General features: G+C 50.2%; 1 protein-coding gene across 3 annotated transcripts; it reads left to right on the top strand.

Moving 5' to 3' along the window:
• The first annotated feature begins 132277 nt into the window (after positions 1-132277).
• Positions 132278-233666, top strand: LOC141164556 (uncharacterized). 3 transcript variants are annotated; one of them, XM_073649945.1, is made up of 7 exons: positions 132278-132382; positions 180483-180639; positions 180729-180893; positions 203742-203865; positions 203981-204075; positions 215152-215209; positions 226997-233666. In XM_073649945.1, exons 2-7 carry the CDS (start codon positions 180532-180534, stop codon positions 228127-228129), a joined length of 1683 nt encoding a protein of 560 aa, XP_073506046.1. In that variant the 5' UTR covers positions 132278-132382; positions 180483-180531; the 3' UTR covers positions 228130-233666. The 3 variants fall into 3 exon arrangements, with proteins under 3 accessions (XP_073506046.1, XP_073506054.1, XP_073506060.1); XM_073649953.1 differs by having other exon boundaries at positions 132290-132382; positions 180510-180639; XM_073649959.1 differs by lacking the exons at positions 180483-180639; positions 180729-180893 and having other exon boundaries at positions 132290-132382.
• The last annotated feature ends 54692 nt before the right edge of the window (positions 233667-288358 follow it).

Below are 288358 nucleotides of genomic sequence, written 5' to 3'. Positions count from 1 at the left end.
GGTGGTCAGGCCAGTGGTAGTCCGTTATGTGCTGATGATTATGTCCGACTACGCCACCCGTGGATTTGCGGTCATTAGGAACCGCCACTGCAAGGCAGACCGCTGGGGCTGATGATGTATGCAGCTGGGATGGTGTGACTCCCCACGAGAAGAGTGCAGCCCCAGGGCAGTGTAGTGGATGGTGGGAGTGATGGTAGTGAGAGTCCCAGTGCTGATAGTGCTGGAGGAGCGAGTAGCACATGGACAACAGGTTGCAGTCCAGGATTTTTACTAGAACAGGTAAATTGACCCACAAACAGTCCCGGCTAGGAGGGGACCTGGATGTCTGAGAGCAACGGGGAAATTGGTCCTGGTCAGGGTGAGGGTGTAGGCCTACCGTGCTTTCTGCGCTCCTTCTGGCTATCTCCTCCTTATAGGGTAACAGCCCACGTTTCCGAGCTCTCCGTGTATTCTCGCCTGTATGGTCTGCAACGTGGGTTCCTTTCTGCTCCCGGCCAGGTACGGCTGTGCTGGTCCCTTCTGTTGTGGCAGAGCCTCCAGGCTTCTTAGGCCAAGGAATATACAGTCCCCTGCGGACTGGTTATCTGCTGTAGGATGTGGAATCCTCCCAGCCTCAGACACCAAAGTCTGGTAAATTAAGTCCGTTATCTGCCAAGACAGGCTCACTTCGCCTCTTGTCTCTGGCTTGTGGATCTCCTCCTGCCACACTTCCTCTTAGGAGCAATACAACTGTCTGTCCCTGCTCTGCTCTGGGACAAGTCTCAGTCCTGAGACAGGTCGTCAAGTTCTCACTGACCCTGCCCCCAGCACCAGCTTTTATAGGGGCAGCCTGCTCCCCCTACTAGCCTGAGACAGGAGGTACTGCATGCTAATGTTCCCCTGACTAGAGAACCTCCCCCTTGCTCTCAGACACAGCTTTATTATATTTGTGGCATCCAGGCCAGGGTGACACATAATGACTCTATATAATAGATCCCTCTGTGTGTAATGACTCTATATAATAGATCCCTCTGTGTGTAATGACTCTATATAATAGATCCCTCTGTGTGTAATGACTCTATATAATAGATCCCTCTGTGTGTAATGACTCTATATAATAGATCCCTCTGGGTGTAATGACTCTATATAATAGATCCCTCGGTGTGTAATGACTCTATATAATAGATCCTTCTGTGTGTAATGACTCTATATAATAGATCCCTCTGTGTGTAATGACTCTATATAATAGATCACTCTGTGTGTAATGACTCTATATAATAGATCACTCTGTGTGTAATGACTCTATATAATAGATCCCTCTGTGTGTAATGACTCTATATAATAGATCCCTCTGGGTGTAATGACTCTATATAATAGATCCCTCTGTGTGTAATGACTCTATATAATAGATCCCTCTGGGTGTAATGACTCTATATAATAGATCCCTCTGTGTGTAATGACTCTATAGAATAGATCCCTCTGGGTGTAATGACTCTATATAATAGATCCCTCGGTGTGTAATGACTCTATATAATAGATCCTTCTGTGTGTAATGACTCTATATAATAGATCCCTCTGTGTGTAATGACTCTATATAATAGACCACTCTGTGTGTAATGACTCTATATAATAGATCCCTCTGTGTGTAATGACTCTATATAATAGATCCCTCTGGGTGTAATGACTCTATATAATAGATCCCTCTGTGTGTAATGACTCTCTATAATAGATCCCTCTGGGTGTAATGACTCTATATAATAGATCCCTCTGTTTGTAATGACTCTATATAATAGATCACTCTGTGTGTAATGACTCTATACAATAGATCCCTCTGTGTGTAATGACTCTATACAATAGATCACGCTGTGTGTAATGACTCTATATAATAGATCCCTCTGTGTGTAATGACTCTATATAATAGGTCCCTCTGTGTGTAATGACTCTAAATAATAGATCCCTCTGTGTGAAATGACTCTATATAATAGATCGCTCTGTGTGTAATGACTCTATATAATAGATCGCTCTGTGTGTAATGACTCTATATAATAGATCGCTCTGTGTGTAATGACTCTATATAATAGATCGCTCTGTGTGTAATGACTATATATAATAGATCCCCCTGTGTGTAATGACTCTATATAATAGATCCCTCTGTGTGTAATGACTCTATATAATAGATCCCTCGGTGTGTAATGACTCTATATAATAGATCCCTCGGTGTGTAATGACTCTATATAATAGATCCCTCTGTGTGTAATGACTCTATACAATAGATCCCTCTGGGTGTAATGACTCTATATAATAGATCCCTCTGGGTGTAATGACTCTATATAATAGATCCCTCTGGGTGTAATGACTCTATATAATAGATCCCTCTGGGTGTAATGACTTTATATAATAGATCCCTCTGGGTGTAATGACTCTATATAATAGATCCCTCTGTGTGTATTGACTCTATATAATAGATCCCTCTGTGTGCAATGACTCTATATAATAGATCCCTCTGTGTGTAATGACTCTATATAATAGATCACTCTGTGTGTAATGACTCTATATAATAGATCCCTCTGGGTGTAATGACTCTATATAATAGATCACTCTGTGTGTAATGACTATATAATAGATCCCTCTGGGTGTAATGACTCTATATAATAGATCCCTCTGTGTGTAATGACTCTATATAATAGATCACGCTGTGTGTAATGACTCTATATAATAGATCACTGTGTGTAAAGACTCTATACAATAGATCCCTCTGTGTGTAATGACTCTATATAATAGATCCCTCTGTGTGTAATGACTCTATATAATAGATCACTCTGTGTGTAATGACTCTATATAATAGATCCCTCGGTGTGCAATGACTCTATATAATAGATCCCTCGGTGTGTAATGACTCCATATAATAGATCGCTCTGTGTGTAATGACTCTATATAATAGATCCCTCTGTGTGTAATGACTCTATATAATAGATCCCTCGGTGTGCAATGACTCTATATAATAGATCGCTCTGTGTGTAATGACTCTATATAATAGATCCCTCTGTGTGTAATGACTCTATATAATAGATCCCTCTGTGTGTAATGACTCTATATAATAGATCGCTCTGTGTGTAATGACTCTATATAATAGATCGCTCTGTGTGTAATGACTCTATATAATAGATCCCCCTGTGTGTAATGACTCTATATAATAGATCCCTCTGTATGTAATGACTCTATATAATAGATCCCTCGGTGTGTAATGACTCTATATAATAGATCCCTCGGTGTGTAATGACTCTATATAATAGATCCCTCTGTGTGTAATGACTCTATACAATAGATCCCTCTGGGTGTAATGACTCTATATAATAGATCCCTCTGGGTGTAATGACTCTATATAATAGATCCCTCTGGGTGTAATGACTCTATATAATAGATCCCTCTGGGTGTAATGACTCTATATAATAGATCCCTCTGGGTGTAATGACTTTATATAATAGATCCCTCTGGGTGTAATGACTCTATATAATAGATCCTTCTGTGTTTAATGACTCTATATAATAGATCCCTCTGTGTGTAATGACTCTATATAATAGATCACTCTGTGTGTAATGACTCTATATAATAGATCACTCTGTGTGTAATGACTCTATATAATAGATCCCTCTGTGTGTAATGACTCTATATAATAGATCCCTCTGGGTGTAATGACTCTATATAATAGATCCCTCTGTGTGTAATGACTCTATATAATAGATCCCTCTGGGTGTAATGACTCTCTATAATAGATCCCTCTGTGTGTAATGACACTATATAATAGATCCCTCTGTGTGTAATGACTCTATATAATAGATCACTCTGTGTGTAATGACTCTATACAATAGATCACGCTGTGTGTAATGACTCTATATAATAGATCCCTCTGTGTGTAATGACTCTATATAATAGGTCCCTCTGTGTGTAATGACTCTAAATAATAGATCCCTCTGTGTGAAATGACTCTATATAATAGATCGCTCTGTGTGTAATGACTCTATATAATAGATCGCTCTGTGTGTAATGACTCTATATAATAGATCGCTCTGTGTGTAATGACTATATATAATAGATCCCCCTGTGTGTAATGACTCTATATAATAGATCCCTCTGTGTGTAATGACTCTATATAATAGATCCCTCTGGGTGTAATGACTCTATATAATAAATCCCTCTGGGTGTAATGACTCTATATAATAGATCCCTCTGGGTGTAATGACTTTATATAATAGATCCCTCTGGGTGTAATGACTCTATATAATAGATCCCTCTGTGTGTATTGACTCTATATAATAGATCCCTCTGTGTGCAATGACTCTATATAATAGATCCCTCTGTGTGTAATGACTCTATATAATAGATCACTCTATGTGTAATGACTCTATATAATAGATCACTCTGTGTGTAATGACTCTATATAATAGATCACTCTGTGTGTAATGACTATATAATAGATCCCTCGGTGTGTAATGACTCTATATAATAGATCCCTCTGTGTGTAATGACTCTATATAATAGATCACGCTGTGTGTAATGACTCTATATAATAGATCACTGTGTGTAATGACTCTATACAATAGATCCCTCTGTGTGTAATGACTCTATATAATAGATCCCTCTGTGTGTAATGACTCTATATAATAGATCACTCGGTGTGTAATGACTCTATATAATAGATCCCTCGGTGTGCAATGACTCTATATAATAGATCCCTCGGTGTGTAATGACTCCATATAATAGATCGCTCTGTGTGTAATGACTCTATATAATAGATCCCTCTGTGTGTAATGACTCTACATAATAGATCCCTCTGTGTGTAATGACTCTATATAATAGATCCCTCGGTGTGTAATGACTCTATATAATAGATCCCTCTGTGTGTAATGACTCTATACAATAGATCCCTCTGGGTGTAATGACTCTATACAATAGATCCCTCTGGGTGTAATGACTCTATATAATAGATCCCTCTGGGTGTAATGACTCTATATAATAGATCCCTCTGGGTGTAATGACTCTATATAATAGATCCCTCTGGGTGTAATGACTTTATATAATAGATCCCTCTGTGTGTAATGACTCTATATAATAGATCACTCTGTGTGTAATGACTCTATATAATAGATCACTCTGTGTGTAATGACTATATAATAGATCCCTCGGTGTGTAATGACTCTATATAATAGATCCCTCTGTGTGTAATGACTCTATATAATAGATCACGCTGTGTGTAATGACTCTATATAATAGATCACTGTGTGTAATGACTCTATACAATAGATCCCTCTGTGTGTAATGACTCTATATAATAGATCCCTCTGTGTGTAATGACTCTATATAATAGATCACTCTGTGTGTAATGACTCTATATAATAGATCCCTCGGTGTGCAATGACTCTATATAATAGATCCCTCGGTGTGTAATGACTCCATATAATAGATCGCTCTGTGTGTAATGACTCTATATAATAGATCCCTCTGTGTGTAATGACTCTATATAATAGATCCCTCTGTGTGTAATGACTCTATATAATAGATCCCTCGGTGTGTAATGACTCTATATAATAGATCCCTCGGTGTGTAATGACTCTATATAATAGATCCCTCTGTGTGTAATGACTCTATATAATAGATCCCTCTGTGTGTAATGACTCTATATAATAGATCCCTCTGTGTGTAATGACTCTATATAATAGATCCCTCGGTGTGTAATGACTGTATATAATAGATCCCTCGGTGTGTAATGACTCTATATAATAGATCCCTCTGTGTGTAATGACTCTATATAATAGATCTCTCTGTGTGTAATGACTCTATATAATAGATCCCTCTGTGTGTAATGACTCTATATAATAGATCCCTCTGTGTGTAATGACTCTATATAATAGATCCCTCTGGGTGTAATGACTCTATATAATAGATCCCTCTGTGTGCAATGACTCTATATAATAGATCCCTCTGTGTGTAATGACTCTATATTATAGATCCCTCTGTGTGCAATGACTGTATATAATAGATCCCTCTGGTTGTAATGACTCTATATAATAGATCACTCTGGGTGTAATGACTCTATATAATAGATCCCTCGGTGTGTAATGACTCTATATAATAGATCCCTCTGGGTGTAATGACTCTATATAATAGATCCCTCTGGGTGTAATGACTCTATATAATAGATCCCTCTGGGTGTAATGACTCTATATAATAGATCCCTCTGTGTGTAATGACTCTATATAATAGATCCCTCTGGGTGTAATGACTCTATATAATAGATCCTTCTGTGTGTAATGACTCTATATAATAGATCCCTCTGTGTGTAATGACTCTATATAATAGATCCCTCTGTGTGTAATGACTCTATATAATAGTTCCCTCGGTGTGTAATGACTCTATATAATAGATCCCTCTGGGTGTAATGACTCTATATAATAGATCCCTCTGGGTGTAATGACTCTATATAATAGATCCCTCTGGGTGTAATGACTCTATATAATAGATCCCTCTGGGTGTAATGACTCTATATAATAGATCCCTCTCGGTGTAATGACTGTATATAATAGATCCCTCGGTGTGTAATGACTCTATATAATAGATCCCTCTGTGTGTAATGACTCTATATAATAGATCTCTCTGTGTGTAATGACTCTATATAATAGATCCCTCTGTGTGTAATGACTCTATATAATAGATCCCTCTGTGTGTAATGACTCTATATAATAGATCCCTCTGTGTGTAATGACTCTATATAATAGATCCCTCTGGGTGTAATGACTCTATATAATAGATCCCTCTGGGTGTAATGACTCTATATAATAGATCCCTCGGTGTGTAATGACTCTATATAATAGATCCTTCTGTGTGTAATGACTCTATATAATAGATCCCTCTGTGTGTAATGACTCTATATAATAGATCACTCTGTGTGTAATGACTCTATATAATAGATCACTCTGTGTGTAATGACTCTATATAATAGATCCCTCTGTGTGTAATGACTCTATATAATAGATCCCTCTGGGTGTAATGACTCTATATAATAGATCCCTCTGTGTGTAATGACTCTATATAATAGATCCCTCTGTGTGTAATGACTCTATATAACAGATTGCTCTGTGTGTAATGACTCTATATAATAGATCCCTCTGTGTGTAATGACTCTATATAATAGATCCCTCGGTGTGTAATAACTCTATATAATAGATCCCTCTGGGTGTAATAACTCTATATAATAGATCCCTCTGTGTGTAATGACTCTATATAATAGATCCCTCTGGGTGTAATGACTCTATATAATAGATCCCTCTGGGTGTAATGACTCTATATAATAGATCCCTCTGGGTGTAATGACTCTATATATTAGATCACTGTGTGTAATGACTCTATGCAATAGATCACGCTGTGTGTAATGACTCTATATAATAGATCACTGTGTGTAATGACTCTATATAATAGATCCCTCTGTGTGCAATGACTCTATATAATAGATCCCTCTGTGTGTAATGACTCTATATTATAGATCCCTCTGTGTGCAATGACTGTATATAATAGATCCCTCTGGGTGTAATGACTCTATATAATAGATCACTCTGGGTGTAATGACTCTATATAATAGATCCCTTGGTGTGTAATGATTCTATATAATAGATCCCTCTGGGTGTAATGACTCTATATAATAGATCCCTCTGGGTGTAATGACTCTATATAATAGATCCCTCTGGGTGTAATGACTCTATATAATAGATCCCTCTGGGTGTAATGACTCTATATAATAGATCCCTCTGGGTATAATGACTCTATATAATAGATCCCTCTGTGTGTAATGACTCTATATAATAGATCCCTCTGTGTGTAATGACTCTATATAATAGATCCCTCTGGGTGTAATGACTCTATATAATAGATCCTTCTGTGTGTAATGACTCTATATAATAGATCCCTCTGTGTGTAATGACTCTATATAATAGATCGCTCTGTGTGTAATGACTCTATATAATAGATCCCTCTGTGTGTAATGACTATATAATAGATCCCTCTGTGTGTAATGACTCTATATAATAGATCCCTCTGTGTGTAATGACTCTATATAATAGATCCCAGTGTGTAACGACTCTATACAATAGATCCCTCTGGGTGTAATGACTCTATATAATAGATCCGTCTGTGTGTAATGACTCTATATAATAGATCCCTCTGTGTGTAATGACTCTATATAATAGATCCCTCTGTGTGTAATGACTCTATATAATAGATCCCTCGGTGTGTAATGACTCTATATAATAGATCCTTCTGTGTGTAATGACTCTATATAATAGATCCCTCTGGGTGTAATGACTCTATATAATAGATCCCTCTGGGTGTAATGACTTTATATAATAGATCCCTCTGGGTGTAATGACTCTATATAATAGATCCCTCTGGGTGTAATGACTCTATATAATAGATCCCTCTGGGTGTAATGAATCTATATAATAGATCCCTCTGTGTGTAATGACTCTATATAATAGATCCGTCGGTGTGTAATGACTCTATATAATAGATCGCTCTGTGTGTAATGACTCTATATAATAGATCCCTCTGTGTCTAATGACTCTATATAACAGATTGCTCTGTGTGTAATGACTCTATATAATAGATCCCTCTGTGTGTAATGACTCTATATAATAGATCCCTCGGTGTGTAATGACTCTATATAATAGATCCCTCTGGGTGTAATGACTCTATATAATAGATCCCTCTGTGTGTAATGACTCTATATAATAGATCCCTCTGGGTGCAATGACTCTATATAATAGATCCCTCTGGGTGTAATGACTCTATATAATAGATCACTCTGGGTGTAATGACTCTATATAATAGATCCCTTGGTGTGTAATGATTCTATATAATAGATCCCTCTGGGTGTAATGACTCTATATAATAGATCCCTCTGGGTGTAATGACTCTATATAATAGATCCCTCTGGGTGTAATGACTCTATATAATAGATCCCTCTGTGTGTAATGACTCTATATAATAGATCCCTCTGGGTGTAATGACTCTATATAATAGATCCTTCTGTGTGTAATGACTCTATATAATAGATCCCTCTGTGTGTAATGACTCTATATAATAGATCGCTCTGTGTGTAATAACTCTATATAATAGATCCCTCTGTGTGTAATGACTATATAATAGATGCCTCTGTAATGACTCTATATAATAGATCCCTCTGTGTGTAATGACTCTATATAATAGATCCCAGTGTGTAATGACTCTATACAATAGATCCCTCTGGGTGTAATGACTCTATATAATAGATCCGTCTGTGTGTAATGACTCTATATAATAGATCCCTCTGTGTGTAATGACTCTATATAATAGATCCCTCTGTGTGTAATGAATCTATATAATAGATCCCTCGGTGTGTAATGACTCTATATAATAGATCCTTCTGTGTGTAATGACTCTATATAATAGATCCCTCTGGGTGTAATGACTCTATATAATAGATCCCTCTGGGTGTAATGACTTTATATAATAGATCCCTCTGGGTGTAATGACTCTATATAATAGATCCCTCTGGGTGTAATGACTCTATATAATAGATCCCTCTGGGTGTAATGACTCTATATAATAGATCCGTCGGTGTGTAATGACTCTATATAATAGATCGCTCTGTGTGTAATGACTCTATATAATAGATCCCTCTGTGTGTAATGACTCTATATAACAGATTGCTCTGTGTGTAATGACTCTATATAATAGATCCCTCTGTGTGTAATGACTCTATATAATAGATCCCTCGGTGTGTAATGACTCTATATAATAGATCCCTCTGGGTGTAATGACTCTATATAATAGATCCCTCTGTGTGTAATGACTCTATATAATAGATCCCTCTGGCTGTAATGACTCTATATAATAGATCCCTCTGGGTGTAATGACTCTATATAATAGATCCCTCTGTGTGTAATGACTCTATATATTAGATCACTGTGTGTAATGACTCTATGCAATAGATCACGCTGTGTGTAATGACTCTATATAATAGATCACTGTGTGTAATGACTCTATATAATAGATCACTGTGTGTAATGACTCTATGCAATAGATCCCTCTGTGTGTAATGACTCTATATAATAGATTCCTCTGTGTGTAATGACTCTATATAATAGATCCCTCGGTGTGTAATGACTCTATATAATAGATCCCTCGGTGTGTAATGACTCTATATAATAGATCCCTCGGTGTGTAATGACTCTATATAATAGATCTCTCTGTGTAATGACTCTATATAATAGATCCCTCTGTGTGTAATGACTCTATATAATAGATCCCTCTGTGTGTAATGACTCTATATAATAGATCCCTCTGGGTGTAATGACTCTATATAATAGATCCCTCTGGGTGTAATGACTCTATATAATAGATCCCTGTGTGTAATGACTCTATATAATAGATCCCTCTGTGTGCAATGACTCTATATAATAGATCCCTCTGTGTGCAATGACTCTATATAATAGATCACTCTGTGTGCAATGACTCTATATAATAGATCCCTCGGTGTGTAATGACTCTATATAATAGATCCCTCGGTGTGTAATGACTCTATATAATAGATCCCTCTGTGTGTAATGACTCTATATAATAGATCCCTCTGTGTGTAATGACTCTATATAATAGATCCCTCTGTGTGTAATGACTCTATATAACAGATCCCTGTGTGTAATGACTCTATATAATAGATCCCTCTGTGTGTAATGACTCTATATAATAGATCCCTGTGTGTAATGACTCTATATAATAGATCCCTCTGTGTGTAATAGCTCTATATAATAGATCGCTCTGTGTGTAATGACTCTATATAATAGATCCCTCTGTGTGTAATGACTATATAATAGATCCCTCTGTGTGTAATGACTCTATATAATAGATCGCTCTGTGTGTAATGACTATATAATAGATCCCTCTGTGTGTAATGACTCTATATAATAGATCCCAGTGTGTAATGACTCTATATAATAGATCACTGTGTGTAATGACTCTATACAATAGATCCCTCTGTGTGTAATGACTCTATATAATAGATCCCTCTGTGTGTAATGACTCTATATAATAGATCGCTCTGTGTGTAATGACTATATAATAGATCCCTCTGTGTGTAATGACTCTATATAATAGATCCCAGTGTGTAATGACTCTATATAATAGATCACTGTGTGTAATGACTCTATACAATAGATCCCTCTGTGTGTAATGACTCTATATAATAGATCCCTCTGTGTAATTACTCTATGTAATAGATCGCTCTGTGTGTAATGACTCTATATAATAGATCGCTCTGTGTGTAATGACTCTATATAATAGATCCCTCTGTGTGTAATGACTCTATATAATAGATCCCCGTGTGTAATGACTCTATATAATAGATCACTCTGTGTGTAATGACTCTATACAAAAGATCCCTCTGTGTGTAATGACTCTATATAATAGATCACGCTGTGTGTAATGACTCTATATAATAGATCCCTCAGTGTGTAATGACTCTATATAATAGATCGCTCTGTGTGTAATGACTCTATATAATAGATCCCTCTGTGTGTAATGACTCTATATAATAGATCCCTCTGTGTGTAATGACTCTATATAATAGATCCCTCTGGGTGTAATGACTCTATATAATAGATCCCTCTGTGTGTAATGACTCTATATAATAGATCCCTCTGTGTGTAATGACTGTATATAATAGATCTCTCTGTGTGTAATGACTCTATATAATAGATCCCTCTGTGTGTAATGACTCTATATAATAGATCCCTCTGGGTGTAATGACTCTATATAATAGATCCCTCTGGGTGTAATGACTCTATATAATAGATCCCTCTGTGTGTAATGACTCTATATAATAGATCCCTGTGTGTAATGACTCTATATAATAGATCCCTCTGTGTGCAATGACTCTATATAATAGATCACTCTGTGTGCAATGACTCTATATAATAGATCCCTCGGTGTGTAATGACTCTATATAATAGATCCCTCAGTGTGTAATGACTCTATATAATAGATCCCTCTGGGTGTAATGACTCTATATAATAGATCCCTCGGTGTGTAATGACTCTATATAATAGATCCCTCGGTGTGTAATGACTCTATATAATAGATCCCTCTGGGTGTAATGACTCTATATAATAGATCCCTCTGTGTGTAATGACTCTATATAATAGATCCCTGTGTGTAATGACTCTATATAATAGATCCCTCTGTGTGTAATGACTCTATATAATAGATCCCTGTGTGTAATGACTCTATATAATAGATCCCTCTGTGTGTAATGACTCTATATAATAGATCGCTCTGTGTGTAATGACTCTATATAATAGATCCCTCTGTGTGTAATGACTATATAATAGATCCCTCTGTGTGTAATGACTCTATATAATAGATCGCTCTGTGTGTAATGACTATATAATAGATCCCTCTGTATGTAATGACTCTATATAATAGATCCCAGTGAGTAATGACTCTATATAATAGATCACTGTGTGTAATGACTCTCTACAATAGATCCCTCTGTGTAATGACTCTATATAATAGATCACTCTGTGTGTAATGCCTCTATATAATAGATCCCTCTTTGTGTAATGACTCTATATAATAGATCCCTCTGTGTGTAATGCCTCTATATAATACATCCCTCTGGGTGTAATGACTCTATATAATAGATCCCTCTGGGTGTAATGACTCTATATAATAAATCCCTCTGGGTGTAATGACTCTATATAATAAATCCCTCTGGGTGTAATGACTCTATATAATAGATCCCTCTGTGTGTAATGATTCTATATAATAGATCCCTCTGTGTGTAATGACTCTATATAATAGATCCCTCTGTGTGTAATGACTCTATATAATAGATCCCTCGGTGTGTAATGACTCTATATAATAGATCCCTCTGGGTGTAATGACTCTATATAATAGATCCCTCTGGGTGTAATGACTCTATATAATAGATCCCTCTGGGTGTAATGACTCTATATAATAGATCCCTCTGGGTGTAATGACTCTATATAATAGATCCCTCTGGGTGTAATGACTCTATATAATAGATCACTCTGGGTGTAATGACTCTATATAATAGATCCCTCTGTGTGTAATGACTCTATATAATAGATCGCTCTGTGTGTAATGACTCTATATAATAGATCCCTCTGTGTGTAATGACTATATAATATATCCCTCTGTGTGTAATGACTCTATATAATAGATCCCTCTGTGTGTAATGACTCTATATAATAGATCCCTCTGTGTGTAATGACTCTATATAATAGATCCCAGTGTGTAATGACTCTATATAATAGATCACTGTGTGTAATGACTCTATATAATAGATCCCTCGGTGTGTAATGACTCTATATAATAGATCCCTCGGTGTGTAATGACTCTATATAATAGATCCCTCTGGGTGTAATGACTCTATATAATAGATCCCTCTGGGTGTAATAACTCTATATAATAGATCCCTCTGTGTGTAATGACTCTATACAATAGATCCCTCTGTGTGTAATGACTCTATATAATAGATCCCTCTGTGTGTAATGACTCTATATAATAGATCCCTCTGTGTGTAATGACTCTATATAATAGATCACTCTGTGTGTAATGACTCTACATAATAGATCCCTCTGTGTAATGACTCTATATAATAGATCCCTCTGTGTGTAATGACTCTATATAATAGATCGCTCTGTGTGTAATAACTCTATATAATAGATCCCTCTGTGTGTAATGACTATATAATATATCCCTCTGTGTGTAATGACTCTATATAATAGATCCCTCTGTGTGTAATGACTCTATATAATAGATCCCTCTGTGTGTAATGACTCTATATAATAGATTCCTCTGTGTGTAATGACTGTATATAATAGATCCCTCTGGGTGTAATGACTGTATATAATAGATCCCTCTGGGTGTAATGACTATATATAATAGATCCCTCTGGGTGTAATGACTCTATATAATAGATCCCTCTGGGTGAAATGACTCTATATAATAGATCCCTCTGTGTGTAATGACTCTATATAATAGATCCCTCGGTGTAATGACTCTATATAATAGATCCCTCGGTGTGTAATGACTCTATATAATAGATCGCTCTGTGTGTAATGACTCTATATAATAGATCCCTCTGTGTGTAATGACTCAATATAATAGATCCCTCTGTGTGTAATGACTCTATATAATAGATCCCTCGGTGTGTAATGACTCTATATAATATATCCCTCGGTGTGTAATGACTATATAATAGATCCCTCTGGGTGTAATGACTCTATATAATAGATCCCTCTGGGTGTAATGACTCTATATAATAGATCCCTCTGGGTGTAATGACTCTATATAATAGATCCCTCTGTGTGTAATGACTCTATATAATAGATCACTCTGGGTGTAATGACTCTATATAATAGATCCCTCTGTGTGTAATGACTCTATATAATAGATCGCTGTGTGTAATGACTCTATATAATAGATCCCTCTGTGTGTAATGACTATATAATATATCCCTCTGTGTGTAATGACTCTATATAATAGATCCCTCTGTGTGTAATGACTCTATATAATAGATCCCTGTGTGTAAAGACTCTATATAATAGATCCCAGTGTGTAATGACTCTATATAATAGATCACTGTGTGTAATGACTCTATACAATAGATCCCTCTGTGTGTAATGACTCTATATAATAGATCACGCTGTGTGTAATGACTCTATATAATAGATCCCTCTGTGTGTAATGACTCTATATAATAGATCCCTCTGTGTGTAATGACTCTATATAATAGATCCCTCTGTGTGTAATGACTTTATATAATAGATCCCTCTGTGTGTAATGACTCTATATAATAGATCCCTCTGTGTGTAATGACTGTATATAATAGATCCCTCTGGGTGTAATGACTGTATATAATAGATCCCTCTGGGTGTAATGACTCTATATAATAGATCCCTCTGGGTGAAATGACTCTATATAATAGATCCCTCTGTGTGTAATGACTCTATATAATAGATCCCTCGGTGTAATGACTCTATATAATAGATCGCTCTGTGTGTAATGACTCTATATAATAGATCGCTCTGTGTGTAATGACTCTATATAATAGATCCCTCTGTGTGTAATGACTCTATATAATAGATCCCTCTGTGTGTAATGACTCTATATAATAGATCCCTCGGTGTGTAATGACTCTATATAATAGATCCCTCGGTGTGTAATGACTCTATATAATAGATCCCTCGGTGTGTAATGACTCTATATAATAGATCCCTCTGGGTGTAATGACTCTATATAATAGATCCCTCTGGGTGTAATGACTCTATATAATAGATCCCTCTGGGTGTAATGACTCTATATAATAGATCCCTCTGGGTGTAATGACTCTATATAATAGATCCCTCTGTGTGTAATGACTCTATATAATAGATCCCTCTGTGTAATGACTCTATATAATAGATTGCTCTGTGTGTAATGACTCTATATAATAGATCCCTCTGTGTGTAATGACTATATAATAAATCCCTCTGTGTAATGACTCTATGTAATAGATCGCTCTGTGTGTAATGACTCTATATAATAGATCGCTCTGTGTGTAATGACTCTATATAATAGATCCCCGTGTGTAATGACTCTATATAATAGATCACTCTGTGTGTAATGACTCTATACAATAGATCCCTCTGTGTGTAATGACTCTATATAATAGATCACGCTGTGTGTAATGACTCTATGTAATAGATCCCTCGGTGTGTAATGACTCTATATAATAGATCGCTCTGTGTGTAATGACTCTATATAATAGATCCCTCTGTGTGTAATGACTCTATATAATAGATCCCTCTGTGTGTAATGACTCTATATAATAGATCCCTCTGGGTGTAATGACTCTATATAATAGATCCCTCGGTGTGTAATGACTCTATATAATAGATCCCTCGGTGTGTAATGACTCTATATAATAGATCCCTCGGTGTGTAATGACTCTATATAATAGATCACTCTGTGTGTAATGACTCTATATAATAGATCACTCTGTGTGTAATGACTCTATATAATAGATCCCTCGGTGTGTAATTGACGCGCCCCTTGGCCTGAGTCGCGCAGCGCACGCGGGAGCCTACCCGGAGCTGGATCGGATAGGGGTAGTAGTCTCGTGGCGATGGCCCGGTCCGTGCCCAGGGAGTCAGACTAAGTGGCGGAGTATTAGCAGTAGATGTTGGACGACTACGCCACCCGTTGAATGCAGCTATGGAGCTGCCGCTGCAGGGCAGACCGCTGAGGCCGGTGGTACGATTGTGCAGCGTAGATGGTATAACCCCAACGGGAGGGGTATGGCCTCAGGGCAGCCGACGTGGATGATGGGGGTAGCAGGAACCACTCAGAGACGATGCGGTGTAGTTCAGGGTCTTTACTGGTGATAAAGATAGACCCTCCCGGAGTACTGGCTAGCGATCGGGGCCTGGTCAGTCTTTGAGCAGATGGGATCTCCCCTGGCCAGGCGGAGTTGTAGGCCTCCCCAACTAATTGTACTCTTCTGGCTTCCTTGCTAGAGGCGGGTGAAAGTAGCCCACGTCCCTGAGTGTACCGTGTGGTGCTCACCCGTATGGCCGGTGACTCGGGGCCTTCTAGTGGCTTCCGCTCCACGACGGCGGTGCTGGTCCCACGCGTGTGACCGTGCCTTCGGGTTTCTTGGCCAGAGGACCTGAAATCCCCTGCCGGGCGGTTTCTGCTGCTGGGTCTGGGTTAATCCCCACAGCCTCGGACTCCGGGTCCGGTGGTAACTCTTCAATCAGGGCGAGCTCTTCAGCTGCCAGCCCCTGATTCCTTTTAGCACTGCTCCCACTGAGCTCCTGATCTTTCTTTCCTATGCTGCTCCTCTTCTTCTCTCTACTCTACTCTCTAACCCTGCCTCAGCCCCAGCTTTATATAGGGGAAGTTCTTCCCTTCCCAGGACTGGGCAGGAGGTGTGGCATGCATAGGATTCCTGACCAAGAGACCTCCCACCTGCTCTCAGACATAATATCTCTATTACTGTGGCAACCAGACCCCTGGGGTGTCACATTCCCCCCTAGTAAAATTTAGTACTCTGGGACTAAACATACTTTTGTAAACATAACAAATTACAAACAGAAACAACGCAATAAAGAAAAACATTAGGATGGTCACGGCGTGTCCGCAACCGGGTGCAGTTTTTCAAGAAAACAAGGGTGTCCATTTCACCAAAAACAGGGAGACGTAACCAGGTAGGGGTCTGTCCTGCCCGAGTCCTTAACAGTCTTTCAGTCCGTCCTGGGTTACGCTCCAACTATATGCACAAAGGATTCCCGGTAAATCCACCAAAGACTCCTATAAATAACTAGAAACACATAATTATACATAAGCAACAATAAACAGGTAAACATTAATAAAATAGCTTGAATATTTAGATCCTCCACCGTATGGGCAACTGGCTATAATCAGGGTACGCCAGGATTTCATCCCCCGTGAGGGCCATCTTCAGCTGGCGGAAGGACTCTTCTTCCAGCTTCTCCCATCTGAAGGGTGGCTTCTGGTTCTTGGCCTTCCTGGACTGGCCTATCAGGAGGTCCTGCATAGGAGCTGCCTTTTTGGTGAAACCGGGAATGAACCTTCGGTAGTAGCCTACCAATCCGAGGAACTGCCTCACTTCCTTTACGCTGGAGGGGCTTGGCCATTCCTTAATTGCGGTGATCTTATCAGGGTCGGGAGCCACTCCGTCAGCACTCACCACGTGTCCCAGGTACTGCACCTTTGGCTTCAGGAGGTGACACTTGGAGGGTTTCACCTTTAGGCCGTAACTTGCCAGAGCTTCGAACACTTCCGCCAGGTGTTTCAGGTGGTCCTCGTAGGTCTTGGAATAGACGATGACATCGTCCAGGTATAACAGGACCGTCTCAAAGTTTCGGTGTCCCAGACAGCATTCCATCAATCGCTGGAAGGTTCTTGGTGCGTTGCAGAGTCCGAACGGCATGCAGGTAAACTCGCTAAGTCCCATCGGGGTGGTGAATGCGGTCTTCTCCCGGTCCGCCTCTGCTACAGGAACCTGCCAGTACCCGCTAGTGAGATCCAAGGTGGAGAAGAATTTAGCAGATTTTAAAGCAGCCAAAGACTCCTCTATTCTTGGTAAGGGGTACGCATCTTTGTGTGTGATACGGTTAATTTTCCGATAATCTACACACATTCTCATGGTGTTGTCTTTCTTTTTGACCAAGACTAGTGGAGCTGCCCAGGGGCTACAGCTATCCCTGATTACCCCAGCCTCCTTCATGTCTCTAAGCATCCCCTTGGCGTGTTGGTAGTGTGCAGGGGGTACGGGTCGATACCTCTCTTTTATGGGAGGATGGTCTCCCGTGGGGATGTGGTGTTCTACCCCCTTGACTCGCCCGAAGTCTAACGGGTGTTTACTAAACACTCTCTCGTACTCTTGAACCACCCGGTAGACTCCCTGTTTCTGGTGGGAGGGAGTGGAGTCAGTACCCAAATGTAGTTGCTGACACCAATCCTCCATTATTTTCTCAGTGCCGTTACCTTCCTCCGGATGAGATGGAGGCAAGGGTTCCACAGACTGTATAGAATTTTGGTTGATAGTATATAATTTGGCTAGCGTAGCATACCGGGGCAGGTATACTTCCCTTTTCCCAATATTTATTATGCGAACGGGTACCCTCCCATGGCGTACATCAACTACCCCCCGGGCTGTCAAAATGGTGGGCCTACTGTCTGAGTAGACTGGCTCTACCATGGCCTGGTAATCTCTACCTCTCAGACCAATAGCTGCCCGGCACCAAATCATCATTTCACTTTTCAGGGGTATGGCAATAGGGAAAGGGTCACACATTCTTACGCTACCAATCTCACCGCCGGAGAGTTCCACTTGTTGCCGTCGCATCAGTGCCCGGATCTCTTTCTGGAGCACTCGCTGCTGGCCGGAGCTGGCGTTCTTGGCAACCTGCTGTAAAATGAAAATCACCTCTGCAAGACAATTTTCAATCACATTAGTTCCTAGAGTTATCTTTGGGTGACTCTCACGCTTGTCAATGTCCACAATGATCAGTCCCTGTGCTGCCAGTTCGACTCTACCGATTTTAATGGTCATTTCTTTAAATCCGATCTGCGGCACGGGTTGACCATTGCTGGCAATAATACTCAAGTCGTCGTCAGGGTAGCGGGTTATATCCGAGTCATTCCAGTACTGCTTGAAGAGCACGTACGGGATGGTGGTGACCTGTGACCCGGTGTCCAGTAGGGCACTCATAGGAATGCCATCCAGTACCACAGGCAAGACTGGACGTCCTCCCACATATTTGTCACGCCAGCTCGATGGGCCTGGTGATCTTTTTCCTGGGGGTTGGCCCTCTACCCCAGGTTGTGCCAGTTTAAAGGACAGTACCTTGCCATATGTCCGGGTTGATTGCAGCGGCGGCAGATGGGTTGTCCGTCCTCGTTGTATCGGTCGCTGGGTCTTCCTCTGGCCGGTGGGGTCCTCCTTGGTCGACGCCACGGGATGTCCTCCGGTCCGGATGCCAGCTGGATCTTCCCTGGAGTGGAAACCTGTAAAGACTGCACAGTTCGGGTTAGCGCAGCAACGCTTTTAGCTAGCTCTTGGACCTGATGGTGCAGGTCTGGAGCCGGGTCATTGTTCAAAGCCTGCGCATCAGCCCCCACAGGCCCTGCCGACAAGGGCGCCGCCTCCTGGTGGTAAGTGATAGCTGGGCGCCTGTGGGTCACAACGCCACCCGGTGCCGGTTCTCGGAGCACCCGGATGGCTCTGTCCTTGAACTGTGCAAAGTCCAGATGAGGATCCTGTAAGGCTATGGACCGCAACTGGGTTCGGTGGACATTGCAATATAGTCCCTCTATAAATTGTTCGGTCAACAGCCTGTCCTCGTTTCCCACGCTGTCGGGGTCGGTCTGCTTAATGGCTCTCAGGGCCTCTTGTAGGTTTAGTGCATAGTCCCTTATACTCTCATGTGCTCGCTGCTTGCACCCATAGAATCTAAGCTTAATCTCGGCTGAGGTGCGGGTATCAAAGGTGTCCCTCAGCCGGGCTAGTATCCCTGCGACAGTCCTCCTCCCAGGTGGCCAGGACTTTACCTCCCTTTGGGCTGCCCCGGTTAGTTGGGCCACCAGGATGCTCACTTTTTGCTCCTCTGTGAGGGGGTACACCTGGAAGAGGCTATCCAGCTTTTCTTTAAAGTCATTCAGGGTATGTGACTCCCCTGAGTACTGGGGTAGCCAGGCTGCTCCCGGGATATAGGGCATGGTGAAAGGCATGACTGCAGCAGCGGTGGCGCTGGCGGTGGCTGCGGCAGTGAAGCTCTCCTCCGTATCTGACATCTTTCTCCCCCCCTAGTGGACCGTGGCCTACCTTGCGATGATCCTCTTCCGTAGGCCGCGGCTCCGCAGTGGATCGTCAGGGTTGAGGACCTTCCGTCGCGCTCCTGTGACGTCAGCGTCTGCTGGGCTCCTTCCAGGACCTTACGCGACGTCTGGACGTGAGGCGGGGCTTCAGTTCTCGCGCGCTTTTGGAGTCCACGCCCCTCTTCTTCCCGCGCGGCGTTTTCAAGATGGCGTCCAACGGCGGGAAAACTCCACGGAAGGCGGGAAGAAGGCTGAAAATGGCGCCGGATGGCGGGAAAACTTCACGGATGGCGGGAAGAAGGCTGAAGATGGCGCCGGATGGCGGGAATCTTCGCGGATGGCGGGAAGAAGGCTGAAGATGGTGCCGGATGGCGGGAATCTTCACCACAGGTTAGTTTAAAAGTCTCTTTTTCAGGCACGCAGTACCCGGCGGTTGCGGGCACGTAATCCTGCCGACTACGCCAAAAGCTGACGCGCCCCTTGGCCTGAGTCGCGCAGCGTTGCGCACGCGGGAGCCTACCCGGAGCCGGATCGGGGTAGTAGTCTCGTGGCGATGACCCGATCCGTGCCCAGGGAGTCAGACTAAGTGGCGGAGTATTAGCAGTAGATGTTGGACGACTACGCCACCCTTTGAATGCAGCTATGGAGCTGCCGCTGCAGGGCGGACCGCTGAGGCCGGTGGTACGATTGTGCAGCGTAGATGGTATAACCCCCAACGGGAGGGGTATGGCCTCAGGGCAGCCGACGTGGATGATGGGGGTAGCAGGAACCACTCAGAGACGATGCGGTGTAGTTCAGGGTCTTTACTGGTGATAAAGATAGACCCTCCCGGAGTACTGGCTGGCGATCGGGGCCTGGTCAGTCTTTGAGCAGATGGGATCTCCCCTGGCCAGGCGGAGTTGTAGGCCTCCCCAACTAATTGTACTCTTCTGGCTTCCTTGCTAGAGGCGGGTGAAAGTAGCCCACGTCCCTGAGTGTACCGTGTGGTGCTCACCCGTATGGCCGGTGACTCGGGGCCTTCTAGTGGCTTCCGCTCCACGACGGCGGTGCTGGTCCCACGCGTGTGACCGTGCCTTCGGGTTTCTTGGCCAGAGGACCTGAAATCCCCTGCCGGGCGGTTTCTGCTGCTGGGTCTGGGTTAATCCCCACAGCCTCGGACTCCGGTGGTAACTCTTCAATCAGGGCGAGCTCTTCAGCTGCCAGCCCCTGATTCCTTTTAGCACTGCTCCCACTGAGCTCCTGATCTTTCTTTCCTATGCTGCTCCTCTTCTTCTCTCTACTCTACTCTCTAACCCTGCCTCAGCCCCAGCTTTATATAGGGGAAGTTCTTCCCCTCCCAGGACTGGGCAGGAGGTGTGGCATGCATAGGATTCCTGACCAAGAGACCTCCCACCTGCTCTCAGACATAATATCTTATTACTGTGGCAACCAGACCCCTGGGGTGTCACATTATGACTCTATATAATAGATCCCTCGGTGTGTAATGACTCTATATAATAGATCCCTCTGGGTGTAATGACTCTATATAATAGATCCCTCTGGGTGTAATGACTCTATACAATAGATCCCTCTGTGTGTAATGACTCTATATAATAGATCCCTCTGTGTGTAATGACTGTATATAATAGATCCCTCTGTGTGTAATGACTCTATATAATAGATCACTCTGGGTGTAATGACTATATAATAGATCCCTCTGTGTAATGACTCTATACAATAGATCCCTCTGTGTGTAATGACTCTATATAATAGATCGCTCTGTGTGTAATGACTCTATATAATAGATCCCTCTGTGTGTAATGACTATATAATATATCCCTCTGTGTGTAATGACTCTATATAATAGATCCCTGTGTGTAATGACTCTATATAATAGATCCCAGTGTGTAATGACTCTATATAATAGATCACTGTGTGTAATGACTCTATATAATAGATCACTGTGTGTAATGACTCTATACAATAGATCCCTCTGTGTGTAATGACTCTATATAATAGATCACGCTGTGTGTAATGACTCTATATAATAGATCACGCTGTGTGTAATGACTCTATATAATAGATCCCTCTGTGTGTAATGACTCTATATAATAGATCCCTCTGTGTGTAATGACTCTATATAATAGATCCCTCTGTGTGTAATGACTCTATATAATAGATCCCTCTGGGTGTAATGACTGTATATAATAGATCCCTCTGGGTGTAATGACTCTATATAATAGATTGCTCTGTGTGTAATGACTCTATATAATAGATCCCTCTGTGTGTAATGACTATATAATAGATCCCTCTGTGTAATGACTCTATGTAATAGATCGCTCTGTGTGTAATGACTCTATATAATAGATCGCTCTGTGTGTAATGACTCTATATAATAGATCCCTCTGTGTGTAATGACTCTATATAATAGATCCCCGTGTGTAATGACTCTATATAATAGATCGCTCTGTGTGTAATGACTCTATACAATAGATCCCTCTGTGTGTAATGACTCTATATAATAGATCACGCTGTGTGTAATGACTCTATATAATAGATCACTCGGTGTGTAATGACTCTATACAATAGATCCCTCTGTGTGTAATGACTCTATATAATAGATCACGCTGTGTGTAATGACTCTATATAATAGATCCCTCTGTGTGTAATGACTCTATATAATAGATCCCTCTGTGTGTAATGACTCTATATAATAGATCCCTCTGTTTGTAATGACTCTATATAATAGATTGCTCTGTGTGTAATGACTCTATATAATGGATCCCTCTGTGTGTAATGACTCTATATAATAGATCCCTCTGTGTGTAATGTCTCTATATAATGGATCCCTGTGTGTAATGACTGTATATAATAGATCCCTCTGTGTATAATGACTCTATATAATAGATCCCTCTGTGTGTAATGACTCTATATAATAGATCCCTCTGTGTGTAATGACTCTATATATGAGTTTCACTTTTTGTATTCAAGAACTGAAATAAACTCACTTTTTGATGATATTCTAATTTAGTGAGATGCTCCTGTACATTGTATCTTTCCATCTACTTGTTTTTTCTTTATCTCAGCCCTCCCTTTATTTTGATTGACAGCTCTGGCTTTATAGAACCAGAGAAGGGCAGAGATAGATGGAAAACAATTAGATGGGAAGATGCACTGAAATGTTTGGTAGCACCAAGCGCCTGTGCTTGATTTGAATAGTCATTCTACACTGATAGAGTCCCTTTAAGTCATATTAGATAGCTGTCAGCCAAGTGGCTTTAGGGCAGACAGTTATCGCTCCTATCTGATACACAAAAGCACTTCACCACACGTTCTCGTGCTCTCTATTAGAGAGCTGATGTCTGGCTACTCTAGCGGTGGCGTATCTTTAGAGAGAACAAGAGGAACAACCATTGGAATTCCAACACCGGATCCTTCCCTTCCCTCACAAAGTATGGAAGGAAAGTCAAGAGGCCCCATACAGATCGGACTGTGGCTGAACCTGTCGACTTTAGCCTTATGTGCATGGAAGCCTTAGTGTAACCTGTAGAATAGACATTACTGTGTGCCCAGAAATCATGAGCCTCAGTGCAGTACCTCCGATCTCATCATCTCTGTAGTGAGACAGCTAGAATGGAGTTGCTGTACAGAGGACGTCCTTATAGATAGTAGTATGCACAGAAATTATGAACGTCAGTACAGCAAATCCGATCTCATCATCTCTGTAGTGAAAGAAAACCCAAGAAAAAAACAAAATTGAGCCTATACCCTATAGTAAGTCAGTAAATAATTAGTAATAGCACACTATTTAATTTACTTACATAGTTACATAGGATTAAAAGAGACCGAGGTTCATCAAGTCCAACCCCTCTCCACTAATTATACATTTTTGGCACTAAATAGGGTATATACTCAATTTTTTTATCTTGTATTCTCTCTCTGTAATGGCCAGTGTGAACGTGTTCTTATACTTTCCACATATATCAGCTTATGCTTCTGCTCATTTACTTGCCTTTCTGTAGTGTGGCAGATAGAATAGAGTTGTTGCATGGAGGATCTATAATATAAGGCGGGATGTGTGTCTCTGTCTGAAGCCTTGATAGACTGTGCATGCTTGACGCGCAGTCTAGCTCCAGAGAGAAGCAGGCATCCAGCCGTTACAGGTAAGGAGTGTATGGCGCCGGAGATCACGGTATGCGTAGACACTGAACACATACTGCAATCTTCGGCGCCATACTTACATACTTACCTGACCGGGAGGAGCGTTGCCGCGTTGCCTCTCTTCGCTGGAGACCAGGGGCGGAGTGAAGGCGTCAGATCGGCACGTGCACATTGCGCTATCCGGCGCCATTTTACTGAAGACACATTTACAGTGTGTCTTCAGCAAAATGGCGCCGGACAGCGCGGTGCTCCGGCGCCGCACTCCCCCCCGGCCTCCGGCAGAAGAGGACGCAGCAGAGCTGGAGTACAGAGAAGAAAGGTGAGTATAACTTTATTTTTTTTGTATGTGTGTACAGTGTGAAAGGGATGAGGGGGTCACACATAACAGGATTGTGAGGTGAGGGGACCATGCATATATCAGGATAGGGGGGTGAGGAGTACCAAACATACCAGGATTGGGGGTGAGGGGTACCGCGCATATCAGGATTGGGGGGTGAGGGGTACCACACATACCAGGATTGGGGGGTGAGGGGTACCACACATACCAGGATTGGGCGGTGAGGGGTACCACGCATACCAGGATTGGGGGGTGAGGGATGCCACACATACCAGGATTGGGGGGTGAAGGGTGCCACACATACCAGGATTGGAGGGTGAGGGGTACCACGCATACCAGGATTGGGGGGTGAGGGGTGCCAGGCATACCAGGATTGGGGGGTGAGGGGTGCCAGGCATACCAGGATTGGGGAGTGAGGGGTGCCACGCATACCAGGATTGGGGGGTGAGGGGTAACACACATACCAGGATTGGGGGGTGAGGGGACCATGCATACCAGGATTGACGGTGAGGGGTGCCACGCATACCGGGATTGGGGATGAGGGGTGCCACGCATACCGGGATTGGGGATGAGGGGTGCCACGCATACCGGGATTGGGGATGAGGGTGCCACACATCCTCTCAGGATCCTCCAAACAACCCTCATCTCATCTTCCCCTGCTCCATAGTGCGGCCCCTCAGGATCCTCCACACAACCCTCATCTCATCTCCCCCTGCTCCATAGTGCAGCCCGTCAGTCCTCTCAGTATCCTCCAAACAACCCTCATCTCATCTCCCCCTGCTCCATAGTGCAGCCCCTCAGGATCCTCCACACAACCCTCATCTCATCTCCACCTGCTCCATAGTGAGGCCACTCAGTCCTCTCAGGATCCTTCACACAACCCTCATCTCATCTCCCCCTGCTCCATAGTGCGGCCCCTCAGGATCCTCCACACAACCCTCATCTCATCTCCCCCTGCTCCATAGTGCCGCCCCTCAGTCGTCACGGGATCCTCCACACAACCCTCATCTCATCTCCCCCTGCTCCACAGAGTGGCCCATCAGTCCTCTCAGGATCCTCCACACAACCCTCATCTCATCTCCCCCTGCTCCATAGTGCGGCCCCTCAGGATCCTACACACAACCCTCATCTCATCTCCCCCTGCTAAATAGTGCGGCCCCTCAGGATCCTCCACACAACCCTCATCTCATCTCCCCCTGCTCCATAGTGCGGCCCCTCAACACAACCCTCATCTCATCTCCCCCTGCTCCATAGTGCGGCACCTCAGGATCCTCCACACAACCCTCATCTCATCTCCCCCTGCTCCATAGTGCGGCCCCTCAGTATCCCCCACACAACCCTCATCTCATCTCCCCCTGCTCCATAGTGCTGCGCCTCAGGATCCTCAACACAACCCTCATCTCATCTCCCCCTGCTCCAAAGTGCGGCCCCTCAGGATCCTCAACACAACCCTCATCTCATCTCCCCCCTGCTCCATAGTGCGGCCCCTCAGGATCCTCCACACAACCCTCATCTCATCTCCCCCTGCTCCATAGTGCGGCCCCTCAGGATCCTCCACACAACCCTCATCTCATCTCCACCTGCTCCATAGTGAGGCCACTCAGTCCTCTCAGGATCCTTCACACAACCCTCATCTCATCTCCCCCTGCTCCATAGTGCGGCCCCTCAGGATCCTCCACACAACCCTCATCTCATCTCCCCCTGCTCCATAGTGCGGCCCCTCAGTCCTTTCAGGATCATAAACACAACCCTCATCTCCCCCTGCTCCATAGTGCGGCCCCTCAGTCCTTTCAGGATCCTCCTAAAAACCCTCATCTCATCTCCCCCTGCTCCACAGCGCGGCCCCTCAGTTCTCTCAGGATCCTCCATACAACCCTCATCTCATCTCCCCCTGCTCCATAGTGCGGACCCTCAGGATCCTCCACACAACCCTCATCTCATCTCCCCCTGCTCCATAGTGCCGCCCCTCAGTCCTCACGGGATCCTCCACACAACCCTCATCTCATCTCCCCCTGCTCCACAGAGTGGCCCCTCAGTCCTCCCAGGATCCTCCACACAACCCTCATCTCATCTCCCCCTGCTCCATAGTGCGGCCCCTCAGGATCCTCCACACAGCCCTCATCTCATCTCCCCCTGCTCCATAGTGCGGCCCCTCAGGATCCTCCACACAACCCTCATCTCATCTCCCCCTGCTCCATAGTGCGGCCCCTCAACACAACCCTCATCTCATCTCCCCCTGCTCCATAGTGCGGCACCTCAGGATCCTCCACACAACCCTCATCTCATCTCCCCCTGCTCCATAGTGCGGCCCCTCAGGATCCCCCACACAACCCTCATCTCATCTCCCCCTGCTCCATAGTGCTGCCCCTCAGGATCCTCAACACAACCCTCATCTCATCTCATCTCCCCCTGCTCCAAAGTGCGGCCCCTCAGGATCCTCAACACAACCCTCATCTCATCTCCCCCTGCTCCATAGTGCGGCCCCTCAGGATCCTCCACACAACCCTCATCTCATCTCCCCCTGCTCCATAGTGCGGCCCCTCAGGATCCTCCACACAACCCTCATCTCATCTCCCCCTGCTCCATAGTGCGACCCCTCAACACAACCCTCATCTCATCTCCCCCTGCTCCATAGTGAGGCCCCTCAGTCCTCTCAGGATCCTCCACACAACCCTCATCTCATCTTCCCCTGCTCCATAGTGCAGCCCCTCAGGATCCTCCACACAACCCTCATCTCATCTCATCTCCCCCTGCTCCATAGTGCAGCCCCTCAGGATCCTCTCCACACAACCCTCATCTCATCTCCCACTGCTCCATAGTGCGGCCCCTCAGTCCTCTCAGGATCCTCCACACAACCCTCATCTCATCTTCCCCTGCTCCATAGTGCAGCCCCTCAGGATCCTCCACACAACCCTCATCTCATCTCCCCCTGCTCCATAGTGCGGCCCCTCCGGATCCTCCACACAACCCTCATCTCATCTCCCCCTGCTCCATAGTGCAGCCCCTCAGGATCCTCTCCACACAACCCTCATCTCATCTCCCCCTGTTCCATAGTGCGGCCCCTCAGTCCTCTCAGGATCCTCCACACAACCCTCATCTCATCTCCCCCTGCTCCATAGTTCGGCCCCTCAGGATCCTCCACAGAACCCTCATCTCCTCTCCCCCTGCTCCATAGTGCGGCCCCTGAGGATCCTCCACACAACCCTCATCTCATCTCCCCCTGCTCCATAGTGCGGCTCCTCAGGATCCCCCACAAAACCCTCATCTCGTCTCCCCCTGCTCCATAGTGCAGCCCCTCAGGATCCTCCACACAACAAGCAGCTCATCTCCCCCTGCTCCTTAGTGCGGCCACCTCAGGATCCTCCACACAACCCTCATCTCATCTCTCCCCGCTCCATAGTGCAGCCCCTCAGGATCCTCAACACAACCCTTATCTCATCTCCCCCTGCTCCATAGTGCGGCCCATCAGGATCCTCCACACAACCCTCATCTCATCTCCCCCTGCTCCATAGTGCAGCCCCTTAGGATCCTCCACACAACCCTCATCTCATCTCCCCCTGCTCCACAGTGCGGCCCCTCAGTCCTCTCAGGATTCTCCACACAACCCTCATCTCATCTCCCCCTGCTCCATAGTGCGGCCCCTCAGGATCCTCCACACAACCCTCATCTCATCTCCCCCTGCTCCATAGTGCGGCCCCTCAGTCCTCTCAGGATCCTCCACACAACCCTCATCTCATCTCCCCCTGCTCCATAGTGTGGCCCCTCAGGATCCTCCACACAACCCTCATCTCATCTCCCCCTGCTCCATAGTGCGGCCCCTCAGTCCTCTCAGGATCCTCCACACAACCTTCATCTCATCTCCCCCTGCTCCACAGTGCGGCCCCTCAGTCCTCTCAGGATTCTCCACACAACCCTCATCTCATCTCCCCCTGCTCCATAGTGCGGCCCCTCAGGATCCTCCATACAACCCTCATCTCATCTCCCCCTGCTCCATAGTGCGGCACCTCAGTCCTTTCAGGATCCTCCACACAACCCTCATCTCATCTCCCTCTGCTCCATAGTGCGGCCCCTCAGGATCCTCCACACAACCCTTATCTCCTCTTCCCCTGCTCCATAGTGCGGCCACCTCAGGATCCTCCACACAACCCTCATCTCCTCTCCCCTTGCTCCATAGTGCGGCCCCTCAGGATCCTCCACACAACCCTCATCTCATCTCCCCCTGCTCCATAGTGCGGCCCCTCAGGATCCTCCACACAACCCTCATCTCATCTCCCCCTGCTCCATAGTGCAGCCCCTCAGGATCCCCCACACAACCCTCATGTCATCTCCCCCTGCTCCACAGTGCGGCCCCTCAGGATCCTCCACACAACCCTCATCTCATATGCCCCTGCTCCATAGTTCGGCCCCTCAGGATCCTCAACACAACCCTCATCTCCTCTCCCCCTGCTCCATAGCGCGGCCCCTCAGGATCCTCCACACAACCCTCATCTCATCTCCCCCTGCTCCATAGTGCGGCCCCTCAGGATCCCCCACACAACCCTCATCTCATCTCTCCCTGCTCCATAGTGCGGCCCCTCAGGATCCTCCACACAACCCTCATCTCATCTCCCCCCTGCTCCAGAGTGCAGCCCCTCAGGATCCTCCACACAACCATCATCTCATCTCCCCCTGCTCCATAGTGCGGCCCCTCAGTCCTCTCAGGATCCTCCACACAACCCTCATCTCATCTCCCCCTCCTCCATAGTGCGGCCCCTTAAGATCCTCCACACAACCCTCATCTCATCTCCCCCTGCTCCACAGTGCGGCCCCTCGGTCCTCTCAGGATTCTCCACACAACCCTCATCTCATCTCCCCCTGCTCAATAGTGCTGCCCCTCAGTCTTCTCAGGATCCTCCACACAACCCTCATCTCATCTCCCCCTGCTCCATAGTGCGGCCTCTCAGTCCTCTCAGGATCCTCCACACAACCCTCATCTCATCTCCCCCTGCTCTATAGTGCTGCCCCTCAGGATACTCCACACAACGATCATCTCCTCTTCCCCTGCTCCATAGTGAGGCCCCTCAGGATCCTCCTCACAACCCTCATCTCATCTTTCCCTGTTTCATAGTGCGGCCACCTCAGGATCCTCCACACAACCCTCATCTCCTCTCCCCCTGCTCCACAGTGAGGCCCCTCAGTCCTCTCAGGATCCTTCAAACAACCCTCATCTCATCTTCCCCTGCTCCATAGTGCAGCTCCTCAGGATCCTCCACACAACCCTCATCTCCTCTCCCCCTGCTCCATAGTGCAGCCACCTCAGGATCCTCCACACAACCCTCATCTCCTCTCCCCTTGCTCCATAGTGCGGCCCCTCAGGATCCTCCACACAACCCTCATCTCATCTCCCCCTCCCCCACAGTGCGGCCCCTCAGGATCCTCCACACAACCCTCATCTCATCTGCCCCTGCTCCATAGTTCGGCCCCTCAGGATCCTCGACACAACCCTCATCTCCTCTCTCGCTGCTCCATAGTGCGGCCCCTCAGGATCCTCCACACAACCCTCATCTCATCTCCCCCTGCTTCATAGCGCGGCCCCTCAGGATCCCCCACACAACCCTCATCTCATCTCCCCCTGCTCCATAGTGCGGCCCCTCAGGATCCTCCACACAACCCTCATCTCATCTCCCCCTGCTCCATAGTGCGGCCACCTCAGGATCCTGTACAAAACCCTCATCTCATCTCCCCCTGCTCCATAGTGCGGCCCCTCAAGATCCTCCACACAACCCTCATCTCATCTTTCCCTGCTCCATAGTGCGGCCACCTCAGGATCCTCCACACAACCCTCATCTCATCTCTCCCTGCTCCATAGTGCAGCCCCTCAGGATCCTCCACACAACCCTCATCTCATCTCCCCCTGCTCCACAGTGCGGCCCCTCAGGATCTTCCACACAACCCTCATCTCCTCTCCACCTGCTCCACAGTGAGGCCCCTCAGTCCTCTCAGGATCCTCCACACAACCCTCATCTCATCTTCCCCTGCTCCATAGTGCAGCTCCTCAGGATCCTCCACACAACCCTCATTTCATCTCCCCCTGCTCCATAGTGCGGCCCCTCAGGATCCTCCACACAACCCTCACCTCATCTCCCCCCTGCTCCATAGTGCAGCCCCTCAGGATCCTCCACACAACACTCATCTCATCTCCCCCTGCTCCACAGTGCGGCCCCTCAGTCCTCTCAGGATCCTCCATACAACCCTCATCTCATCTCCCCCTCCTCCATAGTGCGGCCCCTTAGGATCCTCCAGACAACCCTCATCTCATCTCCCCCTGCTCCATAGTGCGGCCCCTTAGTCCTCTCAGGATCCTGCACACAACCCTCATCTCATCTCCCCCTGCTCCATAGTGCGGCCCCTCAGGATCCTCCACACAACCCTCATCTCCCCCTGCTCCATAGTGCTGCCACCTCAGGATTCTCCACACAACCCTCATCTCATCTCCCCCTGCTCCATAGTGCGGCCACCTCAGGATCCTCCACACAACCCTCATCTCCTCTCACCTTGCTCCATAGTGCGGCCCCTCAGGATCCTCCACACAACCCTCATCTCATCTCCCCCTGCTCCATAGTGCGGCCCCTCAGGATTCTCCACACAACCCTCATCTCATCTCCCCCTGCTCCATAGTGCAGCCCCTCAGGATCCCCCACACAACCCTCATCTCATCTCCTCCTCCTCCACAGTGCGGCCCCTCAGGATCCTCCAAACAACCCTCATCTCATCTGCCCCTGCTCCATAGTTCGGCGCCTCAGGATCCTCCACACAACCCTCATCTCCTCTCCCCCTGCTCCATAGTGCGGCCCCTCAGAATCCTTCACACAACCCTCATCTCATCTCCCCCTGCTCCATAGTGCGGCCCCTCAGGATCCCCCACACAAACCTCATCTCATCTCCCCCTGCTCCATAGTGCGGCCCCTCAGGATCCTCCACACAACCCTCATCTCATCTCCCCCTGCTCCATAGTGCGGCCATCTCAGGATCCTCCACACAACCCTCATCTCATCTCTCCCTGCTCCATAGTGCAGCCCCTCAGAATCCTCCACACAACCCTCATCTCATCTCCCCCTGCTCCATAGTGCGGCCCCTCAGGATCCTCCACACAACCCTCATCTCATCTCCCCCTGCTCCATAGTGCGGCCCCTCAGGATCCTCCACACAACCCTCATCTCCTCTCCCCCTGCCCCATAGTGAGGCCCCTCAGTCCTCTCAGGATCCTCCACACAACCCTCATCTCATCTTCCCCTGCTCCATAGTGCAGCTCCTCAGGATCCTCCACACAACCCTCATCTCATCTCCCCCTGCTCCATAGTGCGGCCCCTCAGGATCCTCCACACAACCCTCATCTCATCTCCCCCTGCTCCATAGTGCAGCCCCTCAGGATCCTCCACACAACCCTCATCTCATCTCCCCCTGCTCCATAGTGCGGCCCCTCAGGATCCTGTACAAAACCCTCATCTCATCTCCCCCTGCTCCATAGTGCTCCCCTCAGTATCCTCCACACAACCCTCGTCTCATCTTTCCCTGCTCCATAGTGCGGCCACCACAGGATCCTCCACACAACCCTCATCTCATCTCTCCCTGCTCCATAGTGCAGCCCCTCAGGATCCTCCACACAACCCTCATCTCATCTCCCCCTGCTCCACAGTGCGGCCCCTCAGGATCCTCCACACAACCCTCATCTCCTCTCCCCCTGCTCCACAGTGAGGCCCCTTAGTCCTCTCAGGATCCTCCACACAACCCTCATCTCATCTTCCCCTGCTCCATAGTGCAGCTCCTCAGGATCCTCCACACAACCCTCATTTCATCTCCCCCTGCTCCATAGTGCGGCCCCTCAGGATCCTCCACACAACCCTCATCTCATCTCCCCCCTGCTCCATAGTGCAGCCCCTCAGGATCCTCCACACAACCATCATCTCATCTCCTCCTGCTCCATAGTGCGGCCCCTCAGTCCTCTCAGGATCCTCCACACAACCCTCATCTCATCTCACCCTCCTCCATAGTGCGGCCCCTTAGGATCCTCCACACAACCCTCATCTCATCTCCCCCTGCTCCACAGTGCGGCCCCTCGGTCCTCTCAGGATTCTCCACACAACCCTCATCTCATCAACCCCTGCTCAATAGTGCTGCCCCTCAGTTTTCTCAGGATCCTCCACACAACCCTCATCTCATCTCCCCCTACTCAATAGTGCTGCCCCTCAGTTTTCTCAGGATCCTCCTCACAACCCTCATCTCATCTTTCCCTGCTTCATAGTGCGGCCACCTCAGGATCCTCCACACAACCCTCATCTCATCTCTCCCTGCTCCATAGTGCAGCCCCCCAGGATCCTCCACACAACCCTCATCTCATCTCCCCCTGCTCCACAGTGCGGCCCCTCAGGATCCTCCACACAACCCTCATCTCCTCTCCCCCTGCTCCACAGTGAGGCCCCTCAGTCCTCTCAGGATCCTCCACACAACCCTCATCTCATCTTCCCCTGCTCCATAGTGCAGCTCCTCAGGATCCTCCACACAACCCTCATCTCCTCTCCCCCTGCTCCATAGTGCAGCCACCTCAGGATCCTCCACACAACCCTCATCTCCTCTCCCCTTGCTCCATAGTGCGGCCCCTCAGGATCCTCCATACAACCCTCATCTCATCTCCCCCTGCTCCATAGTGCAGTCCCTCAGGATCCTCCACACAACCCTCATCTCATCTCCCCCTGTTCCATAGTGCAGCCCCTCAGGATCCCCCACACAACCCTCATCTCATCTCCCCCTCCTCCACAGTGCGGCCCCTCAGGATCCTCCACACAACCCTCATCTCATCTGCCCCTGCTCCATAGTTAGGCCCCTCAGGATCCTCGACACAACCCTCATCTCCTCTCTCCCTGCTCCATAGTGCGGCCCCTCAGGATCCCCCACACAACCCTCATCTCATCTCCCCCTGCTCCATAGTGCGGCCCCTCAGGATCCTCCACACAACCCTCATCTCATCTCCCCCTGCTCCATAGTGCGGCCACCTCAGGATCCTGTACAAAACCCTCATCTCATCTCTCCCTGCTCCATAGTGCGGCCCCTCAGGATCCTCCACACAACCCTCATCTCATCTCTCCCTGCTCCATAGTGCAGCCCCTCAGAATCCTCCACACAACCCTCATCTCATCTCCCCCTGCTCCATAGTGCGGCCCCTCAGGATCCTCCACACAACCCTCATCTCATCTCCCCCTGCTCCATAGTGCGGCCCCTCAGGATCCTCCACACAACCCTCATCTCCTCTCCCCCTGCCCCATAGTGAGGCCCCTCAGTCCTCTCAGGATCCTCCACACAACCCTCATCTCATCTTCCCCTGCTCCATAGTGCAGCTCCTCAGGATCCTCCACACAACCCTCATCTCATCTCCCCCTGCTCCATAGTGCGGCCCCTCAGGATCCTCCACACAACCCTCATCTCATCTCCCCCTGCTCCATAGTGCAGCCCCTCAGGATCCTCCACACAACCCTCATCTCATCTCCCCCTGCTCCATAGTGCGGCCCCTCAGGATCCTGTACAAAACCCTCATCTCATCTCCCCCTGCTCCATAGTGCTCCCCTCAGTATCCTCCACACAACCCTCGTCTCATCTTTCCCTGCTCCATAGTGCGGCCACCACAGGATCCTCCACACAACCCTCATCTCATCTCTCCCTGCTCCATAGTGCAGCCCCTCAGGATCCTCCACACAACCCTCATCTCATCTCCCCCTGCTCCACAGTGCGGCCCCTCAGGATCCTCCACACAACCCTCATCTCCTCTCCCCCTGCTCCACAGTGAGGCCCCTTAGTCCTCTCAGGATCCTCCACACAACCCTCATCTCATCTTCCCCTGCTCCATAGTGCAGCTCCTCAGGATCCTCCACACAACCCTCATTTCATCTCCCCCTGCTCCATAGTGCGGCCCCTCAGGATCCTCCACACAACCCTCATCTCATCTCCCCCCTGCTCCATAGTGCAGCCCCTCAGGATCCTCCACACAACCATCATCTCATCTCCTCCTGCTCCATAGTGCGGCCCCTCAGTCCTCTCAGGATCCTCCACACAACCCTCATCTCATCTCACCCTCCTCCATAGTGCGGCCCCTTAGGATCCTCCACACAACCCTCATCTCATCTCCCCCTGCTCCACAGTGCGGCCCCTCGGTCCTCTCAGGATTCTCCACACAACCCTCATCTCATCAACCCCTGCTCAATAGTGCTGCCCCTCAGTTTTCTCAGGATCCTCCACACAACCCTCATCTCATCTCCCCCTACTCAATAGTGCTGCCCCTCAGTTTTCTCAGGATCCTCCTCACAACCCTCATCTCATCTTTCCCTGCTTCATAGTGCGGCCACCTCAGGATCCTCCACACAACCCTCATCTCATCTCTCCCTGCTCCATAGTGCAGCCCCCCAGGATCCTCCACACAACCCTCATCTCATCTCCCCCTGCTCCACAGTGCGGCCCCTCAGGATCCTCCACACAACCCTCATCTCCTCTCCCCCTGCTCCACAGTGAGGCCCCTCAGTCCTCTCAGGATCCTCCACACAACCCTCATCTCATCTTCCCCTGCTCCATAGTGCAGCTCCTCAGGATCCTCCACACAACCCTCATCTCCTCTCCCCCTGCTCCATAGTGCAGCCACCTCAGGATCCTCCACACAACCCTCATCTCCTCTCCCCTTGCTCCATAGTGCGGCCCCTCAGGATCCTCCATACAACCCTCATCTCATCTCCCCCTGCTCCATAGTGCAGTCCCTCAGGATCCTCCACACAACCCTCATCTCATCTCCCCCTGTTCCATAGTGCAGCCCCTCAGGATCCCCCACACAACCCTCATCTCATCTCCCCCTCCTCCACAGTGCGGCCCCTCAGGATCCTCCACACAACCCTCATCTCATCTGCCCCTGCTCCATAGTTAGGCCCCTCAGGATCCTCGACACAACCCTCATCTCCTCTCTCCCTGCTCCATAGTGCGGCCCCTCAGGATCCCCCACACAACCCTCATCTCATCTCCCCCTGCTCCATAGTGCGGCCCCTCAGGATCCTCCACACAACCCTCATCTCATCTCCCCCTGCTCCATAGTGCGGCCACCTCAGGATCCTGTACAAAACCCTCATCTCATCTCTCCCTGCTCCATAGTGCGGCCCCTCAGGATCCTCCACACAACCCTCATCTCATCTTTCCCTGCTCCATAGTGCGGCCACCTCAGGATCCTTCACACAACCCTCATCTTATCTCTCCCTGCTCCATAGTACAGCCCCTCAGGATCCTCCACACAACCCTCATCTCATCTCCCCCTGCTCCACAGTGCGGCCCCTCAGGATCCTCCACACAACCCTCATCTCCTCTCCCCCTGCTCCACAGTGAGGCCCCTCAGTCCTCTCAGGATCCTCCACACAACCCTCATCTCATCTTCCCCTGATCCATAGTGCAGCTCCTCAGGATCCTCCACACAACCCTCATTTCATCTCCCCCTGCTCCACAGTGCGGCCCCTCAGGATCCTCCACACAACCCTCAACTCATCTCCCCCCTGCTCCATAGTGCAGCCCCTCAGGATCCTCCACACAACCCTCATCTCATCTCCCCCTGCTCCACAGTGGGGCCCCTCAGGATCCTCTAGACAACCCTCATCTCATCTCCCCCTGCTCCATAGTGCGGCCCCTCAGTCTTCTCAGGATCCTCCACACAACCCTCATCTCATCTCCCCCTCCTCCATAGTGCGGCCCCTCAGGATCCTCCAGACAACCCTCATCTCATCTCCCCCTGCTCCATAGTGCGGCCCCTCAGTCTTCTCAGGATCCTCCACACAACCCTCATCTCATCTCCCCCTGCTCCATAGTGCGGCCCCTCAGTCCTCTCAGGATCCTCCACACAACCCTCATCTCATCTCCCCCTGCTCCATAGTGCGGCCCCTCAGGATACTCCACACAACCCTCATCTCCCCCTGCTCCATAGTGCGGCCACCTCAGGATCCTCCACACAACCCTCATCTCCTCTCCCCTTGCTCCATAGTGCGGCCCCTCAGGATCCTCCACACAACCCTCATCTCATCTCCCCCTGCTCCATAGTGCAGCCCCTCAGGATCCCCCACACAACCCTCATCTCATCTCCCCCTCCTCCACAGTGCGGCCCCTCAGGATCCTCCACACAACCCTCATCTCATCTGCCCCTGCTCCATAGTTCGGCCCCTCAGGATCCTCCACACAACCCTCATCTCCTCTCCCCCTGCTCCATAGTGCGGCCCCTCAGGATCCTTCACACAACCCTCATCTCATCTCCCCCTGCTCCATAGTGCGGCCCCTCAGGAACCCCCACACAACCCTCATCTCATCTCCCCCTGCTCCATAGTGCAGCCCCTCAGGATCCTCCACACAACCCTCATCTCATCTCCCCCTGCTCCATAGTGAGGCCCCTCAGGATCCTCCACACAACCCTCATCTCATCTTCCCCTGCTCCATAGTGCAGCTCCTCAGGATCCTCCACACAACCCTCATCTCATTTCCCCCTGCTCCATAGTGCGGCCCCTCAGGATCCTCCACACAACCCTCATCTCATCTCCCCCTGCTCCATAGTGCAGCCCCTCAGGATCCTCCACACAACCCTCATCTCATCTCCCCCTGCTCCATAGTGCGGTCCCTCAGGATCCTGTACAAAACCCTCATCTCATCTCCCCCTGCTCCATAGTGCGGTCCCTCAGGATCCTCCACACAACCCTCATCTCCTCTTTCCCTGCTCCATAGTGCGGCCACCTCAGGATCCTCCACACAACCCCCATCTCATCTCTCCCTGCTCCATAGTGCAGCCCCTCAGGATCCTCCACACAACCCTCATCTCATCTCCCCCTCCTCCACAGTGCGGCCCCTCAGGATCCTCCACACAACCCTCATCTCATCTGCCCCTGCTCCATAGTTAGGCCCCTCAGGATCCTCGACACAACCCTCATCTCCTCTCTCCCTGCTCCATAGTGCGGCCCCTCAGGATCCTCCACACAACCCTCATCTCATCTGCCCCTGCTTCATAGTTCGACCCCTCAGGATCCTCGACACAACCCTCATCTCCTCTCTCCCTGCTCCATAGTGCGGCCCCTCAGGATCCCCCACACAACCCTCATCTCATCTCCCCCTGCTCCATAGTGCGGCCCCTCAGGATCCTCCACACAACCCTCATCTCATCTCCCCCTGCTCCATAGTGCGGCCACCTCAGGATCCTGTACAAAACCCTCATCTCATCTCCCCCTGCTCCATAGTGCGGCCCCTCAGGATCCTCCACACAACCCTCATCTCATCTTTCCCTGCTCCATAGTGCGGCCACCTCAGGATCCTTCACACAACCCTCATCTTATCTCTCCCTGCTCCATAGTGCAGCCCCTCAGGATCCTCCACACAACCCTCATCTCATCTCCCCCTGCTCCACAGTGCGGCCCCTCAGGATCCTCCACACAACCCTCATCTCCTCTCCCCCTGCTCCACAGTGAGGCCCCTCAGTCCTCTCAGGATCCTCCACACAACCCTCATCTCATCTTCCCCTGATCCATAGTGCAGCTCCTCAGGATCCTCCACACAACCCTCATTTCATCTCCCCCTGCTCCACAGTGCGGCCCCTCAGGATCCTCCACACAACCCTCAACTCATCTCCCCCCTGCTCCATAGTGCAGCCCCTCAGGATCCTCCACACAACCCTCATCTCTTCTCCCCCTGCTCCACAGTGGGGCCCCTCAGGATCCTCCAGACAACCCTCATCTCATCTCCCCCTGCTCCATAGTGCGGCCCCTCAGTCTTCTCAGGATCCTCCACACAACCCTCATCTCATCTCCCCCTCCTCCATAGTGCGGCCCCTCAGGATCCTCCAGACAACCCTCATCTCATCTCCCCCTGCTCCATAGTGCGGCCCCTCAGTCTTCTCAGGATCCTCCACACAACCCTCATCTCATCTCCCCCTGCTCCATAGTGCGGCCCCTCAGTCCTCTCAGGATCCTCCACATAACCCTCATCTCATCTCCCCCTGCTCCATAGTGCGGCCCCTCAGGATACTCCACACAACGATCATCTCATATCCCTCTGCTCAATAGTGCGGCCCCTCAGGATCCTCCACACAACCCTCATCTCCCCCTGCTCCATAGTGCGGCCACCTCAGGATCCTCCACACAACCCTCATCTCCTCTCCCCTTGCTCCATAGTGCGGCCCCTCAGGATCCTCCACACAACCCTCATCTCATCTCCCCCTGCTCCATAGTGCAGCCCCTCAGGATCCCCCACACAACCCTCATCTCATCTCCCCCTCCTCCACAGTGCGGCCCCTCAGGATCCTCCACACAACCCTCATCTCATCTGCCCCTGCTCCATAGTTCGGCCCCTCAGGATCCTCCACACAACCCTCATCTCCTCTCCCCCTGCTCCATAGTGCGGCCCCTCAGGATCCTTCACACAACCCTCATCTCATCTCCCCCTGCTCCATAGTGCGGCCCCTCAGGATCCCCCACACAACCCTCATCTCATCTCCCCCTGCTCCAGAGTGCGGCCCCTCAGGATCCTCCAAACAACCCTCATCTCATCTCCCTCTGCTCCACAGTGCGGCCACCTCAGGATCCTCCACACAACCCTCATCTCATCTCTCCCTGCTCCATAGTGCAGCCCCTCAGGATCCTCCACACAACCCTCATCTCATCTCCCCCTGCTCCATAGTGCGGCCCCTCAGGATCCTCCACACAACCCTCATCTCATCTCCCCCTGCTCCATAGTGCAGCCCCTCAGGATCCTCCACACAACCCTCATCTCATCTCCCCCTGCTCCATAGTGAGGCCTCTCAGGATCCTCCACACAACCCTCATCTCATCTTCCCCTGCTCCATAGTGCAGCTCCTCAGGATCCTCCACACAACCCTCATCTCATTTCCCCCTGCTCCATAGTGCGGCCCCTCAGGATCCTCCACACAACCCTCATCTCATCTCCCCCTGCTCCATAGTGCAGCCCCTCAGGATCCTCCACACAACCCTCATCTCATCTCCCCCTGCTCCATAGTGCGGTCCCTCAGGATCCTGTACAAAACCCTCATCTCATCTCCCCCTGCTCCATAGTGCGGTCCCTCAGGATCCTCCACACAACCCTCATCTCCTCTTTCCCTGCTCCATAGTGCGGCCACCTCAGGATCCTCCACACAACCCCCATCTCATCTCTCCCTGCTCCATAGTGCAGCCCCTCAGGATCCTCCACACAACCCTCATCTCATCTCCCCCTGCTCCACAGTGCGGCCCCTCAGGATCCTCCACACAACCCTCATCTCCTCTCCTCCTGCTCCACAGTGAGGCCCCTCAGTCCTCTCAGGATCCTCCACACAACCCTCATCTCATCTTCCCCTGCTCCATAGTGCAGCTCCTCAGGATCCTCCACACAACCCTCATTTCATCTCCCCCTGCTCCATAGTGCGGCCCCTCAGGATCCTCCACACAACCCTCATCTCATCTCCCCCCTGCTCCATAGTGCAGCCCCTCAGGATCCTCCACACAACCCTCATCTCATCTCCCCCTGCTCCATAGTGCGGCACCTCAGTCCTCTCAGGATCCTCCACACAACCCTCATCTCATCTCTCCCTCCTCCATAGTGCGGCCCCTCAGGATCCTCCACACAACCCTCATCTCATCTCCCCCTGCTCCACAGTGCGGCCCCTCGGTCCTCTCAGGATTCTCCACACAACCCTCATCTCATCTCCCCCTGCTCCATAGTGCTGCCCCTCAGTCTTCTCAGGATCCTCCACACAACCCTCATCTCATCTCCCCCTGCTCCATAGTGCGGCCCCTCAGTCCTCTCAGGATCCTCCACACAACCCTCATCTCATCTCCACCTGCTCTATAGTGCGGCCCCTCAGGATACTCCACACAACGATCATCTCATCTCCCTCTGCTCCATAGTGCGGCCCCTCAGGATCCTCCACACAACCCTCATCTCCTCTCCCCCTGCTCCATAGTGCGGCCACCTCAGGATCCTCCACACAACCCTCATCTCCTCTCCCCTTGCTCCATAGTGCGGCCCCTCAGGATCCTCCACACAACCCTCATCTCATCTCCCCCTGCTCCATAGTGTGGCCCCTCAGGATCCTCCACACAACCCTCATCTCATCTCCCCCTGCTCCATAGTGCAGCCCCTCAGGATCCCCCACACAACCCTCATCTCATCTCCCCCTCCTCCACAGTGCGGCCCCGCAGGATCCTCCACACAACCCTTATCTCATCTGCCCCTGCTCCATAGTTCGGCCCCTCAGGATCCTCCACACAACCCTCATCTCCTCTCCCCCTGCTCCATAGTGCGGCCCCTCAGGATCCTCCACACAACCCTCATCTCATCTCCCCCTGCTCCATAGTGCGGCCCCTCAGGATCACCCACACAACCCTCATCTCATCTCCCCCTGCTCCATAGTGCGGCCCCTCAGGATCCTCCACACAACCCTCATCTCATCTCCCCCTGTTCCATAGTGCGGCCACCTCAGGATCCTCCACACAACCCTCATCTCATCTCTCCCTGCTCCATAGTGCAGCCCCTCAGGATCCTCCACACAACCCTCATCTCATCTTCCCCTGCTCCACAGTGCGGCCCCTCAGGATCCTCCACACAACCCTCATCTCATCTCCCCCTGCTCCATAGTGCAGCCCCTCAGGATCCTCCACACAACCCTCATCTCACCTCCACCTGCTCCATAGTGCGGCCCCTCAGGATCCTCCACACAACCCTCATCTCCTCTCGCCCTGCTCCATAGTGAGGCCCCTCAGGATCCTCCACAAAACCCTCATCTCATCTTCCCCTGCTCCATAGTGCAGCTCCTCAGGATCCTCCACACAACCCTCATCTCATCTCCCCCTGCTCCATAGTGCGGGACCTCAGGATCCTCCACACAACCCTCATCTCATCTCTCACTGCTCCATAGTGCAGCCCCTCAGGATCCTCCACACAACCCTCATCTCATCTCCCCCTGCTCCATACTGCGGCCCCTCAGGATCCTGTACAAACCCTCATCTCATCTCCCCCTGCTCCATAGTGCGGCCCCTCAGGATCCTCAACACAACCCTCATCTCCTCTTTCCCTGCTCCATAGTGCGGCCACCTCAGGATCCTCCACACAACCCTCATCTCATCTCTTCCTGCTCCATAGTGCAGCCCCTCAGGATCCTCCACACAACCCTCATCTCATCTCCCCCTGCTCCATAGTGCGGCCCCTCAGGATCCTCCACACAACCCTCATCTCATCTCCCCCTGCTCCATAGTGCAGCCCCTCAGGATCCTCCACACAACCCTCATCTCATCTCCCCCTGCTCCATTGTGAGGCCCCTCAGGATCCTCCACACAACCCTCATCTCATCTTCCCCTGCTCCATAGTGCAGCTCCTCAGGATCCTCCACACAACCCTCATCTCATTTCCCCCTGCTCCATAGTGCGGCCCCTCAGGATCCTCCACACAACCCTCATCTCATCTCCCCCTGCTCCATAGTGCAGCCCCTCAGGATCCTCCACACAACCCTCATCTCATCTCCCCCTGCTCCATAGTGCGGTCCCTCAGGATCCTGTACAAAACCCTCATCTCATCTCCCCCTGCTCCATAGTGCGGTCCCTCAGGATCCTCCACACAACCCTCATCTCCTCTTTCCCTGCTCCATAGTGCGGCCACCTCAGGATCCTCCACACAACTCCCATCTCATCTCTCCCTGCTCCATAGTGCAGCCCCTCAGGATCCTCCACACAACCCTCATCTCATCTCCCCCTGCTCCACAGTGCGGCCCCTGAGGATCCTCCACACAACCCTCATCTCCTCTCCTCCTGCTCCACAGTGAGGCCCCTCAGTCCTCTCAGGATCCTCCACACAACCCTCATCTCATCTTCCCCTGCTCCATAGTGCAGCTCCTCAGGATCCTCCACACAACCCTCATTTCATCTCCCCCTGCTCCATAGTGCGGCCCCTCAGGATCCTCCACACAACCCTCATCTCATCTCCCCCTGCTCCATAGTGCGGCACCTCAGTCCTCTCAGGATCCTCCACACAACCCTCATCTCATCTCTCCCTCCTCCATAGTGCGGCCCCTCAGGATCCTCCACACAACCCTCATCTCATCTCCCCCTGCTCCACAGTGCGGCCCCTCGGTCCTCTCAGGATTCTCCACACAACCCTCATCTCATCTCCCCCTGCTCCATAGTGCTGCCCCTCAGTCTTCTCAGGATCCTCCACACAATCCTCATCTCATCTCCCCCTGCTCCATAGTGCGGCCCCTCAGTCCTCTCAGGATCCTCCACACAACCCTCATCTCATCTCCACCTGCTCTATAGTGCGGCCCCTCAGGATACTCCACACAACGATCATCTCATCTCCCTCTGCTCCATAGTGCGGCCCCTCAGGATCCTCCACACAACCCTCATCTCCTCTCCCCCTGCTCCATAGTGCGGCCACCTCAGGATCCTCCACACAACCCTCATCTCCTCTCCCCTTGCTCCATAGTGCGGCCCCTCAGGATCCTCCACACAACCCTCATCTCATCTCCCCCTGCTCCATAGTGTGGCCCCTCAGGATCCTCCACACAACCCTCATCTCATCTCCCCCTGCTCCATAGTGCAGCCCCTCAGGATCCCCCACACAACCCTCATCTCATCTCCCCCTCCTCCACAGTGCGGCCCCGCAGGATCCTCCACACAACCCTTATCTCATCTGCCCCTGCTCCATAGTTCGGCCCCTCAGGATCCTCCACACAACCCTCATCTCCTCTCCCCCTGCTCCATAGTGCGGCCCCTCAGGATCCTCCACACAACCCTCATCTCATCTCCCCCTGCTCCATAGTGCGGCCCCTCAGGATCACCCACACAACCCTCATCTCATCTCCCCCTGCTCCATAGTGCGGCCCCTCAGGATCCTCCACACAACCCTCATCTCATCTCCCCCTGTTCCATAGTGCGGCCACCTCAGGATCCTCCACACAACCCTCATCTCATCTCTCCCTGCTCCATAGTGCAGCCCCTCAGGATCCTCCACACAACCCTCATCTCATCTTCCCCTGCTCCACAGTGCGGCCCCTCAGGATCCTCCACACAACCCTCATCTCATCTCCCCCTGCTCCATAGTGCAGCCCCTCAGGATCCTCCACACAACCCTCATCTCACCTCCACCTGCTCCATAGTGCGGCCCCTCAGGATCCTCCACACAACCCTCATCTCCTCTCGCCCTGCTCCATAGTGAGGCCCCTCAGTCCTCTCAGGATCCTCCACAAAACCCTCATCTCATCTTCCCCTGCTCCATAGTGCAGCTCCTCAGGATCCTCCACACAACCCTCATCTCATCTCCCCCTGCTCCATAGTGCGGGACCTCAGGATCCTCCACACAACCCTCATCTCATCTCTCACTGCTCCATAGTGCAGCCCCTCAGGATCCTCCACACAACCCTCATCTCATCTCCCCCTGCTCCATACTGCGGCCCCTCAGGATCCTGTACAAACCCTCATCTCATCTCCCCCTGCTCCATAGTGCGGCCCCTCAGGATCCTCAACACAACCCTCATCTCCTCTTTCCCTGCTCCATAGTGCGGCCACCTCAGGATCCTCCACACAACCCTCATCTCATCTCTTCCTGCTCCATAGTGCAGCCCCTCAGGATCCTCCACACAACCCTCATCTCATCTCCCCCTGCTCTACAATGCGGCCCCTCAGGATCCTCCACACAACCCTCATCTCCTCTCCCCCTGCTCCACAGTGAGGCCACTCAGTCCTCTCAGGATCCTCCACACAACCCTCATCTCATCTTCCCCTGCTCCATAGTGCAGCTCCTCAGCATCCTCCACACAACCCTCATTTCATCTCCCCCTGCTCCATAGTGCGGCCCCTCAGGATCCTCCACACAACCCTCATCTCATCTCCCCCTGCTCCATAGTGCGGCCCCTCAGGATCACCCACACAACCCTCATCTCATCTCCCCCTGCTCCATAGTGCGGCCCCTCAGGATCCTCCACACAACCCTCATCTCATCTCCCCCTGCTCCATAGTGGGGCCACCTCAGGATTCTCCACACAACCCTCATCTCATCTCTCCCTGCTCCATAGTGTAGCCCCTCAGGATCCTCCACACAACCCTCATCTCATCTCCCCCTGCTCCATAGTGCAGCCCCTCAGGATCCTCCACACAACCCTCATTTCATCTCCCCCGGCTCCTTAGTGCGGCCCCTCAGGATCCTCCACACAACCCTCATCTCCTCTCCCCCTGCTCCATAGTGAGGCCCCTCAGTCCTCTCAGGATCCTACACACAACCCTCATCTCATCTTCCCCTGCTCCATAGTGCAGCTCCTCAGGATCCTCCACACAACCCTCATCTCATCTCCTCCTGCTCCATAGTGCGGCCCCTCAGGATCCTCCACACAACACTCATCTCCCCCTGCTCCATAGTGCAGCCCCTCAGGATCCTCCACATAACCCTCATCTGATCTCCCCCTGCTCCATAGTGCGGCCCCTCAAGATCCCCCACACAACCCTCATCTCATCTCCCCCTGCTCCATAGTGCGGCCCCTCAGGATCCTCCACACAACCCTCATCTCATCTCCCCCTGCTCCACAATGCAGCCCCTCAGGATCCTCCACACAACCCTCATCTCATCTCCCCCTGCTCCATAGTGCAGCCCCTCAGTCCTCTCAGGATCCTCCACACAACCCTCATCTCATCTCCCCCTCCTCCATAGTGCGGCCCCTCAGGATCCTCCACACAACTCTCATCTCATCTCCCCCTGCTCCATAGTGCGGCCCCTCAGGATCCTCCACACAACCCTCATCTCATCTCCCCCTGCTCCATAGTGCGGACCCTCCATACAACCCTCGTCTCATCTCCCCCTGCTCCATAGTGCAGCCCCTCAGGATCCTCCACACATCCCTCATCTCCTCTGCCCCTGCTCCATAGTGAGGCCCCTCAGTCCTCTCAGGATCCTCCACACAACCCTCATCTCATCTTCCCCTGCTCCATAGTGCAGCCCCTCAGGATCCTCCACACAACCCTCATCTCCTCTCCCCCTGCTCCATAGTGCGGCCCCGCAGGATCCTTCACACAACCCTCATCTCATCTCCCCCTGCTCCACAGTGCAGCCCCTCAGGATCCTCCACACAACCCTCATCTCATCTCCCCCTGCTCCATAGTGCGGCCCCTCAGTCCTCTCAGGATCCTCCACACAACCCTCATCTCATCTCCCCCTGCTCCATATTGAGGTCCCCTCAGGATCCTCCACACAACTCTCATCTCATCTCCCCCTGCTCCATAATGCGGCCCCTCAGGATCCTCCACACAAACCTCATCTCATCTCCCCCTGCTCAATAGTGAGGCCCCTCAGTACTCTCAGGATCCTCCACACAACCCTCATCTCATCTTCCCCTGCTCCATAGTGCAGCCCCTCAGGATCCTCCACACAACCCTCATCTCATCTCCCCCTGCTCCATAGTGCGGCCCCGCAGGATCCTCCACACAACCCTCATCTCATCTCCTCCTGCTCCATAGTGCGGCCCCACAGGATCCTCCACACAACCCTCATCTCATCTCCCCCTGCTCCATAGTGCGGCCCCTCAGGATCCTCCACACAACCCTCATCTCATCTCCCCCTGCTCCATAGTGCGGGACCTCAGGATCCTCCACACAACCCTCATCTCATCTCTCACTGCTCCATAGTGCAGCCCCTCAGGATCCTCCACACAACCCTCATCTCATCTCCCCCTGCTCCATAGTGCGGCCCCTCAGGATCCTGTACAAACCCTCATCTCATCTCCCCCTGCTCCATAGTGCGGCCCCTCAGGATCCTCAACACAACCCTCATCTCCTCTTTCCCTGCTCCATAGTGCGGCCACCTCAGGATCCTCCACACAACCCTCATCTCATCTCTTCCTGCTCCATAGTGCAGCCCCTCAGGATCCTCCACACAACACTCATCTCATCTCCCCCTGCTCTACAATGCGGCCCCTCAGGATCCTCCACACAACCCTCATCTCCTCTCCCCCTGCTCCACAGTGAGGCCACTCAGTCCTCTCAGGATCCTCCACACAACCCTCATCTCATCTTCCCCTGCTCCATAGTGCAGCTCCTCAGCATCCTCCACACAGCCCTCATTTCATCTCCCCCTGCTCCATAGTGCGGCCCCTCAGGATCCTCCACACAACCCTCATCTCATCTCCCCCTGCTCCATAGTGCGGCCCCTCAGGATCACCCACACAACCCTCATCTCATCTCCCCCTGCTCCATAGTGCGGCCCCTCAGGATCCTCCACACAACCCTCATCTCATCTCCCCCTGCTCCATAGTGGGGCCACCTCAGGATCCTCCACACAACCCTCATCTCATCTCTCCCTGCTCCATAGTGCAGCCCCTCAGGATCCTCCACACAACCCTCATCTCATCTCCCCCTGCTCCATAGTGCAGCCCCTCAGGATCCTCCACACAACCCTCATCTCCTCTCGCCCTGCTCCATAGTGAGGTCCCTCAGTCCTCTCAGGATCCTCCACACAACCCTCATCTCATCTTCCCCTGCTCCATAGTGCAGCTCCTCAGGATCCTCCACACAACCCTCATCTCATCTCCCTCTGCTCCATAGTGCGGCCACCTCAGGATCCTCCACACAACCCTCATCTCATCTCTCCCTGATCCATAGAGCGGCCCCTCAGCATCTTCCACACAACCCTCATCTCATCTCCCCCTGCTCCACAGTGCGGCCCCTCAGTCCTCTCAGGATCCTCCACACAACCCTCATCTCATCTCCCCCTGCTCCATAGTGCGGCCCCTCAGGATCCTCCACACAACCCTCATCTCATCTCCCCCTGCTCCACAGTGCGGTCCCTCAGTCCTCTCAGGATCCCCCACACAACCCTCATCTCATGTCCCCCTGCTCCATAGTGCGGCCCCTCAGGATCCTCCACACAACCCTTATCTCACCTCCCCCTGCTCCATAGTGCGGCCACCTCAGGATCCTCCACACAACCCTCATCTCATCTCTCCCTGCTCCATAGTGCAGCCCCTCAGGATCCTCCACACAACCCTCATCTCATCTCCCCCTGCTCCACAGTGCGGCCCCTCAGGATCCTCCACACAACCCTCATCTCATCTCCCCCTGCTCCATAGTGCAGCCCCTCAGGATCCTCCACACAACTCTCATCTCATCTCCCCCGGCTCCTTAGTGCGGCCCCTCAGGATCCTCCACACAACCCTCATCTCCTCTAACCCTGCTCCATAGTGAGGCCCCTCAGTCCTCTCAGGATCCTACACACAACCCTCATCTCATCTTCCCCTGCTCCATAGTGCAGCTCCTCAGGATCCTCCACACAACCCTCATCTCATCTCCTCCTGCTCCATAGTGCGGCCCCTCAGGATCCTCCACACAACACTCATCTCCCCCTGCTCCATAGTGCAGCCCCTCAGGATCCTCCACATAACCCTCATCTGATCTTCCCCTGCTCCATAGTGCGGCCCCTCAAGATCCCCCACACAACCCTCATCTCATCTCCCCCTGCTCCATAGTGCGGCCCCTCAGGATCCTCCACACAACCCTCATCTCATCTCCCCCTGCTCCACAGTGCAGCCCCTCAGGATCCTCCACGCAACCCTCATCTCATCTCCCCCTGCTCCATAGTGCAGCCCCTCAGTCCTCTCAGGATCCTCCACACAACCCTCATCTCATCTCCCCCTCCTCCATAGTGCGGCCCCTCAGGATCCTCCACACAACCCTCATCTCATCTCCCCCTGCTCCATAGTGCGGACCCTCCATACAACCCTCGTCTCATCTCCCCCTGCTCCATAGTGCAGCCCCTCAGGATCCTCCACACATCCCTCATCTCCTCTCCCCCTGCTCCATAGTGAGGCCCCTCAGTCCTCTCAGGATCCTCCACACAACCCTCATCTCATCTTCCCCTGCTCCATAGTGCAGCCCCTCAGGATCCTCCACACAACCCTCATCTCCTCTCCCCCTGCTCCATAGTGCGGCCCCGCAGGATCCTTCACACAACCCTCATCTCATCTCCCCCTGCTCCACAGTGCAGCCCCTCAGGATCCTCCACACAACCCTCATCTCATCTCCCCCTGCTCCATAGTGCGGCCCCTCAGTCCTCTCAGGATCCTCCACACAACCCTCATCTCATCTCCCCCTGCTCCATATTGAGGTCCCCTCAGGATCCTCCACACAACTCTCATCTCATCTCCCCCTGCTCCATAATGCGGCCCCTCAGGATCCTCCACACAACCCTCATCTCATCTCCCCCTGCTCAATAGTGAGGCCCCTCAGTACTCTCAGGATCCTCCACACAACCCTCATCTCATCTTCCCCTGCTCCATAGTGCAGCCCCTCAGGATCCTCCACACAACCCTCATCTCATCTCCCCCTGCTCCATAGTGCGGCCCCGCAGGATCCTCCACACAACCCTCATCTCATCTCCTCCTGCTCCATAGTGCGGCCCCACAGGATCCTCCACACAACCCTCATCTCATCTCCCCCTGCTCCATAGTGCGGCCCCTCAGGATCCTCCACACAACCCTCATCTCATCTCCCCCTGCTCCATAGTGCGGCCCCACAGGATCCTCCACACAACCTTCATCTCATCTCCCCCTGCTCCATAGTGCAGTCCCTCAGTGTTCTAAGGATCCTCCACACAACCCTCATCTCATCTCCCCCTGCTCCATAGTGAGGCCCCTCAGTCCTCTCAGGATCCTCCACACAACCCTTATCTCATCTCCCCCTGCTCCATAGTGCGGCCCCTCAGGATTCTCCACACAACCCTCATCTCATCTCCCCCTGCTCCATAGTGCGGCCCCTAAGGATCCTCCACACAACCCTCATCTCATCTCCCCCTGCTCCATAGTGCGGCTCCTCAGTCCTCTCAGGATCCTCCACACAATCCTCATCTCATCTCCCCCTGCTCCATAGTGCGGCCCCTCAGGATCATCCACACAACCCTCATCTCATCTCCCCCTGCTCCATAGTTCGGCTCCTCAGTCCTCTCAGGATCCTCCACACAACCCTCATCTCATCTCCACCTGCTCCATAGTGCGGCCCCTCAGGATCCGCCACACAACCCTCATCTCATCTCCCCCTGCTCCATAGTGCGGCCCCTCAGGATCCTCCACACAACCATCATCTCATCTCACCCTGCTCCATAGTGAGGCCCCTCAGTTCTCTCAGGATCCTCCACACAACGCTCATCTCATCTCCCCCTGCTCCATAGTGCGGCCCCTCAGTCCTCTCAGGATCCTGCACAGAACCCTCATCTTATCTCCCCCTGCTCCATAGTGAGGCCCGTCAGTCCTCTCAGGATCCTCCACACAACCCTCATCTCATCTCCCCCTGCTCCATAGTGAGGCCCCTCAGTCCTCTCAGGATCCTCCACACAACCCTCATCTCATCTCCCTCTGCTGCATAGTGAGGCCCCTCAGTCCTCTCAGGATCCTCCACACAACCCTCATCTCATCACCGCCTGCTCCATAGTGAGGCCCCTCAGTCCTCTCAGGATCCTCCACACAACCCTCATCTCATCTCCCCCTGCTCCATAATGCGGCCCCTAAGTATCCTCCACACAACCCTCATCTCATCTCTCCCTGCTCCATAGTGCGGCTCCTCAGTCCTCTCAGGATCCTCCAAACAATCCTCCTCTCATCTCCCCCAGCTCCATAGTGCGGCCCCTCAGGATCCTCCACACAACCCTCATCTCATCTCCCCCTGCTCCATAGTGCGGACCCTCAGGATCCTCCATACAACCCTCGTCTCATCTCCCCCTGCTCCATAGTGCAGCCCCTCAGGATCCTCCACACATCCCTCATCTCCTCTCCCCCTGCTCCATAGTGAGGCCCCTCAGTCCTCTCAGGATCCTCCACACAACCCTCATCTCATCTTCCCCTGCTCCATAGTGCGGCCCCGCAGGATCCTTCACACAACCCTCATCTCATCTCCCCCTGCTCCACAGTGCAGCCCCTCAGGATCCTCCACACAACCCTCATCTCATCTCCCCCTGCTCCATAGTTCGGCCCCTCAGTCCTCTCAGGATCCTCCACACAACCCTCATCTCATCTCCCCCTGCTCCATATTGAGGTCCCCTCAGGATCCTCCACACAACTCTCATCTCATCTCCCCCTGCTCCATAATTCGGCCCCTCAGGATCCTCCACACAACCCTCATCTCATCTCCCCCTGCTCAATAGTGAGGCCCCTCAGTACTCTCAGGATCCTCCACACAACCCTCATCTCATCTTCCCCTGCTCCATAGTGCGGCCCCTCAGGATCCTCCACACAACCCTCACCTCATCTCCCACTGCTCCATAGTGCAGCCCCTCAGGATCCCCCACACAACCCTCATCTCATCTCCCCCTCCTCCACAGTGCGGCCCCTCAGGATCCTCCAAACAACCCTCATCTCATCTGCCTATGCTCCATAGTTCGGCGCCTCAGGATCCTCCACACAACCCTCATCTCCTCTCCCCCTGCTCCATAGTGCGGCCCCTCAGGATCCTTCACACAACCCTCATCTCATCTCCCCCTGCTCCATAGTGCGGCCTCTCAGGATCCCCCACACAACCCTCATCTCCCCCTGCTCCATAGTGCGGCCCCTCAGGATCCTCCACACAACCCTCATCTCATCTCCCCCTGCTCCATAGTGCGGCCACCTCAGGATCCTCCACACAACCCTCATCTCATCTCTCCCTGCTCCATAGTGCAGCCCCTCAGAATCCTCCACACAACCCTCATCTCATCTCCCCCTGCTCCATAGTGCGGCCCCTCAGGATCCTCCACACAACCCTCATCTCATCTCCCCCTGCTCCATAGTGCGGCCCCTCAGGATCCCCCACACAACCCTCATCTCATCTCCCCCTGCTCCATAGTGCGGCCCCTCAGGATCCTCCACACAACCCTCATCTCCTCTCCCCCTGCCCCATAGTGAGGCCCCTCAGTCCTCTCAGGATCCTCCACACAACCCTCATCTCATCTTCCCCTGCTCCATAGTGCAGCTCCTCAGGATCCTCCACACAACCCTCATCTCATCTCCCCCTGCTCCATAGTGCGGCCCCTCAGGATCCTCCACACAACCCTCATCTCATCTCCCCCTGCTCCATAGTGCGGCCCCTCAGTATCCTCCACACAACCCTCGTCTCATCTTTCCCTGCTCCATAGTGCGGCCACCACAGGATCCTCCACACAACCCTCATCTCATCTCTCCCTGCTCCATAGTGCAGCCCCTCAGGATCCTACACACAACCCTCATCTCATCTCCCCCTGCTCCACAGTGCGGCCCCTCAGGATCCTCCACACAACCCTCATCTCCTCTCCCCCTGCTCCACAGTGAGGCCCCTTAGTCCTCTCAGGATCCTCCACACAACCCTCATCTCATCTTCCCCTGCTCCATAGTGCAGCTCCTCAGGATCCTCCACACAACCCTCATTTCATCTCCCCCTGCTCCATAGTGCGGCCCCTCAGGATCCTCCACACAACCCTCATCTCATCTCCCCCCTGCTCCATAGTGCAGCCCCTCAGGATCCTCCACACAACCATCATCTCATCTCCTCCTGCTCCATAGTGCGGCCCCTCAGTCCTCTCAGGATCCTCCACATAACCCTCATCTCATCTCCCCCTCCTCCATAGTGCGGCCCCTTAGGATCCTCCACACAACCCTCATCTCATCTCCCCCTGCTCCACAGTGCGGCCCCTCGGTCCTCTCAGGATTCTCCACACAACCCTCATCTCATCTCCCCCTGCTTAATAGTGCTGCCCCTCAGTTTTATCAGGATCCTCCACACAACCCTCATCTCATCTCCCCCTGCTCAATAGTGCTGCCCCTCAGTTTTCTCAGGATCCTCCTCACAACCCTCATCTCATCTTTCCCTGCTTCATAGTGCGGCCACCTCAGGATCCTCCACACAACCCTCATCTCATCTCTCCCTGCTCCATAGTGCAGCCCCCCAGGATCCTCCACACAATCCTCATCTCATCTCCCCCTGCTCCACAGTGCGGCCCCTCAGGATCCTCCACACAACCCTCATCTCCTCTCCCCCTGCTCCACAGTGAGGCCCCTCAGTCCTCTCAGGATCCTCCACACAACCCTCATCTCATCTTCCCCTGCTCCATAGTGCAGCTCCTCAGGATCCTCCACACAACCCTCATCTCCTCTCCCCCTGCTCCATAGTGCAGCCACCTCAGGATCCTCCACACAACCCTCATCTCCTCTCCCCTTGCTCCATAGTGCGGCCCCTCAGGATCCTCCACACAACCCTCATCTCCTCTCCCCTTGCTCCATAGTGCGGCCCCTCAGGATCCTCCATACAACCCTCATCTCATCTCCCCCTGCTCCATAGTGCGGCCCCTCAGGATCCTCCACACAACCCTCATCTCATCTCCCGCTGTTCCATAGTGCAGCCCCTCAGGATCCCCCACACAATCCTCATCTCATCTCCCCCTCCTCCACAGTGCGGCCCCTCAGGATCCTCCACACAACCCTCATCTCATCTGCCCCTGCTCCATAGTTAGGCCCCTCAGGATCCTCGACACAACCCTCATCTCCTCTCTCCCTGCTCCATAGTGCGGCCCCTCAGGATCCTCCACACAACCCTCATCTCATCTGCCCCTGCTTCATAGTTCGGCCCCTCAGGATCCTCGACACAACCCTCATCTCCTCTCTCCCTGCTCCATAGTGCGGCCCCTCAGGATCCCCCACACAACCCTCATCTCATCTCCCCCTGCTCCATAGTGCGGCCCCTCAGGATCCTCCACACAACCCTCATCTCATCTCCCCCTGCTCCATAGTGCGGCCACCTCAGGATCCTGTACAAAACCCTCATCTCATCTCCCCCTGCTCCATAGTGCGGCCCCTCAGGATCCTCCACACAACCCTCATCTCATCTTTCCCTGCTCCATAGTGCGGCCACCTCAGGATCCTTCACACAACCCTCATCTTATCTCTCCCTGCTCCATAGTGCAGCCCATCAGGATCCTCCACACAACCCTCATCTCATCTCCCCCTGCTCCACAGTGCGGCCCCTCAGGATCCTCCACACAACCCTCATCTCCTCTCCCCCTGCTCCACAGTGAGGCCCCTCAGTCCTCTCAGGATCCTCCACACAACCCTCATCTCATCTTCCCCTGATCCATAGTGCAGCTCCTTGGGATCCTCCACACAACCCTCATTTCATCTCCCCCTGCTCCACAGTGCGGCCCCTCAGGATCCTCCACACAACCCTCAACTCATCTCCCCCCTGCTCCATAGTGCAGCCCCTCAGGATCCTCCACACAACCCTCATCTCATCTCCCCCTGCTCCACAGTGGGGCCCCTCAGGATCCTCCAGACAACCCTCATCTCATCTCCCCCTGCTCCATAGTGCGGCCCCTCAGTCTTCTCAGGATCCTCCACACTACCCTCATCTCATCTCCCCCTCCTCCATAGTGCGGCCCCTCAGGATCCTCCAGACAACCCTCATCTCATCTCCCCCTGCTCCATAGTGCGGCCCCTCAGTCTTCTCAGGATCCTCCACACAACCCTCATCTCATCTCCCCCTGCTCCATAGTGCGGCCCCTCAGTCCTCTCAGGATCCTCCACACAACCCTCATCTCATCTCCCCCTGCTCCATAGTGCGGCCACTCAGGATACTCCACACAACGATCATCTCATCTCCCTCTGCTCAATAGTGCGGCCCCTCAGGATCCTCCACACAACCCTCATCTCCCCCTGCTCCATAGTGCGGCCACCTCAGGATCCTCCACACAACCCTCATCTCCTCTCCCCTTGTTCCATAGTGCGGCCCCTCAGGATCCTCCACACAACCCTTATCTCATCTCCCCCTGCTCCATAGTGCGGCCCCTCAGGATCCTCCACACAACCCTCATCTCATCTCCCCCTGCTCCATAGTGCAGCCCCTCAGAATCCCCCACACAACCCTCATCTCATCTCCCCCTCCTCCACAGTGCGGCCCCTCAGGATCCTCCACACAACCCTCATCTCATCTGCCCCTGCTCCATAGTTCGGCCCCTCAGGATCCTCCACACAACCCTCATCTCCTCTCCCCCTGCTCCATAGTGCGGCCCCTCAGGATCCTTCACACAACCCTCATCTCATCTCCCCCTGCTCCATAGTGCGGCCCCTAAGGATCCTCCACACAACCCTCATCTCATCTCCCCCTGCTCCATAGTGCGGCTCCTCAGTCCTCTCAGGATCCTCCACACAATCCTCATCTCATCTCCCCCTGCTCCATAGTGCGGCCCCTCAGGATCCTCCACACAACCCTCATCTCATCTCCCCCTGCTCCATAGTTCGGCTCCTCAGTCCTCTCAGGATCCTCCACACAACCCTCATCTCATCTCCACCTGCTCCATAGTGCGGCCCCTCAGGATCCGCCACACAACCCTCATCTCATCTCCCCCTGCTCCATAGTGCGGCCCCTCAGGATCCTCCACACAACCATCATCTCATCTCACCCTGCTCCATAGTGAGGCCCCTCAGTTCTCTCAGGATCCTCCACACAACGCTCATCTCATCTCCCCCTGCTCCATAGTGCGGCCCCTCAGTCCTCTCAGGATCCTGCACAGAACCCTCATCTTATCTCCCCCTGCTCCATAGTGAGGACCGTCAGTCCTCTCAGGATCCTCCACACAACCCTCATCTCATCTCCCCCTGCTCCATAGTGAGGCCCCTCAGTCCTCTCAGGATCCTCCACACAACCCTCATCTCATCTCCCTCTGCTGCATAGTGAGGCCCCTCAGTCCTCTCAGGATCCTCCACACAACCCTCATCTCATCACCGCCTGCTCCATAGTGAGGCCCCTCAGTCCTCTCAGGAGCCTGCACACAACCCTCATCTCATCTCCCCCTGCTCCATAGTGCGGCCCCTAAGTATCCTCCACACAACCCTCATCTCATCTCTCCCTGCTCCATAGTGCGGCTCCTCAGTCCTCTCAGGATCCTCCAAACAATCCTCTTCTCATCTCCCCCAGCTCCATAGTGCGGCCCCTCAGGATCCTCCACACAACCCTCATCTCATCTCCCCCTGCTCCATAGGGCGGACCCTCAGGATCCTCCATACAACCCTCGTTTCATCTCCCCCTGCTCCATAGTGCAGCCCCTCAGGATCCTCCACACATCCCTCATCTCCTCTCCCCCTGCTCCATAGTGAGGCCCCTCAGTCCTCTCAGGATCCTCCACACAACCCTCATCTCATCTTCCCCTGCTCCATAGTGCGGCCCCGCAGGATCCTTCACACAACCCTCATCTCATCTCCCCCTGCTCCACAGTGCAGCCCCTCAGGATCCTCCAAACAACCCTCATCTCATCTCCCACTGCTCCATAGTGCGGCCCCTCAGTCCTCTCAGGATCCTCCACACAACCCTCATCTCATCTCCCCCTGCTCCATATTGAGGTCCCCTCAGGATCCTCCACACAACTCTCATCTCATCTCCCCCTGCTCCATAATGCGGCCCCTCAGGATCCTCCACACAACCCTCATCTCATCTCCCCCTGCTCAATAGTGAGGCCCCTCAGTACTCTCAGGATCCTCCACACAACCCTCATCTCATCTTCCCCTGCTCCATAGTGCAGCCCCTCAGGATCCTCCACACAACCCTCATCTCATCTCCCCCTGCTCCATAGTGCAGCCCCTCAGGATCCCCCACACAACCCTCATCTCATCTCCCCCTCCTCCACAGTGCGGCCCCTCAGGATCCTCCAAACAACCCTCATCTCATCTGCCTATGCTCCATAGTTCGGCGCCTCAGGATCCTCCACACAACCCTCATCTCCTCTCCCCCTGCTCCATAGTGCGGCCCCTCAGGATCCTTCACACAACCCTCATCTCATCTCCTCCTGCTCCATAGTGCGGCCCCTCAGGATCCCCCACACAACCCTCATCTCATCTCCCCCTGCTCCATAGTGCGGCCCCTCAGGATCCTCCACACAACCCTCATCTCATCTCCCCCTGCTCCATAGTGCGGCCACCTCAGGATCCTCCACACAACCCTCATCTCATCTCTCCCTGCTCCGTAGTGCAGCCCCTCAGAATCCTCCACACAACCCTCATCTCATCTCCCCCTGCTCCATAGTGCGGCACCTCAGGATCCTCCACACAACCCTCATCTCATCTCCCCCTGCTCCATAGTGCGGCCCCTCAGGATCCACCACACAACCCTCATCTCCTCTCCCCCTGCCCCATAGTGAGGCCCCTCAGTCCTCTCAGGATCCTCCACACAACCCTCATCTCATCTTCCCCTGCTCCATAGTGCAGCTCCTCAGGATCCTCCACACAACCCTCATCTCATCTCCCCCTGCTCCATAGTGCGGCCCCTCAGGATCCTCCACACAACCCTCATCTCATCTCCCCCTGCTCCATAGTGCAGCCCCTCAGGATCCTCCACACAACCCTCATCTCATCTCCCCCTGCTCCATAGTGCGGCCCCTCAGGATCCTGTACAAAACCCTCATCTCATCTCCCCCTGCTCCATAGTGCGGCCCCTCAGTATCCTCCACACAACCCTCGTCTCATCTTTCCCTGCTCCATAGTGCGGCCACCACAGGATCCTCCACACAACCCTCATCTCATCTCTCCCTGCTCCATAGTGCAGCCCCTCAGGATCCTCCACACAACCCTCATCTCATCTCCCCCTGCTCCACAGTGCGGCCCCTCAGGATCCTCCACACAACCCTCATCTCCTCTCCCCCTGCTCCACAGTGAGGCCCCTTAGTCCTCTCAGGATCCTCCACACAACCCTCATCTCATCTTCCCCTGCTCCATAGTGCAGCTCCTCAGGATCCTCCACACAACCCTCATTTCATCTCCCCCTGCTCCATAGTGCGGCCCCTCAGGATCCTCCACACAACCCTCATCTCATCTCCCCCCTGCTCCATAGTGCAGCCCCTCAGGATCCTCCACACAACCATCATCTCATCTCCTCCTGCTCCATAGTGCGGCCCCTCAGTCCTCTCAGGATCCTCCACACAACCCTCATCTCATCTCCCCCTCCTCCATAGTGCGGCCCCTTAGGATCCTCCACACAACCCTCATCTCATCTCCCCCTGCTCCACAGTGCGGCCCCTCGGTCCTCTCAGGATTCTCCACACAACCCTCATCTCATCTCCCCCTGCTCAATAGTGCTGCCCCTCAGTTTTCTCAGGATCCTCCACACAACCCTCATCTCATCTCCCCCTGCTCAATAGTGCTGCCCCTCAGTTTTCTCAGGATCCTCCTCACAACCCTCATCTCATCTTTCCCTGCTTCATAGTGCGGCCACCTCAGGATCCTCCACACAACCCTCATCTCATCTCTCCCTGCTCCATAGTGCAGCCCCCCAGGATCCTCCACACAACCCTCATCTCATCTCCCCCTGCTCCACAGTGCGGCCCCTCAGGATCCTCCACACAACCCTCATCTCCTCTCCCCCTGCTCCACAGTGAGGCCCCTCAGTCCTCTCAGGATCCTCCACACAACCCTCATCTCATCTTCCCCTGCTCCATAGTGCAGCTCCTCAGGATCCTCCACACAACCCTCATCTCCTCTCCCCCTGCTCCATAGTGCAGCCACCTCAGGATCCTCCACACAACCCTCATCTCCTCTCCCCTTGCTCCATAGTGCGGCCCCTCAGGATCCTCCATACAACCCTCATCTCATCTCCCCCTGCTCCATAGTGCGGCCCCTCAGGATCCTCCACACAACCCTAATCTCATCTCCCCCTGTTCCATAGTGCAGCCCCTCAGGATCCCCCACACAATCCTCATCTCATCTCCCCCTCCTCCACACTGCGGCCCCTCAGGATCCTCCACACAACCCTCATCTCATCTGCCCCTGCTCCATAGTTAGGCCCCTCAGGATCCTCGACACAACCCTCATCTCCGCTCTCCCTGCTCCATAGTGCGGCCCCTCAGGATCCTCCACACAACCCTCATCTCATCTGCCCCTGCTTCATAGTTCGGCCCCTCAGGATCCTCGACACAACCCTCATCTCCTCTCTCCCTGCTCCATAGTGCGGCCCCTCAGGATCCCCCACACAACCCTCATCTCATCTCCCCCTGCTCCATAGTGCGGCCCCTCAGGATCCTCCACACAACCCTCATCTCATCTCCCCCTGCTCCATAGTGCGGCCACCTCAGGATCCTGTACAAAACCCTCATCTCATCTCCCCCTGCTCCATAGTGCGGCCCCTCAGGATCCTCCACACAACCCTCATCTCATCTTTCCCTGCTCCATAGTGCGGCCACCTCAGGATCCTTCACACAACCCTCATCTTATCTCTCCCTGCTCCATAGTGCAGCCCATCAGGATCCTCCACACAACCCTCATCTCATCTCCCCCTGCTCCACAGTGCGGCCCCTCAGGATCCTCCACACAACCCTCATCTCCTCTCCCCCTGCTCCACAGTGAGGCCCCTCAGTCCTCTCAGGATCCTCCACACAACCCTCATCTCATCTTCCCCTGATCCATAGTGCAGCTCCTCAGGATCCTCCAAACAACCCTCATCTCATCTCCCCCCTGCTCCATAGTGCAGCCCCTCAGGATCCTCCACACAACCATCATCTCATCTCCTCCTGCTCCATAGTGCGGCCCCTCAGTCCTCTCAGGATCCTCCACACAACCCTCATCTCATCTCCCCCTCCTCCATAGTGCGGTCCCTTAGGATCCTCCACACAACCCTCATCTCATCTCCCCCTGCTCCACAGTGCGGCCCCTCGGTCCTCTCAGGATTCTCCACACAACCCTCATCTCATCTCCCCCTGCTCAATAGTGCTGCCCCTCAGTTTTCTCAGGATCCTCCACACAACCCTCATCTCATCTCCCCCTGCTCAATAGTGCTGCCCCTCAGTTTTCTCAGGATCCTCCTCACAACCCTCATCTCATCTTTCCCTGCTTCATAGTGCGGCCACCTCAGGATCCTCCACACAACCCTCATCTCATCTCTCCCTGCTCCATAGTGCAGCCCCCCAGGATCCTCCACACAACCCTCATCTCATCTCCCCCTGCTCCACAGTGCGGCCCCTCAGGATCCTCCACACAACCCTCATCTCCTCTCCCCCTGCTCCACAGTGAGGCCCCTCAGTCCTCTCAGGATCCTCCACACAACCCTCATCTCATCTTCCCCTGCTCCATAGTGCAGCTCCTCAGGATCCTCCACACAACCCTCATCTCCTCTCCCCCTGCTCCATAGTGCAGCCACCTCAGGATCCTCCACACAACCCTCATCTCCTCTCCCCTTGCTCCATAGTGCGGCCCCTCAGGATCCTCCATACAACCCTCATCTCATCTCCCCCTGCTCCATAGTGCTGCCCCTCAGGATCCTCCACACAACCCTAATCACATCTCCCCCTGTTCCATAGTGCAGCCCCTCAGGATCCCCCACACAATCCTCATCTCATCTCCCCCTCCTCCACAGTGCGGCCCCTCAGGATCCTCCACACAACCCTCATCTCATCTGCCCCTGCTCCATAGTTAGGCCCCTCAGGATCCTCGACACAACCCTCATCTCCGCTCTCCCTGCTCCATAGTGCGGCCCCTCAGGATCCTCCACACAACCCTCATCTCATCTGCCCCTGCTTCATAGTTCGGCCCCTCAGGATCCTCGACACAACCCTCATCTCCTCTCTCCCTGCTCCATAGTGCGGCCCCTCAGGATCCCCCACACAACCCTCATCTCATCTCCCCCTGCTCCATAGTGCGGCCCGTCAGGATCCTCCACACAACCCTCATCTCATCTCCCCCTGCTCCATAGTGCGGCCCCTCAGGATCCTCCACACAACCCTCATCTCATCTCCCCCTGCTCCATAGTGCAGCCCCTCAGGATCCTCCACACAACCCTCATCTCATCTCCCCCTGCTCCATAGTGCGGCCCCTCAGGATCCTGTACAAAACCCTCATCTCATCTCCCCCTGCTCCATAGTGCGGCCCCTCAGTATCCTCCACACAACCCTCGTCTCATCTTTCCCTGCTCCATAGTGCGGCCACCACAGGATCCTCCACACAACCCTCATCTCATCTCTCCCTGCTCCATAGTGCAGCCCCTCAGGATCCTCCACACAACCCTCATCTCATCTCCCCCTGCTCCACAGTGCGGCCCCTCAGGATCCTCCACACAACCCTCATCTCCTCTCCCCCTGCTCCACAGTGAGGCCCCTTAGTCCTCTCAGGATCCTCCACACAACCCTCATCTCATCTTCCCCTGCTCCATAGTGCAGCTCCTCAGGATCCTCCACACAACCCTCATTTCATCTCCCCCTGCTCCATAGTGCGGCCCCTCAGGATCCTCCACACAACCCTCATCTCATCTCCCCCCTGCTCCATAGTGCAGCCCCTCAGGATCCTCCATACAACCCTCATCTCATCTCCCCCTGCTCCATAGTGCTGCCCCTCAGGATCCTCCACACAACCCTAATCACATCTCCCCCTGTTCCATAGTGCAGCCCCTCAGGATCCCCCACACAATCCTCATCTCATCTCCCCCTCCTCCACAGTGCGGCCCCTCAGGATCCTCCACACAACCCTCATCTCATCTGCCCCTGCTCCATAGTTAGGCCCCTCAGGATCCTCGACACAACCCTCATCTCCGCTCTCCCTGCTCCATAGTGCGGCCCCTCAGGATCCTCCACACAACCCTCATCTCATCTGCCCCTGCTTCATAGTTCGGCCCCTCAGGATCCTCGACACAACCCTCATCTCCTCTCTCCCTGCTCCATAGTGCGGCCCCTCAGGATCCCCCACACAACCCTCATCTCATCTCCCCCTGCTCCATAGTGCGGCCCGTCAGGATCCTCCACACAACCCTCATCTCATCTCCCCCTGCTCCATAGTGCGGCCCCTCAGGATCCTCCACACAACCCTCATCTCATCTCCCCCTGCTCCATAGTGCAGCCCCTCAGGATCCTCCACACAACCCTCATCTCATCTCCCCCTGCTCCATAGTGCGGCCCCTCAGGATCCTGTACAAAACCCTCATCTCATCTCCCCCTGCTCCATAGTGCGGCCCCTCAGTATCCTCCACACAACCCTCGTCTCATCTTTCCCTGCTCCATAGTGCGGCCACCACAGGATCCTCCACACAACCCTCATCTCATCTCTCCCTGCTCCATAGTGCAGCCCCTCAGGATCCTCCACACAACCCTCATCTCATCTCCCCCTGCTCCACAGTGCGGCCCCTCAGGATCCTCCACACAACCCTCATCTCCTCTCCCCCTGCTCCACAGTGAGGCCCCTTAGTCCTCTCAGGATCCTCCACACAACCCTCATCTCATCTTCCCCTGCTCCATAGTGCAGCTCCTCAGGATCCTCCACACAACCCTCATTTCATCTCCCCCTGCTCCATAGTGCGGCCCCTCAGGATCCTCCACACAACCCTCATCTCATCTCCCCCCTGCTCCATAGTGCAGCCCCTCAGGATCCTCCACACAACCATCATCTCATCTCCTCCTGCTCCATAGTGCGGCCCCTCAGTCCTCTCAGGATCCTCCACACAACCCTCATCTCATCTCCCCCTCCTCCATAGTGCGGCCCCTTAGGATCCTCCACACAACCCTCATCTCATCTCCCCCTGCTCCACAGTGCGGCCCCTCGGTCCTCTCAGGATTCTCCACACAACCCTCATCTCATCTCCCCCTGCTCAATAGTGCTGCCCCTCAGTTTTCTCAGGATCCTCCACACAACCCTCATCTCATCTCCCCCTGCTCAATAGTGCTGCCCCTCAGTTTTCTCAGGATCCTCCTCACAACCCTCATCTCATCTTTCCCTGCTTCATAGTGCGGCCACCTCAGGATCCTCCACACAACCCTCATCTCATCTCTCCCTGCTCCATAGTGCAGCCCCCCAGGATCCTCCACACAACCCTCATCTCATCTCCCCCTGCTCCACAGTGCGGCCCCTCAGGATCCTCCACACAACCCTCATCTCCTCTCCCCCTGCTCCACAGTGAGGCCCCTCAGTCCTCTCAGGATCCTCCACACAACCTTCATCTCATCTTCCCCTGCTCCATAGTGCAGCTCCTCAGGATCCTCCACACAACCCTCATCTCCTCTCCCCCTGCTCCATAGTGCAGCCACCTCAGGATCCTCCACACAACCCTCATCTCCTCTCCCCTTGCTCCATAGTGCGGCCCCTCAGGATCCTCCATACAACCCTCATCTCATCTCCCCCTGCTCCATAGTGCGGCCCCTCAGGATCCTCCACACAACCCTAATCTCATCTCCCCCTGTTCCATAGTGCAGCCCCTCAGGATCCCCCACACAATCCTCATCTCATCTCCCCCTCCTCCACAGTGCGGCCCCTCAGGATCCTCCACACAACCCTCATCTCATCTGCCCCTGCTCCATAGTTAGGCCCCTCAGGATCCTCGACACAACCCTCATCTCCGCTCTCCCTGCTCCATAGTGCGGCCCCTCAGGATCCTCCACACAACCCTCATCTCATCTGCCCCTGCTTCATAGTTCGGCCCCTCAGGATCCTCGACACAACCCTCATCTCCTCTCTCCCTGCTCCATAGTGCGGCCCCTCAGGATCCCCCACACAACCCTCATCTCATCTCCCCCTGCTCCATAGTGCGGCCCCTCAGGATCCTCCACACAACCCTCATCTCATCTCCCCCTGCTCCATAGTGCGGCCACCTCAGGATCCTGTACAAAACCCTCATCTCATCTCCCCCTGCTCCATAGTGCGGCCCCTCAGGATCCTCCACACAACCCTCATCTCATCTTTCCCTGCTCCATAGTGCGGCCACCTCAGGATCCTTCACACAACCCTCATCTTATCTCTCCCTGCTCCATAGTGCAGCCCATCAGGATCCTCCACACAACCCTCATCTCATCTCCCCCTGCTCCACAGTGCGGCCCCTTAGGATCCTCCACACAACCCTCATCTCCTCTCCCCCTGCTCCACAGTGAGGCCCCTCAGTCCTCTCAGGATCCTCCACACAACCCTCATCTCATCTTCCCCTGATCCATAGTGCAGCTCCTCAGGATCCTCCAAACAACCCTCATCTCATCTCCCCCCTGCTCCATAGTGCAGCCCCTCAGGATCCTCCACACAACCATCATCTCATCTCCTCCTGCTCCATAGTGCGGCCCCTCAGTCCTCTCAGGATCCTCCACACAACCCTCATCTCATCTCCCCCTCCTCCATAGTGCGGTCCCTTAGGATCCTCCACACAACCCTCATCTCATCTCCCCCTGCTCCACAGTGCGGCCCCTCGGTCCTCTCAGGATTCTCCACACAACCCTCATCTCATCTCCCCCTGCTCAATAGTGCTGCCCCTCAGTTTTCTCAGGATCCTCCACACAACCCTCATCTCATCTCCCCCTGCTCAATAGTGCTGCCCCTCAGTTTTCTCAGGATCCTCCTCACAACCCTCATCTCATCTTTCCCTGCTTCATAGTGCGGCCACCTCAGGATCCTCCACACAACCCTCATCTCATCTCTCCCTGCTCCATAGTGCAGCCCCCCAGGATCCTCCACACAACCCTCATCTCATCTCCCCCTGCTCCACAGTGCGGCCCCTCAGGATCCTCCACACAACCCTCATCTCCTCTCCCCCTGCTCCACAGTGAGGCCCCTCAGTCCTCTCAGGATCCTCCACACAACCCTCATCTCATCTTCCCCTGCTCCATAGTGCAGCTCCTCAGGATCCTCCACACAACCCTCATCTCCTCTCCCCCTGCTCCATAGTGCAGCCACCTCAGGATCCTCCACACAACCCTCATCTCCTCTCCCCTTGCTCCATAGTGCGGCCCCTCAGGATCCTCCATACAACCCTCATCTCATCTCCCCCTGCTCCATAGTGCTGCCCCTCAGGATCCTCCACACAACCCTAATCACATCTCCCCCTGTTCCATAGTGCAGCCCCTCAGGATCCCCCACACAATCCTCATCTCATCTCCCCCTCCTCCACAGTGCGGCCCCTCAGGATCCTCCACACAACCCTCATCTCATCTGCCCCTGCTCCATAGTTAGGCCCCTCAGGATCCTCGACACAACCCTCATCTCCGCTCTCCCTGCTCCATAGTGCGGCCCCTCAGGATCCTCCACACAACCCTCATCTCATCTGCCCCTGCTTCATAGTTCGGCCCCTCAGGATCCTCGACACAACCCTCATCTCCTCTCTCCCTGCTCCATAGTGCGGCCCCTCAGGATCCCCCACACAACCCTCATCTCATCTCCCCCTGCTCCATAGTGCGGCCCGTCAGGATCCTCCACACAACCCTCATCTCATCTCCCCCTGCTCCATAGTGCGGCCACCTCAGGATCCTGTACAAAACCCTCATCTCATCTCCCCCTGCTCCATAGTGCGGCCCCTCAGGATCCTCCACACAACCCTCATCTCATCTTTCCCTGCTCCATAGTGCGGCCACCTCAGGATCCTTCACACAACCCTCATCTTATCTCTCCCTGCTCCATAGTGCAGCCCATCAGGATCCTCCACACAACCCTCATCTCATCTCCCCCTGCTCCACAGTGCGGCCCCTCAGGATCCTCCACACAACCCTCATCTCATCTCCCCCTGCTCCATAGTGCGGCCCCTCAGTCCTCTCAGGATCCTCCACACAACCCTCATCTCATCTTCCCCTGATCCATAGTGCAGCTCCTCAGGATCCTCCAAACAACCCTCATCTCATCTCCCCCCTGCTCCATAGTGCAGCCCCTCAGGATCCTCCACACAACCATCATCTCATCTCCTCCTGCTCCATAGTGCGGCCCCTCAGTCCTCTCAGGATCCTCCACACAACCCTCATCTCATCTCCCCCTCCTCCATAGTGCGGCCCCTTAGGATCCTCCACACAACCCTCATCTCCTCTCCCCCTGCTCCACAGTGCGGCCCCTCGGTCCTCTCAGGATTCTCCACACAACCCTCATCTCATCTCCCCCTGCTCAATAGTGCTGCCCCTCAGTTTTCTCAGGATCCTCCACACAACCCTCATCTCATCTCCCCCTGCTCAATAGTGCTGCCCCTCAGTTTTCTCAGGATCCTCCTCACAACCCTCATCTCATCTTTCCCTGCTTCATAGTGCGGCCACCTCAGGATCCTCCACACAACCCTCATCTCATCTCTCCCTGCTCCATAGTGCAGCCCCCCAGGATCCTCCACACAACCCTCATCTCATCTCCCCCTGCTCCACAGTGCGGCCCCTCAGGATCCTCCACACAACCCTCATCTCCTCTCCCCCTGCTCCACAGTGAGGCCCCTCAGTCCTCTCAGGATCCTCCACACAACCCTCATCTCATCTTACCCTGCTCCATAGTGCAGCTCCTCAGGATCCTCCACACAACCCTCATCTCCTCTCCCCCTGCTCCATAGTGCAACCACCTCAGGATCCTCCACACAACCCTCATCTCCTCTCCCCTTGCTCCATAGTGCGGCCCCTCAGGATCCTCCATACAACCCTCATCTCATCTCCCCCTGCTCCATAGTGCGGCCCCTTAGGATCCTCCACACAACCCTCATCTCATCTCCCCCTGTTCCATAGTGCAGCCCCTCAGGATCCCCCACACAATCCTCATCTCATCTCCCCCTCCTCCACAGTGCGGCCCCTCAGGATCCTCCACACAACCCTCATCTCATCTGCCCCTGCTCCATAGTTAGGCCCCTCAGGATCCTCGACACAACCCTCATCTCCGCTCTCCCTGCTCCATAGTGCGGCCCCTCAGGATCCTCCACAAAACCCTCATCTCATCTGCCCCTGCTTCATAGTTCGGCCCCTCAGGATCCTCGACACAACCCTCATCTCCTCTCTCCCTGCTCCAGAGTACGGCCCCTCAGGATCCCCCACACAACCCTCATCTCATCTCCCCCTGCTCCATAGTGCGGCCCCTCAGGATCCTCCACACAACCCTCATCTCATCTCCCCCTGCTCCATAGTGCGGCCACCTCAGGATCCTGTACAAAACCCTCATCTCATCTCCCCCTGCTCCATAGTGCGGCCCCTCAGGATCCTCCACACAACCCTCATCTCATCTTTCCCTGCTCCATAGTGCGGCCACCTCAGGATCCTTCACACAACCCTCATCTTATCTCTCCCTGCTCCATAGTGCAGCCCATCAGGATCCTCCACACAACCCTCATCTCATCTCCCCCTGCTCCACAGTGCGGCCCCTCAGGATCCTCCACACAACCCTCATCTCCTCTCCCCCTGCTCCACAGTGAGGCCCCTCAGTCCTCTCAGGATCCTCCACACAACCCTCATCTCATCTTCCCCTGATCCATAGTGCAGCTCCTCAGGATCCTCCACACAACCCTCATTTCATCTCCCCCTGCTCCACAGTGCGGCCCCTCAGGATCCTCCACACAACCCTCAACTCATCTCCCCCCTGCTCCATAGTGCAGCCCCTCAGGATCCTCCACACAACCCTCATCTCGTCTCCCCCTGCTCCACAGTGGGGCCCCTCAGGATCCTCCAGACAACCCTCATCTCATCTCCCCCTGCTCCATAGTGCGGCCCCTCAGTCTTCTCAGGATCCTCCACACAACCCTCATCTCATCTCCCCCTCCTCCATAGTGCGGCCCCTCAGGATCCTCCAGACAACCCTCATCTCATCTCCCCCTGCTCCATAGTGCGGCCCCTCAGTCTTCTCAGGATCCTCCACACAACCCTCATCTCATCTCCCCCTGCTCCATAGTGCGGCCCCTCAGTCCTCTCAGGATCCTCCACACAACCCTCATCTCATCTCCCCCTGCTCCATAGTGCGGCCCCTCAGGATACTCCACACAACGATCATCTCATCTCCCTCTGCTCAATAGTGCGGCCCCTCAGGATCCTCCACACAACCCTCATCTCCCCCTGCTCCATAGTGCGGCCACCTCAGGATCCTCCACACAACCCTCATCTCCTCTCCCCTTGCTCCATAGTGCGGCCCCTCAGGATCCTCCACACAACCCTTATCTCATCTCCCCCTGCTCCATAGTGCGGCCCCTCAGGATCCTCCACACAACCCTCATCTCATCTCCCCCTGCTCCATAGTGCAGCCCCTCAGGATCCCCCACACAACCCTCATCTCATCTCCCCCTCCTCCACAGTGCGGCCCCTCAGGATCCTCCACACAACCCTCATCTCATCTGCCCCTGCTCCATAGTTCGGCCCCTCAGGATCCTCCACACAACCCTCATCTCCTCTCCCCCTGCTCCATAGTGCGGCCCCTCAGGATCCTTCACACAACCCTCATCTCATCTCCCCCTGCTCCATAGTGCGGCCCCTAAGGATCCTCCACACAACCCTCATCTCATCTCCCCCTGCTCCATAGTGCGGCTCCTCAGTCCTCTCAGGATCCTCCACACAATCCTCATCTCATCTCCCCCTGCTCCATAGTGCGGCCCCTCAGGATCCTCCACACAACCCTCATCTCATCTCCCCCTGCTCCATAGTTCGGCTCCTCAGTCCTCTCAGGATCCTCCACACAACCCTCATCTCATCTCCACCTGCTCCATAGTGCGGCCCCTCAGGATCCGCCACACAACCCTCATCTCATCTCCCCCTGCTCCATAGTGCGGCCCCTCAGGATCCTCCACACAACCATCATCTCATCTCACCCTGCTCCATAGTGAGGCCCCTCAGTTCTCTCAGGATCCTCCACACAACGCTCATCTCATCTCCCCCTGCTCCATAGTGCGGCCCCTCAGTCCTCTCAGGATCCTGCACAGAACCCTCATCTTATCTCCCCCTGCTCCATAGTGAGGACCGTCAGTCCTCTCAGGATCCTCCACACAACCCTCATCTCATCTCCCCCTGCTCCATAGTGAGGCCCCTCAGTCCTCTCAGGATCCTCCACACAACCCTCATCTCATCTCCCTCTGCTGCATAGTGAGGCCCTTCAGTCCTCTCAGGATCCTCCACACAACCCTCATCTCATCACCGCCTGCTCCATAGTGAGGCCCCTCAGTCCTCTCAGGATCCTCCACACAACCCTCATTTCATCTCTCCCTGCTCCATAGTGCGGCCCCTAAGTATCCTCCACACAACCCTCATCTCATCTCTCCCTGCTACATAGTGCGGCTCCTCAGTCCTCTCAGGATCCTCCAAACAATCCTCTTCTCATCTCCCCCAGCTCCATAGTGCGGCCCCTAAGGATCCTCCACACAACCCTCATCTCATCTCCCCCTGCTCCATAGTGCGGACCCTCAGGATCCTCCATACAACCCTCGTCTCATCTCCCCCTGCTCCATAGTGCAGCCCCTCAGGATCCTCCACACATCCCTCATCTCCTCTCCCCCTGCTCCATAGTGAGGCCCCTCAGTCCTCTCAGGATCCTCCACACAACCCTCATCTCATCTTCCCCTGCTTCATAGTGCGGCCCCGCAGGATCCTTCACACAACCCTCATCTCATCTCCCCCTGCTCCACAGTGCAGCCCCTCAGGATCCTCCACACAACCCTCATCTCATCTCCCCCTGCTCCATAGTGCGGCCCCTCAGTCCTCTCAGGATCCTCCACACAACCCTCATCTCATCTCCCCCTGCTCCATATTGAGGTCCCCTCAGGATCCTCCACACAACTCTCATCTCATCTCCCCCTGCTCCATAATGCGGCCCCTCAGGATCCTCCACGCAACCCTCATCTCATCTCCCCCTGCTCAATAGTGAGGCCCCTCAGTACTCTCAGGATCCTCCACACAACCCTCATCTCATCTTCCCCTGCTCCATAGTGCGGCCCCTCAGGATCCTCCACACAACCCTCATCTCATCTCCCCCTGCTCCATAGTGCAGCCCCTAAGTATCCTCCACACAACCCTCATCTCATCTCCCCCTGCTCCATAGTGCAGCCCCTCAGGATCCCCCACACAACCCTCATCTCATCTCCCCCTCCTCCACAGTGCGGCCCCTCAGGATCCTCCAAACAACCCTCATCTCATCTGCCTATGCTCCATAGTTCGGCGCCTCAGGATCCTCCACACAACCCTCATCTCCTCTCCCCCTGCTCCATAGTGCGGCCCCTCAGGATCCTTCACACAACCCTGATCTCATCTCCTCCTGCTCCATAGTGCGGCCCCTCAGGATCCCCCACACAACCCTCATCTCATCTCCCCCTGCTCCATAGTGCGGCCCCTCAGGATCCTCCACACAACCCTCATCTCATCTCCCCCTGCTCCATAGTGCGGCCACCTCAGGATCCTCCACACAACCCTCATCTCATCTCTCCCTGCTCCATAGTGCAGCCCCTCAGAATCCTCCACACAACCCTCATCTCATCTCCCCCTGCTCCATAGTGCGGCCCCTCAGGATCCTCCACACAACCCTCATCTCATCTCCCCCTGATCCATAGTGCGGCCCTTCAGGATCCTCCACACAACCCTCATCTCCTCTCACCCTGCCCCATAGTGAGGCCCCTCAGTCCTCTCAGGATCCTCCACACAACCCTCATCTCATCTTCCCCTGCTCCATAGTGCAGCTCCTCAGGATCCTCCACACAACCCTCATCTCATCTCCCCCTGCTCCATAGTGCGGCCCCTCAGGATCCTCCACACAACCCTCATCTCATCTCCCCCTGCTCCATAGTGCAGCCCCTCAGGATCCTCCACACAACCCTCATCTCATCTCCCCCTGCTCCATAGTGCGGCCCCTCAGGATCCTGAACAAAACCCTCATCTCATCTCCCCCTGCTCCATAGTGCGGCCCCTCAGTATCCTCCACACAACCCTCGTCTCATCTTTCCCTGCTCCATAGTGCGGCCACCACAGGATCCTCCACACAACCCTCATCTCATCTCTCCCTGCTCCATAGTGCAGCCCCTCAGGATCCTCCACACAACCCTCATCTCATCTCCCCCTGCTCCACAGTGCGGCCCCTCAGGATCCTCCACACAACCCTCATCTCCTCTCCCCCTGCTCCACAGTGAGGCCCCTTAGTCCTCTCAGGATCCTCCACACAACCCTCATCTCATCTTCCCCTGCTCCATAGTGCAGCTCCTCAGGATCCTCCACACAACCCTCATTTCATCTCCCCCTGCTCCATAGTGCGGCCCCTCAGGATCCTCCACACAACCCTCATCTCATCTCCCCCCTGCTCCATAGTGCAGCCCCTCAGGATCCTCCACACAACCATCATCTCATCTCCTCCTGCTCCATAGTGCGGCCCCTCAGTCCTCTCAGGATCCTCCACACAACCCTCATCTCATCTCCCCCTCCTCCATAGTGCGGCCCCTTAGGATCCTCCACACAACCCTCATCTCATCTCCCCCTGCTCCACAGTGCGGCCCCTCGGTCCTCTCAGGATTCTCCACACAACCCTCATCTCATCTCCCCCTGCTCAATAGTGCTGCCCCTCAGTTTTCTCAGGATCCTCCACACAACCCTCATCTCATCTCCCCCTGCTCAATAGTGCTGCCCCTCAGTTTTCTCAGGATCCTCCTCACAACCCTCATCTCATCTTTCCCTGCTTCATAGTGCGGCCACCTCAGGATCCTCCACACAACCCTCATCTCATCTCTCCCTGCTCCATAGTGCAGCCCCCCAGGATCCTCCACACAACCCTCATCTCATCTCCCCCTGCTCCACAGTGCGGCCCCTCAGGATCCTCCACACAACCCTCATCACCTCTCCCCCTGCTCCACAGTGAGGCCCCTCAGTCCTCTCAGGATCCTCCACACAACCCTCATCTCATCTTCCCCTGCTCCATAGTGCAGCTCCTCAGGATCCTCCACACAACCCTCATCTCCTCTCCCCCTGCTCCATAGTGCAGCCATCTCAGGATCCTCCACACAACCCTCATCTCCTCTCCCCTTGCTCCATAGTGCGGCCCCTCAGGATCCTCCATACAACCCTCATCTCATCTCCCCCTGCTCCATAGTGCGGCCCCTCAGGATCCTCCACACAACCCTCATCTCATCTCCCCCTGTTCCATAGTGCAGCCCCTCAGGATCCCCCACACAATCCTCATCTCATCTCCCCCTCCTCCACAGTGCGGCCCCTCAGGATCCTCCACACAACCCTCATCTCATCTGCCCCTGCTCCATAGTTAGGCCCCTCAGGATCCTCGACACAACCCTCATCTCCTCTCTCCCTGCTCCATAGTGCGGCCCCTCAGGATCCTCCACACAACCCTCATCTCATCTACCCCTGCTTCATAGTTCGGCCCCTCAGGATCCTCGACACAACCCTCATCTCCTCTCTCCCTGCTCCATAGTGCGGCCCCTCAGGATCCCCCACACAACCCTCATCTCATCTCCCCCTGCTCCATAGTGCGGCCCCTCAGGATCCTCCACACAACCCTCATCTCATCTCCCCCTGCTCCATAGTGCGGCCACCTCAGGATCCTGTACAAAACCCTCATCTCATCTCTCCCTGCTCCATAGTGCGGCCACCTCAGGATCCTTCACACAACCCTCATCTTATCTCTCCCTGCTCCATAGTGCAGCCCATCAGGATCCTCCACACAACCCTCATCTCATCTCCCCCTGCTCCACAGTGCGGCCCCTCAGGATCCTCCACACAACCCTCATCTCCTCTCCCCCTGCTCCACAGTGAGGCCTCTCAGTCCTCTCAGGATCCTCCACACAACCCTCATCTCATTTTCCCCTGATCCATAGTGCAGCTCCTCAGGATCCTCCACACAACCCTCATTTCATCTCCCCCTGCTCCACAGTGCGGCCCCTCAGGATCCTCCACACAACCCTCAACTCATCTCCCCCCTGCTCCATAGTGCAGCCCCTCAGGATCCTCCACACAACCCTCATCTCATCTCCCCCTGCTCCACAGTGGGGCCCCTCAGGATCCTCCAGACAACCCTCATCTCGTCTCCCCCTGCTCCATAGTGCGGCCCCTCAGTCTTCTCAGGATCCTCCACACAACCCTCATCTCATCTCCCCCTCCTCCATAGTGCGGCCCCTCAGGATCCTCCAGACAACCCTCATCTCATCTCCCCCTCCTCCATAGTGCGGCCCCTCAGTCTTCTCAGGATCCTCCACACAACCCTCATCTCATCTCCCCCTGCTCCATAGTGCGGCCCCTCAGTCCTCTCAGGATCCTCCACACAACCCTCATCTCATCTCCCCCTGCTCCATAGTGCGGCCCCTCAGGATACTCCACACAACGATCATCTCATCTCCCTCTGCTCAATAGTGCGGCCCCTCAGGATCCTCCACACAACCCTCATCTCCCCCTGCTCCATAGTGCGGCCACCTCAGGATCCTCCACACAACCCTCATCTCCTCTCCCCTTGCTCCATAGTGCGGCCCCTCAGGATCCTCCACACAACCCTTATCTCATCTCCCCCTGCTCCATAGTGCGGCCCCTCAGGATCCTCCACACAACCCTCATCTCATCTCCCCCTGCTCCATAGTGCAGCCCCTCAGGATCCCCCACACAACCCTCATCTCATCTCCCCCTCCTCCACAGTGCGGCCCCTCAGGATCCTCCACACAACCCTCATCTCATCTGCCCCTGCTGCATAGTTCGGCCCCTCAGGATCCTCCACACAACCCTCATCTCCTCTCCCCCTGCTCCATAGTGCGGCCCCTCAGGATCCTTCACACAACCCTCATCTCATCTCCCCCTGCTCCATAGTGCGGCCCCTCAGGATCGCCCACACAACCCTCATCTCATCTCCCCCTGCTCCAGAGTGCGGCCCCTCAGGATCCTCCAAACAACCCTCATCTCATCTCCCTCTGCTCCACAGTGCGGCCACCTCAGGATCCTCCACACAACCCTCATCTCATCTCTCCCTGCTCCATAGTGCAGCCCCTCAGGATCCTCCACACAACCCTCATCTCATCTCCCCCTGCTCCATAGTGTGGCCCCTCAGGATCCTCCACACAACCCTCATCTCATCTCCCCCTGCTCCATAGTGTAGCCCCTCAGGATCCTCCACACAACCCTCATCTCATCTCCCCCTGCTCCATAGTGAGGCCCCTCAGAATCCTCCACACAACCCTCATCTCATCTTCCCCTGCTCCATAGTGCAGCCCCTCAGGATCCTCCACACAACCCTCATCTCATCTCCCCCTGCTCCATAGTGCGGTCCCTCAGGATCCTGTACAAAACCCTCATCTCATCTCCCCCTGCTCCATAGTGCGGTCCCTCAGGATCCTCCACACAACCCTCATCTCATCTCCCCCTGCTCCACAGTGCGGCCCCTCAGGATCCTCCACACAACCCTCATCTCCTCTCCCCCTGCTCCACAGTGAGGCCCTTCAGTCCTCTCAGGATCCTCCACACAACCCTCATCTCATCTTCCCCTGCTCCATAGTGCAGCTCCTCAGGATCCTCCACACAACCCTCATTTCATCTCCCCCTGCTCCATAGTGCGGCCCCTCAGGATCCTCCACACAACCCTCATCTCATCTCCCCCCTGCTCCATAGTGCAGCCCCTCAGGATCCTCCACACAACCCTCATCTCATCTCCCCCTGCTCCACAGTGCGGCCCCTCAGTCCTCTCAGGATCCTCCACACAACCCTCATCTCATCTCTCCCTCCTCCATAGTGCGGCCCCTCAGGATCCTCCACACAACCCTCATCTCATCTCCCCCTGCTCCACAGTGCGGCCCCTCGGTCCTCTCAGGATTCTCCACACAACCCTCATCTCATCTCCCCCTGCTCCATAGTGCTGCCCCTCAGTCTTCTCAGGATCCTCCACACAACCCTCATCTCATCTCCCCCTGCTCCATAGTGCGGCCCCTCAGTCCTCTCAGGATCCTCCACACAACCCTCATCTCATCTCCCCCTGCTCTATAGTGCGGCCCCTCAGGATACTCCACACAACGATCATCTCATCTCCCTCTGCTCCATAGTGCGGCACATCAGGATCCTCCACACAACCCTCATCTCCTCTCCCCCTGCTCCATAGTGCGGCCACCTCAGGATCCTCCACACAACCCTCATCTCCTCTCCCCTTGCTCCATAGTGCGGCCCCTCAGGATCCTCCACACAACCCTCATCTCATCTCCCCCTGCTCCATAGTGTGGCCCCTCAGGATCCTCCACACAACCCTCATCTCATCTCCCCGTGCTCCATAGTGCAGCCCCTCAGGATCCCCCACACAACCCTCATCTCATCTCCCCCTCCTCCACAGTGCGGCCCCGCAGGATCCTCCACACAACCCTTATCTCATCTGCCCCTGCTCCATAGTTCGGCCCCTCAGGATCCTCCACACAACCCTCATCTCCTCTCCCCCTGCTCCATAGTGCGGCCCCTCAGGATCCTCCACACAACCCTCATCTCATCTCCCCCTGCTCCATAGTGCGGCCCCTCAGGATCACCCACACAACCCTCATCTCATCTCCCCCTGCTCCATAGTGCGGCCCCTCAGGATCCTCCACACAACCCTCATCTCATCTCCCCCTGTTCCATAGTGCGGCCACCTCAGGATCCTCCACACAACCCTCATCTCATCTCTCCCTGCTCCATAGTGCAGCCCCTCAGGATCCTCCACACAACCCTCATCTCATCTTCCCCTGCTCCACAGTGCGGCCCCTCAGGATCCTCCACACAACCCTCATCTCATCTCCCCCTGCTCCATAGTGCAGCCCCTCAGGATCCTCCACACAACCCTCATCTCACCTCCACCTGCTCCATAGTGCGGCCCCTCAGGATCCTCCACACAACCCTCATCTCCTCTCGCCCTGCTCCATAGTGAGGCACCTCAGTCCTCTCAGGATCCTCCACACAACCCTCATCTCATCTTCCCCTGCTCCATAGTGCAGCTCCTCAGGATCCTCCACACAACCCTCATCTCATCTCCCCCTGCTCCATAGTGCGGGACCTCAGGATCCTCCACACAACCCTCATCTCATCTCTCACTGCTCCATAGTGCAGCCCCTCAGGATCCTCCACACAACCCTCATCTCATCTCCCCCTGCTCCATAGTGCGGCCCCTCAGGATCCTGTACAAACCCTCATCTCATCTCCCCCTGCTCCATAGTGCGGCCCCTGAGGATCCTCAACACAACCCTCATCTCCTCTTTCCCTGCTCCATAGTGCGGCCACCTCAGGATCCTCCACACAACCCTCATCTCATCTCTTCCTGCTCCATAGTGCAGCCCCTCAGGATCCTCCACACAACCCTCATCTCATCTCCCCCTGCTCTACAATGCGGCCCCTCAGGATCCTCCACACAACCCTCATCTCCTCTCCCCCTGCTCCACAGTGAGGCCACTCAGTCCTCTCAGGATCCTCCACACAACCCTCATCTCATCTTCCCCTGCTCCATAGTGCAGCTCCTCAGCATCCTCCACACAACCCTCATTTCATCTCCCCCTGCTCCATATTGCGGCCCCTCAGGATCCTCCACACAACCCTCATCTCATCTCCCCCTGTTCCATAGTGCGGTCCCTCAGGATCACCCACACAACCCTCATCTCATCTCCCCCTGCTACATAGTGCGGCCCCTCAGGATCCTCCACTCAACCCTCATCTCATCTCCCCCTGCTCCATAGTGGGGCCACCTCAGGATCCACCACACAACCCTCATCTCATCTCTCCCTGCTCCATAGTGCAGCCACTCAGGATCCTCCACACAACCCTCATCTCATCTCCCCCTGCTCCACAGTGCGGCCCCTCAGGATCCTCCACACAACCCTCATCTCATCTCCCCCTGCTCCATAGTGCAGCCCCTCAGGATCCTCCACACAACCCTCATCTCCTCTCGCCCTGCTCCATAGTGAGGCCCCTCAGTCCTCTCAGGATCCTCCACACAACCCTCATCTCATCTTCCCCTGCTCCATAGTGCAGCTCCTCAGGATCCTCCACACAACCCTCATCTCATCTCTCCCTGCTCCATAGAGCGGCCACCTCAGGATCCTCCACACAACCCTCATCTCATCTCTCCCTGCTCCATAGAGCGGCCCCTCAGGATCTTCCACACAACCCTCATCTCATCTCCCCCTGCTCCACAGTGCGGCCCCTCAGTCCTCTCAGGATCCTCCACACAACCCTCATCTCATCTCCCCCTGCTCCATAGTGCGGCCCCTCAGGATCCTCCACACAACCCTCATCTCATCTCCCCCTGCTCCACAGTGCGGTCCCTCAGTCCTCTCAGGATTCCCACACAACCCTCATCTCATGTCCCCCTGCTCCATAGTGTGGCCCCTCAGGATCCTCCACACAACCCTTATCTCATCTCCCCCTGCTCCATAGTGCGGCCACCTCAGGATCCTCCACACAACCCTCATCTCATCTCTCCCTGCTCCATAGTGCAGCCCCTCAGGATCCTCCACACAACCCTCATCTCATCTCCCCCTGCTCCACAGTGCGGCCCCTCAGGATCCTCCACACAACCCTCATCTCATCTCCCCCTGCTCCATAGTGCAGTCCCTCAGGATCCTCCACACAACCCTCATCTCATCTCCCCCGGCTCCTTAGTGCGGCCCCTCAGGATCCTCCACACAACCCTCATCTCCTCTCCTCCTGCTCCATAGTGAGGCCCCTCAGTCCTCTCAGGATCCTACACACAACCCTCATCTCATCTTCCCCTGCTCCATAGTGCAGCTCCTCAGGATCCTCCACACAACCCTCATCTCATCTCCTCCTGCTCCATAGTGCGGCCACCTCAGGATCCTCCACACAACCCTCATCTCATCTCTCCCTGCTCCATAGTGCAGCCCCTCAGGATCCTCCACACAACCCTCATCTCATCTCCCCCTGCTCCACAGTGCGGCCCCTCAGGATCCTCCACACAACCCTCATCTCATCTCCCCCTGCTCCATAGTGCAGTCCCTCAGGATCCTCCACACAACCCTCATCTCATCTCCCCCGGCTCCTTAGTGCGGCCCCTCAGGATCCTCCACACAACCCTCATCTCCTCTCCTCCTGCTCCATAGTGAGGCCCCTCAGTCCTCTCAGGATCCTACACACAACCCTCATCTCATCTTCCCCTGCTCCATAGTGCAGCTCCTCAGGATCCTCCACACAACCCTCATCTCATCTCCTCCTGCTCCATAGTGCGGCCCCTCAGGATCCTCCACACAACACTCATCTCCCCCTGCTACATAGTGCAGCCCCTCAGGATCCTCCACATAACCCTCATCTGATCTCCCCCTGCTCCATAGTGCGGCCCCTCAAGATCCCCCACACAACCCTCATCTCATCTCCCCCTGCTCCATAGTGCGGCCCCTCAGGTTCCTCCACACAACCCTCATCTCATCTCCCCCTGCTCCACAGTGCAGCCCCTCAGGATCCTCCACACAACCCTCATCTCATCTCCCCCTGCTCCATAGTGCAGCCCCTCAGTCCTCTCAGGATCCTCCACACAACCCTCATCTCATCTCCCCCTCCTCCATAGTGCGGCCCCTCAGGATCCTCCACACAACTCTCATCTCATCTCCCCCTGCTACATAGTGCGGCCCCTCAGGATCCTCCACACAACCCTCATCTCATCTCCCCCTGCTCCGTAGTGCGGACCCTCAGGATCCTCCATACAACCCTCGTCTCATCTCCCCCTGCTCCATAGTGCAGCCCCTCAGGATCCTCCACACATCCCTCATCTCCTCTCCCCCTGCTCCATAGTGAGGCCCCTCAGTCCTCTCATGATCCTCCACACAACCCTCATCTCATCTTCCCCTGCTCCATAGTGCAGCCCCTCAGGATCCTCCACACAACCCTCATCTCCTCTCCCCCTGCTCCATAGTGCGGCCCCGCAGGATCCTTCACACAACCCTCATCTCATCTCCCCCTGCTCCACAGTGCAGCCCCTCAGGATCCTCCACACAACCCTCATCTCATCTCCCCCTGCTCCATATTGAGGTCCCCTCAGGATCCTCCACACAACTCTCATTTCATCTCACCCTGCTCCATAATGCGGCCCCTCAGGATCCTCCACACAACCCTCATCTCATCTCCCCCTGCTCAATAGTGAGGCCCCTCAGTACTCTCAGGATCCTCCACACAACCCTCATCTCATCTTCCCCTGCTCCATAGTGCAGCCCCTCAGGATCCTCCACACAACCCTCATCTCATCTCCCCCTGCTCCATAGTGCGGCCCCGCAGGATCCTCCACACAACCCTCATCTCATCTCCTCCTGCTCCATAGTGCGGCCCCTCAGGATCCTCCACACAACCCTCATCTCATCTCCCCCTGCTCCATAGTGCGGCCCCTCAGGATCCTCCACACAACCCTCATCTCATCTCCTCCTGCTCCATAGTGCGGCCCCACAGGATCCTCCACACAACCTTCATCTCATCTTCCCCTGCTCCATAGTGCAGTCCCTCAGTGTTCTAAGGATCCTACACACAACCCTCATCTCATCTCCCCCTGCTCCATAGTGAGGCCCCTCAGTCCTCTCAGGATCCTCCACACAACCCTTATCTCATCTCCCCCTGCTCCATAGTGCGGCCCCTCAGGATTCTCCACACAACCCTCATCTCATCTCCCCCTGCTCCATAGTGCGGCCCCTAAGGATCCTCCACACAACCCTCATCTCATCTCCCCCTGCTCCATAGTGCGGCTCCTCAGTCCTCTCAGGATCCTCCACACAATCCTCATCTCATCTCCCCCTGCTTCATAGTGCGGCCCCTCAGGATCCTCCACACAACCCTCATCTCATCTCCCCCTGCTCCATAGTTCGGCTCCTCAGTCCTCTCAGGATCCTCCACACAACCCTCATCTCATCTCCACCTGCTCCATAGTTTGGCCCCTCAGGATCCGCCACACAACCCTCATCTCATCTCCCCCTGCTCCATAGTGCGGCCCCTCAGGATCCTCCACACAACCATCATCTCATCTCACCCTGCTCCATAGTGAGGCCCCTCAGTTCTCTCAGGATCCTCCACACAACGCTCATCTCATCTCCCCCTGCTCCATAGTGCGGCCCCTCAGTCCTCTCAGGATCCTGCACACAACCCTCATCTTATCTCCCCCTGCTCCATAGTGAGGCCCGTCAGTCCTCTCAGGATCCTCCACACAACCCTCATCTCATCTCCCCCTGCTCCATAGTGAGGCCCCTCAGTCCTCTCAGGATCCTCCACACAACCCTCATCTCATCTCCCTCTGCTGCATAGTGAGGCCCCTCAGTCCTCTCAGGATCCTCCACACAACCCTCATCTCATCACCGCCTGCTCCATAGTGAGGCCCCTCAGTCCTCTCAGGATCCTCCACACAACCCTCATCTCATCTCCCCCTGCTCCATAGTGCGGCCCCTAAGTATCCTCCACACAACCCTCATCTCATCTCCCCCTGCTCCATAGTGCGGCTCCTCAGTCCTCTCAGGATCCTCCAAACAATCCTCCTCTCATCTCCCCCAGCTCCATAGTGCGGCCCCTCAGGATCCTCCACACAACCCTCATCTCATCTCCCCCTGTTCCATAGTGCGGACCCTCAGGATCCTCCACACAACCCTCATCTCATCTTCCCCTGCTCCATAATGCGGCCCCTCAGGATCCTCCACGCAACCCTCATCTCATCTCCCCCTGCTCAATAGTGAGGCCCCTCAGTACTCTCAGGATCCTCCACACAACCCTCATCTCATCTTCCCCTGCTCCATAGTGCGGCCCCTCAGGATCCTCCACACAACCCTCATCTCATCTCCCCCTGCTCCATACTGCAGCCCCTAAGTATCCTCCACACAACCCTCATCTCATCTCCCCCTGCTCCATAGTGCAGCCCCTCAGGATCCCCCACACAACCCTCATCTCATCTCCCCCTCCTCCACAGTGCGGCCCCTCAGGATCCTCCAAACAACCCTCATCTCATCTGCCTATGCTCCATAGTTCGGCGCCTCAGGATCCTCCACACAACCCTCATCTCCTCTCCCCCTGCTCCATAGTGCGGCCCCTCAGGATCCTTCACACAACCCTGATCTCATCTCCTCCTGCTCCATAGTGCGGCCCCTCAGGATCCCCCACACAACCCTCATCTCATCTCCCCCTGCTCCATAGTGCGGCCCCTCAGGATCCTCCACACAACCCTCATCTCATCTCCCCCTGCTCCATAGTGCGGCCACCTCAGGATCCTCCACACAACCCTCATCTCATCTCTCCCTGCTCCATAGTGCAGCCCCTCAGAATCCTCCACACAACCCTCATCTCATCTCCCCCTGCTCCATAGTGCGGCCCCTCAGGATCCTCCACACAACCCTCATCTCATCTCCCCCTGATCCATAGTGCGGCCCCTCAGGATCCTCCACACAACCCTCATCTCCTCTCACCCTGCCCCATAGTGAGGCCCCTCAGTCCTCTCAGGATCCTCCACACAACCCTCATCTCATCTTCCCCTGCTCCATAGTGCAGCTCCTCAGGATCCTCCACACAACCCTCATCTCATCTCCCCCTGCTCCATAGTGCGGCCCCTCAGGATCCTCCACACAACCCTCATCTCATCTCCCCCTGCTCCATAGTGCAGCCCCTCAGGATCCTCCACACAACCCTCATCTCATCTCCCCCTGCTCCATAGTGCGGCCCCTCAGGATCCTGAACAAAACCCTCATCTCATCTCCCCCTGCTCCATAGTGCGGCCCCTCAGTATCCTCCACACAACCCTCGTCTCATCTTTCCCTGCTCCATAGTGCGGCCACCACAGGATCCTCCACACAACCCTCATCTCATCTCCCCCTGCTCCACAGTGCGGCCCCTCAGGATCCTCCACACAACCCTCATCTCCTCTCCCCCTGCTCCACAGTGAGGCCCCTTAGTCCTCTCAGGATCCTCCACACAACCCTCATCTCATCTTCCCCTGCTCCATAGTGCAGCTCCTCAGGATCCTCCACACAACCCTCATTTCATCTCCCCCTGCTCCATAGTGCGGCCCCTCAGGATCCTCCACACAACCCTCATCTCATCTCCCCCCTGCTCCATAGTGCAGCCCCTCAGGATCCTCCACACAACCATCATCTCATCTCCTCCTGCTCCATAGTGCGGCCCCTCAGTCCTCTCAGGATCCTCCACACAACCCTCATCTCATCTCCCCCTCCTCCATAGTGCGGCCCCTTAGGATCCTCCACACAACCCTCATCTCATCTCCCCCTGCTCCACAGTGCGGCCCCTCGGTCCTCTCAGGATTCTCCACACAACCCTCATCTCATCTCCCCCTGCTCAATAGTGCTGCCCCTCAGTTTTCTCAGGATCCTCCACACAACCCTCATCTCATCTCCCCCTGCTCAATAGTGCTGCCCCTCAGTTTTCTCAGGATCCTCCTCACAACCCTCATCTCATCTTTCCCTGCTTCATAGTGCGGCCACCTCAGGATCCTCCACACAACCCTCATCTCATCTCTCCCTGCTCCATAGTGCAGCCCCCCAGGATCCTCCACACAACCCTCATCTCATCTCCCCCTGCTCCACAGTGCGGCCCCTCAGGATCCTCCACACAACCCTCATCTCCTCTCTCCCTGCTCCACAGTGAGGCCCCTCAGTCCTCTCAGGATCCTCCACACAACCCTCATCTCATCTTCCCCTGCTCCATAGTGCAGCTCCTCAGGATCCTCCACACAACCCTCATCTCATCTCCCCCCTGCTCCATAGTGCAGCCCCTCAGGATCCTCCACACAACCATCATCTCATCTCCTCCTGCTCCATAGTGCGGCCCCTCAGTCCTCTCAGGATCCTCCACACAACCCTCATCTCATCTCCCCCTCCTCCATAGTGCGGCCCCTTAGGATCCTCCACACAACCCTCATCTCATCTCCCCCTGCTCCACAGTGCGGCCCCTCGGTCCTCTCAGGATTCTCCACACAACCCTCATCTCATCTCCCCCTGCTCAATAGTGCTGCCCCTCAGTTTTCTCAGGATCCTCCTCACAACCCTCATCTCATCTTTCCCTGCTTCATAGTGCGGCCACCTCAGGATCCTCCACACAACCCTCATCTCATCTCTCCCTGCTCCATAGTGCAGCCCCCCAGGATCCTCCACACAACCCTCATCTCATCTCCCCCTGCTCCACAGTGCGGCCCCTCAGGATCCTCCACACAACCCTCATCTCCTCTCCCCCTGCTCCACAGTGAGGCCCCTCAGTCCTCTCAGGATCCTCCACACAACCCTCATCTCATCTTCCCCTGCTCCATAGTGCAGCTCCTCAGGATCCTCCACACAACCCTCATCTCCTCTCCCCCTGCTCCATAGTGCAGCCATCTCAGGATCCTCCACACAACCCTCATCTCCTCTCCCCTTGCTCCATAGTGCGGCCCCTCAGGATCCTCCATACAACCCTCATCTCATCTCCCCCTGCTCCATAGTGCGGCCCCTCAGGATCCTCCACACAACCCTCATCTCATCTCCCCCTGTTTCATAGTGCAGCCCCTCAGGATCCCCCACACAATCCTCATCTCATCTCCCCCTCCTCCACAGTGCGGCCCCTCAGGATCCTCCACACAACCCTCATCTCATCTGCCCCTGCTCCATGGTTAGGCCCCTCAGGATCCTCGACACAACCCTCATCTCCTCTCTCCCTGCTCCATAGTGCGGCCCCTCAGGATCCTCCACACAACCCTCATCTCAACTGCCCCTGCTTCATAGTTCGGCCCCTCAGGATCCTCGACACAACCCTCATCTCCTCTCTCCCTGCTCCATAGTGCGGCCCCTCAGGATCCCCCACACAACCCTCATCTCATCTCCCCCTGCTTCATAGTGCGGCCCCTCAGGATCCTCCACACAACCCTCATCTCATCTCCCCCTGCTCCATAGTGCGGCCACCTCAGGATCCTGTACAAAACCCTCATCTCATCTCCCCCTGCTCCATAGTGCGGCCCCTCAGGATCCTCCACACAACCCTCATCTCATCTTTCCCTGCTCCATAGTGCGGACACCTCAGGATCCTTCACACAACCCTCATCTTATCTCTCCCTGCTCCATAGTGCAGCCCATCAGGATCCTCCACACAACCCTCATCTCATCTCCCCCTGCTCCACAGTGTGGCCCCTCAGGATCCTCCACACAACCCTCATCTCCTCTCCCCCTGCTCCACAGTGAGGCCTCTCAGTCCTCTCAGGATCCTCCACACAACCCTCATCTCATCTTCCCCTGATCCATAGTGCAGCTCCTCAGGATCCTCCACACAACCCTCATTTCATCTCCCCCTGCTCCACAGTGCGGCCCCTCAGGATCCTCCACACAACCCTCAACTCATCTCCCCCCTGCTCCATAGTGCAGCCCCTCAGGATCCTCCACACAACCCTCATCTCATCTCCCCCTGCTCCACAGTGGGGCCCCTCAGGATCCTCCAGACAACCCTCATCTCATCTCCCCCTGCTCCATAGTGCGGCCCCTCAGTCTTCTCAGGATCCTCCACACAACCCTCATCTCATCTCCCCCTCCTCCATAGTGCGGCCCCTCAGGATCCTCCAGACAACCCTCATCTCATCTCCCCCTGCTCCATAGTGCGGCCCCTCAGTCTTCTCAGGATCCTCCACACAACCCTCATCTCATCTCCCCCTGCTCCATAGTGCGGCCCCTCAGTCCTCTCAGGATCCTCCACACAACCCTCATCTCATCTCCCCCTGCTCCATAGTGCGGCCCCTCAGGATACTCCACACAACGATCATCTCATCTCCCTCTGCTCAATAGTGCGGCCCCTCAGGATCCTCCACACAACCCTCATCTCCCCCTGCTCCATATTGCGGCCACCTCAGGATCCTCCACACAACCCTCATCTCCTCTCCCCTTGCTCCATAGTGCGGCCCCTCAGGATCCTCCACACAACCCTTATCTCATCTCCCCCTGCTCCATAGTGCGGCCCCTCAGGATCCTCCACACAACCCTCATCTCATCTCCCCCTGCTCCATAGTGCAGCCCCTCAGGATCCCCCACACAACCCTCATCTCATCTCCCCCTCCTCCACAGTGCGGCCCCTCAGGATCCTCCACACAACCCTCATCTCATCTGCCCCTGCTGCATAGTTCGGCCCCTCAGGATCCTCCACACAACCCTCATCTCCTCTCCCCCTGCTCCATAGTGCGGCCCCTCAGGATCCTTCACACAACCCTCATCTCATCTCCCCCTGCTCCATAGTGCGGCCCCTCAGGATCCTCCAAACAACCCTCATCTCATCTCCCTCTGCTCCACAGTGCGGCCACCTCAGGATCCTCCACACAACCCTCATCTCATCTCTCCCTGCTCCATAGTGCAGCCCCTCAGGATCCTCCACACAACCCTCATCTCATCTCCCCCTGCTCCATAGTGTGGCCCCTCAGGATCCTCCACACAACCCTCATCTCATCTCCCCCTGCTCCATAGTGCAGCCCCTCAGGATCCTCCACACAACCCTCATCTCATCTCCCCCTGCTCCATAGTGAGGCCCCTCAGAATCCTCCACACAACCCTCATCTCATCTTCCCCTGCTCCATAGTGCAGCCCCTCAGGATCCTCCACACAACCCTCATCTCATCTCCCCCTGCTCCATAGTGCGGTCCCTCAGGATCCTGTACAAAACCCTCATCTCATCTCCCCCTGCTCCATAGTGCGGTCCCTCAGGATCCTCCACACAACCCTCATCTCATCTTCCCCTGCTCCATAGTGCAGCTCCTCAGGATCCTCCACACAACCCTCATTTCATCTCCCCCTGCTCCATAGTGCGGCCCCTCAGGATCCTCCACACAACCCTCATCTCATCTCCCCCCTGCTCCATAGTGCAGCCCCTCAGGATCCTCCACACAACCATCATCTCATCTCCTCCTGCTCCATAGTGCGGCCCCTCAGTCCTCTCAGGATCCTCCACACAACCCTCATCTCATCTCCCCCTCCTCCATAGTGCGGCCCCTTAGGATCCTCCACACAACCCTCATCTCATCTCCCCCTGCTCCACAGTGCGGCCCCTCGGTCCTCTCAGGATTCTCCACACAACCCTCATCTCATCTCCCCCTGCTCAATAGTGCTGCCCCTCAGTTTTCTCAGGATCCTCCACACAACCCTCATCTCATCTCCCCCTGCTCAATAGTGCTGCCCCTCAGTTTTCTCAGGATCCTCCTCACAACCCTCATCTCATTTTTCCCTGCTTCATAGTGCGGCCACCTCAGGATCCTCCACACAACCCTCATCTCATCTCTCCCTGCTCCATAGTGCAGCCCCCCAGGATCCTCCACACAACCCTCATCTCATCTCCCCCTGCTCCACAGTGCGGCCCCTCAGGATCCTCCACACAACCCTCATCACCTCTCCCCCTGCTCCACAGTGAGGCCCCTCAGTCCTCTCAGGATCCTCCACACAACCCTCATCTCATCTTCCCCTGCTCCATAGTGCAGCTCCTCAGGATCCTCCACACAACCCTCATCTCCTCTCCCCCTGCTCCATAGTGCAGCCATCTCAGGATCCTCCACACAACCCTCATCTCCTCTCCCCTTGCTCCATAGTGCGGCCCCTCAGGATCCTCCATACAACCCTCATCTCATCTCCCCCTGCTCCATAGTGCGGCCCCTCAGGATCCTCCACACAACCCTCATCTCATCTCCCCCTGTTCCATAGTGCAGCCCCTCAGGATCCCCCACACAATCCTCATCTCATCTCCCCCTCCTCCACAGTGCGGCCCCTCAGGATCCTCCACACAACCCTCATCTCATCTGCCCCTGCTCCATAGTTAGGCCCCTCAGGATCCTCGACACAACCCTCATCTCCTCTCTCCCTGCTCCATAGTGCGGCCCCTCAGGATCCTCCACACAACCCTCATCTCATCTACCCCTGCTTCATAGTTCGGCCCCTCAGGATCCTCGACACAACCCTCATCTCCTCTCTCCCTGCTCCATAGTGCGGCCCCTCAGGATCCCCCACACAACCCTCATCTCATCTCCCCCTGCTCCATAGTGCGGCCCCTCAGGATCCTCCACACAACCCTCATCTCATCTCCCCCTGCTCCATAGTGCGGCCACCTCAGGATCCTGTACAAAACCCTCATCTCATCTCTCCCTGCTCCATAGTGCGGCCACCTCAGGATCCTTCACACAACCCTCATCTTATCTCTCCCTGCTCCATAGTGCAGCCCATCAGGATCCTCCACACAACCCTCATCTCATCTCCCCCTGCTCCACAGTGCGGCCCCTCAGGATCCTCCACACAACCCTCATCTCCTCTCCCCCTGCTCCACAGTGAGGCCTCTCAGTCCTCTCAGGATCCTCCACACAACCCTCATCTCATTTTCCCCTGATCCATAGTGCAGCTCCTCAGGATCCTCCACACAACCCTCATTTCATCTCCCCCTGCTCCACAGTGCGGCCCCTCAGGATCCTCCACACAACCCTCAACTCATCTCCCCCCTGCTCCATAGTGCAGCCCCTCAGGATCCTCCACACAACCCTCATCTCATCTCCCCCTGCTCCACAGTGGGGCCCCTCAGGATCCTCCAGACAACCCTCATCTCGTCTCCCCCTGCTCCATAGTGCGGCCCCTCAGTCTTCTCAGGATCCTCCACACAACCCTCATCTCATCTCCCCCTCCTCCATAGTGCGGCCCCTCAGGATCCTCCAGACAACCCTCATCTCATCTCCCCCTCCTCCATAGTGCGGCCCCTCAGTCTTCTCAGGATCCTCCACACAACCCTCATCTCATCTCCCCCTGCTCCATAGTGCGGCCCCTCAGTCCTCTCAGGATCCTCCACACAACCCTCATCTCATCTCCCCCTGCTCCATAGTGCGGCCCCTCAGGATACTCCACACAACGATCATCTCATCTCCCTCTGCTCAATAGTGCGGCCCCTCAGGATCCTCCACACAACCCTCATCTCCCCCTGCTCCATAGTGCGGCCACCTCAGGATCCTCCACACAACCCTCATCTCCTCTCCCCTTGCTCCATAGTGCGGCCCCTCAGGATCCTCCACACAACCCTTATCTCATCTCCCCCTGCTCCATAGTGCGGCCCCTCAGGATCCTCCACACAACCCTCATCTCATCTCCCCCTGCTCCATAGTGCAGCCCCTCAGGATCCCCCACACAACCCTCATCTCATCTCCCCCTCCTCCACAGTGCGGCCCCTCAGGATCCTCCACACAACCCTCATCTCATCTGCCCCTGCTGCATAGTTCGGCCCCTCAGGATCCTCCACACAACCCTCATCTCCTCTCCCCCTGCTCCATAGTGCGGCCCCTCAGGATCCTTCACACAACCCTCATCTCATCTCCCCCTGCTCCATAGTGCGGCCCCTCAGGATCGCCCACACAACCCTCATCTCATCTCCCCCTGCTCCAGAGTGCGGCCCCTCAGGATCCTCCAAACAACCCTCATCTCATCTCCCTCTGCTCCACAGTGCGGCCACCTCAGGATCCTCCACACAACCCTCATCTCATCTCTCCCTGCTCCATAGTGCAGCCCCTCAGGATCCTCCACACAACCCTCATCTCATCTCCCCCTGCTCCATAGTGTGGCCCCTCAGGATCCTCCACACAACCCTCATCTCATCTCCCCCTGCTCCATAGTGCAGCCCCTCAGGATCCTCCACACAACCCTCATCTCATCTCCCCCTGCTCCATAGTGAGGCCCCTCAGAATCCTCCACACAACCCTCATCTCATCTTCCCCTGCTCCATAGTGCAGCCCCTCAGGATCCTCCACACAACCCTCATCTCATCTCCCCTTGCTCCATAGTGCGGTCCCTCAGGATCCTGTACAAAACCCTCATCTCATCTCCCCCTGCTCCATAGTGCGGTCCCTCAGGATCCTCCACACAACCCTCATCTCATCTCCCCCTGCTCCACAGTGCGGCCCCTCAGGATCCTCCACACAACCCTCATCTCCTCTCCCCCTGCTCCACAGTGAGGCCCTTCAGTCCTCTCAGGATCCTCCACACAACCCTCATCTCATCTTCCCCTGCTCCATAGTGCAGCTCCTCAGGATCCTCCACACAACCCTCATTTCATCTCCCCCTGCTCCATAGTGCGGCCCCTCAGGATCCTCCACACAACCCTCATCTCATCTCCCCCCTGCTCCATAGTGCAGCCCCTCAGGATCCTCCACACAACCCTCATCTCATCTCCCCCTGCTCCATAGTGCGGCCCCTCAGTCCTCTCAGGATCCTCCACACAACCCTCATCTCATCTCTCCCTCCTCCATAGTGCGGCCCCTCAGGATCCTCCACACAACCCTCATCTCATCTCCCCCTGCTCCACAGTGCGGCCCCTCGGTCCTCTCAGGATTCTCCACACAACCCTCATCTCATCTCCCCCTGCTCCATAGTGCTGCCCCTCAGTCTTCTCAGGATCCTCCACACAACCCTCATCTCATCTCCCCCTGCTCCATAGTGCGGCCCCTCAGTCCTCTCAGGATCCTCCACACAACCCTCATCTCATCTCCCCCTGCTCTATAGTGCGGCCCCTCAGGATACTCCACACAACGATCATCTCATCTCCCTCTGCTCCATAGTGCGGCACCTCAGGATCCTCCACACAACCCTCATCTCCTCTCCCCCTGCTCCATAGTGCGGCCACCTCAGGATCCTCCACACAACCCTCATCTCCTCTCCCCTTGCTCCATAGTGCGGCCCCTCAGGATCCTCCACACAACCCTCATCTCATCTCCCCCTGCTCCATAGTGTGGCCCCTCAGGATCCTCCACACAACCCTCATCTCATCTCCCCGTGCTCCATAGTGCAGCCCCTCAGGATCCCCCACACAACCCTCATCTCATCTCCCCCTCCTCCACAGTGCGGCCCCGCAGGATCCTCCACACAACCCTTATCTCATCTGCCCCTGCTCCATAGTTCGGCCCCTCAGGATCCTCCACACAACCCTCATCTCCTCTCCCCCTGCTCCATAGTGCGGCCCCTCAGGATCCTCCACACAACCCTCATCTCATCTCCCCCTGTTCCATAGTGCGGCCACCTCAGGATCCTCCACACAACCCTCATCTCATCTCTCCCTGCTCCATAGTGCAGCCCCTCAGGATCCTCCACACAACCCTCATCTCATCTTCCCCTGCTCCACAGTGCGGCCCCTCAGGATCCTCCACACAACCCTCATCTCATCTCCCCCTGCTCCATAGTGCAGCCCCTCAGGATCCTCCACACAACCCTCATCTCACCTCCACCTGCTCCATAGTGCGGCCCCTCAGGATCCTCCACACAACCCTCATCTCCTCTCGCCCTGCTCCATAGTGAGGCCCCTCAGTCCTCTCAGGATCCTCCACACAACCCTCATCTCATCTTCCCCTGCTCCATAGTGCAGCTCCTCAGGATCCTCCACACAACCCTCATCTCATCTCCCCCTGCTCCATAGTGCGGGACCTCAGGATCCTCCACACAACCCTCATCTCATCTCTCACTGCTCCATAGTGCAGCCCCTCAGGATCCTCCACACAACCCTCATCTCATCTCCCCCTGCTCCATAGTGCGGCCCCTCAGGATCCTGTACAAACCCTCATCTCATCTCCCCCTGCTCCATAGTGCGGCCCCTGAGGATCCTCAACACAACCCTCATCTCCTCTTTCCCTGCTCCATAGTGCGGCCACCTCAGGATCCTCCACACAACCCTCATCTCATCTCTTCCTGCTCCATAGTGCAGCCCCTCAGGATCCTCCACACAACCCTCATCTCATCTCCCCCTGCTCTACAATGCGGCCCCTCAGGATCCTCCACACAACCCTCATCTCCTCTCCCCCTGCTCCACAGTGAGGCCACTCAGTCCTCTCAGGATCCTCCACACAACCCTCATCTCATCTTCCCCTGCTCCATAGTGCAGCTCCTCAGCATCCTCCACACAACCCTCATTTCATCTCCCCCTGCTCCATATTGCGGCCCCTCAGGATCCTCCACACAACCCTCATCTCATCTCCCCCTGTTCCATAGTGCGGTCCCTCAGGATCACCCACACAACCCTCATCTCATCTCCCCCTGCTACATAGTGCGGCCCCTCAGGATCCTCCACTCAACCCTCATCTCATCTCCCCCTGCTCCATAGTGGGGCCACCTCAGGATCCACCACACAACCCTCATCTCATCTCTCCCTGCTCCATAGTGCAGCCCCTCAGGATCCTCCACACAACCCTCATCTCATCTCCCCCTGCTCCACAGTGCGGCCCCTCAGGATCCTCCACACAACCCTCATCTCATCTCCCCCTGCTCCATAGTGCAGCCCCTCAGGATCCTCCACACAACCCTCATCTCCTCTCGCCCTGCTCCATAGTGAGGCCCCTCAGTCCTCTCAGGATCCTCCACACAACCCTCATCTCATCTTCCCCTGCTCCATAGTGCAGCTCCTCAGGATCCTCCACACAACCCTCATCTCATCTCCCCCTGCTCCATAGTGCGGCCACCTCAGGATCCTCCACACAACCCTCATCTCATCTCTCCCTGCTCCATAGAGCGGCCCCTCAGGATCTTCCACACAACCCTCATCTCATCTCCCCCTGCTCCACAGTGCGGCCCCTCAGTCCTCTCAGGATCCTCCACACAACCCTCATCTCATCTCCCCCTGCTCCATAGTGCGGCCCCTCAGGATCCTCCACACAACCCTCATCTCATCTCCCCCTGCTCCACAGTGCGGTCCCTCAGTCCTCTCAGGATTCCCACACAACCCTCATCTCATGTCCCCCTGCTCCATAGTGTGGCCCCTCAGGATCCTCCACACAACCCTTATCTCATCTCCCCCTGCTCCATAGTGCGGCCACCTCAGGATCCTCCACACAACCCTCATCTCATCTCTCCCTGCTCCATAGTGCAGCCCCTCAGGATCCTCCACACAACCCTCATCTCATCTCCCCCTGCTCCACAGTGCGGCCCCTCAGGATCCTCCACACAACCCTCATCTCATCTCCCCCTGCTCCATAGTGCAGTCCCTCAGGATCCTCCACACAACCCTCATCTCATCTCCCCCGGCTCCTTAGTGCGGCCCCTCAGGATCCTCCACACAACCCTCATCTCCTCTCCCCCTGCTCCATAGTGAGGCCCCTCAGTCCTCTCAGGATCCTACACACAACCCTCATCTCATCTTCCCCTGCTCCATAGTGCAGCTCCTCAGGATCCTCCACACAACCCTCATCTCATCTCCTCCTGCTCCATAGTGCGGCCCCTCAGGATCCTCCACACAACACTCATCTCCCCCTGCTACATAGTGCAGCCCCTCAGGATCCTCCACATAACCCTCATCTGATCTCCCCCTGCTCCATAGTGCGGCCCCTCAAGATCCCCCACACAACCCTCATCTCATCTCCCCCTGCTCCATAGTGCGGCCCCTCAGGATCCTCCACACAACCCTCATCTCATCTCCCCCTGCTCCACAGTGCAGCCCCTCAGGATCCTCCACACAACCCTCATCTCATCTCCCCCTGCTCCATAGTGCAGCCCCTCAGTCCTCTCAGGATCCTCCACACAACCCTCATCTCATCTCCCCCTCCTCCATAGTGCGGCCCCTCAGGATCCTCCACACAACTCTCATCTCATCTCCCCCTGCTACATAGTGCGGCCCCTCAGGATCCTCCACACAACCCTCATCTCATCTCCCCCTGCTCCGTAGTGCGGACCCTCAGGATCCTCCATACAACCCTCGTCTCATCTCCACCTGCTCCATAGTGCAGCCCCTCAGGATCCTCCACACATCCCTCATCTCCTCTCCCCCTGCTCCATAGTGAGGCCCCTCAGTCCTCTCATGATCCTCCACACAACCCTCATCTCATCTTCCCCTGCTCCATAGTGCAGCCCCTCAGGATCCTCCACACAACCCTCATCTCCTCTCCCCCTGCTCCATAGTGCGGCCCCGCAGGATCCTTCACACAACCCTCATCTCATCTCCCCCTGCTCCATATTGAGGTCCCCTCAGGATCCTCCACACAACTCTCATTTCATCTCCCCCTGCTCCATAATGCGGCCCCTCAGGATCCTCCACACAACCCTCATCTCATCTCCCCCTGCTCAATAGTGAGGCCCCTCAGTACTCTCAGGATCCTCCACACAACCCTCATCTCATCTTCCCCTGCTCCATAGTGCAGCCCCTCAGGATCCTCCACACAACCCTCATCTCATCTCCCCCTGCTCCATAGTGCGGCCCCGCAGGATCCTCCACACAACCCTCATCTCATCTCCTCCTGCTCCATAGTGCGGCCCCTCAGGATCCTCCACACAACCCTCATCTCATCTCCCCCTGCTCCATAGTGCGGCCCCTCAGGATCCTCCACACAACCCTCATCTCATCTCCCCCTGCTCCATAGTGCGGCCCCACAGGATCCTCCACACAACCTTCATCTCATCTTCCCCTGCTCCATAGTGCAGTCCCTCAGTGTTCTAAGGATCCTACACACAACCCTCATCTCATCTCCCCCTGCTCCATAGTGAGGCCCCTCAGTCCTCTCAGGATCCTCCACACAACCCTTATCTCATCTCCCCCTGCTCCATAGTGCGGCCCCTCAGGATTGTCCACACAACCCTCATCTCATCTCCCCCTGCTCCATAGTGCGGCCCCTAAGGATCCTCCACACAACCCTCATCTCATCTCCCCCTGCTCCATAGTGCGGCTCCTCAGTCCTCTCAGGATCCTCCACACAATCCTCATCTCATCTCCCCCTGCTTCATAGTGCGGCCCCTCAGGATCCTCCACACAACCCTCATCTCATCTCCCCCTGCTCCATAGTTCGGCTCCTCAGTCCTCTCAGGATCCTCCACACAACCCTCATCTCATCTCCACCTGCTCCATAGTTTGGCCCCTCAGGATCCGCCACACAACCCTCATCTCATCTCCCCCTGCTCCATAGTGCGGCCCCTCAGGATCCTCCACACAACCATCATCTCATCTCACCCTGCTCCATAGTGAGGCCCCTCAGTTCTCTCAGGATCCTCCACACAACGCTCATCTCATCTCCCCCTGCTCCATAGTGCGGCCCCTCAGTCCTCTCAGGATCCTGCACACAACCCTCATCTTATCTCCCCCTGCTCCATAGTGAGGCCCGTCAGTCCTCTCAGGATCCTCCACACAACCCTCATCTCATCTCCCCCTGCTCCATAGTGAGGCCCCTCAGTCCTCTCAGGATCCTCCACACAACCCTCATCTCATCTCCCTCTGCTGCATAGTGAGGCCCCTCAGTCCTCTCAGGATCCTCCACACAACCCTCATCTCATCACCGCCTGCTCCATAGTGAGGCCCCTCAGTCCTCTCAGGATCCTCCACACAACCCTCATCTCATCTCCCCCTGCTCCATAGTGCGGCCCCTAAGTATCCTCCACACAACCCTCATCTCATCTCCCCCTGCTCCATAGTGCGGCTCCTCAGTCCTCTCAGGATCCTCCAAACAATCCTCCTCTCATCTCCCCCAGCTCCATAGTGCGGCCCCTCAGGATCCTCCACACAACCCTCATCTCATCTCCCCCTGTTCCATAGTGCGGACCCTCAGGATCCTCCATACAACCCTCGTCTCATCTCCCCCTGCTCCATAGTGCAGCCCCTCAGGATCCTCCACACATCCCTCATCTCCTCTCCCCCTGCTCCATAGTGAGGCCCCTCAGTCCTCTCAGGATCCTCCACACAACCCTCATCTCATCTTCCCCTGCTCCATAGTGCAGCCCCTCAGGATCCTCCACACAACCCTCATCTAGTCTCCCACTGCTCCATAGTGCGGCCCCGCAGGATCCTTCACACAACCCTCATCTCATCTCCCCCTGCTCCACAGTGCAGCCCCTCAGGATTCTCCACACAACCCTCATCTCATCTCCCCCTGCTCCATAGTGCGGCCCCTCAGTCCTCTCAGGATCCTCCACACAACCCTCATCTCATCTCCCCCTGCTCCATATTGAGGTCCCCTCAGGATCCTCCACACAACTCTCATCTCATCTCCCCCTGCTCCATAATGCGGCCCCTCAGGATCCTCCACACAACCCTCATCTCATCTCCCCCTGCTCAATAGTGAGGCCCCTCAGTACTCTCAGGATCCTCCACACAACCCTCATCTCATCTTCCCCTGCTCCATAGTGCAGCCCCTCAGGATCCTCCACACAACCCTCATCTCATCTCCCCCTGCTCCATAGTGCGGCCCCGCAGGATCCTCCACACAACCCTCATCTCATCTCCTCCTGCTCCATAGTGCGGCCCCTCAGGATCCTCCACACAACCCTCATCTCATCTCCCCCTGCTCCATAGTGCAGCTCCTCAGGATCCTCCACACAACCCTCATCTCATCTCCCCCTGCTCCATAGTGCGGGACCTCAGGATCCTCCACACAACCCTCATCTCATCTCTCACTGCTCCATAGTGCAGCCCCTCAGGATCCTCCACACAACCCTCATCTCATCTCCCCCTGCTCCATAGTGCGGCCCCTCAGGATCCTGTACAAACCCTCATCTCATCTCCCCCTGCTCCATAGTGCGGCCCCTCAGGATCCTCAACACAACCCTCATCTCATCTTTCCCTGCTCCCTAGTGCGGCCACCTCAGGATCCTCCACACAACCCTTATCTTATCTCTTCCTGCTCCATAGTGCAGCCCCTCAGGATCCTCCACACAACCCTCATCTCATCTCCCCCTGCTCCACAGTGCGGCCCCTCAGGATCCTCCACACAACCCTCATCTCATCTCCCCCTGCTCCATAGTGCAGCCCCTCAGGATCCTCCACACAACCCTCGTCTCCTCTCGCCCTGCTCCATAGTGAGGCCCCTCAGTCCTCTCAGGATCCTCCACACAACCCTCATCTCATCTCCCCCTGCTCCATAGTGCGGCCACCTCAGGATCCTCCACACAACCCTCATCTCATCTCTCCCTGCTCCATAGAGCGGCCCCTCAGGATCTTCCACACAACCCTCATCTCATCTCCCCCTGCTCCACAGTGCGGCCCCTCAGTCCTCTCAGGATCCTCCACACAACCCTCATCTCATCTCCCCCTGCTCCATAGTGCGGCCCCTCAGGATCCTCCACACAACCCTCATCTCATTTCCCCCTGCTCCACAGTGCGGTCCCTCAGTCCTCTCAGGATCCCCCACACAACCCTCATCTCATGTCCCTCTGCTCCATAGTGCGGCCCCTCAGGATCCTCCACACAACCCTTATCTCATCTCCCCCTGCTCCATAGTGCGGCCACCTCAGGATCCTCCACACAACCCTCATCTCATCTCTCCCTGCTCCATAGTGCAGCCCCTCAGGATCCTCCACACAACCCTCATCTCATCTCCCCCTGCTCCACAGTGCGGCCCCTCAGGATCCTCCACACAACCCTCATCTCATCTCCCCCTGCTCCATAGTGCAGCCTCTCAGGATCCTCCACACAACCCTCATCTCATCTCCCCCGGCTCCTTAGTGCGGCCCCTCAGGATCCTCCACACAACGCTCATCTCCTCTCCCCCTGCTCCATAGTGAGGCCCCTCAGTCCTCTCAGGATCCTACACACAACCCTCATCTCATCTTCCCCTGCTCCATAGTGCAGCTCCTCAGGATCCTCCACACAACCCTCATCTCATCTCCTCCTGCTCCATAGTGCGGCCCCTCAGGATCCTCCACACAACACTCATCTCCCCCTGCTCCATAGTGCAGCCCCTCAGGATCCTCCACATAACTATCATCTGATCTCCCCCTGCTCCATAGTGCGGCCCCTCAAGATCCCCCACACAACCCTCATCTCATCTCCCCCTGCTCCATAGTGCGGCCCCTCAGGATCCTCCACACAACCCTCATCTCATCTCCCCCTGCTCCACAGTGCAGCCCCTCAGGATCCTCCACACAACCCTCATCTCATCTCCCCCTGCTCCATAGTGCAGCCCCTCAGTCCTCTCAGGATCCTCCACACAACCCTCATCTCATCTCAACCTCCTCCATAGTGCGGCCCCTCAGGATCCTCCACACAACTCTCATCTCATCTCCCCCTGCTCCATAGTGCGGCCCCTCAGGATCCTGCACACAACCCTCATCTCATCTCCCCCTGCTCCATAGTGCGGACCCTCAGGATCCTCCATACAACCCTCGTCTCATCTCCCCCTGCTCCATAGTGCAGCCCCTCAGGATCCTCCACACATCCCTCATCTCCTCTCCCCCTGCTCCATAGTGAGGCCCCTCAGTCCTCTCAGGATCCTCCACACAACCCTCATCTCATCTTCCCCTGCTCCATAGTGCAGCCCCTCAGGATCCTCCACACAACCCTCATCTCCTCTCCCCCTGCTCCATAGTGCGGCCCCGCAGGATCCTTCACACAACCCTCATCTCATCTCCCCCTGCTCCACAGTGCAGCCCCTCAGGATCCTCCACACAACCCTCATCTCATCTCCCCCTGCTCCATAGTGCGGCCCCTCAGTCCTCTCAGGATCCTCCACTCAACCCTCATCTCATCTCCCCCTGCTCCATATTGAGGTCCCCTCAGGATCCTCCACACAACTCTCATCTCATCTCCCCCTGCTCCATAATGCGGCCCCTCAGGATCCTCCACACAACCCTCATCTCATCTCCCCCTGCTCAATAGTGAGGCCCCTCAGTACTCTCAGGATCTTCCACACAACCCTCATCTCATCTTCCCCTGCTCCATAGTGCAGCCCCTCAGGATCCTCCACACAACCCTCATCTCATCTCCCCCTGCTCCATAGTGCGGCCCCGCAGGATCCTCCACACAACCCTCATCTCATCTCCTCCTGCTCCATAGTGCGGCCCCTCAGGATCCTCCACACAACCCTCATCTCATCTCCCCCTGCTCCATAGTGCGGCCCCTCAGGATCCTCCACACAACCCTCATCTCATCTCCCCCTGCTCCATAGTGCGGCCCCACAGGATCCTCCACACAACCTTCATCTCATCTCCCCCTGCTCCATAGTGCAGTCCCTCAGTGTTCTAAGGATCCTCCACACAACCCTCATCTCATCTCCCCCTGCTCCATCGTGAGGCCCCTCAGTCCTCTCAGGATCCTCCACACAACCCTTATCTCATCTCCCCCTGCTCCATAGTGCGGCCCCTCAGGATTCTCCACACAACCCTCATCTCATCTCCCCCTGCTCCATAGTGCGGCCCCTAAGGATCCTCCACACAACCCTCATCTCATCTCCCCCTGCTCCAAACTGCGGCTCCTCAGTCCTCTCAGGATCCTCCACACAATCCTCAACTCATCTCCCCCTGCTCCATAGTGCGGCCCCTCAGGATCCTCCACACAACCCTCATCTCATCTCCCCCTGCTCCATAGTTCGGCTCCTCAGTCCTCTCAGGATCCTCCACACAACCCTCATCTCATCTCCACCTGCTCCATAGTGCGGCCCCTCAGGATCCGCAACACAACCCTCATCTCATCTCCCCCTGCTCCATAGTGCGGCCCCTCAGGATCCTCCACACAACCATCATCTCATCTCACCCTGCTCCATAGTGAGGCCCCTCAGTTCTCTCAGGATCCTCCACACAACGCTCATCTCATCTCCCCCTGCTCCATAGTGCGGCCCCTCAGTCCTCTCAGGATCCTGCACAAAACCCTCATCTTATCTCCCCCTGCTCCATAGTGAGGCCCGTCAGTCCTCTCAGGATCCTCCACACAACCCTCATCTCAACTCCCACTGCTCCATAGTGAGGCCCCTCAGTCCTCTCAGGATCCTCCACATAACCCTCATCTCATCTCCCCCTGCTCCATAGTGCGGCTCCTCAGTCCTCTCAGGATCCTCCACACAATCCTCATCTCATCTCCCCCTGCTCCATAGTGCGGCCCCTCAGGATCCTCCACACAACCCTCATCTCATCTCCCCCTGCTCCATAGTTCGGCTCCTCAGTCCTCTCAGGATCCTCCACACAACCCTCATCTCATCTCCACCTGCTCCATAGTGCGGCCCCTCAGGATCCTCCACACAACCCTCATCTCATCTCCCGCTGCTCCATAGTGCGGCCTCTCAGGATCCTCCACACAACGATCATCTCATCTCACCCTGCTCCATAGTGAGGCCCCTCAGTTCTCTCAGGATCCTCCACACAACGCTCATCTCATCTCCCCCTGCTCCATAGTGCGGCCCCTCAGTCCTCTCAGGATCCTGCACACAACCCTCATCTTATCTCCCCCTGCTCCATAGTGAGGCCCGTCAGTCCTCTCAGGATCCTCCACACAACCCTCATCTCATCTCCCCCTGCTCCATAGTGAGGCCCCTCAGTCCTCTCAGGATCCTCCACACAACCCTCATGTCATCTCCCTCTGCTGCATAGTGAGGCCCCTCAGTCCTCTCAGGATCCTCCACACAACCCTCATCACCGCCTGCTCCATAGTGAGGCCCCTCAGTCCTCTCAGGATCCTCCACACAACCCTCATCTCATCTCCCCCTGCTCCATAGTGCGGCTCCTCAGTCCTCTCAGGATCCTCCAAACAATCCTCCTCTCATCTCCCCCAGCTCCATAGTGCGGCCCCTCAGGATCCTCCACACAACCCTCATCTCATCTCCCCCTGCTCCATAGTGCGGACCCTCAGGATCCTCCATACAACCCTCGTCTCATCTCCCCCTGCTCCATAGTGCAGCCCCTCAGGATCCTCCACACATCCCTCATCTCCTCTCCCCCTGCTCCATAGTGAGGCCCCTCAGTCCTCTCAGGATCCTCCACACAACCCTCATCTCATCTTCCCCTGCTCCATAGTGAAGCCCCTCAGGATCCTCCACACAACCCTCATCTCCTCTCCCCCTGCTCCATAGTGCGGCCCCGCAGGATCCTTCACACAACCCTCATCTCATCTCCTCCTGCTCCACAGTGCAGCCCCTCAGGATCCTCCACACAACCCTCATCTCATCTCCCCCTGCTCCATAGTGCGGCCCCTCAGTCCTCTCAGGATTCTCCACATAACCCTCATCTCATCTCCCCCTGCTCCATATTGAGGTTCCCTCAGGATCCTCCACACAACTCTCATCTCATCTCCCCCTGCTCCATAATGCGGCCCCTCAGGATCCTCCACACAACCCTCATCTCATCTCCCCCTGCTCAATAGTGAGGCCCCACAGTACTCTCAGGATCCTCCACACAACCCTCATCTCATCTTCCCCTGCTCCATAGTGCGGCCCCGCAGGATCCTCCACACAATCCTCATCTCATCTCCTCCTGCTCCATAGTGCGGCCCCTCAGGATCCTCCACACAACCCTCATCTCATCTCCCCCTGCTCCATAGTGCGGCCCCTCAGGATCCTCCACACAACCCTCATCTCATCTCCCCCTGCTCCATAGTGCGGCCCCACAGGATCCTCCACACAACCTTCATCTCATCTCCCCCTGCTCCATAGTGCTGTCCCTCAGTGTTCTAAGGATCCTCCACACAACCCTCATCTCATCTCCCCCTGCTCCATAGTGCGGCCCCACAGGATCCTCCACACAACCCTCATCTCATCTCCCCCTGCTCCATAGTGAGGCCCCTCAGTCCTCTCAGGATCCTCCACACAACCCTCATCTCATCTCCCCCTGCTCCATAGAGCGGCCCCTCAGGATCTTCCACACAACCCTCATCTCATCTCCCCCTGCTCCACAGTGCGGCCCCTCAGTCCTCTCAGGATCCTCCACACAACCCTCATCTCATCTCCCCCTGCTCCATAGTGCGGCCCCTCAGGATCCTCCACACAACCCTCATCTCATCTCCCCCTGCTCCACAGTGCGGCCCCTCAGTCCTCTCAGGATCCCCCACACAACCCTCATCTCATCTCCCCCTGCTCCATAGTGCGGCCCCTCAGGATCCTCCACACAACCCTTATCTCATCTCCCCCTGCTCCATAGTGCGGCCACCTCAGGATCCTCCACACAACCCTCATCTCATCTCCCCCTGCTCCACAGTGCGGCCCCTCAGGATCCTCCACACAACCCTCATCTCATCTCCCCCTGCTCCATAGTGCAGCCCCTCAGGATCCTCCACACACCCCTCATCTCATCTCCCCCGGCTCCTTAGTGCGGCCCCTCAGGATCCTCCACACAACCCTCATCTCCTCTCCCCCTGCTCCATAGTGAGGCCCCTCAGTCCTCTCAGGATCCTACACACAACCCTCATCTCATCTTCCCCTGCTCCATAGTGCAGCTCCTCAGGATCCTCCACACAACCCTCATCTCATCTCCTCCTGCTCCATAGTGCGGCCCCTCAGGATCCTCCACACAACACTCATCTCCCCCTGCTCCATAGTGCAGCCCCTCAGGATCCGCCACATAACCCTCATCTGATCTCCCCCTGCTCCATAGTGCGGCCCCTCAAGATCCCCCACACAACCCTCATCTCATCTCCCCCTGCTCCATAGTGCGGCCCCTCAGGATCCTCCACACAACCCTCATCTCATCTCCCCCTGCTCCACAGTGCAGCCCCTCAGTCCTCTCAGGATCCTCCACACAACCCTCATCTCATCTCCCCATCCTCCATAGTGCGGCCCCTCAGGATCCTCCACACAACTCTCATCTCATCTCCCCCTGCTCCATAGTGCGGCCCCTCAGGATCCTCCACACAACCCTCATCTCATCTCCCCCTGCTCCATAGTGCGGACCCTCAGGATCCTCCATACAACCCTCGTCTCATCTCCCCCTGCTCCATAGTGCAGCCCCTCAGGATCCTCCACACATCCCTCATCTCCTCTCCCCCTGCTCCATAGTGAGGCCCCTCAGTCCTCTCAGGATCCTCCACACAACCCTCATCTCATCTTCCCCTGCTCCATAGTGCAGCCCCTCAGGATCCTCCACACAACCCTCATCTCCTCTCCCCCTGCTCCATAGTGCGGCCCCGCAGGATCCTTCACACAACCCTCATCTCATCTCCCCCTGCTCCACAGTGCAGCCCCTCAGGATCCTCCACACAACCCTCATCTCATCTCCCCCTGCTCCATAGTGCGGCCCCTCAGTCCTCTCAGGATCCTCCACACAACCCTCATCTCATCTCCCCCTGCTCCATATTGAGGTCCCCTCAGGATCCTCCACACAACTCTCATCTCATCTCCCCCTGCTCCATAATGCGGCCCCTCAGGATCCTCCACACAACCCTCATCTCATCTCCCCCTGCTCAATAGTGAGGCCCCTCAGTACTCTCAGGATCCTCCACACAACCCTCATCTCATCTTCCCCTGCTCCATAGTGCAGCCCCTCAGGATCCTCCACACAACCCTCATCTCATCTCCCCCTGCTCCATAGTGCGGCCCCGCAGGATCCTCCACACAACCCTCATCTCATCTCCTCCTGCTCCATAGTGCGGCCCCTCAGGATCCTCCACACAACCCTCATCTCATCTCCCCCTGCTCCATAGTGAGGCCCCTCAGTCCTCTCAGGATCTTCCACACAACCCTTATCTCATCTCCCCCTGCTCCATAGTGCGGCCCCTCAGGATTCTCCACACAACCCTCATCTCATCTCCCCCTGCTCCATAGTGTGGCCCCTAAGGATCCTCCACACAACCCTCATCTCATCTCCCCCTGCTCCATAGTGCGGCTCCTCAGTCTTCTCAGGATCCTCCACACAATCCTCATCTCATCTCCCCCTGCTCCATAGTGCGGCCCCTCAGGATCCTCCACACAACCCTCATCTCATCTCCCCTGCTCCATAGTTCGGCTCCTCAGTCCTCTCAGGATCCTCCACACAACCCTCATCTCATCTCCCCCTGCTCCATAGTGCGGCTCCTCAGTCCTCTCAGGATCCTCCAAACAATCCTCCTCTCATCTCCCCCAGCTCCATAGTGCGGCCCCTCAGGATCCTCCACACAACCCTCATCTCATCTCCCCCTGCTCCATAGTGCGGACCCTCAGGATCCTCCATACAACCCTCGTCTCATCTCCCCCTGCTCCATAGTGCAGCCCCTCAGGATCCTCCACACATCCCTCATCTCCTCTCCCCCTGCTCCATAGTGAGGCCCCTCAGTCCTCTCAGGATCCTCCACACAACCCTCATCTCATCTTCCCCTGCTCCATAGTGAAGCCCCTCAGGATCCTCCACACAACCCTCATCTCCTCTCCCCCTGCTCCATAGTGCGGCCCCGCAGGATCCTTCACACAACCCTCATCTCATCTCCTCCTGCTCCACAGTGCAGCCCCTCAGGATCCTCCACACAACCCTCATCTCATCTCCCCCTGCTCCATAGTGCGGCCCCTCAGTCCTCTCAGGATTCTCCACATAACCCTCATCTCATCTCCCCCTGCTCCATATTGAGGTTCCCTCAGGATCCTCCACACAACTCTCATCCCATCTCCCCCTGCTCCATAATGCGGCCCCTCAGGATCCTCCACACAACCCTCATCTCATCTCCCCCTGCTCAATAGTGAGGCCCCACAGTACTCTCAGGATCCTCCACACAACCCTCATCTCATCTTCCCCTGCTCCATAGTGCGGCCCCGCAGGATCCTCCACACAATCCTCATCTCATCTCCTCCTGCTCCATAGTGCGGCCCCTCAGGATCCTCCACACAACCCTCATCTCATCTCCCCCTGCTCCATAGTGCGGCCCCTCAGGATCCTCCACACAACCCTCATCTCATCTCCCCCTGCTCCATAGTGCGGCCCCACAGGATCCTCCACACAACCTTCATCTCATCTCCCCCTGCTCCATAGTGCTGTCCCTCAGTGTTCTAAGGATCCTCCACACAACCCTCATCTCATCTCCCCCTGCTCCATAGTGCGGCCCCACAGGATCCTCCACACAACCCTCATCTCATCTCCCCCTGCTCCATAGTGAGGCCCCTCAGTCCTCTCAGGATCCTCCACACAACCCTCATCTCATCTCCCCCTGCTCCATAGAGCGGACCCTCAGGATCTTCCACACAACCCTCATCTCATCTCCCCCTGCTCCACAGTGCGGCCCCTCAGTCCTCTCAGGATCCTCCACACAACCCTCATCTCATCTCCCCCTGCTCCATAGTGCGGCCCCTCAGGATCCTCCACACAACCCTCATCTCATCTCCCCCTGCTCCACAGTGCGGCCCCTCAGTCCTCTCAGGATCCCCCACACAACCCTCATCTCATCTCCCCCTGCTCCATAGTGCGGCCCCTCAGGATCCTCCACACAACCCTTATCTCATCTCCCCCTGCTCCATAGTGCGGCCACCTCAGGATCCTCCACACAACCCTCATCTCATCTCCCCCTGCTCCACAGTGCGGCCCCTCAGGATCCTCCACACAACCCTCATCTCATCTCCCCCTGCTCCATAGTGCAGCCCCTCAGGATCCTCCACACACCCCTCATCTCATCTCCCCCGGCTCCTTAGTGCGGCCCCTCAGGATCCTCCACACAACCCTCATCTCCTCTCCCCCTGCTCCATAGTGAGGCCCCTCAGGATCCTACACACAACCCTCATCTCATCTTCCCCTGCTCCATAGTGCAGCTCCTCAGGATCCTCCACACAACCCTCATCTCATCTCCTCCTGCTCCATAGTGCGGCCCCTCAGGATCCTCCACATAACCCTCATCTGATCTCCCCCTGCTCCATAGTGCGGCCCCTCAAGATCCCCCACACAACCCTCATCTCATCTCCCCCTGCTCCATAGTGCGGCCCCTCAGGATCCTCCACACAACCCTCATCTCATCTCCCCCTGCTCCACAGTGCAGCCCCTCAGGATCCTCCACACAACCCTCATCTCATCTCCCCCTGCTCCATAGTGCGGACCCTCAGGATCCTCCATACAACCCTCGTCTCATCTCCCCCTGCTCCATAGTGCAGCCCCTCAGGATCCTCCACACATCCCTCATCTCCTCTCCCCCTGCTCCATAGTGAGGCCCCTCAGTCCTCTCAGGATCCTCCACACAACCCTCATCTCATCTTCCCCTGCTCCATAGTGCAGCCCCTCAGGATCCTCCACACAACCCTCATCTCCTCTCCCCCTGCTCCATAGTGCGGCCCCGCAGGATCCTTCACACAACCCTCATCTCATCTCCCCCTGCTCCACAGTGCAGCCCCTCAGGATCCTCCACACAACCCTCATCTCATCTCCCCCTGCTCCATAGCGCGGCCCCTCAGTCCTCTCAGGATCCTCCACACAACCCTCATCTCATCTCCCCCTGCTCCATATTGAGGTCCCCTCAGGATCCTCCACACAACTCTCATCTCATCTCCCCCTGCTCCATAATGCGGCCCCTCAGGATCCTCCACACAACCCTCATCTCATCTCCCCCTGCTCAATAGTGAGGCCCCTCAGTACTCTCAGGATCCTCCACACAACCCTCATCTCATCTTCCCCTGCTCCATAGTGCAGCCCCTCAGGATCCTCCACACAACCCTCATCTCATCTCCCCCTGCTCCATAGTGCGGCCCCGCAGGATCCTCCACACAACCCTCATCTCATCTCCTCCTGCTCCATAGTGCGGCCCCTCAGGATCCTCCACACAACCCTCATCTCATCTCCCCCTGCTCCATAGTGAGGCCCCTCAGTCCTCTCAGGATCTTCCACACAACCCTTATCTCATCTCCCCCTGCTCCATAGTGCGGCCCCTCAGGATTCTCCACACAACCCTCATCTCATCTCCCCCTGCTCCATAGTGTGGCCCCTAAGGATCCTCCACACAACCCTCATCTCATCTCCCCCTGCTCCATAGTGCGGCTCCTCAGTCTTCTCAGGATCCTCCACACAATCCTCATCTCATCTCCCCCTGCTCCATAGTGCGGCCCCTCAGGATCCTCCACACAACCCTCATCTCATCTCCCCTGCTCCATAGTTCGGCTCCTCAGTCCTCTCAGGATCCTCCACACAACCCTCATCTCATCTCCACCTGCTCCATAGTGCGGCCCCTCAGGATCCTCCACACAACCCTCATCTCATCTCCCCCTGCTCCATAGTGCGGCCCCTCAGGATCCTCCACACAACCATCATCTCATCTCACCCTGCTAAATAGTGAGGCCCCTCAGTTCTCTCAGGATCCTCCACACAACGCTCATCTCATCTCCCCCTGCTCCATAGTGCGGCCCCTCAGTCCTCTCAGGATCCTGCACACAACCCTCATCTTATCTCCCCCTGCTCCATAGTGAGGCCCGTCAGTCCTCTCAGGATCCTCCACACAACCCTCATCTCATCTCCCCCTGCTCCATAGTGAGGCCCCTCAGTCCTCTCAGGATCCTCCACACAACCCTCATGTCATCTCCCTCTGCTGCATATTGAGGCCCCTCAGTCCTCTCAGGATCCTCCACACAACCCTCATCTCATCACCGCCTGCTCCATAGTGAGGCCCCTCAGTCCTCTCAGGATCCTCCACACAACCCTCATTTCATCTCCCCCTGCTCCATAGTGCGGCCCCTAAGTATCCTCCACACAACCCTCATCTCATCTCCCCCTGCTCCATAGTGCGGCTCCTCAGTCCTCTCAGGATCCTCCAAACAATCCTCCTCTCATCTCCCCCAGCTCCATAGTGCGGCCCCTCAGGATCCTCCACACAACCCTCATCTCATCTCCCCCTGCTCCATAGTGCGGACCCTCAGGATCCTCCATACAACCCTCGTCTCATCTCCCCCTGCTACATAGTGCAGCCCCTCAGGATCCTCCACACATTCCTCATCTCCTCTCCCCCTGCTCCATAGTGAGGCCCCTCAGTCCTCTCAGGATCCTCCACACAACCCTCATCTCATCTTCCCCTGCTCCATAGTGAAGCCCCTCAGGATCCTCCACACAACCCTCATCTCCTCTCCCCCTGCTCCATAGTGCGGCCCCGCAGGATCCTTCACACAACCCTCATCTCATCTCCCCCTGATCCACAGTGCAGCCCCTCAGGATCCTCCACACAACCCTCATCTCATCTCCCCCTGCTCCATAGTGCGGCCCCTCAGTCCTCTCAGGATCCTCCACACAACCCTCATCTCATCTCCCCCTGCTCCATATTGAGGTCCCCTCAGGATCCTCCACACAACTCTCATCTCATCTCCCCCTGCTCCATAATGCGGCCCCTCAGGATCCTCCACACAACCCTCATCTCATCTCCCCCTGCTCAATAGTGAGGCCCCTCAGTACTCTCAGGATCCTCCACACAACCCTCATCTCATCTTCCCCTGCTCCATAGTGCAGCCCCTCAGGATCCTCCACACAACCCTCATCTCATCTCCCCCTGCTCCATAGTGCGGCCCCGCAGGATCCTCCACACAATCCTCATCTCATCTCCTCCTGCTCCATAGTGCGGCCCCTCAGGATCCTCCACACAACCCTCATCTCATCTCCCCCTGCTCCATAGTGCGGCCCCTCAGGATCCTCCACACAACCCTCATCTCATCTCCCCCTGCTCCATAGTGCGGCCCCACAGGATCCTCCACACAACCTTCATCTCATCTCCCCCTGCTCCATAGTGCAGTCCCTCAGTGTTCTAAGGATCCTCCAAACAACCCTCATCTCATCTCCCCCTGCTCCATAGTGAGGCCCCTCAGTCCTCTCAGGATCCTCCACACAACCCTTATCTCATCTCCCCCTGCTCCATAGTGCGGCCCCTCAGGATTCTCCACACAACCCTCATCTCATCTCCCCCTGCTCCATAGTGCGGCCCCTCAGGATCCTCCACACAACCCTCATCTCATCTCCCCCTGCTCCATAGTTCGGCTCCTCAGTCCTCTCAGGATCCTCCACACAACCCTCATCTCATCTCCACCTGCTCCATAGTGCGGCCCCTCAGGATCCGCCACACAACCCTCATCTCATCTCCCCCTGCTCCATAGTGCGGCCCCTCAGGATCCTCCACACAACCATCATCTCATCTCACCCTGCTCCATAGTGAGGCCCCTCAGTTCTCTCAGGATCCTCCACACAACGCTCATCTCATCTCCCCCTGCTCCATAGTGCGGCCCCTCAGTCCTCTCAGGATCCTGCACAAAACCCTCATCTTATCTCCCCCTGCTCCATAGTGAGGCCCGTCAGTCCTCTCAGGATCCTCCACACAACCCTCATCTCAACTCCCCCTGCTCCATAGTGAGGCCCCTCAGTCCTCTCAGGATCCTCCACATAACCCTCATCTCATCTCCCCCTGCTCCATAGTGCGGCTCCTCAGTCCTCTCAGGATCCTCCACACAATCCTCATCTCATCTCCCCCTGCTCCATAGTGCGGCCCCTCAGGATCCTCCACACAACCCTCATCTCATCTCCCCCTGCTCCATAGTTCGGCTCCTCAGTCCTCTCAGGATCCTCCACACAACCCTCATCTCATCTCCACCTGCTCCATAGTGCGGCCCCTCAGGATCCTCCACACAACCCTCATCTCATCTCCTGCTGCTCCATAGTGCGGCCTCTCAGGATCCTCCACACAACGATCATCTCATCTCACCCTGCTCCATAGTGAGGCCCCTCAGTTCTCTCAGGATCCTCCACACAACGCTCATCTCATCTCCCCCTGCTCCATAGTGCGGCCCCTCAGGATCCTGCACACAACCCTCATCTTATCTCCCCCTGCTCCATAGTGAGGCCCGTCAGTCCTCTCAGGATCCTCCACACAACCCTCATCTCATCTCCCCCTGCTCCATAGTGAGGCCCCTCAGTCCTCTCAGGATCCTCCACACAACCCTCATGTCATCTCCCTCTGCTGCATAGTGAGGCCCCTCAGTCCTCTCAGGATCCTCCACACAACCCTCATCACCGCCTGCTCCATAGTGAGGCCCCTCAGTCCTCTCAGGATCCTCCACACAACCCTCATCTCATCTCCCCCTGCTCCATAGTGCGGCTCCTCAGTCCTCTCAGGATCCTCCAAACAATCCTCCTCTCATCTCCCCCAGCTCCATAGTGCGGCCCCTCAGGATCCTCCACACAACCCTCATCTCATCTCCCCCTGCTCCATAGTGCGGACCCTCAGGATCCTCCATACAACCCTCGTCTCATCTCCCCCTGCTCCATAGTGCAGCCCCTCAGGATCCTCCACACATCCCTCATCTCCTCTCCCCCTGCTCCATAGTGAGGCCCCTCAGTCCTCTCAGGATCCTCCACACAACCCTCATCTCATCTTCCCCTGCTCCATAGTGAAGCCCCTCAGGATCCTCCACACAACCCTCATCTCCTCTCCCCCTGCTCCATAGTGCGGCCCCGCAGGATCCTTCACACAACCCTCATCTCATCTCCTCCTGCTCCACAGTGCAGCCCCTCAGGATCCTCCACACAACCCTCATCTCATCTCCCCCTGCTCCATATTGAGGTCCCCTCAGGATCCTCCACACAACTCTCATCTCATCTCCCCCTGCTCCATAATGCGGCCCCTCAGGATCCTCCACACAACCCTCATCTCATCTCCCCCTGCTCAACAGTGAGGCCCCTCAGTACTCTCAGGATCCTCCACACAACCCTCATCTCATCTTCCCCTGCTCCATAGTGCAGCCCCTCAGGATCCTCCACACAACCCTCATCTCATCTCCCCCTGCTCCATAGTGCGGCCCCGCAGGATCCTCCACACAACCCTCATCTCATCTCCTCCTGCTCCATAGTGAGGCCCCTCAGTCCTCTCAGGATCTTCCACACAACCCTTATCTCATCTCCCCCTGCTCCATAGTGCGGCCCCTCAGGATTCTCCACACAACCCTCATCTCATCTCCCCCTGCTCCATAGTGTGGCCCCTAAGGATCCTCCACACAACCCTCATCTCATCTCCCCCTGCTCAATAGTGCGGCTCCTCAGTCTTCTCAGGATCCTCCACACAATCCTCATCTCATCTCCCCCTGCTCCATAGTGCGGCCCCTCAGGATCCTCCACACAACCCTCATCTCATCTCCCCTGCTCCATAGTTCGGCTCCTCAGTCCTCTCAGGATCCTCCACACAACCCTCATCTCATCTCCACCTGCTCCATAGTGCGGCCCCTCAGGATCCTCCACACAACCCTCATCTCATCTCCCCCTGCTCCATAGTGCGGCCCCTCAGGATCCTCCACACAACCATCATCTCATCTCACCCTGCTAAATAGTGAGGCCCCTCAGTTCTCTCAGGATCCTCCACACAACGCTCATTTCATCTCCCCCTGCTCCATAGTGCGGCCCCTCAGTCCTCTCAGGATCCTGCACACAACCCTCATCTTATCTCCCCCTGCTCCATAGTGAGGCCCGTCAGTCCTCTCAGGATCCTCCACACAACCCTCATCTCATCTCCCCCTGCTCCATAGTGAGGCCCCTCAGTCCTCTCAGGATCCTCCACACAACCCTCATGTCATCTCCCTCTGCTGCATAGTGAGGCCCCTCAGTCCTCTCAGGATCCTCCACACAACCCTCATCTCATCACCGCCTGCTCCATAGTGAGGCCCCTCAGTCCTCTCAGGATCCTCCACACAACCCTCATTTCATCTCCCCCTGCTCCATAGTGCGGCCCCTAAGTATCCTCCACACAACCCTCATCTCATCTCCCCCTGCTCCATAGTGCGGCTCCTCAGTCCTCTCAGGATCCTCCAAACAATCCTCCTCTCATCTCCCCCAGCTCCATAGTGCGGCCCCTCAGGATCCTCCACACAACCCTCATCTCATCTCCCCCTGCTCCATAGTGCGGACCCTCAGGATCCTCCATACAACCCTCGTCTCATCTCCCCCTGCTCCATAGTGCAGCCCCTCAGGATCCTCCACACATCCCTCATCTCCTCTCCCCCTGCTCCATAGTGAGGCCCCTCAGTCCTCTCAGGATCCTCCACACAACCCTCATCTCATCTTCCCCTGCTCCATAGTGAAGCCCCTCAGGATCCTCCACACAACCCTCATCTCCTCTCCCCCTGCTCCATAGTGCGGCCCCGCAGGATCCTTCACACAACCCTCATCTCATCTCCCCCTGCTCCACAGTGCAGCCCCTCAGGATCCTCCACACAACCCTCATCTCATCTCCCCCTGCTCCATAGTGCGGCCCCTCAGTCCTCTCAGGATCCTCCACACAACCCTCATCTCATCTCCCCCTGCTCCATATTGAGGTCCCCTCAGGATCCTCCACACAACTCTCATCTCATCTCCCCCTGCTCCATAATGCGGCCCCTCAGGATCCTCCACACAACCCTCATCTCATCTCCCCCTGCTCAATAGTGAGGCCCCTCAGTACTCTCAGGATCCTCCACACAACCCTCATCTCATCTTCCCCTGCTCCATAGTGCAGCCCCTCAGGATCCTCCACACAACCCTCATCTCATCTCCCCCTGCTCCATAGTGCGGCCCCGCAGGATCCTCCACACAATCCTCATCTCATCTCCTCCTGCTCCATAGTGCGGCCCCTCAGGATCCTCCACACAACCCTCATCTCATCTCCCCCTGCTCCATAGTGCGGCCCCTCAGGATCCTCCACACAACCCTCATCTCATCTCCCCCTGCTCCATAGTGCGGCCCCACAGGATCCTCCACACAACCTTCATCTCATCTCCCCCTGCTCCATAGTGCAGTCCCTCAGTGTTCTAAGGATCCTCCAAACAACCCTCATCTCATCTCCCCCTGCTCCATAGTGAGGCCCCTCAGTCCTCTCAGGATCCTCCACACAACCCTTATCTCATCTCCCCCTGCTCCATAGTGCGGCCCCTCAGGATCCTCCACACAACCTCGTCTCATCTCCCCCTGCTCCATAGTGCAGCCTCTCAGGATCCTCCACACAACCCTCATCCCCTCTCCCCTGCTCCATAGTGAGGCCCCTCAGTCCTCTCAGGATCCTCCACACAACCCTCATCTCATCTTCCCCTGCTCCATAGTGCAGCCCCTCAGGATCCTCCACACAACCCTCATCTCATCTCCCCCTGCTCCATATTCCGGCCCCTCAGGATCCTCCACACAACCCTCATCTCATCTCCCCCTGCTCCATAGTGCGGCCCCTCAGGATCCTCCACACAACCCTCATCTCATCTCCCCCTGCTCCACAGTGCGGCCCCTCAGTCTTCTCAGGATCCTCCACACAACCCTCATCTCATCTCCCCCTGCTCCATAGTGAGGCCCCTCAGTCCTCTCAGGATCCTCCACACAACCCTCATCTCATCTCCCCCTGCTCCATAGAGCGGCCCCTCAGTCCTCTCAGGATCCTCCACACAACCCTCATATCATCTTCCCCTGCTCCACAGTGCAGCCTCTCAGGATCCTCCACACAACCCTCATCTCATCTCCCCCTGCTCCATAGTGCGGCCCCTCAGGATCCTCCACACAACCCTCATTTCATCTTCCCCTGCTCCATAGTGCAGCCCCTCAGGATCCTACACACAACCCTCATCTCATCTCCCCTTGCTCCACAGTGCGGCCCTTCAGTCCTCTCAGGATCCTGCACACAACCCTCATCTCATCTCCCTCTGCTCCATAGTGCGGCCCCTCAGGATCCTCCACACAACCCTCATCTCATCTCCCCCTGCTCCATAGTGCGGCCCCTCAGGATACTTCACACAACCCTCATCTCATCTCCCCCTGCTCCATAGTGCGGCCCCTCAGGATCCTCCACACAACCCTCATCTCATCTTCCCCTGCTCCATAGGGAGGCCCCTCAGTGCTCTCAGGATCCTCCACACAACCCTCATCTCATCTCCCCCTGCTCCATAGTGCGGCCCCTCAGGATCCTCCACACAACCCTCATCTCATCTTCCCCTGCTCCATAGTGCAGCCCCTCAGGATCCTACACACAACCCTCATCTCATCTCCCCTTGCTCCACAGTGCGGCCCCTCAGTCCTCTCAGGATCCTGCACACAACCCTCATCTCATCTCCCCCTGCTCCATAGTGCGGCCCCTCCACACAACCCTCATCTCATCTCCCCCTGCTCCATAGTGCGGCCCCTCAGGATCCTCCACACAACCCTCATCTCATCTCCCTCTGCTCCACAGTGCGGCCCCTCAGTCCTCTCAGGATCCTGCACACAACCCTCATCTCATCTCCCCCTGCTCCATAGTGCGGCCCCTCAGGATCCTCCACACAACCCTCATGTCATCTCCCCCTGCTCCATAGGGCGGCCCCTCAGGATCCTCCACACAACCCTCATCTCATCTCCCCCTGCTCCATAGTGCAGCCCCTCAGTCTTCTCAGGTTCCTCCACACAACCCTCATCTCATTTCCCCCTGCTCCACAGTGCGGCCCCTCAGGATCCTCCACACAACACTCATCTCATCTTCCCCTGCTCCATAGTGCAGCTCCTCAGGATCCTCCACACAACCATCATCTCATCTCCCCCTGCTCCATAGTGCGGCCCCTCAGGATCCTCCACACAACCCTCATCTCATCTCCCCCTGCTCCATAGTGCAGCCCCTCAGGATCCTCCACACAACCCTCATCTCATCTGCCCCTGCACCATAGTGCGGCCCCTCAGGATCCCCCACACAACCCTCATCTTATCTCCCCCTGATCCATAGTGCGGCCCCTCAGGATCCTCCACACAACCGTCATCTCATCTCCCCCTGCTCCATAGTGCAGCCCCTCAGTCTTCTCAGGATCCTCCACACAACCCTCATCTCATCTCCCCCTGCTCCAGAGTGAGGCCCCTCAGTCCTCTCAGGATCCTCCACACAACCCTCATCTCATCTCCCCCTGCTCCATAGTGCGGACCCTCAACACAACCCTCGTCTCATCTCCCCCTGCTCCATAGTGCAGCCCCTCAGGATCCTCCACACATCCCTCATCTCCTTTCCCCCTGCTCCATAGTGAGGCCCCTCAGGATCTTCCACACAACCCTCATCTCATCTTCCCCTGCTCCATAGTGCAGCCCCTCAGGATCCTCCACACAACCCTCATCTCCTCTCCCCCTGCTCCATAGTGCGGCCCCGCAGGATCCTCCACACAACCCTCATCTCATCTCCCCCTGCTCCACAGTGCAGCCCCTCAGGATCCTCCACACAACCCTCATCTCATCTCCCCCTGCTCCATAGTGCGGCCCCTCATTCCTCTCAGGTTCCTCCACACATCCCTCATCTGTTTTCCCCTTGCTCCATAGTGAGGCCCCTCAGGATCTTCCACACAACCCTCATCTCATCTTCCCCTGCTCCATAGTGCAGCCCCTCAGGATCCTCCACACAACCCTCATCTCATCTCCCCCTGCTCCATAGTGCGGCCCCTCAGGATCCTCCACACAACTCTCATCTCATCTCCCCCTGCTCCATAGTGCAGCCCCTCAGGATCCTCCACACATCCCTCATCTCCTCTCCCCTTGCTCCATAGTGAGGCCCCTCAGTCCTCTCAGGATCCTCCACAAAACCCTCATCTCATCTTCCCCTGCTCCATAGTGCAGCCCCTCAGGATCCTCCACACAACCCTCATCTCATCTCCCCCTGCTCCATAGTGCGGCCCCGCAGGATCCTCCACACAACCCTCATCTCATCTCCCCCTGCTCCATAGTGCGGCCCCTCAGGATCCTCCACACAACCCTCATCTCATCCTGCTCCATAGTGCGGCCCCTCAGGATCCTCCACACAACCCTCATCTCATCTCCCCCTGCTCCATAGTGCGGCCCCACAGGATCCTCCACACAACCTTCATCTCATCTCCCCCTGCTCCATAGTGCAGTCCCTCAGTGTTCTAAGGATTCTCCACACAACCCTCATCTCATCTCCCCCTGCTCCATAGTGAGGCCCCTCAGTCCTCTCAGGATCCTCCACACTACCCTCATCGTCTCTCCCCTGCTCCATAGTGAGGCCCCTCAGTCCTCTCAGGATCCTCCACACAACCCTCATCTCATCTTCCCCTGCTCCATAGTGCAGCCCCTCAGGATCCTCCACACAACCCTCATCTCATCTCCCCCTGCTCCATAGTGCGGCCCCTCAGGATCCTCCACACAACCCTCATCTCATCTCCCCATGCTCCATAGTGCGGCCCCTCAGGATCCTCCACACAACCCTCATCTCATCTCCCCCGACTCCACAGTGCGGCCCCTCAGTCTTCTCAGGTTCCTCCACACAACCCTCATCTCATCTCCCCCTGCTCCATAGTGAGGCCCCTCAGTCTTCTCAGGATCCTCCACACAACCCTCATCTCATCTCCCCCTGCTCCATAGAGCGGCCCCTCAGGATCCTCCACACAACCCTCATCTCATCTTCCCCTGCTCCACAGTGCAGCCCCTCAGGATCCTCCACACAACCCTCATCTCATCTCCCCCTGCTCCATAGTGCGGTCCCTCAGGATCCCCCACACAACCCTCATCTCATCTCCCCCTGCTCCATAGTGCGGCCCCTCAGGATCCTCCACACATCCCTCATCTCATCTCCCCCTGCTCCATAGTGCAGCCCCTCAGTCTTCTCAGGATCCTCCACACAACCCTCATCTCATCTCCCCCTGCTCCATAGGGAGGCCCCTCAGTCCTCTCAGGATCCTCCACACAACCCTCATCTCCCCCTGCTCCATAGTGCGGCCCCTCAGGATCCTCCACACAAACCTCATCTCATCTCCCCCTGCTCCATAGTGTGGCCCCTCAGGATCCTCCACACAACCCTCATCTCATCTCCCCCTGCTCCATAGTGCGGCCCCTCAGGATCCTCCACACAACCCTCATCTCATCTCACCCTGCTCCATAGTGAGGCCCCTCAGTTCTCTCAGGATCCTCCACACAACGCTCATCTCATCTCCCCCTGCTCCATAGTGCGGCCCCTCAGTCCTCTCAGGATCCTCCACACAAACCTCATCTTATCTCCCCCTGCTCCATAGTGAGGCCCCTCAGTCCTCTCAGGATCCTCCACACAACCCTCATCTCATCTCCCCCTGCTCCATAGTGAGGCCCCTCAGGATCCTCCACACAACCCTCATCTCATCTCCCTCTGCTCCATAGTGAGGCCCCTCAGTCCTCTCAGGATCCTCCACACAACCCTCATCTCATCACCCCCTGCTCCATAGTAAGGCCCCTCAGTCCTCTCAGGATCCTCCACACAACCCTCATCTCATCTCCCCCTGCTACATAGTGCGGCCCCTAAGGATCCTCCACACAACCATCATCTCATCTCCCCCTGCTCCATAGTGCGGCTCCTCAGTCCTCTCAGGATCCTCCACACAATTCTCCTCTCATCTCCCCCTGCTCCATAGTGCAGCCCCTCAGGATCCTCCACACAACCCTCATCTCATCTCCCCCTGCTCCATAGTGCGGCTCCTCAGTCCCCTCAGGATCCTCCACACAACCCTCATCTCATCTCCCCCTGCTCCATAGTGAGGCCCCTCAGGATCCTCCACACAACCCTCATCTCATCTCCCCCTGCTCCATAGTGAGGCCCCTCAGTCCTCTCAGGATCCTCCACACAACCCTCATCTCATCTCCCCCTGCTCCATAGTGCGGCCCCTCAGTCCTCTCAGGATCCTCCACACAACCCTCATCTCATCTCCCCCTGCTCCATAGTGAGGCCCCGCAGTCCTCTCAGGATCCTCCACACAACCCTCATCTCATCTCCCTCTGCTCCAAAGTGAGGCCCCTCAGTCCTCTCAGGATCCTCCACACAACCCTCATCTCATCTCCCCCTGCTCCATAGTGAGGCCCCTCAGTTCTCTCAGGATTCTCCACACAACCCTCATCTCATCTCCCTGTGCTCCATAGTGCAGCACCTCAGTCTTCTCAAGATCCTCCACACAACCCTCATCTCATCACCCCCTGCTCCATAGTGCGGCCCCTCAGGATCCTCCACACAACCCTCATCTCATTTCCCCCTGCTCCACAGTGCGGCCCCTCAGGATTCTCCACACAACCCTCATCTCATCTCCCCCTGCTCCATAGTGCAGCCCCTCAGGATCCTCCACACAACCCTCATCTCATCTACCCCTGCTCCATAGTGCGGCCTCTCAGGATCCTCCACACAACCCTCATCTCCTCTCCCCCTGCTCCATAGTGAGGCCCCTCAGTCCTCTCAGGATCCTCCACACAACCCTCATCTCATCTTCCCCTGCTCCATAGTGCAGCTCCTCAGGATCCTCCACACAACCCTCATCTCATCTCCCCCTGCTCCATAGTGCGGCCCCTCAGGATCCTCCACACAACCCTCATCTCATCTCCCCCTACTCCATAGTGCAGCCCCTCAGGATCCTCCACACAACCCTCATCTCATCTCCCCCTGCTCCATAGTGCTGGCCCCTCAGGATCCCCCACACAACCCTCATCTCATCTGCCCCTGCTCCATAGTGCGGCCCCTCAGGATCCTCCACACAACCGTCATCTCATCTCCCCCTGCTCCATAGTGCGGCCCCTCAGTCCTCTTAGGATCCTCCACACAACCCTCATCTCATCTTCCCCTGCTCCACTGTGCGGCCCCTCAGTCTTCTCAGGATCCTTCACACAACCCTCATCTCATCTCCCCCTCCTCCAGAGTGAGGCCCCTCAGTCTTCTCAGGATCCTCCACACAACCCTCATCTCATCTCCCCCTGCTCCATAGTGCGGCCCCTCAGTCCTCTCAGGATCCTCCACACAACCCTCATCTCATCTTCCCCTGCTCCACTGTGCGGCCCCTCAGGATCCTCCACACAACCCTCATCTCATCTCCCCCTGCTCCACTGTGCGGCCCCTCAGTCCTCTCAGGATCCTCCACACAACCCTCATCTCATCTTCCCCTGCTCCATAGTGCAGCTCCTCAGGATCCTCCACACAACCCTCATCTCATCTCCTCCTGCTCCATAGTGCGGCCCCTCAGGATCCTCCACACAACCCTCATCTCATCTCCCCCTGCTCCATAGTGCAGCCCCTCAGGATCCTCCACATAACCCTCATCTGATCTCCCCCTGCTCCATAGTGCGGCCCCTCAAGATCCCCCACACAACCCTCATCTCATCTCCCCCTGCTCCATAGTGCGGCCCCTCAGGATCCTCCACACAACCCTCATCTCATATCCCCCTGCTCCACAGTGCAGCCCCTCAGGATCCTCCACACAACCCTCATCTCATCTCCCCCTGCTCCATAGTGCGGCCCCTCAGTCCTCTCAGGATCCTCCACACAACCCTCATCTCATCTCCCCCTGCTCCATAGTGCGGCCCCTCAGGATCCTCCACACAACTCTCATCTCATCTCCCCCTGCTCCATAGTGCGGCCCCTCAGGATCATCCACACAACCCTCATCTCATCTCCCCCTGCTCCATAGTGCGGACCCTCCACACAACCCTCGTCTCATCTACCCCTTCTCCATAGTGCAGCCCCTCAGGATCCTCCACACATCCCTCATCTCCTCTGCCCCTGCTCCATAGTGCAGCCCCTCAGGATCCTCCACACATCCCTCATCTCCTCTCCCCCTGCTCCATAGTGAGGCCCCTCAGTCCTCTCAGGATCCTACACACAACCCTCATCTCATCTTCCCCTGCTCCATAGTGCAGCCCCTCAGGATCCTCCACACAACCCTCATCTCCTCTCCCCCTGCTCCATAGTGCGGCCCCGCAGGATCCTCCACACAACCCTCATCTCATCTCCCCCTGCTCCACAGTGCAGCCCCTCAGGATCCTCCACACAACCCTCATCTCATCTCCCCCTGCTCCATAGTGCAGCCCCTCAGGATGCTCCACACAACCCTCATCTCATCTCCCCCTGCTCCATAGTGCGGCCCCTCAGGATCCTCCACACAACCCTCATCTCATCTCTCCCTGCTCCATATTGCGGTCCCCTCAGGATCCTCCACACAACTCTCATCTCATCTCCCCCTGATCCATAATGCGGCCCCTCAGGATCCTCCACACATCCCTCATCTCCTCTCCCCCTGCTCCATAGTGAGGCCCCTCAGTCCTCTCAGGATCCTCCACACAACCCTCATCTCATCTTCCCCTGCTCCATAGTGCAGCCCCTCAGGATCCTCCACACAACCCTCATCTCATCTCCCCCTGCTCCATAGTGCGGCCCCGCAGGATCCTCCACACAACCCTCATCTCATCTCCCCCTGCTCCATAGTGCGGCCCCGCAGGATCCTCCACACAACCCTCATCTCATCTTTCCCTGCTTCATAGTGTGGCCACCTCAGGATCCTCCACACAACCCTCATCTCATCTCTCCCTGCTCCATAGTGCAGCCCCCCAGGATTCTCCACACAACCCTCATCTCATCTACCCCTGCTCCACAGTGCGGCCCCTCAGGATCCTCCACACAACCCTCATCTCATCTTCCCCTGCTCCATAGTGCAGCCCCTCAGGATCCTCCACACAACCCTCATCTCATCTCCCCCTGCTCCATAGTTCGGCCCCTCAGGTTCCTCCACACAACCCTCATCTCATCTCCCCCTGCTCCACAGTGCGGCCCCTCAGGATCCTCCACACAACCCTCATCTCATCTCCCCCTGCTCCGCAGTGCGGCCCCTCAGGATCCTCCACACAGCCCTCATCTCATCTCCCCCTGCTCCACAGTGGAGCCCCTCAGGATCCTCCACACAACCCTCATCTCATCTCCCCCTGCTCCATAGTGCGGCCTCTCAGGATCCTCCACACAACCCTCATCTCATCTCCCCCTGCTCCATAGTGCGGCCCCTCAGGATCCTCCACACAACCCTCATCTCATCTCCCCCTGCTCCGCAGTGCGGCCCCTCAGGATCCTCCACACAACCCTCATCTCATATCCCCCTGCTCCATAGTGCGGCCCCTCAGTCCTCTCAGGATCCTCCACACAACCCTCATCTTATCTCCCCCTGCTCCATAGTGCAGCACCTCAGGATCCTCCACACAACCCTCATCTCATCTCCCCCTGCTCCATAGTGCGGCCCCTCAGTCCTCTCAGGATCCTCCACACAACCCTCATCTCATCTCCCCCTGCTCAATAGTGAGGCCCCTCAGTACTCTCAGGATCCTCCACACAACCCTCATCTCATCTCCCCCTGCTCCATAGTGCAGCCCCTCAGTCTTCTCAGGATCCTTCACACAACCCTCATCTCATCTCCCCCTCCTCCAGAGTGAGGCCCCTCAGTCTTCTCAGGATCCTCCACACAACCCTCATCTCATCTCCCCCTGCTCCATAGTGCGGCCCCTCAGTCCTCTCAGGATCCTCCACACAACCCTCATCTCATCTTCCCCTGCTCCACTGTGCGGCCCCTCAGGATCCTCCACACAACCCTCATCTCATCTCCCCCTGCTCCACTGTGCGGCCCCTCAGTCCTCTCAGGATCCTCCACACAACCCTCATCTCATCTTCCCCTGCTCCATAGTGCAGCTCCTCAGGATCCTCCACACAACCCTCATCTCATCTCCTCCTGCTCCATAGTGCGGCCCCTCAGGATCCTCCACACAACCCTCATCTCATCTCCCCCTGCTCCATAGTGCAGCCCCTCAGGATCCTCCACATAACCCTCATCTGATCTCCCCCTGCTCCATAGTGCGGCCCCTCAAGATCCCCCACACAACCCTCATCTCATCTCCCCCTGCTCCATAGTGCGGCCCCTCAGGATCCTCCACACAACCCTCATCTCATATCCCCCTGCTCCACAGTGCAGCCCCTCAGGATCCTCCACACAACCCTCATCTCATCTCCCCCTGCTCCATAGTGCGGCCCCTCAGTCCTCTCAGGATCCTCCACACAACCCTCATCTCATCTCCCCCTGCTCCATAGTGCGGCCCCTCAGGATCCTCCACACAACTCTCATCTCATCTCCCCCTGCTCCATAGTGCGGCCCCTCAGGATCATCCACACAACCCTCATCTCATCTCCCCCTGCTCCATAGTGCGGACCCTCCACACAACCCTCGTCTCATCTCCCCCTTCTCCATAGTGCAGCCCCTCAGGATCCTCCACACATCCCTCATCTCCTCTCCCCCTGCTCCATAGTGCAGCCCCTCAGGATCCTCCACACATCCCTCATCTCCTCTCCCCCTGCTCCATAGTGAGGCCCCTCAGTCCTCTCAGGATCCTACACACAACCCTCATCTCATCTTCCCCTGCTCCATAGTGCAGCCCCTCAGGATCCTCCACACAACCCTCATCTCCTCTCCCCCTGCTCCATAGTGCGGCCCCGCAGGATCCTCCACACAACCCTCATCTCATCTCCCCCTGCTCCACAGTGCAGCCCCTCAGGATCCTCCACACAACCGTCATCTCATCTCCCCCTGCTCCATAGTGCGGCCCCTCAGGATCCTCCACACAACCCTCATCTCATCTCCCCCTGCTCCATAGTGCGGCCCCTCAGGATCCTCCACACAACCCTCATCTCATCTCCCCCTGCTCCATATTGCGGTCCCCTCAGGATCCTCCACACAACTCTCATCTCATCTCCCCCTGATCCATAATGCGGCCCCTCAGGATCCTCCACACATCCCTCATCTCCTCTCCCCCTGCTCCATAGTGAGGCCCCTCAGTCCTCTCAGGATCCTCCACACAACCCTCATCTCATCTTCCCCTGCTCCATAGTGCAGCCCCTCAGGATCCTCCACACAACCCTCATCTCATCTCCCCCTGCTCCATAGTGCGGCCCCGCAGGATCCTCCACACAACCCTCATCTCATCTCCCCCTGCTCCATAGTGCGGCCCCGCAGGATCCTCCACACAACCCTCATCTCATCTTTCCCTGCTTCATAGTGTGGCCACCTCAGGATCCTCCACACAACCCTCATCTCATCTCTCCCTGCTCCATAGTGCAGCCCCCCAGGATTCTCCACACAACCCTCATCTCATCTCTCCCTGCTCCATAGTGCAGCCCCCCAGGATTCTCCACACAACCCTCATCTCATCTACCCCTGCTCCACAGTGCGGCCCCTCAGGATCCTCCACACAACCCTCATCTCATCTTCCCCTGCTCCATAGTGCAGCCCCTCAGGATCCTCCACACAACCCTCATCTCATCTCCCCCTGCTCCATAGTGCGGCCCCTCAGGTTCCTCCACACAACCCTCATCTCATCTCCCCCTGCTCCACAGTGCGGCCCCTCAGGATCCTCCACACAACCCTCATCTCATCTCCCCCTGCTCCGCAGTGCGGCCCCTCAGGATCCTCCACACAGCCCTCATCTCATCTCCCCCTGCTCCACAGTGGAGCCCCTCAGGATCCTCCACACAACCCTCATCTCATCTCCCCCTGCTCCATAGTGCGGCCCCTCAGGATCCTCCACACAACCCTCATCTCATCTCCCTCTGCTCCATAGTGCGGCCCCTCAGGATCCTCCACACAACCCTCATCTCATCTCCCCCTGCTCCGCAGTGCGGCCCCTCAGGATCCTCCACACAACCCTCATCTCATATCCCCCTGCTCCATAGTGCGGCCCCTCAGTCCTCTCAGGATCCTCCACACAACCCTCATCTTATCTCCCCCTGCTCCATAGTGCAGCACCTCAGGATCCTCCACACAACCCTCATCTCATCTCCCCCTGCTCCATAGTGCGGCCCCTCAGTCCTCTCAGGATCCTCCACACAACCCTCATCTCATCTCCCCCTGCTCAATAGTGAGGCCCCTCAGTACTCTCAGGATCCTCCACACAACCCTCATCTTATCTCCCCCTGCTCCATAGTGCGGCCCCTCAGCATCCTCCACACAACCCTCATCTTATCTCCCCCTGCTCCATAGTGCAGCACCTCAGGATCCTCCACACAACCCTCATCTCATCTCCCCCTGCTCCATAGTGCGGCCCCTCAGTCCTCTCAGGATCCTCCACACAACCCTCATCTCATCTCCCCCTGCTCAATAGTGAGGCCCCTCAGTACTCTCAGGATCCTCCACACAACCCTCATCTCATCTCCCCCTGCTCCATAGTGCAGCCCCTCAGTCTTCTCAGGATCCTTCACACAACCCTCATCTCATCTCCCCCTCCTCCAGAGTGAGGCCCCTCAGTCTTCTCAGGATCCTCCACACAACCCTCATCTCATCTCCCCCTGCTCCATAGTGCGGCCCCTCAGTCCTCTCAGGATCCTCCACACAACCCTCATCTCATCTTCCCCTGCTCCACTGTGCGGCCCCTCAGGATCCTCCACACAACCCTCATCTCATCTCCCCCTGCTCCACTGTGCGGCCCCTCAGTCCTCTCAGGATCCTCCACACAACCCTCATCTCATCTTCCCCTGCTCCATAGTGCAGCTCCTCAGGATCCTCCACACAACCCTCATCTCATCTCCTCCTGCTCCATAGTGCGGCCCCTCAGGATCCTCCACACAACCCTCATCTCATCTCCCCCTGCTCCATAGTGCAGCCCCTCAGGATCCTCCACATAACCCTCATCTGATCTCCCCCTGCTCCATAGTGCGGCCCCTCAAGATCCCCCACACAACCCTCATCTCATCTCCCCCTGCTCCATAGTGCGGCCCCTCAGGATCCTCCACACAACCCTCATCTCATATCCCCCTGCTCCACAGTGCAGCCCCTCAGGATCCTCCACACAACCCTCATCTCATCTCCCCCTGCTCCATAGTGCGGCCCCTCAGTCCTCTCAGGATCCTCCACACAACCCTCATCTCATCTCCCCCTGCTCCATAGTGCGGCCCCTCAGGATCCTCCACACAACTCTCATCTAATCTCCCCCTGCTCAATAGTGCGGCCCCTCAGGATCATCCACACAACCCTCATCTCATCTCCCCCTGCTCCATAGTGCGGACCCTCCACACAACCCTCGTCTCATCTCCCCCTTCTCCATAGTGCAGCCCCTCAGGATCCTCCACACATCCTTCATCTCCTCTCCCCCTGCTCCATAGTGCAGCCCCTCAGGATCCTCCACACATCCCTCATCTCCTCTCCCCCTGCTCCATAGTGAGGCCCCTCAGTCCTCTCAGGATCCTACACACAACCCTCATCTCATCTTCCCCTGCTCCATAGTGCAGCCCCTCAGGATCCTCCACACAACCCTCATCTCCTCTCCCCCTGCTCCATAGTGCGGCCCCGCAGGATCCTCCACACAACCCTCATCTCATCTCCCCCTGCTCCACAGTGCAGCCCCTCAGGATCCTCCACACAACCCTCATCTCATCTCCCCCTGCTCCATAGTGCGGCCCCTCAGGATCCTCCACACAACCCTCATCTCATCTCCCCCTGCTCCATAGTGCGGCCCCTCAGGATCCTCCACACAACCCTCATCTCATCTCCCCCTGCTCCATATTGCGGTCCCTTCAGGATCCTCCACACAACTCTCATCTCATCTCCCCCTGATCCATAATGCGGCCCCTCAGGATCCTCCACACATCCCTCATCTCCTCTCCCCCTGCTCCATAGTGAGGCCCCTCAGTCCTCTCAGGATCCTCCACACAACCCTCATCTCATCTTCCCCTGCTCCATAGTGCAGCCCCTCAGGATCCTCCACACAACCCTCATCTCATCTCCCCCTGCTCCATAGTGCGGCCCCGCAGGATCCTCCACACAACCCTCATCTCATCTCCCCCTGCTCCATAGTGCGGCCCCGCAGGATCCTCCACACAACCCTCATCTCATCTTTCCCTGCTTCATAGTGTGGCCACCTCAGGATCCTCCACACAACCCTCATCTCATCTCTCCCTGCTCCATAGTGCAGCCCCCCAGGATTCTCCACACAACCCTCATCTCATCTCTCCCTGCTCCATAGTGCAGCCCCCCAGGATTCTCCACACAACCCTCATCTCATCTACCCCTGCTCCACAGTGCGGCCCCTCAGGATCCTCCACACAACCCTCATCTCATCTTCCCCTGCTCCATAGTGCAGCCCCTCAGGATCCTCCACACAACCCTCATCTCATCTCCCCCTGCTCCATAGTGCGGCCCCTCAGGATCCTCCACACAACACTCATCTCATCTTCCCCTGCTCCATAGTGCAGCTCCTCAGGATCCTCCACACAACCATCATCTCATCTCCCCCTGCTCCATAGTGCGGCCCCTCAGGATCCTCCACACAACCCTCATCTCATCTCCCCCTGCTCCATAGTGCAGCCCCTCAGGATCCTCCACACAACCCTCATCTCATCTGCCCCTGCTCCATAGTGCGGCCCCTCAGGATCCCCCACACAACCCTCATCTTATCTCCCCCTGATCCATAGTGCGGCCCCTCAGGATCCTCCACACAACCGTCATCTCATCTCCCCCTGCTCCATAGTGCAGCCCCTCAGTCTTCTCAGGATCCTCCACACAACCCTCATCTCATCTCCCCCTGCTCCAGAGTGAGGCCCCTCAGTCCTCTCAGGATCCTCCACACAACCCTCATCTCATCTCCCCCTGCTCCATAGTGCGGACCCTCAACACAACCCTCGTCTCATCTCCCCCTGCTCCATAGTGCAGCCCCTCAGGATCCTCCACACATCCCTCATCTCCTTTCCCCCTGCTCCATAGTGAGGCCCCTCAGGATCTTCCACACAACCCTCATCTCATCTTCCCCTGCTCCATAGTGCAGCCCCTCAGGATCCTCCACACAACCCTCATCTCCTCTCCCCCTGCTCCATAGTGCGGCCCCGCAGGATCCTCCACACAACCCTCATCTCATCTCCCCCTGCTCCACAGTGCAGCCCCTCAGGATCCTCCACACAACCCTCATCTCATCTCCCCCTGCTCCATAGTGCGGCCCCTCATTCCTCTCAGGTTCCTCCACACATCCCTCATCTGTTTTCCCCTTGCTCCATAGTGAGGCCCCTCAGGATCTTCCACACAACCCTCATCTCATTTTCCCCTGCTCCATAGTGCAGCCCCTCAGGATCCTCCACACAACCCTCATCTCATCTCCCCCTGCTCCATAGTGCGGCCCCTCAGGATCCTCCACACAACTCTCATCTCATCTCCCCCTGCTCCATAGTGCAGCCCCTCAGGATCCTCCACACATCCCTCATCTCCTCTCCCCTTGCTCCATAGTGAGGCCCCTCAGTCCTCTCAGGATCCTCCACAAAACCCTCATCTCATCTTCCCCTGCTCCATAGTGAGGCCCCTCAGGATCCTCCACACAACCCTCATCTCATCTCCCCCTGCTCCATAGTGAGGCCCCTCAGTCCTCTCAGGATCCTCCACACAACCCTCATCTCATCTCCCCCTGCTCCATAGTGCGGCCCCTCAGTCCTCTCAGGATCCTCCACACAACCCTCATCTCATCTCCCCCTGCTCCATAGTGAGGCCCCGCAGTCCTCTCAGGATCCTCCACACAACCCTCATCTCATCTCCCTCTGCTCCAAAGTGAGGCCCCTCAGTCCTCTCAGGATCCTCCACACAACCCTCATCTCATCTCCCCCTGCTCCATAGTGAGGCCCCTCAGTTCTCTCAGGATTCTCCACACAACCCTCATCTCATCTCCCCCTGCTCCATAGTGCAGCACCTCAGTCTTCTCAAGATCCTCCACACAACCCTCATCTCATCACCCCCTGCTCCATAGTGCGGCCCCTCAGGATCCTCCACACAACCCTCATCTCATTTCCCCCTGCTCCACAGTGCGGCCCCTCAGGATTCTCCACACAACCCTCATCTCATCTCCCCCTGCTCCATAGTGCAGCCCCTCAGGATCCTCCACACAACCCTCATCTCATCTACCCCTGCTCCATAGTGCGGCCTCTCAGGATCCTCCACACAACCCTCATCTCCTCTCCCCCTGCTCCATAGTGAGGCCCCTCAGTCCTCTCAGGATCCTCCACACAACCCTCATCTCATCTTCCCCTGCTCCATAGTGCAGCTCCTCAGGATCCTCCACACAACCCTCATCTCATCTCCCCCTGCTCCATAGTGCGGCCCCTCAGGATCCTCCACACAACCCTCATCTCATCTCCCCCTACTCCATAGTGCAGCCCCTCAGGATCCTCCACACAACCCTCATCTCATCTCCCCCTGCTCCATAGTGCTGGCCCCTCAGGATCCCCCACACAACCCTCATCTCATCTCCATCTGCTCCATAGTGCGGCCCCTCAGGATCCTCCACACAACCCTCATCTCATCTGCCCCTGCTCCATAGTGCGGCCCCTCAGGATCCCCCACACAACCTTCATCTCATCTCCCCCTGATCCATAGTGCGGCCCCTCAGGATCCTCCACACAACCGTCATCTCATCTCCCCCTGCTCCATAGTGCGGCCCCTCAGTCCTCTCAGGATCCTCCACACAACCCTCATCTCATCTTCCCCTGCTCCACTGTGCGGCCCCTCAGTCTTCTCAGGATCCTTCACACAACCCTCATCTCATCTCCCCCTCCTCCAGAGTAAGGCCCCTCAGTCTTCTCAGGATCCTCCACACAACCCTCATCTCATCTCCCCCTGCTCCATAGTGCGGCCCCTCAGTCCTCTCAGGATCCTCCACACAACCCTCATCTCATCTTCCCCTGCTCCACTGTGCGGCCCCTCAGGATCCTCCACACAACCCTCATCTCATCTCCCCCTGCTCCACTGTGCGGCCCCTCAGTCCTCTCAGGATCCTCCACACAACCCTCATCTCATCTTCCCCTGCTCCATAGTGCAGCTCCTCAGGATCCTCCACACAACCCTCATCTCATCTCCTCCTGCTCCATAGTGCGGCCCCTCAGGATCCTCCACACAACCCTCATCTCATCTCCCCCTGCTCCATAGTGCAGCCCCTCAGGATCCTCCACATAACCCTCATCTGATCTCCCCCTGCTCCATAGTGCGGCCCCTCAAGATCCCCCACACAACCCTCATCTCATCTCCCCCTGCTCCATAGTGCGGCCCCTCAGGATCCTCCACACAACCCTCATCTCATATCCCCCTGCTCCACAGTGCAGCCCCTCAGGATCCTCCACACAACCCTCATCTCATCTCCCCCTGCTCCATAGTGCGGCACCTCAGTCCTCTCAGGATCCTCCACACAACCCTCATCTCATCTCCCCCTGCTCCATAGTGCGGCCCCTCAGGATCCTCCACACAACTCTCATCTCATCTCCCCCTGCTCCATAGTGCGGCCCCTCAGGATCATCCACACAACCCTCATCTCATCTCCCCCTGCTCCATAGTGCGGACCCTCCACACAACCCTCGTCTCATCTACCCCTTCTCCATAGTGCAGCCCCTCAGGATCCTCCACACATCCCTCATCTCCTCTCCCCCTGCTCCATAGTGCAGCCCCTCAGGATCCTCCACACATCCCTCATCTCCTCTCCCCCTGCTCCATAGTGCAGCCCCTCAGGATCCTCCACACATCCCTCATCTCCTCTCCCCCTGCTCCATAGTGAGGCCCCTCAGTCCTCTCAGGATCCTACACACAACCCTCATCTCATCTTCCCCTGCTCCATAGTGCAGCCCCTCAGGATCCTCCACACAACCCTCATCTCCTCTCCCCCTGCTCCATAGTGCGGCCCCGCAGGATCCTCCACACAACCCTCATCTCATCTCCCCCTGCTCCACAGTGCAGCCCCTCAGGATCCTCCACACAACCCTCATCTCATCTCCCCCTGCTCCATAGTGCGGCCCCTCAGGATCCTCCACACAACCCTCATCTCATCTCCCCCTGCTCCATAGTGCGGCCCCTCAGGATCCTCCACACAACCCTCATCTCATCTCCCCCTGCTCCATATTGCGGTCCCCTCAGGATCCTCCACACAACTCTCATCTCATCTCCCCCTGATCCATAATGCGGCCCCTCAGGATCCTCCACACATCCCTCATCTCCTCTCCCCCTGCTCCATAGTGAGGCCCCTCAGTCCTCTCAGGATCCTCCACACAACCCTCATCTCATCTTCCCCTGCTCCATAGTGCAGCCCCTCAGGATCCTCCACACAACCCTCATCTCATCTCCCCCTGCTCCATAGTGCGGCCCCGCAGGATCCTCCACACAACCCTCATCTCATCTCCCCCTGCTCCATAGTGCGGCCCCGCAGGATCCTCCACACAACCCTCATCTCATCTTTCCCTGCTTCATAGTGTGGCCACCTCAGGATCCTCCACACAACCCTCATCTCATCTCTCCCTGCTCCATAGTGCAGCCCCCCAGGATTCTCCACACAACCCTCATCTCATCTACCCCTGCTCCACAGTGCGGCCCCTCAGGATCCTCCACACAACCCTCATCTCATCTTCCCCTGCTCCATAGTGCAGCCCCTCAGGATCCTCCACACAACCCTCATCTCATCTCCCCCTGCTCCATAGTGCGGCCCCTCAGGTTCCTCCACACAACCCTCATCTCATCTCCCCCTGCTCCACAGTGCGGCCCCTCAGGATCCTCCACACAACCCTCATCTCATCTCCCCCTGCTCCGCAGTGCGGCCCCTCAGGATCCTCCACACAGCCCTCATCTCATCTCCCCCTGCTCCACAGTGGAGCCCCTCAGGATCCTCCACACAACCCTCATCTCATCTCCCCCTGCTCCATAGTGCGGCCCCTCAGGATCCTCCACACAACCCTCATCTCATCTCCCCCTGCTCCATAGTGCGGCCCCTCAGGATCCTCCACACAACCCTCATCTCATCTCCCCCTGCTCCATAGTGCGGCCCCTCAGGATCCTCCACACAACCCTCATCTCATCTCCCCCTGCTCAATAGTGAGGCCCCTCAGTACTCTCAGGATCCTCCACACAACCCTCATCTCATCTCCCCCTGCTCCATAGTGCAGCCCCTCAGTCTTCTCAGGATCCTTCACACAACCCTCATCTCATCTCCCCCTCCTCCAGAGTGAGGCCCCTTAGTCTTCTCAGGATCCTCCACACAACCCTCATCTCATCTCCCCCTGCTCCATAGTGCGGCCCCTCAGGATCCTCCACACAACCCTCATCTCATCTTCCCCTGCTCCACTGTGCGGCCCCTCAGGATCCTCCACACAACCCTCATCTCATCTCCCCCTGCTCCACTGTGCGGCCCCTCAGTCCTCTCAGGATCCTCCACACAACCCTCATCTCATCTTCCCCTGCTCCATAGTGCAGCTCCTCAGGATCCTCCACACAACCCTCATCTCATCTCCTCCTGCTCCATAGTGCGGCCCCTCAGGATCCTCCACACAACCCTCATCTCATCTCCCCCTGCTCCATAGTGCAGCCCCTCAGGATCCTCCACATAACCCTCATCTGATCTCCCCCTGCTCCATAGTGCGGCCCCTCAAGATCCCCCACACAACCCTCATCTCATCTCCCCCTGCTCCATAGTGCGGCCCCTCAGGATCCTCCACACAACCCTCATCTCATATCCCCCTGCTCCACAGTGCAGCCCCTCAGGATCCTCCACACAACCCTCATCTCATCTCCCCCTGCTCCATAGTGCGGCCCCTCAGTCCTCTCAGGATCCTCCACACAACCCTCATCTCATCTCCCCCTGCTCCATAGTGCGGCCCCTCAGGATCCTCCACACAACTCTCATCTCATCTCCCCCTGCTCAATAGTGCGGCCCCTCAGGATCATCCACACAACCCTCATCTCATCTCCCCCTGCTCCATAGTGCGGACCCTCCACACAACCCTCGTCTCATCTCCCCCTTCTCCATAGTGCAGCCCCTCAGGATCCTCCACACATCCCTCATCTCCTCTCCCCCTGCTCCATAGTGCAGCCCCTCAGGATCCTCCACACATCCCTCATCTCCTCTCCCCCTGCTCCATAGTGAGGCCCCTCAGTCCTCTCAGGATCCTACACACAACCCTCATCTCATCTTCCCCTGCTCCATAGTGCAGCCCCTCAGGATCCTCCACACAACCCTCATCTCCTCTCCCCCTGCTCCATAGTGCGGCCCCGCAGGATCCTCCACACAACCCTCATCTCATCTCCCCCTGCTCCACAGTGCAGCCCCTCAGGATCCTCCACACAACCCTCATCTCATCTCCCCCTGCTCCATAGTGCGGCCCCTCAGGATCCTCCACACAACCCTCATCTCATCTCCCCCTGCTCCATAGTGCGGCCCCTCAGGATCCTCCACACAACCCTCATCTCATCTCCCCCTGCTCCATATTGCGGTCCCTTCAGGATCCTCCACACAACTCTCATCTCATCTCCCCCTGATCCATAATGCGGCCCCTCAGGATCCTCCACACATCCCTCATCTCCTCTCCCCCTGCTCCATAGTGAGGCCCCTCAGTCCTCTCAGGATCCTCCACACAACCCTCATCTCATCTTCCCCTGCTCCATAGTGCAGCCCCTCAGGATCCTCCACACAACCCTCATCTCATCTCCCCCTGCTCCATAGTGCGGCCCCGCAGGATCCTCCACACAACCCTCATCTCATCTCCCCCTGCTCCATAGTGCGGCCCCGCAGGATCCTCCACACAACCCTCATCTCATGTTTCCCTGCTTCATAGTGTGGCCACCTCAGGATCCTCCACACAACCCTCATCTCATCTCTCCCTGCTCCATAGTGCAGCCCCCCAGGATTCTCCACACAACCCTCATCTCATCTCTCCCTGCTCCATAGTGCAGCCCCCCAGGATTCTCCACACAACCCTCATCTCATCTACCCCTGCTCCACAGTGCGGCCCCTCAGGATCCTCCACACAACCCTCATCTCATCTTCCCCTGCTCCATAGTGCAGCCCCTCAGGATCCTCCACACAACCCTCATCTCATCTCCCCCTGCTCCATAGTGCGGCCCCTCAGGTTCCTCCACACAACCCCCATCTCATCTCCCCCTGCTCCACAGTGCGGCCCCTCAGGATCCTCCACACAACCCTCATCTCATCTCCCCCTGCTCCGCAGTGCGGCCCCTCAGGATCCTCCACACAGCCCTCATCTCATCTCCCCCTGCTCCACAGTGGAGCCCCTCAGGATCCTCCACACAACCCTCATCTCATCTCCCCCTGCTCCATAGTGCGGCCCCTCAGGATCCTCCACACAACCCTCATCTCATCTCCCCCTGCTCCATAGTGCGGCCCCTCAGGATCCTCCACACAACCCTCATCTCATCTCCCCCTGCTCCGCAGTGCGGCCCCTCAGGATCCTCCACACAACCCTCATCTCATATCCCCCTGCTCCATAGTGCGGCCCCTCAGTCCTCTCAGGATCCTCCACACAACCCTCATCTTATCTCCCCCTGCTCCATAGTGCAGCACCTCAGGATCCTCCACACAACCCTCATCTCATCTCCCCCTGCTCAATAGTGAGGCCCCTCAGTACTCTCAGGATCCTCCACACAACCCTCATCTTATCTCCCCCTGCTCCATAGTGCGGCCCCTCAGCATCCTCCACACAACCCTCATCTTATCTCCCCCTGCTCCATAGTGCAGCACCTCAGGATCCTCCACACAACCCTCATCTCATCTCCCCCTGCTCCATAGTGCGGCCCCTCAGTCCTCTCAGGATCCTCCACACAACCCTCATCTCATCTCCCCCTGCTCAATAGTGAGGCCCCTCAGTACTCTCAGGATCCTCCACACAACCCTCATCTCATCTCCCCCTGCTCCATAGTGCGGCCCCTCAGGATCCTCCACACAACCCTCATCTCATCTCCCCCTGCTCCATAGTGCGGCCCCTCAGGATCTTCCACACAACCCTCATCTCATCTCCCCCTGCTCCATAGTGCGGCCCCTCAGTCCTCTCAGGATCCTCCACACAACCCTCATCTCATCTCCCCCTGCTCAATAGTGAGGCCCCTCAGTACTCTCAGGATCCTCCACACAACCCTCATCTTATCTCCCCCTGCTCCATAGTGCGGCCCCTCAGCATCCTCCACACAACCCTCATCTTATCTCCCCCTGCTCCATAGTGCAGCACCTCAGGATCCTCCACACAACCCTCATCTCATCTCCCCCTGCTCCATAGTGCGGCCCCTCAGTCCTCTCAGGATCCTCCACACAACCCTCATCTCATCTCCCCCTGCTCAATAGTGAGGCCCCTCAGTACTCTCAGGATCCTCCACACAACCCTCATCTCATCTCCCCCTGCTCCATAGTGCGGCCCCTCAGGATCCTCCACACAACCCTCATCTCATCTCCCCCTGCTCCATAGTGCGGCCCCTCAGGATCCTCCACACAACCCTCATCTCATCTCCCCCTGCTCCATAGTGCGGCCCCTCAGGATCCTCCACACAGCCCTCATCTCATCTCCCCCTGCTCCATAGTGCGGCCCCTCAGGATCCTCCACACAACCCTCATCTCATCTCCCCCTGCTCCATAGTGCGGCCCCTCAGGATCCTCCACACAACCCTCATCTCATCTCCAGCAGTCGCAGTACAGCGCTGCTTCCTGGTGTCAGGTCTGCACTTGAGGCCCCGCCCCTTCCTGTGACGTCACCGCTCTGTGGAGCAGCAGCAGCTCCAGGCTACACACAAGCGAGTGAGAAGCCGCAGTGTCCGGTGCAGTCCAGGTCAGCTCTCAGCCCTATATCAGGGGTGCGATTTGGGATATACAATGTGGGACACTGTGTCTGTAAGCACAGACAGCCATCGGCCTCCCCTGCTCCCACCTGCCAACACTTCTCTGTCTGTCCTCGCCTGCTCCAGGTTTTCGTGGTCCCCGGGCGACAGAGACTCACTGACAATTTTAACACATTCAAGATGTGGAGATACCGCAGAGAAATATATATAAATATATATATAATACAATGTCAATGATTTCACTGCTTAGATTACATGAGTGATATCTATAGTAAATTCTACAACATCTCACAAACCTAAGAATCCTCACAGCGCACAGTGCAGACCGTACAGTATAGTCCTCCATACAGTATAATGGCCCCACATAGTCCTCCATACAGAATAATGGCTCCACAAAGTCCTCCATACAGTATAATGTGTCCACATAGTCCTCCATACAGAATAATGGCTCCACAAAGTCCTCCATACAGTATAATGGGCTCCACATAGTCCTCCATACAGTATAATGGCCCCACATAGTCCTCCATACAGTATAATGGGCTCCACATAGTCCTCCATACAGTATAATGGCCCCACATAGTCCTCCATACAATACAATGGCCCCACACAGTCCTCCATACAGTATAATGGCCCCACATAGTCCTCCATACAGTATAATGGCCCCATATAATGCTCCATAGAGTATAATGGCCCCACATAGTCCCCCATACAGTATAATGGCCCCACATAGCCCTCCATACAGTATAATGGCCCCACATAGTCCTCCATACAGTATAATGGTCCCACATAGTCCTCCATACAGTATAATGGCCCCATATAATGCTCCATAGAGTATAATGGCCCCACATAGTCCTCCATACAGTATAATGGGCCCCATATAGTCCTCCATACAGTATAATGGCCCCACATAGTCCTCCATACAGAATAATGGCTCCACAAAGTCCTCCATACAGTATAATGGGCTCCACATAGTCCTCCATACAGAATAATGGGCCCCACATAGTCCTCCATACAGTATAATGGGCCCCACATAGTCCTCCATACAGTATAATGGGCCCCACATAGTCCTCCATACAGTATAATGGGCTCCACATAGTCCTCCATACAGAATAATGGGCCCCACATAGTCCTCCATACAGTATAATGGGCTCCACATAGTCCTCCATACAGAATAATGGGCCCCACATAGTCCTCCATACAGTATAATGGGCCCCACATAGTCCTCCATACAGTATAATGGCCCCCACATAGCCCTCCATACAGTATAATGGCTCCACATAGTCCTCCATACAGTATAATGGCCCCCACATAGTCCTCCATACAGTATAATGGGCTCCGCATAGTCCTCCATACAGTATAATGGCCCCACATAGCCCTCCATACAGTATAATTGGCTCCACAAAGTCCTCCATACAGTATAATGGGCTCCACATAGTCCTCCATACAGAATAATGGGCTCCACATAGTCCTCCATACAGAATAATGGCCCCACATAGTCCTCCATACAGAATAATGGCCCCACATAGTCCTCCATACAGTATAATGGCCCCACATAGTCCTCCATACAGAATAATGGCCCCACATAGTCCTCCATACAGAATAATGGCCCCACATAGTCCTCCATACAGAATAATGGCTCCACAAAGTCCTCCATACAGAATAATGGCCCTACATAGTCCTCCATACAGTATAATGGCCCCACATAGTCCTCCATACAGTATAATGACCCCTATATAATGTTCCATACAGAATAGTGGACCCCATATAATGCTCCATACAGTATTATAAGCCCGATATAATGCTCCATAAAGAATAATGGACCCCATATAATGCTCCATACAGAATAATGGGCCACACATAGTCCTCAATACAGAACACTGGGCCCCATATAATACTCCATAAAGAATAATGGACCCCATATAATGCTTCTTACAGAATAATGTGCCCCATATAATGCTCCATACAGAATAATGGGTCCCATATAATGCTCCATACAGAATAATGGACCCCATATATTGCTCCATACAGAATAATGGGCCCCATATAATGCTCCATACTGAATAATGGGCCCCATATAATGTTCCATACAGAATAATGGGTCCCATATAATGCTCCATACAGAATAATGGACCCCATATATTGCTCCATACAGAATAATGGACCCAATATAATGCTCCATACAGAATGATGGACCCCATATAATGCTCCATACAGTATAATGGGTTCCATATATTTCTCTATACGGAATAATGGGACCTTTATAATGCTCGATACAGTATAATGGGCCTCATATATTGCTCCATACAGTATAATGGGCCTCATATATTGCTCCATACAGAATAATGGGCCCCATATAATGCTCCATACAGAATAATGGACCCCATATAATGCTCCATACAGAATAATGGACCTCATATAATGCTCCATACAGAATAATGGGCCCCATATAATGCTCCATACAGAATAATGGACCCCATATAATGCTCCATACAGAATAATGGGCCCCACATAGTCCTCCATACAGAATACTAGTACCCATATAATGCTCCATACATAATAATGGGCCCCATATATTGCTCCATAGAGAATAATGGACCCATATAATGCTCAATATAGAATATTGGACTCCATATAATGCTCCGTACAGAATACTGGACCCCATATAATGCTCCATACAGAATAATGGACCCCATATAATGTTCCATACAGAATAATAGGCCCCATATATTGCTCCATACAGAATAATGGACCCAGATAATGCTCCATACAGAATAATGGGCCCCATATAATGCTCCATACAGATTAATGGGCCCCATATATTGCTCCATACAGAATAATGGACCCCATATATTGCTCTATACAGAATAATGGACCCTATATAATGCTCCATACAGAATAATGGACCCCATATAATGCTCCATACAGAATAATGGACCCCATATAATGCTCCATACAGAATAATGAACCCCATATAATGCTCCATACAGAATAATGGGCCCCATATATTGCTCCATACAGAATAATGGACCCATATAATGCTTCATACAGAATAACGAACCCCATATAATGCTTCATATAGAATAACAGGCCCCATATATTGCTCCATATAGAATAATGGGCCCCATATAATGTTCCATACAGAATAATGGACCCCATATAATGCTCCATACAGAATAATGGACCCCATATAATGCTCCATACAGAATAATGGGCTACATATAATGCTCCATACAGAATAATGGGCCACATATAATGCTCCATACAGAATAATGGGCCCAATATAATTCTCCATACAGAATAATGGACCCCATATAATGCTCCATACAGAATAATGGGCCCCATATAATGCTCCATGCAGAATAATGGACCCCATATAATGATCCATACAGAATAATGGACCCCATATAATGTTCCATACAGAATAATGGACCCCATATAATGCTCCATACAGAATAATGAGCCCCATATATTGCTCCATACAGTATAATGGATCCCATATATTGCTCCATACAGAATACTGGACCCCTTATACAGTGGGGAAAAAAATATTTGGTTGGCCACCAATTGTGCAAGTTCTCCCGCTTAAAAAGATGAGCGAGGCCTGTAATTGACATCATAGGTAGACCTCAACTGTGAGAGACAAAATGAGAAAGCAAATCCTGAAAATCACATTGTCTGATTTGGAAAGAAATTTTTTGCAAATTTTGGTGGAAAATAAGTTATTGGTCACGTATAAACAAGCAAGATTTCTGGCTCTCACAGACCTGAACTTCTTCTTTTAGAGGCTCCTCTATCCTCCACTCATTACCTGTAGTACTGGCTCCTCTGTCCTCCACTCATTACCTGTAGTACTGGCACCTGTTTGAACTTGTTATCAGTATAAAAGACACCTGCAACCTCAAACAGTCACACTCCAAACTCCACTATGATGAAGACCAAAGAGCTGTCGAAGGACACCAGAAACAAAATTGTAGCCCTGCACCAGGCTGGGAAGACTGAATCTGCAATAGGCAAGCAGCTTGGTGTGAAGAAATCAACTGTGGGAGCAATAATTAGAAAATGGAAGACATACAAGACCACTGATAATCTCCCTCGATCTGGGGCTCCACACAAGATCTCACCCCATGGGGTCAAAATGATCTCAAGAATGGTGAGCAAAAATCCCAGAACCACATGGGGGGACCTAGTGAATCACTTGCAGAGAGCTGGGACCAACGTTACACAGGCTACCATCAGTAGCACACTACGCCGCCAGGGACTCAGATCCTGCAGTGTCAGACATGTCCCCCTGCTTAAGCCATTACATGTCCAGGTTCATCTGAAGTTTGCTAGAGAGCATTTGGATGATCCAGAAGAGTATTGGGAGAATGTCATATGGTCAGATGAAACCAAAGAAGAACTGTTTGGTAGAAACACAACTCGTCGTTTGGAGGAGAAAGAATGCTGAGTTGCATCCAAAGAACACCCATACCTACTGTGAAGCATGGGGGTGGCCACATCATGCTTTGGGGCTGTTTCTCTGCCAGGGGACCAGTACGACTGATCCGTGTACATGAAAGAATGAATGGGGCCATGTATCGTGAGATTTTAAGTGCAAACCTCCTTCCTTCAGCAAGGGTATTGAAGCTGAAACGTGGCTGGGTCTTTCAGCATGACAATGATCCCAAGCACACTGCCAGGGCAACGAAGGAGTGGCTTCATAAGAAGCATTTCAAGGGCCTGGAGTTGCCTAGCCAGTCTCCAGATCTAAACCCTATAGAAAACCTTTGGAGGGAGTTGAAAGTCCTTGTTGCCCAGCCACAGCCCCAAAATATCGCTGCTCTAGAGGAGATCTGCATGGAGGAATGGGCCAACAGACCAGCAACAGTGTGTGCTGATGTGGAAACCTATAAGCAAAGTTTTAGGAGAAGCTCAAGAGGCTTCACACGTTTGCCAGTTTTGATCAAATCAGGGAGTCGATCAATGGGAGACAAGAGAACACACAAGCAATTCTGTGTCCCAGACTCGTCTGAGTCTCCGATGCCTGGTCACATATTTTTATTACAAAGAGATAAGGAAAAAACGGGGATGTCTTTACAGGCTTTACCTAAAAAGGAATGTTTAAGTTTGGGAAAAACATGGTCGTAAATCATGGAAACTGTTAAATTCCTAGAAAACTGGTTCTACCCAGCTTCCTATGCCTTCTGTAACAAAGAAACATAATACAAAGACATCTCTATATTAGATACAATGCCTTGTGTTATCACTTTTATGAATAACACTTATAAAGCTAATATTAAAATACGAAATTATCAAAGATATGTGAATTGTCTAAATAATAAAGCAAAGTATAAATATTTACCATTACAATTCCTCCATTTTTATTATTTACAGACAATTTATCCATCAGCTACTTCCCCATGCCATGGGAGCCTGGAGGGGACAGAGCTCGTTCACTGACGGACATCTTGTTTGTAAATCTTGTCACATATCTTTATTGGAGGAGCACTATGATATTTTGCAGATGTTAGAACTGATGGTCTATGATGTCTGATCTTACGCATCTCTTTACATAGTGTCGTCATAACAAATATACCAGTTCTAGCAGTTACATACACTAGTAATACCAACTTTTATGTAATGAAAAGGTAAATGCATATACTCGTATTCCCTATCCCCATTTCCACTATATTAGGTCTACCATTCGGTTGGATTGTCTGCAGCTAGTTTCTTTATAGGGAATGTTTAGGGACAGCATTTATATTTAGATCACCATTGGGAAGTCTGAAGGTAGCAGGCGTAAGGCGTGCTAAGGTGCAGGTTCCCTCTGCACCCGGGAGAAGCCATTTATAGGACTGGTGACCACATACTAGATATATATCCTTGGGCAATATGCAGGGTATGATGTCAGTGAGTCTCCCAAGACAACGTATATAAGTCAGAAGTCCTTACATCAGAGGTTTCTAACGGGCAGAATCAAACGTCTCTTTGTGGAAACAGCTATAGTTGAAAGCCTCATATGGGGTTGGGGGCACTGCGAGATATGGCATAGTATCAGAGGATATTGGGCTATGGGTGAATATCCAGCAATTCTTAGTAATGTCTTTAGAAACTATGTCTCACAGCAGGACTTGGTGATACTTATCAGTTTGTTGTTCCAGTCCTCTCCTCCTTTAGTTCCTCATTGAGAGTTAGGGAAACGGATGCAATTGCCATTAACATGGTCCAAAGGGGCAGGGTCATCATCTTTGCTGTCGGGGATCAGAACCTTTCTCCTTTGGCTGGCGTAATGGGCAAGTGTCATTGCCTTGGAGGTTGACAGAAATAGCAGTGTTCAGTACTTAAAATGGCTCACTGTATCTGGGCTCAGTGGTCTCCTCATATGTCTCTTGACCACGACCCAGTCTCCTGGTACCAGTGTGTGTGCCGCTTATACAGTTGGGGTCTGGGATAGAGGAAAGAACACAGTTATGAGTAACAGTCAGATATTTGTGCAACTCCAAGACATATTCAGTGAAAGAACTGTAGGAGGCTACAGCTGCTACGGGAAATACAACCCTGTCTTCGAAACACCACTAAAAAGTATTTCATCGGGGACAGCTTCTCTCTACTCCTTGGGGTGGTCCACACTGAATACAATGCAATGGGCCATCAATCTACCCAGGACCAGTGTGTTTCCTCCATGCGCTTCTGGATTTTTATCTTCAGAGTACCATTAAGGTGTTCCACCTTCCCACTACTTTGTACGTGATAGGGAACATGGAAAGTCTGTTCTATCCCCAGAGTGGCCATGATCTGTTTCATCAGTTCTCCAGTGAAGCGTGTCTCTCTGTCATTCTATATGTTTAGTGTACACCATATCTACAAACCATCTCACTCATCAAAATTTTGTTTTGAACTTTGGTCATGGCCCAAGCTTTAGGCAACCAAGGGAAGAGATCAATGCGTACCAGGACGTATTCATAAGTACCCACCTTAGGTAGCTGGATGTAGTCCTCCTGCAGTCTCTGAAACGGGTAATCTGGGTTTGGCGTGTATTTTGTAGGACTCGAATAGGTCTACCGGGGTTATGTTTCGCACAAACTAGACACACTTTGTAGCCGCATTCGGGAACCCTGGGGTGCACCCGTTTTGTAGCACCACTGCACACATAGCAGCTTTTGTGTTGTGCACCGGGGGAATGTGCTAAGGCAGCCATCATGGGGAACAGGCGGTGTTTACCTTCCATACCCCCGACTCTGACCGTACAGCACCCCCTTTGGCTTATGCGTTCTGTTCGTGTGGGGGAGCCTGGGTCTGGAAGACCTGCAGCAGTTCAACGGCCACTGGGGCCAGTGCGGTGACAGTCTCCTCTGTGCAAAGGTCTTCCCGCACTTTCGGTCACTGAGTCCCCTAGCGGGCCGTGTCTGCTATATCCAGTATTTCAGTCAGAGGTAGTCGTACTGCTTCCTTAGCCACCTGGTCAGCCAGGGCATTCCCTTCTGCAAGGGGAGTTTGTTCCGTGTATGCCGATAGCTGCCCTTTGGGGAAGGGTGAGTGCTGTGAGTAGCTGCTCTACCGCCTCATAGGTTTGCCAGCAGAGGTCAAAAAATTACGGCTCTGCCAAATGGCGCCAAAGTCATGTGCGACCCTTTAAAACATATCTTGAGTCCGAAAATACATAGATCTCTTTACCTTTTCCCAGATTGCAGGCTGCAGCAAGCGCCTTCAGCTCAGTCTCTGGTGTAGAGCCGCTGGAGGAGAGTGGATCATGTATCACTGCCTTACCATTGTGGACTACTGCATACCCGGTGATGAACCGTCCTTGATCTCTGTCCCGAGCTCTGGAACCATCTACAAAATACTCAGCAGAGGGTTTAGTGAGAGGACATCAGTGATATCTAACAAGCCCTATGTGTCTTCATCCATCAGTGCCTGACAGTCATGTTCATGTGTCAGTGTCACACTGAGCTTCTTCATCTGATAGTTTACAGCAGTGTTTCCCAAACTCCAGTCCTCACGGACCCCACAGGTCATGTTTTCAGGATTTCCTTAGTATTGCACAGGTGATGGAAGTATCATCAAGGCATCAGGAATTCTCTCACCTGTGCAATACTATGGAAATCCTGAAAACATGACCTGTGGGGTCCGTGAGGACTGGAGTTTGGGAAACACTGGTTTACAGGGACAGTCCATCCCTCTATCCCACCGTGATATTCTCCTCCCTTTTCTAAATCCACTGGTAATAACGTAGCTGGATTTAGAACATTACAGCATTTGATAGTTATATGGGGGAAAATTAAATGAGGAGATTATAAGGACAATAGGACCTCCTATCTGGAGCTCTCAGGCATTATCATATATCATCGCATTCTCCACAGTACTTATAGGGTGCTACTTTATACAGGGGGATGGACACCTGGTTTAAGGTTTACTGTCGCCAGGGAATGAGTAGTTCTCCCAAATCAAGTTTGGAACATACCCACAGCTGGCTGGGTATGTTCTGGAACCAAGTATTTAGGGAATGGGGTTCAGAGTGTGTGCTGTCCCGGGCTGTAGGAAGTGTCAGGGACAAGAGACTACACAGGATGCCTTCATCTAAGGAGGTAATCATCTTGGGGCCATTTTGAGCAAATTCTATGCAGGCTCCAATTTGCTGCAACACTTCTGTCCCTAACAAATCAAAATATACATCAGGGGAAACTAAAACCTGAGTCACAATTAAAATTGACTCATGCAAATTCAGTCAGAGGGGCTGAGACATTTGTAATTTAGTAGTTGATCCCTCTAACCCTTCACAAGTGACATATTAGGGGGACAGTATACCTTCTGATCTGTATTCTTGCTTTAATACTGTACTGGCTGATCCAGTATCTATCATGAAGGTAACAGTCTGTCCCTCCTCAGAGAAATGGGGACAGTGAGTGTCCTGAGGGGTGCCAGCGGGGCACAGGGAGACATCTGGATTGCCAGTTTCCTATAGGGGGTTCAGGATAGTAGCTGTTGATCTTGTAGGACATTTGGCCGTAAAAAGTCCTTTTTGTTATTCTTTCTTTCCCACACCAACATGTACTTTTCTGCAGTCTCTATCTCTTGATGATTGCTCCCCCTCTCCACCTCCCTCTTTCCTTTCTTTGACATGCTTTCTAGTTTAGCACCCAGGGCTGAATCATTCAGATCCTTCAGATCAACCTATTGCGCCACTCCTGGCGACTATTGCGTGCTGCGGTATGGACTATATATCTAAGACCATTCATGAATCACTGCAGCAATAGTAAGGGATCACTGTAAAATGACTGAGACTAGATCATCCCATGTGGCCCAATATGCCTCCTCAACTCCATGAAGAAGCATTATGAATGTTAGGGGGTCCAGGAGCTGGGTACAAAGAGCGATGAGCTCACTGGGGGACCAGGGCCATTATTCTATTGGCTATACCTATGGTGGATCATGTACCAGCAGGTTATTCTCTATCCTAGGAGGTAGAAAGTGTACATGACTCATGGTTCTCATGGGGGCAGAGGCACCTTGGACATCCATGGACATGGGGACCCACAGGACACAGTAGGGGATTCTGACACAGTATCTGCAATTCCTGCATAAGGCGGGTGTGTCACAAAAGATGCAAGTTTTACATCAAGTACAGAAACTACAGGGGTCTCTGTGTTTTCAAACTATCATAGATTACATACTCAGTTCTATGTCTATTTTCTTTCCTCTGATTTATGTTCACTCATTGAGAGATGCTTTGAATACTTCTAACCAAATCCTAGCCAGCTCAAGTCTGCTCCTATCTATCTTCCAGTAATCCTTCCTGATTGCAAATACACTTCTCCCATTCCTTCTTAGTCTTTTCACTATATCACATGCATGGACAAAGGTGGTACCTCTCAGATTGCTTACTTCCTTTCAGTTGCCAGTCCTCATGACTGCAACTTTAATGCCCGCAGTTAACCAAAGAACTGAATGGGCCCATAGAGTCTTAACCGCAGAAGACTCTACTCTTCTCCCAGCTTCCTCAGCTCGCAAGAGAAGGAATTCAACTCCCAGAACCAAAATGTTCTCGAAAAAGAAGAATTTTAGGAAATATCACATCAAGTAACCAGCCCTATGTACCCATACAATTTTGATACATAACCAAACAAATAACAATCCAAAAAATATACTACTAATAGTTATTGCAATTACTTCCACTAGTCAACATAACATGTCATGGGAGAATAAGTTATTTTTCTACAAAACCTTTGTCCACCTCTGATTCAGACAGATTTACATCTAGGACAAAAAGAGGAGGGGTTACCTAGATCAGAGAAAAATGTAAGGTTTTAAGTACTATGAACAAGGAGTTCCCTTCAACATCCTGCAGGAGGCACAGCTTGACAAAGAAATCTGTGTTAAGTCTCCCCTCTCTGGATATACTGGCTATAGAGACTACAACTCCTATTATACTTTTTCTCTCTTGAGTTCTAACAGCACGGACACCGAGGATGGTGGTTCACATAAAACAGAGCACAGGTACTGAGTAGTGTTGAGCGAACATGCTCGACACTGCTCGGTACTCGCCCGAGCATCACGCTACTCGGGATGTTCGGCGAGCACCGAGCATTTCCGGGTTACTCGGGCGGGAGCTCGGGTCTCCGCCCTGCATGTTTGGCGCTCTTTACAGAGCCAATGAACATGTAGGGATTGCCAGCCAGTCACTGTAATGCCGCAGCCATGTTGTTTGTGGGCTTTACAGTGATTGGCTGGCCGCACAGCGTCACCTCGAGTATTTAAAACCGGGCGCCGCCATCTTGGACACAGTCGCTCCGGATCAGACAGTGTGAGGACAGCGCTGCTGAGCTAGGGAGAGATATATCCTGCGAAATAGTTAGTGTAGGGTCTGTAAAGGCTGCCAGATCAAACAAACAGTCCTTCTCAGGACTAATATCCATCCCAGGTATATCAGGCAGGCAGGCTGTATAGGAGACGCAGTGGTTACACCAGCAAACGCTGCGTTACAGTCCTGTGTGCTGCTCCTGTTGCTGAAATTGCTGGACTTAGCTCCAGGTCCCGGGGGCCAGGAAAAATCCTTTTTTTTAATCTAAATCCTTTTTTTTTTTCCTCCTTCACAATGTACAAATACCCATCTTATTAACCTTTTGGTGCCCCCCCCCCCCAAAAAAAAAAAGTGTGCCTCTGATTTTTCAGACACAAATATATCTGTTGAAAATAGTCTGGTGTAGGCCAGAGAAATAGAAGTGTGGTTTTGCAGTTCTATGGGCCATTTTTTATCTAAAAAAAACAGTTTGAGTGTGTCGCTCACTGTTCAGCCGCAAATATATATATATTTTAAAAAGCCTGGTATACACCAGTAAATTATTACTGTGGTTTTGATGTTCCACGGTAAAACATCTCTATTATCCTGTTTTTGGCATTTTTTGCTGTATAAAAATAATAATAGTGTCTCCCTGATTTTTCAGACATAAATATATCTGTTGAAAATAGTCTGGTGTAGGCCAGAGAGACAGAAGTGTGCTTTTGCTGTTCCACGGTAAAAAATCTCTATTATCCTGCTTTTTGCATTTTTAGCTGTAAAAAAAAAAAAAAAAAATAGTGTCTCCCTGATTTTTCAGACACAAATATATCTGTTGAAAATAGTCTGGTGTAGGCCCGAGAAATACAAGTGTGGTTTTGCAGTTCCACGGTACAAACCTCTGTATTATCCACTTTTGGGCCATTTGTATCTAAAAAAAACAGTTTGAGTGTGTCGCTCACTGTTCAGCCGCAAATATATATATATTTTAAAAAGCCTGGTATACACCAGTAAATTATAACTGTGGTTTTGCTGTTCCACGGTAAAAAATCTCTATTATTCAGGTTTTGGTAGTTTTTTCCGTAAAGAAAAACAGTAGTGTCTCCTGACTGTTGTGACACAAAAATATATCTGTTGAAAATAGTCTTGTGTAGGCCCGACATCCCAGTGTGGTTTCGCAGTTCCACGGGTCAAATCGCTGTACTATCCAGTTTTGGGCCTTTGGTATCTAAAAAAAAAGCAGTTTGAGTGTGTCGCTCACTGTTCAGCCGCAAATATCTCTATTTAAAAAAGTGTGGTATACCCCAGTAAACAATAACTGTGGTTTTCCTCTTCCACGGTTCTAATCTACTCTTTATTACCCTTTTTCCATTGATAGTGCAAGTGTAAGCTATTTTACTTCATTTACAAAGGGCAAGGCGCGTGGCCAGGGATGTGGAAGTGGACGTTCTGGTGATGGTTCGTGCAGAGGACGGGGCCGTGGCCAAGGTGAAAATGTGCCACAACCAACAGCCACATCTTCTCGCTCCCACTTCTTGACCGAATTACTAGGGAAGCACAGAACAACACCAGTATTGAGAACTGATCAGTGTGAACAGGTTATTAATTGGATAGCAGACAATACTTCCAGTTACCTGGGCACCACCACCTCCGGTCTGTCTTCCACACGGTCAACTCTTAGTAGCCGTGAGTCTCGACCGCATACTCCTCCTCACCCTGATGCTCCTTCCTCCCACCATGCCGAGTGTCGTCAGACAGCAAGTGATCCCACACTTGGACACTCTGAAGAGCTGTTCACTGGTCCATTTCCATATTTGGGCCCCTCGCCTGATACGCTTGAAGTGGTGGAAGAGGAGATCCCATGTTGCGATGCCCAAATATTTGAACAGCCACGGCCACAGGAAGTCGACGTTGGCAATCTGTCACAAGAGGTGGACTATGACGAGACACAATTGCCAGGAAGTGAGGAGGAGGATCGTGGTGCGCAAGTGGAAGAGGAGGAGGTGGTGGATGATCTAGTAACTGACCCAACGTGGAAGGAGGACATGCAGAGTGAGGCCAGCAGCACACAGGGGGAGGGAGGCAGAGTACCCCAACAGGCAGGAAGAAGCAGTATGGTGGCCGCAGACAGAAGGCAGGCAACCGTTCCCCGTAACACCAACACGAGGGACGTTGCCAGTACAAGCGGTAGGTCTTCCAGAGTCTGGAATTTTTTTAAAGACTCTGCTGATTACCCCAAAAAGGCCATATGTTCCACCTGCCATGCCAGCATCAGCAAGGGTGACAAAACTACCAGCCTGACCACCACCAGCATGATCAGGCACATGGCAGCAAAGCACCCGACTTTGTGGGGCGAAACCCAGGGTCCACGACCAGTGTCAGCGGGTGTCACCACTGCTTCTTCCACTGTTGTGCGTGCAATAGAACCCCCTGTTGTGTGTGCAAGGCAATCCCCTGTCCATACTGCATGTAAAGATGCCCCCTCCTCTCAGTTTTCACTTGTTATGGCAGTTTCTCAAGAAACAGCATCAACGTCCACGTCCACGTCCCACCGCAGCGTTCAATTGTCCATATCCCAGACATTTGAACGAAAGCGGAAATTCGCAGCTAACGCCCCACAGGCCACAGTCCTAAATTCGCACATTTCACGACTGCTTGCATTGGAAATGCTGCCTTTTAGGCTGGTGGAGACGGAATCTTTCCGTAATCTTATGGCGGTGGCCGTCCCTCGGTACTCGGTCCCCAGCCGACACTATTTTGCCCGGTGTGCCATCCCCGCACTACACAAGCACGTGTCCCAAAGCATCTGCCGTGCCCTCAACAACGCAGTTACTGGGAGAGTCCACCTGACAACGGACACGTGGACAAGTGCTTGTGGCCAGGGACGGTACATCTCTCTGACGGCACACTGGGTAAACATAGTGGAAGCCGGGACCCAGTTGGACCTTGGGACGGAACACATCCTCCCCACACCGAGGATTGCGGGCCCTATGTCAGTCAGAGTTGCCCCCACAGTGTACAGCTCCTGCGCATCCTCCTCCTCCTCCTCCTCCTCCTCATGTTCAGCCTCCATCTCAGATATCACCACATCAGTTACAAGCTGGAAGCATTGCAGTACTGCCTCCGCCAAGCGGCAACAGGCTGTGCTGAAACTCATAAGCTTAGGTGATAAACCTCACACTGCTTGTGAGTTGTGGACAGCTGTGAAAGAGCAGGCAGATCTGTGGCTGAGACCGCTGAACCTACATCCCGGCATGGTCGTGTGTGACAATGGCCGTAACCTGGTGGCGGCTCTGAGGCGAGGTGAGATCACACACGTACCATGCCTGGCTCATATGCTTAACCTCGTGGTTCAGCGGTTTCTTAAATCGTACCCCGAGTTGCCAGATCTGCTCGTGAAAGTACGCCGCCTGTCAGCTCATTTTCGCAAGTCGGCTACAGCTTCCGCCGCCCTTGCTGTGTTGCAGCAGCGTTTGCAGCTTCCGGCACACCGACTGGTGTGTGATGTCCCCACACGTTGGAACTCTACCCTCCACATGTTGCAAAGGATTTGTGAGCAGAAGAGAGCAGTTGTGGAGTACCAGCTGCAACAAGGCCGTCGATATTCAGGTCAGACTCCACACATAAGACCTCAGGAGTGGACCTGGATGTCTGACATATGTACCATCCTGACAAACTTTGAGGAGGCCACCAAGATGGTGAGTGGCGATGACGCCATCATTAGTGTCAGCATCCCACTTGTCTGTCTTTTGCAACGCTCTCTGCAGAGAATTAAAGAGGAGGCATTGCAGCCAGTGTATGATGAGATGGATCAAGAAGCCGTAGCGGGCGATTACACACAGCCCAGCCTCATCTCATCCCAACGTGCATTGGGGGACAATGAGGGAGAGGAGGAGGAGGAGGAAGAACAGGAGCTGCTATCATGCGTTGTAGACGGTAGTACCTGTACAAGTGTCATACCGTCGGTTCAGCGTGGGTGGCCTGAGGACAGGGGGGAGGAGGAAGAGGAGGAGGAGGAGGAGAGCATGGTCAGTCGTCATCTTGGTGAGGACACGGAAATCTTGCCCGTTACCAGTCTGGCACGCATGGCTGACTTTATGTTACACTGCCTTAACCGTGACCCTCGCGTTGTCAAAATGTTGGGTGACAGTCATTACTGGTTGGTGACACTTGTAGACCCCCGCTACAAGGAGAACTTTCACTCTCTTATTCCTGAGGTGGAGAGGTCTACAAAAATGGGGCAATACCAGAAGGCCCTTGCTGCAGAACTCTTAAAAAAAATTCCCATCTGAACACGCTAGCGGCAGAGGTCACAGTTCGTTGCCCAACCAAGGCGTACAGGCGAGAGAGATGCAACTCCAATCCAGCAGAGGCAGGGGAACACTGTCAATGTTCTGGGACAGTTTTCTGACACCCCCCCAGCTTACAGGCCCTGAGGCGCGGGGTACTCTCACAAGGAGTGGAAAGTTTCAAAAGATGGTGAGGGAGTACCTTGCCAATCGTACCAGCGTCCTCCGTGATTCCTCTGTGTCTTTTAATTATTGGGTATCCAAGCTGGACACTTGGAATGAACTCGCTCTGTACGCCTTGGAGGTCCTGGCCTGCCCTGCCGCTAGCGTGTTATCGGAGCGTGTTTTTAGTGCCGCTGGGGGAATTATGATAAGCGCACTCGCCTGTCAACTGACAATGCTGACAAGCTGACCCTTATCAAAATGAACAAGGGCTGGATTGGGCCAGACTTCTCATCACCACCAAATGACAGCAGAGTAACATAAAGTCAAATCCACTGTGTTATTTCGGGAGGTGTATTCACATGCACGGCTTCACACCCACACATGGGTATACGCTTCCTCGTTTCGGCTGTTTAATCATCTTCTCCTTATCCTCAGCCTCCACCACCACTATACCATCAGGGTGCCAGCATTGCAAGTTCCTCCGTCCTAATTTTTGGCAGCTTTTGCTGGGAAAGCATAAGAAAATACTATGGGAGACCCACTCCCCAATAATGGGACTTATGTTTGTAATATGCTGTACTGCATGGCTCTTGTAAGGGGCATTGCAAGTTGCTCCGTCCTAATTTTTGGCAGCTTTTGCTTGCAAGGCATAAGCAAATACTATGGGACACCCACTCCCCAATAATGGGACTTATGTTTGTAATATGCTGTACTGCATGTGACGCACCCCCTGGGCCGTGTGTACACGTGTGTGGGATACCCGGTGCCGGGTGTCTGGGGTCTGTAGTCTCCGTGGCGGTGACCCGTTCCCGTGGCTCAGGCTGGTCAAACCAGTGGCAGTCTTTCTTAGGTTTTGAGGTTAATTGTCCGACTGCGCCACCCGTGGATTGCGGTCAGGGAGTACCACCGCTGCGAGGCAGACCGCTGAGGCTGGTGTTGTGTGCGCAGCATAGAATGGGATAACTCCCCTCGGGAGGAGTATAGCCTCAGGGCAGTGAGTGTGGATGATGGGGTTGATGGTGCACGAGCGCAGCAGGAACGACTCAGAGTCTTTGCAGTGCAGTTCAGGGTCTTTACTGATGATTATAAGGTAGACCCTCCTGGGAGTACTGGCTAGCATAAGAGGCCTGGTCAGTCTGTGAGCAAGCAGGAGTTCCCCTGGCCAGGTGGAGTTGTAGGCCTCCCCGTCTGTCTGCACTCTTCCTGTCTACCTTGCTGTAAGCGGGTAGAAGTAGCCCACGTCCCTGAGTGTACCGTGTAGTGCTCACCCGTATGGCTGGTGACTTGGGGCCTTCTGTTAGCCTCCGCTCCACGACGGCGGTGCTGGTCCCTAGCTTGTGACTGAGCCTCCGGGCTTCTATGGCCAGAGGACCTGAAATCCCCTGCCGGCTGGTTTCTGCTGCTGGATATATAAGTCCTCACAGCTTCGGACTCCTGTGTCCGGTTCCTATTGTCTTCTACCAGGACGAGCTCTGCTCAGCTTCCAGCCCCTGGTCTTTAGCTCCTAGCTCCTACAGAGCTCCTTGCTGTTACTTTCCCTTGCTCTCACTCTGACTCTGACTTTTCTCTGACTCACTCAACCCCGCCCCAGATCCAGTTTATAAGGGCAGAATTCTCCCCTCCCAGGACTGGGGCAGGAGGATGTTGCATGTTTAAGGGATCCTGACCAGAAAACCTCCCACTTGCTCTCCGACGTAATATCTCTATTACTGTGGTGACCAGACCCCTGGGGTGCCACACATGGCTCTTGTAAGGGGCATTGCAGTTCCTCATAATTTTTGGAAAGCCTTCTATTCACTGCTTAGGCCAACAGTGCACGGGAGACCCAGTTGCTATAAATCGAAAAAAAGGTTTAGTTAACGCCCTCTGACCTCCATGTCATTTCCAAGGGGCATTGGAGTGGCTCGAAATTTTTGGTAGGCATTGCACTCACTGTATGCCCTATAACTGTGCAGCCGAACCGCTCCTTTTGTTACAGAAACATATCCTACAAGACATATCTGGTTGACTGGCCTGATATTGATGTGAATGGTCCCTGTTCCTCCTGCTCTTTCTCCTTTGCCACCACCTCATCCATCATTTATCACCTGAAGCTTTGTTTTAACGGGAGTCATAGAACTGGGATAGTAGCAGGAAAACATCCAGCAATCCTCGGAGGAGGTAGGATATGCGCCAAAACGCGGACCACCTCAGGCCTAGCCGCTACTACATACATGCGCTTGCATTCCAAGAAAACAAAGCAGATGCTAACTTCTATCATCATCATCATGCTCCTCACTTAGGCACTCTCAACTCCCCTGATGGAGAAGCCAGGGTTCACTGGAGGAGTCTGGTTCTCTGGTGGGCTCGTCCAATGCTGCCTTAAAGCAGGCCAGGCTAAGAAAAGTGTGGGGAAAGGTGACAGGAGAAATCAGGGCGGCTGGGGACCGAGCGTGGACACCCGGCTTCCGAGCGGCTGGGGACAGAGTATGGATACCTTGCTGCCGAAGCGGCCATGAGGTAGTGGCCAGCTTCGGCCTCCTCCAAACTAAAAGGCCCCATTTCAAGTGAAAGCTAGCAGTATGGTATTGCAGCCTGCGGGTGGGTGGGTGGTTGGCTGCATATTTTCGCTTGCATTGCAAGGAATGGGGGAGGTACAATTGAACACTGCCCTGGGACAAGGACTTGCACGGGGATAGTTGCAAGTCTGCATCTTCTGATGCGGCAAGGATCACTTCTGATGGGCACACTTTTAGACAGTGACCTGGGGGTCAGAGATGCTTCCAGGGGTCTTCCCCATGCTGATCCCTTGTCTTTTCAGCACTGTATGCATGTGTCACACAGCACATGGCCAGATAAGGTTGTAAAATGTTAAAATGACATTTCCCGGTGATCGCATTTGTCACGGTTGAAAGCAATACAAAAGTGCAAAAACGCATGAAAAATGGTACTTGTGAACATAGCCCAAGGTGTGGAGGAGTATTTTTGTTTTTGGTTATTTATTTTACCTTATACACAAGTTTTTACCCTGGATAGGAAATTCCTTAACATATTTCACAGGAAAACCGTTTCAGTTTCGTTTTTGAACTTTTTATTGTGAGCCCGCAAAAGTGGCTTAATACCTCTGACCACGTTGTTGACAGCAGTGACCTGGGGGTCAAAAATGCTTCCAGGGGCGATCCCCATGCTGCCCCCATGTCTATTGAGCACTGTCACTATCGTTTTGGACACTTTTTAGGCTTTCTACAGACTGCCGGGGGTGCTGCCGCAAAAATGCTCGGGTCTCTCATAGACTAACATTGGGCTCGTTGCTCGGGTCGAGCACCCGAGTATCACGGTAAGCTCGGCCCGAGCTTCGAGCACCCGAGCATTTTAGTGATCGCTCAACACTATCAGTCGTCATCTTGGTGAGGACACGGAAGTCTTGCCCGTTACCAGTCTGGCACCCATGGCTGACTTTATGTTACGCTGCCTTAACCGTGACCCTCGCATTGTCAAAATGTTGGGTGACAGTCATTACTGGTTGATGACACTTTTAGACCCCCTCTACAAGGAGAACTTTCACTCTCTTATTCCTGAGTTGGAGAGGTCTACAAAAATGGGGCAGTACCAGAAGGCCCTTGCTGCAGAACTATTAAAAAAATTCCCATCTGAACACGGTAGCGGCAGAGGTCACAGTTCGCTGCCCAACTAAGGCATACAGGCGAGAGAGACGCAGCTCCAATCCAGCAGAGGCAGGGGAACACAATGTTCTAGGACAGTTTTCTGAGACCTGCCCAGCTTACAGGCCGTGAGGCGCAGGGTACTCTCACAAGGAGTGGAAAGTTTCAAAAGATGGTGAGGGAGTACCAGCGTCCTCCGTGATTCCTCTGTGCCTTTTAATTATTGGGTATCCAAGCTGGACACTTGGAATGAACTCACTCTGTATGCCTTGGAGGTCCTGGCCTGCCCTGCCGCTAGCGTGTTATCGGAGCGTGTTTTTAGTGCCGCTGGGGGAATTATAACTGATAAGCGCACTCGCCTGTCAACTGACAATGCTGACAAGGTGACCCTTGTCAAAATGAACAAGGGCTGGATTGGACCAGACTTCTCATCACCACCAAATGACAGCAGAGTAACATAAAGTCAAATCCACTGTGTTATTTCGGGAGGTGTATTCCCATGCATCGCTTCACACCCACACATGGGTATACGCTTCCTCATTTCGGCTGTTTTTTGCTCTTCTCCTTATCCTCAGCCTCCATGACCACTATACCACCAGGGTGACCGTGGTCCTTGTTGCCAGCATTGCAAGTTCCTCTGTCCTAATTTTTGGCAGCTTTTGCTTGGAAGTCATAGGCAAAGACTATGGGAGACCCACTCCCCAATAATGGGAATAATGTTTTTAATATGCTGTACTGCATGGCTCTTGTAAGGGACATTGCAAGTTCCCCCTTCCTAATTTTTGGCAGCTTTTGCTTGGAAGGCATAGGCAAAGACTATGGGAGACCCACTCCCCAATAATGGGAATAATGTTTTTAATATGCTGTACTGCATGGCTCTTGTAAGGGGCATTAAAATCGTCTTGTTAAGCTACTGTGACCTCCACGTCTCTTCCAAGGGTCGTTAATATTGTCTTTTTATTCCACTGCGACCTCCACCACTCTTCCAAGGGGCATTAAAACCGTCTTGTTAAGCTACTGTGACGTCCACATCTCTTCCACGGGGCATTGATATTGTCTTTTTATTCCACTGTAACCTCCACCACTCTTCCAAGGAGCATTAAAACTGTCTTGTTAAACCACTCTGAACTCCACATCTCTTCCAAGGGGCATTAAAACCATCTTGTTAAGCTACTGTGACCTCCACATCTCTTCCAAGGGGCATTAAAACTGTCTTGTTAAACCACTCTGAACTCCACGTCTCTTCTAAGGGGCATTAAAACCGTCTTGTTAAACCACTCTGATCTCCACAGCTCTTCCAAGGGGCATTGACATGTTGTTTTTAATTACCTCTAACCTCCACGACTCTTGCAACGGGCATTGCATTTCCTCCTAATTTTTGTCAGCTTTTGCTTTTCAATGCATAGGCGAACACTAAGGGAGACCCACTCCCCAATAATGGGTAGAAGGTTTTTAATACGCTGTAATCCACGTCTGTTTCAAGGGGCATTGCAGTGCCTAATAATTTTTGGAAAGCCTTCCATTCCCTGCTTAGGCCCACAGTGTACAGGAGACCCAGTTGCTATAAATGGAAAAAACGGTTTAGTTAAGGCCCTCTGACCTCCATGTCACTTCCAAGGGGCATTGGAGTGCCTCGAAATTTTTGGTAGGCATTGCATTCACTGTATGCCTTATAACTGTGTATCTGAACCGCTCCTTTTGGTACAGAAACATATCCTACAAGACATGTGTGGTTGGTTGGCCTGATATTGATGTGAATGGTCCCTGTTCCTCCTGCTCTTTCTCCTTTGCCACCACCTCATCCATCATTCATCACCTGAAGCTTTGTTTTAACGGGAGTCATAGAACTGGGATAGTAGCAGGAAAACATCCAGCAATCCTCGGAGGAGGTAGGATATGCTCCAAAACGCTGACCACCTCAGGCCTAGCTGCTACTACATACATGCGCTTGCATTCCAAGGAACAGAAAGCTAAGGAGGTGGATGGCCTCATGATCATGAATAATTTACTCGTTGTGTAGGAGGCCGACCACTGCTGCTGTCTACCTTCTGAACTTTGTGTTGAAGCCTGATTGACCCAGGACCCGCAATCCTCTATGTCTGGAGGACGTGTTGCATCCCAGTGTCCAACTGTGTCCTAGCTTCCACAATATTAACCCAGTGTGAAGGCGTCAGTGAGATGGACCATTCCTGGCCACATTCACTTGTCCACGTGTTTGTGGTTAGGCTGTCCTTCCCACTAAATGCACTGGGGAGGGCACAGGCAATGTTTTGGCATGCGCTCTTGTGTATAAGGCGCAACGGGACAAATAGGGGCGGCTGGGGACCGTTTATGGACACCCGGCCACCACCACGCAGCTGGGGACTGTGTGTGGGCACCCGGCTGCGGGGCGGCTGGGGACTGAGTATGGACACCCGGCCGCCCCCTGGCGGCTGGGGACCAAGAGTGGACACCCGGCCGCCGGGCGGCTGGGGACTGAGTATGAATACCAGGCTACCGACGCAGCCATGACGTGGTGGCCAGATTCTACCTCCACATGCCTAAAAGCCCCAATTTCAAGTGCAAGCAAGCTAGCAGTATGGTATTGCAGCCTGGGGGTGGGTGGGTGGCAGGCTGCATACTTGCGCTTGTATTGCAAGTTATGGGGGAGGTACAATTGAACACTGCCCTTGGACAAGGACTTGCACGGGGATAGTTGCAAGTCTGCATCTTCTGATGCGGAAAGGATCACTTCTGATGGGCACACTTTTAGGCAGTGACCTGGGTGTCAGAGATGCTTCCAGGGGTCTTCCCCATGCTGTTCCCATGTCTTTTTAGCACTGTATGCATGTGTCACACAGCACATGGCCAGATAAGGTTGTAAAATGTTAAAATGACATTTCCCGGTGAATGCATTTGTCACGGTTGAAAGCAATACAAACGTGCAAAAACGCATAAAAAATGCTACTTGTGAACATAGCCCAAGGTGTGGAGGAGTATTTTTGTTTTTGGTTATTTATTTTACCTTATACACAAGTCTTTACCCTGGAAAGGATGTTCCTTAACCCCTTTCCGACCTGGTCAGTAATAGTACGCACCAGGTCGGGAAGGCCGGTTCAGCGTGGGCTCCGGCGGTGAGCCCGCACTGAAGCGAGCATATGTCAGCTGATTATTGGAATCGCAATACACCCGCAGCTGTTAACATGTTAAATCTCTGACAGTGGCATTTAACTCGCGCTTCCGGGAGTCCTAAGCCCCGCCCATCAGTGACCCCGTCACGTGATCGCGGGTCACCAATGGGTGGGCATGACAACTCAGGGTCTGCAGCAGATAAAAGTATATAAAAGTTTAAGTCACCCCCCTTTCGCCCCATTCAAAATAAAATATATATATATATATAAAAAAAAAAACCCACATACACATATTTGGTATCGCTGCGTTCAGAAGTTTAAAAGAAGAATTAATACAATCAGTAAACGGCGTAACGAGAAAAAAATTTTAAACGCCAGAATTAAGTTTTTTTGGTCGCTACAACTTTGCAATAAAATGCAATAACGGGCGATCAAAACATCGGATGTACCCCAAAATGGTATCAATAAAAACGTCAGCCCGGCACGCAAAAAATAAGCCCTCACCTGGCCCCAGATCCCGAAAAATGGAGAAGCTAAGGGTCTCGGAAAATGGCGTCATTTTTTTTTGTTTTTTTAGCAAGCTTTGGATTTTTTTTTCACCACTTAAATAAAAAAGAACCTATACATATTTTGTGTCTATGAACTCGTAACGACCTGGAAAATAATGATGGCAGGTCAGTTTTAGCAATCTGTGAACGTGGTAAAAAGAGGACCCAAAAAACAACTGTGGAATTGCATTTTTTTTGCAGTTTCACTGCACTTGGAATTTTTTTCCCATTTTCCAGCACACGATATGGTAAAACCAGTGATGGTGTTTAAAAGTACAACTCGTCCCGCAAAAAATAAGCCCTCACATGGCCATATTGAACGAAAATTAAAAAAGTTCTGGCTCTGGGAAGAAGGGGAGCAAAAAAGGAAAACACAAAAACAGAAAGACCCATGGTCGTTAAGGGGTTAACATATTTCACAGGAAAACACTTTCACTTTCGTTTTTGAACGTTTTATTGTGAGCCTGTAAAAGTGGCTTAATACCTCTGACCACGTTGTTGACAGCAGTGACCTGGGGGTCAGAAATGCTTCCAGGGGCGATCCCCATGCTGTCCCCATGTCATTTGAGCACTGTCACTATCGTTTTGCGCACTTTTTAGGCTTTCTACAGACTGCCGGGGGAGCCGCCGCAAAAATGTTCGGGTCTCCCATAGACTAACATTGGGCTCGTTGCTCGGGTCGAGCACCCGAGTATCACAGTGAGCTCGGCCCGAGCTTCGAGCACCCGAGCATTTTAGTGCTCGCTCAACACTAGTACTGAGGACAACAAAAAAAAAAAATCGGTACCTACTATTATTGAAATTACTAACAAAATTACTTTCTTATGAAAGAAGTCACACAATAGCGAACAATTATTACGAATCTTATTACAAAGATGGAAACCTTGGATTTGCTGCTCTTCCTAATACTGTCTATTTATTTTCCTCTCTAATTATAATTAAGATTAGTAAACTTAATCTTATATGTACGAAAATATTACTGTTAAGGTTAGATATATGTTTCTATATTTCCTATCCCTCATCCCCTCTGACTTTCCTGTTGAATATCCCCAATAAAACAAAGTTGGAACATATTTTGTTGCATCTTCCCTAAATAACCTTCTCCCTTTCCTATCCAAATGTATGTTAATTAAAAAGCCCTTATCAATTTACAGGGGACATTTAATACCGTCAGAGTACTACCTTACCGTGAAGAATTCCTCTGTTATGAACAGTCACACTTCCCTGATCCTGTTAGGGACCAATTTTTCACTTCACCACATGTGAAGGAACACACCTAACGGGATCCCTTCTCAATCAGAGACCGTAGTCCCTTATTGGTCACTCAAAAATTATTCAGCAATGTTATGTATCTAAAACGCAATGTACTCTTGTCTTTGTCCCTTTTCAGGGACTATTTTCTCCCCACTTACCTTGTTTTCTTTTCCCTTCCCCCTTTTCCCACCCTATTCTTTCTTTCCTCCCCCCTCCATTTCCTTTATCTTTCCCTTTATTATTATAAAAGTTGAATAAAAATTTATTGGAAAAATTATTCAGTCCCACATTCAAGGATCCTCATAGTTTACAACAATATCACTCCAGACTTTGCAATCACATAGACAATGAGGACAACATATAACAATCCTCCGACTCCTGAAATATACAGGAAGAACTGCGAAGGTGCCTGACCAGAATCGTTGGGCAAGGATGGCTTGTCACTTCTTTCAATATTCATTCAGTCGTCATTCAATCACAGTTATACATATAAAGACACATTGAAACATATGACAGACCACAAAATATACAAACAAAATTCAAATACCGGCAAAGGTTCAACAGATATTGTCTTGTTCGGACCACCAATTGCCCGTCTTAGAGCCATCTAGGTAACACTGAATTTTTAGTAACACAATGGCCTACTCACCGCGGATCATCATTCAGTTTTCTGAGAGATATATTCTTGCAGTCGAGTCCAAAGGAGGTCCAGTTCTGACAATCCCGGGTTTTCGGCACCATGTAATGATGTGGAAACCTATAAGCAAAGTTTTAGAAGAAGCTCAAGAGACTTCAAACGTTTGCCAGTTTTGATCAAATCAGGGAATCAATCGATCTTAGACAAGAGAACACACAAGCAGTTCTGTGTCCCAGACTCGTCTGAGTCTCAGATGCCTGGTCACATATCTTTATTACAAAGAGATGAGGAAAAAAGGGGGATGTCTTTACAGGCTTTACCTAAAAAGGAATATTTAAATTTGGGAAAAACATGGTCGTAAATCGTGGAAACTGTTAAATTCCTAGAAAACTGGTTCTACCCAGCTTTCTATGCCTTCTGTAACAAAGAAATGTAATACAAAGACATCTCTATATTAGATACAATGCCTTATGTTCACTTTTATGAATAGCACTTATAAAGCTATTAAAATACGAAATTATCAAAGATATGTAAATTGTCTAAATAATAAAGCAAAGTATAAATATTTACCATAACAATGCCAACCTTGTGAAGACTTACAGAAAACGTTTGACCTCTGTCATTGCCAACAAAGGATATATAACAAAGTATTGAGATGAACTTTTCTAATTGACCAAATACTTATTTTCCCACAAAATTTGAAAAAAAAATTCTTTCCAAATCAGACAATGTGATTTTCAGGATTTGTTTTCTCACTTTGTTTCTCATAGATTAGGTCTACCTATGATGTCAATTACAGGCCTCTCTCATCTTTTTAAGTGAGAACTTGCACAATTGGTGGCTGGCTACACACTTTTTCCCCCCACTGTAATGCGCCATACAGAATAATGGACCCCATATAATGCTCTATACAGAATAAAGGACCCCATATGATGCTCCATACAGAATAATGGGCCTCATATAATGCTCCATGCAGAATACTGGGCCTCATATAATGCTCCATACAGAATAATGGACCCCATATAATGCTCCATACAAAATACTGGCCCCCATATAATGCTCCATACAGAATAATGGGCCCCATATAATGCTCCATACAGAATAATGGGCCCCATATAATGCTCCATACGGAATAATGGACCCCATATAATGCTCCATACAGAATTATGGACCCCATATAATGCACACAGAATAAGGTACCCCATATAATGCTCCATACAGAATACTGGACCCCATATAATGCTCCATACAGAATACTGGACCCCTTATAATGCTCCATACAGAATGGGTCCCAATTAATGCTCCATACAGAATAATGGACCCCATATAATGCTCCATACAGAATAATGGACCCCATATAATGCTCCATACAGAATAATGGACCCCATATAATGCTCCATACAGAATAATGGACCCCATATAATGCTCCATACAGAATTATGGACCCCCATATAATGCACACAGAATAAGGGACCCCATATAATGCTCCATACAGAATACTGGACTCCATATAATGCTCCATACAGAATAAGGGGCCCCATTTAATACCCCATACAGAATAATGGGCCCCATATAATGCTCCATACAAAATAATGGACCCCATATAATGCTCCATACAGAATAATGGGCCCACATAGTCCTTCATACAGAATAATGGACTCCATATAATGCTCCATACAGAATAATGTACCCCATGTAAAGCTCCATACAGAATAATGGGCCCACATAGTCCTCCATACAGAATAATGGACTCCATATAATGCTCCATACAGAATAATGGACCCCATTTAATGCTCCATACAGAATACTGGCCCCCATATAATGCTCCATACAGAATACTGGCCCCCATATAATGCCCCGTGCAGGCTGTGCCTGCTGTAAGGTGGCAATGTTCACACCGTGCAGTAACTGAGGCAGTGACCCAAGCAAGTCCAACATAAACAGCTTTTATTCAACTACTCACGGGTAAAACAGAAAGTCCTCCGGTTCGCAGCTGGGTTAACATAAGTCCATAACAACGGTTGCCGTGGGCGACGGCTGCTCCGGTCCGCTCAGAGCCTGACGGGTGCAGAGCTTTCCCAGGCATGGGTTCAGCTACTCACAGTCCCGCCAAGCTTTCCTGCTATGCTCCTAGCAGGTCCCAACACTGAACAACACTAATCCTTAGTGCAGGGTTTTTAAAGGACCTGTGGCAAGAGCCACTGTAAAACCCGGGTTGGAGGGAGGAGGCTGCCCCACTGCCTTCCTGTAGCCTCCTCCAAGAAATGAAGGCCCTGCCGGGTTTTACTTAATCTGCCTTAGCCAGATAGCCTCACCAGGTCAATGCTCACCTTCATTCCTGCATTGCAGCCGCAGCTGTGTCTGTGACTGCCATGCACTCCAACAGGTTTATTAGGTCTCTGTACACATTCTGGGGGATATATAACGTCCCTCATATACGATCCCGGTCACTGCCTCACACCTCATATAATGCCCCATGCAGGCTGGGCCCTCATATAACATCCCATGCAGGCTGGGCCCCCATATAATGCCCCATGCAGGCTGGGCCCTCATATAAAACCCCATGCAGGCTGGGCCCTCATATAACGCCCCATGCAGGCTGGGCCCCCATATAATGCCCCATGCAGGCTGGGCCCCCATATAATGCCTCATGCCTCCTTATATAAAAAAAAATCAGATACCTCACCACAGCCACGTTGCCGTCTTCCTGCTCTGTGCTGTGTCTGCTCAGTAGAGGACGCGGTGGAAAGACGCCGGGCCTGCCGGTGATATCTCTCCAAAACCTGGTCCTCCTCACCGTATCCCTACAGCCACTTCTAGCTCTCATCCAAGACCTACCACAAATTTCCGCAACCTCTCTTATACCCATTCAGCCCTCGCTTCCCCAGTCCCACTAACAGGAGCTTTATGGAACGCTCGCTCTGTCTGCCATAGACTTTCCTACATCCATGATCTTTTCATTACTAACAAACTTTCCTTCCTTGCCATCATCGAAACCTGACTCACCCCCTCTGACATGGCCTCTCCAGGTGCACTTTCGTACGGTGGATTCCACCTTTCTCATACCCTTCGCCACAGCGGCAATCATGGTGGAAGAGTAGGTTTTCTCCTGTCAGATAACTGCTCATTCACCCAAATCCTACTGCTACCCTCTGTTACTCTCCCTTTTTTTGAGGGGCACTCAGTGCGCATCTACTCCGCCTCCAACCGGCCATCATCTACCGCCCCACCAGGGCCAGCTACCACCTTCTTCCACCATTCATCACCTGGCTACTCATCACGCCCCATCATCAGGGCTCTGCTGTCGGACGGGCTCTGCAGCACCTTGCAACAGTTCAGCAATCATTTGGGCCTTGGTTTTGCCCGTGGGTTCAATCTGTCTCAGCTCACAGAGGGCAGTGAGAGGGGCCTTCAACTGCTGGTGATACCAGGGCTCTCCACATGTAGCCATCATTGCCAAATAAAAGATAGGACAGAAAAACAAGAGAAGGGAGGGGATGCAACTGCTACACGTACAGTAATGTCCCAGATAAATAATAATAAAACACTGAGTCTGATTCTCGCAAGAACCGTGCAAGTTTTCAGTGACAGGAATGATTGTTCAATCCAGCCACTGATGTTCTGTAATATCCCACCACTTGCCACCAATTTGTCCTCGATTCACATGATCCCTTTTACTCTCACAGAACCACCCACTGTGATCTCTTGAGCAAACAGCTCTCTGCTGCCCCCTGTCGTCTGGATAATTGCACGATTGGCCGACAATATAGGAGGCTGCAGGCTGTTCTCACTAAGTAATTATCAGCAAGCTAGCAGTGAGCGTACGGCATAATCACCACCTTCCAACGCATGTAATATATGTATATGCCCTTCGTGCTATCACTGATAGCCACACGATAACCCACTTAATATTATTCGCTGCCACCACCAATCAATTTTAAAATATAATACAGGCCTGATCGGACACCTGCTTTCTGGTAGCCTAAATGGCTTCAGGGGAGAAACAATTACAGGACAAAAGAAACAGGACGATTAAATTTTATATTTAATCCAAAAGGGAGGCAGTGTTCATAAAAAATATACAAAAGGTTTTACAAAAGGAGACAATAGAGTACAGAATATACAGTTACACAAAGTAAATGTCATTAAAGAAGAAATTACTAAAGAGATCGCAGAGACTATTCAGTTTAGCTGGAGAGGAGGCGCTCCAATTGATTTGACCGTTATTGAAAGTGACCCCTGCTATATACAGTGGGTACGGAAAGTATTCAGACCCCTTTAAATTTTTCACTCTTTGTTTCATTGCAGCCATTTGGTAATTTCTAAAAAGTTCTTTTTTTTCTCATTAAAGTACCATCTGCACCCCATCTTGACTGAAAAAAACAGAAATGTAGAAATTTTTGCAAATATATTAAAAAAGAAAAACTGAAATATCACATGGTCATAAGTATTCAGACCCTTTGCTCAGACACTCATATTTAAGTCACATGCTGTCCATTTCCTTGTGATCCTCCTTGAGATGGTTCTACTCCTTCATTGGAGTCCAGCTGTGTTTAATTAAACTGATAGGACTTGATTTGGAAAGGCGCACACCTGTCTATATAAGACCTCACAGCTCACAGTGCATGTCAGACCAAATGCGAATCATGAGCTCAAAGGAACTGCCCAAGGCACAGATCTGGCCGAGGTTATAAAAGAATTTCTGCATTACTCAAGGTTTTTTTTCAGTCAAGATGGGGTGCAGAGTGTACTTTAACGAGAAAAAAAAATACTTTTTAGAATTTACCAAATGGCTGCAATGAAACAAAGAGTGAAAAATTTAAAGGGGTCTGAATACTTTCCGTACTCACTGTAAAATATATACTCCCTGCATGAGTATGGACCCATCTTCAGCTGGGTCTTTTATGCCGAAGGGGGGACCTGCCCACACACCCCCTGTGATGACATCACGTGGGCGGGGCTCCACCCTTCATGTTTTTGTTAAGATATCTAACTTTCGCGATAACTCCTCACGGGTTGATCGCAGAAGCTTGCAAGTGATACCATATTGTTCATTACGAATTTACCTTTCTTTAGAACACACATGGCAAATCTGCTGTCTGTTATTTTGTATTTTTGCATTATAGCTCATCAGAAGGGCTCACAGATTTGGAAAATTTTGCATATTGTTCCTTAGCTGACCCGGCCGCTAAAAATATGTGTCACATTATTATCGGAAGTATAGAACTTGTAATATTCCATATTTTGTGTCAGCGAGACTGTAGATTTCTGAGCAAATGAGGGTGCCCTGGGGTGAGAGAGAATTCTTTTGAAGCCAGGAACTGCATCCTTCTCACCTAGGTGTATATTTATCACAAGCCTGTGCCACTAGGAAATACACTCGTATGTTAATTTGAATGGACTATTGAGCTTCTTTTACTCTGACAGATGGTGGATAAGGGAGGGGGGGGTGAGAGGGGCTTCAAGGGGAGAGAGATATTTTCATAATATTTTTATGACAATGGGCGACTTCAACATCCCCATTGACACTTCCCACTCACCTGTCTCTAAGCTTCTATCCCTCACGTCCTCCTTCGACCTTGCTCAATGGTCTTCCGCAGCCACTCACAAAGATGGCCACACACTGGACTTCATCTTCCCTATCTAACCTCTCTAACTTACCTCTCCCTCTGTCTGACCACACCCTATTTATATTCTATTCCCTCTCCTCTCCAGGTGCAGAATCCCCACTCTACAAACTTGCACACCCTCGCAGAAATCTCAAACATCTTGATCTACACTCACTCTCTGAATCCCTTCTCCCTCTTACAGACATAAGTTCTTTACACAATGCAGATGCTGCTGCCTTTTTCCACACCACACCTGCTGCAGTTCTCGAATCAGTCGCCCTCCTCACACATACCAAAGCTTGCACAATCAACAGGATAACCTGGCACACCAGCCTGGCTAAAGAACTGAGGTGGGCTTCCAAGGTTGCTGAGTGGAGATGGAAAAGATCCCTTATGGCACACACCTGTCTCCATGTGTCTCTGCATATGGCGCACACTGGTCTCCATGCGTATTTGCGTGTGGCGAACACCGGTTTCCACACATATCTGCATATGACGAACAGAAGTTTCCACACGTATCTGCATATTATGTACACTGGTCTTCACGAGTATCTGCTTATGGCGCACACTGGCTTCCATGCGTTTCTGCATACGGGGCACACCGTCTCCAACCATCTCTTCATATGGGGCACACCGGTTTCCACACGTCTCTGTATATCCCGCACACTAGTCTCCACCACGCGTCTCTGCATATCCCGCACACCGGTCTCCACCACACATCTCTGCATATCCCGCGGAACCGGTTTCCACCACGCGTCTCTTCATATCCCGCATCACCGGTCTCCACTACGCATCTCTGCATATCCTGCACACCGGTCTCCGCACGTCTCTGCATATCCCGCGGAACTGGTTTCCACCACGCGTCTCTGCATATCTCACACACCGGTCTCCACTATTCATCTCTGCATATCCCGCCCACCGGACTCCACACTTCTCTGTATATCCCGCACACCGGTCTCCACACGTCTCTGTATATCCCGCCCACCGGTCTCCACACAGCTCTGCATATCCTGCACACCGGTCTCCACGCGTCTGTGCGCATGTCGCACATCGGTCTCCACGTATGTTGCATACTGGTCTCCAGTAGGGATGAGCTAGCATGCTCACCACTGCTCGATACTCGATCAAGCATCAGGGTAATCGAGTATTACAGGTGCTTGAGCTCCATGTTTGAGTCTCCGCCCTGCATGTTTTGCGCCTGTTTAGAGAGCCAATGAACGTGCAGGTTGCCTGACATACACAGTAATGCTGTAGCCATCTTGGCTACTGGAATTATCCTACTGCATCACGTCTTTGGGTCTTATATAAGACCCGGTGACGTTATGCTCGGCACACTGTGTTCAGGATGCCGTTCATGGAGAGTGGTTATAGGAGGGAAAGTGTAGTTTAGAGCAGGCATATAGTCAGGATTTAATATTGCTATTACAGTACTTGTATACCACTGCTGCTCCATTAAAACAACGGTCCTTGTCAGGGCTAAATATTTTTTTTTCCCTAGTAATAGTGGAATGTTTGCATGCATGTAAATATATACATAATTTAAAATGCTCAAGGCGTGCGTTAAAGGATGGGGATTTGGACGTGCTGCTGATGGTGCACGCAGAGTACGAGGGCGTGGGCCAGGTGAAACTGTGCCTGCTGCGGGAGCACAATAAACACTCTCATCCACGAGACCTAGCTTCCTTGTCCCACTTTGCAGGGGGGCGCACGACACCACTCTGGAAGTCAGAACAGTGCGAGCAGGTGGTTCGGTTGGATGGCAGATACTTCCTGTCTGTTTCCCAGCACCACGCTGTCTTCCACACGGTAAAAGAAAGATTGCAGGCGCCAGTTCCATTATGGTTTCCTCCACCCCTACACCATTTCCGGCTCCTCCTAATCCTCCATCTCCGAATTGTTATCTGTGAGCAAGTCGTTCATATCAGTTGCAAGCTGGAAGCACTGCAGCACTGCCACGGTGATGCGGCAACAGGCTCTGCTGAAACTAATTTGTTTAGGTCACTAATAGCTGTTATGATCTGCAACATGTACTAAGGAAAGATAGGGGAAAGCTGTCCCTACAGTAAGACTAAGCTGAATCCCTATGATGTAGCGGGCTACCTGTTCCTAGTGAACAGACCCGCCTTAGTCCTCGGCTAGTCTGAACGAAGACCTATAGAATTAAGGGAGGGGTCCCTAAAAGAACTAAGGACTGGGACACCTCCTAAATAGAAGTTGTTGTAGAACACAAAAGACAAACTGAGAAAAATGTACTAGAGGTCCCAGAGGACCAAGCGAACTGACAGAGATAGGCACCGAAGCACCAGGCTAGCAAAACAGTCAAACAACACTGAAGTCCTGCACAGCCAGAAGGGCAGAGCTGGAATATAAAGGCAGATGGTCACGTGACCGCAAAACACAAGAGAGAAAAAACTAACAGGAGGGTTCTAACAATAGCACACTGTCACATAGTTATTGAAAGGTATAACAGAGCAGATACATCAGTGGTTCTCGTCGCTGAACCTACAACCAGGCATGGTCATGTGTGATGATGGCCGTAACCTTATGGTGGCTCTGAAGCATGGCAAGTTTGCCGACGTACTATGCCTGGCCCACATGCTCAACTTAGTGGTTCAGCAGTTTCTGAAAACCTATCCAGATTTTCCTGAGCTACTTGTGAAGGTATGCTGCATATGCACCTGTCACAAACCGATCGGAGCCACGTGCCCCTGATCCTTCCTCACAACTTCCGTGAGTTCTGGGTTTAGGATAATGTGAAGCGAGCTTATAAATTTTATATATTTATTTACTCAAAAGAGCGATGCTAGGTACAATATATACAAGCAGTTACAAGATATATATATATACAGTAGTCAGACAAATACAGTAAGGAAGCAGTAATACGATACAGTAAAATTAAAAGGAATAAAAGTGAATATACCACACTTTCATCAAAGGTCTCTGGACACGGCAGGAAGGGTGCTGTCATGGGTCCAGGGCGGTTCCTTGTGTCTTTCTGCCCATCTGTAGCGACAGGTGACCCTCAACAGAAGACACCTCCTCTCTCACAGAGGGACACATTTATACGTAACTTGGGCAGGGCAGAAAATAGGCGATTTACATGTAATCTCCTCTTCTCTTCTATCAGACATTTCATAATCCATTTCCCCGCAATATTCTCATTGTAAGGTGCGCATGGTAATTGATCTAACACAGGAGCTTCCCCTGACTTCAGAGGTAATTCAATTAGCTATTCCTCATTGCCATGATTCAATTAGCTCCCCCATACTCTTGTCAGGAATAGGCGTTTGCACTACAAAGGTATATATCCTAGCTGACCTGTATTCAATTCTCTCCTGGCTTGTCACCCTGGAATCGAAGGGAGGCTCCCAGGGGTTGATGTATTGAAGGGAAACAAATGCTGATGTAAATACTTTGTCCTCTCTGAGGTGAGACTGCAGGCCCAGGTACCCATTGTGTTAATGCTGATTACCTGGAAGCAGCAGGAAGAAGGGGTCCTTTGAAGTCAAACAGACTAGCATTCTTGCTGAGACCTTCATAGCTGGGAATATGAATTTCCAGTCCCTGTCCTCACCACACCTCCCCCTTTTAGAGTGCGTTCGGAGGAAGACCTCGTCGGTCATCATCCGCAAGCACTTCAGCTGCCTCCCCTTGCCTGGATAACCCATCTGCTTTACCGTGGGCCCGGCCGGACTTATACCGAACATCAAAGTTGTAGTGTTGGAGAGCTAGGCTCCAACGCAACAACCTTCCGTTCTCACCGGCTACTCGAGATAGCCAAGTGAGGGGGTTGTGGTCCGTCACCACGGTGAAATGGCGCCCGTACACGTATGGCTGCAGATGCTGCAGAGCCCACATGATCGCCAGCCATTCCTTCTCCACCGTAGAGTAGGCCACTTCCCTCGGCAGAAGTTTCCGACTGAGGTATTGAACAGGGTGCTCTTGACCTGCTGAGTCAGGCTGGCTCAGCACCGCACCGAGTCCGTAGGTGCTGGCGTCAGTCTGTACTACAAGCGGCCGGGAGTCGTCGCACGCCTGGAGTACAGGGGCTGCCGCCAGGGCAGCTTTCAAGGCCTGGAAGGAGCACTCGCAGTCCGCTGTCCAGTTGACAGCTTGCGGCAGCTTCTTCTTGGTGAGGTCTGTCAGGGGCTTGGCCAGGGCACTATAGTCCTGTACGAACTTCCTATAGTACCCGGCCGTACCCAAGAAAGACATCACCTGTTTCTTGGTCCTTGGGGTGGGCAAGGTCGTGATTGCATCCACCTTCCCGGGTTCTGGTCTCAGTTTCCCCCCACCTACCCGGTGTCCCAGGTATTGGACCCCGGTCATGCCCATCTGACACTTTCCTGGCTTGATGGTCAAGCCTGCCCGGTGGATCCGCCCCAGCACCTCTGACAGGTGCCGAAGGTGTTCCTCCCAAGTGGGGCTGAAGACGGCAATGTCATCCGGGTACGCAGCTGCGAACCCTTCGCACCCTGACAGCAAGGTGTTGACCATCCACTGGAAAGTGGCGGGGGCATTCTTCATGCCAAATGGCATGACGGTGGGCTCATACAGTCCAAAAGTAGTGATAAAGGCTGATTTCTCCTGTGCCTCTGGGGACAGGGGAATCTGCCAGTATCCTCGGCTTAAGTCCATGATGGTCAAGTACTGAGCCTTGCCCAACCGGTCAAGCAGGTTGTCGATGCGCGGCATGGGGAACGCGTCATCGGCGGTAATGGCATTGAGCCCCCTGTAGTCCACACAGAACCGGATCGTCCGGTCCTTTTTGGGTACGAGGACTACAGGTGAGGCCCATGCGCTGGTGGACGGGCCGCTCACCCCCAGCTCCAGCATCTCGGCAATCTCCTTCCGCATTTGCTCCTGTACCTCCCAGGAGACGCGATATGCTGTTCGCCGGATAGGGGCTTGATTGCCCGTGTCCACTCGATGGACTGCCAGCTTTGTCCGCCCGGACTTTCCCGAGAGGAGGCCAGGGAAAGGGTGCATGACCTCCTTCAGCTGGGACCGTTGGTCCTCAGACAGAAGGATGTTCATGGGGGCATCCTCCATGGACCCTCCCGCACGGGCATGTGCGAGCAGATCCATGAGGTCATCCTCCTCCCCTTCCTTCAGCAGACTGCACACCGGAAAGGCACAGGCTTCCCTGTCATGATGCGCTTTCATCATGTTGACATGGAAGACCTTCTGCTTGTTCCGGACCGGGTCAATTGTGACCAGGTAATTGACCTTGCTGAGCTGCTGATTCACGTCATAAGGGCCCTCCCATCTTGCCTGAAGCTTGTCCTGGGGCACAGGGACTAGGACCCATACTTTCTGCCCTTCCTGGTATGTCCTCTCCCGAGCATTCTGGTCATACCAGCGCTTCTGCTCTGCCTGGGCCTGGACCATGTTGTCATGCACCAGCTGCGTCAGAGCCTGCATTCTGTCATGGAATCGCAAGACAAATTCCACGACTGAAACGCCCGGGGTGGCTGCTTCTTCCTCCCAGGATTCCCTCACGAGAGCGAGGGGTCTCCGTACCCATTTTCCATACAGGAGCTCGAAGGGGGAGAACCCCGTCGAGGCTTGAGGCACTTCCCGGTAAGCAAACAACAGATGTGGGAGGTGTCGCTCCCAGTCGCGTCCCTGGGACTCGACCAACATTCGGATCATCTGTTTCAACCTGCCATTGAACCGTTCACACAGGCCATTAGTCTGTGGGTGATATGGGCTGGACACCAGATGTTGCACCCCTGTTTTCTTACACAGGCTCTGCATCAAGTCAGACATGAATTGGGTCCCTCGGTCTGTGAGCATCTCCTGGGGGAAACCAACACGGGTGAAGATTTCCAGCAGGGCTTTGGCCACTACGTCTGCCCGGATGGAGGACAGCGCGACAGCTTCTGGGTACCTAGTAGCGTAGTCTACTGCTGTTAGTATGTAGCGTTTCCCGGAGCTACTGGGAATGGGCAGCGGCCCAATGAGGTCCACAGCAATCCGCTGGAAAGGCTCACCTATTATGAGCAGAGGTATCAATGGGGCTTTAGGGCCTGGCCCCGCCTTCCCCATCCTCTGACAGGTGACACACGAATGGCAGTAGGCAGCTACTGCTGTCCCCATCTTAGGCCAATAAAACATGTGGGCTAGCCGAGCCTTGGTCTTAGCGACCCCTAGGTGACCAGCCAACGGAATCTCATGCGCGAGCCGTAACAACTCAGCCCGGTACGGCTGAGGTACCACTAGGTGCCTCTCGCCGCGCCAACCTTCTTGTCCATCTGTGGGCAGTGTTTCCCTATACAGCCTACCTTGGTCCCAGAACAAGCGGTCCTTGTCTGTCTCCAAGGGGGGCTTACCTGCGCGTTCCTTCAAGACTTCCAGGCTGCTGTCAGCTTGGACAGCCTCCTGAAACTCCTGGCTGGAGCCCGCTAACAGGGACCTGAAGACCGCACTCTCGCCGGAACCCTCAGGGAACGGCGCTGGGGGGTTAACACCAGTGGTCCCAGTCCCAGATCCAGGTGATGGGGTGGAGGAGTCAGGGTGCAAAGCGACCTCTGCCTCCTGAGCCCTCCTGCTGCGGGTGACCACAGCAATGCCCGGGGTCTCCTCAGGGAGTCCCGGTCCCCTTCTCTCACCTGGATGGGTGGTGGGGTCACTGTGGGTTGCCCCAACAGGTGATACTCACTTGACAGGTTCACTAGGTTTTGAGCTGCTGGAGGGATCATGTGCAAGCTGACAGTTGGGAGGGGCAGGCAAGGACCCCACCAGCTCCTCAGCCAAGCCAGAGAGTTCATTAGCACGACAATGAATTACATTAGCATTCCCACTGAAAAGTTCAGAGCTGGACATGTCAGCTGAGAGAGCAGGAAGGGGGCTAAATCCCCCCCAGCTGCACTCCTGTCAGCTGGCACGTCACTACAAGGATCAGCATGTATGGTACCACAAAGCATAATATCACTTACAGATACATTACCACGGGGCAGTGGGGTTGCTCTCTTCCCATACTGAGAGGTGAGAGGCCCCAAGTCTGTCCCCATCAAGACATTAGCAGGGAGATGAGATGTAACCCCGACCTCTACCAGCCACTTGTCCACACCCCAATCCAGATGCACACAAGCCATGGGTAGAGTTATCTTCTCCGTACCAAACCCGCTGACGGTCAGCGTCTTTCCAGGGATGATACTCTCCGGGGGTACCAGTTCAGGCTGTATTAGGGTCACATCGGCCCCCGTGTCCCTTAGTCCCATAACCACTTTATTCCCCACAGTCACTTGCTGGAGATTGTCATTGGGCCTGGCCCCACCCCTCCCCTCCCCACCACATAAACTGTTGGACTCGCTGCTGGGGTTTGGGAAGTAGGGGGGTTCCTCTTCCGGCTAGGGAAGTTCGCCCTGTAATGTCCCGGCTGATTGCAGGTGTGACATCGAGGGGGTCCTCCCTGGGGCTTGGAAGGGGGAACAATGGGGCCCATAGGTTTTCGGGCGGGGGTAGTCTCAGGGGAAACTGCAGGGTTACCCGCATCAGGATTGGTCTTACGCCCCCTCCAGCCGGTGCTGACGGGTCTCCGCGACGTCCGGTTGGCGACATACTCATCCGCTAGCTCCTCAGCAGTTCTGGCATCTTGGGGTTTCCGGTCCAGGACATATTGTTGCACTTCCTCCGAGCAAATGTTTAAGAATTGCTCCTTGAGGAACAGATCCAACGTTGCTTCGTCGGGATTGTCTATGTCTCCCTCTGCCCATCTGTGAAGCTGGACACTCATCTGGAGCAGAGTCTCTAGGTGGCTCTCGGTCGATCGTTTCCTCAGGCTGCGGAATTTCACTCTGTACACCTCAGGTGTGAGACGGTACCTCAGGATCAGCGTCCTGGTGCTGGGCTGCAGGGAGAGACGAGAAAGCGTCCAGGGCTCTCCCTCTTAGCCTGGTGGACAGGGTGCGTGCCCTGTCTGCCTTGGGTACCTGGTACTGGAGACACACCTCTTCAAACCCTTTCAGGAAAAGGTCCAGGCCTCCGTCCGATTCCAGGACAGGCAGATCCTCTGAGCGCAGCTTATCTTTTGGGGCTGCTGGAGTCTGTGCTGTTTGAGCCGGTGGGTCCTGCCAGCTCCGCAGCTGGGCTAACTGTAGCTGGTACTGCCTCTCCTCCTTTCTTTCCTGGGCATCTCGCTCAGCTTGCCACTTTCTTTCCTGGGCATCTCGCTCAACTTGCCACATGTGGAGCACGGCCTGGCTCTGCTCCTGCTGTCCATCTCTCAGAGCCTGGAGGTAGGCCTGCATAAGAGCGTCCAGGGCCTTGTTACTGGCCCCTCCAGCTGGAGCTGTGGATTGCATAACAGAATGTCCAGGATTTTCGTGGGTGTCGGGGGCACTTCCACCCTCCTCTGACACCTCAGTCTGGTCAGCGACTGGCACCACACTGCCACCTTCCATCTGCTCAGCGTCCCCTCTGGTAGCACTCATCTGGGAACCTTTGCTTCTGAGGCAGTATGCCATCCACCAGAGACCATAGCCAAATAAAAGATAGGACAGAAAACTAAGAGGGGGAAGGGTACAGTATCGTACTCACGCTTTCACTGTATACTATGTCTGATCTACTAGCTACCACCGAGCTCAGTTCACAGATATCCGAATCCCACCGCTGCCACCAATTGTCACAAACCGATCGGAGCCACGTGCCCCTGATCCTTCCTCACAACTTCCGTGAGTTCCGGGTTTAGGATAATGTGAAGCGAGCTTATAAATTTTATATATTTATTTACCCAAAAGAGCGATGCTAGGTACAATATATACAAGCGGTTACAAGATATATATACAGTAGTCAGACAAATACAGTAAGGAAGCAGTAATACGATACAGTAAAATTAAAAGGAATAAAAGTGTATATACCACACTTTCATCAAAGGTCTCTGGACATGGCAGGAAGGGTGCTGTCATGGGTCCAGGACGGTTCCTTGTGTCTTTCTGCCCATCTGTAGCGACAGGTGACCCTCAACAGAAGACACCTCCTCTCTCACAGAGGGATACATTTATACGTAACTTGGGCAGGGCAGAAAATAGGCGATTTACATGTAATCTCCTCTTCCCTTCTATCAGACATTTCATAATCCATTTGCCAGTAATATTCTCATTGTAAGGTGCGCATGGTAATTGATCTGACACAGGAGCTTCCCCTGACTTCAGAGGTAATTCAATTAGCTATTCCTCATTGCCATGATTCAATTAGCTCCCCCATACTCTTGTCAGGAATAGGCGTTTGCACTACAAAGGTATATATCCTAGCTGACCTGTATTCAATTCTCTCCTGGCTTGTCACCCTGGAATCGAAGGGAGGCTCCCAGGGGTTGATGTATTGAAGGGAAACAAATGCTGATGTAAATACTTTGTCCTCTCTGAGGTGAGATTGCAGGCCCAGGTACCCATTGTGTTAATGCTGATTACCTGGAAGCAGCAGGAAGAAGGGGTCCTTTGAAGTCAGACAGACTAGCATTCCTGCTGAGACCTTCATACCTGGGAATATGAATTTCCAGTCCCTGTTCTCACCACAGCACCCATTTCCACAAGTCAGCTACAGCTGCCACCGGTCTGGCACTGCTACAACAGTGCTTGCAAGTGCCAGCTCACTGACTGGTGTGCAACGTGGCCATGGGCTGGAACTCCATATTAGATATGTTGGCTTAGCTTTGTGAGCAGCAAAGGACAGTAGTTGAATGCCAGCTACAACATGCCCGTCGGTATTCTGGTCAGCCTCCACACATAACTACAGATGAGTGGGCATGGATATGTGACATCTGTGATTCTCTAGAAAAGTTTGAGTAATCAACCAAGATAGTGAGCGGTGATGACGCCATCATCAGCATAACCATCCCACTTCTGTGTCGACTCAAACACTCGCTGCACACAATTAAAGAGGAAGCTTTGAATGTGGACCAGGTGGATATGGAGGAAGAAAGTACACAGGGTGATACTACCCGGAGAAGGCCGAGGAGGAGGAAAAACAGGAAATGGTTGCCTGCACTACAGAGGGTAATACCCACACCTGCTTCATCCCGTCTGTTCAGCATGGATGTTTTGAAGAGGAGGAGAGCAAGGAGGAGATGGAGAGTCATCCTCCTGATGGGGACATCGAGATCTTGCATGTTGGAAGTCTGGCACACATGGCTGACTTTATGTCACGCTGCCTTTCTCGTGACCCTCATGTTATACACATTTTGGCCAACACTGATTACTGGTTGTTCACCCTTCTGGACCAACAGTAGAAGAATAACTTTCCATCTCTCCTTCCTGTGGCGGAGAGGTCTAGTTAAATGGTGCAGTACCATAAGGCCTTAGTTGAACAATTTAGTACAAAAATTCTCCTCTGACAACGCTGGCGGCAGACGTCATAGACCCTTGGGCAACCAAGGAGGAAATACTAGGGAGACACACACCAGGTCCTACAGAGGCAGTGGAACTCTATCAAAGGTCTGGGACAGTTTCATTAGACTCTCCCTCTGACAAGTATGGAAATGCTTTGGAAGATGGTGAAGGAGTACCTAGCCGACAGCACCAGCATCCATGTAATTCCTCTGTGCCGTACAACTATTGGGTATCCAAGCTGGACTTGTGGCATGAACTGTCCCTCTATGCCATGGAAGTGCTGGCCTGCCCTGCGGCTAGCATTAGTCAAAATGTGTGTTTACTGCTGCTGGGGGTTTAATAGCTGATGGGAACATCCACCTGTCAACTGAAAATGCTGACTCTTATCAAAATAAACAAGGCCTGGATTGACCCAGACTTCTCAGCCCCACCGGATGACAGCAGTGGAACTTTCTGGTGTATTACCATGAACCCTTGCTCACTCAAAAAACGGTATATGGTTCATGGTTTCTTCTTTTTCTTGTCCTCCTCCTTCACTATATCAACTGAGTCATCATGTGGCCCTCTCTCCAAATTTTTATAGGGTCATCAGTCGGCCCTCACGCAGTCCTTCCTTTTAATTTTTGGCAGCTCTTGAACTTAATTCATAGGCCTTACAAGTCTTGGAGTCCCACTCATTAAAAATGGTAAAAAGATGTTTTCTGAGGCCCTCCTCTAAGTGTCTTCCAGGGTGTATTGCAGTTACTCCTTCTAATCTTTGGCAGCCCTTGCACGGAGTGCATAGTCTTTATGAGTTTAGAAGTCTCAATACCTAGACTCACTTGTATACTTTTGCTGCCCCGTTAAAAGAAAAGTCCTTTTCAGGGCTAAACATTTTCCTTTCTCTGGTAAAACCACTGTTACCTGCATTCAGCATAGGAATAACTGGTGGGCATATAGGCGGGGTTTATTGCCTTTCAGTCCTTCTATATGTGTACTGCTTCTGCACCATTAAAAGCAATTTTCAGTGCTACATACTGTCCTTTCTCTAGTAAAATAGCTGATATGTAACCTTGGATGGCACTGGTTCTGGGCTTAGGTGGGCCAGCAGTCATTACCGAACCACCACGGACGTGCCTGTAGGGGGCAGGGTCCTCTCCCTAGGACTTGGTTGCCTTCAACCCCTCTTGGATTTCAGATTCCCCCTCACGGACCTCTAGAATCACCATTCTATCCTCATAGGCCTCTCAGGTCTCAGCTTCCCCCTCATTGGCCTCCCAGGTCTCCACTCTCTCCTCTTGAACCTCTCTGGTCTCGAGACATGAGGCACCAATGGACTCACCGGGGCAAGGTTCATCCATCTTCTCTACCTCCATCCAGGCCTCTTCTGGCCCACTCCGGTCACCCCTCACGGACTACGAGTACCGCTTGCATGCTCTCCGGGAGTCTCGATCTGCATCACATCCTTCAGCTTCGGTAGAGCGCTGGCTAGCACTCACTCATCCTTCCCTCCGGAAGCCATGATAATGCCTGCTCTGTCACTCTCATGCTTAAACTGATGCTGCTGCTTACCGCTCTTCTCACAGCAGAATGGTGCCGACTTCTGCGCAGTCTTTTTCCATTCGCCTCACCCTTCCAGGGGTCCTACTTCTGACTCTCTCACTGTGTTACTCGCGACTCCACCTTCGGCCACGCCCCCTGCCTTTGCCGTCTTCCACCTGATGGACTACGCCTCACACTGCGCCGTGCCCTCCTCAGGTATGCAACTCCCACTTCGGGCTGGATCCTGGCTGCAGGGCACATCCTCCTTTGGGACGACACCCCTGTGGGCTGAACACATTTTTGCGCTCTGTTTACTCTCACAATAGGCGGTTGTGAAGACCCCCTTCTTGACCAGGCAAAGAAACACATGCATTCAAAAGTTAACACAAACACAATAGTGTCATTTTTCTTTTCCAAACAAATCTAGACGTCTGGCTTATTAAGATTAGAAGCTGTCTCGTCACAGTGATCTTTCTCCTCCTCACCACTTTCTCCTCCTCACCAGAGCCGTTGCCATCTAATAATCTATATTCCTGGTCGCCATCTTGGGCCACATGTATCCTGACGCTCTCTTTTCTGTGCCACAGGTATCCTCTTCCCCATTTTCTTCATGCATGGAACCCAGATCCTTGGAATTAAAATACACCGCCACCCAGAGGCCCAAACACTAAACGTGCATATTTCCAGACTGCTTGCCCTGGAAATGTAGCTGTTTAGGACTGTGGACACTGAGGCTTTCCGCAACCTCATGGTGGCGGACATCCCTCGGTATTCCAGAGTGTATTGCAGTCCCTCCTTCGGGTAAATGTTTTTCAGCCCTTGCACTTAGTGCATAGACTTTACCAGTCTAGGAGTCCCACTCCTTAAAAATGGTAAAAAAAATGTTTTCTGAGACCCTCCTTTACATGTCTTGCAGGGTGTATTGCAGTCTGTACTTCTAATTTTTGGCAGCCCTTGACTTAGTCTACACACTAACAGTTTTAACAGAGTGAATATCAGGCCCTCCTTTATATCTAATACAGGGTGTATCAGAATCCCTCTTCCTTCTATTTTATGGCATTTTTTTCATTGTTCGCATAGACATTGTGAGTTTCAGAATCGCTCCTTCATAAATTAAACAGGATGTGTCTGACCATGTCACATACACCACATGCCCAGTAAAATGTTAAAATTACATTTACCGGTGACTCGTTACTCTAGTCGAGCCCATCCGAGCGTCCTATCTGCACGATTCGAGTACCGAGCACTCCAACATTTTAGTGCTCAATCATCATTAGTTTCCATGCATCTCTGCTTATGGCCCACACCGGTCTCCACATGTCTCTGTATATGGCACACACCTGCCTCCACGCATCTCTGCATATGGTGCACACCGATCTCCACGCGTCTCTGCATATGGGGCACACCGGTCTCCACGCATCTCTGCATATGGTGCACACCGATCTCCACGCGTCTCTGCATATGGGGCACACCGGTCTCCACGCGTCTCTGCATATGGGGCACACTGGTCTCCACGTGTCTCTGCATATGGGGCACACCGGTGTCCACAGGGAACTGCATATGGCGCACAAACCTGTCTGCATGGATCTGCATATGGCGCACACTGGTCTCCACGCATCTCTTCATATGGGGCCCACCGGTCTCCATGAGTCTCTGCATATGGGACACACCGGTTTCCATGCGTCTCTTCATATGGGGCCCACCGGTCTCCATGAGTCTCTGCATATGGAGCACACGGTGTCCACAGGTTTTTCCATATCCCGCACACCTGTCTCCATGGATCTGCATATGGTGTACTCCGGTCTCCACGCATCTCTGTATATGGCGCACACTGGTCTTCATGTGTATCTGTGTATGTTCTCGTCATGCTTGTCTCATATCCTGGTATGCATGGCACAGCAATCCCCATCCTGGTATGCATGGCACCCCTCATCCCTATCCTGGTATGCATGGCACCCCTGATTCCTATCCTGGTATGCATGGCACCCCTGATCCCTATCCTGGTATGCGTGGCTCCCCTGATCCCTATCCTGGTATGCATGGCACCCCTCATCCTTATCCTGGTATGCATGGCACCCCTCATCCTTATCCTGGTATGCATGGCCCCCTCATCCTAATCCTGGTATGCATGGCCCCCTCATCCTAATCCTGGTATGCATGGCACCCCTCATCCCCAATCCTGGTATGCATGGCACCCCTCATCCCCAATCCTGGTATGCATGGCACCCCTCATCCCCAATCCTGGTATGCATGGCACCCCTCATCCCCAATCCTGGTATGCATGGCCCCCCTCATCCCCAATCCTTGTATGCATGGCACCCCTAATCCTTATCCTGGTATGCATGGCACCCCTCATCCTTATCCTGGTATGCATGGCCCCTTCATCCTTATCCTGGTTTGCATGGCACCCCTCATCCTTATCCTGGTATGCATGGCCCCCTCATCCTTATCCTGGTATGCATGGCCCCCTCATCCTTATCCTGGTATGCATGACCCCCTCATCCTTATCCTGGTATGCATGGCCCCCTTAATCCCCATCACGCTGCACATAAAAAAATAAACACTCCTACTCACCTTCCTTCTCTCTCCTCCAGCGCTGCATCCTGTCTGCCCGCACTGATCTTGCCATGTGAGCCGCAGATGGCGTCACTGCCATGTGCGGCTCACAAGATGAGATCAGCTGCTGGAAAAGTCACTGCTCCCCTCGCTGGGACTGTGTGCGTGGGGAGCAGTGACTTCATGCTCTTTAATAGCCTTCACATAGCGTAGCCGCAGTGCGGCTCCTCCTGCCGGGCGAACTTGTGTGCCTGCTATTAAAGGACATGAATATTCACCCCTCTCCACTCCCATGGGTGTGGAGAGGGGGTGAATATTCATGCCGTGTAATAGCGGGTACATGCGATCGCCCGGCAGCAGCAAGAGCCGCGCTGCGGCTACACTGTGTGACGGCTATTAAGGACATTGAATATTCAGCAGTGAATATTTATTTTCTTTAGCAGCGGGGACAGTGTAGGCTGCAGCAGGCAGCTGCTGCCTCCTGTGCCCTTCTCTTCCGCCGCTACCGCTCCCCCCCACACTCCACACAGTATATATTTATATTTTTGTATATATACAGTACAGACCAAATGTTTGGACACACCTTCTCATTTGAAGATTTTTCTGTATTTTCATGACTTTGAAAATTGTACATTCACACTGAAGGCATCAAAACTATGAATTAACACATTTGGAATTATATCCTTAACAAAAAAGTGTGAAGCAACTGAAAATATGTCTTATATTCTTGGTTCTTCAAAGTAGCCACCTTTTGCTTTGATGACTGCTTTGCACACTCTTGGCATTCTCTTGATGAGCTTCAAGAGGTAGTCACCGGAAATGGTTTTCACTTCACAGGTGGGCCCTGTCAGGTTTAATAAGTGGGATTTCTTGCCTTATAAATGGGGTTGGGACCATCGGTTGTGTTGTGCAGAAGTCTGGTGGATACACAGCTAATAGCCCTACTGAATAGACTGTTAGAATTTGTATTATGGCAAGAAAAAAGCAGCTAAGTAAAGAAAAACGAGTGGCCATCATTACTTTAAGAAATGAAGGTCAGTCAGTCCGAAAAATTGGGAAAACTTTGAAAGTGTCCCCAAGTGCAGTTGCAAAAACCATCAAGCGCTACAAAGAAACTGGCTCACATGAGGACCGAACCAGGAAAGGAAGACCAAGAGTCACCTCTGCTTCTGAGTATAAGTTTATCCGAGTCACCAGCCTCAGAAATCGCAGGTTAACAGCAGCTCAGATTAGAGACCAGGTCAATGCCACACAGAGTTCTAGCAGCAGACACATCTCTTCAACAACTGATAAGAGGAGACTTTGTGCAGCAGGCCTTCATGGTAAAATAGCTGCTAGAAAACAATAGCTAAGGACAAGCAACAAGCAGAAGAGACTTGTTTGGGCTAAAGAACACAAGGAATGGACATTAGACCAGTGGAAATCTGTGCTTTGGTCTGATGAGTCCAAATTTGAGATCTTTGGTTCCAACCACCGTGTCTTTGTGCGACGCAGAAAAGGTGAACGGATGGACTCTACATGCCTGGTTCCCACCGTGAAGTATGGAGGTGGAGGTGTGATGGTGTGGGGGTGCTTTGCTGGTGACACTGTTGGGAATTTATTCAAAATTGAAGGCATACTGAACCAGCATGGCTACCATAGCATCTTGCAGCGGCATGCTATTCCATCCGGTTTGCGTTTAGTTGGATCATCATTTATTTTTCAACAGGACAATGACCCCAAACACACCTCCAGGCTGTGTAAGGGCTATTTGACCAAAAGGGAGAGTGATGGGGTGCTATGCCAGATGACCTGGCCTCCACAGTCACCAGATCTGAACCCAATCGAGTTGGTTTGGGGTGAGCTGGACCGCAGAGTGAAGGCAAAAGGGCAAACAAGTGCTAAGAATCTCTAGGAACTCCTTCAAGATTGTTGGAAGACCATTTCCGGTGACTACCACTTGAAGCTCATCAAGAGAATGCCAAGAGTGTGCAAAGCAGTCATCAAAGCAAAAGGTGGCTACTTTGAAGAACCTAGAATATAAGACATATTTTCAGTTGTTTCACACTTTTTTGTTAAGTATATAATTCCACATGTGTTAATTCATAGTTTTGATGCCTTCAGTGTGAATGTACAATTTTCATAGTCATGAAAATACAGAAAAATCTTTAAATGAGAAGGTGTGTCCAAACTTTTGGTCTGTACTGTGTATATATATATATATATATAATATATATATACATACATAATATATATATACATACTGCTCAAAAAAATAAAGGGAACACTCAAATAACACATCCTAGATCTGAATGAATGACATATTCTCGTTGAATACAAAATTAAAGTGGAAAAACACACTACAGGCTGATCCAACTTTGATGTAATGTCTTTAAAACAAGTCAAAATGAGGCTCAGTATTGTGTGTGGCCTCCACGTGCCTGTATGACCTCCCTTCAACGCCTGGGCATGCTCCTGATGAGGTTGCGGATGGTCTCCTGTGGGATCTCCTCCCAGACCTGGACTAAAGCATCCGCCAACTCCTGGACAGTCTGTGGTGCAACGTGACGTTAGTGGATGGAGGGAGACATGATGTCCCAGATGTGCTCAATCGGATTCAGGTCTGGGGAACGGGTGGGCCGGTCCATAGCTTCAATGCCTTGATCTTACAGGAACTGCTGACACACTCCAGCCACATGAGGTCTGATATTGTCCTGTATTAGGAGGAACCCAGGGCTGAGGATCTCATCTCGGTACCTAATGGCAGTCAGGCTACCTCTGGCGAGCACATGGAGGGCTGTGCGGCCCTCCAAAGAAATGCCACCCCACAGCATTACTGACCCACTGCCAAACCGGTCATGCTGAAGGATGTTGCAGGCAGCAGATCGCTCTCCACGGCGTCTCCAGACTCTGTCACATGTGCTCAGTGTGAACCTGCTTTCATCTGTGAAGAGCACAGGGCGCCAGTGGCGACTTTGCCAATCCTGGTGTTCTGTGTGTGGCATTTCTTTGGAGGGCCGCACAGCCCTCTATATGCTCGCCAGACGTAGCCTGACTGCCCTTAGGTACCGAGATGAGATTCTCAGACCCCTTGTGAGACCATATGTTGGTGCAGTTGGCCCTGGGTTCCTCCTAATGCAGGACAATGCCATACCTCATGTGGCTGGAGTGTGTCCGGCGGCCACGGGCTTACAGTCTACATGGGCCGCTCTCTACACTTGAGTCTCCTACATTTGTATCTCCGACATCGCATCATGACTGAATTAACCCAAAAAACATATAACATAACGTATAAAAAACATAAGAGATTGTCAGGTAGATTTCATAATCAGTTAGCGCGGCTAACTGATTATGAAATCTACCTGACAATTTCTGATGTTTTTTATACGTTATGTTATATGTTTTTTGGATTTCAGTTCATTCGCAAATATTGGCAAGTTTTATCCTGTGAAGATGGATTTTCCTTTTTGTCAACAGACATGACCCCATCACCAAAAGCCACAATTGGAGGCTGTTAGTAATGACATTCATGGTGATTTATTTGCTGAATATCAAATTGTATGGGGTAAATTCAGCAAAGCTGGCACATTAGAGTTTCACAAGTTTCTTGCTCATCTTTAGTAAGTGTGTCTCAGTGAGACCATGTACTTCATGTAGTTGTGAGTGTGTGCTCAGTCCACATTTACTCCCTCAGGTTTCGCATATCCATGACATTTTACAGCTGAAATCTCTTCTTTACGACGATGGTCCTTGCGATCAATGAACCACCAAGCATGAAGAAGGACAGAAGCCACATGGCTGCCGGGATAGTAACCCTCGCCCTAGAGATAATCGACCTGATAACGGGAGAGGTGAGAGTTTCACGTGACATCACCATTATCTCTAGGAGTCAAGGATTATTAGACTCCATGTAGTGATCAGTGTCTCTCACCGTACACAGGAGCACACGGTAATGAGGAAGACGTCCAGTGACTGTGTGACCCACCAAGTATCCGGAAAAAGGAGGAAGAGCCAGAGCCGCATCACAGGATCCCCGCACTCCCCGATGCCAGAGAAGGAGATCCTCAAACTCACCGACAAGATCACTGAGCTGCTGACCGGAGAGGTGACTGCTGGGAGATTATACACTGGAGGATTCTGGGTGATGAGCGGAGAGGAGACTGCTGGGAGATTATACAATATACACTGGAGGATTCTGGGTGATGAGAGGAGAGGAGACTGCTGGGAGATTATATACTGGAGGATTCTGGGTGATGAGCGGAGAGGAGACTGCTGGGAGATTATACACTGGAGGATTCTGGGTGATGAGCGGAGAAGAGACTACTGGGAGATTATACACTGGAGGATTCTGGGTGAAGAGCGGAGAGGAGACTGCTGGGAGATTATACACTGGAGGATTCTGGGTGATGAGCAGAGAGGAGACTGCTGGGAGATTATACAATATACACTGGAGGATTCTGGGTGATGAGAGGAGAGAAGAGGATACTGCTGGGAGATTATATACTGGAGGATTCTGGGTGATGAGCGGAGAGGAGACTGCTGGGAGATTATACACTGGAGGATTCTGGGTGATGAGTGGAGAGGAGACTGCTGGGAGATTATACACTGGAGGATTCTGGGTGAAGAGCGGAGAGGAGACTGCTGGGAGATTATACACTGGAGGATTCTGGGTGATGAGCGGAGAGGAGACTGCTGGGAGATTATACACTGGAGGATTCTGGGTGATGAGCGGAGAGGAGACTGCTGGGAGAATATACAGTATACACTGGAGGATTCTGGGTGGTGAGATGAGATTGCTGGGAGATTATACAGTATACACAGGAGGATTCTGGGTGATGAACAGAGATGAGACTGCTGGGAGATTATACAGTATACACTGGAGAATTCTGGGTGATGAGCGGAGAGGAGACTGCTGGGAGATTATACAGTATACACTGGAGGATTCTGGGTGATGAGCGGAGAGGAAACTGCTGGGAGATTATACACTGGAGGATTCTGGGTGATGAGAGGAGAGGAGACTGCTGAGAGATTATACACTGAAGGATTCTGGGTGATGAGCGGAGAAGAGACTGCTGGGAGATTATACACTGGAGAATTCTGGGTGATGAGCAGAGAGGAGACTGCTGGGAGATTATAAACTGGAGGATTCTGGGTGATGAGCAGAGAGGAGACTGCTGGGAGATTATACAGTATACACTGGAGGATTCTGGGTGATGAGCGGAGAGGAGACTGCTGGGAGATTATACAGTATACACTGGAGGATTCTGGGTGATGAGTGGAGAGGAAACTGTTGGGAGATTATACACTGGAGGATTCTGGGTGATGAGAGGAGAGGAGACTGCTGTGAGATTATACACTGAAGGATTCTGGGTGATGAGCGGAGAAGAGACTGCTGGGAGATTATACACTGGAGGATTCTGGGTGATGAGTTTAGAGGAGACTGCTGGGAGATTATATACTGGAGGATTCTGGGTGATGAGCGGAGAGGAGACTGCTGGGAGATTATACACTGGAGGATTCTGGGTGATGAGCGGAGAGGAGACTGCTGGGAGATTATACACTGGAGGATTCTGGGTGAAGAGCGGAGAGGAGACTGCTGGGAGATTATACACTGGAGGATTCTGGGTGATGAGCGGAGAGGAGACTGCTGGGAGATTATACACTGGAGGATTCTGGGTGATGAGAGGAGAGGAGACTGCTTGGAGATTATATACTGGAGGATTCTGGGTGATGAGCGGAGAGGAGACTGCTGGGAGATTATACACTGGAGGATTCTGGGTGATGAGCGGAGAGGAGACTGCTGGGAGATTATACACTGGAGGATTCTGGGTGATGAGAGGAGAGGAGACTGCTGGGAGATTATATACTGGAGGATTCTGGGTGATGAGCGGAGAGGAGACTGCTGGGAGATTATACACTGGAGGATTATGGGTGATGAGCGGAGAGGAGACTGCTGGGAGATTATACACTGGAGGATTCTGGGTGAAGAGCGGAGAGGAGACTGCTGGGAGATTATACACTGGAGGATTCTGGGTGATGAGCGGAGAGGAGACTGCTGGGAGATTATACACTGGAGGATTCTGGGTGATGAGAGGAGAGGAGACTGCTGGGAGATTATACACTGGAGGATTCTGGGTGATGAGCAGAGAGGAGACTGCTGGGAGATTATACACTGGAGGATTCTGGGTGATGAGCGGAGAGGAGACTGCTGGGAGAATATACAGTATACACTGGAGGATTCTGGATGGTGAGATGAGATTGCTGGGAGATTATACAGTATACACAGGAGGATTCTGGGTGATGAGCAGAGATGAGACTGCTGGGAGATTATACAGTATACACAGGAGGATTCTGGGTGATGAGCGGAGAGGAGACTGCTGGGAGATTATACAGTATACACTGGAGGATTCTGGGTGATGAGCGGAGAGGAGACTGCTGGGAGATTATACAGTATACACTGGAGGATTCTGGGTGATGAGCGGAGAGGAGACTGCTGGGAGATTATACAGTATACACTGGAGGATTCTGGGTGATGAGCGGAGAGGAGACTGCTGGGAGATTATACACTGGAGGATTCTTGGTGATGAGCGGAGTGGAGACTGCTGGGAGATTATACACTGGAGGATTCTGGGTGATTAGAGGAGAGGAGACTGCTGGGAGATTATACACTGGAGGATTCTGGGTGATGAGCAGAGAGGAGACTGCTGGGAGATTATACACTGGAGGATTCTGGGTGATGAGCGGAGAGGAGACTGCTTGGAGAATATACAGTATACACTGGAGGATTCTGGGTGGTGAGATGAGATTGCTGGGAGATTATACAGTATACACAGGAGGATTCTGGGTGATGAGCAGAGATGAGACTGCTGGGAGATTATACAGTATACACTGGAGGATTCTGGGTGATGAGCGGAGAGGAGACTGCTGGGAGATTATACAGTATACACTGGAGGATTCTGGGTGATGAGCGGAGAGGAAACTGCTGGGAGATTATACACTGGAGGATTCTGGGTGATGAGAGGAGAGGAGACTGCTGAGAGATTATACACTGAAGGATTCTGGGTGATGAGCGGAGAAGAGACTGCTGGGAGATTATACACTGGAGGATTCTGGGTGATGAGCAGAGAGGAGACTGCTGGGAGATTATAAACTGGAGGATTCTGGGTGATGAGCAGAGAGGAGACTGCTGGGAGATTATACAGTATACACTGGAGGATTCTGGGTGATGAGCGGAGAGGAGACTGCTGGGAGATTATACAGTATACACTGGAGGATTCTGGGTGATGAGCGGAGAGGAAACTGCTGGGAGATTATACACTGGAGGATTCTGGGTGATGAGAGGAGAGGAGACTGCTGGGAGATTATACACTGAAGGATTCTGGGTGATGAGCGGAGAAGAGACTGCTGGGAGATTATACACTGGAGGATTCTGGGTGATGAGTTTAGAGGAGACTGCTGGGAGATTATATACTGGAGGATTCTGGGTGATGAGCGGAGAGGAGACTGCTGGGAGATTATACACTGGAGGATTATGGGTGATGAGCGGAGAGGAGACTGCTGGGAGATTATACACTGGAGGATTCTGGGTGAAGAGCGGAGAGGAGACTGCTGGGAGATTATACACTGGAGGATTCTGGGTGATGAGCGGAGAGGAGACTGCTGGGAGATTATACACTGGAGGATTCTGGGTGATGAGAGGAGAGGAGACTGCTGGGAGATTATACACTGGAGGATTCTGGGTGATGAGCAGAGAGGAGACTGCTGGGAGATTATACACTGGAGGATTCTGGGTGATGAGCGGAGAGGAGACTGCTGGGAGAATATACAGTATACACTGGAGGATTCTGGATGGTGAGATGAGATTGCTGGGAGATTATACAGTATACACAGGAGGATTCTGGGTGATGAGCAGAGATGAGACTGCTGGGAGATTATACAGTATACACAGGAGGATTCTGGGTGATGAGCGGAGAGGAGACTGCTGGGAGATTATACAGTATACACTGGAGGATTCTGGGTGATGAGCGGAGAGGAGACTGCTGGGAGATTATACAGTATACACTGGAGGATTCTGGGTGATGAGCGGAGAGGAGACTGCTGGGAGATTATACAGTATACACTGGAGGATTCTGGGTGATGAGCGGAGAGGAGACTGCTGGGAGATTATACACTGGAGGATTCTTGGTGATGAGCGGAGTGGAGACTGCTGGGAGATTATACACTGGAGGATTCTGGGTGATTAGAGGAGAGGAGACTGCTGGGAGATTATACACTGGAGGATTCTGGGTGATGAGCAGAGAGGAGACTGCTGGGAGATTATACACTGGAGGATTCTGGGTGATGAGCGGAGAGGAGACTGCTTGGAGAATATACAGTATACACTGGAGGATTCTGGGTGGTGAGATGAGATTGCTGGGAGATTATACAGTATACACAGGAGGATTCTGGGTGATGAGCAGAGATGAGACTGCTGGGAGATTATACAGTATACACTGGAGGATTCTGGGTGATGAGCGGAGAGGAGACTGCTGGGAGATTATACAGTATACACTGGAGGATTCTGGGTGATGAGCGGAGAGGAAACTGCTGGGAGATTATACACTGGAGGATTCTGGGTGATGAGAGGAGAGGAGACTGCTGAGAGATTATACACTGAAGGATTCTGGGTGATGAGCGGAGAAGAGACTGCTGGGAGATTATACACTGGAGGATTCTGGGTGATGAGCAGAGAGGAGACTGCTGGGAGATTATAAACTGGAGGATTCTGGGTGATGAGCAGAGAGGAGACTGCTGGGAGATTATACAGTATACACTGGAGGATTCTGGGTGATGAGCGGAGAGGAGACTGCTGGGAGATTATACAGTATACACTGGAGGATTCTGGGTGATGAGCGGAGAGGAAACTGCTGGGAGATTATACACTGGAGGATTCTGGGTGATGAGAGGAGAGGAGACTGCTGGGAGATTATACACTGAAGGATTCTGGGTGATGAGCGGAGAAGAGACTGCTGGGAGATTATACACTGGAGGATTCTGGGTGATGAGTTTAGAGGAGACTGCTGGGAGATTATATACTGGAGGATTCTGGGTGATGAGCGGAGAGGAGACTGCTGGGAGATTATACACTGGAGGATTCTGGGTGATGAGCGGAGAGGAGACTGCTGGGAGATTATACACTGGAGGATTCTGGGTGAAGAGCGGAGAGGAGACTGCTGGGAGATTATACACTGGAGGATTCTGGGTGATGAGCGGAGAGGAGACTGCTGGGAGATTATACACTGGAGGATTCTGGGTGATGAGAGGAGAGGAGACTGCTGGGAGATTATATACTGGAGGATTCTGGGTGATGAGCGGAGAGGAGACTGCTGGGAGATTATACACTGGAGGATTCTGGGTGATGAGCGGAGAGGAGACTGCTGGGAGATTATACACTGGAGGATTCTGGGTGATGAGAGGAGAGGAGACTGCTGGGAGATTATATACTGGAGGATTCTGGGTGATGAGCGGAGAGGAGACTGCTGGGAGATTATACACTGGAGGATTATGGGTGATGAGCGGAGAGGAGACTGCTGGGAGATTATACACTGGAGGATTCTGGGTGAAGAGCGGAGAGGAGACTGCTGGGAGATTATACACTGGAGGATTCTGGGTGATGAGCGGAGAGGAGACTGCTGGGAGATTATACACTGGAGGATTCTGGGTGATGAGAGGAGAGGAGACTGCTGGGAGATTATACACTGGAGGATTCTGGGTGATGAGCAGAGAGGAGACTGCTGGGAGATTATACACTGGAGGATTCTGGGTGATGAGCGGAGAGGAGACTGCTGGGAGAATATACAGTATACACTGGAGGATTCTGGATGGTGAGATGAGATTGCTGGGAGATTATACAGTATACACAGGAGGATTCTGGGTGATGAGCAGAGATGAGACTGCTGGGAGATTATACAGTATACACAGGAGGATTCTGGGTGATGAGCGGAGAGGAGACTGCTGGGAGATTATACAGTATACACTGGAGGATTCTGGGTGATGAGCGGAGAGGAGACTGCTGGGAGATTATACAGTATACACTGGAGGATTCTGGGTGATGAGCGGAGAGGAGACTGCTGGGAGATTATACAGTATACACTGGAGGATTCTGGGTGATGAGCGGAGAGGAGACTGCTGGGAGATTATACACTGGAGGATTCTCGGTGATGAGCGGAGTGGAGACTGCTGGGAGATTATACACTGGAGGATTCTGGGTGATTAGAGGAGAGGAGACTGCTGGGAGATTATACACTGGAGGATTCTGGGTGATGAGCAGAGAGGAGACTGCTGGGAGATTATACACTGGAGGATTCTGGGTGATGAGCGGAGAGGAGACTGCTTGGAGAATATACAGTATACACTGGAGGATTCTGGGTGGTGAGATGAGATTGCTGGGAGATTATACAGTATACACAGGAGGATTCTGGGTGATGAGCAGAGATGAGACTGCTGGGAGATTATACAGTATACACTGGAGGATTCTGGGTGATGAGCGGAGAGGAGACTGCTGGGAGATTATACAGTATACACTGGAGGATTCTGGGTGATGAGCGGAGAGGAAACTGCTGGGAGATTATACACTGGAGGATTCTGGGTGATGAGAGGAGAGGAGACTGCTGAGAGATTATACACTGAAGGATTCTGGGTGATGAGCGGAGAAGAGACTGCTGGGAGATTATACACTGGAGGATTCTGGGTGATGAGCAGAGAGGAGACTGCTGGGAGATTATAAACTGGAGGATTCTGGGTGATGAGCAGAGAGGAGACTGCTGGGAGATTATACAGTATACACTGGAGGATTCTGGGTGATGAGCGGAGAGGAGACTGCTGGGAGATTATACAGTATACACTGGAGGATTCTGGGTGATGAGCGGAGAGGAAACTGCTGGGAGATTATACACTGGAGGATTCTGGGTGATGAGAGGAGAGGAGACTGCTGGGAGATTATACACTGAAGGATTCTGGGTGATGAGCGGAGAAGAGACTGCTGGGAGATTATACACTGGAGGATTCTGGGTGATGAGTTTAGAGGAGACTGCTGGGAGATTATATACTGGAGGATTCTGGGTGATGAGCGGAGAGGAGACTGCTGGGAGATTATACACTGGAGGATTCTGGGTGATGAGCGGAGAGGAGACTGCTTGGAGATTATACACTGGAGGATTCTGGGTGAAGAGCGGAGAGGAGACTGCTGGGAGATTATACACTGGAGGATTCTGGGTGATGAGCGGAGAGGAGACTGCTGGGAGATTATACACTGGAGGATTCTGGGTGATGAGAGGAGAGGAGACTGCTGGGAGATTATATACTGGAGGATTCTGGGTGATGAGCGGAGAGGAGACTGCTGGGAGATTATACACTGGAGGATTCTGGGTGATGAGCGGAGAGGAGACTGCTGGGAGATTATACACTGGAGGATTCTGGGTGATGAGAGGAGAGGAGACTGCTGGGAGATTATATACTGGAGGATTCTGGGTGATGAGCGGAGAGGAGACTGCTGGGAGATTATACACTGGAGGATTATGGGTGATGAGCGGAGAGGAGACTGCTGGGAGATTATACACTGGAGGATTCTGGGTGAAGAGCGGAGAGGAGACTGCTGGGAGATTATACACTGGAGGATTCTGGGTGATGAGCGGAGAGGAGACTGCTGGGAGATTATACACTGGAGGATTCTGGGTGATGAGAGGAGAGGAGACTGCTGGGAGATTATACACTGGAGGATTCTGGGTGATGAGCAGAGAGTAGACTGCTGGGAGATTATACACTGGAGGATTCTGGGTGATGAGCGGAGAGGAGACTGCTGGGAGAATATACAGTATACACTGGAAGATTCTGGATGGTGAGATGAGATTGCTGGGAGATTATACAGTATACACAGGAGGATTCTGGGTGATGAGCAGAGATGAGACTGCTGGGAGATTATACAGTATACACTGGAGGATTCTGGGTGATGAGCGGAGAGGAGACTGCTGGGAGATTATACAGTATACACTGGAGGATTCTGGGTGATGAGCGGAGAGGAGACTGCTGGGAGATTATACACTGGAGGATTCTCGGTGATGAGCGGAGTGGAGACTGCTGGGAGATTATACACTGGAGGATTCTGGGTGATGAGAGGAGAGGAGACTGCTGGGAGATTATACACTGGAGGATTCTGGGTGATGAGCAGAGAGGAGACTGCTGGGAGATTATACACTGGAGGATTCTGGGTGATGAGCGGAGAGGAGACTGCTGGGAGAATATACAGTATACACTGGATGATTCTGGGTGGTGAGATGAGATTGCTGGGAGATTATACAGTATACACAGGAGGATTCTGGGTGATGAGCAGAGATGAGACTGCTGGGAGATTATACAGTATACACTGGAGGATTCTGGGTGATGAGCGGAGAGGAGACTGCTGGGAGATTATACAGTATACACTGGAGGATTCTGGGTGATGAGCGGAGAGGAAACTGCTGGGAGATTATACACTGGAGGATTCTGGGTGATGAGAGGAGAGGAGACTGCTGGGAGATTATACACTGAAGGATTCTGGGTGATGAGCGGAGAAGAGACTGCTGGGAGATTATACACTGGAGGATTCTGGGTGATGAGCAGAGAGGAGACTGCTGGGAGATTATAAACTGGAGGATTCTGGGTGATGAGCAGAGAGGAGACTGCTGGGAGATTATACAGTATACACTGGAGGATTCTGGGTGATGAGTTTAGAGGAGACTGCTGGGAGATTATACACTGGAGGATTCTGGGTGATGAGCAGAGAGGAGACTGCTGGGAGATTATAAACTGGAGGATTCTGGGTGATGAGCAGAGAGGAGACTGCTGGGAGATTATACAGTATACACTGGAGGATTCTGGGTGATGAGCGGAGAGGAGACTGCTGGGAGATTATACACTGGAGGATTCTGGGTGATGAGAGGAGAGGAGACTGCTGGGAGATTATACACTGGAGGATTCTGGGTGATGAGAGAGGAGACTGCTGGGAGATTATACAATGGAGGATTCTGGATGATGAGCAGAGAGGAGACTGCTGGGAGATTATACAGTATACACTGGAGGATTCTGGGTGATGAGCAGAAAGGAGACTGCTGGGAGATTATACAGTATACACTGGAGGATTCTGGGTGATGAGCGGAGAGGAGACTTCTGGTAGATTATACAGTATACACTGGAGGATTCTGGGTGATGAGCGGAGAGGAGACTGCTGGGAGATTATACACTATACACTGGAGGATTCTGGGTGATGAGCAGAGAGGAGACTGCTGGGAGATTATACGCTGGAGGATTCTGGGTGAGGAGAGGAGACTGCTGGGAGATTATACAGTATAAACTGGAGGATTCTGGGTGATGAGCTGAGAGGAGACTGCTGGGAGATTATACAGTATACACTGGAGGATTCTGGGTTATAAGCGGAGAGGAGACTGTTGGGAGATCATACAGTTTACACTGGAGGATTCTGGGTGATGAGAGGAGACTGCTGGTAGATTATACAGTGTACACTGGAGGATTCTGGGTGATGAGCAGAGAGGAGACTGCTGGGAGATTACACAGTATACACTGGAGGATTCTGGGTGATGAGAGGAGAGGAGACTGCTGGGAGATTATACAGTATACACTGGAGGATTCTGGGAGATTATACAGTATACACTGGAGGATTCTGGGAGATTATACAGTGTACACTGGAGGATTCTGGGTGATGAGAGGAAACTGATGGGAGATTATACAGTGTACACTGGAGGATTCTGCGTGACGAGCAGAGAGGAGACTGCTGGGAGATTATACAGTATACACTGGAGGATTCTGGGTTATAAGCGGAGAGGAGACTGTTGGGAGATTATACAGTTTACACTGGAGGATTCTGGGTGATGAGAGGAGACTGCTGGTAGATTATACAGTGTACACTGGAGGATTCTGGGTGATGAGCAGAGAGGAGACTGCTGGGAGATTACACAGTATACACTGGAGGATTCTGGGTGATGAGAGGAGAGGAGACTGCTGGGAGATTATACAGTATACACTGGAGGATTCTGGGAGATTATACAGTATACACTGGAGGATTCTGGGAGATTATACAGTGTACACTGGAGGATTCTGGGTGATGAGAGGAAACTGATGGGAGATTATACAGTGTACACTGGAGGATTCTGCGTGACGAGCAGAGAGGAGACTGCTGGGAGATTATACAGTATACACTGGAGGATTCTGGGTTATAAGCGGAGAGGAGACTGCTGGGAGATTATACAGTATACACTGGAGGATTCTGGGTGATGAGAGGAGACTGCTGGTAGATTATACAGTATACACTGGAGGATTCTGGGAGATTATACAGTATACACTGGAGGATTCTGGGAGATTATACAGTATACACTGGAGGATTCTGGGAGATTATACAGTGTACACTGGAGGATTCTGGGTGATGAGAGGAAACTGATGGGAGATTATACAGTGTACACTGGAGGATTCTGGGTGACGAGCAGAGAGGAGACTGCTGGGAGATTATACAGTATACACTGGAGGATTCTGGGAGATTATACAGTATACACTGGAGGATTCTGGGAGATTATACAGTATACACTGGAGGATTCTGGGAGATTATACAGTGTACACTGGAGGATTCTGGGTGATGAGAGGAAACCTGGGAGATTATACAGTATACACTGGAGGATTCTGGGTGATGAGCGGAGAGGTGACTGCTGGGAGATTATACAGTATACACTGGAGGATTCTGGCAGATTATACAGTATACAATGGAGGATTCTGGGTGATGTTGGCCTTGTTTGTTGTCAGGTTCCCCTGAGGTGTCAGGCCGTCGCTGTCTGTTTCTCCCAGGAGGTAAGGGATTATGTAGAGTTACTGTACTAGGAGGAAGGCGTAACTCCAAATAAAGAGAGATAAGTCAGTCTTCAGGCAAAAAAGTGAAATATTTATGTGTTTTACAGAGTTTTTCCAAAAACATTAACTACTTAAGGACTGAGCCATTTTGTAGGTTAATGACCGGGCCTCTTCTTTACAATCTGATCACTGTCACTTTATGAGGTAATAACTCTGAAAAGCTTCAACGGATCCCATTGATTCTGAGATAGTTTTTTCGTGACATATTGTACTTCATGATAGTGGTAAAATTTGTTTGATATAACTTGCGTTTATTTGTAAAATTATCGGATCGGTTATTTGGTGAAAAGTTTGAAAATTTCTCAATTTTCAAACTTTTAATACTTATGCCCTTAAACCTGAGAGTTATGTCACACAAAATAGTTAATAAGTAATGTAGAGACACGAGGGTCAGTGGGTGCTCTCGTCCGCTGGCCTGGCGCATGGTCCAGGGCTCATCCTAATGAACTCCTGCACTCCTTTCCCGCTGGCAGAATACTACTCAGACAACACAAGGTGAGGATAAAAACAGCGTGGCAATACTTTTTTTTAACCACCAACAGACAGTAACATATAGAACAGTCCCAGCAAGTGCATAAGATGGTGCAAATTAGTCTCACCCTTCCGCTGGCTCGCTGGGATAAGAGCAGCTGTGACTTCGTGGCTTCCAGGGCCAACTACCCCAATTAGTGGCACCCCACTTTGGGTGAGTACTCACAGAGAGGGGGTAGCGACCTAGAGGGGGTAGCGGCAAGCTTGGGAAGCTGACATGAGACATTGAGGTACATGGCCAGGTGACTGGATTGTCCTAACCTGGCTTATCCAAACGTCTCCATGGGTTAGTGATGGTCAGTTGAGCAGCTCTGTATTCCTTCAGCTGGGGCCATTGTCCCTTAAGCTGGTGTCCTGTAGAGTGTCTCAAATCTGTATTTCTCCAGTTGAAGCCATGATGCTTTGGCTACTATCATGTAGTCTCTCTGCAGAAGGATAGAGGTCCTTTTTTATACCCAAAATTGTCCTCCAGGCCATCATCCGGTGGTCAAGGGGAAGGTGGGATGAGGTCATCTCTCATTGTTCAAATATACAATCAACCTGCGTAGTTTGTCCTTCAGTGTTTGCAGATCAAAAAACTGCATGGACTGATACAATAGGTAATCAGCATGTTATCAAACATCTATTGTTCAGTTACCCTGCTTCCTTGTCCTACGAGGATAGTAACACAATAAGCTGCAACAAACATCAATTCAGGAGTCAACGTTCAGGCTCATATGAACAATGGCCTATGTCTCCTGACTTACTGAAAAATACGTCTGGCCTAATTAAGAATAAATGCTGTGTTGGCACAAATAAAATTTCCCATATGTCTACTTTACATCAGCACAGTTTTTGAAACATTTTTTTTAGTTAGGACGTTAGAAGGGTTAAAAGTTGATCAGCAATTTCTCATTTTTCCAACAAAATTTACAAAACCATTTTTTTAGTGATCACATCACATTTGAAGTGACTTTGAGGGGCCTATATGACAGAAAATACCCCAAAGTGACACCATTCTAAAAACTGCTCCCCTCAAAATCCTCAAAACCACATTCAAGAAGTTTATTAATAGTGATGAGCGAGCCTGCTCGGTACTCGCCGGAGCATCACTGTGCTCGGCACTCGGCGAGTATTTCCAGGTTGCTCAGGCGGGAGCTCGGGTCTCCACCCTGCATGTTATGCGCTCTTTACAGAGCCAATGAACTTTAAAGGATTGTCTGCCATGCACTGTAATGCCGTAGCCATGTTGGTTGTGGCATTATAGTTATTGGCTGGTCGCATAGTGTCATCGGGTCTATAGAAGAGAGAGGTCTCAAACTCAGCTGGGTATATGGGCTGCACACGGAAAAACATTTAATTTGGGGGGCCACATTATTTGCAGGACAAAGTGACATTTTTAGTGATACCATTTTTTTTTCTATACACTTTTTGAACTGGTCCTCATCTTGTAGTAATGCCCCATGCTGGTCCCTATCTTGTAGTAATGTGCCCCATCCAAGTCCCCATATTGTAGGTATTTCCCCATCCTTGCTCCCATATTGTAGATATGTCCCCATCCAGGTCCTCATCTTGTAGTAATGGTCCCATGCTGGTCCTCATCTTGAAGTAACGTCCCCATCCTGGTCCCATTCTTGTCGTAATGTCCCCCATCCAGGTCCCCATATTGCAGACATGTCCCCCATCCAGGTCCCCATATTGCAGACATGTCCCCCATCCAGGTCCCCATATTGCAGACATGTCCCCCATCCAGGTCCCCATATTGCAGACATGTCCCCCATCCAGGTCCCCATATTGCAGACATGTCCCCCATCCAGGTCCCCATATTGCAGACATGTCCCCCATCCAGGTACCCATATTGCAGACATGTCCCCCATCCTGCGCACATGTCCCCATCCAGGTCCACCCCCCCCATACTGCGCACAGGTCACCCCCCCATACTGCGCACAGGTCACCCCCCCATACTGCGCACAGGTCACCCCCCACATACTGCGCACATGTTCCCTCCCCCCATACTGCGCACAGGTCCCCCCCCATACTGCGCACAGGTCCCCCCCCCCATACTGCGCACAGGTCCCCTGTGCTTTATTTGACATGACAGAAAAAAAAAAAAAGATTCTTCTCACCTGTCCTCCGTTCCCTCGGCGTCCTTTCTGCACCTCTGGCCCGCAGGCACCATAGACCCCTTGATGATCGCGGCCCCGTCCAGCAGCCGCCGACATCAGCGCTTAGTTGAATGTATTGCCGCACAGAGACCGGCTCTCTGCACAGCAATATCAGTGCCAGCCACCGGCCTATCAGAGGCCAGCAGCTGACATCTGCGCCCCAGCTCAGCGGCGTATGACGTCACTGCCATGCGCAGATGTCAGCTGCTGGCCTCTGATAGACTATTGGCTGGCACTGATATTGCTGTGCAGAGAGCCGGTCTCTGAGTGGCAATACACTGCACTACAGCACTGATGTCGGCGGCTGCTGGAGGGAGCCGCGATCATTACGGCACTATGTGCCTACGGGCCCCTAATATCAGACCTGGTGACACTAGGATCATCACAGTATACCCCGGAAACAGGCAGAGTTGGGAGAGCTGCTGCTGAGTCAGGGAGAGATTTGCTTGTTTATTAGTTTGTATAGGTATTCCACAGCATATCTACAGTTAGGTCCATATATATTTGGACAGAGACAACATTTTTCTAATTTTGGTTCTAGACATTACCACAATGAATTTTAAACAAAACAATTCAGATGCAGTTGAAGTTCAGACTTTCAGATTTCATTTGAGGGTATCCACATTAAAATTGGATGAAGGGTTTTTTGGATGGTCCAGGATGTGTTTTGGGCTGACCATGTACCTCCCCCTCAGGTGACTGGTCACATGACTGCGACATAGCACAGGTCCTGTGCACACAGAATGTCTGATCACATGACTGTGACATCAGCACAGGTCCTGTGGGTGTATACTACAGGATATAAAAACCCTGGTAGTCTTGAGACAGTGTGTGTAAGGTGTGAGGCCTGTTCCTGTGTGGGACACCGCTAGAGTGTGAGGCCCAGTGAGGCCTATTGAAGCCTGAAAGGCGGAGGCTGGATGTTGGCTGTGTAAGCATACCAGTAGCCTTGGATGGTACGAGGGCTGGAGACCCCCATCTGGGAAGCCGTAAAGCCACAGTGGTGGCAGAATAAACCTGAAGCAGCTAAAACCCGCCAAAGGTAAAAACACTGCGTTATATGGACATTTATGTTGTTGCCTAGCTGAGGGCTGTAACTGGAGCCAAGTGGACGTGTCTGTCGCTGGAAAGGCTCCCGAATGTTATGTGTGTAATATGCCGGTGAGCCACTATGATAGACTGTGCGATTAGCAGTTATGAAGTGCAATAAACTGCTGAAGTGTGAAAACTGAAAAACGTGCCTGGTGTGCTTTAATTGACCCGGTGCAGCGAGTATCCCCCAATATGATGACTAACGCTGCCTTACATGTGGTTCGAGAATGCGGGCAATTGCAGCCCGGTTGCTAGGGGCAGCTGCAGCCCGGTTGCTAGGGGCAACGGCAGCCTTGTTGCTAGAGGTAACGGCATTGAACGACGAGTGTGGATGCAAGCATCTTGCTGTGGCTCGGCGGGGTCACGAAGATTAAAGCATCTGGCTGCAACTCGGTGGGGTTGCGAAGATTGTCGTCGCACTCAAACCCGGTTTTGCTGTGGCTCGGCGGGGTCACGAAAATTAAAGCATCTTGCTGTGACTCGGCGGGGTCACGAAGATTAAAGCATCTTGCGGTAACTCGGCAGGGGTTACGAAAATTGTCGTCGCACTCAAACCTGGTTTGCTGTGGCTCGGTGGGGCCATGAAAATTTTCTCAGGAGAGCGGTGTGTGTGAATAGTGTACCGCGATGGCTGTGAACAGAGCAGCAAAAGAAAATGAAGCTATTGAGCGATTAAAGTGCCGGTTAAAACCGCAGCAGGTATTTGGGAAACTTCTACTGTACATGGTGCAGGAAACGCAGGATCTGTGGGCAACGTATAGAATGGCAGCAGTGGACCATTCTGTGAACTCTCCGGGGGCGCCATTGTTGTCCCAGAGTGCCCGAGGAGGTGGTAAGAGCTGTTGTGGACTGAGTCTTTAGACTATTGTTGATTTTTCTTGTAAAAATTCCCCTACCGGTGTGGTTGTTAAAAAGGGGGCGGAGTCTAAAAAAGGGGCGGTTGTTCAAAACAGCATGGAGTATAGAAAATCAAAAAAAGTACTAGTGGTGGGTTGGTACCGCCTAAAAATGACAATGTGACCGTTGATAATGGAGTAGCTCCAGTAGAAGGGGGTGACATCAAGGTGGGAGGTGACTTGTTGGTCCACGACACCATAGGGAGTGATGCAGACCCCACAACTGACGGTGACACTACAAAAGTAGAAAGAGAGTTCAGTCAGGAGGGGCTAGACAAGGGGAGAGAGTCCCCCTCTCGTCGTCGACGGCGCAAGGGCCACAAAAAGGTTGCTCCTGTTGTCTTTGCTGAAAGTAAAAATAAGGAAAATGTAGTACTGTGTGCCTTTGTTTTAAGTGTGGATCCTCCTTTAAAGGCAGAAGAGAAGGTGACGTTGCCAGTAGCAACCTCCGGTACAGTACTGAGACGGAAGGATCTGACAGCCCTGAAAGAGGAGGCGGCCAGTCATGACCAAGAGCTGGAGCCTATCAGGCAGCAGTATCAGAGTGACGTGCAGCAACTAAGGAAAAACCTGGAGAACGTGTCCTCAGACCAGCTGAACCTGGAGTCTGAACAGCAGAAAATATACCAGGTTGTGAGGAACTGTCAGCGAGACCTGGAGGGAAGCGACGAGGAGGTTAACCAATGGAAGGAAGCGTTCTACGAAATAGAGGAGGACCGCCGCAAAATCAAGGAGGAGGTTTTTCAATTGGAGATTGACAAAGCAGAGTGTGAAGGTGAGTTGTGCGAGGTGAAAGGTCGCGTCTCTCTGGTACAGTTAGAGCTGTCTGCCCTCAAGGAGGCGCTGCAGGATGAAGTTTCTGGGCGTGAACAAAACCTAGAACGATTGCGCGAACAGTTCAACCGGGAGCTGTGTGAATCCAAGAAGGAATATAGTGAACGCAGTGGGGAACTTCAACAAATTAAAAGAGACTATGAGGATCTCCTCAGGGTTAAAGAAAAACTAGAGGATGATAAGGCGGATGCAGAGCACATGCGCCAAGTGGTTGAGACCACTCTGAAGGACACCCGTGATGAAAATGGTGATCTCCTCAGAAAGACTCTAGGTCTGGAGGCTCAGGTGAAGGAGCTGCAGACGTTCTGTGATAATCTCCAGAGGGCAGAGCCGTGCCTTAAGGAAAGAATCAGCAAGATGGAAGCTGAGCGGGAAAAGATGGAGGAGTCTATCGGAGAAGCCACAGACCAGGGCCAGGAGTTGGCCACTGGAGATGGGTTGTATGAAACAAATACCTACTCGAATAATGCGAGCTCGGATGATTCGGTGGATGTAGGAGCCGAGATCAAAGAGCTCAAGGAGTCACTACAAGCCCATATGAAGCAAGAGAAGCTTGAGAGACTGGCTGTTGAGAGCCGAGTGGGCGCATTGGAGACAGAGAGGTCTGAGAGAACTCTACTGTTAAAGGAGCAGCTGAAGCAGGAAGAGCTTCAGAGATGGGCTGCTGAGAGGCGAGTAGCTGAGCTAGAGGAAGAAGTTTTCAAACTCAAAAGTCGCCTGACAAAGTATCACTCAGTGAACGAGGCCTCCTTGGAGAAGGAAAAGGAAAAACAAGTTGCACTCACTCCCTTATACTATGAGAAGGTGGACCTGAGGAGAGCTAAGAGAGTGTTAACCGAAGATAAATATGAAATGGAAGTGGTCAAGACGGAAATTCTTGAGTTTGTAGCTGTGAGTCAGCTCAGGAGAAGCATACAGGGTGAATAAGCTGAAAGTCAGTTGCCCCTGAAACCTGAGCTAGATGATCTTTTGGGGACCACTGGTGAGACAGAAACGTCTCGGTATAAATGCCTCATAGATGTACCCAAGGATTTGAGGGAAGAATGCACCAGTGAGTCCGCGCATGAAGAGTTTAAGAAGGCCGTGGGAGCCTGTAAGGTGTACTCGACCTCAGGAGCTAAACAGCTGGTGGTCCTGTCCACGACCGAAGTCACAGTGAAGAGGGTGGCGATCCTAAGTGACATGCACTGGCGATGTATTCACACAAAGCGGTTTCTCCGGTTGAAGACGGAACAAGCCGTTAGACAACTGGAGCTTATGAGAAAAGCTCACAGTCTGCGGGAAGAGGTCATCCGGGTGCCTCATGTTCTGGTGAGAAAGCTCATTGGGAGAAATGGCCGAGCCATGCAGATGATGGTAAAGAAGTCTGGTGTTGTGAAAGTAAGCAGTCCACGTGATCGTCAGGACTGGATACCAGATGAAGACGGCATGGTGTCATTCTCCGCTGTAGGAACGGAAGAAAGTCTTGCATATGTGCGCATGCTGATGGAGTACCGAGTGACCTACCTGCGGGAGGTAGAACAGTTGAATCTCGCTAGACTGTGAGTGGATAGACAGCATCATCTGAGCAGCAGAAGATGGCAGCCGTCTAGAAATTGTAAGACCAGACAGAGAAAGGGCCCCCTAAGTAACAGAACAGCTACAGCTGAAGTTAGGGACCTTTCAAGATGTCCTGAGAGTAGTGGGCGTGGGTTTAGAGGTAGTGAGACCTCCAGTAACTCAGGTTTGAGTGGCCCATACAAACGACCCAATAGAGGATGGGACAGTACGGAGTCGAACCGGACCTTAGATACCAGGGCATGTGAGTCACACTGCTGTATTGACCGCTGGGAGCGGGGGAGGTCTGACAAGGTTACAACTGACTGACCGCTGGGAGCGGGGGAGGTCTGACAAGGTTACGACTGACCGCTGGGAGCGGGGGAGGTCTGACAAAGTTACGACCCGGAAATGTGACTTGACGAGGTCAGTGACAATGACTAATGGTAGGTCCCTAAGGAATGGGCTAATGTGAATGACTAATGTTTGTCAAGTACATGGTCTCGGTGTGAACTGTGGGTTATGAGGTAATTGTGTATACTATGTGTTCAACCCCACAAGTTTGAACAGAGGGGGGGGATATGTAATGCAGCGGCTTGCTTGGCATTACTGTAATGGTCCAGGATGTGTTTTGGGCTGACCATGTACCTCCCCCTCAGGTGACTGGTCACATGACTGTGACATAGCACAAGTCCTGTGCACACAGAATGTCTGATCACATGACTGTGACATCAGCACAGGACCTGTGGGTGTGTACTACAGGATATATAAACCCTGGTAGTCTTGAGACAGTGTGTGTAAGACGTGAGGCCTGTTCCTGTGTGGGACACCTCTAGAGTGTGAGGCCCAGTGAGGCCTATTGAAGCCTGAAAGGCGGAGGCTGGATGTTGGCTGTGTAAGCATACCAGTAGCCTTGGATGGTACGAGGGCTGGAGACCCCCATCTGGGAAGCCGTAAAGCCACAGTGGTGGCAGAATAAACCTGAAGCAGCTAAACCCGCCAAAGGTAAAAACACTGTGTTATATGGACATTTATGTTGTTGCCTAGCTGAGGGCTGTAACTGGAGCCAAGTGGACGTGTCTGTCGCTGGAAAGGCTCCCGAATGTTATGTGTGTAATATGCCGGTGAGCCCCTAAGATGGACTGTGTGATAAGCAGTTATGAAGTGCAATAAACTGCTGAAGTGTGAAAACTGAAAAACGTGGCTGGTGATGCTTTAATTGACCCGGTGCAGCAAGTATCCCCCAATATGATGACTAGCGCTGCCTTACAAGTGGTACAGAAAGTATTCAGACCCCTTTAAATTTTTCACTTTATGTTTCATTGCAGTCATTTGGTAAATTCTAAAAAGTTCATATTTTTCTCATTAAAGTACCCTCTGCACCCCATCTTGACTGAACCAAATCAGAAATGTAGATTTTTTTGCAAATTTATTAAAAAAGAAAAACTGAAATATCACATGGTCATAAGTATGCAGACCCTTTGAATATTGAGTAGAAGCCCCCTTTTGAGCTAGTACAGCCATAAATCTTCTTGGGAATGATGCAACAAGTTTTTTCACACCTGGATTTGGGGATCCTCTGCCATTCTTCCTTGCAGATCCTCTCCAGTTCCGTCAGGCTGGATGGTGAACGTTGGTGGACGGCCATTTTCAGGTCTATCCAGAGATGCTCAATTGGGTCTAGGTCAGGGCTCTGTCTGGGTCAGTCAAGAATAGTCACAGAGTTGTTCTGAAGCCACTCCATTGTTATTTTAGCTGTGTGCTTAGGGTCATTGTCTTGTTGGAAGGTGAACCTTTGGCCAAGTCTGAGGTCCAGAGCACTCTGGAAGAGGTTTTCATTCAGGATATCTCTGTACTTGGCCGCTTTCATGTTTCCTTCAATTGCAACCAGTCGTCCTGTCCCTGCAGCTGAATAACACCTCCATAGCATGATGCTGCCACCACCATGTTTCACTGTTGGGATTGTATTGGGCAGGTGATGAGCAGTGCCTGGTTTTCTCCATACATACTGCTTAAAATTATCACCAAAAAGTTCTATCCCCGTCTCATCAGACCAGACAATCTTATTTCTCATAGTCTGGGAGTCCTTCATGTGTTTTTGAGCAAACTCTATGCGGGCTTTCATATGTCTTGCACTTAGGAGAGGATTTCTTCGGGCCACTCCGCCATAAAGGCCCGACTGGTGGAGGGCTGCAGTGATAGTTGACTTTGTGGAACTTTCTCCCATCTCCCTACTGCATCGCTGGAACTCAGCCACTGTGATTTGGGGGTTCTTCTTTACCTCTCTCACCAAGACTCTTCTCCCATGATTGCTCAGTTTGGCTGGATGGCCAGGTCTAGGAAGACTTCTGGTGGGCCCAAACTTCTTCCATTTAAGGATTATGGAGGCCGCTGTGCTCTTAGGAACCTTGAGTAATGCAGAAATTCTTTTATAACCTCAGCCAGATCTGTGCCTTGCCACAATTCTGTCTCTGAGCTCCTTGGGCAGTTCCTTTGAGCTCATGATTCTCATTTGGTCTGACATCCACTGTGAGCTGTGAGGTCTTATATAGACAGGTGTGTGCCTTTCCAAATCAAGTCCTATCAGGTTAATTAAACACAGCTTGACTCCAATGAAGGAGTAGAACTATCTCAAGGAGGATCACAAGGAAAAGGACAGCATGTGACTTAAATATGAGTGTCTGAGCAAAGGGTCTGAATACTTATGACCATGTAATATTTCAGTTTTTCATTTTTAATAAATTTGCAAACATTTCTACATTTCTGTTTTTTTTCTGTCAAGATGGGGTGCAGAGTGTACTTTAATGAGAAAAAAATAATGAACTTTTTAGAATTTACCTTAGGGTTAGGGTTAATGGCTGCAAACCCTAATGGCTGCAATGAAACAAAGAGTGAAAAATTTAAAGGGGTCTGAATACTTTCCATACCCACTGTAAGAATAAGGTCACCTGTGTAACAGACCCAGGGAGGTATCAAGGACCACACGCGTATCGTTACAACCGCATGTAGCTTCCTCAGGGGCAAAAGTGCGATTGGCTTACAGCCTATGTCTCAATATATATGTATGTCACCGATAAGTAATCATATGACAATGAGTAATAAGAGAATCGTTATCACTTGGAATCAGGTTTTGTGTACCGGCGTCCCCTTAAATTAAGGATCACATGGTGCACCCATATGACATGAACCCAGTAATATGTATGGTGGTTCAAGGAGCGCGCAAACAATCTGGCGGAAGTGACTGTGTCCAGTACACTGCACATGCACGCCTGACTGCTGGAAGAGCCGGAAGTCACAATTGTAATGTTATCACCTACCAACCGAAAAACCACGCATAGGCACCAGGCACAGGTGGTCTCCGGAAGTCACAAGTGCAGAATGTATAGATGCACGCTGCGCAAGCATTCAGTTAGAGTGCATCCGGCATGAGTATCTAGCCGAGGTCACAAGTCCAAGAATGACAGGGCTGCTTTGTACACGCCGCACAAACAAATACATTTGAAGTATACCCAGCACAGCAAGAAATTTCAGGCATGATACCAGACAGTGCATGGTCTTATGAAATCATGCCCCATGGGGAGAGGGGGAAGGAGCTACATTGCACAATAGGTACATGAAAGGACCCTCAAAGTACATAAAAAATGAATATAAGGGGTAAAAATCAAATCAGCAGGGAGTAATAACAGAGGGGTATCAGAGCTCAAAGTTTATATTAATGGCATACAAACCCTGAAAAACTGTACAAAAAAAAGACATATTCAAAGTGAATCATCAAGTAAGGACCAAAATGATGGCCCTTACATACGGTAAGTATGTGTAATAGTTAAAGGTGGAACAGGTAAGTATCAGTAAGGCAGTCAAAAATTTTAAATCAAAGTTACCTCATATTGACCAGATGAATAGCCACATATATATAACGCCCATAAAATGGAAAACATGATAGTCAAGGCATATAAAGTTCAAAAATGCTTATAAGCATGTATATGTATACAGTTAAGCACAACCATGCTTAATAGACACTCATGCTGTAATATAACAATTCAAACCTCACAAATGATGGACTCCAAACAAATATATAAATATATTACACGACGGTAACAAGCAACAGATTTATGTCAAGTGGTCAGATTGTGAAAAGGGTAGGTACCCTGTAAAGCAAGAGCAGACTGGTATGAACATGCTTATAAGCATGTTCTTGGTTGTGGGACGTCCCATTGGTTCACAACAGTCTGCTCTTGCTTTACAGGATACCCTATTCACAATCTGGACCCAAACATTTGTTGTACAATTTCTCCTGAGTACGCCGATACCCCATGTGTGGTCGAAAATTACTATTTCAGCACCTCCTGCACAATCATGCTGTGATCGGTCAGTCAGATTGACTGACCAATCACAGTGCCCTGAGTGCAGGGACCGACATCATGGGTCCCCGCACTTCTTCCTGTGCCTCTCAGTTGTCAGTGACAGCTGTCGGCACTGGATTGTCACTGCGTGTTTACAGTGACAGTTTAAAGTCGTGGTGGGCATAGCACGGCATGGTGTGGGAACTGACACCTGCTCATGACGTGCTGTGTCCGTTATTGGTCATTAAGGGGTTAATAACATTTTAAAAGCAAATAAAGGGGGCGGAAGCTTTTTTACATGAGAATAAATCCCCATAAACAATAATTATGAGGATGAAGACAATTCCTTAAAAGCCGAAAATAAAGGCTAAACAGTTATGAATTAAAGGGACTGAAAAGACAAACAACGTATGTTCTCAAAGCACAGAGAATATAGGGCAGTGATAAAACAGCAGCTCGTGTGCATCTAATAATCAGAATATGAGGATAGACGCCTGTAAATGCCAAGTAGGAGAACGAGATGGATTAGTAGGCATGTGACCTGCAGGAAGTGATAGAAGGGAAGAAAGACAAGACATGTTACACCATCATGTGGCGCTTTCAGGGGCTAAGAAGCATTCTCCGTGATGTCGGTCTCGTTTGTTGTCAGGTTCCTCTCCGGTGTCAGGACGTCACTCTCTATTTCTCCCAGGAGGAGTGGGATTATGTAGAAGGACACAAGGATCAGTACAGGGACTTTATGATGGAGGAGCATCAGTCTCTCACATCTCCAGGTAAGAAGAGACAATCCTGATTATAGAGGAGATCCGGGCTGAGGGTCTCTCGATGCCCCATTCTCTGATAATCACATGTACGTGATCTATTCTGACATTTTGTTATCTCCTATAGATCATGGCAGTCAGAGAGATTCAGCTAAGAGATGGCTGTGTCCTTCATACTCCCTGGATGAGGAGGAAAAGAGAAATGTCCTCCAGGATCCTGAGGTGGGTAAAGCGGAGATTCCTGGAAGTCCCCTCACATGTAGATATCTATTTGTGACAAAACTGCTTAAAATCTACTGTAGATGTGACGATACAGCTTAAAATCTTTATCAGCCAGACATTTAGATTTGTTAATCCAAGAGAAATACACTATTGTGTTTCTGTTGACTTGTATGTGTATTGCTATGGCGCAAGAAGGACATACGATTATTTGTATAACCCTGAATTTTGTCTCCTCTTGGGTCTGTGTAACAATGTTGTTTGTTACTATGCTAATTGCCTATTAACTAAGTCAGCAGAATGTTGATTTAAAGAGCCCCTGCTATACCAGCTGTGTAATTGAATGAGACCTGAGTGAGCCCTGAATCTTTACCTCTAATCCTGACCTGTGACTGATGACCTTTATATGTACCGTGTTTTTCGGACTATAAGACGCACCGGACCATAAGACGCACCTAGGTTTTAACCCCTTAAGGACCCTGGGATTTTCCGTTTTTGGATTTTCATTTTTTGCTTCCTTTGTTCCCAGAGCCATAGCGTTTTTATTTTTTGGTCAATATGGCCGTGTGAGGGCCTGTTTTTTGCGGGATGAGTTGTACTTTTGAACGACATTACTAGTTTTACCATATCGTGTACGGGAAAACAGGAAAAAAATTCCAACTGCGGTGAAATTGCAAAAAAAGTGCAATACCACAGATATTTTTTAATTTTTTTTTACCACGTTCACTGAATGCTAAAACTGACCGGCCATTCTTATTCTTCCGGTCATTATGAGTTTGTAGATACCAAACATGTGCAGGTTCTTTTCTATTTAAGTGGTGAAAAAAATTCCAAAGTTTGATTAAAAAAAAAAAAAAAATAATGGCGCCATTTTGCAAGACCCGTAGCGTCTCCATTTTTCGGGATCTGGGGCCGAGTGAGGGCTTATTTTTTGCATGCCAAGCTGAAGTTTTTATTGATACCATTTTGGGGTAGATCCGATGTTTTGATCGCCCTTTATTGCATTTTATTACGATGTTGTGGCGACCAAAAAACGTAATTCTGAACATGGAATACCAAATATGTGTATGTGTTTTTTTTTAATTATTTTATTTTGAATGGGGCGAAACTTTTTAAAAATTTAACTTTTATATATTTTTTAATTTTTTAAATATTTTTAAAAACTTTTTTTTTTCACTTTTTGCTTGCTTCTATAGTCTCCATAGGAGACTAGAAGCAGCACTTGTCTGATCGCCTCTGCTACATAGAGGTGATGAGCAGATCACCTCTATGTAGCATAAATGATCCCGTGCTATGAGCGCCGACCACTAGGTGGCGCTGATAGCGATCAGAACATGACAACTACTGGGGTCTGCTGCATACCCAGGGTTGTCATGCCCACCCATCAGTGACCCGCGCTCACGTGACGGGGTCACCAATGGGTGGGGTAAGTGGCGCGTTTCCGGCACGGCGATGTTAAATGCCACTGTCAGAGATTGACAGCAGCATTTAGCATGTTAACATCGCTATCCATCCGCAGCTGTTGCGGGCACATGTCAGCTGTAAGAATCAGCTGACATGTGCCCGGTTCAGTGTGGGCTCAGCGCCGGAGCCCGTGCTGAACAGGGGGTGACAGCCTGGTGCATACTAATACGTCCCAGGCTGTAAAGTGGTTAAAGGAGGAAAATAGGAAAAATAAAATTTAAGCAAAAAATGTGGTCATGATACCCTGTTAAGGGGGAGGGGTTCTGCTGCTGACACTGGTATAGGGGTAATGTCCCCCAATTCTGTTAATATCCTCCATCCTGGTATGTATGGCCCCTCCTTCCTGGTATAAGTGGCCCCCATCCCATCCTGGTATACCTGGCCCTCATCCCCATCCTGGTATGTATGGTACCCCTTGATCCCCCATCCTGGTATGCATGGCACCCCTTGAACCCCCATCCTGGTATGCATGGAACCCCTTTATCCCCCATCCTGGTATGCATGGCACCCCTTTATCCCCCATCCTGGTATGCATGGCACCCCTTGAGCCCCAATCCTGCTATGCATGGCACTCCTTGAGCTCCCATCCTGGTATGCATGGCACCCTCTGAGCACCCATCCTGGTATGCATGGCACCCCTTGAGCCCCCATCCTGGTATGCATGGCACCCCTTGAGCCCCTATCCTGGTATGCATGGCACCCCTTGATACCCCATCCTGGTATGCATGGCACCCCTTGAGCCCCCATCCTGGTATGCATGGCACCCCTTGAGCCCCCATCCTGGTATGCATGGCACCCCTTGAGCCCCCATCCTGGTATGCATGGCACCCCTTGAGCCCCCATCCTGGTATGCATGGCACCCCTTGAGCCCCCATCCTGGTATGCATGGCACCCCTGGAGTCCCCATCCTGGTATGCATGGCACCCCTGGAGCCCCCATCCTGGTATGCATGGCACCCTTTTAGCCCCCATCCTGGTATGCATGGCACCCCTTGAGCCCCCATCCTGGTATGCATGGCACCCCTTGAGCCCCTATCCTGGTATGCATGGCACCTCTTGATGCACCATCCTGGTATGCATGGCACCCCTTGAGCCCCCATCCTGGTATGCATGGCACCCTTTTATCCCCCATCCTGGTATGCATGGCACCCCTTGATACCCCATCCTGTTATGCATGACACCCTCTGAGCCCCCTTCCTGGTATGCACGGCACCCCTTGAGCCCCCATCCTGGTATGCATGGCACCCCTTGAGCCCCAATCCTGGTATGCATGGCACCCCTTGAGCCCCATTCCTGGTATGCATGGCACCCCTTGAGCCCCCATCCTGGTATGCATCGCACCCTCTGAGCCCCCATCCTGGTATGCATGGCACCCCTTGAGCCCCCATCCTGATATGCATGGCACCCCTTGAGACCCCATCCTGGTATGCATGGCACCCCTTGAGCCCCCATCCTGGTATGCTGGGCACCCCTTGAGCCCCCATCCTGGTATGCATGGCACCCCTTGAGCCCCCATCCTGGTATGCATGGCACCCCTTGAGCCCCCATCATGGTATGCATGGCACCCATTGATACCACATCCTGGTATGCATGTCACCCCTTGAGCCCCCATCTTGGTATGCATGGCACCCTTTTAGCCCCCATCCTGGTATGCATGGCACCTCTTGAGCCCCCATCCTGGTATGCATGACACCCTCTGAGCCCCCTTCCTGGTATGCATGGCACCCCTTGAGCCCCAATCCTGGTATGCATGGCACACCTTGAGCCCCCATCCTGGTATGCATGGCACCCTCTGAGCCCCCATCATGGTATGCATGGCACCACTTGAGCCCCCATCCTGGTATGCATGGCACCCCTTGAGCCCCCATCCTGATATGCATGGCACCCCATGAGACCCCATCCTGGTATGCATGGCACCCCTTCAGCCCCCATCCTGGTATGCATGGCACCCTCTGAGCCCCCATTCTGGTATGCATGGCACCCATTGAGCCCCCATCCTGGTATGCATGGCACTCCTTGAGCCCCCATCCTGGTATGCATGGCACCCTCAGAGCCCCCATCCTGGTATGCATGGCACCCCTTGAGCCCCCATCCTGGTATGCATGGCACCCCTTGAGCCCCCATCCTGTTATGCATGGCACCCCTTGAGCCCCCATCCTGGTATGCATGGCACCCCTTGAGCCCCCATCCTGTTATGCATGGCACCCCTTGAGCCTCCATACTGGTATGCATGGCACCATCTGAGCCCCCATCCTGGTATGCATGGCACCCCTTGAGCCCCCATCCTAGTATTCATGGCACCCCTTGAGCCCCCATCTTGGTATGCATGGCACCCTCTGAGCCCCTATCCTGGTATGCATGGCACCTCTTGAGCCCCCATCCTGGTATGCATGGCACCCCTTCAGCCTCCATCGTGGTATGCATGGCACCCTCTGAGCCCCCATCCTGGTATGCATGGCACCCTCTGAGCCCCCATCCTGGTATGCATCGCACCCTCTGAGCCCCCATCCTGGTATGCATGGCACCCCTCAAACCACCATCCTGGTATCCATGGCACCCTCTGAGCCCCTATCTTGGTATGCATGGCACCCTCTGAGCCCCTATCCTGGTATGCATGGCACCCTCTGAGCCCCCATCCTGGTATCCATGGCACCCTCTGAGCCCCTATCCTGGTATGCATGGCACCCTCTGAGCCCCCATCCTGGTATCCATGGCACCCTCTGAGCCCCTATCCTGGTATACATGGCACCCTCTGAGCCCCCATCCTGGTATCCATGGCACCCTGTGGGCCCCCATCCTGGTATGCATGGCACCCTCTGAGCCCCCATCCTGGTATCCATGGCACCCTCTGAGCCCCTATCCTGCTATGCATGGCACCCTGTGGGCCCCCATCCTGGTATGCATGGCACCCTCTGAGCCCCCATCACGCTGCTCTCTCCCCCAGCGCTCTCCCGCTCTGCTGCCGACACTCTCACTGTGTGAGCTGCGCATGGCAGGGCCTGCATGGCATCACTGCCATGCGCCCTCACACAGTGTGAGACGCTGTGCTGGAATAGTCACTGCTCCCCACACCGGGACTCTGTGCGTGGGGAGCAGTGACCATTCAGTCTGTTCAATAGCCGGCACACTGTACCGCAGCGCGGCTCCTGCTTCCGCTCTGCGGTCAGTGTGCCGGCTATTAAAGACCATGGATATTCACTACAACCCATGAGAGTGGGTTGTAGGGAATATTCATGAGCTTTAATAGCAGGCACACAGACCGCAGAGCGGCAGCAGGAGCCGCGCTGCGGCTCCAGTGTGCCGGCTATTAAGAAAAATGAATATTCATTGCTCTCCACGCCCATGGGCGTGGGGAGCAGGGAATATTCATTTTCTTTACTAGCGGGCACAGCGTAGGCTGCAGCAGGCGGCTGCTGCCTCCTGTGCCGTGCTGTTCCCCCACTGCCGCTCCCCCACACCCTCCACCACGCACAGCCATGTATATAGTATTCGGACTATAAGACGCACACCCCACTTTCCTTCAAAATTTTGGAGGAAAAAAGTGCGTCTTATAGTCCGAAAAATACGGTAAATAGGAAGAGGGTTTTTCTGTCCTGCTGAAAACAGATTTAAAACAGAGAATCAAGGAGAAGCAAGAGGACACACAGACTCTGAGACCATCAGCTTGGTAGTATGGCTTTACCTAAAGAGACACATTCTAGAGGAGTGTCAATTGCATTTGCCAACAATACCCCCTTTTTGTTAACTGAATCAATGATTGATCCAGAAGGCAGATATATTTTTGTGAAAGGTCTTCTAGCGGGAACCTTGGTAACTATCGGCAATCTTTATGCCCCTAATAAAGAACAAATTAAATGGATCATATCCAAACTAAATAAATTCCGTTCTTTCATAGAAGGAACACCAATCCTTGGAGGAGATTTAAATATTCCTTTGGATCCCTCCTTATATTCTACTTCAAAAAAATGTTGGACTTCCTATTGAAATATTGTCAGGATAAAAAAATTGCTCCACACCCTTTCACTTTTCGACATATGGCGCTATCTCCACCCCAACGATTTGGACTTTACGTTTTTTTCTCATCTCCACAATTCTTACCATAGGATTGATTACGTCTTTCTACCAAGATCCCTCCTGTCAAACACTTTGAAAGCAGAAATTCTCCCATCAATCCATTCAGACCATTCTATAGTCTGTTTGATTTTCACTTTCTAAACCCCACTCTAATTACCGTTCGTGGAGATTAAACGAATCAATCTTAACTTCAGATTCTAATAGAGAATTCAGAACGCTCTATCCAACTTCTTTAAAATGAATGACACACCAGAAATAAGCTATCCAATCCTCTGGGAAACCCATAAAGCTGTGGTCAGAGGTGAACTGATCTCCATAGCCTCCCATCTAAATAAACAACGCAAAAAGATTACGCAAAACTTTGCAAAGCTAAAACTTATATCCATTCCCTAAAAACTTCTACTGGCCAAAGCACAACAGATCACAAATTGATCTCCTCAGAATTCTTAAAGTATTACTCAAGCCTTTATAATCTACATCAAGATGAATCTGACCTAGACAAGGAAAGGAAGCGTGTTGAAATACAATCATTCCTAACTAGTCTTAAATTACCTACATTATCACCTGAACAACAAACTACTCTTTCCAAACCATTCACTTTAAGTGAGGTCAGATCCACCCTGGCTAGCAACCCTAAAGGGAAAGCCCCCGGCCCTGACGGCCTCCCTACAATATACTATAAGACCTTCTCCAAGACCTTATAACCATTCTTTCTCAAAATGTGTAATGAGATACTCCAGGGTAAATCCTTCCCTCCTCAAACTCTAGAAGCCCATATATCTCTTATACAAGGCAAGGATCCTGAATACTGTAGTAACTACAGACCTATCTCCTTATTAAATGTTGATCTAAAAACTTATGCTAGTATGCTTGCAAAATGTATCGCTGACTTTTTACCAAGTTTGATCTCCCTAGATCAAACTGGCTTTATCAGGGGGAGAGAGGGGAAGGAAAATGCCTGGCGAGTCCTTCACTTGATACAATATTCTACCCATCATAAACTCCCATTAGTGCTTTTAGGCACTGATGTGGAGAAAGCTTTTAGGCAGAGTGGATTGGATCTTTCTACAGGAGACCCTTGTTTCAATTTTCCCTCTCTAGTGACAGCAGCTATTCTACAGATGTACTCCCAGCCCTACGCCAAGATCAAACTTAATAACTCACTAACTCAATCATTTACTACACTGTGTGCAGAATTATTAGGCAAATGAGTATTTTGCTCACATGATACTTTTTATACATGTTGTCCTACTCCAAGCTGCATAGGCTTGAGAGCCAACTACCAATTAAGTAAATCTGGTGATGTGCATCTCTGTAATGAGGAGGGGTGTTGACTAATGACATCAACACCCTATTTAAGGTGTGCTTAATTATTAGGCAACTTCCTTTCCTTTGGCAAAATGGGTCAGAAGAGAGATTTGACGGGCTCAGAAAAGTCCAAAATTGTGAGATGCCTTGCAGAGGGATGCAGCAGTCTTGAAATTTCCAAACTTTTGAAGCGTGATCACCGAACAATCAATCGTTTCATGGCAAATAGCCAACAGGGTCGCAAGAAGCGTGTTGGCCAAAAAAGGCACAAAATAACTGCCCATGAATTGAGGAAAATCAAGCGTGAAGCTGCCAAGATGCCATTCGCCACCAGTTTTGCCATATTTCAGAGCTGCAACGTTACTGGAGTATCAAAAAGCACAAGGTGTGCGATACTCAGGGACATGGCCAAGGTAAGGAAGGCTGAAAAACCACCAGCTCTGAACAAGAAACATAAGATAAAACATCAAGAATGGGCCAATAAATATCTTAAGACTGATTTTTCAAAGGTTTTATGGACTGATGAAATGAGAGTGACTCTTGATGGGCCAGATGGATGGGCCAGAGGCTGGATCAGTAAAGGGCAGAGAGCTCCACTCTGACTCAGACGCCAGCAAGGTGGAGGTGGGGTACTGGTATGGGCTGGGGACGCGCCCCCTGGGCCGTGGGGATACCCGGAGCCGGGCCTTGTAGATGCTGGGGGTAGTAGTCAAACCAGGGTAGTCTATGTGTATTTGGTTTAAATAGTCCGACTACTCCACCTGTGGATTGCGGTCATTGGTAAGCGCCGCTGCGGAGCTGTCCACTGAAGCTGGTGATATGCGCAGCAAGGTAGTGTAACTCCCCACAGGAAGAGTGTAGCTTCAGGGCAGCGTGAGTGGATGATGGTGGTGATAGTGCGGGGTGTCGCGGTGTAAGAAGAATCACAGAGTCCAGATGATGCAGTCCCAGATCTTTTACTCACGATTAAGCAGTTCCACTTACAGGACCAGTGTAAGAGCCCACGGTGTCCTGTGCTCACGCAGTAAGGGGCTCGGTCGACCCTCAGGTATCTCTGGAGCATTTAGCAGGACCCCCTTCAGTGTGTCCTCTCTGGCCTCTCTCCTTGTACCACACACCTAGCGGCACCTCTGTCCAGTGTCCTCGGGCCTTGGCGGGCGACGTGTGTTCCGTCCCCTGGCCCTATGTGGCTACCTTCCTGGTGGCTGGTGTGGACGGCCTGCTGTACTTGAAGTGCTGCAGCCTCCGGTTCCCAGTTGAGCCCTGTAGTCTCTGCTGGTTGAGGGATCCGGTTCCCTTCTTCTGGCCTGACCCCCCTACCTCCTGGCAGCGGCGGGCGTACGGTTGGCAGCTGCACGGCCCGTACCCCTAGGGTCCCTTCGGTTCCTGTCCTGGAGCCTTCCTGCTCCCCTTTCCTCTCTTCACTCCTTTCAGGCTCAGGCCTCCTGACTAGGTCCACCTCTGGAGCAGAGCCCAAACAGAGCCTCTGCTCCTACACTCTCCTCCTCTGACTGAACCGAACCCTAATCTAAGATGGCTACTCTCTTTTATATGCTCCTACTCCTGTGCTCCCAGGATCTACGTCCTCCACCCATCCACTACCTAGTTCCCCCTCTCTAGGTGGTTCCTCCCCACTCCAGCCAGGGATCAGGGACAGTTGTTCTCTCCCGTAGGAGCATTGTCGCCCTGTCCCCCGGAAATGTGGTGTAGTGGATGTAGTGTTAGGGTCCTGAGCCATACTCCTTCCTTACCTGAGAGTGAGATACCACACCTCTGGGTGAGATGCAATACCTCTGTGGCGACCGAACCCTCAGGGGTGCCACACTGGTATCATCAAAGATGAACTTGTGGGACCTTTTCGGGTTGAGGATGGAGTGAAGCTCAACCCCCACACCTACTGCCAGTTTCTGGAAGACAACGTCTTCAAGCAGTGGTACAGGAAGAAGTCGGTATCGTTCAAGAAAAACATGATTTTGATGCAGGACAATGCTCCATCACATGCATTCAACTACTCCACAGCGTGACTGGCCAGTAAAGGTCTAAAAGAAGGAAAAATAATGACATGCCCCCCTAGTTCACTTGATCTGAACCACATAGAGAACCTGTAGTCCATCATAAAATGTAAGATCTACAGGGAGGGAAAACAGTACACCTCTCGGAGCCGTGTCTGGGAGGCTGTGGTGGCTGCTGCACGCAATGTTGATCGAAAACAGATCAAGCAACTGACAGAATCTATGGATAGAAGGCTGTTGAGTGTCATCATAAAGAAAGGTGGCTATATTGATCACTAATTTTTTTGGTTTTTGTTTTTGCATGTCAGAAATGTTTATTTCTAAATTTTGTGCACTGATATTGGTTTACCTGGTGAAAATAAACAAGTGAGATGGGATTATATTTGGTTTTTATTAAGTTGCCTAATAATTCTGCACAGTAATAGTTACCTGCACAAACAGATATCCTCCTAAGATAGCCAAATCTAAAAAAACCCACTCCAACTTCCAAAAGTATTAAGCTTGGATATTTATGAGTCTTTTTGGTTGATTGAGAACATACACTGTGTTCCAAATTATTATGCAAATAATATTTTCTCAGATTTTCCCAAATTACCTATATGAATTGCAGTCATTGTAATTTTCCAGTCAAATAACTATTAGAGTACAATTGAAAGGTTTTTGTACAAATTGCCTATGATAACAGTATATTTAAAAAAAAAATAAAAAACTCAAACTGCACTCAAAATGCATGTTCCAAATTATTATGCACGGCAGAGTTTTCAACCTTTTCATTTTAATAAAGAACAAAAAAATGGTCATTTTTGAAATTATAAGCATTAGCAGGTTATTACACACTGAAATCAAACAGTTTTCAACTCAAAACTTTATTCTAGGTGATGTTACATTTGCACATAGGACCCCTTGTCCGAAAGGAGCTTCTGAACTCTCTCGTCCATTGAATTTGTCAGGTTTTGGATGGTTTCTGCTTCAATTGTTTTGCATGAGGACAGAATACCCTCCCAGAGCTGTTGCTTAGATGTGAACTGCCTCCCGTCATCATAGACACTCCTTTTGATGATGCTCCAGAGGTTCTCAATGGGGTTGAGGTCAGGGGAGTATGGGTGCCACACCATAAGTTTGTCCCCTTTTATGCCCATAGCAGCCAGAGATGCAGATGTGTTATGTGCAGCATGAGACGGGGCATTATCATGCATGAAAATGATCTTGCTGCGGAATGCACGGTTCTTCTTCCCTGAACCATGGAAGGAAGTGTTGTTTGAGAAACTCAACATACATTATGGAGATCATCTTTACCCCTTCAGGGATCCTAAAAGGGCCGACAATCTCTCTCCCCATGATTCCAGCCCAAAACATTACTCCACCTCCTCCTTGTTAGCGCCGTAGCCGTGTTTGAATGGGGTGTCCATCAACCAGCCATCCTCCACTCCATCCATCTGGACCATCGAGATCATTCCAGGAATCAGAGAGACCATGGATACATTTGGGGAGACCAGGTTGGGACGATGAAGTCACCTGGCCCCATGTATATGTTGTTTGGGGTTGCCAGGTGGGACCTTCCAGTCGCCTGGAACTCATGGAGACATTCGGAGAAGCCATATTGGGACCAGCCCGTCATCTGGCCCCATGGAAACTCTCGTAGAGGCCAGGGTCGGACCCTCGGGTCTCCTGGCCTTGTACCTCGATGGACTGCTAGCTTCCTAAGCTTGCCACTACCGCCTCTCTGTGGGAGCCCGCCAGAAGTGGGAGGCCACTGGTTGAGGTAGTCGGCCCTGGATGTCCCAAAGTCGCAGCTGTTCTATCCCAGGCGGGCGGAGCGGAAGGGTGAGACTGTGTGATGTTGTACCACCTTGGGTATTTGCTGGGACTGTTCTATGTGTTTATTGTTTGCTTCGTGGTTCAATAAAGTATTGCCACGCTGTTTTACCCTCACCCTGTGTTGTCTGAGTAGTGTTACGCCCACGGAAGACCCCGTGTCTTCACACTATACATTGGTCCTAATATATTAATGAGATGTACACAGTGAGCAGTTATCCATAGTAAGACCACTACAAGGATAGAAGAGACGTTGTTCCTGTAAAAGCTGTGACCTGCCTGAAAAGATTGTTCCCAATTTAGGTCAGATTGATTCATAATGTCTATGGTTGTTTTTATTCTGGTACAGTATTTACAAAGATCCATTTTTTTCCTAATTTTTCTTATGTAGTGTGTGATTGTTGCAGGAAAGTGATGGTGGAACAAGGAATACACTGGAAGATCCCATAATGTTGTCAGTGAATGGTATGAGCCTTTTATAAATCTTTTTTATTCCCACCTTATACGTAAACATTTGCAATGAACATTATTCACTCCCTTTGCGAATTAGGTTTATTAAAAAGTTTTACAAACTAGCTATTGTTTGCAGGGCTGTGAAGTCGGAGTCGTCGTGTCAGAGTCGGAGCCCATTTTGGTGGAGTCGGTATAAAATGGACCGACTCCGACTCCTAAAATATAGAATAAATTGGGTGCAGTCGTTCGATGCAGTTTGTGGGGAATATTTTTTCATTAGAGTTTGGGAAAGTTATGAAATGTCCTATAAATGTCTGTCCTATTCCTGATCTCAGGGTCTGGACTTTTAGCTGAGATGAATCTGTTCTACAGTAAATTTATCACTTAAACATGCGCCATGTATGAGGGAGTCGTGGAGTCTGAGACATGGAAATTGAGGAGTCGGAGGTTTGGCTTACCGACTCCACAGCCCTGATTGTTTGCAATAAATTAATAAAACAATGTAAACTGATCAACACAACTAACAAGTCCAAATTCACCACAAAATGCCACTTTTACTGACTCCTGCAATCTCATGACTGTTTTCCCCTTCACTAATGGTAACTTTATTACTTAGTAGAACCCTTCTGGCTGCTATAACCTGCTGCTGATATGAGGAATCGCCAGACACAAGCTTCTGGCAACATTCCTGATAAATCTTAACCTATTCCTTGTGGCCTCCAGTCACCAATATTCTTAGGTTGCGAAGAGAGTGGTCCAAAAAGGTAAGAAGAAATCAATGCTTTGCAGAAGCAATGGAAAGTTTACAAAAAGATACAGCAGCATTGAATATTCCTACAGATACACCAAGAAGCAGAGTTCACAGGTTCAAGATATAGGAACCCCTGCTTCACTGCCTGGATGTGACAGAAAGAGGAAGCTACAAAAAAGTAAAGCAAAAAATAGGACCCGCACACCTTTAGAATCAAAATAATGCACAGGTGCACAAATCCTCTATGTGGCCAATATACAAACATATTGTCATGAATGTGCCACATTCTGCGTAGGATTTTGTAGCAGCACAGAGAGGTACAAGAACCGGGCTTCTCCACCTTCAGGAACCACGGGGTTAGGGATAGACTAGGGCTTCCCTAGATTTAGGGTCACTCTTCTCCGGCTTTCCTATAGTCACAGCGTGAGACATATATGATGCATCAGCACAATGCGATTAATGATTCATGAATTCCAATATTGTTGTAAACGTCAAAAACATAAGATGCTTAGCTGTTTTTGATCAAATAGCATAAAAGCCATCTAACCACTTCAAGGTGAACCTAAATATGGATGGTCCCTAAACATTGGTGTCATACCTCTCCATGTGCCACACCAGCCTCATCTAAATGGGGAGTGAAAGGAAACCAGGCATAGATCGCAATTAAAATCTTGTGTGGGAAATATGGGTGTTAATCTTTATTTTTTCAGAATATTTCTGTTTTTGTTTTTTCTTTTTTGTAGTACATATTGTGGAGTTTGGCCACCTTCAGGGCTTAGCTATACCTGATTTCCTTTCACTCCTCATTCAAATGTGGAATGGTTTGGTATATGGAGAAGCAGGACATTAGTTTTTAGGGGCTATCCATATATAGGTGCACCTTGACGTGATTGGCTGGATTTTGCGCTGTTTGATATAAAAATGCTAACTTAGTACCTTACTTTTTGACATTTACTGCATTATTGGATTTCATGTATTCATTAATCGCAGTGTGCTGAAGCATCGTGTACGTATTGTGACAGAGTCACTGGTGTTATATGTGAGGGGAGGTATGTTTCGCTACGGCTGCTAGCCTTATTGAACTGAACTTACAACTATTCTCCAGCATGTTATATGTTGGGGGTTTAAATCACCATTGTGAAGGGAATGGTTTTGTGTGAATGACATAGAGATGGGAGGGATGTCATTCACACTACCTCTCATCGGTGTGGCTGAGCAAGTTTAAATGCTCAGACCCTTTTTTTTCCTGTGGTGGTGAGTCTGGAGAGGCAAATCTCCAGGCTGTGTAACTTGAAGGTGCTGCAAATTGGTGCAGGCGAACCCGCACACATATAGACTGTGTTACCATTTGTCTTTTTTTGTACCTTTATGACAGCAAGGCTGGGTTTATTGTTGCTGAAGTCTGCAGTGCTTTATGCTGACATAATAAACCTGCAGATGAAACCGTTCCTGTGTCTACTTCCGACTGCAGCCGAGTGAGTCATCTTGCCACATTTGGTGTGAGAGTGCGAGCAAGATTCCAGGAACACGTGTACCTGCCACAGAGATCGGTGGATGTCCTGGGTAAAGGTTGCCAGCCAGCCAGAGTCAGGCAGCATGAAGGAGCTCCTCAAGCACCTGCTTCAGAGCCAACAACAGCAACATCAACAGCACTTGCAAAGCCAATAGATCATGCAGCAGCATCGGGAGCTTCTACACCAGCAACGAGAGCAGCAGCAGCAGAGCCAGCAGGTACAGCAAGAGACGAATAAACTCCTCATGCTGCAGATCCAACAGCAGCAACGGCAGGGGAGATCCACAGCTAGGAAACCGCCCCTCCCCCATGTCCAGGTGGTGTTTCATACGTCCGGAAGGCGGTAAGGCATGTGATGCAAAAGATGACCCCAGGGGATGATGTTGAGGCGTTTCTGCTTGTTTTCGAAAGGGTAGCAGAGCGGGAAAAACTGCCGCCGGAGCAGTGGACGGAGGTGCTGGTTCCCTACTTAAAGGGTGGACTCCAAAAGGCCTACTATGACCTGGCCCTACAGGATGCACAGGAGAATGCTAAATTAAAAACAGAGATATTGGCACGTTCAGGAAGTGACTATGTCTGTCAGAGCACAAAGGGTCCACCACTGGGCGTATGCTGGCGACAAACCTCCTCGCTCGCAGATGTTTGACTTGCTGCATCTAGTCCAGAAGTGGCTGCAGCCAGAGTCTTCCTCTCCTGCCCAGATGGTTGATCGTGTGGTGATGGACAGGTTCATCCATTTCCTACCCAAGCCAGTACAGACCTGGGTTGCCCAGGGCGACCCACGGAACGCGGACGACCTCGTGGGCCTGATAGAGAGGTACCAAGTGGTTGAAAAATCCCTTGAGAAACCGGACATAGTCACTTCCCCTGGAGTACCCAAAGCGGGGCGGGCTCACCGCGTAAGGGGTCTAGAGTCACAAACAGGGGTCATCCCAGAAACTGGCAAAGATTGCTGTGAGGAATGTGGTATGTTGGCGTGTCATCATCCTTAACACATAGCCGCCCGATGCCATATGTCCCCTGAGCCAATGGACTGCAACCTAGGTCGGCGATGCTCCTATTATGCCTATCTGGCCTGTAGCATAGATGGTCAACCTGGTGAGGGGCTGCAGACATGTTCCATGTCCATTAATGGGGTGATGATGCTTGGACTATTGAACTCAGGGAGTCTGGTGCCATCCTTCCCCACCAGCTGATCCCTGCCAAAACTGTGGGTGTTTGCTGTATACATGGGGACACCAAGGACTACCCTGTGGCCAGACTGACAGTGGAAACAGACTGTGGTGCCCAATCCCACAAGGTCGGGGTGGTCAAGGACCTGATACATCCCGTCATATTGGGGTGCGAACCAGACTTATTCCCGTGGCCAAAAGCCAGGTCCCTAGGGAAATACCACCATCGAAATCTGAAGGGGATGAGTTCCCATTGTGTGTCCTTGCCGGCGATGAGGATGAGACTGTGGCCGAGGAGGCCGACCTCTCTGAGTTAGAGGTGCCCGGACCGAACTTTGGGTCTGCTCAAGTTCGGGACTTGACCTTGAAGGGGGCATGGGACAATGTTACTGTCTGTAATGAGGCTGCTCAAGAGCCAGGGGCAGACACCAGGTACCCACACTTCACAGTTCAGGGGGAGTTAATATATATCGGGTGACCAAACCAAGGGGTGATGAGATAGTGGAGTACCTGTTAGTTCCAGGGCCATACCGACGGAGAGTATTAGATATGGCCCATTCATATGTTCTGGGGGGGACACTTGGGGGTCGAGAAGACTCAAGAGAGGATATTGAGGAGGTTTTATTGGCCAGGGTGTTACCGGGAGATCCTAAACTATTGTAGGGCCTGCCCCACCTGCCAGATAACCGCCCCCTCTTCCCACTTCGGTAGTCCATTAATACCACTACCTGTGATAGAAATCCCCTTTGAGAGGATTGCCATGGACCTAATGGGACCCTTAGTTAATTCGGCACGGGGCCATCAATACATCCTGGTGGTCATGGACTATGTGGTACCCGGAAGCAGTACCACTAAGGAATTCGTCGAGTAGGAGCATAGCCCGGGAACTTGTCCATATATTTGCCAGGACCGGACTGCCGAAGGAGATTCTAACAGACCAAGGAACCCCATTCATGAGCAAAGTAATGAGGGAGCTGTGTAAAGTCCTCCAGATTACCCAGCTGTGAACCTCCGTTTACAATCCGCAGACAGACGGCCTGGTGGAGCGCTTTAGTAAAACCTTAAAAGCAATGCTCAAATGGGGTCATATAGAAGGATGGTCATGACTGGGACTGCCTGCTACCGTTCCTGCTCTTCTCGGTGAGAGAGGTTCCGCATGCCTCTACTGGTTTCTCCCCATTTGACCTATTGTATGGACGACATCTGCGAGGGGTCCTGGATATTGTCAAGGAAACCTGGGAAGCCGAGGCTGCGCCCCACCAGAGCATCATAGAACATGTCGTCCAAATGCAGGAGAGAATGGTGAAGGTGATGCCTATTATGAAGGCGCATCTCCTCCAGGCACAAGAGTTCCAGGCAGGGGTCTATAACTCATCAGTGAAGCTGAGGCAGTTCCGGCCTGGGGATCGCGTTCTAGTGCTTATCCCACCATCGAGAGCAAGTTCCTGGCCAAGTGGCAAGGCCCGTATGAGGTTGTGGAGAAACTCAGCAAAGTGAACTACAAAGTCCACCAGCCTGGCCGAAGAAAGCCGCACCAAGTGTGCCATGTGAACTTGGTCAAGCGAGATCAGGAAATGTTGGGGCTCCTTGTTTGTGAGCCAGTCCCAAAGCCAAAGTTGAAGATGTCACGATAGCAGAGACTCTATCGCTGGCCCAGAAGCAACAGTGTAGAGAGCTGCTGCAACGGAACCGTGACCTGTTCTCGGAGTTGCCGGGACTTACACAAGTGGTCGAGCATGACTTGCTGACAGAAGCGCATGGTAGGGTAAATCTTAAGCCCTATAGGATTCCAGAAGCCCGCCATGGGGTGATCTCAACTGAGGTGAAGAGGATGCTGAACCTCGGTATGATAGAGGAATCAAAGAGTGGATGCTCGAGTCCCATTGTTCTCGTGCCAAAGTCCGACGGGGAGTGGAGGTTTTCTAATGACTACCACAGGCTGAATGAGGTATCCAAGTGTGACGCATTCCCGATGCTCCGCGTCGATGAACTCATCGAGAGGCTTGGACCTGTGAAGTATATTACCACCATCGACCTGACGAAGGTCTACTGGCAAATTCCCATGTCCCAGAGGGCCAAGGAGAGAACAGTTTTCTCAACACCTGGTGGGTACTTCCAATACACCTGAATGCCTTTCAGACTGCAGGGGGTCCCAGCCACTTTCCAGAGGGCCATGGATCGGATGCTCGGCCCACATAAGAAGTATGACGCAGTCTGCCTTGATGACATTGTGGTCTTTAGCCCAGATTGGGCTAGTCATCTGCCAAAGGTACAGGCGATTCTGGATGCTCTGAGGACGGCGGGATATACTTTAAATCTGAAAAAGTGTGCCATTGGAAAGGAGGAAGCCAAGTACTTAGGCTATGTTGTCGGGAGAGGTGAAATTAAGCCACAGGTCAATAAGATTGAGGCAATTCAGAACTGGCCGCAACCGCTCTCCAAGAAGCAAGTCAGAGTATTTTTTGGAATCGTGGGATATTACCGGCAGTTTATCCCAAATTTTGCCATGATTGCCACACCACTGACAGACCTTCTGAAGGGCACTAAATCAACGATGGCGAAATGGACGGTTGAAACTGAGATGGCGTTCCAACAGCTGAAGCTGGCACTCTGTAAGCAGACAGTCCTTGTTGCACCAGACTTTACTAAAGAATTTGTGGTACAGGCAGATGCCTCAGAAGTTGGCCTAGGAGCCATGCTGTCCCAAGAGATAAATGGGGAAGAGCATCCCATCCTGTATATGAGCCAGAAGCTCTCGTCCTGCGAGAAAAATTATGCCATTGTGGAGAAAGAATGCTTAGCTATAAAATGGGCCATAGACACGCTAAGATATTACCCACTTGGCCAAAAGTTTAAATTGGTGTCAGACCATGCCTCTTTGAGATGGTTGAGGGAAAAGAAGGGTAAGAATGCCCGGGTAACTAGGTGGTACTTAGGTCTCCAAGACTTTAATTTTCACGTGGAGCATAGACCCAGGAAGTTACACACTAATGCTGATGCCCTCTCCAGAATTCCCTGTTTGGGGTCTGAAGGTGCCCAAACCTCCGGTTTTGGGCAGAGGGGGGAAAATGTGACTGGTGTTATATGGGAGGGGAGGTATGTTTAGCTACAGCTGCTAACATTAGTGAACTGAACATACAACTATTCTCCAGCATATGTTGGGGGTTTAAATCACCATTGTGAAGGGAGTGGTTTTGTGTGAAGGACATAGAGATGGGAGAGACGTCATTCACCATACCTCCCCCTCAGGTTGTGACTGAGCAAGTTTAAATGCTCAGTCCTTTTTTTTTTCCTGTGGTGGGGAGTCTGGAGAGGCAAGTCTCCATGCTGTGTAACTTCAGCTCAGGAGGAGTTGAAGGTGCTGCAAATTGGTGAAGGTGAACCCGCACACATATAGACTGTGTTACCATTTGTCTTTTGTTTTACCTTTATGACAGCAAGGCTGGGTTTATTTTTGCTGAAGTCTGCAGTGCTTTATGCTGACATAATAAACCTGCAGATGAAACCGTTCCTGTGTCTACTTCCGACTGCAGCCGAGTGAGTCGTCTTGCCACAGTTGGTGTGAGAGTGCGAGCAAGATTCCAGGAACACGTGTACCTGCCACAGAGATCGGTGGATGTCCTGGGTAAAGGTCGCCAGCCAGCCAGCCAGAGTCAGGCAGCATGAAGGAGCTCCTCAAGCACCTGCTTCAGAGCCAACAACAGCAACATCAACAGCACTTGCAGAGCCAATAGAACATGCAGCAGCATCGGGAGCGTCTACACCAGCAACGAGAGCAGCAGCAGCAAGGCTGGGTTTATTTTTACTGAAGTCTGCAGTCTACTGCCACCAGATTCCTTGGGGAGGAAGGTGGTCAAAAACCATCAAGTGACTACAAGAAACCCATAGTAAGGTTTTGTAGCAGCAGATGATGAGGTTTCCGTTTGTACAGTACAAAGAACATACTAAATGCTTAGGGTCTCCATGCCCAAACACTTAAGATATATACATTTTCTGAGCCAAAAACACAAGAACTTTTGGGGTCTGTTTCAATGTTATGTTTGAAGAAGGAAGAATGAAGCATACACCAAAAAGAACACCCTGCCTACAGCCCAGCATGGCTGTAGCTCAGTGATGGCTACTGTGAAGCATGGTGGTGGCTCTTTGATGCCTACAGTGATAAATGGCAGGAGCTCTGTGATGCCCATAGTGAATCACAGCTGGGGCTCAGTGATGTTAAAACTGAAGCATTCCGGCAGCTCTATGATACCCACATTGAAGTATTTAGGAGGCTCTGTAATGCCTACAGTGATGCACGGCGGTGGCTTTGTGATGCCTACAGTGAAGCCTGGTGGAGGGACTATGATGCCTACAGTGAACACAGTGGTAGCTTTTTGATGCTGACAATGAATCACCTTGGGGGCTCTGTGATGCCTACAGTGAAGCATCGTGGAGACTTTGTGATGCAGATGGTGAAACATGGGGGACTCTGTGATTCATCTAGCAAAGCATGGTGGGGGGGCTCTGTGATTCCTCCAGTGAAGCATAGCGGAGGGTAAGTAATACTGTAGTAATATTTTTCCCTTGGGTATTTTAGGCTGGAGATAGGACATACATTACATATGTGGCTTGCAGGACATAATCGCCGACTGTTAATAATACTTTCAGGGTCATATCTTCCTATAACCTGCTATAGATTCAGTGAAAGTTACTGAAAACTTACATTCTAATGCCTATGTTTAAAACTGGAGCTATTGGGGTCCATGTCTCAGTCTATATGGGGTAGCAGGTTCTTTGTACTAGTCTGTAGGAGTATTTAATCCATGTGCCAGTTTCAAGGGGTTTTGAATTTAATTTGATTGGCAGCACAATACTTGATCATAGCTTTGTTGGGGTGAATTGATGTTATTTGACTAGATGATACAGAGTAAAACTATGAGGTCTGGTTCCAAGTTATTGATCTGATGGGAACCATATTAGAACAGTAATTGACAGCAAGTAATGAGGATGAGAAAAAAGGTTTGGACAAACAGGAATAGGGCATGATAATATGTGCAGAAAAGTGTCATAGTTAATTTATATGTATTCTGTAAATAATAATAATATTTATATAGTGCCGACATATTCCGCAGCGCTTAACAATTCACAGGTTCATATACAAGAGTCATATGTAACATAGCTAAAGATAATACAATAGTTACAGCAAAAATAATGATAACCCTGCTCGTAAGAGCTTACAATCTACAATGAGGTGGGGGTGACACAACGGACAATGGCTTATTTAGAAGGATGGTCCAGCCATCTTGAGGGGATGAGGGATAGATAAAGGCTGCATGAGCTCATCACCAGCCAGTATTTGTAGTGCTTTTTGGTTCAGTGGAGACTTATGTTTGGAGAAATAAGGGATGGGCTATAAGAATATAAAAGGACTTCGATTAGGGAAGGTGATGGGCTGCTTTAAACAGGTGTGTTTTTAGGGAGCGCCTAAAACTGTGTAAGTTGTGGTTCATCCTAAGTTCTTGGGGTAGAGCATTCCAGAGAATAGGTGCAGCTCGGGAGAAGTCTTGAAGCCGGGAGTGGGAGGTACGGATTAGTGAGGATGTTAGTCGAAAGTCTCTTGCGGAGCGTAGAGAACGGGTAGGCTGATAAACAGAAATGAGGGAAGAGATGTAGGGGGGTGCCACACTGTGGAGGGCTTTGTGGATGAGAACAAGCAATTTAAATTGGATCCTATAATTCATGGGCAGCCAGTGCAATGACTGGCACAGAGCGGTGGAGTCTGAGTAACGGTTAGCCAAATAGATGACCCTGGCTGCAGCATTAAGGATGGACTGGAGGGGGGAAAGTCGAGTGAGGGGGAGGCCAATTAATAGAGAGTTACAGTAGTCAAGGCGGAGTGGATCAGGGCAACAGTGAGGGGTTTTTGTTGTTTCCAAGGTGAGAAAGGGGCTTATTCTAGAGATGTTCTTCAAGTGCAAGCGTCAAGAGCAGGCAAGAGATTGTATGTGGAAGGTGAAGGATAGATTGGTGTCAAACACAACGCCCAGACAACGCGGCTGCTGGCTCGGCATAATTGTGGTGCCACACACGGAGAGAGAGATGTCAGATTTAGAGAGGTGAGTAGACGGCGGGAGTAGAAGAAGTTCAGTTTTGGAAAGGTTGAGTTTCAGGTAGAGAGCGGACATGATGTTAGAAACTGCGGCCAGACAGTCACTGGTGTTCTGTAGTACAGCGGGGGTGAGGTCAGGGGATGAGGTGTGTAGTTGTGTGTCATCAGCATAAAAATGGTACTGAAAGCCAAATTTGCTGATGGTCTGTCCAATTGGGGCTGTGTAGAGAGAGAAGAGAAGAGGGCCAAGGACTGAACCCTGAGGAACCCCAACAGTGAGAGGAAGAGGGGAAGAAGTGGAGCCAGCGAACGATACACTGAAAGAGCGGTCAGATAGGTAGGAGGAGAACCAGGAGAGAGCAGTGTCTTTTATGCCGATTGAGTGGAGCATAGAGAGTAGAAGGTGGTGGTCAATGGTGTCGAAGGCTGCAGAGAGGTCAAGAAGAATGAGCAGAGAGTGATCGCCATTACGTTTTGCTGTCAGAAGGTCATTGGTTACTTTGATGAGTGCAGATTCTGTAGAATGTAGGGGGCGGAAGCCGGACTGTGATGGGTCTAGAAGAGAGTGAGTGGAGAGGTAACTGGTAAGGCGGGAGTAGACCAGGCGCTCCAAGAGTTTAGAGATGAAGGGAAGATTGGAGACTGGTCTGTAGTTGTTTGTGCAGGAAGGGTTAAGAGAGGGCTTTTTTAATAATGGAGTAATGATGGAGTTGTTTGAAGGAGGAGGGGAAAATACCAGAAGAGAGGGAGAGGTTGAAGATTTTAGTTAGGTGAGTAGTGACGACTGAAGAAAGAGACTGGAGTAGATGTGAGGGGATGGGGTCAGTGGTGCATGTAGTGGGATGAGAAGAAGAGAGGAGCCTGGAGACTTCGTCTTCTGTGACTGGGTCAAATGTGGAGAGTGATCCAGAAGGGATGTGGGGGGGATGGGAGTCACTGCACTTGGTGGCTGGGAGCTGATTTCCTGATGGATGGTGTCTATTTTCTCTGTGAAGTAGGAGGCCAAGTCCGTGATGGGGTCCTGTGCTTTAGGACTGAGGAGGGAGTGAAAGGTATCAAAGAGTTTTTTGGGGTTGTTGGATAGTGAGGATATCAGGGTGGTGAAGTAGGTCTGTTTGGCGAGGTAAAGGGCAGAGTTATATGTTTTTAAAATAAATTTGTAGTGGATAAAGTTTTCTGGTGTCTGAGTTTTCCTTCATAGGCGTTCGGCACTTCTAGAGCAACGCTGGAGAAATCGGGTTTGCGGTGTGAGCCAGGGCTGTTTTACTCTGTGCTTAGAGGTTCTGAGGGTGAGGGGCGCTACTTGGTCCAGCGTGCTTCTGAGAGTGTCATTGTAGTGGTTTACAGCCAGATCAGGACAGGAAAAAGAGGGATTGGGGACAGTGATGAGTGAAGGGAGTCTGTAAGTGTATGAGGGTTAATGACTTGTAGATTTCTGAATGTGTGATAGGTAGGAGTGTGCTGGGGCGGGTGAGGATTTGTGAGCGTGAAGGAGAGAATGTTGTGATCAGAGAGGGGAAGAGGGGAGTTATTTAGGTGGGGGATTGAACTAAGCCGGACAAAGACCAGATCAAGGGTGTTTCCATCTTTGTGTGTCTCAGAGGTTGAAAGCTGTGAGAGGCCAAGAGAAGTGGTTAAAGATAGAAGCTGGAATGCAGATGATGAGGTGGTGCTGTTTATGGGGATGTTGAAGTCTCCCAGGATAAGGGTTGGTAAATCTGAGGAGATGAAGTGCGGCAGCCAGGCAGAAAAATGGTGTAAAAGAAATGTATAAAAGCAGCATCGACTGAACCAAAGGAATGAATACATGTTCTGCATAAGTAATAAGAACACAACCTGAAAGTATTGGCGCAGTAATAAAACATTGGCTGTGAATTTGGACATAGCGTCGAGCACACTGAATGTGTGGATTGTCTTAGACCACAGTTATATTACAAAAGTAATTGCTGCCATATTTGGGCTAACCTGCAGGATAAACTTTTAATTTTTACCACATGGTGAATGGCATTAAACAAAATCCAAAAACAGATGCAATATTGCTGTTATTTTTATATTTCCCTCCCCTCAAAATCAAAATCATGAGTTATATTAAAAGTGGCATGTATGCTCACAAAAATGTTTATGGTTAGCTGGCCTTTTCTGTTTCTTGTGAAAGTAGGTTTAGATCGCCTGTGTACTGCCTTACATACCTCTGTGTTGTAGTTTCATGCGTATTTTGTTCACTCTGTGTTTTTCACATAAAAATGGTAAAATATATATTTTTTTTTTTTTTCAGGTGAAGACTGGGTGCTAAAGTCAGGAGATAAACCATTTTCTTGCATGGAATGTGGGAAGTGGTTTAAGCTTAAACATCTTCTTGAGAGATATCGAAGAATTCATACAGGGGATAAGGCATTTTCATGTTTAGAATGTGGAAAATATTTTAGACAGAAATCGGATCTAGTTAAACATCAGAGAACTCACACCGGGGAGAAGCCGTTTTCATGTCTGGAATGTGGAAAATATTTTATGCGTAAAGATTCTCTTGAAAGACATCAGAGAATTCACACGGGAGAAAAACCATATTCATGCTCCGAATGTGGAAGATGTTTTACTAATAAATCAAATCTTGTTGAACATCAGAGAATTCACACGGGAGAGAAGCCGTATTCATGTTCTGAATGTGGAAGATGTTTTATCCATAAAACAAGACTTGTGGAACATCTAAGAAGCCACACAGGTGAGAAGCCTTTTTCATGTTCAGAATGTGGAAAACGTTTTAGACAAAAATCAGATCTTGTTAAACACCAAAAAATTCACAAAGGTGAGAAGCCATATTCCTGTTCAGAATGTGGAAGATGCTTCACCCAGAAATTATCTCTTGTGGAACATCTGAGAACTCACACTGAGGAGAAACCATTTTCATGTCCTGAATGTAGGAAGTGTTTCACTCATAAATCAAGTTTTGTGGAACATCTAAGGAGTCATTCAGGGGAAAAACCTTTCTCATGCTCAGAATGTGATAAAAGTTTTACTAAGAAGTCATATCTTGTTAAACATCTGAGAATTCACACAGGAGAGAAGCCATTTTCATGTTCAGAATGTGGGAAATCTTTTATTACCAAAACCAAACTTAAGTATCATCTAAGAAGTCACACAGGGGAGAAGCCTTTTTCATGTTCGGAATGTGGGAAATGTTTCAGCCAGAAATCAGGTCTTGTTATACATGTAAGAAGTCACACAGGGAAGAAGCCATTTTCATGTTTGGATTGTGGAAAATGCTTTATGCAGAAAGATTTTCTTGTAGAACACCTAAGAACTCACACAGGAGAGGACACCTTTTCCTGTTCGGATTGTGGGAAATCATTTATGCTTCAAGGTCATCTTGAGCGACATCAGAGAAGTCACACTGAGGAGAAGCCATGTTAATGTAGAAAATGTTTTACCCAAGTCGGAAAAGTGTTGCTCAGAAATTGGGTTTTGTTAAAATTCAAGGCAGTCATACAGGGGATAAGACATATAAAAGAGGCACTCACAACTCACAACTTTTTTGCCCCTAAACCTGTGTATATGTGTACTGTAATGTCAGTGTGTTAATATACTCACCTATCGCTGTCATCTCTTGTATCCAGTGCCATTCTCGTCTTTTTCTGAATCCTGTAACAGCAAGTTAGATTAACCGGATTGCTCTATGTGTGAGCTGGAAGTCTCTTAAACAGTGTAAGTCTATGGAGTCATAAGAGCTTTTCACTTTGCTAAATGAAGAATCAAAAGCATTTCACAAGCCGTCTAAAAACGATACCTTTATTTAGAGAGACAAAACAGGTGTACTTTATGGTTTTGAATGTTAATGTTATGCTAGTGTAGCGGCTCACTCGGAATAATAGGCACAGCTAAAAACTGCAACTGACCCTTCAGATTCCTGTACAGACTAGAGATGCTGACCCCGTAGTCCCTGGTGGTTCCTGCATGAGCACAGCTATCCCTAACTACAAACTAGAAGATGGCAATTCAGACCTAAACTGACTGAAAGGCCGTCAAGTTGCTTCATGTTCCTCTTAAAGAACCGGAGGGCGTAGCAGTGTGTGAATTATCTACGAAAGGTAAAGTGTGCTGAAAAAAGGAAAGATCCCAGAGTAAGTAGAATAAACCACAAAATACTAAATAAAGTATAAAGTACGTACAGTTAAATAATATGCAGCGTACTTTCTAAAAAAGCAACAGAAGATAGGTTCAAAGTACAGTACAGAAACAGCAAAGAGAAAAACCTTAGCTGGAATTTCGCTGACTGGCTTTAAACAACAACAGAATGTCTGAACATCCAAATGAAATTATTACCAGCAGGAAATGCCAACAGGTGGAAAGAATATAAAGCCACACCCGAAAGTTGATAGGGCAGATAAGTGAAAACACCTGTGTTATGCTAAACAGACTGCAGCCAGAATAACAGAACTAAAACATCCAGCGAAAGGGTGTGTTTGTAGTGGCTTGGCAGATGGAGAAGCCAACAACCAAACATAGGCTCAAGGGTTCAAACCCAGGATCATGACAGTAAATAAGTAATGTGCTCTCAACTAGAAATGAAAAAAATATTCCTTTTTGGGGGTCTGTAACTTATTTGATAGTCAAAAAATAAGGCAATTACAACAGCTTTTTATCAGGCTGTCCAAAAATGATCCCCTTTTTTCTGCAGACAAAACTGTGGCTTTGTATTGAATATGAGGAAGTTATGTTGTCACCAAGTGTCACTTACAAACTTCTTAGCATGTGACACGGTGTGCGCTTGCAAGGGTTAATCTATCTCCTCTCACTCAATCCAGATCTCAACCTATAACCCTAGGCTATAAAGTTAGCATAGTTACATATAGTTTATATGGCCGAAAAAAGACAAGCGTCCATCCAGTTCAGCCTATTTCTTGTGCACTGCAGCTATTCCACAGCGTTGATCCAGGGGAAGGCAAAAAAAAAAACATGCGGTATAGGCCAATTTACATCACTGAGGAAAAATTCACTTCCCGACACCAATCTGGCAGTCAGATTAAATCCCTGGATTAATTAACTATCACTAAGCATAAGATGTAATTTTATTGTTCTCAAGAAAGGCGTCCAGGCCTCTCTTGAACTCATTAAGTGAGTTGGACATCACCACTTCCTCTCCCAGAGAGTTCCAGAGTCTCACGGCTCTGACCGTAAAGAATCCCCTTCTATGCTGGTGCAGGAACCTCCTTTCCTCCAGACGCATAGTGTGCCCCCTCGTCTTTGTCACCATCCTTGGCATAAACAGGTCATGGGAGAGATCTCTGTACTGCCCCCTGATGTATTTATACATGTTTATGAGGTCTCCCCTAAGCCTTCTCTTTTCCAATGTAAATAGGCCTAATTTTGACAACCTCTCTGGGTATTCTAGTCCCTCCATTCCCTTTATTACCTTAGTCGCCCTCCTTTGTACCCTCTCAAGCTCCAATATGTCTTTCCTGAGCACCGAAGCCCAGAACTGTGCACAATATTCTAAGTGCGGCATTACCAGCGCTTTATACAGAGGAAGAACAATGTTCTCATCATATGCCCCTATTCCTCTTCTGATGCCATGACTCTATTTGCCTTCGCAGCTGCTGCCTGACACTGGGCACTCCAATTTAATTTGCTATTAACCAAGACGCCCAGGTCCTTCTCCATGTCAGATTTCCCCAACGGTTTCCCATTTAATATGTATGGGTGACTGCTGTTTTTCTTTCCCATGTGCATGACCTTACATTTATCGGCATTGAACACCATTTGCCATTTTTTGGCCCAACTCCCCAATTTATCTAAATCCTCCTGTAGCTGTGCCCTATCCTCATCTGTATTAACTACTTTACAAAGTTTAGTATCATCTGCAAATATTGCTATTTTACTATGCAACCCTTCCACTAGATCATTAATAAATATATTAAATAATATAGGGCCCAAGACAGACCCTTGAGGCACCCCGCTAGTAACCCTGACACCCCCTGAGCTTACTCCATTGATAACCACCCTCTGCTTTCTATCACTCAGCCAGCTATTTACCCACTTGCACACATTATCCCCCAGACCAAGCATTCTCATTTTATATACCAACCTTTTGTGTGGCACGGTATCAAACGCTTTGGAAAAGTCAAGGTATACAACATCCACTGACTCTCCCCGGTCCAGCTGTGAGCTCACCTCCTCGTAGAAGGCGATCAGGTTTGTTTGGCAGGAGCGATCCCTCATGAATCCATGTTGATATGGAGTTAGACAGTTATTATCATTAAGATATTCTACAATAGCATCTCTAAGAAATCCTTCAAACAATTTACCCACAACAGACGTTAAGCTGACTGGTCTATAGTTCCCAGGGTCACTTTTAGACCCCTTTTTGAATATTGGTACCACATTTGCTTGGCGCCAGTCTAGTGGGACAGTCCCTGTCCATAAAGAGTGCTTGAATATAAGATACAGCGGCCTGTCTATCACATTACTTAATTCTTTTAGTACCCGGGGGTGTATGTCATCTGGGCCTGGCGACTTGTCTATTTTGATATTATTTAGGCGTTTCTGAACTTCCTCCTGGGTTAGGTGGGTGATATTTAGCGGAGGGTTTACTTTATCACTCTGCATTTCCTCCGATAAATTGTTTTCTTTTGTGAAAACAGTGGAGAAGAAGCTATTGAGTAGGTTTGCTTTACCCTCATCGCCCTCTATGATTTTACCCAGGTTATTTTTCAATGGGCCAACTCCATCAGTTTTAATCCTTTTACTGTTTATATAGTTAAAGAACAGTTTGGGATTCATTTTACTTTCCTTGGCAATTAGTCTCTCTGTCTCCTCTTTTGCTATTCTTATTTGTTTCTTACAGATTTTGTTTTTTTCCCTATAAGATATTAGCGCTTCCTCGCTGCCTTCTTGTTTAAGTTTACTGAAAGCCCTTTTTTTGTTTTTCATTGCCCTCTTGACTTCCTTATTTAGCCACATTGGCTTCCTCCTATTCCTAGCCCTTTTATTCCCATAAGGTATGTACCTTCTACAGTGACTATGTAGGACTGTTTTGAAAATTTCCCATTTTCTATCCGTGCTCCTATTACTGAAGATACTATCCCAGTCTATAAGGTGAAGGGCATCTCTTAGCTGAAGTTCAGTGTTTTTGTGACTCCCTTGCTGGGCACCCTACTGAAGCACATGTGGAATTGTATAATGTTGTGGTCACTATTTCCCAGGTGTCCCCCGACCTGCACCTCAGTTATTCTGTCTGGCCTGTTAGTTAATATTAAGTCTAAAAGGGCTGTCCCTCTAGTTGGTTCCTGCACAAGTTGTGACAAATAATTGTCTTTGATAATTGACAGAAACCTGTTTCCTTTCTGAGATCTACAGCTTTCGGTTTCCCAGTCTATATCGGGGTAGTTGAAGTCCCCCATAATAATCACCTGGTTATTTTTTGCTACTTCGTCTATTTGTCTCATTAATAGACTTTCCGTGGCTTCTGCTCTATTTGGTGGTTTATAACAGACTCCTATGATAATATGATAATTTTATTATTGTTTTTTGCCCCATGTATCTCCATAAATCATACCCTAACACATTCAACACAACCCGATTTCTTAATGCCCTGCCACCACTCATCAAACACACGGGGTGATGAGTCCCCAAAATATATTACTGTCAGACAATCAAAAAGGTCACACACTCTCTGAGGCTATGGATTCTTTAGATTATACAAGGATCAAACTTAAGGATTTTAAGCTTTAATATAAAAATATACAGTGCTTACAATAAAAGATATAAAAATAAAACGACACACAAGTATGCAAAAAATAAATAATAAAATAAAAAGGAAAATAAAATAACAGAAATACTTAAACGTTTCCATCTACAGTTATTTTCTGTTTCCTTGAGGGAAGGAAAAATGAATTATGGATCACATTAGCCTCCTAGGCAGCTCCACATGTGAACAACTTCTTTTTGTGCCACCCAGCTTTTATATTCCTTACCATAGGCTCATATTTCCAGGATGTCCCAGATTGGCTCATTTAAAAGTTGCCCTTTATGAATGGATGGGCTAAGTTGTAGCATTTCAAATATCCTGTGTTCTCCCCTCCTCTCTATACAGTCAATATGAAATATTCTGCTCAGTTGCAAACCATTTGCTAATCCCTTTGAATCAAGGATCCAGGAGCTAAGTTTGACACCTCTCAGTATTCTCCCAGGAGATCCCCCCTGTGGTTCTGAGTTCCTGCAATAAGAGTAGGCAGATGCTATGTTCTTTTTAAGTTATTTTACTGATATTATAGTTTCTCTTACAATTATATATTTCCTTCACACCAAGCCTTTTAAAAAATTAGGCCTAATTTGAGAAATGTTTCTTGAGGGTAAAATAAACATGTGCCAGTCCTGTGGAATGCACTACCCCAGGCGATCCAACTGATGCTTAAAGTGATTGCACTTAAACATACTGGCTGATGACCGGATCATACATCTTTATATGAAAATCCCTATTTATTATAATTGCCAGACCTGAAATAACAAGCACTTTTCACCTATTGTGTCCCCCCATTTCCTTGTAGATTGTAGCTTGCGAGCAGCCGGACCCACACTCCTAATGTAACTGTTTAAACTGTCTTAAATTGTATTGAATTCATTGTCTGTATATGCCCACGCTTAATTGTAAAGTGCTGCGGAATATGTTGGCGCTATATAAATGAAAATTATTATTATTATTATTAAACATGATAGCATGTTTTCCAGCATCAGTAGTAATATCTAGCACTATAAACATAGTAGGCAGCCAGAAGATGTGTGGCTGCGGCACATGTAGTACGGGTCAGGCAAGGAGACTTGTGGCAATTTAGTGCTAGCAATGGCATCCCTAGTAGCAGCAGTACAGTCTACCACCCTGAAACACAGTAAACAGCCAGGAGCCGCTTGGCGGTCGCAGAACAGTGTAGAAGACAGATGTTTGACGAGCAGATGGATACTATGGCCGATGTAATAATTGCTATTAGCCATAGGTGAATGAAAGTTGGCATTGAAGCGGTCCTGATTCATTTTCACTTCTTTCGACTGGTCCAATTTTCTGAGCCAAAAATCCATGAGAACAGAGCTAAAAGTATCTGATGAAGAAACGACAGTGTAGTTAAGGCTAAACCTGGCTGTTCAAGCGTTCAACTGTTATCTGATGTGCATCAGTTTGTTGCGCAGGAAGAGAAACCATCTGGTCCATCATGACATGTGTTTTATAATTGGTGGTACTGCCTTAGTTATTTGTAAAAAAAAATATGTTTTGTGAAAAAATTGCACTTATGGAATTAAAACGTTTTTTGAATTGATAATTTTCAACAATTTAGCCCTTAGTGACATTTTTTCCCTGTTTGAATTTACCTGCATAGCGGCCACACAAGTAGGAACGTGATAGTTAGCTGGTCATATGTGGCACCCTGCTATTTCAGGTACCACAGGACCCAAAAGGGTGCATGGACGGACTTCTCCACAAGAGGCTCTTACTACACACAGACACCTCCACCCTTCCACCTCATTCCACCAGAGGGAGCCTGTTAGGGATATATATACAGGAGGGTGGAGTTAGGGAGGCAGAGTGTGCTGGCACTAGAGATCAGTGAAGAAGCAGCACATGTTAGCTGCTGTGCTGAGGGCCCCGAGCGTGGCCGGAGGCAAGGAGTGAGGAGTTGAGGGGGGCAGAGGAGCATCTGAAGCTCACCCCAGAACACAAGCCAGACACCGGGTCCACGCCTACAGGGTCCTCTACACCCAGTAGGGACAACCGGCATACCAGGAGGGTTCCAGACCCCTGGTCAACCTGAAGCTATAATCATTTACAGAACTAGGAACCACGAAGGCCCCAGCGTCCAGGGATAGTGGTAGCCAGAGAAAAGTTCTACTACCAAGCAGACAGGTGAGAGAGTGAAACAGTACAGAAGCTAGGCCTAGTTCCAGGCTGGCCAAGAGCTTTAGAGAGAGGAAGAAACGGACCAGGAGGCCTACTACCTGCTCACTGGGGAGAGTCCAGAAGTGCACCCTTCCTGATAAGTACCCTGGACCATACCTGCCGTTTACACCAGTAAAGGTACTGAAGCGAATCCCCTGTGTGCGTGTCTGTCATTCCCCCTGACCTGACCGGTCCACCTCTCACCTGCATCCCTTCCATTAACCCTGCCCCGGGGGCCCGCTCCGCCTGTGGGGAGCCGAAGCATCCCAGCTGCTGTCCCATCACCCTTGGAGGTCTGCAGCAGCGCTGGTACCCATTACCAGAAACCACAGGTGGCATCACAAGACAAAACTGTTATTCATCCCTTCAAGTAACAAGCCCCTTTTAAAGAGTGACCCCAGAGTATGGGCCCGGGAGCCGACTGCCGTGACCTCCCAAGAAGGTAAAGGCCCGGGTACCGAGTCCCCCATATCCCCCTGGGCGAGTCAATATATGTGATTGGTACTGTTGGTCTGTTTTGATAGAAATGGTTCGTCAGTCTACCAATCATATAAATTATCAGCAAGGTAGATAGTGGTTTGTGCGAAGTATTAAAATATAACTTTGAATTCATTCATCTAAAAAAGGTGGGCTCAACCTATATAGACAAACAGTATAAAAGGCTTGGTGACCTCAATGGTCTCACAAGTACCACACTTATTAATGGCAATATGAAAGCAAATAGCATGGGGCAATCTCAGTAGTAGTAGACAACCAAGTGGTGAGATTGTGCTATATCTTTTCTCATATAAGGATATAGATGTATTACTTGAGGACAACTACTACTGAGATTGCCCTATGCTATTTGCTTTCATATTGCCATTATTAAGTGTGGTACTTGTGAGACCATTGAGGTCACCAATCCTTTTATATTATTTGTCTGCATATGTTGAACCTGTCTGCTTTGGTTCACTGATTAGGGAACACAGATTTTCAAGAATTTTAATTTGATAATTTTAACCTCTCAAAGCAAAACTGTGCACATATACATAGGGGGATTCACTACCTTATCTCACTCCACCACACATGAAATCACACGCTGACAGTCGGTGACAGTTGGCATACTGCTGTCCCAGGCACCGTAGCCGGCCAAGCATCAATCAGATTTGGTCCCGCCCGGCGATTGCTGTGATTGGTCTGTCAGTACAGTCAGACCAATCATGGTGAAGCAGGGTTTAGGCTTTAGCCTGCTCTTCCTTCTTAGTAGTGATATAGAAGATTTAGAATAAAAGTAGCTAAAAAATTCATATGAAAAAAAATGGTATAGCTCAAAATGTCAACTCAAGCTGCAAAAACGCAAGCAGTCATACAGCTGTCAGTGGAAAAATAAAAATATTATGGCTCTTTCAAAACATTTTTTTCTCCATATTTTATGTGTATTAGTAGCAAAACATAAAAAATATATAAAAACGTGGTATTGCTTTAATTATACTGACTTGAGGAATGAAGCCGTCGTATTACTTACTGTATACTGCATAGTGAGCAGCTTAAAAAAATGTAATAATATAAAAGCAATTCTTGTACTTACTGTGTGTTTATTTGTTCATTCTGCCTCCCAAAAATCAATTTAGGGGCTCATGTAGATGTCTGAAACTTGGTCCTAGCACAGACCACAATGCACAGACTGTCTGTGGGTCCTCCGACCTGACTCGATAGCCCCACACATATCATATATTGAATTCAAGTCAGGAGACTCCTATAAAGATCGTGCATTGCAGTCCATGCTAAAAGCCGTTAGACTCAGTTCACATGTATTCTGTGCTTTAAGCTGAGCACTTATTTCGGGGTATATGTCCCACTCCCATGAGCACTTTATCGCATTGAAACAGTCCCTCACTACCTTCAAGTCCACACTCACTGCAGCAAAACAAACATACTTCACATCTCTCATATCCTCCCTGTCTCACAACCCCAAACAACTATTCAACACCTTCAATTCTCTCCTCCGTCCCCCAGTGCCTCCTCCCACTCCTCTTATTTCAGCGGAAGACTTTGCCTCATTCTTCAAGCAGAAGATTGACACCATCAGACAAAGCTTTTGCCTAAAGCCCCCACAGCCCCTCCCCACACCTACTCAACCCTCTTCCTCCAAAACCACCTTCTCCACCATTTCTGAAGATCAACTTTCCTCCTTACTCTCCAAATCACACCTCACCCCCTGTAAACTTGACCCAATCCCGTCCCACCTCATCCCAAACCTTACCACTATCTTCATCCCAGCCCTAGCCCACCTCTTCAACCTGTCACTAACAACTGGTGTCTTCCCCTCATGCTTCAAAAATGCGTCAATCACACCCATGCTCAAAAAGCCCTCTCTTGACCCATCCTCTGTGTCTAGCTATCGCCCCATATCACTTCTCCCCTATGCCTCAAAACTACTGGAACAACAACACGTCCATTCTGAACTGTCCTCCCACCTCTCCTCCTGCTCCCTCTTCGACCGCCTACAATCTGGTTTCCGACCACACCATTCTACTGAAACTGCACTGACTAAAGTCACCAACGACCTACTAACCGCCAAATCTAAGCGACACTACTCTGTCCTCCTCCTCCTAGACCTGTCATCTGCCTTCGACATAGTGGACCATTCCCTCTTACTACAGACTCTCTCATCTATCGGCATCACAGACTTGGCCCTATCCTGGATCTCCTCATACCTAACAGACAGGACATTCAGTGTCTCCCACTCACACACCACCTCCTCATCTCGCCCCTATCTGTCGGTGTCCCCCAAGGTTCAGTTCTAGGACCCCTGCTCTTCTCCATCTACACCTTCAGCCTGGGACAGCTCATAGAGTCTCATGGCTTTCATTATCACCTCTATGCTGACGACACACAGATCTACCTCTCTGGACCCGATATAACCTCCTTACTAACCAAAATCCCACAATGTCTGTCTGCTATTTCATCCTTCTTCTCTGCCAGATTTCTAAAACTTAACATGGACAAAACAGAATTCATCATCTTTCCGCCATCTCATTCAACCCCCCCCAACTGACCTATCTATCAATGTCAATGGCTGCCCACTCTCCCCAGTCCCTCAAGCTCGCTGCCTTGGGGTAACCCTGGAATCGGAACTCTCCTTCAAACCACACATCCAAACCCTTTCCACTTCCTGCCGACTCCAACTCAAAAATATTTCCCAGATCCGCACATTCTTCAACCACGAATCTGCAAAAACACTAGTGCATGCCCTCATCATCTCCCGCCTTGACTACTGCAACCTCCTGCTCTGTGGCCTCCCCTCTAACACTCTCGCACCCCTCCAATCTATCCTAAACTCTGCTGCTCGACTAATCAACCTGTCCCCCCGCTATTCCCCGGCCCCTCCCCGTATATATGTACCCCACCTGTATATATACGTACACCCCCAGTGTATATATGTGTATACCCCCTGTATATATGCACCCCCCTGTATATATATGTACACCCCCTGTATATATATGTACACCCCCCGTATATATATATGTACACCCCTCCCCTTATATATATGTACACCCCCTGTATATATATGTCCACCCCGTATATATATGTCCACCCCCTGTATATATATGTACACCCCCCTGTGTATATATGCACACCCCCCTGTATATATATGTACACCCCCCTGTGTATATGCACACCCTCCTGTATATATATGCACACACCCCTGTAAATATATGTACACCCCCCCGTATATATATGTACACCCACCTGTATATATATGCACACCCCCTGCATATATATGTACACCCCCTGTATATATATGTACACCCCCCGTATATATATGCACACCCCCCGTATAAATATGTACACCCCCCCATATGTATATGTACACCCCCCTGTATATATATGCACACCCCCGTATATATATTTACACCCCCCTGTATATTTATGCACACACCCCGTATATATACAGTACAGACCAAAAGTTTGGACACACCTTCTCATTTAAAGATTTTTCTGTATTTTCATGACTATGAAAATTATACATTCACACTGAAAGCATCAAAACTATGAATTAACACATGTGGAATTATATACTTAACAAAAAAGTGTGAAACAACTAAAAATATGTCATATTCTAGGTTCTTCAAAGTAGCCACCTTTTGCTTTGATGACTGCTTTGAACACTCTTGGCATTCTCTTGATGAGCTTCAAGAGGTAGTCACCGGAAATGGTTTTCACTTCACAGGTGTGCCCTGTCAGGTTTAATAAGTGGGATTTCTTGCCTTATAAATGGGGTTGGGACCATCAGTTGTGTTGTGCAGAAGTCTGGTGGATACACAGCTGATAGTCCTACTGAATAGACTGTTAGAATTTGTATTATGGCAAGAAAAAAGCAGCTAAGTAAAGAAAAACGAGTGGCCATCATTAATTTAAGATATGAAGGTCAGTCAGTGCGAAAAATTGGGCAAACTTTGAAAGTGTCCCCAAGTGCAGTTGCAAAAACCATCAAGCGCTACAAAGAAACTGGCTCACATGAGGACCGCCCCAGGAAAGGAAGACCAAGAGTCACCTCTGCTTCTGAGGATAAGTTTATCCGAGTCACCAGCCTCAGAAACCACAGGTTAACAGCAGCTCAGATTAGAGACCAGGTTAATGCCACACAGAGTTCTAGCAGTAGACACATCTCTTCAACAACTGATAAGAGGAGACTTTGTGCAGCTGGCCTTCAAGGTAAAATAGCTGCTAGGAAACCACTGCTAAGGACAGGCAATAAGCAGAAGAGACTTGTTTGGGCTAAAGAACACAATGAATGGACATTAGACCAATGGAAATCTGTGCTTTGGTCTGATGAGTCCAAATTTGAGATCTTTGGTTCCAACCACCATGTCTTTGTGTGATGCAGAAAAGGTGAACGGATGGACTCTACATGCCTGGTTCCCACCGTGAAGCATGGAGGAGGAGGTGTGATAGTGTGGGGGTGCTTTGCTGGTGACACTGTTGGAGATTTATTCAAAATTGAAGGCATGCTGAGCCAGCATGGCTACCACAGCATCTTGCAGCGGCATGCTATTCCATCCTGTTTGCGCTTAGTTGGACCATCCTTTATTTTTCAACAGGACAATGACCTCAAATACACCTCCAGGCTGTGTAAGGGCTATTTGACCAAGAAGGAGAGTGATGGGGTCCACAGTCACCTGACCTGAACCCAATCGAGATGGTTTGGGGTAAGCTGGACCGCAGAGTGAAGGCAAAAGGGCCAACAAGTACTAAGCATCTCTGGGAACTCCTTCAAGATTGTTGGAAGACCATTTCCGGTGACTACCTCTTGAAGCTCATCAAGAGAATGCCAAGAGTGTGCAAAGCAGTCATCAAAGCAAAAGGTGGCTACTTTGAAGAACCTAGAATATAAGACATATTTTCAGTTGTTTCACACTTTTTTGTTAAGTATATAATTCCACATGTGTTAATTCATAGTTTTGATTCCTTCAGTGTGAATGGACAATTTTCATAGTCATGAAAATACAGAAAAATCTTTAAATGAGAAGGTGTGTCCAAACTTTTGGTCTGTACTGTATGTACACCCCCCTGTATATATATGTACACCCCCCTGTATATATATGCACCCCCCCGTATATATATGTACACCCCCCGTATATATATGTACACCCCCCTGTATATATATGTACACCCCCAGTGTATATATGTACACCCCCCGTATATATATATGTACACCCCCCTGTATTTATATGTACACCCCCCTGTATATATATTTACACCCCACTGTATATATATGTACACCCCCCTGTATATATATATATATATGTACACCCCCCTGTATATATATATGTACACCCCCCCGTATATATATGTACACCCCCCTGTATATATATGTACACCCCCAGTGTATATATGTACACCCCCCGTATATATATATGTACACCCCCCTGTATTTATATGTACACCCCCCTGAATATATATTTACACCCCACTGTATATATATGTACACCCCCCTGTATATATATGTACACCCCCCTGTATATATATATGTACACCCCCTGTATATATATATGTACACCCACCTGTATATATATGTACACCCCCCGTATATATATGTACACTCCCCTGTATATATATGTACACCCCCCGTATATATATGTACACCCCCCTGTATATATATGTACACCCCCCTGTATATATATTTGTACACCCCCCCGTATATATATATGTGCACCCCCGTATATATATATGTACACCCCTCCCCGTATATATATGTACACCCCCAGTGTATATATGTACACCCCCCGTATATATATATATGTACACCCCCCTGTATTTATATGTACACCCCCCTGTATATATATTTACACCCCACTGTATATATATGTACACCCCCCTGTATATATATGTACACCCCCCTGTATATATATATGTACACCCCCTGTATACATATGTACACCCCCCGTATATATATGTACACCCCCCTGTATATATATGTACACCCCCCGTATATATATGTACACCCCCTGTATATATATGTACACCCCCTGTATATATATTTGTACACCCCCCCGTATATATATATGTGCACCCCCGTATATATATATGTACACCCCTCCCTGTGTATATATGTACACCCCTCCCCGTATATATATGTACACCCCCCTGAATATATATGTACACCCCCATACATGAGAACCATGAAGAAATACAGAAAAATAAGACTTTGCCAGCAATGAATAACCTTGTAAGCCCTCAGAATCCTCCTGGATGGAGAAAGAAGAATGTTGTGAAGAAAAAACGGAGAGTGGTGGTCATGGGGGATTCCCTGTTAAGAGGAACAGAGGCCGCTATCTGCAGACCAGACATAACCTCAAGAGAAATGTGCTGTCTTCCAGGAGCAAAAATTAAAGATGTGTCTGACAGGATATCAAGACTCTTCAGACCTACAGATCACTACCCATTCCTGCTAATACATGTGGGGACAAATGACACCGCAAGAAAGGACCTGGAAACCATCTGCAGTGACTTTGAAGACTTAGGCAAGAAAGTGAAAGAATTGGGAGCGCAGGTGGTCTTCTCATCCATCCTCCCAGTGGATGGCCATGGAACAATGAGGTGGAATAAGATTCTACAGGTGAACAACTGGCTACGTCGATGGTGCCGTCAACAAGGATTTGGATTTCTGGATCACGGAATGAATTACCTATACGATGGACTACTTGCTAGAGATGGGGTGCACCTTACGAAGACTGGAAAACATGTATTTGGAAGTCGCCTTGCTACACTCATCAGAAGAGCTTTAAACTAGAACAATGTGGGAAGGGAAGCAAAAGGCCAGAAAAAGCCATACAGCTGACAAATACTATTGAGATCTCTGCTACTGGAAGTGGAAAGGAAGAACAAAGACAAAACAATTTAAATAATAAAAATATGGGAGGAAGATAAACCAATCACAAACTAAAATGTTTTTATACAAATGCACAAAGCATGGGCAACAAACAAGGAGAATTGGAACTACTAATGCAGGAAAGGGAATATGATGTCATTGGAATCACTGAAACTTGGTGGGACGATACACATGATTGGAATAAAAGGCTAAAAGGATACAACTTATTTGCAAGAAACAGATTTGATAAACGAGGAGGAGGTGTTGCATTGTATGTTAGAAAAGCGTATATCTGCACAGAGATTGAAGCTTCAGAGACTGGGAGTTCTGTGGAAACTGTTTGGGTAAGAATGCAAGGAGAGAACAACGGAAAGGACACCATTGTAGGCATTTACTACAGGCCACCTGGGCAAGCTGAAGATATGGATGAACTCTTTATGTATCAAATGACCAAGTTCTCCAAAAAATATGACGTAGTGGTCATGGGAGATTTCAACTATCCAGACATTTGTTGGGAATCTCTCTCAAGTAAAACTAACAGGTCAAGCAAATTCTTATCCTCTCTTGCTGACAACTTTATCTTCCAAAAGGTAGGGGAGAAAACAAGGGGATCTGCTACTTTGGATCTAATCCTTATAAACAGGGAGGAAATGGTTGAGGAGGTAAAGGTGGCTGGGACCCTAGGAGGCAGCGATCATGCTATTATAGAATTTTGTATAACTAGAGGAGGAAGACATGTGAAGACTCAAACTTCAAGGTTAGATTTTAGAAAGGCAGATTTTAAGAGACTCAGAAAGAGAATAGGAGGGATCCAATGGCTGGATGTCCTTAAGGACAAAAATGTCCAGGAAGGATGGGAAATTTTTAAAAATGAGATTCTCAAAGCACAATCGTTAACAATCCCGAAAAGTAGGAAGAATGGGAAGCATTTAAGGAAACCAGGATGGATGAACACAGAACTTAAACACATGCTAAAAAGAAAGAAAGAAATGTTTATTAAATGGAAAGAGGGAGGCATATCTAAAGAAGATTATAATGCAGTCTGCAGATCCTGCAGGGCACGTATCAGGTTAGCTAAAGCTGACAATGAATTAAGGCTTGCAAGAGATGTCAAAAGCAATAAAAAAGGATTTTGGGGGTATGTCAAAAGTAAAAGAAAAGTCAAAGATGCTATAGGATTTTTACAGGATGAAAATGGAGAAATGGTAAGAGAGGATGTTGAGAAGGCCGAACTTTTTAATTCCTATTTTGCATCTGTTTTCTCTCAGAAAGAAAATGTAACATCAACTGATCTTCACTGTCCTTTTAAAGGAATAGAGGAATCCAAGTTATCTGTAAACAGAAAGATTGTGAGGGAATATTTAGCTAACATAAATGAGTTCAAGTCTCCAGGTCCAGATGAATTACACCCCAGAGTACTGAAGGAGATCGTAGAAGAAATTTTAGAACCACTCTCCATAATCTTTGAAAATTCTTGGAGAACAGGAGAAGTCCCAGAAGACTGGAGAAGAGCAAATGTTGTTCCTATCTTCAAAAAGGGGAAGAAGGTGGACCCAGGGAATTATAGGCCGGTGAGTCTGACTTCTATACCAGGAAAGATCTTTGAACAAATTATTAAACAACATGTATGTAAGTACATGGATAAGAATGAAGTGATTAACCAGAGTCAGCATGGGTTTGTAACTAACAAGTCATGTCAGACTAACTTAATTTCCTTCTATGACAGAATTACTGACTGGGTGGATCGGGGAAATGCTGTAGATATAGTATATCTTGACTTCAGCAAAGCATTTGACAAAGTATCTCACACCATCCTTATTGAAAAAATGACCAAGTATGCAATGGACCAGGCAACTGTTAGGTGGATTCATAACTGGCTTAGTGATCGGACTCAAAGGGTGGTTGTAAATGGCTTCACATCCAGCTGGATGAATGTCTCAAGTGGGGTACCACAGGGCTCCGTCCTGGGACCTGTATTGTTCAACATCTTTATCAATGATTTAGATGAAGGAATTGAGGGTAAACTGATTAAATTTGCTGATGACACAAAGCTAGGAGGGATAGCTAATACTAGAGAAGAGAGAGAGAGGATTCAAAAAGACCTAAATAAACTGGAGCAGTGGGCAGCAACCAACAGAATGGTTTTTAACAGGGAAAAATGCAAAGTACTACATCTGGGCAATAAAAATGAAAAAAGCATATACAGAATGGGAGGAATAGAGCTAAGCAACAGTACATGTGAAAAAGACTTAGGTATACTAATAGATCATAGACTGAACATGAGTCAACAGTGTGATGCGGCAGCAAAAAAGGCAAATACAATTCTGGGATGTATTAACAGAAGCATACAGTCTAGATCACGTGAAGTCATTATCGGTCTTTACTCCTCTTTGGTCAGACCTCATCTGGAATACTGTGTACAGTTTTGGGCACCACATTTTAAAAAAGACATAGACAAACTGGAGCAAGTTCAGAGAAGAGCGACCAGAATGGTGACTGGTCTGCAAACCATGTCCTATGAGGAACGGTTGCAGGATTTGGGAATGTTTAGCTTGCAAAAAAGAAGACTGAGAGGAGACTTAATAGCTGTCTACAAATATGTCAAGGGCTGTCACATTGTAGAAGGATCATCTTTATTCTCATTTGCACAAGGAAAGACTAGAAGCAATGGGATGAAACTAAATGGGAGGAGACACAGATTAGATATTAGAAAAAACTTTTTGACAGTTAGGGTGATTAATGAGTGGAACAGGCTGCCACGAGAGGTGGTGAGGTCTCCTTCAATGGACGTCTTCAAACAGAGGCTGGACAGACATCTGTCTGAGATGATCTAGTGAATCCTGCTTTGAGCAGGGGGTTGGACCAGATGACCCAGGAGGTCCCTTCCAACTCTACCATTCTATGATTCTATGATTCTATGATTCTATATATATGTACGCCCCCTTATATATATGCACACCCCCTGTATATATATGTACACCCCCTGTATATATATGCACACCCCCTGTATATATATATATATATATATGCACACACCCCTGTATATATATGTACACCTCCGTATATATATGTACACCCCCCTGTATATATATATACACCCCCTTATATATATATATATATGTACACCCCCTGTATATATATGCACACACCCCTGTATATATATATGTACACCCCCCGTATATATATGCACACCCCCCTGTATATATATGTACACCCCCTTATATATATATGTACACCACCCTGCATATATATGTACACCCCCCTGTATATATATGCACACCCCCCTGTATTTATATGCACACCCCCCTGTATTTATATGTACACCCCCCTGTATATATATTTACACCCCACTGTATATATATGTACACCCCCTGTATATATATGTACACCCCCTGTATATATATATGTACACCCCCTGTATATATATATGTACACCCCCTGTATATATATGTACACCCCTGTATATATATGTACACCCCCCTGTATATATATGTACACCCCCCCGTATATATATGTACACCCCCCTGTATATATATGTACACCCCCTGTATATATATTTGTACACCCCCCGTATATATATATGTGCACCCCCCGTATATATAGTTGTACACCCCTCCCTGTATATATATGTACACCCCTCCCCGTATATATATGTACACCCCCCTGTATATATATGCACACCCCCTGTATATATATGTACACCCCCATATATATATATGTACACCCCCTTATATATATTCACACCCCCCTGTATATATATGTACACCCCCTGTATATATATGCACACCCCCCTGTATATATATATATATATATATGCACACACCCTTATATATATGTACACCACCCTGTATATATATGTACACCCCCTGTATATATATGTACACCCCCCTGTATATATATTTGTACACCCCCCGTATATATATATATGTGCACCCCTCCCTGTATATATATGTACACCCCTCCCCGTATATATATGTACACCCCCCTGTATATATATGTACACCCCCCTGTATATATATATACACCCCCTTATATATACAGTCATATGAAAAAGTTTGGGCACCCCTATTAATCTTAAGCTTAATGTTTTATAAAAATTGGTGTTTTTGCAACAGCTATTTCAGTTTGATATATGTAATAACTGTTGGACACAGTAATGTTTCTGCCTTGAAATGAGGTTTATTGTGCTAACAGAAAATGTGCAATCTGCATTCAAACAAAATTTGACCGGTGCATAAGTATGGGCACCCTTATCATTTTCTTGTTTTAAATACTCCTGCCTACTTTTTACTGACTTACTAAAGCACTTTTTTTGGTTTTGTAACCTCATTGAGCTTTGAACTTTATAGCCAGGTGTATGCAATCATGAGAAAAGCTACTTAAAGTGGCCACTTGCAAGTTGTTCTCCTGTTTGAATCTCGTCTGAAGAGTGGCATCATGGGCTCCTCAAAACAACTGTCAAATGATCTGAAAACAAAGATTATTCAACATAGTTGTTCAGGGGAAGGATACAAAAAGCTGTCTCAGAGATTTAACCTGTCAGTTTCCACTGTGAGGAACATAGTAAGGAAATGGAAGAACATAGGGACAGTTCTTGTTAAGGCCAGAAGTGTCAGGACAAGAAAAACATCAGAAAGGCAGAGAAGAAGAATGGTGAGATCAGTCAAGGACAATCCTCAGACCACCTCCAGAGAGCTGCAGCATCAACTTGCTGCAGATGGTGTCACTGTGCATCGGTCAACTATACAACGCACTTTGCACAAGGAGAAGCTGTATGGGAGAGTGATGCGAAAGAAGCCGTTTCTGCAAGTACGCACAAACAGAGTCGGCTGAGGTATGCAAAAGCACATTTGAAGAAGCCTATTTCTTTTTGGAAGAAGGTCCTGTGGACTGATGAAACCAAGATTGAGTTGTTTGGTCATACAAAAAGGCGTTATGCATGGTGGCAAAAAAACACAGCATTCCAAGAAAAACACTTGATACCCACAGTAAAATTTGGTGGAGGTTCCATCATGCTTTGGGGCTGTGTGGTCAATGCCGGCACTGGGAATCTTGTTAAAGTTGAGGGACGCATGGATTCCACTCAGTATCAGCAGATTCTTGGCAATAGTGTTCAAGAATCAGTGATAAAGTTGAAGTTACGCAGTGGATGGATCTTTCAGCAAGACAATGATCCAAAACACCGCTCCAAATCTACTCAGGCATTCATGCAGAGGAACAATTACAATGTTCTGGAATGGCCATCCCAGTCCCCAGACCTGAATATCATTGAACATCTGTGGGATCATTTGAAGAGGCTGTCTGTTAGAACCTTGCTGTTAGTTTTTTTTTTCCTTTGCTGGTCACATGACCTTGTTGGCCTATTTAATCCTGCTCCGCCCTTCTGGCTTTGCTGGACTTCATTGTATATCTACTTTCTAGCTAGCCTGTGCTCTGCATCTATCTCTGTTAGTTTGCTTGGTCTACGGACCTCTATGTTCTATCTATTTTGTTTGTTCGTCTGTCTGCTACTATTTCTGTTAGGAGGTGTCCCATATTCCTCCCAGTCCTTAGTACTTGTAGGGATTCCCTCCCCACATCTATAGGTCTCCGTACAGACTAGATTAGGACTTTAGCAGGTCTGATCGCAGGATCAGGTCCCCTGTTACATCGTAGGGATTCAGCTGAGTCCTATAGTAGGGACAGATCTCCTCTCTTTCCTTAGCTTTGGTAGCAGAACATAACAGTAAATCCAGCCAGCAAATTCTCTAAGGAAAGATTTTTCTGTTCCATCATGGTGTCGGTTCAGGATTTGGTTCATCGCCTGCAGGGACTCTCTCTGGAGGTGGCCGAGCTCCGTCAGCACGTGAGTAACTGTCCTGGAGCACATTTCTTGGAGCCTAAGGTATGTTTGCCGGATTTATTTTTTGGTGAACACCGAGAATTTTTTTCATTTAAAAATGCTTGCTTATTGTATTTTCGTTTGAGACCTAAGTCCTCTGGTGATGAATCCCAGCGCGTAGGGTTCATAATGTCACTTTTGCGCAAAGAGCCTCAGGAGTGGGCCTTTTCTTTGCAACCTAGTGATTCATGCTTCAGATCAGTGGATAGTTTTTTTTCTGCTTTGGGACTATTATATGATGATCCTGACCGTGTCGCATCAGCTGAGACTGAGTTGAGACGTTTAAAACAAGGATCAGGTAATGTTGAAAAATATTGTACTCATTTCCGTCGTTGGTCGACTCAAACAGGGTGGAACGATTCTGCTCTGAAAAGTCTATTTCTTGCTGGGCTCAGTGAAAGGGTTAAAGACCTGCTAATTGCTTATCCTACACCTGAGGATTTGCAACAGGCTATGCAATTAGCTATACGGGTGGATAGAAGACTGCGTGCTAGGGTTAATGAGAGCAAATCCTCTGCTATGTCAGTTTCTGGTTATGATAATGTGTGTACTAACAGTGGTGAACCGATGGAGATTGGATCGGTGGCACCTCGCTCTCAAGAAAAAGACCGTCGTTTTTCGGAAGGCTTGTGTTTCTATTGCGGAAAATCTGGTCATTTGATTAAAGGCTGTGAGCTTCGTATGAAGAAAGAAAAAAAAATGGTCAGTCACGCCCGTATTGCCTGTTTAAATTCCAAGGGTATATTTTTAGCTGCTTCCACGATTGCTCAGGAAAAATTAATGGAATTTCGGGTGTTTGTTGATTGCGGGTCTACACTGAATGTAATTGATGGGGGATTCGTGGAAAAACTCAATTTAAAACCTGAACCTTTATCATCCCCCATTGCTGTGGTTTCTGTGGATGGCTCCCCTTTGAAGAATATTACTCTCAAGGTCAGTGAATTTCCTCTCACTATTAATGGTGTTCACCATGAGAAATTGGATTTGGTAGTGTTGAATAACTTGCCTTCTCCAGTAATATTGGGTTTGCCCTGGTTAAAATTTCACAATCCTGTACTGGATTGGTCTACCAGTGAAATTAAATCCTGGAGCCATAAATGTTATGACAAGTGTTGTAACGGGCGTATTGCAGCTTTGGATAGGGGAGAATTGCCTGTTCCTATTCAGGATTTTTGGAGAGTTTTTTCTGAGAAAGAATCGCAGGTTTTGCCTCCCCATAGAGACTATGATTGTTCTATTGAATTTGTCCCTGGAGCGACTCTTCCTAAAAGTCGTTTATTTAACCTTACTATTCCTGAGAGGAAGGCTTTGGAGGAATACATACAGACAAGTTTGGCCGCCGGTCACATTAGGCCCTCTAAGTCTCCTGTGGCGGTTGGATTTTTTTTTGTAAAAAAAAAGGACGGCGGTTTACGTCCTTGTCTGGATTTTCGTGAGATTAACAAAATTACGGTACGCAATCCTTACCCACTGCCATTGATTCCTGATCTGTTTAACCAGTTATTGGGGGCCAAGTGGTTCTCTAAAATTGACCTTAAGGGGGCATACAATCTGTTGCGCATGAAGGAGGGTGATGAATGGAAGACTGCTTTTAACACTCCTGTGGGTCATTTTGAGAATCTGGTTATGCCTTTTGGTCTTACTAATGCTCCTGCATTTTTTCAGAATCTGATTAATGACATCCTTAGACCTTTGATCGGTAAAAATGTGGTTGTGTATTTGGATGACATTTTGATTTATTCGCCAGATCTGGAGTCTCATTGGCGGAGCGTGCGTGAGGTATTACAGTTATTAATGGACAATTCGCTTTTTGCTAAGCTGGAGAAATGTGAGTTCGCTGTACAGAGAATTAGTTTTTTGGGCTACATTATCTCCAGCAAAGGTTTTGAGATGGATCCGGTTAAGGTTCAGGCTGTGCAGGAATGGCCTAGGCCTATTGGTTTGAAATCGATACAGAGGTTTTTGGGTTTCGCCAATTACTATAGAAAATTCATAAAAAATTTTTCTAGTATTGTCAAACCTCTGACTGATCTCACCAGGAAAGGTGCTGATGCGGTTCAGTGGTCTTCTGAGGCCATTGAAGCTTTTGTGTATCTCAAGGAGAGGTTCACCTCTGCTCCCATCCTTATGCAGCCTGATGTTACTAGGCCGTTTTTGGTTGAGGTTGATGCTTCCTCTGTGGGGGTTGGCGCAGTATTGTCTCAGGATAACGGGGATGGATTACATCCCTGTGCCTTTTTTTCAAAAAAATTTTCGGAGACTGAATTGAATTACGATATTGGTAATCGGGAATTATTGGCTATTAAACTCGCATTTGAACACTGGCGCCACTTCTTGGAAGGTGCGGAATTTCCCGTTCAGGTTCTTACGGATCATAAAAATCTGATATATCTTGATGCTGCCAAGCGCCTGAATGCCCGTCAGGCTAGGTGGGCACTGTTTTTCTCGCGGTTTAATTTCTCCGTTACTTACATCCCTGGTACTAAGAATGTTAAGGCGGATGCCTTGTCTCGCAGTTTTTCTCCCATAGTCGGTGCTGAGAAAGAGGAAAACATTTTACAAGAAGGTGTTGTGATAGCTGCTTTAGACTCCGTTTTGGAAGATGAGATTCTTAAAGCTCAGGAGAATGCCCCATCTAACACTCCTCATGGGAGGTTGTTTGTGCCTGGGACCTTTAGGAGAGATTTGTTTGTTGAGTGTCACGAATCTCGGTTGGCAGGTCATCCCGGAATCTCTGAGACCAAGAGACTGGTGGGTCGCAGTTTTTGGTGGCCTGGATGGCAGAAGGAAGTCATTAAGTGGGTGCGCCAATGTACTATATGTGCTAGATCTAAGTCCTCACATACTCCTGCTGCAGGGTTGCTTTGTCCTTTGGAGGTCCCCAGTGCTCCTTGGACACATTTGGCTATGGACTTTATAACTGACCCCCTCTGAGGGTTTTACTGTCATCTGGGTGGTCGTGGACCGTTTTAGCAAGATGTGTCACTTGGTTCCCTTCGTCAAACTGCCCTGCGCTAAAACTCTCGCTAAGGCCTTTGTCAAGGAAATTGTCAGACTTCATGGCGTTCCTACTGACATTGTTTCTGATAGGGATCCTCAGTTCGTGGCTCGTTTTTGGCGTGCCTTTTGTGACAGGTTGGGAATTCATTTGTCGTTTTCGTCCGGATATCATCCTGAATCTAATGGCCAGACAGAAAGGAAAAACCAGGATGTTGAGCAGTTCTTGCGTTGTTTTGTGGCAGACAATCAAGAGGGGTGGTCTGAGTTTCTGTCACTTGCCGAATTTGCTCTGAACAATCATACATCTTCTTCTGCTGGTTGTTCGCCTTTTTTTTTGTTGTTCTGGGAGACATCCGTCGTTTGGGTCGTTCTCCAAGTTGGGATCTGCCGTGCCTGAGGAGGAGAATTTTTCCGGTGATTTGGAAAGAGTTTGGACGGATGTGTGTGGTAATCTTCAGGAGGCCAACAGAAAATCTAAAGACTACTTTGATAGGAAACGACAGGAGGTTTTGTTCGCTGTTGGTGACATGGTTTGGTTGTCCTCTAGGAATCTGCGGTTGAGGATTCCTTCTAAGAAATTGGGTCCCAAGTTTGTAGGGCCCTTTAAGGTGCTTCAGGTTGTCAACCAATCTGCTGTTAGGTTGGAGGTTCCTACCTCCTGGAGAATTATCCGGTCTTTCATGTCTCTCTGTTAAAAAAAGCTGTTGTGTCGGATGGTGACGCCTCTGCCTCTGTTCCTCCGGTGGTGGAGGACGGGGAATATGAAATTTCTCGCATCCTTGACTCTAGACGGTATAGAGGTAGTTTGCAGTATCTTGTGGCCTGGAAAGGTTTCGGACCCGAGGATAACTCTTGGGTGAGGTCAGATGATGTTTCCGCGTCCAGACTCATCAGAGCGTTTCACAGGAGATTTCCTGATAAGCCTGGTCCTAGGGGATCCGGAGGATCCTCTTAGAAGGGGGGGTACTGTTAGGGTTAGGGTCCTCAGACCACCTCCAGAGAGCTGCAGCATCAACTTGCTGCAGATGGTGTCACTGTGCATCGGTCAACTATATAACGCACTTTGCACAAGGAGAAGCTGTATGGGAGAGTGATGCGAAAGAAGCCGTTTCTGCAAGTACGCACAAACAGAGTCGGCTGAGGTATGCAAAAGCACATTTGAAGAAGCCTATTTCTTTTTGGAAGAAGGTCCTGTGGACTGATGAAACCAAGATTGAGTTGTTTGGTCATACAAAAAGGCGTTATGCATGGTGGCAAAAAAACACAGCATTCCAAGAAAAACACTTGATACCCACAGTAAAATTTGGTGGAGGTTCCATCATGCTTTGGGGCTGTGTGGTCAATGCCGGCACTGGGAATCTTGTTAAAGTTGAGGGACGCATGGATTCCACTCAGTATCAGCAGATTCTTGGCAATAGTGTTCAAGAATCAGTGATAAAGTTGAAGTTACGCAGTGGATGGATCTTTCAGCAAGACAATGATCCAAAACACCGCTCCAAATCTACTCAGGCATTCATGCAGAGGAACAATTACAACGTTCTGGAATGGCCATCCCAGTCCCCAGACCTGAATATCATTGAACATCTGTGGGATCATTTGAAGAGGCTGTCTGTTAGAACCTTGCTGTTAGGTTTTTTTTCCTTTGCTGGTCACATGACCTTGTTGGCCTATTTAATCCTGCTCCGCCCTTCTGGCTTTGCTGGACTTCATTGTATATCTACTTTCTAGCTAGCCTGTGCTCTGCATCTATCTCTGTTAGTTTGCTTGGTCTACGGACCTCTATGTTCTATCTATTTTGTTTGTTCGTCTGTCTGCTACTATTTCTGTTAGGAGGTGTCCCATATTCCTCCCAGTCCTTAGTACTTGTAGGGATTCCCTCCCCACATCTATAGGTCTCCGTACAGACTAGATTAGGACTTTAGCAGGTCTGATCGCAGGATCAGGTCCCCTGTTACATCGTAGGGATTCAGCTGAGTCCTATAGTAGGGACAGATCTCCTCTCTTTCCTTAGCTTTGGTAGCAGAACATAACACTGTCCATGCTCGGCGACCATCAAACTTAACTGAACTGGAATTGTTTTGTAAAGAGGAATGGTCAAAAATACCTTCATCCAGGATCCAGGAACTCATTAAAAGCTACAGGAAGTGACTAGAGGCTGTTATTTTTGCAAAAGGAGGATCTACTAAATATTAATGTCACTTTTCTGGTGAGGTGCCCATACTTATGCACCTGTCAAATTTAGTTTGAATGCAGATTGCACATTTTCTGTTAGTACAATAAACCTCATTTCAAGGCAGAAACATTACTGTATCCAACAGTTATTACATATATCAAACTGAAATAGCTGTTGCAAAAACACCAATTTTTATAAAACATTAAGCTTAAGATTAATAGGGGTGCCCAAACTTTTTCATATGACTGTATATGTACACCACCCTGTATATATATGTACACCCCCTGTATATATATGTACACCCCCCTGTATATATGTACACCCCCTGTATGTATATGCACAACCCCCTGTATATATATGTACACCCCCATGTATATATATGTACACCCCCCTGTGTATATGCACACCCCTCCCCATATATATATATATGTACACCTCCGTATATATATGTACACCCCCCTGTATATATATATACACCCCCTTATATATATATGTACACCCCCTTATATATATGTACACCACCCTGTATATATATGTACACCCCCCTGTATATATATATGTACACCCCCTGTATATATATGCACACACCCCTGTATATATATGTATACCCCCTGTATATATATGTACACCCCCTTGTATATATATGTACACCCCCTTATATATATGTACACCACCCTGTATATATGTACACCCCCTGTATATATATGTACACCCCCCTGTATATATATGTACACCCCCTGTATATATATGTACACCCCCCTGTATATATGTACATCCCCTGTATGTATATGTACACCCCCCTGTATATATATGCACACACCCCTGTATATATATATATGTACACCCCCGTATATATATGCACACCCCCTGTATATATATGTACACCCCCCTGTATATATATGTACACCCCCTTATATATATATATATGTACACCTCCTTATATATATGTACACCACCCTGTATATATGTACACCCCCTGTATATATATATGTACACCCCCTTATATATATATACACCACCCTGTATATATATGTACACCCCCTGTATATATATGTACACCCCCCGTATATATATGCACACACCCCTGTATATATATGTACACCCCCCTGTGTATATGTACACCCCCCTGTATATATATGTACACCCCCCGTATATATATGCACACACCCCTGTATATATATGTACACCCCCCTGTGTATATGTACACCCCCCTGTATATATATGTACACCCCCGTATATATATGCATACACCCCCCTGTGTATATGTACACCCCCTGTATATATGTACACCCCCTGTATATATATGTACACCCCCTGTATATATGTACACCCCCTGTATGTATATGCACAACCCCCTGTATATATACAGTACAGACCAAAAGTTTGGACACACCTTCTTATTTAAAGATTTTTCTGTATTTTCATGACTATGAAAATTGTACATTCACACTGAAGGCATCAAAACTATGAATTAACACATGTGGAATTATATACTTAACAAAAAAGTGTGAAACAACTGAAAATATGTCTTATATTCTAGGTTCTTCAAATTAGCCACTTTTTGCTTTGATGACTGCTTTGCACACTCTTGGCAATCTCTTGATGAGCTTCAAGAGGTAGTCACCGGAAATGGTCTTCCAACAATCTTGAAGGAGTTCCCAGAGAAGCTTAGCACTTGTTGGCCCTTTTCCCTAAACTCTGCGGTCCAGCTCACCCCAAACCATTTTGATTGGGTTCAGGTCTGGTAACTGTGGAGGCCAGGTCATCTGGCGTAGCATCCCATCACTCTCCTTCTTGGTCAAATAGCCCTTACACAGCTTGGAGGTGTGTTTGGCGTCATTATGCTGTTGAAAAATAAATTATGGTCCAACTAAACGCAAACCGGATGGAATAGCATGCCGCTGCAAGATGCTGTGGTAGCCATGCTGGTTCAGTATGCCTTCAATTTTGAATAAATCCCCAACAGTGTCATCAGCAAAGCACCCCTACACCATCACACATCCTTCTCCATGCTTCACGGTGGGAACCAGGCATGTAGCATCCATCCGTTCACCTTTTCTGCGTCGCACAAAAACACGGTGATTGGAACCAAAGATTTCAAATTTGGACTCATCAAAGCACAGATTTCCACTGGTCTAATGTCCATTCCTTGTGTTCTTTAGCCCAAACAAGTCTCTTCTGCTTGTGGCCTGTCCTTAGCATTGGTTTCCTAGCAGCTATTTTACCATGAAGGCCTGCTGCACAAAGTCTCCTCTTAACAGTTGTTGTAGAGATGTGTCTGCTGTTAGAACTCTGTGTGGCATTGACCTGGTCTCTAATCTGAGCTGCTGTTAACCTGCGATTTCTGAGGCAGGTGACTCGGATAAACTTATCCTCAGAAGCAGAGTTGACTCTTGGTCTTCCTTTCCTGGGGCGGTCCTCATTTGAGCCAGTTTCTTTGTAGCGCTTGATGGTTTTTGCTACTGCACTTGGGGACACTTTCAAAGCTTTCTCAGTTTTTCGGACTGACTGACCTTCATTTCTTAAAGTAATGATGGCCACTAGTTTTTCTTTAGCTGCTTTTTTCTTGCCATAATACAAATTCTAACAGTCTATTCAGTAGTACTATCACCTGTGTATCCACTAGACTTCTGCACAACACAACTGATGGTCCCAACCCCATTTATAAGGCAAGAAATCCCACTTATTAAACCTGACAGGGCACACCTGTGAAGTGAAAACCATTTCCGGTGACTACCACTTGAAGCTCAGCAGTCATCAAAGCAAAAGGTGGCTACTTTGAAGAACCTAGAATATAAGACATATTTTCAGTTGTTTCACACTTTTTTGTTAAGTATATAATTCCACATGTGTTAATTCATAGTTTTGATGCCTTCAGTGTGAATGTACAATTTTCATAGTCATGAAAATACAGAAAAATCATTAAATGAGAAGGTGTGTCCAAACTTTTGGTCTGTACTGTATGTACACCCCCATGTATATATATGTACACCCCCCTGTGTATATGCACACCCCTCCCCATATATATATGTACACCCCCTGTATATATGTACACCCCCCTGTATATATATGTACACCCCCCTGTATATATGTATACCCCCCTGTATATATATGTAGACCCCCTGTATATATATGTACACTCCCTGTATATATGCACCCCCCTGTATATATATGTACACCCCCCTGTATATATATGTACACCCCCCGTATATATATGTACACCCCCTGTATATATATGTACACCCCCTGTATATATATTTGTACACCCCCCGTATATATATATGTGCACCCCCCGTATATATAGTTGTACACCCCTCCCTGTATATATATGTACACCCCTCCCCGTATATATATGTACACCCCCCTGTATATATATGCACACCCCCTGTATATATATGTACACCCCCATATATATATATGTACACCCCCTTATATATATTCACACCCCCCTGTATATATATGTACACCCCCTGTATATATATGCACACACCCCTGTATATATATGTACACCCCCCTGTATATATATGTACACCCCCCTGTATATATGTATACCCCCCTGTATATATATGTAGACCCCCTGTATATATATGTACACCCCCTGTATATATGCACCCCCCTGTATATATATGTACACCCCCCTGTATATATATGTACACCCCCCCGTATATATATGTACACCCCCCTGTATATATATGTACACCCCCTGTATATATATTTGTACACCCCCCGTATATATATATGTGCACCCCCCGTATATATAGTTGTACACCCCTCCCTGTATATATATGTACACCCCTCCCCGTATATATATGTACACCCCCCTGTATATATATGCACACCCCCTGTATATATATGTACACCCCCATATATATATATGTACACCCCCTTATATATATTCACACACCCCTGTATATATATGTACACCCCCTGTATATATATGCACACCCCCCTGTATATATATATATATATGCACACACCCTTATATATATGTACACCACCCTGTATATATATGTACACCCCCTGTATATATATGTGCACCCCTCCCTGTATATATATGTACACCCCTCCCCGTATATATATGTACACCCCCCTGTATATATATGTACACCCCCCTGTATATATATATACACCCCCTTATATATATATGTACACCACCCTGTATATATATGTACACCCCCTGTATATATATGTACACCCCCCTGTATATATGTACACCCCCTGTATGTATATGCACAACCCCCTGTATATATATGTACACCCCCATGTATATATATGTACACCCCCCTGTGTATATGCACACCCCTCCCCATATATATATATATGTACACCTCCGTATATATATGTACACCCCCTGTATATATATATACACCCCCTTATATATATATGTACACCCCCTTATATATATGTACACCACCCTGTATATATATGTACACCCCCCTGTATATATATATATGTACACCCCCTGTATATATATGCACACACCCCTGTATATATATGTATACCCCCTGTATATATATGTACACCCCCTTATATATATATGTACACCCCCTTATATATATGTACACCACCCTGTATATATGTACACCCCCTGTATATATATGTACACCCCCCTGTATATATATGTACACCCCCTGTATATATATGTACACCCCCCTGTATATATGTACATCCCCTGTATGTATATGTACACCCCCCTGTATATATATGCACACACCCCTGTATATATATATGTACACCCCCGTATATATATGCACACCCCCCTGTATATATATGTACACCCCCTTATATATATATATATGTACACCTCCTTATATATATGTACACCCCCCTGTATATATATATGTACACCCCCTTATATATATATATACACCACCCTGTATATATATGTACACCCCCTGTATATATATGTACACCCCCCATATATATATGCACACCCCCCTGTATATATATGTACACCCCCCTGTGTATATGTACACCCCCCTGTATATATATGTACACCCCCCGTATATATATGCACACACCCCTGTATATATATATGTACACCCCCCTGTGTATATGTACACCCCCCTGTATATATATGTACACCCCGTATATATATGCACACACCCCTGTATATATATGTACACCCCCCTGTGTATATGTACACCCCCTGTATATATGTACACCCCCTGTATATATATGTACACCCCCCTGTATATATGTACACCCCCTGTATGTATATGCACAACCCCCTGTATATATATGTACACCCCCATGTATATATATGTACACCCCCCTGTGTATATGCACACCCCTCCCCATATATATGTACACCCCCTGTATATATGCACACCCCCTGTATATATATGTACACCCCCCTGTATATATATGTACACCCCCCTGTATATATGTACACCCCCCTGTATATATATGTAGACCCCCTGTATATATATGTACACCCCCTGTATATATGCACCCCCCCTGTATATATATGTACACCCAGCTGTGTATATGCACACCCCCTGTATATATATGTACACCCCCCTGTATATATATATGTACACCCAGCTGTGTATATGCACACCCCCTGTATATATATGTACACCCCCCTGTATATATATATGTACACCCCCCGTATATATATGTTCACCCCCTGTATATATGTGTACACCCCCGTATATATATGCACACCCCCTGTATATATATGTACACCCCGCTGTGTATATGCACACCCCTCCCCATATATATATGTACACCCCCCTTATATATATGTACACCCCCCGTATATATATGCACACCCCCTGTATATATATGTGCACCCACATATATATATATGTACACCCCCTATATATATGTACACCCCCCTGTATATATATGCACACCCCCCTGTGTATATGCACACCCCTCCCCATATATATATGTACATCCCCCTGTATATATATATGTACACCCTCAGGACTGGTAGTCAAGCTGGCGGACAGGACTGGTAGTCAGGCTGGCGGGCAGGACTGGTAGTCAAGCTGGCGGACAGGACTGGTAGTCAAGCTGGCGGGCAGGCAGGACTTGTAGTCAGGCTAGCAGCGGGACCTGAGGGCTGAAGCAGAGTTTAACACACAAAGCTACAACCTTGTACGGGCACCTCCATATTGGAGGAGGTGCATTTTATAGGGGAAGTCCTCCGGCCATTGGCCAGGGACTTAGGACGGCACGCGCGGCCACTTTAAGAGGGAGGGAGCGCGCGCCCTAAGTACAGAGCCGGGGAAGCTGCGTGCACCAGCAGCAGCTACAGGGAGGCCAGAAGACGCCGGAGCAGGACCGCGGCGGTAAGGGGGATGGCGTCTCTGCCGGGCAGGAGGCAGAGACGCCAATGCTACAGTACCCCCCCTTTACGACCCCTCTTTTTCAGGCCAGCAAGAATTTTTTTAAGGAGAAGAGGGGCATTGATGTTCTCCCTGGGTTCCCAAGTTCTCTCCTCTGGGCCAAACCCCTTCCAATCCACCAGAAAAAAGGTTTTTCCTCTTATCCTCTTGGTGGCCAGAATGTTCTCTACCTCATAGACGTCCTCAGCGGAGACCGGAGCAGGGGAGGTACCTGGATTGTCAGAAAAAGAATTAAGCAAAACTGGTTTGAGGAGAGATACGTGGAAGGAGTTGGGAATCCGTAAGGTGGCCGGGAGTTTTAATTTGTAGGCCGCTGAATTGATTTGTTTAAGGACTTCAAATGGACTGATGAACCGAGGGCCCAACTTGTAGGAGGGTATTTTGAGCCGAACATGTTTGGAGGAGAGCCAAACCTTGTCTCCCGGACGGAATTGAGGTGGATCCAGATGTCTCTTATCAGCATACTTCTTCATCTGCTCAGAGGATTGAAGAAGTGCGGATCTAGTGTCCTCCCAAATAGTGGAAAATTTGCTGACCAGAGACTCCATGGGCGGGTTGTCCACTGAAGCGGAAACGGAATCCGGGGATGTTGACCGTAGACCACAAAGAACGGGGACTTGGAAGAAGATTCGCTCTCATGGTTGTTGTAGGAGAACTCGGCCCATGGTAGGAGCTCCACCCAATCGGTATGGTGAGCGTTGACGAAGTGCCGGAGGTAGCTGGTAAGGATCTGGTTGATACGTTCCACTTGACCATTTGACTGCGGATGGTAAGCAGAGGAGAAATCCAGGGAGACATCCAGCAGCTTACACGTAGCTCTCCAGAAGCGCGAAGTGAACTGGACCCATCAATCAGACACAATGTGGAGGGGTAGGCCGTGGAGATGAAAGATGTGATGGATGAAGTCCTTAGCCAGCACAGATGCAGACGGGAGACCAGGCAGAGGGATGAAGTGGGCCATTTTAGAAAAGTGGTCAGCGACCACCCAAATGATCGTACAACCGGCAGAAACAGGGAGATCTGTAATAGAGTCCATAGCAATGTGTTGCTATGGGGCAGCCGGTACGGGAAGAGGCAGGAGACGGCCGGCAGGAAGATGTCTGGGAACCTTATTGCGGGCACAGGACGAACAGGCCGTGACGAAGTCTACCACATCCTGGCGCACGGTAGGCCACCAGTAATGCCGGGTAATGAGCAGGAAGGTCTTCTTCTGGCCGGCTAGTTTGGATGAATGACCCCAGTGAAGAACCTTCTTACGATCCGGAACCGCTACAAACGTCTTACCGGGTGGTAGAAGAGACAGATCCAAGGGGGCCACATTCATCACTCTGGAGGGATCCATGATATGCATAGGCTCCTCCTCTTGATCGGAAGACAGGAAGGATCGGGACAAGGCGTCTGCTTTAACGTTCTTGTCTGCCGGGCGGTAATGTAGGGTAAAGTTGAAGCGGGCGAAGAACAAAGACCACCGGGCCTGACGTGGATTGAGTCTTTGGGCGTTCTGAAGATAAGCCAAGTTTTTGTGGTCAGTATAGATAACCACCGGGTGCAGAGTCCCCTCAAGCAGGTAACGCCACTCCGCCAGCGTCAATTTGATGGCTAGCAGTTCTCGGTCTCCTATCGAGTAGTTGCGCTCAGACGAGGAGAAGAGCTTGGAGAAGAAGCTACCATTCTCTTAGATGGAGATTTCTGGGTGAGCACCACTCCGGAAGAGGAAGCATCAACCTACAGAAAGAACTGTTTGTTGTTATCCGGACGGTGCAGCACAGGGGCAGAAGGGAAGGCTTGTTTTAAGGAGAGGAAGGCCTCCTCTGCTTCGGACGGCCATTCCTTAGGATTAGCTCCCTTTCGGGTGAGCGCAGAGATGGGAGCAGTCAGGGAAGAGAAATGTGGGATGAAGAGACGGTCATAGTTGGCGAAGCCCAGGAATCGCTGAATCGCCTTCAACCCCTCTGGACGGGGCCACTTTAAGACGGCAGAGACCTTCTCGGGGTCCATCCATAGACCTGTCTTAGAGATAATATAGCCCAGGAACGGAAGAGAGGACTGCTCGAAGAGGCATTTCTCAAATTTTGCATATAGGTGATTCTGCCTGAGCTTAAGCAGGACCTGACGAACATCCCTCCGGTGTCAGGGGAGATCCGGAGAGAAGACCAAGATGTCGTCCAAGTACACCACCACGCAAGAATATAAGAAGTCACGGAAGATGTCATTAACTATTCGTTGGAAGAAGGCGGGAGCATTACAGAGACCAAAGGGCATCACACGGTATTCATAGTGACCGTCCCAGGTATTGAATGCCGTCTTCCACTCGTCTCCTTGGCGGATCCGGACCAAGTTATTCGCCCCCCAAAGAACGAGCTTGGTGAAGATCTTCGCGCCTTTAAGGTGGTCGAACAGCTCAGAGATGAGCGGCAGGGGGTATTTGTTTTTGATGGTGATTTGGTTGAGTCCTCTATAATCGATACATGGACGTACTGAACCGTCTTTCTTTTTAACGAAGAAGAATCCGGGCAGGAACGAATCAGCTGCACCTTACTACCACAGTAGAAACAGCTCCCCTTGGCTCGGCGTGTCTCTTGGCGAGATTTGACCATCTTGGTCTGGTCGATCTGCATAGGTTCGGGCGAGCGTGCCCGGGGAGTTGCAGGTTGGGAAGCAGGTTTCTGGAAAACAGGAGCGAGACGAGGAAATCTTCTCTCCCTGGTAGACTCCTTAGCACGTTCTAGGAAACGCATGTCAATCCGGGTAGCTAGTGACACCAGGTCATCCAGGGTGGTAGGAATGTCCCGGCCGGCTAACTTGTCCTTAATCCGACCGGAAAGACCCTCCCAGAAGGTGGACACCAGGGCCTCGTTGCCCCAAGCAAGCTCTGAATCGAGGGTACGGAACTGTATGGCATACTGGCCCACGGTGAGACTCCCTTGGCGGAGATGGAGCAATGAGGAGGCAGTGGAAATCTTTCGTCCGGGCTCGTCGAAGACCCTCCGGAAAGTAGTAAGGAAAGCCAGAAGATTGGACACCAGGGGATCCCATCTCTCCCATAAGGGGTTTAGCCATGCCAATGCTTCTCCGGACAGGTGAGACATGATGAAAGCCACCTTGGCCCGGTTGGAGGGAAACTGATGTGCCAGAAGTTCAAAGTGCAGCGTGCACTGATTCAGAAAGCCCTGACATAGGACGGGGTCACCTCCAAAATGAGGAGGCGCAGAAAGCCGGGGTCCTAGGCTGGATGATGTGGTATTGGTAGGCAGCGGCGCTGCCGGAGCGGGTGTCGCTCGACTAGAGGCGGACACAGGTGGAACAGACAGCGTGTCCAGGCGAGAGTTGACAGACCGCAGGTAGGTTAGGATGGTTTCCTGCTGGGATCTCTGACGAGAAACCTCCTGGTACAGGTCAGCTAGCGAAGGGGCCTGGGGGCCACCGGGTTCCATGGCCCGTGCAAACTGTTACGGATCTGGGTGGTGGAACCTCTGTGCTGCGGTGCAAGGAGGGACCAGAGAGGCATAACTAGGTATCAACTCGGACCGACCAAGGTCGTACGGCGGTTCAATCGACTCCATGACCAGGGAAGGACCAAGCAGAGGGACCAGGTGCTACTCTGGGGACTGACCTTGTATGAGAGCAGGTGACTTCCACGGGTCAGAAGGCAGGGACCGACCGGTACAGCAGATGAGCACGGCAGGCAGGCTGACGGGTGATCCGGGCAGATGGACAGGTAGGCACGACAGGTAACAAGCAGGAGCCTCCAGGTAGGCTGACAGGTAGGCACGGCAGGTAACAAGCAGGAGCCTCCAGGTAGGCTGACAGGTGGGCAGGACAGGACTGGTAGTCAGGCTGGTGGACAGGACTGGTAGTCAGGCTGGCGGGCAGGACTGGTAGTCAAGCTGGCGGACAGGACTGGTAGTCAAGCTGGCGGACAGGACTGGTAGTCAGGCTGGCGGGCAGACAGGACTTGTAATCAGGCTAGCAGCGAGACCTGAGGGCTGAAGCAGAGTTTAACACACAAAGCTACAACCTTGCAGGGGCACCTCCATATTGGAGGAGGTGCCTTTTATAGGGGAAGTCCTCCGGCCATTGGCCGGGGACTTTTTAGGACGGCGCGCGCGGCCCCTTTAAGAGGGAGGGAGCGTGTGCGCGCCCTAAGTACAGAGCCGGGGAAGCTGTGTGCAGCAGCAGCAGCTGCGGGGAGGCCAGAAGACGCCGGCGGTAAGGGGGATGGCGGCTCGGCCGGGCAGGATGCAGAGACGCCGATGCTACACCCGTATCTTCTTAATCCGATAGAACACTTGTGGGGTGACATCAAAAATGCTGTTTCTGTGGCAAAGTCAACAGATGCCAAAAAATTGTGGGATGTAGTCAAAGCATGACCCTACTTGCATTTTTTTGGCAGGATTTGCACTTAGTGCATAGCCTTTATGAGTCTAGAAGTACTACTATATGTCAAATTGACCAGAATGTGTATGAGACCCTCCTTTATTCTAACACAGGATGTATCAGAATCCCTAATTTTTGGCAGTTCTTTCTTCCTTCATAAATTACACTGAAATTGGCTATTTGTTAATAAAAAATAAAATTTTGGTATAAGTCATTATACAGGAAAAAAATAATTCTCAAAGAAGTTGTCCAGTACTTTAGATTACCCCCCCAATGTATCCCCACGGGGCCCCTAAGGATTTTTGTAATTAGCTTACGTTGCAGCCAAGGATAGCGCTGCTCGCAGGTATCACGTGACCCCGCGCTGACGTCACGACAAGTGAGGCGTGACAGCTGGATTGTGGGCGCGATCACCCCCCGCGTCACACCCAGCATTCACCGCGTGCGTTCCCAATGAATGGGGAGAGGGAGAGCGCGAGGTGGATGCCGGGTGTGACGCAGGGGGTACCCTGCCTACAGCCTGGCATTCACCGTGGAATGTGGAAGAGAGAGACCCCCGGCTGCTCCCAGCACTTGTCGTGACATTAGCGGATATCAGAACCGGCTGCAGCCGGGGGTCACGTGATGCCTGTGAGCGGCCAGTGATAGCGCTGCTCACAGGCATTATCTGCAACGTAAGGTAATTACAAAAATCCTTAGGGGCCCAGGGGGGATACATTGTGGGGGTAATCTAAAGTACTGGGCAACCCCTTTAACATTTTTGTTCCTGTAAAATGCAATCTCTCATTGATTGGGAATGTTTTATTGTCAGTCCTTAAAGTGGAGAAAAAGGGTCACACCATTGTTCTCAGCTGCGATCTGGGAGTCAGAGATGCCTCCAGGGGTCTTCCCCATGCTGTTCTCCTTCCATTCAGCACTTTTTCCATCCATCTGAACATTTTCACTGCCGCCCAGACCTCCTTGTAGGGTCTTCCAGAAAAATGCTGGGATTTCTCATTGACTTCCATTATACTTGTTACTTGAAATGAGCACACGAGCATTAGGAATTGTTCGGTTCGAATAACAAGCATCTGAGCAGTTTAGTGCTCACTCATCTATAGTCTTAATATGTGCTGTTATATACCACTACATGGTCACCAAATAGAGGTAATATCGGTAAGTGACCCACTCGGATGTTTCGCCTCCCCTGTGCTTGAAGTCTTAGCTACGATTTTGGTGGATTGTGACTGCTGGGACCCCCAGGATGCACAGCACAGAATCCAACTTGTTCTTGTGCCTGAATCTGAAATAGAGCGCTACTAAGGTAAAAGTATCTGAGTTCTTGTAACATCGGTGGAGCAGGGCATGTTACCCTAGCTTGGTTGCCACTTTTTGTGCACACAATGTCTATTTCAGGTGGTTTCCACCTGGTTCCCTTATGAAAAGCACTCAATAAAATTAAATTGAACATACACTGCAATGTAAAAACAACTTGCTGTGCAAACTGTATGTTTCAGTCTTGTCTAATCTTCTGTTTGGACAGATATAACATGTGTAGCATTGATATGCCATAAATGTCAGTAATATTCAATTAAATTCAAAAGGACTTTAATCAATTTATTTTTTTTAATTAAGAATTACATGGAAGGTTGAAAAGATGTTATTGGAGGCTTTTGACTTTTGCAGATATTTCTTGCTGGTCAGACGGCCACAGGTACAGTAGATGGTACAACGCTTTCCATGCAGGTACAGCATTGATGGTGGATGTGCTGTACTTTCTTCAGGGCACTAGATGTGAGGGTTTTCTGCCCTTGAGATGTTTCTGGTGCCCTGGTGACAGTGGGCAAAAATGCAGCTTTGTCTGATAGTGCGAGCAGCCCTGGATAATCCACGCCGGCAGGATGTTATCATCCGGCGGAAGATAGAACCTATAAAAAAGATGTAAAAGCGAAGTAAGTAATGGGACTCCATATTAGAGGACACTACTGTGGTGTTTGTGTGGCAGGCCGGTAGAGGAATCTTCTCCATACAGAGGTGCGGGATCATTGTCAGCCATCATACATGTGACAATCCCACCACTGACAGATGACATCTGCTCCACATGACTTCTCTCACTGACATCATACAACATGGAGATTATCCTCACACTTACCTCGCCTACTACTTTCCCCCTCTTCCACTTTATCTGTTCTTTGCTGTTTTCTCAGACTTACTGCAGATTTCTTTCTCTCCTGAACTGGAGGTTCTAATAAAAAGTCAGAAAAAGATGTTGATTATAAACTCCTCAAAGATTAATTTTATATCTTTATAGAGTTACTCAAACTGGTTAATCAGGAGGGCAAAGTTTGATCAGCTAAGAGATGCCCTTCGCCTTATAGACTGGGATAGTATCTTTAGTAATAGGAGCACGGATAGAAAATGGGAAATTTTCAAAACAGTCCTACATAGTCACTGTAGAAGGTACATACCTTATGGGAATAAAAGGGCTAGGAATAGGAGGAAGCCAATGTGGCTAAATAAGGAAGTCAAGAGGGCAATGAAAAACAAAAAAAGGACTTTCAGTAAACTTAAACAAGAAGGCAGCGAGGAAGCGCTAATATCTTATAGGGAAAAAAACAAAATCTGTAAGAAACAAATAAGAATAGCAAAAGAGGTGACAGAGAGACTAATTGCCAAGGAAAGTAAAACGAATCCCAAACTGTTCTTTAACAATATAAACAGTAAAAGGATTAAAACTGATGGAGTTGGCCCATTGAAAAATAACCTGGGTAAAATCATAGAGGGCGATGAGGGTAAAGCAAACCTACTCAATAGCTTCTTCTCCACTGTTTTCACAAAAGAAAACAATTTATCGGAGGAAATGCAGAGTGATAAAGTAAACCCTCCGCTAAATATCACCCACCTAACCCAGGAGGAAGTTCAGAAACGCCTAAATAATATCAAAATAGACAAGTCACCAGGCCCAGATGACATACACCCCCGGGTACTAAAAGAATTAAGTAATGTGATAGACAGACCGCTGTATCTTATATTCAAGCACTCTTTATGGACAGGAACTGTCCCACTAGACTGGCGCCAAGCAAATGTGGTACCAATTTTCAAAAAGGGGTCTAAAAGTGACCCTGGGAACTATAGACCAGTCAGCTTAACGTCTGTTGTGGGTAAATTGTTTGAAGGATTTCTTAGAGATGCTATTGTAGAATATCTTAATGATAATAACTGTCTAACTCCATATCAACATGGATTCATGAGGGATCGCTCCTGATGGCCTTCTACGAGGAGGTGAGCTCACAGCTGGACCGGGGAGAGTCAGTGGATGTTGTAGACCTTGACTTTTCCAAAGCGTTTGATACCGTGCCACACAAAAGGTTGGTATATAAAATGAGAATGCTTGGTCTGGGGGATAATGTGTGCAAGTGGGTAAATAGCTGGCTGAGTGATAGAAAGCAGAGGGTGGTTATCAATGGAGTAAGCTCAGGGGGTGTCAGGGTTACTAGCGGGGTGCCTCAAGGGTCTGTCTTGGGCCCTATATTATTTAATATATTTATTAATGATCTAGTGGAAGGGTTGCATAGTAAAATAGCAATATTTGCAGATGATACTAAACTTTGTAAAGTAGTTAATACAGATGAGGACAGGGCACAGCTACAGGAGGATTTAGATAAATTGGGGAGTTGGGCCAAAAAATGGCAAATGGGGTTCAATGCCGATAAATGTAAGGTCATGCACATGGGAAAGAAAAACAGCAGTCACCCATACATATTAAATGGGAAACCGTTGGGGAAATCTGACATGGAGAAGGACCTGGGCGTCTTGGTTAATAGCAAATTAAATTGGAGTGCCCAGTGTCAGGCAGCAGCTGCGAAGGCAAATAGAGTCATGGCATGCATCAGAAGAGGAATAGGGGCATATGATGAGAACATTGTTCTTCCTCTGTATAAAGCGCTGGTAAGGCCGCACTTAGAATATTGTACACAGTTCTGGGCTCCGGTGCTCAGGAAAGACATATTGGAGCTAGAGAGGGTACAAAGGAGGGCGACTAAGGTAATAAAGGGAATGGAGGGACTAGAATACCCAGAGAGGTTGTCAAAATTAGGCTTATTTGCATTGGAAAAGAGAAGGCTTAGGGGAGACCTCATAAACATGTATAAATACATCAGGGGGCAGTACAGAGATCTTTCCCATGACCTGTTTATACCAAGGATGGTGACAAAGACGAGGGGGCACACTATGCGTCTGGAGGAAAGGAGGTTCCTGCACCAGCATAGAAGGGGATTCTTTACGGTCAGAGCCGTGAGACTCTGGAACTCTCTGGGAGAGGAAGTGGTGATGTCCAACTCACTTAATGAGTTCAAGAGAGGCCTGGACGCCTTTCTTGAGAACAATAAAATTACATCTTATGCTTAGTTAATTAATCCAGGGATTTAATCTTACTGCCAGATTGGTGTCGGGAAGTGAATTTTTCCTCAATGATGTAAATTGGCCTATACCGCATGGTTTTTTGTTGAACTGGGCTGAACTGGATGGACGCTTGTCTTTTTTCGGCCTTATAAACTATGTAATCTGCACTTGTAGCTTTTCTGTGTGCGGCCATGTGGTGTCCCCCTTATTAACATGACATTACTTGCAGCAAGCCAAAGTGTTTTTATATAATCCGTCAGATAACACTTAAGCGTAAGATTAAAGAAGACTCATCACCCGGTCTTAAGTGTCCAGAATTCACTCTTACTTTATTCCCCCTGCTCCCCTGAGGACTCTGTTTTTGGTTTTTATTAAAATCCCCCTTAGGCTATGTGCCCACGATGTAGAAATGCTCCGGATTTTTTCCTGAGCGTTTCTGCATCTCCCTGGCACAAAAAACGCATGCGGATTGTACGTGCGGATTGTACGTGCGGATTGTACATGCGGATTGCACGATTGCACATGCGGATTGTACATGCGGATTGTACATGCAGATTGTACACGCGGATTGTACACGCGGATTGTACACGCGGATTGTACATGTGGATTGTACCTGCGGATTGTACCTGCGGATTGTACATGCGGATTGTACATGCGGATTGCACATGCGGATTGCACATGCGGATTGCACATGCGTTTTTCCTGCCAGGGACATGCTGATGTGAAGCTTTTTGATCATGCGATTTCGCATGCGGGTTGACAAGCGATTTTAGCATCACTTGGAAAGTGCTTGACAACTTGGTCACACTATATAAATCCATGCAACCGGCATGGATTTATATAGTGTGAACGAAAGAATGGTAAAAAATAAAAAATAAATATACTTACCTTCTGATGGCCCCCGGAGTCCTTGTCTTGGCTTCCCAGCAGCTCGCGGTAGATTTAAGGACCTGCCGACATCATTGGTCGCGTGACCCGTCACATGACTAAATGACGTCAGCGCAGGTCCTTTAGTCTACCGCGAGCTGCCGGCAAGCCGAGACAAGGAACCGGAGGCCATCAGAAGGTAAGTATAATATTTATTTTTTATTTTATTCTTTTTTTTACAGGTTCTATGGTAGGGGGGGGGGTCTGGAGGAGAGTCTCCTCTTCTCCAGACCCGAGTACCATCCGCACATTGAAACGCATGGATTCCGCATGTACAGATGTAGTGATGCAGATTCCATGCGTTCCAATGCAAGTCAATGGCGGTGAAAACGCAGCACTTCTGCAAAATAATTGGTAGTGCTGCGGATTTTTCCGCAATGATAATCCGCAGCGGAAATTTCTGCAGCATGTGCACAGCACATGCGGATTATCATTGGAGAACATGGCAGACCTTCTACCAAGCGTTTTTTAAGCGTTTCTGCAGCGGAATTGCCGCTGCAGAAACGATTAAAAACGCATAGTGAGCACACCGCCTTACAGTTCCACAGACAGGGGCCTTTTTATTTAGTGGTCATTTTTATGGTCTTTACCACACTATAATACTGAAGAAGAGGCTGAAGACCCCCCCCAGATAATCCTGTAAGCACCACCCCCTTGTAAAAACCATAAAATTATCACTAAATAAAACTGCCAATAACTCTGGAACCATATGGTAGATTTTACGAAAAAAAAAAAATTGAATACTCAGGCGCAGCGGGAATAAAGTAAGTCATTATCTGAGCCTTCATATGCAGATTCACATTACACTTTTGTGTAATTGGATTGTCTATAAATCTGTACATACCTGACAATGAGGGCGAGGATGACTCACACTTTTTAGCAGTGACACACTGATTGTCACCATCATCAGTTTTGGAAGGGGGAGATTCTTTCTGCCTGTTTGATAGAAGAAAGTCAAGTAAATTACAAGTGAAAACAATACAAAAAGGAAGAACACCTGTCTGTAAGGCCATTTGGGACATCATGAAGGGGATACTCTGCTCAGGACCCCATTCTACCAGCAAGAATGGAGTCTAACTAGTCATATTGGCCTATAAAGAGCTGGGAATGAATGGCTGGTTGCAATGATCAACTGATATTGCTGTGTAATCACAAGCCAGATCCACAGCAATCAGTTATCATGGGGTGGTGGATGCTGGATTTAGATTTGTGTTACTCGTGTCTGAGCATATATCAGAGCTAAATCTCATAATAATAATAATCTACTCACAAGTCTGGGTGTTTTTCGCTGTTCTCAGGGGTACACTCTGGAGGTGACATAGGTTCTTCAATGGTCAACATCTTGGTACTGGTGGTATATAGCTAAAAAGCACAAAGAAATATAAAATATAAATAGATATATTTTTAAACTTTTTTTCTAATTATAGGTTTTATTCATTTTATTGACCTACATGCTTTAGACATACTTACTTTGGAAAACCTTTGAGAAGATGATTTTGATTTCTGGACAGTCATTGTCCTCACTTGTGTCCCCATCATCTGAATTCCTAAATTTATAACCCACAGAGCGATCTGAAAAGTAAAAGTGTTATGAGAAATTATTAGTATAAGAGCCGGTCAGACAGTCACCATGTTATTACTCATTATGATGTGAACTGATTGTCACACATAATGAAAGAAAAGACGCTCAGCAGTTTTCTGCCGATAACGTCTCATTTTACTTACTGCTAAAGTAGCGGGTGTCCTCATCTGATTTTAGATCAGGAACGAACAGAGGCTTCTGACTTAGAAGGTTGTTAAAGTTTAAGGCACGCAGAAATGGATGAATTTTGATCTCGTGTGCCCCTCCTGGAAAAAGAAGACAAGAAAGAAATCGATACAGTTATTGTCAGAGAAACTACTCCGTATCTATACAGTTTATGTTAATCTGAACTGAAGATTTAAAAGAGCCAACATGAAGGAAATGTACTGAACATTAGAGCATGAAGAATGGGGAATGGATACGTTGGTAGAGACCTTCAGTGCTCATCCTCATGGACACCTTCATTTGTCCAGAGGTGTAATAAGTCATTATTAATACTATTATCATATTACCTGTCCCAAGTCTTTGTTCTGGATTTTTTTTGAGTAGCTGAGTGATGATGCCCCGAGCATTTGGTGGAGGAAAGTAATTACATCTCCAAACAATGTCATCTGTGATATAAAAAGAAAATATGACAGGAAATAAAACCTCTTCATTTATTTACATAAAAAAGCATTTTCCTTAAAAAAGCTAGAAGCTAAACCAATCAAACCAAATAACAGATTATTTTACTTACTACTGAGGATACTGCGTAAAATCTCCTTTTTAGAAGCCCTATAAAATGGTGTATATCCAAAGAGAAATTCATATAGGATGATGCCTACTGACCACCAGTCAACAGGTCTTCCGTAGCCTTTCATTAGAATAACTTCTGGGGCCATGTAACTAGACGTGCCAGCAGTCTGGAAAACAACAGAAGAATGAGATGATGATCAATACATACGACAAATAACATCAGTGGAAATGTGATGAGAAATGATCAGAGAAGGAGAAAGAGATGAGATCTGTAAAGTAGAAGATCCTGTAAGTAAAGCCGACCTCTTTATCACGGAACTCTTTGGTGATGTCCTTAGTTGGAGTCTTATAGATGTTTGATGTTGATCTCATGAGGCCGAGTTTTGAAACTCCAAAATCGGTCACTTTAATATGTCCTGTTGATGTTATCAGGAGGCTGTAAAAGAAAAGATGGTGTCAGCTCCAAGTAATAACCCATAGACTGTATAACAAACTAACTTTCATCCCCTTTATTATACCTCAAGGGTCACTTACTTTACAGGCTTCAGGTCTCTGTGCACCACACCATAGCTGTGCAGATATTCCACAGCAAGGACTGTTTCTGCAATGTACAGACGGGCCAAGGTGACTGGTAAAGGACCCCTGTGCTGTAGAAGACCGCCACAGTCTCCTCCTACAGGAAAAAGCAAATATGACAGGTGAGGGTCTGTTACAGAGTAAATTACACTTGATGAGTGTGAATGTGAAACAAGCGGAGATATTGGGACAGGATGGTATATATAGAGATACACTGTGTAATGTAGAGCGTATACTGCAGAGCAACCCTGTACATAGAGACAGAGCCAGGCCCAGTGGCGTACCGCCAATGGCGGCAGACCACGCCACCTCTATGGGGCCCGTGGCCGGAGGGGGCCCGTGAGGGCCCCAAGCAGCGTGGGAACGAGGAGGAAAGGTGAGTAGGAGGTTGTGGCGGCAGAGGAGCGGGTTGCGGCAGTGGAGGAGCAGAGCACACACAGTAGCCGCTGCTGCAGCTACCACGTGTGCCCGCTGCTAAAGAGACAGCATATTGACGCTTCTCCACTCCCATAGTCTCGGCGTGGAGAGGAGTGAATGTGCCGGCAGCAGCAGCAGCTCACCTCGGCTTCTGAGAGCGCGTGCAGCTCAGATGCCGACATGAGCTGCTGCAGACAGGACACAGCAGCGCTAGAGCAGAGGTGAGGAAGGAAGGTGAGTATAAGTGTTTATTGTTTTATGTGTGCAGTGATTGGGGGGATGAGGAACCCACACATACCAGGATACTTGGATTGAGGAGGCCACACATACCAGGAATGGGGGATTGAGGAGGCCACACATACCAGGATTGGGGGATTGAGGAAGCCACACATACCAGGATTTGGGGATTGAGGAGGACACACTTACCAGGATTGGGGGATTGAGGAGGCCACACATACCAAGGATTGTGGGATTGAGAGGGCCACACATACCAGGGATTGTGGGATTGAGGGGGCCACACATACCAGGGATTGTGGGATTGAGGGGGCCACACATACCAGGGATTGTGGGATTGAGGGGGCCACACATACCAGGGATTGGGGGATTGAGGAGGCTACACATACCAGGGATTGTGGGGGCCACACATACCAGGGATTGTGGGATTGAGGGGGCCACACATACTAGGATGGGGAAATTTACCAGTAGCTGCTGCATTTCCCACCCTAGGCTTATACTCAAGTCAATAGGTTTTCCCATTTTTATGTGGTAAAATTAGGGGCCTCGGCTTATATTCGGGTCGGCTTATTTAAAATATACGGTATTTTAAAATCAGTGAGTACGTAGTGCCCATAATACTGCAGGACTGTGGCGTGTGGCGTGCATTATACTATATGGGGGCTGCATATTACCCTATGGGGTGTGTAATATACTGTATGGAGGACTATGGGGAGTGCATTATATTCTATGGAGGACCATGGGAAGTTCATTATACTATATGGAGGATTATGGGGGGCGCATTATACTATATGGAGGTTTATGGGGGGAGCATTATACTATATGGAGGATTATGGGGGCGCATTATACTATATGGAAGATTATTGGTGGTGCATTATACTATATGGAAGGCTATGTGGGGCCATTATAATATTTTGAGGGCTGTGTGGGGGCCATGAGAGTGTATGGAGGGCTCTGTGGGGTTCACAGTTGGGGGATTATACTGTGTTAGGGTCACCATACTTTGCCGTGGGAGTTGAAGTGGGGTACAATAGTGTCATTATACTGTGCATGTGGAGGAATGCACCATAGGGGTATCATACTGTTTGGGGGGCACTTTTGTTGGCATCATACTTTATGGGGGTAATGAAGGAGGAATCTATGACTTCAGGAGGTAAATTACTATGTAAAGGCTGGAAAGTTAGGAGATCTGCTCTTCTGTGACACTGACAAAATTTTTTTGTGGGGGGGGGGGGGGCAATTAGAGCTTCTGCTATGGGGCCCCATGACTTCTATGTACGCCCCTGGCCAGGCCTCATCTACAAGCCTCTAATTTATTTCTCTGTGAAAGTTCTCATCTATAAAAACTGTTCAAATACAGAGAAATCTTCCTTTCCTCCATAGCAGATATTGCCGCCATGCTCGGTGAGGACACACAAGGCATCTTAGTAACATTATAGTAAATGTGGTGTGGACATGTACCCGTCCATGTGGACATGTTCAGGTTATATATAAGGTGCTAGGATTAGGCAGACGTGGGCTGGATATAGATACAATGGATGGGTCCTACCTGGTGCATACTCCATGACCATACACAGATGAAGTTTAGTAGGAAAGGAGCAGAACATGGAGGCCACAAAGGGACAATCAGCGAATGTAGAGATGTCCCTCTCCTGAAAGGCTCATTTAAGGGTCTTTGGCTTTTTCAGGTTCTGCTTGTCCATTTTCTTCATAGCACATATCTTGTTTGTGTCTGTATGGCGAACTAGGTGGACGGATCTGAGGAGGAAGAAAATCCATGATTTTTTATGAATTCTTACTAACAGTCCATTCATAGACCTGATCAAGTGATCTCCTGTACTAATGGTTAATACTAGATGTGCGGCCATCACTAGAAATCCATACAATAACGCTCCATAAATGATCACCTATGGAAAGTCCTCATCCACGTCACATCCTAACTGACCTGAAGAGAGACAATTAGATGTGGACAGTGATGTGGAACCATCATTTCTCTATGGTAGCATTGCACGGGCAGGACGTAGAGACATAGGCATCGTCATAAGGAGCCCTGAGAAATAAATATTATACCAAATCCTCCACAGCTGATCAGTTTGATAGGATTAAAGTCGTCCTTACAAGGATTTCTCCCCGGGTTCACTGATCCGATCAAGGCCTAAAAAGGAATAAGAAATGACATTAAGACAACGAAGCTGCAGGAGGATAAAAGCTCTAGATGCAGAAACATCTCCCGTCTATATTATATCCCCCCTGATTACACTGCAACTGAAGTAGAGGACGTGATAAAAGCCGGACCCCCCACAGACACTATTATATTATAAGGGGATATTCCCCATACACATAAATCATTGTACTGCAGGGGAGGATAAGGGACAACACACGGAGGAGACAGAATAATAACACCACCGTCACACATAATAGGTCTGATCTACATAAGAGCAGAGATATCCCATTGTCATATGGGGTATAATATGGGATGTGTAATTCCCAACCGTCATCTGATGATATACAGACGTCCCATGATACTTACACTGGCAGATTCCTGGATGATCTCTGGTGGCTCAGATGTTCCACCATCAGTATTTGCCGACACAGTTATTCCTATAATAATGATAAAATAATGAAGAGACGACATGTATTAGTCTACATCACCACTTATATAACACATCCATATAATAATGGAAATGATAAGACCCCTGTACATGGAATATACTAGATATAAGGATATTCTGCACACACTGTATATATTTATGGCATATCTATATATATATACTGTACTATGAACGTGTCATTGCTCCTCAGGATCTGACCGAATCCTCAACAATTACATGATTGGGGACCAATGAGCCTCTTTGTACATTTGTGACCCCCTCCATTATAGTCTATGGGGGCTCATGAGCCGCCAGCGGCCTCATACATTGGATGAAGAGTAAATCTCCATGTTCTCTGCCGTTCTCTATAACTTGATATTTGTATGTAGAATATTAGATGACCGGCTTACCTTCCATCAGATCAGGGTTCGGCCCCGGCTGACTGATATCAGGGTCAGCAATATTTCCATTTTGCCCCTCTTTGGAGTCGCCTTCGGATGTTTCCTGATGGATATAATATATACAATTAATATAACATTTCACAAATACTACATTACCACATACAATAGACAGGAAGGACTAAACATTGGATTTCCTGGATAATTTCAGTATTGGACGGACTGTACATCGCCGTTCCCCCCAGTAAATCCACATTAATATATAACCCCTGGCAAAAATTATGGAATCACCGGGCTCGGAGGATGTTCATTCAGTTGTTTAATGTTGTTGAAAAAAAAGCAGATCACAGACATGGCACAAAACTAAACTCATTTCCAACGGCAACTTTAGGGCTTTAAGAAACACTAAAAGAAATCAAGATTAAAAATATGGTACTCAGTAAGGGTAATTTTTTTTAGACCAAGCAGAGGGAAAAAATTATGGAATCACTAAATTCTGAAGAAAAAATTATGGAATCACCCTGTAAATTTTCATTTCCAAAACTAACACCTGCATCAAATTAGATCTGCTAGTTAGTCTGCATCTAAAAAGGAGTGATCACACCTTGGAGAGCTGTTGCACCAAGTGGACTGACATGACTCATGGCTCCAACACGAGAGATGTCAATTGAAACAAATTAGAGGATTATCAAACTCTTAAAAGAAGGTAAATCATCACACAATGTTGCAAAAGATGTTGTTTTTTCACAGTCAGCTGTGTCTAAAATCTGGACCAAATAGAAACAACATGGGAAGGTTGTTAAAGGCAAATATACTGGTAGACCAAGGAAGACATTAAAGCGTCAAGACCCGAAACTTAATCCAATATGTCTTCAAAACAGGAAATGCACAACAAAACAAATGAGGAATGAATTGGAGGAAACTGGAGTCAATGTCTGTGACCGAACTGTAAGAAACCGCCTAAAGGAAATGGGATTTACATACAGAAAAGCTAAACATAAGCCATCATTAACACCTAAACATAAAAAAACATGGTTACAATGGGCTAAGGAAAAGCAATCGTGGACTGTGGATGACTGGATGAAAGTCATATCCAGTGATGAATCGCGAATCTGCATTGGGCAAGGTGATGATGCTGGAACTTTTGTTTGGTGCCGTTCCAATGAGATTTTATAAAGATGACTGCATGAAGAGAACATGCAAATTTCCACAGTCATTGATAATATGGGGCTGCATGTCAGGTAAAGGCACTGGGGAGATGGCTGTCATTACATCTTCAATAAATGCCCAAGTTTACATTGATATTTTGGGCAGTCTTCTTATCCCATCAACTGAAACGATGTTTGGGGATGATGACATAATTTTTCAAGATGATAATGCATCCTGCCATAGAGCAAAAACTGTGAAAACATTCCTTGAAAGAAGACACATAAGGTCAATGTCATGGCCTGCAAAAAGGCCGGATCTGAATCCAATTGAAAATCTTTGGTGGAAGTTGAAGAAAATGGTGCATGACAAAGCTCCAACCTGCAAAGCTGATCTGGCAACAGCAATCAGAGAAAGTTGGAGCCAGATTGATGAAGAGTACTGTTTGTCACTCATTAAGTCCATGCCTCAGAGACTGCAAGCTGTTATTAAAGCCAGAGGTGGTGCAACAAAATACTGGTGATGTATTGGAGTGTTCTTTTGTGTGTTTGTTTTTCATGATTCCATAATTTTTTCCTCAGAATTGAGTGATTCCATATTTTTTTCCCTCTGCTTGGTATGAAAAAAATTACACTTACTCAGTACCACATTTTTAATCTTGATTTCTTTTAGTGTTTCTTAAAGTCCTAAAGTTGCCATTTGAAATGACTTTAGTTTTGTGCCATGTCTCTGATCTGCTTTTTTTTCAACAACATTAAACAACTGAATGAACATCTTCCTAGCCCGGTGATTCCATAATTTTTGCCAGGGGTTGTATAAGGGACTTGTATCTACAACTGATCTCCAATATCTTCTATCAGGACTGCAGCATTTAAAAGAAGGAAGATTGTGATGATCGAGCGAGACAGAAGCGGAAATACTAACTCCGCACCGCTGAGTACAGACTGTCCTCACACATGATGGAGCCGCAGAGACAGGCGGCCATGAAATGTCCTGTGTCTGCCTGGAGCGGACAGGGAGGCCTCTACCTCCATAAATCTGAGCTTCTGTTATATGACGGTAATCTGGAGAAGATCAGACAACAAGGACATGAGATATAGAAGACGATGGCTCCTTACCAGGCGCTCCAGGGAGTAGGCCGAATACTCCAGTACAAGCAGGACATTCTGGGCCAGTTGTTTAATAAAGGCCAATTCTCCACTATGGGATTTTTCTTCAGCCTATAGAGATGGAAATAAAGAAGAAAGGAAAATCATGAGAGAAAGTGCAGAATGGAGGACGCCATTTATGTCGCCGTGTTACTCCTGATATCGGCACTACAAATACTACATGACAGCTGACGAGGGATCCGGTCTATTGTAAACCTCTAAAGGGAGCCTGTCATGTAAAGTAATGCTATTAACCTGCAGATATGGAGTTGATATGCAGGTTAGTAGCATTGTGACACTGTGCGGCCATATTAGCACCCGCTGTCAGTCAGTGCCGGGTGCGGTTACAGCCGCCGCTCACTATGCAGAGAACGGTGACTGAAAGCCTGCCGGCGCCACCGATATGACTGAAAAAGCGAGGCTGCCAGGGGGGATACAGTTTATTTCAGTGTGGCGGCTGCATGGTGTCAGAACGCTATTAACCTGCAGATTAAGGTGCAGGTTAATAGCATTATTTTAGGCGACAGATTCCCTTTATATCTCCACATCCACCCTCCACACCTGGGGCATGTAAGACACATGACTGCTTATGACTTGTGTAAATCAGCCTGTGACAATTAAAAATCACATCTCCCCAAACCCTCTATTTATCAAGTACCGCCTTTTAAATCCTCCGTCCTCTCCTCCATATCTTACAGCGTAAAAAACAAGTCTTCACTGGGCCCCATCAACAGAAAAATAAGAAATGTTACGGGTCTCAGAATTTAGCGACAAAGCAAAAAAATGTTTTCGCAATATTCTGAATTTTCTTTGCATATTCGGTATAGCCTTAATCGAACTGACGTGGAAAATCATTTTTCCAGGTCATTTTTACTGTATAACAAACGCCGTAAAAACAAAACCCCCAAAAAACTACTGTATACTTTATGGTAAAAAGAATGGAGCCACTCAAAGCTACAACTCTTCTCACAACCTTCCTGTCCCTATTTCAATTAACCCTTTAGATACCTCAATTTCCCTTGTCATGTAGCCTGTATGCCCTATTTTTGGTCCCCAGCTATTCTTATCTTAGTATTTGGAACAGGTTAGACTTAAACTTGTAATCCCTTATCATATTCTATTATTATTATTATTATTATTATTATTAGATTTGTGCAGATTGCCTGCTATTTACCTGCTGTACGAGTGTCCAGATGTTTTGCTGTAAATGCTCAAGATATTCTGAGCTAATACGACCTTTGTGGTATTTGGTCAGGCAGTCTCTCACAAGCTTCATAACCAGCCGGTAAGTGAAGCTGAGGACGCCATCGGGTACTGGTAGCACAATGTCAGGGGCTTAGGTGGTAAGAATCCCCTGGAGCAGTGCTAACTCATGAAGTCTGTCTGAAGGAATTTCAGACATTTCAAGTAAATCCAAAGTAAATCCAAGCGCAATCAGTATATGATTAGCTATGTAGCTTCTCACTGACAGCAATGACACCGGAATGTCAAAGTGACTATATGGGTGTAAACACTTCTGTAAGTAGTGATGGTTAATTATGATGTCATGATGGAATCTAGTGTTCTCATCTTTTTTTTTTTTAAAACAAACTTTATTTAATGAGACAAAATAGACAAACAAATCAGGTTATAATCCTAGAATCTCCATGACATTTACCAACACAGACCACATCTTTATAAATAAGTGTGAAATCCATCCAATCATTTTTTTTTCCACAATTTTAACAGATTCAATTTTTAACTCCGCATGCAAAACAACAAAAAACACTTTTCCAAAATCCTTATATGAATAGATGTAAAAATAAGTGAATCCATTAGACTTTAAGTAATCCTGTTGTCCCCCTATGTTCCTCCGTATGATACCAGGATGTGTGTCAGAATACTTTCATCAGCTGTGACATATCAGATTGTGTATTGCTATATTCATTAAAAGATCTCCGTTTGTGAAAAAACGCTGTCGTCGACTTTTCTTTTTGTCTTTCTGACTCAAGTTTGTCATAAACTAATAAGGTTTTCAGAGTTTTGATTATTTCAGATAATTGAGGTGTCTCTTTCTTCAACCATTATCTAAGTATACATTTTTTAACCACCAAAAGAACTCCATGTATTATCTGTATAGACAGAACTCTGTCCCCATCCTCCCGATGTTCTGTTACAATATGATGAAATAAACATGCCCGAGGAGACTGTGGCACTTTAATTTTCCAAACATTATCTAAATAGAGAAGGGTCTCTTCCCACACCATTTGGGTGGAAGGGCATCGCCTGATGCTATCAAACAAATTGGTTTTAGGTTACATTTTGGGCATTTTCATAAATAATGTGATGAAGCATCTTTGTAGGAAAAATTGAAAGCATAAATGGCATTATGAATCAGTCTGTACTGCATTTCTCTCCATTGTTCATTGCTATTTTTACTTTATCCAAGCCCGTCAAAAGTTTACCATCTATCTAAGTGTCATTTATTTCTATACTCCAATGGATAAATAAATCAGGTTATTATTATTATTATTATTTATTATTATAGCGCCATTTATTCCATGGCGCTTTACATGTGAAAAAGGGGTATACATACAAGAACAATTTCAATAATCTTGAACACAATGTGACAGCGACTGGTACAGGCGGAGCGAGGACCCTGCCCGCGAGGGCTCACAATCTACGAGGGATGGGTGAGGATACAGTAGGTGAGGGTAGAGCTGGTCGTGCAGCGGTATGGTGGAGCGGTGGTTACTGCAGGTTGTAGGCTTGTCGGAAGAGGTGGGTCTTCAGGTTCCTTTTGAAGGTTTCCACGGTAGGCGAGAGTCTGATACGTTGGGGTAGAGAGTTCCAGAGTAGGGCGGAAGCACGGGAGAAATCTTGTATACAGTTGTGGGAGGAGGAGATAAGAGGGGAGTAGAGCAGGAGATCTTGTGAGGATCGGAGGTTGCGTGCAGGTATGTAACGGGAGACTAGGTCGGAGATATATGGAGGAGACAGGTTGTGAATGGCTTTGTATGTCATGGTTAGGGTTTTGAACTGGAATGGTTAGGGTTTTGAACTGGAGTCTCTGAGCAATGGGGAGCCAGTGAAGAGATTGACAGAGAGGAGAGGCCGGGGAATAGCGGGGGGACAGGTTGATTAGTCGAGCAGCAGAGTTTATGATAGATTGGAGGGGTGCGAGAGTGTTAGAGGGGAGGCCACAGAGCAGGAGGTTGCAGTAGTCAAGGTGGGAGATGATGAGGGCGTGCACTAGTGTTTTTGCAGATTCATGGTTTAGGAATGTGTGGATCCGGGAGATATTTTTGAGTTGGAGTCGGCAGGAAGTGGAAAGGGCTTGGATATGTGGTTTGAAGGAGAGTTCCGAGTCCAGGGTTACCCCGAGGCAGCGAGCTTGAGGGACTGGGGAGAGTGGGCAGCCATTGACTATGATGGATAAGTCAGTTGGGAGGGTTGAATGAGATGGCGGAAAGATGATGAATTCTGTTTTGTCCATGTTAAGTTTTAGAAATCTAGCAGAGAAGAAGGATGAAATAGCAGACAGACATTGTGGGATTTTGGTTAATACGGAGGTGATATCGGGTCCAGAGAGGTAGATCTGTGTGTCATCAGCATAGATGTGATAATGAAAGCCATGAGACTCTATGAGCTGTCCCAGGCCTAAGGTGTAGATGGAGAAGAGCAGGGGTCCTAGAACTGAACCTTGGGGGACACCGACAGATAGGGGGCGAGATGAAGAGGTGGTGTGTGAGTGGGAGACACTGAATGTCCGGTCTGTTAGGTATGAGGAGATCCAGGATAGGGCCAAGTCTGTGATGCCGAGAGATGAGAGAGTCTGTAGTAAGAGGGAATGGTCCACTGTGTCAAAGGCAGATGACAGGTCTAGGAGGAGGAGGAAAGAGTAGTGTCGCTTAGATTTGGCGGTTAGTAGGTCGTTTGTGACTTTAGTCAGTGCAGTTTCAGTAGAATGGTGCGATCGGAAACCAGATTGTAGGCGGTCAAAGAGGGAGCAGGAGGAGAAGTGGGAGGACAGTTCAGAATGGACATGTTGTTCCAGTAGTTTTGAGGCATAGGGGAGAAGTGATATGGGGCGATAGCTAGACACAGAGGATGGGTCAAGGGAGGGCTTTTTGAGGATGGGTGTGATTGAGGCATGTTTGTAACATGAGGGGAAGACACCAGTTGTTAGTGACAGGTTGAAGAGGTGGGCTAGGGCTGGGATGAAGATAGTGGTAAGGTTTGGGATGAGGTGGGACGGGATTGGGTCAAGTTTACAGGTGGTGAGGTGTGATTTGGAGAGTAAGGAGGAAAGTTGATCTTCAGAAATTGTGGAGAATGTAGCTTTGGAGGAGGAGGGTTGAGTAGGTGTGGGGAGGGGCTGTGGGGGCTTTAGGCAAAAGCTTTGTCTGATTGTGTCAATCTTCTGGGTTTGGGTAAGAATACAAGGAGAGAACAACGGAAAGGACACCATTGTAGGCATTTACTACAGGCCACCTGGGCAAGCTGAAGATATGGATGAACTCTTTATGTATCAAATGACCAAGTTCTCCAAAAAATATGACGTAGTGGTCATGGGAGATTTCAACTATCCAGACATTTGTTGGGAATCTCTCTCAAGTAAAACTAACAGGTCAAGCAAATTCTTATCCTCTCTTGCTGACAACTTTATCTTCCAAAAGGTAGGGGAGAAAACAAGGGGATCTGCTACTTTGGATCTAATCCTTATAAACAGGGAGGAAATGGTTGAGGAGGTAAAGGTGGCTGGGACCCTAGGAGGCAGCGATCATGCTATTATAGAATTTTGTATAACTAGAGGAGGAAGACATGTGAAGACTCAAACTTCAAGGTTAGATTTTAGAAAGGCAGATTTTAAGAGACTCAGAAAGAGAATAGGAGGGATCCAATGGCTGGATGTCCTTAAGGACAAAAATGTCCAGGAAGGATGGGAAATTTTTAAAAATGAGATTCTCAAAGCACAATCGTTAACAATCCCGAAAAGTAGGAAGAATGGGAAGCATTTAAGGAAACCAGGATGGATGAACACAGAACTTAAACACATGCTAAAAAGAAAGAAAGAAATGTTTATTAAATGGAAAGAGGGAGACATATCTAAAGAAGATTATAATGCAGTCTGCAGATCCTGCAGGGCACGTATCAGGTTAGCTAAAGCTGACAATGAATTAAGGCTTGCAAGAGATGTCAAAAGCAATAAAAAAGGATTTTGGGGGTATGTCAAAAGTAAAAGAAAAGTCAAAGATGCTATAGGATTTTTACAGGATGAAAATGGAGAAATGGTAAGAGAGGATGTTGAGAAGGCCGAACTTTTTAATTCCTATTTTGCATCTGTTTTCTCTCAGAAAGAAAATGTAACATCAACTGATCTTCACTGTCCTTTTAAAGGAATAGAGGAATCCAAGTTATCTGTAAACAGAAAGATTGTGAGGGAATATTTAGCTAACATAAATGAGTTCAAGTCTCCAGGTCCAGATGAATTACACCCCAGAGTACTGAAGGAGATCGTAGAAGAAATTTTAGAACCACTCTCCATAATCTTTGAAAATTCTTGGAGAACAGGAGAAGTCCCAGAAGACTGGAGAAGAGCAAATGTTGTTCCTATCTTCAAAAAGGGGAAGAAGGTGGACCCAGGGAACTATAGGCCGGTGAGTCTGACTTCTATACCAGGAAAGATCTTTGAACAAATTATTAAACAACATGTATGTAAGTACATGGATAAGAATGAAGTGATTAACCAGAGTCAGCATGGGTTTGTAACTAACAAGTCATGTCAGACTAACTTAATTTCCTTCTATGACAGAATCACTGACTGGGTGGATCAGGGAAATGCTGTAGATATAGTATATCTTGACTTCAGCAAAGCATTTGACAAAGTATCTCACATCATCCTTATTGAAAAAATGACCAAGTATGCAATGGACCAGGCAACTGTTAGGTGGATTCATAACTGGCTTAGTGATCGGACTCAAAGGGTGGTTGTAAATGGCTTCACATCCAGCTGGATGAATGTCTCAAGTGGGGTACCACAGGGCTCCGTCCTGGGACCTGTATTGTTCAACATCTTTATCAATGATTTAGATGAAGGAATTGAGGGTAAACTGATTAAATTTGCTGATGACACAAAGCTAGGAGGGATAGCTAATACTAGAGAAGAGAGAGAGAGGATTCAAAAAGACCTAAATAAACTGGAGCAGTGGGCAGCAACCAACAGAATGGTTTTTAACAGGGAAAAATGCAAAGTACTACATCTGGGCAATAAAAATGAAAAAAGCATATACAGAATGGGAGGAATAGAGCTAAGCAACAGTACATGTGAAAAAGACTTAGGTATACTAATAGATCATAGACTGAACATGAGTCAACAGTGTGATGCAGCAGCAAAAAAGGCAAATACAATTCTGGGATGTATTAACAGAAGCATACAGTCTAGATTACGTGAAGTCATTATCGGTCTTTACTCCTCTTTGGTCAGACCTCATCTGGAATACTGTGTACAGTTTTGGGCACCACATTTTAAAAAAGACATCGACAAACTGGAGCAAGTTCAGAGAAGAGCGATCAGAATGGTGACTGGTCTGCAAACCATGTCCTATGAGGAACGGTTGCAGGATTTGGGAATGTTTAGCTTGCAAAAAAGAAGACTGAGAGGAGACTTAATAGCTGTCTACAAATATGTCAAGGGCTGTCACATTGTAGAAGGATCATCTTTATTCTCATTTGCACAAGGAAAGACTAGAAGCAATGGGATGAAACTAAATGGGAGGAGACACAGATTAGATATTAGAAAAAACTTTTTGACAGTTAGGGTGATTAATGAGTGGAACAGGCTGCCACGAGAGGTGGTGAGTTCCCCTTCAATGGACGTCTTCAAACAGAGACTGGACAGACATCTGTCTGAGATGATCTAGTGAATCCTGCTTTGAGCAGGGGGTTGGACCAGATGACCCAGGAGGTCCCTTCCAACTCTACCATTCTATGATTCTATGATTCTATGATTCTGCTTGAAGAATGAGGCAAAGTCTTCGGCTGAAATAAGAGGAGAGGGAGGAGGCACTGGGGGACGGAGGAGAGAATTGAAGGTGTTGAATAGTTGTTTGGGGTTGTGGGACAGAGAGGATATGAGAGATGTGAAGTATGTTTGTTTTGCTGCAGTGAGTGTGGACTTGAAGGTAATGAGGGACTGTTTGAATGCGATGAAGTGCTCATGGGAGTGGGACCTTTTCCATCTACGTTCAGCAACCCTGGAGGCCCGTCGCAGTTCTTTAGTTAGGCTGGTGTGCCAGGGTTGTCTGTTGATTGTGCGAGTCTTGGTATGCGTGAGGGGGGCGACTGAATCGAGAGCTGCAGCTGTTGTGGTGTTGTATAAAGTGGCAGCAGCATCTGCATCATGTAAGGAACTAATGTCTGTAAGAGGGAGGAGGGATTCAGAGAGAGAGTGTAGGTCAAGGTGTTTGAGATTTCTACGAGAGTATTCAAGTTTGTGGAGTGGGGATTGTTGCCCCGGGGAGGAGAGAGAAGAGAATGTGAGTAGGTTGTGGTCAGAGAGAGGGAGAGGTGAGTTAGAGAGGTTAGATAGGGAACAGAGGCGGGTGAAGATGAGGTCCAGCGTGTGGCCGTCTTTGTGGGTGGGTGTGGAAGACCACTGGGTAAGACCAAAGGAGGAAGTGAGGGATAGAAGCTTAGAGGCAGCTGAGAGGGAAGTATCAATGGGGATGTTAAAGTCGCCCATGAGGATAGTGGGGATATCAGTGGAAAGGAAATGAAGTAGCCAGGTGGTGAAGTGGTCAAAGAAAGTGGTGGCTGATCCTGGGGGGCGGTAGATGACAGCCAGTTGGAGGTTGGAGGGGGAGTAGATGCGCACACAGTGCACTTCAAAAGACGGGAGAGTAATTGCGGGCGGCAGTGGGATCTGGGTGAAGGAGCAGTTTTCTGAGAGGAGGAAACCTATTCCTCCACCGTGCTTGCCGTTGGGGCGGGGGGTATGGGAGAGGTGGAATCCGCCATACGAAAGTGCAGCAGGAGAGGTTGTGTCGAAGGGGGTGAGCCAGGTTTCAGTGATTCCGAGGAAGGAAAGCTTGTTAGTGATGAAGAGATCGTGAATGTAGGAAAGTTTATTGCAGACAGAGCGAGCGTTCCATAGAGCTCCTGTTAGTGGAACTGGGGAAGCGGGGGCTGGGCGGATGGGTGTAAGGTTAGAAGGGTTACGAGAGTTTGGGATAGATCGGGGGTAGGAGGTGGAAGTGAATGTAGGGATGTGGTGAGGAGGGCCAGGATTTGGAGAGATGTCGCCGGCAGTAAGGAGGAGCAGAGAAAGCATTATTAGGTGGGAGCAGGAGAGGGCATGAGGTGGCTGTCTGTGTTTGGAGACAAAGGATTGTATGTTGTGGAATAGCTCTGAGGAGGAGGTGAGATGGGTGGGGAGAATGGAGGGAGAGATGAAGAGTTCCTTTCCAGGTGTAGGGATTAGGGGTGGTTGAAAGAAGTGAAGGATTAAGGGGGTGAGAGTGAAAACAAAAACAAACATTGTTTACTGTGACTTAGTATCCAGGTACCTTCAGTTCACTTCAGGTTCAATTCAGGATTAATTCAAATTTCAGTCACTTCAGCTCATGGACACTTAAGCTGAGGGACACAGACTTCAGTCTGACACAGACTCCTAGTTCTCAATATATGGCCTACAGAATGCATTCAGCTGTGAACCAGAGGGGAGTGGTCTGTGCTCATCTTGATCAGCTGATTAAGGCTGAACCAGATGTAGGATACTCAAAGGTTCAGTAAACAAGGTCATAAATGAAAGTGGGGGGTGGGTAGTGTAACTTGGGTCACGTACCATTAGTATATAGTAGGAGCAGAGAGATAAAGGGAAGGCTGCATGGAAATCAGGATGGAAAAGTTGGGTCACGTACCATTAGTATATAGTAGGAGCAGAGAGATATAGGGAAGGCTGCATGGAAATCAGGATGGAAAAGTTGGGTCACGTACCATTAGTATATAGTAGGAGCAGAGAGATATAGGGAAGGCTGCATGGAAATCAGGATGGAAAAGTTGGGTCACGTACCATTAGTATATAGTAGGAGCAGAGAGATATAGGGAAGGCTGCATGGAAATCAGGATGGAAAAGTTGGGTCACGTACCTGTAAGAGGAATGGATAAACAGAGATGCTGATTAGAGTGCGGTGGTGGCCGGTAAGGTACAGTCTGCATGCATCATATTATTCAGGATTAATTCAAATTTCAGACACTTCAGCTCGTGGACACTTAAGCTGAGGGACACAGACTTCAGGTACCGCAGTGTGCAGAATTTGTCTCCTAATCCTTTGGTATATTGTGGATAGGGAATTTACCCATGAGCTAGACCACATCAATATGTCAAAATCACCCCTCCTTTCCACCTTCCCGAAATCTCTCACCATAGAGCTGTAGAAAGTAACTGTTTGGTGGTACTGTAGACATTGATGGTCTCCCATATCATACATCCCGGAGAATTCCTGCCAGGTGAGCAGCCTTCCTTCATTAACATTTAATAAATCCCTTTCTGGTTCCATTGCTTACAAAGCTTGTTCTGTTTACCCGGAATAAATCTAGGATTTTCCCATAAGGGCACTAATTTAGATAGGTGAAAAGGTTGTTTGTATAATTTTCTTACAACTTTCTACACACCCCCGGGCATGGGGAGCGGTGAATATTCCGGCAGCTGACATCGGCGTGTGGGGGCCATAAACCGTGCCAGCAGGAGACCTTTCCCCATAACAATGCGGCATGACATTTTTTTCTTCACATTTTTTTTCTATTTTCTTCCTCTAAAACCTTATGGTCTGTAAAATACGGTATATTAAAAACTGTGGATTAAGACAGATTTCAAAAAACAAATCACATATATACATTGCTCATATAACCCCTTTACCACCTTGGGATTTTTTGTTTTTGCATTTTCATTGTTTGATCCCCTTCTACCCAGAGCCATAACTTTTTTGTTTCAGTCAATATGGCCGTGTGAGGGCTTGTTTCTCGCGGACGAGTTGTACTTTTGAACGACACCATTGATTTTACCATATTGTGTACTGGAAAACGGGAAAAAAATTCCAAGTGTGGTGAAATTGCAAAAAAGTGCATTTCGACAATGTTTTTTTTTTAACATATTCACTAAATGCTGAAAATGACCTGCCATTATGATTCTCCGTGTCATTACGAGTTTGTAGACACCAAACATGTCCAGGTTCTTTTTTATTTAAGTGGTGAAAAAAAATTCCAAAGTTTGTAAAAAAAAAAATAAAGGAGCCATTTTCCAAGACCCATGGAATCTCCTTTTTTGGGATCTGGGGCCGGGTGAGGGCTTATTTCTTGTGCACTGAGCTGACGTTTTTATTGATGCCATTTTGGGGTAGATACGATGTTTTTATTGCCCGTTATTTCATTTTATTGCAGCAACCAAAATTCTACAGTTTT

Source organism: Phyllobates terribilis, unplaced genomic scaffold, assembly GCF_046119375.1.
Source record: "Phyllobates terribilis strain yellow unplaced genomic scaffold, ASM4611937v1 Scaffold_1__5_contigs__length_1240528914, whole genome shotgun sequence".
NCBI classification, from domain to species: Eukaryota; Metazoa; Chordata; class Amphibia; order Anura; family Dendrobatidae; genus Phyllobates; species Phyllobates terribilis.
Note: the sequence above shows the minus strand (reverse complement) of the source record. Positions and strands in the feature narration are given on the sequence as shown.

What these genes read in the sequence shown, in the direction of transcription:
- LOC141164556 (XM_073649945.1), top strand. Translation starts at nt 180,532, where the DNA reads ATGGTCCTTGCGATCAATGAACCACCAAGCATGAAGAAGGACAGAAGC. An exon ending in CTGAGCTGCTGACCGGAGAG is followed by an intron (nt 180,894 to 203,741) that starts GTGACTGCTGGG and finishes GTTTGTTGTCAG; the next exon opens with GTTCCTCTCCGGTGTCAGGA. An exon ending in CATAATGTTGTCAGTGAATG is followed by an intron (nt 215,210 to 226,996) that starts GTATGAGCCTTT and finishes TTTTTTTTTCAG; the next exon opens with GTGAAGACTGGGTGCTAAAG.